At 41.3% G+C, this 209,158-nt stretch overlaps 4 protein-coding genes and 1 long non-coding RNA gene across 9 annotated transcripts; 3 read left to right on the top strand and 2 right to left on the bottom strand.

Moving 5' to 3' along the window:
- The first annotated feature begins 13,076 nt into the window (after positions 1-13,076).
- Positions 13,077-104,472, top strand: REV1 (REV1 DNA directed polymerase). 4 transcript variants are annotated; one of them, XM_067563555.1, is made up of 23 exons: positions 13,077-13,480; positions 30,446-30,512; positions 31,832-31,964; positions 34,644-34,812; positions 41,808-41,960; positions 44,156-44,874; positions 46,488-46,595; positions 48,516-48,632; positions 53,475-53,604; positions 57,896-58,024; positions 58,767-58,921; positions 61,743-61,862; positions 64,267-64,487; positions 66,307-66,479; positions 68,640-68,742; positions 70,179-70,344; positions 70,965-71,167; positions 76,068-76,301; positions 83,139-83,259; positions 87,319-87,539; positions 87,810-87,966; positions 93,241-93,343; positions 103,962-104,472. In XM_067563555.1, exons 2-23 carry the CDS (start codon positions 30,456-30,458, stop codon positions 104,071-104,073), a joined length of 3,804 nt encoding a protein of 1,267 aa, XP_067419656.1. In that variant the 5' UTR covers positions 13,077-13,480; positions 30,446-30,455; the 3' UTR covers positions 104,074-104,472. The 4 variants fall into 4 exon arrangements, with proteins under 4 accessions (XP_067419656.1, XP_067419654.1, XP_067419655.1 ...); XM_067563553.1 differs by having other exon boundaries at positions 53,472-53,604; XM_067563554.1 differs by lacking the exon at positions 13,077-13,480 and adding an exon at positions 23,101-23,220 and having other exon boundaries at positions 53,472-53,604.
- On the bottom strand, positions 13,836-14,985 carry LOC137163337 (uncharacterized). The gene is made up of 2 exons (XR_010922688.1): positions 14,869-14,985; positions 13,836-14,265 (listed from the first exon to the last, which is right to left on the bottom strand). It is a non-coding gene; the product is annotated as an uncharacterized lncRNA (long non-coding RNA).
- Positions 104,473-110,153: 5,681 nt separating the features above from the next.
- EIF5B (eukaryotic translation initiation factor 5B) lies at positions 110,154-176,211 on the bottom strand. Its single transcript, XM_067563552.1, has 24 exons — positions 176,069-176,211; positions 160,129-160,254; positions 159,963-160,047; positions 158,885-159,539; positions 158,169-158,383; positions 157,779-157,929; positions 156,204-156,302; positions 154,230-154,313; positions 145,827-145,913; positions 141,998-142,293; positions 140,960-141,067; positions 138,134-138,244; positions 132,665-132,732; positions 130,710-130,851; positions 128,575-128,706; positions 127,705-127,887; positions 127,425-127,586; positions 124,869-125,000; positions 114,288-114,419; positions 114,104-114,180; positions 113,798-113,962; positions 112,595-112,733; positions 111,718-111,879; positions 110,154-110,947 (listed from the first exon to the last, which is right to left on the bottom strand). Exons 1-24 carry the CDS (start codon positions 176,101-176,103, stop codon positions 110,840-110,842), a joined length of 3,654 nt encoding a protein of 1,217 aa, XP_067419653.1. The 5' UTR covers positions 176,104-176,211; the 3' UTR covers positions 110,154-110,839.
- Positions 176,212-180,655: 4,444 nt separating this feature from the next.
- On the top strand, positions 180,656-189,298 carry TXNDC9 (thioredoxin domain containing 9). 2 transcript variants are annotated; one of them, XM_067563550.1, is made up of 5 exons: positions 180,656-181,182; positions 182,778-182,996; positions 185,297-185,415; positions 186,364-186,618; positions 188,100-189,298. In XM_067563550.1, exons 2-5 carry the CDS (start codon positions 182,808-182,810, stop codon positions 188,215-188,217), a joined length of 681 nt encoding a protein of 226 aa, XP_067419651.1. In that variant the 5' UTR covers positions 180,656-181,182; positions 182,778-182,807; the 3' UTR covers positions 188,218-189,298. The 2 variants fall into 2 exon arrangements, with proteins under 2 accessions (XP_067419651.1, XP_067419652.1); XM_067563551.1 differs by lacking the exon at positions 180,656-181,182 and adding an exon at positions 181,995-182,081.
- A 7,753-nt stretch (positions 189,299-197,051) lies between these two features.
- On the top strand, positions 197,052-202,499 carry LOC137163374 (lysozyme g-like). The gene is made up of 5 exons (XM_067563543.1): positions 197,052-197,094; positions 197,906-197,995; positions 200,178-200,374; positions 200,657-200,792; positions 202,354-202,499. Exons 1-5 carry the CDS (start codon positions 197,052-197,054, stop codon positions 202,497-202,499), a joined length of 612 nt encoding a protein of 203 aa, XP_067419644.1.
- Positions 202,500-209,158: the final 6,659 nt, after the last annotated feature.

Below are 209,158 nucleotides of genomic sequence, written 5' to 3'. Positions count from 1 at the left end.
ACCCCACAAATACAAAGACTTAATGGCACAATGTAGATAGCTAAATAATCCCAAATTATCCTATAGCCCCTTTTATAATTACCTGTACATGTCAAGTTAGAAGTTGATCTTCAGGAGGGTTCTGAATACAGAAGGAGTAGTGACCTTGAGGACCTGTTCAGAAAAAGCACCTGGCATGGGGGCAGCAGAGGAGACATGGGCAAAAAGTGAAACGAAGGGACAAGAGGATGACATGGGATGAAAAAAGGAGCAGATGAATAGTGAGGGGCAGAATTATGTAGGGGATTGAAAGCAAGCGTAAGAAGTTTGCACTTGATGCAGTGGAGAAAGGAGTGCCAGTAGCAGGATTCAAAGAGGGGAGGATATGGTCAGGTTGACGGGTGCTTGGTAGCAGTGTTTGTACAGAACAAAGTGAGGCCATGTGTACATCCGGGATGCCATAGATTAGGAGGTTTCAGTAATTAAGACATGAGATGACAAGCTAAGTATTGACTGAATGAGCATCACTGTAAGCCAGCTCAATGAAGCCATCTGCTCAGTGTGCAGCTGCAGTCAGAAAAGCTAACTAGATGTTAGGTTGCGTAAGGAATGAGATGGTGAATAATACAGAGAATATTATAATGCCTTTATATGAAGCAAGGGTGCAGTCTCATCTACAATACTGTATGTGGCACTGGTCACCATATCTCAGCAAGGATATTGCAGAACTAGGTGGGGTTCACAGAAAGTCAACAAGAATGATCAAGGACACGGAAAGACTATCATATGACCAGAGACTGAAGAGATGGGGATTGTTTACCATAAAAAGACGACTAGTAAGAGGAGACATGATAAAGGTATATAAAATATTGAATGGTCTAGAGAAGATCAATCGGGAGCTTCTATTCTGCCTACTTCAGATCACAAGAACAAGGGAACATTCAATGAAATGAAAAGGTAGAGAATTCAAAGCCAATAAAAGAAAATACTTCTCTACCAGTGCAGCTCCATTGGTGGTGGCAATGGCGGAAACTGTCGTGTAGCAGTGCAAGGTATTTTTACCACCATGTCATCTCATCTAACTCTGAGCTACACGTCCGGTGAATTGTGGCTATGACGTTTGCTAGTGTACCACAGCATCACTTTGCACTCAATTCAGGTCTGGAAGCTGATCTTCCAAATGTAAAAGTTAGAAACTTTTTTTTTAATTAAAAGATTCGGAAGCTGCTGATCAACGCCTTTGCTTACCCCTCAAGGTCTGCCACCGACACCTCTCTTAAAACTGCAGCTTGCTCTAAGCATTGCTCAGGCCTCTACTTTTTCCTGCAGCCTGAAGGCTGCTTTCCTCAGTCCTTCCTGTTGTCAGTCAACTGCTCCAATACCATGCCTGTTCACACTACCCCACTACCAGGTGACCAAGTGTGTCTAGTCTTGCTCATCTTTCCCCATCCTTGGCCACCCCACCAATCCCCCATTGCTCACCTGTTTTTTCATTAGCAGCAGCTAGACTGCTTTCCTTTTAGTGCTCTCACTGTGAACCTGCTTCTCCCCTACTGCATCATAGGCACAATCCTGGGACCAACTTTTTAAGGTGGCAGGGTATCCATCCACTTTCCTCCTGTCCTTTCCCCCTCTGCCCAACCTACGCCCTTCATGGCTCATGCTGAGGAAGGGCTCTCTGTATTGAACTTGCACAACTATGACCCTGCACAAACCAAAAAAGCTATTGAGGCTGAAATATTAGGGTTTTTTTACCCCCCCAAACCACTTTAATGTTTATCTGTATGTCCTTCATTGGCCTGCTTCTTCTGAAATGAATGCCTGTGCCTCAAGCTCATATATAATTTTGCTTCATACACTGTCTCTGGTAACGTGTTCCCTGGGCCACATTCATCCCTGATGTCACTGAATGAAAGTATATGTTAAGTGCCCTTTTTCTAAAGTAGCTCCATTTGTGTTCTCTATTTAGTGCTACTTTCCTAATGTTAACCCCTTAGCAATATAAATATGTTCTACTAATAGTACTGAGCACTATCATCGTTTGAAAACTTCTATTGTGTCACTTTTCGACTTGAGCGACTAATACCTGTAACATTAACCTCATTCAAACCATTTGATTTTTTAGCTGCCTTCTGAGGCGCCTGCTCCAAACACAACCTTCCAGAGACAGTGACCCAAACTGCATACACCATTCTAGAGGGGGTCTAATAATTGTTTTCCAAAGGATAAGTATTGCCTATTTTGCATTGTATTATAGCTCACTGCTCCATCAGTCTAGTATCTTGTTTGCTTTTTTTATTGCAGCTGTACACTGAAGTGACCGTTTCTCTGATTTTTTCCACAATAATCCCCCAATTCTTTCTCTGAACAGTGTGCTGTATTTAGCACACATTCCCTGCTTTTGCTTTTTGTTCCCAGACTAATTACTTTTCATTTTCTACACTGAGCAGCATTTGCCATCTGCTGGCTCATCAACTAAATGATCCAAATCCCTTTTGAATACGCTTTCATTGTTCCTTATTTATTCTGTCTTCAGTTTTACCATCAGAAGAGTACAGATTTCATACAAGCAGCTTAGCTGATGTACTTTTCATATAGGAGCCTGGGAATCCATAGGATTCTCTTACATTCTAAATCGTCTCTCACTAGAGCTACACCTTCCTCCATTTGTAAAGAAGACTGTCCGTTTTGGCACATATTATTAAGCTCACATATGCTTCATGCTATTTGAGATAAATTGTGGCTTAACGCCCCGGTCCCTCACTGGGGATGGTGCAGAGCAGTGGATTGTGAGATAGTCGATAGACTGGATAGCCTGCTGGAGCTTCCAGGGTGCACAACTGCTGCATGCCATCCTCAGAGTGCGGTATTCTCTTCCCTGCATGGTTGGGCAGCTCTGCAAGCTGGTGCTGAAGGAACAGGGCCACAGCCCTGCCTCTTCCTTGCCCCTTCTGGGATAGTTATTGGCCCTAACTAGGGGAGTACAGGGATTGCAGTTGTGGCTTGCTTTCTGTCAGGACATCAGGAACCTTGTGCTTCACCCCTTTTGAGCCACCCATGCAGAAGAAGGCAACAATTTGGCTCAATAGATAAACATTTTCCTCAGACCCCACAAACGCAATTTCAAGAGATAAGAAGCCCCTCTTCGCATGTAAACTCAGACAATGAATTCAGTATCCCCCTCGGAAACGTCAGATGTGTGGGATGAGCAGCATGGGTGTAGGTTTTGTTTTTAACTATCTTTCAGCACAAGTTGTGAAAGAATGGTACTGATTGAGTACTGGTGCTACTAAAGCTGGAAAGCCACATCCCTTTCACTTCACTGATATGTATGCCCCACTCCACAGTTTTCTTTGGGAAACTATCCTCTTAGCAACAGCAAATCTGATCTAGAGGATCCCTGTAGCAAGGGGGCGTGGCCTCCCTCCGAAACTACCAGGGAGGGACTGCCACTCAACCCGTGGAGGGCAGAGCCAGGGAAACCACACTGGACGCGGCAGTGTGGAGCCCAGACAGGAACCGGAAATATAAAGGGCGGGACCTACAACTCAGACAGGGGGCAGCTGCTGAAGGAGATGGATGTCTCCAGTCTGCTGCTGGAGAGAGGATCCAAAGAGGACCTTGGTTACCCTGACTCACCCGAGCCAGTGAACAACCCAGACGGCAAGGGCTTGTTTGGACTACCACTGGCAACGTACCCTGGGGAAGCCAACGATGACCCTTGGCAGCAGGTACACAGAGACTTTGGGCTTGGTTTTCACAGATGCTGAACATTCACCGCTCCTATTAGCATCAACTGCAGTTGTAGATGCTTAGCACTTCTGAAAATTGGGGCCAATCTGAGTACCCAAAAATCAGAGGCCACTTCTGAAAAAATGTGACTGAACTGCATTTGTCATGTTCTTCTCCCTTGTAGGATAGAGTGGCATATACAAAAGATCATTGCTGATCCTTAGAGATACCATTCTGTTAATGACTACACTTAAGCTGGAGAAGTTCATTACAAGTATAGATGGAAATCCTTCCCATAGTTCTCCTAAACCCAGATTTTCACAGACAGTTTCATGTTACAGACATGACATAATTCAGTTTTATTTCACCTGAGTAGAGAGTTACAAAATTAAGAGACATGGCAGGCCAATGATAATTGAAGTTAGCCTTTATTTAAAAATAGAACTGGGCAATCCTGTTTTGAATGCCCTTGTCCAAACCACTTGCCAAACTTGTGATGCCTTATGCTCAACTGCCAGCATCTGTCTATCTGTCCAAATGAAATGCAATAACTTCTTAATGCAGCATCCAATCAATTCCAAAAATTTCAGGGAACATCCTAGGCATCAGTTGCCTGATCCCTACTGATTTGAGGGACAACTGGAGCATCAAACAGAGAAACTGTGGGACCCATGGAGTCACTGGTATCTGTTGATGGAACCCATTAACACTTTGAAGAATAACAATACCCATAGTCCCAATATAGATTTAAGATGTTGAAACCCTGAATGACAGAAGAGAAATAATTGTTCGCTTTAGGGGGAGCCCTGGGGTGGATACTCAGCCAGAGAAGACAGCCAGCGGGAGAGGAGAAAAAAAGCTTAATTAATTCCTTCCTCCTTTCTAACCTCCATCCTCCTCAAATCCTGCTCCAGGTGGGGGAAAGGACACCAGCCATCCACCCCTACCTTCCAATCTGGAAGGAAGAAAGGTACTATGTGGGGGGAAAGAGAGATACTCAGAGCCCTTGGCATGGTGTGGAGAACGGGGGACTTGCTGTGGCAAGAGGTGGGTAAACAGAGAAGAGGTGTGGAACTACAGAAAGCCCCTGGTGGGGGACCCTGGTATGGTGGGGAATGGGAGCACACAGAACCCCTGGTGAGTGGGGGTATATTGGAAGATCCTGGTATAGGGGAAAGGAGACACAAAAAGCACCTAGCAGAAGAGGGAAAGTTGGAATGGGGAGAGGGGTCCACAGAGCCCCTGCCATTGGAGGGAAGGCAGGGCATAGGGGAAGTGGGAATAGGGGTACACATCAGGCCAATGGCATGGGGGCACATGGTATGGGAAGAGGAGGGAGCACACAGATCCCCTGCCAGAAGGAGCTTGGGGAGGGGAGGGTAGCAGGCAATCCCTGAAATAGAGGGAGCGGGGTGGCTCACAGGAAGCTTGTGGGGGGAATGGGGACAAGCAGCCCTGGTATCTGCAATAAGCTCAGCCTACAGAAGCTATGCATTGCCCAATTCCCTAGTACAGGTATGATGAACCATAAACCTCTTACACTGTCCCTGTAAATGTCTCAGCTTGAATAAGCATTTAAAAATTACCCGACTCTCTGAAACTCTTGAAAGCCTCCTGTTCACAACATTCAGACATAACATGACATGCCCTCCTTGCCCCTCCCTCTGCTGGCAAAATAGCCTCCAATTTCTTTGTACCAGATAAGGATGTGATCCCACATTCCCTCTATGAGCATGCAGCCACCTCAGTTACCACATTACTGTGTCTTTTCAGGTAGTACTGAGGCAGTTGAAGTCCCCCCATGATCACTGCACAGATCTTTTTGCCTATACATGCAAAAAATGTTGATTGATATAGCATCTTCTCTAGTTCCACAACATCCGGGATCATGACCTACCCCCACCTCCCAAGACTCGGCACCATCTTTTTTTTATTGTTTCCAAATAGTATCTCTTGTGTCAGAACTAACACCCACGCCATTTCTTCCTGCTGACACACTGTTCTCTCTGGCCCATGGTATCACCTACTTTCTTTTGCTTATTTGTTCTGTAAACATTATACGCTTATAGTTCCAACTCTCCGGGCCAGATTGAGTGCTGCGCCTTTGTGCCTATGGGACTCTGAGCTGGTCTGGGGGCCAACCTAGCCCCCAGTGTGTGCTCGGGCAATTCCAGAGGCTGCTCTAACTTGGCAGCTGCCAATGGGCTGCTCTGCAACCCAAAATAGCCAGAACATAGAGTAGCCCTTACTGCCCCAGCATGCCTCTCAGCCAGGGGCTGCAAAGGGGGAAGGGAGGAAGCCATCAACTCCGCCTCCTCCCTAGCATATTCTATAGGACTATTTGAACCAATTTTGCAGGCTTTTTCCAATGACTGAGGGGCAGGGGTGCTGGAACAATTTGTATGTTGGAGGTGGTGAGAGCAATTGAACCAAACCGTAAACCCTGTATATGATGGAAAGCACTTCAAGCCAGAATTGGACCTTAAGGGGATGTCTTGATTAAATTAAGTGCCTCTTGCTTCAGTTACATCACAAGTATATCTCCTTTAGCACGTTTATAAATCAGCAATTCTATTATATGTGCTTTTAGCATTTGTAGAAAACACAATAGGTTTTCCTTCTCCAGCTGCCCTCTCTCTTGCCCCTTCTCTCTACTTTTCCTGCATAATTTGCTGGTAAGACAGAGCCAGATTCTGATCTCATATACCAAGATTAATTCCATGCAATAAGAGCATAATCCACAGAAGAGGATGACTTTTCATTTCTGGACCCAGTCACATGGGTCAGTATCCACTCATTTCACTGGTTACTCTTACTCTGAAATAACTTCATTGACTTTAGGGGTGGTTCTCCACATTTTCCTCCCTCCTCCCTTGCCACCATGCAGTTACAGATCCCATAATGCACTCTCCCATGTGAAAATGTGCCAGGGTAAGTGACTGACTCCAAGGACTCTTCTCCAGGCATAAGTTATCCCAGAGATTGTCCCTAGTTATGAGACCCAGAAATTGCAGGCTGATCTAAAATTCCCCAACTATTTTTGTTGGATGTGATGCTTATACTACTGTTCAACTAACTGAACACAGAGAACTGCAGGGCAATCGTATATACTGCTGCTTTGCTATGAAAAAGTTGAGGCAGTAGCTTGGTGCAAGGGGGCGATCGAGACCTTAATTGCCATGTGAAGAGAAGAGAATATTCAGGCCAGTTGAGTTCTGCCAAATGCAATCTCCAGATCGCTGATCACCTTGTGAAAAGTGGGATCCAAGGGCCTACTGAGCAGTGACAGGAAAAAATAAAGTCTATGGAGGTTTGATACAATGGAGTGAAGAACTCACATAAGGTCTCAGGCAGTAGTTGGACAATTTGTCCCAATTTCAAGGAGCTGGAGCGGGTGCTCACATCGACCCTGACCACTGAACCCAGGAATCTTGTGGACATTGAGGAAGTTGAATCTGAGGAGCCAGTGAAGGAGGAGAGGAAATACAAAATGGAGGAAGTGATCTGGCAACAGAACAAAGAGCTGCCTCATTCAGGTATTGTGCAAGCTCTTTATTACTCTGTGGCATGAGTGCAATTTGTGGAATTGTTAGTGCCAGAGTAAAGCTGGGAATGGAGCTGGGGCTCCTGCTGCAAGCACGTGGGTTTGTTATGGTGCTGGTGTGTGCCATCCTTCAGTGAGATCAAAAACTCTCTTGCTGTTGCTTCCACCTTGCAATGTGCCCTGCTAAGAAAATTATTTCCTCTAGCTCAGAATGTCTGAGCGGCTAGTAAGGTTAGTAACACACACATTCAGACCCATCTGCCAAGACTCAATGAATTACAGAGAAAACTGATTACTGCCTAGCTGCACTTCTTCATTCTTGTGATCATCAAAGTGGCATCTGCTAAGTTCAGTGATATGCTCTTTGCTGCTGTTAGCTCACTGGTCCTATTTTCCGATAATGGCTAACACAAGTAAAATATTCCAAATGCATGGGGATAGGGGAGAGGACATTATTTTATTTAGTCCAGTTAATAAATTTGTATAATTTGGTCTGGATGCCAGCTAAATTGACCAGTAGTATACGATGGACTGCTCCCCTTTGTACATTTTTTCCTAATAAAACAAGAGTTTCCCTTTAACTATATCTACCTTATACAATCTTGACTGTCTTTGGGCCTAGTCCACTATGGCCACTTTGCACCACTTAGAAATGCTGAGAAACTCCCCTTGGTGCAAAGTCATCAGAACTGGCTCCTGTGCCAGCTGTCTCATCCCTACCCCAGCAGAGAGGGTGAGGAAGAAGGAGGGGCAAATTGAGGCTGAATGGATCTTCATTATAGCAGTTTTTTACTGAGGTAAAGCCCTTACATCATTGGTGTAAGTCACAGTAGCCTCTTGGCTGATCTTCTTATGTCAGGACCAGATTAGCACTGCATTAGAGAGCTGCAGCCAGCTCCTTTATGTCTTCCCATTCACCAAGCAAGGCTTGGATATACTTTTGATTACTTCCTATTTTCTTTGCACTTCTTCACTAATTACTTTGTTTCATTCTGTCGTCTGAACAGATCCTTTCCCTTTCTTACATAAGACCCTCTCTTCACCCAAGTCCCAAGTGCTGACTGCCATTCTCTCTCAGACTGCTGACCTCTCCTCACCTTACAATTGCCTGTAAGTATTAGTTTGTTACCCTGAGCAGAATGCCTATATTCTTTAGTGTATATTATGTCGTACATGTTTCTATTTTTACATCTTTTAGAAAAAAGATAATGAAAACTGAATGCAAAAATGATTGTTGGTTACCTTACTGGAGCATCTACTTGTGAATTAATGAAGCCAGGGGTGGGAATCCCTGTTAGTGACTCTTACTCTCAAAAGAACAATAAGTAGCGTTCCCCAGCAGGGCTGATAAAATCATAAAACATGCATTACTTCTAAAAACCTGACGCTATGGTGTTTTAGAAAATAACTCCCAAAATAACCATGATGCTAGCTATGTGCAAGTGGTGAAATGCACTATATTATATGGTTATGTTGTTACAAGTGGTGCTGAAACAATTTTTATAGGGGGGTGCTGAGAGCCATTGAACAAAACTGTAAACCCTGTATATAATGGAAACCACTTCAGGACTCCTAGTTCCAGCCCCTAGGGTTGTAACTAAGCTATGCAAACCAAACTATACACTAACACTTTCATTGGTTGTCTCTAAACAACAGTGCTAAGTCAAGGAAACCACTGTAATAATCCTATGGCTATCATGTGTCTAATGGGGCATCACTATAGCAGGCTGTACTAATACGGCAATGCATAGGTTCTGAAATGTCTGTAATTATTAATTGAGAGACCTGTTAGACTGTAGATCTCTCTGTTATAGATGAGCATATACTTTCCTGTTTTTAGTGCATATACAGTGAGTCGGGTTTGACGAGTGCTAATCTACAGGTGATTTTGATCCTGTAAAAGGAGAGTTTTCAAAAGCTAGTTTGGGAAAACTTATTTATAGCGTGGGCTATCCCTGAAGTCTCTCTCCCTCTCCACTAGATGTCAGTACAAGCCAGCTGCATTCATCAGGAGAATCTCTCTATCCTTTATTTCACTTAGTTACACCTTGTTAAACATAAAGTACACCTTGCACTTTAATCCCCAAGTGCAGCCATTTCTAAATAGAGCCCTCGTATAGATAGCTGAGACTCCTGCAATGCATGGTACTGATGAAGCAGGGTACCACACTCAAGAGGATGAGACATCTGGAGTTGTTGCATGCAGACTGTTTGGGCTGCCTGCAATGCAGCAGTCTCTAAGAGATGTGACCAGATTGATTTCAAGTTAGTACAACGTGGACCCTACTTGCAATGTGTTCATCTCCCCATTAGATGCCGCTGCTGGTAGACAGATTCAGTTACAGATCTGTCGATGCTGTGTAGTAACATCCTTTACCCACAGGATTGTCAGCAAGAAACACACTCTTAAGTTGTTGCAGTGCTAGCTATAAATGTCTGTCCAATGATCCTCTCCATGAGAATTGAGTGGGGATTAGATTTAGTCAATGCAACTTTATGGCTAAACATTCCTTACATGTCTGTCCTTACATCAATAGGGGTTTTGTTTAATAAACCTTGAAGTCACTGCAGCTGCATGCAGTCTGAACTACTATTGCATATATAAAAATATGTGTGTGGGTAAAATAATGTCACACAAATTGTGGTGACATATAAATATAAATACTAAGTGGATGAATATAGCTATATCTGTGGTATACAACTTTTTGAACAAGAGGGCTGAGCATATTATTTCAAAAACGCCAATAGCCCACAATCAATACTTTGGGGCAGATTCTCTGTACTGTTCCATCACCTCTGTGCAGCTTGAGTGGAAAATGTATGCAGATCCAATGCTAGGGATTCCACCAGCATACTGGTTTCATGAGGACAAGAAGGGGAGTAGCTAGAGCATGCTGTGTTCTGGCTATCCCCAGCTGGTTTATGATCTGCAAAAAGGGACTGCTGCCAGCTGGCGTAAATTAGAACAGCTATACCTGGTTGTTGGTTCTCAACTTCTCCTCTCTTGGGCTTCCCTGGGTGACTGTGCAGAAAACATATTTTGCAGAGTGCTCCCCTTGTCTTCAGTAGACCACACTGAACTCTAATCTTGCTTGTCTGGGGCTTCCACAGCCTGGCAGGGAAGCAGGCAATGGAGCAGCCAGAGCTACTCTCCTTTCTTTGTGATATGACAGGCAGCCACTCGCAGAGATGTCATTGCAACCTTAATTCCACTCTTTTTGCATACGTATTGTGACAGGCTTTAATTACATGACTAGCCTTGGGAATCAGGAGAGGCCTATAGATATGTGTATGTGGATGGATCCTTGGTTGTGCCAGGGAAGGAGGAGGCTTCAGCATAGAGTAGTCCAGAGCTTCTGAGGACAGGAAGGGGGAGTAACTAGATACTCTACATTTATACTGGCTGGCAACAATCCATAGATACATTCTGGCAGCCAAGAATCACTAAAGCACAGGGTACTGAGCCATGTCCCCTATATTGAGCCTAGTAAGGAGAGTAGAACGGAAGCCTCTATTGTTGTGCTATACTCACTGAGGATCGTTCCGTTCTAGGAAATCCTCAGGTGGTCATTTAAACCAGGTTAAACTGTGTGTTACAAGGAATTATATGAGAGTAACACTATTGTAAAGGAGAGCAGAATTTGGTGTAGAACAAATGTGTGTGTGTAAATATTATTATTATATAATATGTATATTACAGTAATGCCCATAGACCTTGATTCTGGTCCTGTCATCCTGAGTGCTGTATGAACGTGGGAATGTATAATCGCTGTTTATAAGAGTTTACAATCTAGGGCTTGATTCAAAGCCCATTGAAGTCAGTGGGCTTTGTATCAGGTCTTGATCCTATAAACACTTATGCATGTGAATAGTCTGATTAAATTGTATGTGATTACCAATGTGGATAACCATTCAGTCCTGACCTTACTCAAAGGCCTGCCTGTTTAGATGTCACTGCAGCATCAGGGTCTAAGAATACATACAGAGGGCAGGGTGAAGGTTGGTGACACTTCTTAATTCAATCTCACTTTAAAATATCCTTGTCTGGATTCCTCTAAAATAATGTAAACCTTTGTACTTTTACTCTTTATTTTTGCATATAACTCTAGCCCTGGGGATCAGGTGAGTACAGTATATACTTCCGTATTTTTTCCATTCCAGTATATAATAAACACTAGCCTTTTCATTTTAATTTAATTCCCATTTTATGTAATCTTTTCCTTTTAAAAAAATATAGTAGCCCCAGCCTTTTTGATTATTAATTCTTTTCTCATTTTCATTTTATAATGGTATATATTTATCCCCAAATGCCTCACTATCTAATTGTTGTTGGATCCTTTTATAGTTTGTTTGTCTGTATTTTTATTTATTTCTAAAAATGAACTATCAATAACTAACCATTTTTAAAGCTCTCCTTGCTAACCTACATGTTGCCCTGCCTTCTGCTCCAAAACTGTCCCCCACAGACCTAGATCTGGGAAGAAAAAATAATAAAAATAATTACTTGCAGCCCATCACATGACACCTTTAAAAGACAGTGTTCATCCACTGGTGATGGGGGGAAAGAGATGGGATATATATATAATATTGGGAATGAGATTTAGGCGCTGATGCTGCAACTGGCTGTACCTGGGTGGACTCGAGCATTTGGAACTGGAGCTGACTTTCACGGCACACTTTGAGGTAGACTGTGGCCAGTGTGTCTGTGTGTCTCTAAATTGGTGTCCCCCCCGGATAATATATCAAATATGAAGAAACTCACACAGCCAGGGAGCCCTTCTAAAATGATGCTACCTGTGTTACTATTCCTGTATTCTACAGCACCTTGCGTAAAAGAATGAAACAAATGCGAGGATTCCCTGCAGGGGAACTCTTTGCTGGCATAAGGCTGGCATAAGGCATAAGGCTGGCTGGAGAATTAGCAGTTCTCCTTTCCCCTGCCTAGGGCGCAATGAGCATATCATTGCAAGGAGTGGCTTTGCTATGCCAGTTCTTTGTTGGCACCAGGATCTCTCTGAAGGGCCCTTGTCCCAGAGGCGGCTCGGACACTTTAATTTCCACGGGGGCTGGCTGGCTGTGCGTCAAGGCGATGTAATTTGCCTCCCATCCCTGACTGTCCCCTAGCCCTGAGCTCAGTGAGGAAGGGAGTGAGCGTCCAGCCCGCTAGCAAGGTAACCCAGGAAGGGCAAACGGGATCCCTCCCTGAGAAACGACCCCTCCCCCGGTCTGTCCCCCGCAGCCGCTAATCAGCAGGTTCAGGGGAGGAAAACAGAAGCCGAAGCAATGGGGGGAAGTGTTGCCCTGCTTTAGCGGTGCCAAAGTTTCTTGATTGCTCTGAACTCCCGGCCAGCAGCCTCCCTGCCTCCCTCCCGGCTGTGCAAGGGCCCCGGCTCCAGCCTCGTGAGCCGCACCCCCGGCCCCCGGCCCTGCGCCCCGGCGACGGGCGGCAAGGCCACCCCGGGCGCCCCGGGCGAAGCCAGCGGCTCGGCCTCCGAGAGGGCAGGCGCTGGCCCCGCTGGCGAGCGCAGCACAACACGTGCGGGCGGGGCCCAGGCTCCGAGCAGCCGCCGCCGCAGCAGCAGCACGCGCGGCTTGTTGCGCACGAACTTGCGCCGCCGTGGCTGGAGCGAGAGGGCGGGAGCGAGAGTCACTTTGGTGCAGTCACTGCCCCCTCCCCCATCCCTTCCATTGCGGCCTGTCACTCGGCTGCGGCGCTCCTCGCGCTTGCAGAGCGGCTCTCTCCCCGCTAGAGGGCGCCGCTAGCTCCCCCCGCCCCCGCAGCCAACCAGCGAGGTAGAGAAGCGGCATCGGCGCGAGCGGCCTCCTTTTTTTTTTTTTTGCCGGCCCTTTCCAGACGGTCACGTGCCCAGAGTCCTCTCTCGGCGGTGACGGCTGCGCCGCACGCGACTTCTCAAGGGCGCGCGCCGCTAGGGGGCGCCCTGGGCAGCTGGCGCGAGGCTTGTTGATTGACCGAGCGGCGGTTGGTGGCGCGAGACTCTCTCGCGCCGTGTGACGCGTTCGCAGGAAGGAGGGGGGGGGCTGTGGGCGGGAGGAGCTGGGGACACCGAGAGGGGCGGGGGGAGAGCGAGCGGGCCGGCCGGGGCTGCCTGAGAGAGGAGCGGGCGAGGCTGGCTGGCGGGCTGGAGGGAGGAGCGCGATGTGAAGCCCCTACACGGTCGGGCAGGCGGCGGCGCCGGGGAATGTGCGTCCGGGACACGGCGACAGGTGAGCCCACGGGGCGGCTGGGCGAGCGAGCGAGCGAGCGAGCGGGCCCCTTGCCCGGCCCGGCGCAGCCCGGCCCCATGGCCGCCCGGCGCGAGGAGAGGCAGCCGGGCCCGCGGCCTGTCCCCAACTGCCAGTGAGTGACTCCGGCAGCGCTTCCTGGTGCGGGCCGCGCGCGCGCGCGAGCCCCGCAGCAGCTGCAGGAGGCGCGTGCGGCGGGACCGCATAACCCCCCCCTCCCCTCCCCTCCCCGCCAGGGAGCCCGCGCGCGGAGGGGTCCCGGGGCGGGGCGGGGCGGGCGCGCGCGCTGCAACTTGTCCGGGGCCGGGCGCGCTGCTGCTGCTGTTGTTAAACCTGCCTGTGTCTGGGTCAGACGCCCCGCTCTCCCCCCGCCTCCGGCCTGCACCCGTCCCTGTCACATGGGGTTTCTCCTGCCTCAGACACAACACTGGCCAGCTAGCGCCCGGGCCGGATCCCAGCCGAGGGGCAGCGCGGGGACTGGGAGGAGAAGAAGAGCCCGTGGCATGGGCTGACTCCTCCCTCCCCCCCGGCAGCACCCACTCGGCCGGGCGGGCACCGAGCTAAAGCAGCGTGCATCTGTCTGCGGCTTCCCATCCTGTCCATCACAGCGATGATGAGCCTGTGTAAGTGCTGGCATAGCTGCAAGGAAAGGGGCTGCTAGTGGGAATTCACGCTGGGTGCCTTTCCTGACGCCACGCTCCCCGGCTAACGCTGCCGTGTTTTGCTACCGTCTTAGCATTAACTCGACCCAGGATAGTAAGCAACAGCTGTTGAGAGAAAAATGCGCATTACTTGTTACTCTTAGATTGGGGGTGGGTGGGAGAAAAGCATAGTCAGTGTCCTGAGTGTCTAGGTTTGTTGACATAAAACGAACACTACAAGATTTCATCGTTTTTAGTGTGTTCCTGTTCGTATCTAAAATACTACAAAATAATGAGAGAGTAAGGTAGAAAGATTCCTTGTGTGTGTTTGATAAGATACAGATGTTTGTTCTTGAAGCACTTTTCCTTTCCTTTTTACTTTGTGTGTTGATTTAAGAGCCAGGTTTAATGTGAAAATTCAATATCATAGTCCAAAAAACCAGAAGACTATTGATGGTAATTATGCTGTCCAAAATGTGTAGAAGAATTAGCTTATGTAGAGGTTGTTTAATTACCAGTAGTAGCTGCCAGAGGTCATAGTTAACATAGAACTATTCTAGAGACTAGCCTATTACTAGTCAAGATAATTAACACACACATCCAAAATCTCTGCAGACCTCTTCCTTTGCTATCTTGTCTCAAGTGGGTTGTTAGTGGCCCCACATCACATTGGTCTTTTGTTCCATCCCTTTCTTTTACTGAATTATTTGACTGAATCGCTTCGCTTACCTTGTTAGTGAATAATTCCACCCTGTCAAACTGGAGGTCATTGGTAGGACAGCATTAGGAAACTCCTTAGAGCACCTGCCTTGTTCTTGGCTTGTGAATAATTGAAGATTCTTAACTACTTTACACATGTCTGTTTTTAAGCTGTAAGAATTCAAGTAGCAAAAGTAGTTTAACAAATTTTAGAGCCCTTGTAGTAAAATGTCTGACTTGTGTATAGCACATTTGTCTTCAATGTGTTAATCATTAGATCACTGTTCCCTATCTTATTGATCACAAATGGTAGTGATTAGGCTTTCTGGGTGGTGTATTTAATTTTCCCCTCTCTCTGACTAATGAAAGATAGGTATATTGGGTGGCGGGGGGGGGAGATAGCCTGAAGCCTAGTGCCCAGAGAGTCAGTTATCTTGTGGCTGACTCCCTTGACCCAACTGGTATGTATGTGCGGTCTAGAGAAGTGTCATGTCAGATTTTTCATCTTGCTACTGTTTCAGCTATTGGAAGGAACAAATATTAAGAGCTAGGCCAGTAAGTGTAAAAAATGATTTGTAACATGTAGAGAAACTTAGTAATCTCAGAGAGACAAACAAAATTTAAATTCACTTGTCCTCCGCAATTAGCAAAAGAGAAATGTGTGTGCTTGATCCCACCATGTATTTTCCCAATTTAATCTTTGTTAAATAGTAATTTTACAAAGGAGAATGATTTTCCCCCTAGAATTAGATATTTGTAAAAAATATAATAATAATAATAATAATAATGACAGAAGTATATTTTCCTTTCTGAGAATGCCTAACTCCTGTTAGCAGTAGTTTTGGTAGGTGTGTAGGGAGGGAACTAAATCTCATAATACAGAAAATTCTCCATTAAAGGAATACCGTTGGGACCAGTCTGGTGGTAGTTCTGTGCTCTCCATAGGTAGTAGCAGAACAAGAAATATTAGAAGAGCAAAGGGAGTAGAAAAAATGAGAACTGTCATGAAATTGTTCAGGGGCTTGAAAGGAGGGGAGAGCAATTTGAATGCAGAAGGCAAGAGGGGAAATAAATGACCTGAGCAGCAGTCAAGAAAGATGATTTTTGTGAGACTCTACATAAATAGATTATATGAGTTGCCCTTGCTTTTACACCGCACAAAATTTATGTAGCACTTCCTGCACTTCAGTGTGCCTATCTGCTCCATTTGGAAAGCATGACTGTACTAGCAGATACAAAGAGATTGCTTTGGATCCCAGAGCTTGAAAGTTCCTGTGGGCACATGCACTTGTCCCTCAAACTCGTACCCACCCTAGAATTGAGGATATAAAAAGCTCTATGGCTCCATAATGGTCCCCAGTTCCTTTCCTTGCATATTAGCAAAAGCAAAAACCTACCTTCTCCTTTTTAAACTTTTTTTAATATAATCTTACTACAACTTCTATTATTAATAGTTTTGTTGGTGGGTGCAGGAAAGGGAATTAATTTAATTAAAGCTTCAGATTACAATCTTGTTGCAGTCAATGATGGATTCTTCTTAGAAGAAGATGGACTCTCTAAAAATGTTCTTCATTCATGCATAATTTTCCTTCCTTAGGTGATCACGAGCAATGCCTTCTCTGCCTTGAGGGCATTTGGCTATGACCTGTGAGGTGTGCATGTCTTTTTCCCATTGAGCACAGAAAGACGGGTTCTCTTAATGAATACAGCTTTGGAAAAGTCTCCTGTAAAAGGGAACTGTCCAGATACTAATGTAGCCCAGAAAATCAATACAATGCCAAAGCTGCAGTGGCTTCATAGACTGAAAGGCCTTGCACAAAAAAAGTCATTCCATAAATCCTCTTCTAAAGAGGACCAGAAACCTTGAAAGTTGGGAATGGTGCAGCTGATTTCTTCCTAGGCGCTGTGGCAAGAGGGAGAGATCTGCTAGCATTTGGGCATGTGGATTGGCCCATGAGGTCAGCCTCCCTAGATCCTGGGAATCCTGCCAAGAAAAGAGTTTCCTCAGATCTGGGCCACTTGGTACTGTCTGCACATCATTGACTCTGTGGAATTCATATGCCTGAAGCCTTAAAAATTGAACTCTTAGAACCGTAGTGGATGGGTGGTCAGAAGAGGTGGACTGTCCTTTGCACTGAGCCCAGACATTCACAGAGTGATACCAAAACTGTTATTCTACCTTAGGAGACTTTAGGAAGAATAAGATACACAGATGGCAGCAGGTCTCAAAACTCCAGATGATTGTAAGGTCCTCCTTAAAGGTGACCTGCAAAGATGGGTGGGTGGCAGTTTGTGCCCTTTGGGTGTGATGCGTGTTTGTTTGTTTGTTTCTGTTGTATTATGTAAAAAGTGGTGTATGGTTTGTTTGATCTATTTGTGTTTTACATTAGAAATTTGTGTCGTGGTGGTTTTTTTGGACTAGAGAACTGGTAGGATTAGCAGATAACACACAAATAAAATCACATTGAGAGCAGAAGTGATGCTGTCAAATTGTATATTTGAAATTGTCCAATTTAAAAAAATACTCAGTTTCTAATAAAGCAGCTTTTAAATATTATAAGAATATAAGAATGATTATACTGGGCCAGACCAATGGTCCATCTAGCTCAGCATCCTGACTTCTTGCAGTGGCCAGTGCCAGATGATTCAGAGGGAATGAACAGAACAGGGCAATTATCGAGTGATCCCATTCCCAGTTGTCTAGTCCCAGCTTCTGGCAGTCAGAGGTTTAGAGATACGCAGAGCATGGGGTTGTATCCCTGACCATCTTGTCTAATACCCATTAATGGATCTATCCATTATTTTATCTAATTGTTTTTTGAACCCAGCTATACTTTAGTCTTCACACCATCCCCTGGCAATGAGTTCCTCAGGTTGACTGTGTGTTGTGTGAATAAGTACTTCTTTGTGTTGTTTTAAACCTGCTGCTTATTAATTTCATTGGGTGACCCCTGGTTCTTGTGTTATGTGAAAAAGTAAATAATTCGTTATTCACTTTTTCTACACTGTTCATGATTTTATAGACTCTGTCATATCCTCCCCCATTAGTCATCTCTTTTTCTAAGCCGAACAGCCCAGTCTTATTAACCTCTCCTCATGTTGAAGCTGTTCCATACCTTTTTCTTTTTGTTGCCCTTCTCTGTATCTTTTCTAATTCTAATATATCTCTTTTTGAGATGGGGAGGGGGTGACCAGAGCTGCACACAGTATTCAAAGTGTGGGCATACCATGAATCTATATAGTAACTTAATATTTTCTGTAATCTTATCTGTCCCTTTTGTAATGGGTCTTAGCAATGTTAGGGTTTTTTTGGGTGGTTTTTTTTTTTTTTTTTGTCTGCTGCTGCACATTGAGTAGATGTTTTGTGAGATTTTTGGAATCATCATGAATAGTTCTTTCTTGAGTATTGATAGTTAACTTAGACCCTATCATTTTGTATTTGTAGTTGGGATTATTTTTCCAATGTACCTTTTTTTGCACTTAAGACAGAAAATATCATATTGCCTCTTTACAAATCTATGGTACACCCACATCTTGAATACAGTATGCAGAGCTGGTCATCCAATCTCAAAAAAGATATATTGGAATTGGGAAAAGGTCACCCAATGACATTAATAGGCAGCAGGTTTAAAACAAACAAAAGGAAGTATTTCTTCACACAATGCACAATCAACTTGTGGAACTCTTTGCCAGAGAAGTTGTGAAGGCCAAGACTATAACAGGGTTATAAAAAAGAACAACATAAATTCATGGAAGATAGGCCCATCTGTGGCTATTAGCCAGGATGGGCAAGGATGCAAAACTGTGCTCTGAAGTGTTCCTAGCCTCTGTTTGCCAGGAACTAGAAATGGGCAACAGGAGATGGATCATTTGTTGATTTCCTGTTCTTTTCGTTTCCTCTGAAACACCTGGCATTGGCTACTGTCAGAAGACAGGATAATGGGCTTGATGGACCATCGGTCTGACCCAGTATGGCCATACTTACGTTATCAAGATTGAATTTCATCTGCCATTTTGTTGCCCAGTCACACAATTTTGTAAGATCCCTTTGTAACTCTTCGCTGTCAGCTTTGGACTTAACTGTCATGAGTAATTTTGTATTGTCTGCAAACTTTGCCATATCACTATTAACCGTTTTTTCAGATCATTTATGAAATGTTGAACAGTGCAGGACCCAGTAGAGATCCTTGGGGGACCTGTTATTTACCTCTTTCCACTATGAAAACTGGTAATTTTTCCTACCTTTTAACTCTTTACTGATCCATGAGAGGACCTTCCCTCTTATCCCATGACTGTACTATGTTTAAGAGCCTTTGGTGAGGGACCTTGTCAAAGGCTTTCTGAAAGTCCAAGTACACGTTTGTTGACCCCCCACTCCTTAAAGGATTCTAGTAGATTGGAGAGGCATGATTTCCCTTTTCAAAAGCCATGTTGACTCTTCCCAAACATATTGCATTCATCTGTGTGTCTAATAATTCTGTTCTTTATTATAGTTTAAACCAGTTAGTACTGAATTTAGGCTTACTGGCCTGTAATTGCCAGGATTGCCTCTGGAGGCTTTTTTAAAAATAGGCATTTTGACAGTCTGTACTCTTATAAGACTATGATAAATTTTGTACAATGTATGCTTTATGAGGTTGTGACTGTCCCTAGGGTAGCTCACCGGAAAATACCACGGTCAGGGCAGACTGCAAAAAGAAGAGCAGATTCTTCCAAACTGTTGTCTAACACTGCAGTTAGATTCCCCAACCAGTAACAAACAGAGCTTCTTGATAACCAGTGTGGGCAATCAGAAGCAAAGACAAAAAAAATTGCATAGCCCCTTTTACTGCCTTTTAGTCTCTGGCACCCAGACAGCAACTAGGTCCAGTAAGAGATAAATTATTTAAAGTTCTGTTCCCTTTACCAAAATGTTCTCCTGACCCCAAAGGGTCATCCACATTGCCAGATCAATATAAGTTTGGATCTTACCCAAAATACCACACTGCCAGCCAATCCTTTAGTAACTAAACTAAAGGTTTATTGTAAAAAGAAAGAAACAAATTATAAAAGAAATGTTAAATGGTCAAAACAATCAGATACATTGGACGTCTAACATAACGAATGCCAGTGAAAATGAGGTAGGTTATGAGGCTAAAATAGGGAAAGAGCAAGTTAAAAATGATGTAGACAAGTTAAATGTCTTCAAGTCATCAAGGTCTGATAAAATACATCCTAGAATACTCAAGGAGCTGACCGAGGAAATACCTGAGCCATTAATGATTATCTTTGAAAAGGCATGGAAGACTGAAGAGATTCCAGAGGACTGGAAAAGGGCAAATATAGTATCAATCTATAAAAAGGACAACCCAGGAAATTACAGATCAATCATCTTAACTTCAGTACCTGGAAAGATAATGGAGCAAATAATTAACTAATCAATTTGCAAACACCTAGAAGATAATAAGGGGATAAGTAACAGTCAGCATGGTTTTGTCAAAAACAAATCATGTCAAACCAACCTGATAGCTTTCTTTGACTGGATAACAAGCCTTGTGGATGGGGTGGCGGAAGCGGCAGATATAGTATGTCTTGACTTTAGTGAGGCTTTTGATACTGTCTCACATGACCCTCTCATAAACAAACTATGAAAATACAACTTAGATGGAGCCTATAAGGTGAGTGCATAACTACTCTCTAGGAACAGTTTTCCAACCAGTTATCAGTTGGAATGGCATGTTGAGTGGAGTCCTACAGGGATCAGTTTTGGGTCCATTACTGTTCAATATCTTCATCAAGGATTTATATAATGGCATAGAGAGTACACTTATAAAGTTTGGGGATGATACCAAGCTGGGAGTAGTTGCAAGTGCTTTGGAGGATTAAAATTCAAAATGATCTGGAGAAATGGTCTGAAGTAAATAGGATGAAATTCAATAAGGACGAATGCAAAGTACTTTATTTAGGAAGGAACAATCAGTTGCACACATACAAAATGGGAAATGACTCCCTAGGAAAGAGTACTGCAGAAAGGGGTCTGAGGGTCATAGTGGATCATAAGCTAAATATGAGTCAACAGTGTAACTGTTGCAAAAAACCCGAATATAATTCTGGGATGTATTCGCAGCAGTGTTGTAAGCAAGACACGAGAATTCTTCTGCTCTACTCTGCACTGATTAGGCCTCAACTGGGGTATTGTGCCTAGTTCTGAATGTCACATTTCAGGAAAGATGTGTACAAATTGGAGAAAGTCTGGAAAAGAGCAACAAAAATGATTAAGGGTCTAGAAAACATGACCTATGAGGAAAGACTGAACAAATTGGGTTTATTTAGTCTGGAGAAGAGAAGACTGAGGATGGACATAACAGTTTTAAAGTACATAAAAGGTTGTTACAAGGACGGGGGAGAAAAATTGTTCTCCGTAACCTCTCAGGATAAGATAAGATAAGCAATGGGCTTAAATTGCAGCAAGGGTGGTTTAGGTTGGACAATAGATAAAACTTCTTGTCAGGATAGTTAAGATCTGGAATAAATTACTTAGGGAGGTTGTGGAATCTCCATTATTGGAGGTTTTTAAGAACAGGTTAGATAAACACTTATCAGGAATGGTCTAGATAATGCTTGGTCTTGCCATAAGTGCATGGGATTGAAGTAGATGACCTTGTGAAGTCCTTTCCAGTCCTAAGATTCTGTGACATTACTGAGACATATTCCAAGTCTGCAAAAGCGGTCACAAACCAGTTCCTCAGAAACAAAAGGCAAATGCATGCCTCAGCCAGGTGTCAACAAGAGCTAATGCACTGTCACCTGGTCAAATGGCCATTCTTTGGCAAGAAAAAGGGTGTGAGCAAGAAATTTACATCTTGGCAAAGAAACAGCTGGAGGTTTCCCATCTCTACAGACTTTGTCTCCTGTACCTCAACTGGAGATGATTTTCAAAGAAAAAGAAAACTTTAAGAAAGGGGAACAACTACCCCAAAATATTTCTCCCTTTCTCTCTGCCCATGGCATCAACACCACCTGAAGGATAAGGAAAGTAACACTGAACTGGGCAAGGTGTCATGGCCGATGATAATCTAGCCAGTAGGACTGCTGAAGCATGTGGTGAAAGGGAATTTGTTTTCAATTAATTTAGCTTGCTAAGTTAGATATTAGTTGCATTTTACTTTTTATTTCTTTGTAACCAATTCTGACTTTTAGCCTCATTACTTGTAATCACTTAAAATCTATCTTGTTGTAGTTAAAAAACTTGTTTTATTGTTTTATCTAAACCAGTGTGCTTGGACTGAAGCGTTTGGGAAACTCCCTTTGAGATAACAGGACTTGTGCATATAATTTCTATTAATAAAATGATGGATTTTATATAAGCTTGTGTTGTCCAGGAGAGGGCTGGACAGTACAATATGCACATTTCTGGGGGAAAGGCTGGGACTGGGAATTTGCTGGTGTTGCCCTGTAGTGTAATTCATGGCTCTTATACAATATATCTGGGAATGATTTACGTGCTAGAGGTTGTGTGTGATCAGACCAGAAGTGGTTGTTCTCACAGCAAAGCAATGTAAAAGGCACTCCAGGTTGGAAAATTGAAAGGACACAGTTGTTCAACAGCCCAGATTGTACTCTGGGTAATGTCACAGTGTTACATTAGATATCTTTCAGTTATCTGATACAGAGGCTCATTTAAGCAATAGGTTGCATACCACAGTTAGTAGTTCTGCAATTTTATATTTGATTTCCTTCAGATATTCCTTTGATATTTCCTTCATCTAGTCCTGGTGACTAATTATTGTTTAATTTATCAGTTTGTTCCAAAATGATAACTATTGACGTCCTGAAACTTCTTTTTAAAAAAAAAAAAAAAAAAAAAAAGGTTATTTTAAGTGATTTTAAAGGTTTTTCTGCTTTCCTTAAAGGAGATATTTAACTAGAGAGGAGAGCAGTGAACTGGCTATATAAAATCTTGTTAAATGCCTCAAGTAAATAAACTGGAGGAAAAAAGTCCTGTAGCAAAACCAGTGCCAATTACTAATATCGCTAATGTAAAAGGCAAGCAGAAACATTTCACGCTTTTTCAATACAACATGCACAATCTTTTCACATGGGCTTCCAGATCTGATGTGCTAAATTTAGGCTCTTCAACAATGTGTTCCAATTTTGAAAATAATTTGTAGTGCATGCTTTTTTTAATCTTTTGACTGACCAACAGGTTGTCTGCTATCGTCATTTTAGAAAGGTTCTCTCATTCTGAAAATCCATATTTCTGTCCTCATGCAGGAAGGAGAAAAGCCAGTGTGGCTGAATCCTAAAACATTCCTCCCTTCTCACAAAAAATGGCAGGAGTGAATCTCTATCTGCTTGGACCTGTCTGCTATCAAGAGAAGGCAAATCAGAAACTGTTTAAAAGTAAGAATGGCTTGAGGAGTGGGTATTGAAGGAGTGGGAGAAGAGAAATAGTATATATAAAAGTTATACTTGAAGATGAGACCCTGGACAGCTGCAAGTGGTGTCCTGTAACCAGAGGAAGGCCACTTTTAAGTTGAAGCCTTCTTGCATCCATCTGTCTCCACAAAGCAAAGATGTCTGTGCTCTGGATGCTGTTTTAGGCATCTGCTTCAAAGTAGACACCTTGAAACCATTCCAGGCCAAGAATGATTCAGACTTAAGAGTGTCATTTGAAGACCTTGATCTGAGAAGCCCTGCTTTCTCCAAACAGCTTAAGGTGATGTCTCTAAGACAGAGATCACAGTATAACCTCAGGGAACGTGGTGCCTCTGAACATCACTTCAGTTGAATCTGGAAGAGAAGATCAGACAGAAATAATTTCCATGTGCTGAGAGAAGGTCCTGAAACTAGTAAGTTAGGGTGGGAACTCAACACTTCAAGAACAGAGGCACGTTGTACTGAGAAGGTGATATTGCTGGAAAAGCTTTGGGCCATCACAGTCCTAAGTCCTAAAAGGATATGAATACATGAGGGAAATGTTAAGCCAATATGTTGAATTCTGTGCCTGTGAATTGTGGCAGCAAAAAGCCATGTTCTTACCAGAAGGAGATGCTGACCCTTCAACTCAGACTAATTGAGCAACATAACAAAAAGTATCTCAGGGATTTGCTGAGAAGAGCCATTCTGGAGGACGAGGGGAAGAGAGAAAAAACAAAATGCTATTGAAACTCAAGATGAAATCCTCAGGAGCAGAAGAAAGCTGCTGCTGACTAAACAACTACAGTTGTGATGAGCTTGTAAAATGGCTGAGGTTAGCAGTGATCAGAAACCCTGTTCCTAGAGGGCAGTGAGACATTGGCAGTTGGTCTCAAAATGAGTTCAGCCTGTTTGTGTTTTGGAGAGCTAAGAGTTGGATGCAGTGCACAACAATAAAATTAATATCTTATCTAAACATGGCCTGCACAACATTTGAGCAGCCTGTATTCACTGCACCATCTAACTTCAGCCTGACTGACGTTGACTTGAGCTGTTCTGTAAACATCCTCACGATTTCCCAAGTTGCTTTTATTCTATGTATTACAATAACTTGTCTCAGATTTCAAGTGTACTGTGTCACAGTGTACAAGGTTTCTCATCCTACATAACTCTGATGTACACAACTCTGATGCATACAGGTACTTGCTCCACAACAGACCTGTCTGTGGCTCCATCAGAAAACAGTAATAAACCTAGCTTTCAGTATTCATTTGAGACACTTGGGTAAGAGACTTTATAATTGCTTGCTGTGACAAATATGACAATTTTCTACAATATCTTTGGGAGATCTTACTGTATCATTGTGGGCCAGGGTTTGTATATAATTCCATGGGAGTGGGAGAGTGACTACAGCCTTCCAGTAACCAAGATCAGTGGCGGGTGATTAGGCAAAATCTCTCCAGTTGCAGGGAAGTACCACCCACTGGAGAGGCTCTCATATACTAGTTCAGACTGGATTCTCTAGAGACCAACAGACAAAGAATGGCCTTTTGGATAAATAGCCTGAGTTCCTCAGGACCTTCATTTTGATCCAGCAAATAGGCAGAACCTTCTACCTAAGGGGGGACCCCCAATCCCTTTGGAAGGATTGACACCTGCCAGATCCCAAGGCTAGCATTGGGGTGGCCACTGATAAGCTTTTTAGCATGTGCATAGGTTCTTTTATTGTAATTGTTTTCTCTGTAATCCTTTCATTTTAAAATTAAATGTGCTTGCTCAGAGTTATGTGATAACTCGTAACTGCTGGTAGTTACGTTCATAGTTTAGTAGCAAAGCACAGAGGCTGGCCCGGTTAAGCCAGTCTGGCTTGCTGGAAATAACACAGTATGGGCATGGAACTCTGCAGCCTAGAATTAACCCCTGTTCAGGAGGGAGAGAAACTTTGGTCTCCTCCCAAGAGAAGTGACAGCTGAGGAGCTTAGAGTGGGTGCCCATGCTGGACCACAGAGGGGGCAATACAGGTGCAGTTGTTATGAACTGTGATGCTTGTACATAAAATCTGTCACTTCTTTGGTGTTAACATAATTTGATCCAAGATGAAGCCATTTTGGCCTGCAAATTGTAAACTGCAGACAATTTCAAAACCTCAGAAATTGACCTTATGTTTAGCAACACCGTTTTGTATCTCCTTAGGTTGCTTTTCTGGAGCATTGTAGTAATAGGAGTTTCTTGGGACAAAATGACATTTCCTGCTACATGTATGTATAGGGAATTAATTTTGAAGGACTTCAATACTCATGATTTTTGCAAATTACACAGCATTTCATCTTTCTGACACAAGACCATGGATATTCAGCTTTTGATGAATTCTGGAAAGTGAGTTTCATGTATGAACTTTTCATACATCTTAACTTATTGTTTTGTGTCATGTGCTTTATTCTTCATCCAGGGTCTTCAGTATGATTTTCTGATTCAGGCTTGTTGGGCTTTTTACTCCAAACTCTCACCCCTTTCCCATCCGCCCCAAAATGTGGTGGTTTATTGGTCCAGAAACTTTTCAAATGTTTTTTAGTCAGCCAGATGTGTGCATGTAATTTTTATACAAATGTGGTTTAAAATGCTATAGTAGTCAGGGATTGATCAGCAAATTAAAACTGCCTGATTGGCCCTGACATCAGCAACTGCTTGCAATTGCAAATGGCTAACAATATTAGAATTCCCTCCTAAAATCAAATGAAACTACTTTGCAACAGTATCAAGTCATCAGGTTTATAATTTCTTCTGTTATAAAGTGATAATATCAACCCTAGAACTTCAAAAGTCATGAAAAGTTTGTTTTTTTTTAATTGCCCCCAATATGTTGGCCTGTAGGCTGATTTTAAACCCGACTTGCCTCAACCCTCAATGTGTTAGTGTTACTAACTCCCAAAAATTAACACAGTTTTGTACACTGGTACAGGAGCGCTTGCTAGAAGATTAAATCAAGAATGGGACTACATTGTGCTAGACATATAAATTCATAGTAAGAGGGTGTGCTTGCCTTGAAGAGCTTGCAGTCTAGTGCCAAACACAGTGATGGGTTTGTGAGGTGGGAGCTGGAACTCAGATCCATAAAGCTCATATAGTGCCACAAAACATCCATTGGATGGAAACAATTTTTAATCCTTGCCGAGCTGAATTCAAACTGGTGAGCTACAAGTGAAAGGTTCTGTAGCTCAATAGCAATGTGCTGAGGCATTCAGTCTTTCACAATTGCTAACGTTACAGCCTCAAGAAGGAGGCTTGCATTCTGGAATGATAAATTTATTATAACCTTTTTGGAGCTTACTCAGGCAGGGTCTTCCAGTGTGGACAGATAGGGATAATCTCCCACATGTTGCTGTCAGTCTTTAACACACTATATAATAAAGTGCTGGACCCTGTTCTTAAAGAAATAGATCCCATTAACCAAAACACACATACTAAAAATGTCCCAGTAAAACAGATATTAACACAACACCCAAATTCACTTCTACATAGTATTTTGCAGTATAAAATCATTCCAACAATAATTCCAGGGTCCTTATTAGAAATAGTCAGGAATTTTCTGATGAAATGTTTTTAGTTGAAAAATGCCAGTTCATTGAAGCTGAAACATTTCCTGGGAGCATACCAATTTCAATTAAACTTTCTTAGGTTGAGGATGGAATTACTGCTCAAAACCAGAGAGAGAGAGAGCAACCAACCCAGGATAGCCAATAGTGGTTAGAGTACTCACCTGGGATGTGGGAAACTTAAGGCAGAAGTCCCAGCTCTGCCTGATTTAGACCAGAGACTTAGACCTAGGTCTCCACACAACTCAGATGAGTGTGTCAGGGACCATGGGTCTTGAATGCTGGTCCAGAGGGCTTGTAGACGCTAGTAAGTTCCAACCTGCCACCAAGTGACCTGCTAACAATTGCCAGAAATAGAAGCTGAACTCTGACAAAGGACTCCAGTCCTGAGATCTGATTGGTTCCCGACTTGTATTTAAATCAAGCACAGAAACAGGAAGTTGTCCATGCATCTGGCTTTTTCCTGGTAACCTGACCCAGCCTGCCTCCTGACCACTGATTCTTGGTTTGCCCTCTGGCCTGTCTCAATCTGATCTCTGGGTATTTGACCAAGCCTGGATCCTGTTCCAGCCAGTAGGTCATACTGCCCGTGTCCCAGTCATGACAGAGTGCCCTAACCACCAGGAGGTAGAGTCTCTGTCTTAATTGGAGATCTTTCACCTTGTATAATTAATCATTTGGCCAGGGAGAGAGACTGACTCCATAGTCAGCAAATCAGGCAAAGTACAGAACTAACTAAGCCTTGGTCTCCCACATTCCAGGTGAGTGCCATAACCACTAGGCTATTGGCTGATCTGGGGCTGGGCAGCTCTGTGTTGCTTTTCGTGAAAAATGTATAGCCTCAGTTTCATTCTGATGAGCAATGGGAAAAGTTTTGAGATCTCAGAGTTTTTTGTGTGGTGGGAAAACTGTTTCCTGCTCAGTTGTAGTCTACTTACTAACTTTTATGCATAAATTCTCTTCCCTTCTGTCCCCCCCGATAATCAGCAGGGTTTGAACCCATACCCTTCAGATCTACAGCACATACCTTTTCCCCTTGAGTGGTAGGAGTAAATGATTGGAGGAAGTATAGTGTTATCCTTTCTGTGAACCTGCTTGTACAGGGAGATACAACACATACTTTGACACTAGTTACACAAGTATTTCAGAGAGAGCGGAACAGTGGTGAGTATTATAATTCTTGATTTCTAGCCCTGGTTTGTGTAACAGCATTTTCTAGTGATCATGGTAGTTGTGGGTGATGTCTTTTCAGCAAAGGAAGTTGTGGTACATTCTGTCCTGCCTTTGCATCTGATCTGTGAAAGGTCAGAGGGCCATTCAGGGGTTAGTGGAGCTTCTGGAAGAAGGGGTTGTTATAAACCTCAGGAAATTAATCCCTTCTCTGAAATGTGTCCACTCATCATCAGTCTTCAAGCCCTAGAGCCTTCCCCCTCTCCTTCCAGGAAAGGTTTGATAAAGCATTTCTTGTAGCAGCTAATATTTGGAAGTCAAATACCCACCCATGCATTCAAACTGATCTTCCATATGGTGAGCATGTCATCTTTCATAGTTCTGATTCCTTGAACCAGTAAACATGCACATCCCTTCCTTCACTTAGTTTTCTGGCTCAGTAGATCCTTTGTGAGCAAGATCTGCAGGTAAAGATTACCTTAACTCTAGCAGTCCAGCACTGCTGGAAGAAGCCCAGTGAATTTCTCCAGGGGGTGCCTCTATTGGGGGACCAGTCATTACCAGATATCTTAGTTCCTCATCAAACTTCTTGAGCTGCAAATCGGGAGATTGGTCTCCTAGTCTTCATATTACAATTGATTAACAAGCATTGATGTCAAATAAACAAACGGGGCAACTTTAGCAAAAGAAGCCCTGATCCTGATAAGATGAGCAGAATACATCTGATAATCATTGAAATACTACTTGTCTAGTCTGTGTGTTCAAACTTCAAGTGAATTGGCTGAGTCCCATCTGCCAAGGAAATTGGAATGCATCTGAAATTTTCTGATGACAACTTATCTCGATGCTTGAGGATCTGCAGCAGCCAGTAATACCAAACTTCCACTGTTCTGGAGCTGCTAGGAAGAGGAGGGCTTTTGCATGACAGACTTCATGTTCCCCATTCTTGAGTTCACATAATTTATACCTGTCTTTCTGATCACTTGTTCTGATTCTAAAACTAAACTAAACTGAAACTAAAAGCAGATAAAATGATTTTGATTGGTCCTGATTCTAGCAGTTCTCTGACCTGCTGGCTCTTGTAGATTTCCTTCCAAATCTCTTGAGTCAAAAGTCCAGTGTGTCACAAGTCTTCAGAAAAGTTGTTTTAAAGGCACAGCTCGTGAAAGAGAATCCCTGGCTTTTGAGACCATGTCAAAAATGTTAGTTTCCACCTTGCTGATCTATATAGGAACATTATGTACAAAAAGAACCTACCCAGAATACCCATCACTAGCGTATCTGAGCACAAGAATGCTGTCAGCTTTTTATTACTTCATGCGTGTTGGAGTTCTTTCAGGAAGGAGTTGGTTACCATTAAGCTTTTTAGGGGTCTGGCATTCACCCTGCTGGCCACTAAAGGACACAGAATCTAATGGGAAACCCTCTATGTTCTCAAGAACCTCGTGACCCGAGTGTGTGTCTGCTAGTGTGTTGTCATGTTGTTCAAATTTGGAAAGTCACTTTGTGGTCTGGGAGAATGTGAGATGTGATATTCTAGGCAGTGACATGACAGCCAATCCACACCAATAGTCAATATTTCTGAATCAGTATCAGTGCTTTAGTGAATGTGGATCATTTGCATGCAATGTTTTAGGAGCCATAGTCCAATACACTCCCTCTCCTCCCCACCATTTCATTCTCAGCCTACTGAGGGTTCCTGGAGGTGTTGCTAGACATAGCTCAGATACCAATGTTAAGCTGTTCACAGAAAGGGAGATTTTGGTCTTAGTTTGTAAATTGATTTTTCTGAACAAATCTGGGGGTAAATCAATTGTCATTTTAATCAAGAGGCACTTCACTGAGCAAAAAGTGGCTTTTGTTCTTTTGTTTTTTACATAAGGCAACAACACATAGAACACAAAGCATCAACAGCCTTTGAGATTAGATGTAAATCCACTAGGATAGTTAAGCAGGGTGTGGTACCAGGAAAACTGAACCTGCATCCCACTATGCACTGAATACCAAATATGAAAAAAATGCATCCCTGACTGGCAGTATTGTGCATGGGTGGTAGCAATCATGTTTAAACAGCTTATAAGTCTTCTGCTTTATAAAATGTATGTTGGATAATAGAAGTCCAGTAAATTATTGTAGATACTGAAAACTGTAATGCTGTCTTGTAGTTGCAAGAAGAAAATACTATATATAGTGCAGGATGTAGCAGGTGCCCTGTGGATAATTTTTGGTAAGCATCTCACAGTTCCTATATAAAGGGTTCTTTTACATTTCTCTTTTTTGAGGATACAGTGTGCAGCTTCTACATTTATTTTAGCTTCTGATTACGTGCATGAGCATGTTACTGAAAAAGACAATCTGAATATATGGAATCACTGAAGTGGAATTGGCGATCCTGCTTAAAAACCAAACCAACCAAGTCTTTGTTTTTTGTTTTGTTTCCTAAGCAGAAGCTTCACTATGAGGCGGGGTGGATGGAGGAAACGAGCCTGCAATGACGATGGCTGGGGGAAGTGGGTATGTTTAAAACCGAAAGGCTTTTTATTGAAAGGGTAAATTTAAATATATATGTATGTAAAGAACTGCAAAACATGCATAAATATATTTGCTCCACTTGAAAAAGACTGTCAAATTAAAAATCATTCCAAAAAACAAATGTCCTGACTTTTAGAGGTGTTCATCAAATCCGTCCAATAAATTGCACTTATTTACTAGTCCATGTTCACTAGATCTTATTTTAAATTCCAAACTCTTGAGCAACTTCAAACAGCCTCCATTTTAAAAACATAAAACCAATCTACTGAAAGAATTAACATTTTCTCTGCTCTTTTCTCTCCCATTTCTCTCACCCCACCCCTTGGAAAAAAATAATAGATTGAGCTTACATCAAAGATGGGCTATATTTAGGCCTTGACAGGTTTAAAGTTTGATATCTTTTAGCCCTGCAGTGCTTTTTCGTCATTGGGGAAATTGTTATAATAGGTCCATTTTTGAGAGATTTGAAGTTTAGTTTTCCTCTTCATCTAAGTCCTTTACATATGGACATGTGATAACTAAGGTACCTAAATTTAGATAAGCATATACCACACCATCATGTATTCTGTATGTGTAGAAAGAAAGAAAGAATACATTCATTATTTCAGGAAAATTCTATGGCCTGCATTATACAGGAGGTCAGATTAGATGATCACAATGGTCCCTTTTGGCCTTGGAATCTCTGGAGGTTAATGAGCTTGAGTCTCTATCCTGTCTTTAGAGCATATAGAGCATGAATTACCATCCAAACTCACCCTCTGTGGCTTTATTAATTTTCATTTTACTTTATTAGTAACTCAAATAATAGGAAAACATAAACCCCAGCCTAAGCTTTCTCTCTGAGCTTGACTTTCCCTAGGGTTTCTCCAGAAATTCCTCTGAACTTGGTTGTTCTCCCTTAGAGCACCACTCCCATGCCCAGAGTAGAAGTAACAAGCTACACCTTTACAGCAAGTCTGCAAACCTAAAGTCATGCTGTGTGGGATTCTAACACTTGACACCCAGGAGAATAAAATGAAAAGCCCTGCCATGTTGCTAGCATGGTACAACTGTTTAATCAGCAGGAGTTTGGATGAAATTTATTGCTCATGGTTGAAGAAACAACATATGAATTTTGCAGGTCATCCAAAATGAGTTTCAGGAGGGAAAATCAAATATATACCAACTATTTTCAGGAGGGAATATATGATTGAGTTTTCAGTCTTGTTGAAATGGTTCTGTTCATACCTAGGCATCAGAAAGTGAAAATAGTCATTGCTGTGGTTCCTGTTTAAACTTCTTCTGTTTCATTTAAATTCTAGGGAGGATACATGTCTGCAAAGGTCCAGAAACTGGAGGATCAGTTCCAGTCAGATGCGGTTATACAGCATCAGAAGGATGGAACTTCATCCAATATCTTTAGTGGAGTTGCCATCTATGTCAATGGCTTTACAGGTGAGGTTTTCATTTTTCTTATAAACATTAAGTGAATCTCATTTATACTAAAGTCCGTCTACTCTGCTGGTGTTTTGTAAAGGAGCCTTATTGTAAATGAGAATCAGGTTTTACATATGTATAGCTGAATAAGAATCTGCAGTGATATAAATACAATTTAATTATTATTTTATAATGTTGCTTAGAATTTTATGGTTAAGGCTCAGGTGGCTTTATATACAAAATGATTTTCTTCTAATCATAACTGTGACAAAAATATTGTTTCAGTTGAACCTTTACAAGCTTGAATCTCAGACTGCAGTTTTTTCCTAAATTCTGCAGAATTTGGGCTTACTGTTTGAGTTACCAGAACACTCCCAATGAAATACTTATTTGGATGGGTCTTTGCACTGAAGTCAGTGAGCTTAAATTTAAAAAGCTGAAACTTGGTTAGTCTTTTTAGGGCTAATAATTTTGTCTACTTAGAAAGGCAGATGCTTTAAATTGATATCCATCAGCCATCAAATCAGAATGGCTACTGAAACATTCCATAATGAAAACCGTTTTTATTTTGACATTCTGAATAAAAGCATTTTTTCCACCATTCACAATTACATATATGGCCATTGACATTATCATTAAGCAAGATGGGGACAAATTGGAGACAGCCCAAAAAAGAGCAGCAAAAATTATAAAAGTTTTTAAAAACTGCGCCTATAAAGAATAAATGTGCCCATTTTGTTTTAACCTTTGAGAAAAGAAGACGGAGGGATTTGATAAGTCTTCAAATATATTAAAGGCTGTTATAAAGATAATTGTGATCAGTAGTTCTCCATGTCCATTGAAGGTAAGAAAAGATGTAATCAGCTTAATCTGCAGCAAAGTTAGATATTAGGAAATACTTTCTAGCTGTAAGGATAGTTAAGTAGTGGAACTGCTGTCATTTGGAGGCTTTTGAAAACAGTTTAAACAAATATCTGTCAGGGATGGTCCAGGTATACTTGGTCCTACCTCAGCGCAGTGGGAGAGGCTAGACGACTCTTGAGGTTCCTTTCAGTCCTTCATTTCTATGATTCAGTGATTATTTACAGTAAATTTTTTCCATCTATCACATGCATTATTATTGAAATTGAATTTAGGGACCTGGAAATACAATATATTTATAGTGTGTCTAGGAGTTTTGAATTCTGCAGCCGTGTTAATTCTAGCTTTGTATTGCCAGACTGTTAGATCTAGGAGTATCCCAATCACATTGTAAGGTAGCAGATATCTATGTTGTTTGATGATCAAATTTATATTTTGGTGGATGGAGTGGGCTCTTCTACTAATAGTGTATCATGGCTGAGACAGTGTGGCTTACGAATTGAATAAGGAGGGATAAGAGGAAAGATTTAGGTGTACATTGCTTTTAATGGGCTATTCAGATAAGAGAGTTTGTGTTTAGGTTAGTGAATATGTTTTGGGATGTAGGGTGGTAAGATTCATCTACAGAATTTAGGCACACATTTCTCCTGGGTTTCACAGAGAAACCCACAAGCCTTTTTGAAATCTTTCAGAAGACACTGTTTTAGGGACCTGTACTGGGGATTATGGGATACGTACCCGTTCAACAGAACACCAGCAATGTGATAGAGCAGCACTAGTGTGTACACAGGGCAAAACTGAAACAGATATGAATCCAAAATAACATGGCTGGCATGGCCATGCTGCACTTAGTACTCTCTCCTGGTTCAGATTTTAGCATAGACAAGGCCCATTAATTTAAATCTTTTGTGTATGTTTTCTTTAAAGAATGGAAAATTTACCTATAATTCTTCTTTTAAGATATCTTCAGATAAACTTCCTCTCCCTTCCTCTTACAGCTTAGAAGTTTTGGTTTGGGATTTTTTTTTAGGTGGTAGCCTTTTATCTTTGACTATTCCTTAAGAATAATTCTTGTTTTACACATATGAAAAATTTTACTTTCAATTTCTTACATTTTATGTTCTTATGATTGTTTTTTAGGGAACTCCTTGCTTTCTATACAAATCAGGAATTGACTGGGAAGGTTCTAAGTGGAGCTGACTTATTGACAATTGGTCAGTGTGTGTAAACAAACAGAGGATTTTTCCTCAGCTACTAGTCGTGCAGAGAGCCAAAAGCTGTAGATCTTGAGGGAGTTCCCTGCCTGAGCTAGAATCTCAAAAGTAGGAATCCTGTGATTAATATCAAAAAAGAATAATAGGGAAGTAATTTCTCTTACTTCCTAGGAATAACTGATTTCCATCAAGGCCACATACAGAATTTCATTCATTGCATGTGGGAAAATACTGATCAAAAGATGTGGAGGAAATAATCTGATTTTGTTGTGTGTTGATGCTTATGTAAAAAGGGTCTTGTTTAACATTTTTAAATGAACCTGCCCCTTTGAGGCATTAATGGAATGTTCCCTGCATAGATTCATAGATAATGAAAAGTTTGTTTTTGAAGCAGTCTTTCCAGAAGTGACAATTTGCCTAAACTTCTGTGGCTTTCTTTACTTGTATTTTGAAGAAATGTTTTAAGTCTTCTAAGAAATTATTGGAGTTTCAGAAAAAAGTTGCTCTGCATTTTTATCAACCATGGTCTTAGGTTTCTGATTTTCCATGTTTCCATAAGTGTTCTCAGTGACAAAAATGCAGGAATACTTTTTCTACAGTTGGATTTTTGTTAATTTTCCAGATCCTTCAGCTGATGAATTAAGGAGGTTAATGATGTTGCATGGTGGCCAATACCATGTGTACTATTCCAGATCCAAAACAACACACATCATTGCCACAAATCTTCCAAATGCCAAAATAAAAGAACTGAAAGGGGAAAAGGTGGTTCGACCAGAATGGATCATAGAAAGGTAAAATTAGAAGGATGGTGGTCTGACTTTTTAATGTTGTGTTTGGTGCATTTCAGTGGGAACAGGCATCTTCTAAAAAAGATATCTTGAAAAACTACATTCTGAAAGGTTGTATTAGGATTAATTTATGGTTTTATTTTTAACTGAATATTGTACTTTTATTACAGTCCAATTTGTTTATTTTAACAAGATCACACACTAGAAAAATTGCAATTTTTGAAAAAAAACTTGCACATTTCTATAATTGGATGATGGCCTCAAAACATAAACATGTAGATCTGAAGGGGACTTAGAGAGGTCACCTAGTACATCCCTCCATGCTGGGGCAGGACCCAATATACCTAGACCATTCCTGACAGTTGTTTGCAGGTTTTTAAGAACAGGATAGACCGGAGGTTGGCAACACTTTTTGCAGAGGGGCCACTCCACGAATTCTGGTAAGTCTCACAGGGCACATGATGCTGGAGTGTCAGGCAGCTTTCAGCCAGTTGCTACCCAAACTTCTGGCTTCCAGTCATGTGGCCGGAAGCCAGAAGACTGGCCAAAAGCTGCCTGGCGCTCCAGCATAGTGATCCTGCATGGCAGGCCGGTGGGCCGTACAGAAAAGTTAGACTGGCCAGATGCGGCCCACGGGTTGTATTTTGCCCACCCCTGGGATAGACAATGGTGGGGATTCTACAACCTCCCTTTGTAACCTGTACCAGTACTTAATTATATAATTAGTAGGTTTTTCCTAATATCTAACCTAAGTCTTGCTTGCTGCAGATAAAGCTGATTACGTCTTGTCCTGCCTTCAGTGGACGTGGAGAACAGCTGATCACAATTCTCTTTATAACAGCCTTTAACATATTTAAAAACTGTTATCAGATTCCCCCTCAGTTGTCTTTTCTCAATACTTATGTGCCCAGTATTTTTAACCTTTTCTCATAGGTCATGTCTTCTAAATCTTTTATCATTTTGGTTGCTCTTCTCTGGGTTCTCTCCAATTTATGCACTTCTTCCTTGAAGTGTGGCACTCAAAACTGGACACAGTGCTCTACCTGAATCCTCACTAGTGCTGAGTAGAGCAGGACAATTTTGGTGGAGTGATATATTCTGTTTATTCTTTTTTTCCACATGTTGCAGATGTTTGTATCTTGTGTTTTAATCTGTCAAGTATGATTTATTCAGAAGGATGTGTGAGCTAGTCCTTTTCTGGTTCTGCTGTAGTCAGATATTGCCTAAGAGTAATCTCCTTTTGCCACTATTAAATAAATGAAAAATAGTTTACTGTGCATAAAATATCTGATTGTTCTGAGTAACTCTTATTTAGCTTATGATCCACTATAACTAAGGATGTAATTTGGTCACAGAGATCATGGATTCTGTGACTTGCCGGGACATCCGTGACTTCCCGGGTAGGGCTGGAGCAGCTGCCAGCCCGGGGCTGCTGCCCAACAACTGATTGGCCAACTAGGCTGCTAGAGTAGTGGGGCTGGAGTAGCTGCAAGCTCAGGCAGCTCTTTTTTTTCCCCCTTTACCAGGGTATTTTTAGTAACAGGCAGAGGCAGGGACAGGTTGTGGCTTCCATGAATTTTTGTTTATTGCCCGCAACAGAATCTTGTGTGTAATTGATTATTTCTTCCTAAGTGGAGTACTTTGCATTTGTCCTTATTGAATTTCATCCTATTTACTTCAAACCATTTCTCCAGATTGTCCAGATCATTTTGAATTTTAATCCGATCCTCCAAAGTACTTGCAACCCCTCCCATTTTATGAGAATGTGGACAGTTTGCAGGGAGAGGGCACCTACCATTTCCAGATGCTTCCTGGGCCTCTGAAGGGGCCTACAGGAAGTACAGAAACCTACCTTTGCTTCCTCCAAACACATCCTGATGCTTGTGTGGCTCTTTTCACGGAATTCAGGGGTGAATAAATCCTTCTTTTTCCCCTCTGATTCTACCACCTGTGAAGGAACTGTGCTATATCGTGCAGTTGTCTTGTGTGTTTGTCCTGTTGCTCCACAGACCCTTTGTAGTGAAGAATTCCTTCCTTCCTCCTTTTCATATGGGGCTTAGTGAGCAGTAGAAGGTAACAGTGGAGTGGTGAAGGGAATCTTCATTCTGTTTTGCCATTTACTTGGGTGCTGGAAGCAGTAGAACAGTGGAAATGATAGTGAAAAACCGCTTCCTTATTTCCCCCTCTGCTTCTTACTGCTTCCGGGCCTCTACCCAGAAGTTCATAAGGAGTGAAATTCCCTCTCCCTCCACCCATGAGGCTTAGTAGGTTTTTTAACCAACAGCTGCCTGTCCGATGCGTGTCAGATTCATTGGAACTGACAAGCCTAATAGGTTTGTTGAACACTGAAGTGCCCATTAAAGTTTGTCAGGGTTCAGAGGGTGGAGGAGGTAGTCCTGGGGAGTAAAGAACCCCAACCTGGTGTTCCTTTGGCTCCATGCAAAGTAGGGAAGAGGTTCTTCACTCCCTATAACCCTGGCTTGGGAGTCAGGGAGGATCAGGCAGTGCAGTGGATGAAGGGTGGAAGCGACACCCACACACTCTAATTTTGCTTTACCTCCCCAAGCCTTCTTCCAGCTTCATTATTTATGCCTACTCACCCCTTCCCCCATATCTTTGTTCTTGCCTTCCTTTTGCTATTAGGAGAATAGCCCCAATCCCATGGACATAATGCCAACAGGAAGGAAGCCCAGTCCTGCATAGTTCCTGTTCTATGCAAGAAGTTCTCAGGAGTGTCTTTTTTTTATTTTCTCACTTCTTGGGAGGACTCTAAACTCAGGACTCTTGCTCAACAGGAGGTAACTGGTTAGCAGAAGATTTTGTGGCCAGCAGATCAACAAGCCCTTCCCTTCCCTAGTTCTGGTGTCCACTTTTTAAAAGTATGTTGAAAAATTGGAGAGGATGTAGAAAAGAGCCATAAAAATATTCAAGGGCTGGAGAAGAAGCTCAATCTGGCTATCTTGTCAAAAAGATTGAGAGATACCCTCATGGGGAGAAAATACTGGGTACAAAAGTGCTCTTTAGTCTAGCAGAGAAAGTCATACCAAGAACTAATGGCTGGAAGGTGAAGACAGACAAATTCAAATTAGAAATAAGTCAGTAATTTGGAATAGTGAGAGTGATTAACCAGTGGAATAAATTACCATTTCCATCTCTGGATATCTTCAAGACTGAATGCCTTTTTGGTAAATATACTTTAGTCAAACAAGTAACTCAATATGGGGTAACTGGGTGAAATTTGAGGGCCTTTGATATATAAATCAAACTCGGTAATCTGGTAGTCCTTTATGGGCTTCAAATCTAGATATCAGTGAGTGTCCTCTGGCAGTTTGGATTAAAGGCCTCCAAATTCTGACATAAACAGAACTAACCCTAAATCTAATTAAATCTGATTATTCTAAGGAAAATACTGAAGATGCCTAAGAAGAGAGAGCCTAATCACATCTTTTTAAAGACTGGAAATTTGCCAACATGTGTCCCCCCAAAAAAAAAGTTGCCAGGAGATTCCAAAAATTAGTCTGGTGAGATTTACCTAATTTCCAGGGGGAAACTTTGTATCTGATTTGTAATTAAGCATAAAGTAAAATAAATATATACTGGTGCAATCCAACCAATTCAAGTTCTTTAAGGGATATTTTGTCTCTCCAACATACTAGTTCTTTGAAAAATTTAATAAAATGGAAAATACTGACCCGAAGGACATAATATACTTGGCTTTTCAACAGCTTTTAATAAGACTGTTCATAAGAATCAATCAAAGAAAATAATGATGGGATAAGGGAAATATTATGGCAAGATTAAAAATTGGTTAAGTTGTTAAAGAAAGTCAACTTGAACAGCTCTTTATAGTAAAGAAAAGTTAATAGTAGGTTGAAATTAAGTATTGGTACTGGGACTGTTAACTTAATGATCGTTTGAGGCACCTAGTGACTCCAGGGTGAATTGAGAATGCAGCACCTTGAAAGATCATAATCTTAATTAATTGGAGGAGAAATAAGTAGCAGACTGAAGTTTGATAACTTTAATTGCTTAGATTAGTAAAATCTTCAGAGGTTTGTGAGATGTTCTAGGTAGATTTTAACACACACACAGGAATTAAGGAGCATCATTGCAGATGAAATATAATTTGTGTATAAATATAAAGCAATACACTTGAGCTGATGAAATTATCAAAACATCTCAGCAATTGAAGGAAATAAGATGTTTCAGCACATTGAAATCAATGTTGTATTATAGTACAAATTTTGTTTTACAAAATAATGGTACATCATCTGAAATATTGGAGGACATCTCAAATGAAATATACAGCAGTTATAAAGGTCCATAATATGGTGATACAAAAATGATTAGTGGTGTTAAATATGAAAATAGATTGTAAAAGTTTAGATTTCATCCGGAAGGGAGAAGTTAGAGCGGAATTGCAATATTCATATTTACTAAGGATACAATGAAAATTGACCATGTGGGTTTTTTTAATCTCATTCCATAATATAAGAAGAAGGAGAAAGTGGAAATAAAAGGAAAAGTCTGTTTAGAAGAGTCTCACAAAATTCTGCTCCTCTTCTCCCCAGAGCTAGGTAGGGTTTTTTTCCCTGGTGAGTAAATAAAAAGACACTTTTTTTTTCCCATCCTGGTATTAAAGGGTGGGACAATAGATGATGTCCCTAGGCCAATACATTTTCATGGCAATTTTGCAAGGTTGATTTGGAAATAATAAAAGGAAATACAGTTTTATGAAGAATATGATCAGCCTATGGAATTCATTCCTTCAGGAGGTCATTGAGTATGTCTAGGCTGTGTTTTAAAACTTGTGGCAGAGAGTTTCAGGGCCTGAGTCTATAGATTTGGGCTTGCATTAGGACTATAAAAACAGCTGTGTAGACCTTTTGGGCTTCAGCCCAAACCCAAACATTTACACAGCTGTTTTTACCACTGTAGCACAAGACCAAGTCTGTAGATCAGGGCTCTGATACTCATGCCACAGGTTTTGAAATGCAGTCTAGACATACCCATTGAGGCCTTGTCTATACTGGGATTTTAGTTGTTCATGCAGCATAATGCAGTTTGAAATAGGGGTGAGTTATCACAGTGCAGACAGTGTCAATGGTAGGGGTGTGACCGATGGAGGTACACCAGTGGCTAAATTCTCAGCCTAGAAAACACCATTATTAAGTACTGAGTTTGGATTCAAAGTTGACAGAATAATTTTGTGACTGTTATCACTTGGGTTATGCAAGTTCATATGATATGAAAAACTTCATACTTTAAGAGTATAAATGCTTGGTTGCTACACCAACATTTGTCAAACCTAAAAGTTTTGAAAGATTATTGGGTTATTTTTAACCTTATTGGCTAATTCACAGTATTTATAAAAGAATGTCATTTAAGTTGTACAAATGTATAAAAAATACTTTTCATCTGTTGAGATTTTCCCTGTTGTAGCTGTTTTGATTACAGCTTTCCCATATAAACCTTCCCAGTTCTCTCTAAAAATCTAACTAGTTTTAATTTCTCTAATTGGGTAACATGATCTCTCTCTACATTCTTCCCTAATTGTAACGTGACAGCCAATAGAGACTTCTGTTCCCCTGCTAAATCCCTTAATAGAGTACAGGTTTAAGCTAGCTAGGAAATGTATCCTAGAGAAAAGAAATTGAGGTGTTAATAAATGGTTTTGATAAATCATCTCTCTCTATGTGTCCTCTTTTTAAAAGCTTTGAATCTAGTCTGATCATTTGATTCTCATGTGTATCTCACCCCTCCCTGACATAAAAGGACTTCCACAGAAGCAACACCTCTGTTCCCGAGTGCAGTATGGAGATCCACCTATGGTCAGGGAAAGAAATGGTGGCTAGGAAGGGAGCACATCATCTCTATCACCACAAACAGAGATGAGGAAGGAAAGATAAAAATCTCAATTTAGGTGGGTGATAGTAGTTGTTACAGTCTCACTTTAAAGGAGAAGGGCTCCTGACGAAGCTATCAGCTTCTTGAAGGCCTAACAGTACCAGTCTGGTGGGGTGATGAGTAGAGACAGCGCATTGGAAGCATGGAACTGGAATGATCAGGGACAAATCCTCATGAGAAGATCCTCTGGAGACTTCCTTCTCTTTAGCCCCAGCAGTGTATTCTGTCACAGGAGGGGATAGTTGGGCCTGTAGAACTGCAGAAGCTGAGGAAACTCTTTAAAGGTGAATCAGATCCTAGTGAAAGTCTGTCTCTGATTTTATGTGATTTTTTTTTTGTTTTTGTTTTTTTGTTTTTTTTTCTGGAGTGCATCTGTCTATTACAGTGTTCAGAGTTAAATGGATCTCCCAGCACAGCATTGAACTGAGACAGTTAGTTGATAGCAATTATATTATATTATGAATATGCAGTACTTAAAGTCCAGTATTTGGAATTGAAGTACTGATGTCCATCAGACCAATAAATTAAAATTTATGTGCTGACCTCTTCTGTAGTCTATTTAAATTACTTGATTAGAATGTAAGCTATTTGCTTTTTGTGATCTAATCTGCTGAATGAATTTTTGTTACATCTTTTTGACTATATTTGTACAGCAGTTATTGTGGTAAGTGTGCTTAATTTTGGTCATTTGTACTTCAAATAAAAATGTGATTTTTCACATCTAACTTATATATGCTTACTTTCTAGACTTCATGAACAATCATTAAAATTCGTGTTAGCAGTTCATAGTGTAAAGTATTTATCAATTTTATTATCCTACATACTCAATCCTCATTTCATTTCTTGCACTTCTTACATTTTTTTAAAATTAAGCAATTTTTCCCCATTTAGGTGCAATACATAACTTCTTTAGAGATTCAGGTAACACAACTGAAATATATAAACAGTTAAAGGACTGGAGAGAAAATCCTGTATCTCAAGAAAGCAAATTGTAATGGTCAAAGTATTAGCCATTTATCGCTAACGTAGTGTTTGTTTATGGGTTTTTTTCTGAAAGCCTTGAGTGATAAACTTCTTCTTTTCTGTTTCAGCATAAAAGCTGGACGTCTCCTCTCCTACGTTCCATATCAGCTTTACACCAAGCAGTCAAGTGTTCAGAAAGGTCTCAGCTTTAATACTATATGCAAACCTGAAGATCCCATGCCAGGTCCTAGCAATATAGCTAAAGAGCTCAACAGCAGGGTGTAAGTGTTTCCAGTCTGTTAATAGTGACAAAGCTATTGATCTGCCAGTTTAAAATGATAATACTTGTATAGCATTTTATCACTGATCTCGAAGCACTTTACAAAGGAGGTTGTGTCATTATCCACATTTTACAGATGGAAAATCAGAGGCACAGAGAGATGAAATAGTTTTTAGGGTCCCAGACTTGGGACTAGAAGAACCCATGTCTCCTATTTCTGAGTCCAGTACCTTGGTCCACTTTTATATAATGTTTCTACTGTAGGACACAGTGTAGCACACAGCTATATGGAAACAATATGAGTTGAACACATTAAGAGAATCTGATCAGTGATACTGAAAATAGGACTTCGGTTTAAAAAGAATAATACATTGACATAATTATTCCTTTTGGTAAAGGTTTTGGAGCAAGTATAAATGAATATAGCTGGAAAAAATAAGTTTTAAAATGTCACAATGCATAACTAGCCTGTGGACATTATTATGGCTGAGAATTTAGCAAAACTCAAGGGTGGACATTTATATGGATAAGAAAAACTAGTTGCATTACAAAGGATTTTAAAAATATAAAGAACAAAATTGAGGGGGGGAATAAACCCTATAATGCTTGAAGGTATAAGTCCGTCTCTATCTGTTTTGGGAGGGAGTGGAGTTTAGAAAGAAATTTCCCCCTGTGGGGCAGGTTATTTTATTGTGGTGTCTCTTAGATCTTCCTCTGAAATAGCTGGTATTGGCTATAGTCAGAGACAGGATATTGCATTTGATGGACTCCAGGTCAGATTTGGAATGACAGTTTGTGTTCCTATATGTCACACAAAAAGTCAGTTAATATTTGTTTTAGTAGATTGTAGACCTAATCCTGCGTAATAACTTTCAAGGGGGTTTCAGTTTATTATGGAATTGGACCTATAGCTGGTGACAAATGAAAGTGCTTCTATAGTATGCACATGCAAGACATTTTTTTCCTTACATTCATTTGTAGATGTTATAGTCACCTAATCCCTAAATTAATATTATATTGATAATAATTTGGGGATGAAAAGAATGTTCAGATTTTTATAAATGTCTGTTTAACATAACCATTCTGAATTTTAAAATTTACTGTATACAATGATTCTAAGTCAGTACTACTGGGAAATAACTTCTCAAACACATAACTATTCCAAAATATTGTTATGTTTAATGTAGTTTATAACTGGAGTAATCTTAGATGAATTGATATCACAGGTAATTGGCTTTTCTGGTTTTATTTGCATGTCAGGTAGCTAAGTAGCTAATTACCAATCTCTTTTTGTATGTTTGTTTTAATGGCCTTTTTTTGGAAGTATACAGATTTTTCTATAGACCAAGAATCAATTTAACTCTTCAAGTCTAATTTTAATCCCACCTATATTTATTGGTATTATTATAGCGTAACTCTTTGAGGTAAAAGTTTTGTCTTCATAGTATCAAGGTAAAAGTAAATAGCTAATGTACCTGTGGCACAACATTTGTTGTTATTTTTATACATCCCTATGCAACCAGTGTTGCTTAAAGAAAACAAATCTCCAAAAGCCATGACTATTTTGGGTTTATAGATTTGGACAGGTTTTAGCAGGGAGAAAACAGATGGATTTCAACAAATTATTCTAAATCCTCCTCCAAAAAGTAGAAATAAGATTTTGATCAGTGCAATGAACATTTTCTATTATATAAAGAATTAAAAAATTACATCTTTGGATTAAATGGAAGGCATTCCCTTCCAGTAGCCTTACATTACTAGTACTGTCCAAGGAGAGGTTATGTTCAAATAAATAAATAAAAATCCAAATCATTAGGTTGCTTAGGCTATCAGATTTGACCAAAGACCATATCATAAATCTTGAGAAAGTTGCCTTATCTAATGGGAGAGCATGATTAATGCAGGAGTGACCTCTAACTCTTACATTAATAATATTATAGTGAGTCTGCAAGTTTGTGTACAGAAAAGACTGACTTTGTGTGATGCTGAAAGATCATAGTTCAAATTTAGTAATAAAGACATACAGTCTTCTGCCTCTAATAACCTACCAGGTTTTGTATCTCAGCATTCAGAATACTTTAATTATATATCTTAATATTTGTATATGTATATGTAAACACTTTTAAATTACTTATTGATTTATTGTATCTTTGTTTTCAGTAAGATTATTAAATGACATTTTCTGGTCTGTTTTAGAAATTGCATAATAAAAACGTATGAGACTGAAAATGAGATCAAAGCCAATGGAATCAGTAGCTGGAATGAGGAAGAGAAAGAAGAAAGTGAAGATTTAGGCTTTATGGACCTGGAGCAGGTCTTTCCTGGGAGGAAACAAAATGGAATTCAACATCACAGAGACAGCACTGCCATTTTTAATGGACATACTCACAATTCTACCAGTGCCTTACAGACACAGGATTGCATGGTGCCCTCTGGCAACAGAGTTGCAAGCAGGTTCTCTCCAAGCTCTGTGCAGCAGGAGGGGAAGACTGAAAAAGGCATCATTGACTTTAGAGACTGCACTATGCAGCAGTTGCAGGAAAGCAACAAAAACACAGACCTTTTAAAGAATCCACATAGGACTATGAGTAGTAATTCATTCTCATCTTCAACTTTGCACAGTAATACTAAAATAAATGGTGCTCACCACTCCACTGTTCAGGGGCCTTTAAGCACAAAAAGCACTTCAGTACCTACTCATAGCAAGGCCACTTCCTCATCTGTGTCCAAACCTTTAGAATGCAGTTTTATTTCTGACTTTTACTCTCGTTCAAGACTGCATCACATATCTACATGGAAGTGTGAATTGACAGAGTTTGTCAATACTCTGCAGAGAAAAAACAATGGTGTCTTTCCGGGAAGGGAAAAGTTAAAAAAATTGAAAGCAGGCAGGTCTGCACTTATAACTGACACAGGTAGATACTTGTTTAATATAGTTTTACTTAAATAGGGATCCTATTCCTTCATTCTTATGACAGTCAACTGATCCAGACAAAACATTTTAGCTTTCTGTATTCAGAAAGTTATCAGATTATGTGAAATGGCTACTTACGTGATTTTGATAAATCAAAGGTTAAAGGGCCTTCTTCATGTTTTTAGTTTTAAAAGCAAATTGTGACTTAATATGAAATTCAGTTGTACACACAAATCTTTTCTGTAGAATTATTTAATTCTTTCAGAGATTGTCAAGCTATTTTGAGTTCTTGAGAATAAACACTTTATACAAACAGGATGATATTTGGTCTTAGATTTTCAAAGAAAAATGTAACTTGCTTCTTAGAGTTCAGACTGAAGATTTCTAATATGAGTAGCAGCTAGAAATGAGCTATAGTCAAAATGAGAATTTGTTAGCAAGAGAGCTACATGCTGTTGGGTCTGTCTGAGTTAGAAGCAATCTTGTGTGACCTTTCTTCAGCTGAGCTGATCTAGAACAAAAATGGGCTTAATAAGTATATTGCAGCATAGATGCCATTCTGAAGGCATGCGTGTAAAGAACAAGATGACCAGAACTTTACATAAATATTATTTTGCATCTTATGTCTTTAGCAGTATCTCCTTGAACATGCAGAACTATTCTTTCTAATTAACTAAGGATAAAAGGTAGACCATTACTTCTAGTCATAGAGATTTTATTTCTTTAAGCTATCAATCTGTTATGTATCCTTTTATTTTCCCTAATTGTATAATATTGAGCAATAATTTTCTTTAAAAAAGATAAGACATGATAGATGACATAAAATGATTGAATGTCTGAAAACAGGGCCTTAAAAACAGTTTATTTCCTCTTATCCTTTACCAGTTGACAAATGAAGCAATTCAATTTTCTTTATGTGAAATACTTTTTCACTATGGAGTGTTAGATATTGTCCACACATGGGATTTGCTCCAGTTTCAGTGGCTGGTGGCCAGCCACTACTGTAACTGCACCAGTTCAAACCCTATAGTGTACATGGGAAAATTACTAGAAGTGACAATTGATCTAATGCAGCTTACCCCAGCTTCAAGCAGGAATAAGCTGCATCAGTGTAAATTGCATTGTATAGCTGTTTTGCCTGTCTGTGCTAGGATTTGCACTGTGTATATACACTGGTGACTGAAATTCCCATTGTAGAGAAGGTTTTAAAATCATTCAACACTTGTCTTGTAAACAGAGAAGAGATTGTTCAGAGACTGCTATGACCTCTGATCAAAAACTGAAGAAGCATTCCATTGCAGATTGAATTTTAGGGATAACATGGAGTATGATGCCTCACTTAGCAGATATTACACTCTGTTTTTAAATTTATGACTACATTTCCACAGTGTTGTTATATTGCATTCTATTATTTTTAGAGCCTTGAATGGTACAAAATTTATTTTTTCTTTAAAGGCAGTTTAATAGTAATAGTATCCTTTTGGTGGGGAAAGGTTATAACAAGCTTTGCTGTATTTAGAAATGATTTATATTAGTCCTTGATGACTAACATGAGTACTGCAAAAATTTGTAAAATTAGGTTTCAAAATATTTGTTTGTATTTGTTTATACCAGGTAATGTGTCTGTCTTAAATTCATCCAAGCATCAGCGCTGCATAATGCATCTGGATATGGATTGCTTCTTTGTATCAGTGGGTATTCGAAATAGACCTGATCTCAAAGGTCAGTTTTCATATATTTTTAAATGTCAAAAATTATGTATACAATACTGAAAATGCACTTGCTAACAACAAGTAAAGTTGATTGGGTGAGTGTTTTTTTCTTCTAATAACTTTGCTTGATGGTATGAGAGCACTGCTCTCAGATTGCCAGGTAGTGCTGCTCAGTGCCCCACACTCAAGGGACACATGGAAGAGACAAAGTGGAATTCTCCTTATTGCTTCCTTTCCAGCATTTAGTACTAAGGAAGAAAATAGTTTGCCCACTCTCAGCTGCCAGAGGTGTGAAAAGGTGAAAACTAGAGATACATAACCCTTCCAAAACTAGAAATGGGGGGGACAGCTGGGCTATATCTGAGCCCTGTGAATTATCTTTTATTATTATTAAGAATAGGCAGTCTGAATTCAGGTATTTCCTAATTTAGGGGTGCCTGATTTTGCATCCCTTACTGGTCTTTTTAAGATACTTTTTAACTGTAATTTCCTAGGGTTCCTCCGCCCCCCCAGGGATGGGAATAAACCTGAAAAATAGAAATTACATCATGTGGAACTGTTTTGAACTTCTCCTGCATGAATCAGTGGGCTATGAACCCAGAAGTTGTAGATCCACAGCACAGATCTCTACCTGGTAAACTAAAGGAGTAACTGGTAGCAATACTATGCAGTTACCTTTACCAGTGTCTTGCACAACTGCTTGCCAGAGAGCTGAGAAATATTGGGAATCAGAAGTCCTGGGTTTAGTCCTAGCTGTGGAAGGGCGAAGTGGTCACGTGGTTACAGACAGCGCAGATAATCATAGATTTGGCACGAGCATTCTGAAAGGCAGTGTGGATACCAAAAGTGATTTTGTTTTTTTACCCCATCTATAAATTGTAGGAATGATCCTTTCGTATCTTCTAAAGTAGGGAATATGTGGCCTTACTTAATAAGAGCTGTCAAATAGAAAACAAGAGAATAGAACTCGTGTTCTTGGTCCTAGCTCAGTACGTCTTTTCTTAGACCAAAAGACTTTCTGCTCTGCCTGTATAGACCTCTTGCTTTGTACTTGCTATGCAAAAGGGTCTCTGGGGTCTGAGAGAACATGCGTATAGAGGGACATTGAGGCAGGGTTGCATGCTCATTGGGGTAGATGGAATGCAGTTCAGTGCAGATGGAATGTTCAGAGATTTTAGCAGCTAGCTCTACTGTGCAAATGGCAAATTTCAGAAGTTTATAAGTTTGCCAGATCTGGACATATTTTCATAAGGAAGCATGTGCTTCTCCGACACCAAAGGTATCCCCCTGGTGAATTTCAAATCCCTGTTCCGAAGTATGGAGAGAGTGGCTAAAGCTTCTAAAAATTTATTACACACGCACGATTTGCGAACACAAAAAAAATCTCTTTAAACGTGTTCGTGGAAGTTGTCAAACCGTTTGTGCTGAACTGTTCCAGAAAAATTCAGCCTGAGAGAGAGAACAAGCATGGAAAACTTGAGGTGACTAAAGTGGTCAGAGATTAGACCTGGTCTAAACACACAGTTAAGACTGACTTTGCTTGTGGTGTGATGTTGCACCATTTTAGTTAAACTGTTACAGCTTTGTATGTGGACTGTTTTATACCAGCTTAACACTGGTTTATATTAGCTTACTTTAGTTAAATGACAGGGGCAAGGTAAATTGATGTAAGCTGTCAATGCATAGAGTTTGCAATGGTTCAACTAAATGGGTACAATATCAGATGTTTAGTTAAGCCATGCAACTTCTGTGTAGGCAAGTCCTTATACAGAAGCTACTGTAGCTGAATTTTCAGTGTTTGTTGAAAAGGATGGTGGTGAAAAAAGTGAACAAAATTAAAGTATACATCTGCTGAAACTTTGCCTTGATGTGCTATTACTGTAAATGTTTATTATATACTGACTTTAATTAAATTGATTATTCTCCACAGGAAAACCGGTGGCTGTAACAAGCAACAGAGGTGCAGGAAGGGCACCACTTCGCCCAGGTGCAAACCCACAGCTGGAATGGCAATATTACCAGAATAAGATATTGAATGGCAAAGCAGGTACAAATAATGAGTCTAATTTTAAATCACAGTGCTGATGAAGAATCTCATATTAAAGTTAAAACATTTAAGGATAAATGTTTTTCATTGAGTTGACTTTAGGGAGAGAGATTAATTTTGGACAGGACAGTGGTCTCTGGCAACAATATAAATTGCTTCCATAGTAGTTTGCCATCGTGATATTCTGCTAATTCATTTTGCTGAGAATGGGGATATATTTTAGGGTAGTGGTTTTTTTTGTTTGTTTTTGTTTTTGTTTTTTTTGGTTAGAGATGGGAATAAAGTACAGTGCTTTGGTAAATGTGTATGTCCTGTTTGAAAAATAAGATTAATATAGACCATCTGTGATCACTTGCACCTGAGTAATAGTATATCACAGAGGAGCTAGTATAAAATATTAAAAGTTAAGGTTGATAAAAGGACTTATGAAAAAGCAGAGGAGAACTGTAGAAACAGCAGCATGTTACCAGTGAGAAATTGGCTGCTTAAATATAGTTGTAAGTCTTTGAGCTATATGTGTCTGAACCTCTAGACTTCAGGAAGCTTCCTTTTTAGAATATTTCATTTGCTGGAAAGCCCCTGAAGAACTCAGTCAATTCTATCCTCTCACTGTCAGGATTGTTCTCTCAAAAGACAGGCATCTGTTATTGATTATTAAAGGTTTTCTCCTTATCCCACAGTACTTTAGAAACTGTTTTTATTACATTTTGTATTCTAAAGTAGCAATATAAACAATAAATTATTGTTAGCATTTAAGACTAGGTGTGTTACACAATCTGAAATGTGTTTAGTGTGGGGAAAAAGTGACCCATTAAAAATAAATAACTTGCTTTATATTTATTCTCCAATTTTATTTATTTTTCTCAGTTTAAAAGTCTAAAGAGGTTTCTAACTGCTACCATTTAATTTCAGTTTGATTTCTGGAAATCAGATTGTTTTTCACTTCTTATATCAGCAGCAGAAGCAACAAATAGTGTTGGATTAGAATTTATACCACAATTAGTAATTTTGTTGATGTGCAAAGTAGAATAGAATAGTTTGATTCACCGTTATGTTGTTTCTGTAGTGTGAACAGTAGAAAGTTGGCCTTGTCAATAAATTAAGCAGATTTTGGAAGACAAATGGAAAGCGTGTATCTGCCATAATATGTGTCTTGTATTTGTCATTTTGCAGTAGCATAATCACAGTTTAAAATGGGAAGAATGTAAAAAATATAGAATCCATTGTCCTTCCACCTTTTCTTAGTACCTTTCAGGATGTTCAAAACTTAGATTCTAAATATATTCATAATGGGATGTGTAAGACTGAGTGGTTTACAATAAGGGCAGTTACTGTTGCTAGGAATTTAGCCTTGTTGTGCTCTAGTTTGTCAGTAAACAGTTGGTAGCACAGTTCTAAACATAGACACTCACATTTTCTAGGCCAATGTGTTTTGGTAATGATTTGTTACAATTTAGAGAAGTCTTGAAAAGCCAGCTAATTAGATGAAATTGAGGTAGATTAGCTAAGAATAATATACCGTGTGTGATAAGCAAATTCAGCAGTATTTCTTCTATGATATTCAGTGTGTGAGATTTCATTGGGTCTCAGTCAGGTTCAGTATATTACAAACTGATTGTTCCTTTTTGCAGCAGCTTTTTCTGGAAATCCACACGTTCGGTCCTTTTACTTCAGCATCCTCCCTTACTGGCAGGCAGGCAGATCTTTCTTTCTTAATATACAGCCTGATTATACAACCTGTAGTTTGCCAAAGGGTTTTTTTTTTTTTTTTCCTCCTAATACTCTTTTTAAAGTATATATCTTATTAACTACAGGCTCATTACATTTTTAAAAAACCTCTTTTTATTAATTTTGTCTCAACATACCAAACTTCTACCAATAAACAAATATCAAGAGAGATTATTATAGATTCTCATAAAAATGTATCAGATTGTCTTCTTGAGAAGAAGAAAATGAATGAGCATTACTTTGTAGCATGAAATGAAAAGGTGGTATTGCCAGCTGCATAGGCCACTCTAACTTTGCTACATCCTAGAATGTATACGTGAAGCACTTCACAACAGAAACGAACTATGCCATGCAATGCATGTAAATATGGTCCGGTAGGCACATGGGATCATGTGAAACAAACTAATACCTATTTTCTAAAAATATCAAAAGGCCAAATTATGTTCTGTTAAACTTGTGCAACCTGTTGGGGATGTACTTGTGTAAATGAGAAGAAAATTGGGCCCAAGTATTCTTTTTATGTAAATTTATTTTTACACTGAAGTCCAGTATAGAGCAAACTTCATTTGTTTGCTGCCTCATGCTGTCCAAACTGTTCTCTGATCTTGCCTTCTCCAGAACTTGCTTATTAGAAATAATGTTCCAAATTTAAAAAAATAAATATATAAATCCCTGTGATTCACTTAGGTTGGCCAGGTACAGAATCCTTCAGCTTCAACTATTGCTTTTGCAAATTGCTTCTTCAGTGATACTGGTTCCTGCTTTTTGTTCTCCATTCCTGGACAAATATCTAGGAACATTAGAATCTTGGATCCTTTATACAATGCTTCCTTTTTCTTTTTTGGATTCATCCAAAACTATTTATCTTTTACATTTAAAATTTGCTGTCTTTCTCACCCTATATGTCCAATTTGGAGCAGCTTCCGAAGTGGTAGAAAATTATGGTCTATGTTGATATCTTCTTTAACATTCATATCTCAGAACTAAGGGATTAGTGTACACACACAGTTCAGAGGTTGTGATCTCTTTTCCTAGCCACGATGCCCAAGATGTGGATGTTTATAGTCTTTCTTTCCTTCCACTCCAGTATCTACAGTTTTCATTCCAAAGAGCAGCAGTTTTAACCATCATATTAGTCACAGATTTATTCTCAGCGATTTCTTTTACACAGACTTTGGGTCCTGGCCTCTGATTTCTCCATTTGTTACTCCACATTCATCATGCTCCTGTCTAGTTTCCCAACTTTGATGAAAGATTCTCTACCTTGCCTTCCAGTGAGGACAATGTGTTCTGCATTGCCTGGAATTTCACATGAAGTGACTCCATCAACTCATGGGGGGATCTGCTCTGCTATGCTGTGGAAAAAGTCGGCGAGCCCAGTGAAGATAGACAAGATGACAACAACATCTCAGGCCAGGGCCCAGGAAGGCACAGACTAAATTCATTGTTCTTGTCGTTCTTATCTTTATTTTGGGCATAATTTTGCTCTTCATAACTTTGCAACTTCAGACATCTTAGGTAACTGAATGAGCCCATCAAACATTAAAACAAATTTTTAAGAAACAAAAAGACAAGTAAATTAGCAGAAGTTCTATAGAAAGGCAGATGCCCACGTGAATCAGGCTCTGCCTCCCATTACAACACTTTCTTTGACCTGATAACCACCTTTATGTGGAGATAGCACCATACTTCTTTTCAAACTCAAAATGTTTATCAGTAAACTGTTAGTGCTATACAATATTTTTGGACTGTGTGCCACTGTGCAGCTATTATTGTTGTATATTGTATTATATTACAAAGGTGAATTGTATTAAATAGACTGCAATAATAAAAACCAAATCTAAGTAGTACTTTTCCTTTAAAGCAAGCAGTAGCTTTTAGTCCTTATGAGATTTCATCATTTACAGTTCAGTTCTTGATTTCAGGGCTTTGGTTTTTTTGCAGCTACTCAATTTTTCTGGCTGATCTATAGTTAAGACTCAATGCATTTATCTAGAGATACTTAGATATCATGTTGATGTGCAGAGATTAAGAACCTGAACAAAATAGAATAGAAAATGCTTTACTTTATCTCAATTTTCTGTATCTCTGTACCATACATTTCTGTATATGTATCTAGTACTCAGTTGGCTTGAATGATTCTCAGGTCTTTTTGCCTTAGTTCATTCAAAGTAGATTTATTGGAATTAGCTAAAGATCTGTCTCATCTTCTTTAAAAGTCTGAGATTGGAGTATTTATTTAGCATTGCATCATTTTGGTCCATCAGAAGTTTGGAATGATATACCAAGTCAGGTGCTTATGAATCCCAATAAGAGAATCATCAGAGGCCAGTAACTGAAACTTTATATTTATAAATTTAACAATGAAGTGGAAAGTTGTGAAGGGTGTGTGTGCACGCGTGCGGCTTACATTTTTTGCTCATTTCCTGATCTGAAAATGTTCTTGGTATTTCATTTGACTTCTAAAATTCTGATTTGAGGTGTCTAAATTAAGTTACTTAATGTTTAGATTAAGTAATTACTAGAAAGTAGAGATGTCAGTACTAGTTTACAAGGAGGCTGAGCTGTAGAATTGCATTTTAAGTTGAAATTCTATGCAACTATGGCATATTTTTGTTCAGGAAAATGGTTGATAAGTTTGAGTGTCTTGCATTTAGTTTATAGGATGTGATTTTTAGCTTAAAGAAACCTCAGGAATTTGTCAGTTAAATCTTTTCTTACAACCATGTTAAGGTTATTGAAGGCTCTCTCAACTCACATTATTATAGTCTTTATATTGTTGGCCACTAGCCATCTACAAGTTGGTCTCAGGTATTGTGGAAAAAAAGAAAGTATAGTTATTCTTCAGTATTGTCATATTTTATTGTTCTCTGGAGATCTGCCCCATAAATTGATGTTAATATATGGGTAAGTTCTTTGTTGACCTAATAAATTATTGTAGGATATATGAACCAATATATTGTAAACAATTTCCTCATCCTAAAACATGAGCACAGAAACTACTGAAAACATTTCTGTTGTAATCCATTATGATTATCTGTGAATGAAATAAGTCTTTTGAATCATTAAGACAATAATGTAAGAACAAAATATAAAATATTATTTTCCAAGCAGAAAACAGAGTTCCTGATAAATTGGACTCCTCAATCTGGGAGAATCTAGATTCTGCAGAGATGAATGGAGCTGATTTGGATATCTCTGGTTTATCAATGGCTGAAATTGCATCATGTAGTTATGAAGCCAGGTAGGTAGAAATTATTTGTCATGTCTTTTGATTGTAAATCTGTCATACAGTGCTTACAGATAGCAGGTACAATATCTATTTACATTGCTTAAATTCATCCAAATATGGAACATTTAGTCTTTGTTTCAGAAAATTACATTTAAATAAGTTATGCTAGGCGCACCATACAAGAAGGGAAAACGTGTTTCCTCTCCCTCTTTGCAGTATTCCTTTTTACTTGAATGCCATGTTTCAAGTTGTGAGCTAATCAGTTCTCACAAGCTAAGCATATTTCAGTTAGGCCAAAGCCTCTAAAGAAAATCCTAGCTTCCATACAAAGTGGTATTGTTGATTTAATCCTTCACTCTTAATGCCATCCTTCACTCTGAAACAGAACCAATGTTTTTTCCTGGCATTAGGAACATTGTTCTTCTTCTTCGAATGATGTCTCTATGGGTGCTCCACTCTAGGTGCAGCTGCACCCCCTACACCTGGGATCGGAGATCTTCATGAGTAGTGCCTGTTGGGCCGCACATGCGCATCTCCCATCTTGCGCTGTGATCGGGAAGTGTATATATAGAGCTGTGTGGTCCAACCACCCCTTCTCTCCCAATTCCTTCTCTACTGCCTTTGGTCTGGATGAAATCTGCAGCAGAGTCTTATTCTCTCAGTAGATAGTGTCTTAGTTGTCAGTTTTTGTTTAGTTAGCATTTCTTCTTCTTTTCTCTATTAAAAAGTGTAAATTTTTTTTTGTTTTTTCCTTTTCCATTACTTAGATTTTTGTTTCCTGCTTCCTGCCCTCCCTGACCGGGAAGCTTTTTCCCCTCATCCTTATTCCCAGATCTCCCAGGTTTAAGAGGTGCATCTCTTGTGGGGCCACCTTCCCAGTAATGGACAGCCACCCGCAGTGTGTTCACTGTCTGGGAGAGGGACACATACCACAAAAGTGTTCCTATTGCCATGACTTTCGACAGCCAGGGTCAGAAAAGACTCAGGGCATTCACTTGCGACTTCTTCTTATGGAGAAGTCACTGCGTCCAGCTTCAGACCACGGCTCAGACACTTCCCCTCCACAGTCCTCTGCTCCGCCAGGCCATCTGCCAACTCCTGTTCGCTACCTCCTTCCAAAAGAAAGTCGTCTTCTCCCCACTCAGTTGCAAAAAAATGTGCTCCCTTGTCACCCGCTGAGATGCCGCCTGCTAGAACTCTATCTCCTACAAGGTCAATTGCCTTGGCGTCCTTGAAGAGGGGACATAGTTCCATATCCCACCTGAGTACCTCTTGCGCCAGCACCAAACAATGGTCCAAGGACCATACCCGGGCAGACTTACAGCCCTCAGCACCATCTTTCGGTGCTAAAGACTGAGATGTAAGACCACTGAAACTGGCACCAGCCGTGCTGATCAGATCTACTTCAGGCATCATGGCACCAACAAAACTGCTGGTGCCCACATCCTTTTTGGCGCTGTCTAAGACGTTGGAGACAACTAAAACATTGGCTCCAACTATGTCCTCGGCACTGAGCAAGACCTTGGCACTGAGTAAGTCTACAACCCCATCTGCTGGTTACTCAGGAGACTGCACCTCTCCTTCAGCACCAAAACATTCATCAATACCGATAATGCTATTTCCTCCACCACAGGAGTGTTGATACCTCAAAGACTTGTCTGTCTCTGAAGCACCTGAGTTCCCACTCCTCAGACATGACCTACCTCCACTGCTATCCTCGTCACTAGAATCACATCACTCTTCCTCGAGGATGGCACCTCTTTTTCCTAGCAATGTGGAAGAGGAGGACGAGGAGTACTCAGTTCCACCCTCACAACCTCACAAGTTCTCTTCTATACATTACATGCAAGCCAGCACTGCACCAGGTCCCTGGTATGGACCACTGTAGATGCAACTCCATGTGCCGCTCCCTCAGCATTGGCCATACTGGGGTCCTTGTGCCATGTATAGAGCACCGTTTGGGAACCCTCCCACGGACTGGAGCCGAAGGCCTTCATCTTTGCCTTTTTCATCTGCCTCTCATTCTGACACAGGCTGAGCCTCTGCCTATATCCAAGGAGGAAGAAGAGCAAGAAGAGGACATTCCACTGCCGCTCCACTTCTCCTCTTCCACTCCAGATGAGGCTATCATGCCTCCACCTCCTCTTGCAGCTGACGACTTCAGAAACTTTCAGGAGTTATTTCTCAGGATTTCAGACACTCTTCAGATTGTTTTAGAGGAGGAGAAGGACCAATAACATAAGCTGCTCACCATTCTGAACACATCCTCTTCCTATAAAATAACCCTCCTTATTAATGAGGCCATCCTTGATCTGGCAAAAATACTCTGTCAGACCCCAGCATCCATTCCACCAACTTGCAAGCGGATGAACAAAAAATATTATGTCTCCGAAAAGAAGTTGGAATTTCTTTTTACTCATCCGACCCCGAATTCCCTGGTTGTCAATGCTGTGCAGGAAAAATAATGTCAATAACTATTTTGTCCTACCCACCATGATAAAAGACTGGAAACAACTGGACCTGTTCAGACACACAGTTTATTTGTCCACGATGCTCCAATTCCGCATTTCTAATTACAAGACTCTCATGGCTAAATATACCTGCATCAACTACTCAAAAATCCAGGAACTCTGCAAAAACCTTCCTGATGAAAAACTGGAATAACTTGAGGCACTCGTCTCTGAGGGACATCTCTTAGCCAGTGCAGCTCTGCAAGCTTCTTTGGACTCTGCAGACACCCAATCCACAGCATCTGCCATTGTTATGAGGTGGGCATTATGGCTTCACTTCTAGGGCTTTTCTAAAGATGTACAAACTGCAATAGAGCACCTAACCTTTGAAGGTCCCAAATCATTCGCTGAGTGTACGGAGGACTCCCTACACTCCCTTAAAGACTCCCAAGCTACTCTCCAGTCAGTCAGCATTTACACACCAGCATTGAAGAAACACCCGGGGAAATATCATCTTCCTCCATGATCCCAATGATTGCAATACACCCCTCAGTATGACACTCATCCCTGATGACAAAAGCCCCCTGCCAGACACAGACAGAATGTTCCTCAAGGAGCTTCTTCACATGCATCTCTAGCTAAGCAACAATTTTGAAGGTGTAGTTGAGGCCCCAAGAAGCCTCCCCATGTTCCAGTCATACCAACTATCTTTCACATCTCATCAGTTTAGCAAACGCTTAGTCCCCTTTCTTCCCTCATGGAGGCTAATCACCTTGGACAGGTGGGTCCTCGAGATAATCAGGGAAGGATACGCCCTTTCTGATCCTCCACTCTCCCACCCGTCCCTCTTCAGGGACTCTTTACACAAACCCGTTCTACGAGACGAAATAGATCCTCATCTGCAACTGGGAGCCATAGAACCAATCCCTTCCTAACACAGAGGAGCACCCATAGAGGGACACATCTCAAAGAACCTCAGTTGCTGCACAGTATAAGTAACCTTGTCTATTGGAGGTCTGACTCAGATGAGGCATAAAATTAAGTTCCTGACCGTTTGTGATCACTAAATCTAATGATACTTTTTGCACAAATTGTGTGTTGAATTCCCCAAATAGCTGGGAACATCCAGCACCTACAGTAACTTGTTTTAAATATAATCTCAAAGATATATAATATATTGGTTTCTACTTGTGGCAAATAATACCCTAGCATTCATTACCACCATGAAATCATGGCTAGAGTATTTTAAGGCAGATGAGTTTTGATTTTTTTAATGGTTTGTCTTTGCAAAGATTGTATTTATTTTATAGCCCAATACATACATTTACAAAAATGTGCCATTATAATAAAATAAACCACATTGATCCTTGTTCCTTCTCCATGTTCTAGTAGAATTGTAATGTTGTGCACAGTTGTAATGTTGTGCATGTTCTGTCATCGCTTGGAGGAGATGGCAAGCTCTGTCTTTAGGGGACCTGATAAATTAAATAAATATTTAATTTTAAAATCAGCTACTGTGTATAGTCCCACTTGCCCTACGTTTGTTCATTGTTTGAGACACATGGAACAAAATCCTATAATTACTGAATTTAATTACTATAATGCAAGTCACTTTTCACATCAGTTGGACCATTTACATGGGTGGAAAAAACTCCTGTATATATGTTCTTTGTCTTGAATAATGGTGTGGGAAGGTATGAATATTATTATTATTTATTTGTATTACTGTGGCATCTAGGAACCCTAGATATGGGCTGGGACAGCATTGTGCTGTACAGACACTTCATCTTGTAAATATCTGATATTTTGGAATTTATGAAAAGGGAAGGTCTGAGTAACTTATTTGATTTTAGACGAGTTGGTGTAAAGAATGGAATGTTTTTTGGCCAAGCAAAACAGCTATGTCCAAGTCTTCAAGCAGTTCCATATGACTTCCATGCATACAAAGAAGTTACACAGACAATGTATGAAACGCTGGCAAGGTAAAATGTATTATGTATTGTATAATCTTTTGCAGTGATCAGGCATGTTTTCATTTGCCGCATTCCCAAATACCATTAAATGATCTAGGATTTTCATCTTCATGGGTCTGTTTTCCCCATTTCTCCCCCCCCCCCCCTTTCCAAGCCATTCCCATCTCAGATCTTGCTTTTGTAGTAACTTTTTATAATGGAGGGTAGTCAGCCTAGTCTGAGATTGCCCCTATGAGGTATCTTGAGGCCAAATCCTGCAAAATGATCAACATCTGATTCCTGTAGAGTTAGTGTCAAAACTTTCACTAACTTTAGTGGGAGAAGACTGTGGCCTTCAGTTAGCAAGCGTTGTAGGTGCTGCTGTCCTTCCAAGATAGCATCATTTCTTTAGACACTCATTTTCAAGGACTGAATCTTTTTGGAATAAATGTAAAGAAAATTGTGTGTCTTTATTTCATTTGAATGTGGAAAATATGGGGCAGTTCTTTTTAGGTGAAGAATAAAATATTTAACTTCCCTTTTCTAAGTAATCTTTTAAAAGCATGATGCATACTGAAATTAGTTCTAGACAGTAGTTGTTACTATAATTTGCTATATTAATATTTTTAAATGTTTAAGTTGTGTGGGATAATGAGAATAAAAAAAATCAGGGAAATACCATCACAAAAGGAAGACTTTACTTGCTACATATTTGTTTTAACAGATGGTGAGCTGTTGCTGCTGTTTCACCTCCTTTACTTTGTATTGTTAGCTATACTCATAACATCGAAGCAGTCAGTTGTGATGAAGCACTAGTAGATATCACTGAAATCCTTGCAGAGACCAGACTGACTCCTGATGAATTTGCAAATGCTATCCGCACCGAAATCAAAGACCAGACTAAATGTGCTGCCTCTGTTGGGATGGGTTAGTACTTTATTTCATATTTACTTACAAGTGTCACTTGCTGTCGTCCTTGGGTATATCAAAATTACATAAGGGACTGCTAAAACAGTGAGTTTTCATGAAGTACACAAATCATTGCCATTAAAATTAATTAATTTAAAAAAAAAATTCCTTGATGGAAAATGTTAGGCATCCTAACTGTAAAGGTTGCTATCTGCTTCCCTTATACTATTGACGTGGTTTAATTTAACTTCTGGGACACTTTGTGTTCACTTTTAAATAAATATTACTATATCTTTTCTAGCAGATTGACAAATGAAAGCATGTTAAAACATATTGAGTCACCATCTAGGGAGAGTAATAAAGGGCTGTAGGGGTGACATGATTTAGTATGGGTCATGAAACATGTTCACTAAAAGTATAGGAAGTCAGTTTTGTAGGAGGGATAATGTATGAATTCACATCTTTGAAAATTTTCCATGCTTGCTTTTTCTTTCTCCTTGTGTCATGTCATCCCCTCCCCCCCTCCTTTCCTTTCTCTCTGTTCATAATCATATTATAGAAATGAGAATCTGGAAATAAATAATCTGAGACAATTAAAATTCAATTCTGATTTAAGTTGAAATCCATTATCGTAGCTCTTTGGAGGTAGATTTCTCCCATTCTCTCTTATGGGATTCATTACTGTTATTAACTTAAATATAATTCTCCACATTCCTATTTGTGTCCTTGAAACATATATGGAACCTTTTAGAGCCTTATTTAATGTGCTTATTCTTTGTTTAAAAATAAATACATATTTTTATATTTTCTGAGTATAGCTTTATACTCTGATTTCAATTTTGTATTACTGGTTGAAAGAACCAAATTCCTCCAGTCAAATGTGTGTTCCAATAATAAGTATATGTTAAATACTTTTAAAAAGAGAGAAGACGGCAACTACTGTGTATCAAGTCATTTTCTAAAACATCATATGATGGGAACAGTACAAGGACTTCGACCTTAGGCCAGGATAAAATGATTGGAACAAAGGGCATGTGTCCCAGTGACTAGGACACAAGCCTGTGACTTGAAATTTTCGAGACCAGGGTTCAGTTCTTTGCTCTATTAGATATTTTGTGTGATCTTGAGCAAGCAACTTAGGCCTAGTCTCCTTGGGAAGGTCGCATATGTGAATTTAACTGATGATACAGTTCAACTAGTGCAAACTCCTGTATTGGACACTCTTGTTTCTGATATAGATGTTTGCATACTCTTATCTCTGCTATAATAGTCTTTGTTTTGTTTTGTTTAGCTTAAGTTAGTTGGAAACAGATTTTAAGTTAGATTGAAAAAAGAGCATCCACACAGATTTTACTAGCTTAATTTAGCCAATTTAACTAAATCAATTAAATTAAAACTTGTGAATGTGTGTAGAGAAGGCCTTAGTTTTTCTTTGCCTCAGTTCCCCATCTTGTAAAATGAGTATAGTAGTATTTTCCTGCTTCATAGAATGCTGTGAGGATACATATAGTAAAAATTGTGAGTTACTTAGATATTATAGTAATGGGGGCCATATAAATACCTAGAATAGGTAGAATAGTGGAAATCTTAAGCAACGTATTACACGCAGTGGATGGAACACCAAAGTGAGAAGGAAAATTGGACATGGAATCCTTTATTGATTGTGTCATAAATATAACTTCCTAGCATGGTGCCCATGCAGTCTGCATTGCCATCATTATTGACCAAAAAGACATTAAATAATGTAAACCTTGTAGAACAGGAAGTACAGGGACAGCACATTGTAAATGCTGGCATTTACCTAACCTTTTATAGTTTGCTCTATCCTACAGCAAAGTTGAATTTTTTTTTTATAGCAATGATGTTAAAGAATGAGACACGCTAGGGCACCATATTACAGTGGTAGCTGGCTGGACATGAAGAAACCTGTAAGCAGAAAAAAATTGTGAAAATGTGCCAAATGACACCTTCTCACTCTGATTTTATGGGGCGTTCTAATAGAAAAATTAATGGGATTTTATTCTTTCTTAGCAGGTAACGAAATATCCATTTCAATCATATACTTCACTTTTTAGTATGATTGACAGTTTATTATTCTTACGTTGAGCACAGCATCTTTTTTCAGAATGATCTACAGCAGTGATACTCGGATCTCAGTGGTTCAGGAGCCAAATTAGCGATCAGCATTACCCAAAAGCCACAGTAGTGTGAATTCATTGTTTCGTTTACCATTTTTACATATATATTCTCACAGCAAAATGACTGACCAAGTATTACTATTTTATCAACTACCATTGGTTTACAACATAGTAAAAGCCTCTTGATTATTTAATAACTTAAACTGATTAATAATTAAATCACACAGTGTTTTAATAACATGCAGCAAAGAGCCTCAGGAGACACATTTAGAGAGTCACTTGTGGCTCGTGAGCCTCAGTGTGAGTATCGCTGATCGATAGTTCAAAGAATCTGTCATTTTAATTTGTAACAATTTTGATAGCTACTACATCCATATTTCTACATTTGTAAAACATTCACTGGAGACTAGTGTATTAACATATTTTGTAGTGGGTGACTTTTTTATTTTAATTTAGCAAGTACAGGTTAGTGTTGCAAAGATACCCCCGTTCTCCCAAACCCTACAAATTGCCAAAATGGAAGCATAGACTACAGAAACAAATAAATACTAAACCAAAAAACCTACAGTAGTATTTGGAAAGAGGTTAGAATTTGTCTGTACCCCTCTTCACCTTTCTCCTCATCCTCTGAATAAGAAAATGCTGTTTGTGATGGCAGAAACCAGCATAGCCCTCCTTTAATTATTTGTTCACTTTTACAGGTTCCAATATTCTGCTGGCCAGAATGGCAACTCGCAAAGCAAAACCAGATGGACAGTATCACTTAAAACCAGAGGAAGTGGATGATTTTATTAGAGGTCAACTAGTTAGCAATCTTCCAGGTACATTTTTAAATGGAATTCTTCTTTTACAGGGATTTTTGAGGCTGACATTAGAATTTGCTGTATGCTGCAAGTGGGTGTCCAGTATCAATCTAGGGTCAAATTATTTTCCCCAAATTTGATGTAAAAGAGGTTGGTCATTATTTAAGGGTATCTGATCTGCAAAATGAAGTTATTTCATCTTTAGGATTATGTACTGAATGCTGCTCACAGCTGGAATGCTCCTTCTCATTTCTCTTGTCATTTTATATTTTTTCTTTGTATCATCTTTAAGAGTAGAATCCTTATTAAAGACTGTACAAAACCATACAGTATAGTGAGTTGGAGGGGGATGGACTCCGTTTAGTATTTCAGGCAATCTGCATTCTTTTGCATTGCTAATTTGTGGGAGTGACATCTCAAGCAGAGTGCATGCTGAGTCACTACATATGGGAAGTTACTGTTATGAATGTAATGAAAAAGTCTGCTTGCCCGATTGGTTAGCCAGCTCTTTTATGAATGATTGAAGATTGTATTGTAGGTGCTGTCAGGATCAAAGAAAGATTTTTTTTTTAGAAGCGGGTGTGCACTGGAAAAATTTTAAAGTTTGAGAAAGCACCCACTTGTTGATCTTAGGATTTCCCAATGAGATACGGGTTGGAGAAAAATGAGGAAGATGGAGAAGTAGGAAGTTAAATGTAGAAGAGGAGATACTGCAAAATTGGGCATTCTTGGGCTGAAAGAAGGAAGTATTCCTTGAAATTATCCAAAGGAAGGATGGGATAGTGAGTGGAGAATACAATGGAAAAGAACCTTTTCACTTCAAAACCCTGACGACATCTGTGTACACTACCAAGCCATAGTGGACATAGAAGTAGGACTCACAACATTGTTTTTCATTGAATTATTGTATATAAAGATCTCTAGTTATTTAGTATGCCACTAACCTTGAGGTACAGGAATCTGTGTGGATTCTGTCAAAGAAGAATAGTAGAAACTTGCTGAATTGTGACAACCGTATTTATACAATTGTAAGCCAAAATGTTTTCTTGTATGTAACAGTATAGTATGTTATCTTTATAATGTATGCATCTGACACAGTTTGAGAGTTAAGACCCTGAAATAAATGAAGGATAACTGAAATACAGATCATAAATGGGTACTTAATCTTGCTCAAACTGTGTGCACAGCTGTTTTAGGAATATATGTTCCAACGCTAATGTGGATTTCTTTCATATAAGGAAACAAAACACAAGGATATTGCAATAGACATATAAAATATTTGAAATAGCATCATTATCAATATGTTCCACAATATATAATGGTAAAACTAGATTGCTACTTAATTTGTCAATTTCAATTCTGACTATAGGTCACTATAGATTCCTTACAGGCAATTAGGTTTTAGAAGCTTGATTTTCTTTCTTGGTACATAACTTTTTTTATTTCAGCCTCTTCATCTAACCCGTTCTATCTATCCATTTTTGTCTAATTACATTTAATTTTCAATAGTATAATGTATGCTTTAACTTAAAAAGTCCTTTAAAGTTTTCTGATGTCACTTGTATTTAGCAGTAAGTAGTTCCCAAGTGTTTTGAATGTAAGTACATCACTTTAAATTGTAAAATGGAGATTCTAAAAGATGGAATCTGATTACTAGAATATTCTAACTTTACTTATCTACAGTAGCGTAAATGCATAAGTTGTAACAATTTACAAATTAATTATATTTTTATAAATCAATAGTTTCACTAAAAATAGATAAAAATTAACACACTTCAATTTGTGGAGCTGCTGTGGATACCTACAATGTTCACGTGGTTGGTAACTCACATCACTCATAATTTGAGCCATCTTTCCTCTCTGAAATAACATGTTTCTAATCAATTAGTAATTGAAAATAGCCGGAATTTTTGCTGGTTTCCTTTCAAGTGCAAGCACTTGTGTACAGTTGCAAATATACTTCACTTGTTTTATTTCTGCTTATGTAAGGTTTCAGAACTTTTTTCGGATTCATAAAATGTGCTAGTCAGACTGCTGTTTTTAATGCTGACCTTGTGCTCAGTGTTGTACAAAGTGTAGAAGACACAGTAACTATCCAGGGGTTTTACAAGTTAAAAGCAATGTCCTGCAAGCACAGGTTAGTGAGACTTCACACTGGAACAAGCATACAAACAGCAGTAACTGCAGAATTAGGCCCTAAACTAAAATTTGGTACAGACTAAACAAATACTGTACATGATACAAAAGTTGCTGGTCAAATCATAATGCAGCTAATGTGCTTTTTCCCTCATCCCCCTTTAAAATTTGAACTGGATGCTATGCAGCTGAACTTTGAAAAAGAATGGTAGTGCTTTAAAAATAATTAACTTTTTGTCTGGATTGTGTAGACTTAACTAAACAAAATTACTTATCCTCTTGTTAGGAGTTGGTAGGTCAATGGAATCCAAGTTGGCATCTTTGGGAATTAAAACTTGTGGAGACCTACAATATCTTACTATGTCAAAACTCCAGAAGGAATTTGGTCCAAAAACAGGACAGATGCTCTACAGATTCTGTCGTGGTTTGGATGACAGACCTGTTCGAACAGAAAAGGAAAGAAAATCTGTTTCAGCTGAGATCAACTATGGTATAAGATTTACTCAGGTAAACTAAAACAGTCTTTCATTTTGGAGGATGAAAAAATGCCCTCCCAATGCAGAAAATCTTCCTCATTTGCCTAAAGCCTTGGGTATTCCAAAGGCCCTCATTTTAGTTTTTTTGTTTTTTGTTACAGCCACAATCTTAGCAGCCATCTTAACAGTCCATCATTCTCATCCTATCAGTCTATTCCAGGGAATGATTCACCAGACAATGCATAATACCGTCTCTAGAACTGTCCTTGTGCAGATTTTAACCAGTTTCTATCTTTTTTAAAATACTGCATTTGAAAAATCTTTCATTAGCCATAACAATGTTAAAATAATTATTACCTTCAAAAAGAAAGTTAATGCAATGCTAAGATTGAGGGATTAAATATTTATGAAAAAAATTATAAAAATGAAGACCAACATTTTCAAACCTAGTGCCTAAAGTTAGACTCCTTATCCATATTTAGGCTCCTAAAGAAAATGTCTGATTTTCCAGAGGGAATGAGGCCACCTGTCTTTCCCATTGACTTTAGAATCCAAAAAATAATCTACTCAGAACACTTAATCTACTCTCATTTCAAAGCAGGGTAATTAAAGTACCCTAGGAACTTCAAGTGTTTGCAAAGTCCACATATTGCGTGGCAGACTTGTGTGGAGTAGACTTACATCTCAGCTTGCTAGTAACTAAATGTTTGTTTAGGCAAGCCCTAGGAACCTAACTTTAGGCACCTAGAGTTTAAAACTTTGAACCCTAGTTTCTACTAAAATTCTTATTTGATCACATTATATATCATTCATAATTTATGGTTCAGATTAAATTAATATTAAAGTAAACCTTAATATATTACTTTTTAACTTGGAAATTAGGAAAAGAAATGGGTATGGGCATCATGGCCATGGACTGAGAATGCAGTAGAAAACTTTTCCTTTTGTAATTTCCTCACTCTTGAGTGCTTGATTTCTCAAACTTTCTTGCATCAGTGTTGGCAATTTTTATTTAATTTCCATATTTCCTTTTTAAAAAGGTAAAATATTAAATGAAGAAAAAAGGGATGAAATAAGCATGAGTTTATCTGACCTAAACTGTGAAACATTTAAAGCAGTTAAATAAGGAAGCCTTAAATAAAGCCACTGAATTTAGGTCCAGTTTGCCAACGAGTACACACAATCCTCTGTGATCCTCAGGAGAAGTACTGCAGCTGCTTCAGACTCAAGACAACACTGTGTCATAAGAAGCAGAAATGAATGCTCAAATTGCGCAGAAATTGATAGCTTAGGCTCCCATTCATGTCAAGGAAAATCTTGTCATCTCCTGGATTTTTCAGGGCTTGTACTAGTTGTCATCAAGTTCTCTTTAATAAAACATTCTTGAAGTTTGTGCATTAGACTGTTCTTGTGATAGTTCTACAAAAGGTTACCCTTTTCTGTAGCAAAATAAAACAAATTTTCCAATGTTCCGCATCTCAAAAGTATGAGATTTACCTCAGATGTTGTCAAAACATTCTCCTCTGACTACAGATGACAAAATGATATGAAATTTTTATCCTCAGACTTGTCATGCATCAGTATAGCAGTATGCATGCAATGGAAATTCTTTTCCTATTCAGAGGCAAAACAGGGCAAATTAAAAAAGAGGCACTTTTACCTATGAGTTTTCTTGCTGTAGTCAGTTGGCTGTGCTCTTTTTTATTTTTAAAATCTTTATAGTGTACTGTTTAGCTTCATCCCAAAACTACATGAAATAAATTAAGTACTTTTAATCCTTAAAGGCATTTTAGCTCTCTGCATCAGATGCATGAGTGTGATAAAGGTAAATAACTTTTTTTTTCTTTTAGCCTAAGGAAGCAGAAGCTTTCCTTCTGAGTCTTTCAGAAGAGATCCAACATAGACTTGAAGCTGCTGGTATGAAGGGTAAACGGTTAACTCTTAAAATCATGGTCCGAAAAGCTGGGGCCCCTGTAGAGCCTGCAAAATTTGGAGGTCATGGAATCTGTGACAACATTGCCAGGTAACCTTGCATAGAATAGAAAAACTTACCAATATGTAGGTATGGACCCACTTCTGCGGGGTGCTGAGCACCCTGGACTCCCAATAAAACATAAAGGGCATTATAGGTGTTCCGTGTCTTGCAGAATTGGGCTGTATATAGTATCTATAACTATATGAGAGCTGCAATAGTGTTTTCAAACTTCCTATACATTTTGCTTAACATAGTCCTGGGGTTATTCTTTCTTCCTTATAGCAACATATCTAGACTTTAGGACTTTCATTCAAAAAAGGTCTTAAGATTATTAGAGGAAAATGTATTTATTAGCCTCTAAATGCCACTCTCTCTCCTTCCAGTCCCCTTTAGAGGAAAGAGAAAAGGAACTTCATTGCGATGATCATAAAATAAGCAGGGGTTGTTTGGACTGGAAAGTCTTCCTGAAAAGACTTTAATAGTCAAAACCATTTTGGAAGAGCAGCTGGCTGCAAACACTCACCTTGACATAATTAAAAAAAAAAAAAGTGTTAATTTTCTTCTGACATGTAGTACAATCAGCAGTACCCAGCAAAGCACACCAATCTAATCTTTGAGATAATCAACCTCCAATTAATCTTTTCAAGGATCAAGGTACACCAAAAGGCTAATTACAAACCTAAAAAAAAAAGATTACTGTTGGTCAGGCTTTTTGCTTTTTTCCTGTTTTGGACAATAAAATAATTGGTACTAACACACTACTACAGTGTGTAGTACTAATTGCCTGCCACATACCTATTAAACTGTACAGTTCCTTGAATTAGACAAATCCTAAAATGATTGATTTTTTTTCGGTTAAAAGTCTACAATAGTATTCTCTTAAAGTTATGTCAGTGAAGTATATGCAGAATAAATATTAATATCTTCATAAAAGGTGACCTTGAGAGCTTCCACCTGTTTGTATTATGCTGAAAATAAGAGAATCTAAGAGAAACTCTGGCACCCTGTTTATGGAGTAAAGCTATCTGATGTAATACTGTTTGTATAGCTAGAATGAAATAGCTTTGATTCTTTGGGTTTTTTTTTCAGAACTAATAGTCTCTTATGTCTGTTCAGTAAAATAGAATGGCGTACTATACAAATGCTTTAGACAAATCAATTATTACTGCACAGACTTCTCCCATGTGAAAAGTATTAATAATATTGATCCCTTTCATAGACAGTGTGTTGGGCAGCAGATCTAGAACTAGAGGAGGAAGTAAAGTAGAAGAAACAGAAGCAGCAGAATCAGTCATCAGTCTGAAAATGGAACTCGTCTAGGATAAAAATGGGGAATATAGGAGGAGGGAGGAAGAAGAGCCATAGGTGTCCAAATCAGAAAGAAAAGACACCAAAAAGAATATTAAGAACAATAAATGACAGCTACACTGTAGGGGAGGAAAGGTGGACAGAATATACTTCAGCGGTTAGAAAGTTGTGAGGTATGTTTTTGTTTAGTTACATATATTATTGTAGCACTTAGGAGCTTTAGTCTTGGAATTGGATCCAATTTTATTAAGTATTGTACAAACACAAAAAAAAAAGGCAGTCACTGCTCCAAAGAACTTAGTCTAAGTGTAAGACAAGACAACAGTTAGATACAGATCAATCAACAGAGAAGTAGAAGGGAGCAATGAGACAATATTGGGAGAAGATAGTAGGTGATAGGTAGTAGAGGCAGGAGTGGGAAAGAAGGAGCCTGATGCCACCAATGCATCCTTCAGGGTTTGAAGGAAAGAAGACTGTGACTGAAAGAGTGTAGCTACAGATTCTTCCTGTTCATCTCTGGCTGCTATATACCTGTTAGGATGATTTTAGTCGAATGTTGATGTCTCACCTCTCAGATCATTAATTTTAGTTAATTACTGAGGACAAGAATGTTTCTCTCTCCCTCCCTATTAATTTAATAATCCAGAATTTGTTAAAATTTTCTTAGACTGGTAATCATCTCTCATAAAAATTTATTTTAGTCAATGTTTCTGTAGTAGATTTGTCCTGCTAAAAATTACCCAATATTGTTCCAGTTTTGTAGACTGAGAAATTACTTTCCTCCATAGTATCAAGTAGTATGTTTGTTTTTCTTGGAGACCCTATCTGGGATTAACTGTGTAAAGTCTCGCTAAGATTTTATAATGCATCTTTTCTTTAACTATATTTTATTCTTTGCAGAACTGTAACTCTTGACCATGCAACAGATAGTGCAAAAGTAATTGGGAAAGAAACACTAAACATGTTTCACACAATGAAATTGAACATATCGGATATGCGAGGGGTGAGTTAATAAAACTGAGTTTTGAAGTTTCTGTTTTTTACATTTCCTGCTCTACATTGATATACTTTATGATACTCCATTAGGCTGCACAGATTTGCATTGATATCAACAGGGTAATAGTTTCACATATGATAAATTACAATTTGACTATTTGTAAACTGAGTACACTTGATTTAGAAATCTTTTTAGAATAGAAATGTGGGAGCTGAGTGTGGGGGAGGAGAAGGGTGTGACCTGCAACTGGGCTCGGCCAGGGGCAGGGAGAGAGAGGGGACGGGGATGAGCCTCAGCTGGACTCAGTGAGCAGCGCAGAGCCCAGCATGGGGGGCAGAGGGTGAGCCGCAGTTGGGCTCGGCTCCCAGCAAGCGGCGCAGAGCCCAGCATGGGGGGGCAAGAAGGGGACACAGCTGGGCTTGGCTCGGCTCAGCTCCCCATGAGTGAGAGCTCCCCCCCAGTGTGTTAATCGTTTAAATGTTCTATTTTTAGAACATTTAAACAGATTTTAAATTAAACTAATTTTTACATCCCTAGCCAAAACATGCCATTTTTATAGCGAGAGTTTTCAGAGTTTCAGTTTAATATCACGATTACAGCTAAACAAATTGGCAATGAATAATATCCTAACTGTGTAAACATAAAAAAGGCCTAACAGCCATCCACCCGGCCACCTATTTCATGCTTTGTGTGACCTGTCATACACTATAATAGGATTTCTCCTCCAAGATTTTAGGAAAGTTGAGGTAAGCCTACAAATGGTACCCAGGTGCACCATTAAATTGGACAAAATAATTTTAAAAAATACCTCTGCAGTTTTGCTTTGGGTATTATTTTGGACTAAATTAAAGGTGAGGGAAGCTTTTCAGAGCAGGAAATGTAGGTGATAGAAAATGAAAGTATGTTTGTCACTATTGGCCTTTTGGGGAAACCTTGCCCTTGTGCATTTGGCAGAGACCTTCACTGTGTATCTGATATTCAGATAATGGAAGTGATAAGTGTAGTATAGATTAGATCAGTGAATTGGAAGGAAAAAAGTATCCCTCACTTGGTACATCTTTCAGCTGTCATGGGTACTTCTCTGATTTATCATGACTCCCTACTCTTGGTTGCTACACATATATTTATTTGAGTTTGGGGACTTTGTATAATTTATTAAAACCTATACAAGTTATATATAGTTCATATGGTCCTGTTGACACCACTTTTTCTTTACCCCAGAGAAATGAAGGTGTAATTTCTTAGCTGTTGATTTGGGGAGGTCTCATTATTAGTTCCTGCAAAATATTTTACCTCTAATAGTGGGTGTTTTTGGTCAGGAGGGGTGAGGAAGTTTGTATATTTAAAAAACTCAATTAAATTGTCTGCTTAATTGCACTTATTTGTTGCTGTTCCTCACTTTGTGATTAGAAATAATGGATACAAAATTTTTTTGTCTTGAGGTTGGAATTCAGGTGCATCAGTTAGTTCCCATCAATAAAACCACATCAGCTGTTTCTTCTCACTCATCAATACCATCTGGACATTTACCTGGGGGATCCCGTTCAGTTATCGATCTATTCCATGTTCAGAAAACTAAGAAACATTCAGAGGAAGAACATAAAGAAGGTAAGTAACTACCAATTTGTTCTACCTTGTATTTAGCTATGATACTCTGAGTACATTTCCCAGATCTGAAGAAGAGCTCTGTGTAAGCTAGATAGTTTGTGTCTCTCACCAACAGAAGTTGGTCCATTAAAAGATATTACCTCCCCTATCATCTCTCTCTAGTATTCTGGGACTGACACAGTTACAACAACACTGCATGCAATAAGCTGACATGGTCCGTTGTATTTTGTGTTTGTGATAGTATTGGCTTCCTTTAAGAAATAACTCATTTTAACTTGATTTTGCGTCTGAGCATTTTTCAACAGAAATTCAATGCAAGTTATGTAATCGTTATAGTTTGAGTACATGTTTTGCTACTATATCCCACCTGAAAAAATGAGTGTTATAAGGATTAGCTTAGAATCAGAAGTTCTACAAAATCTTGAAAAGATAGACGATAAGGTAGATATTTAAAGTGGAAAAAGGTTCTCACTAATCATTTCCATTATTGCACAAACTACCAAATCTTTTTCAGTAGAAGGATAAGCATAAGGTAACTAAAATTCCATACCATGTGAAAACTAAGTTTGTTTTTGAACTCTTAAAATAATTTTTCTGTATATTGTTTTCTACATTTATAGTATTTGTGGCTGCTATGGATCTCGAAATATCTTCTGCATCAAGAACGTGCACTTTTCTGCCATCTCTCACTACCCATCTGACATCTGGTCTCAATCCTATTACCAGCAAGTCTGAATCTGCAGTTAAATGGAATGGCTTACACCCTCCTATCAATGTAAAATCAAGACTTAATTTAAGTATTGAGGTTCCTTCACCTTCCCAGGTAAATATGAGGGATACAAAACTTCTGAAACATATTAGTAATTGATGTACAGGAATGCAGTTCCTATTTTTGGTGGAATTTACACAAGCAGAAAAAGCTTTCATCCAGTATTTTTCTTCCCTTTTCAGTGTCAAAGAACTGAACTGGGACTAGAAAGGAGAAGATATTATGAGATCAGGATATCTAATAGATCAGTGGTTCCCAACATTTTTGGCTCAAGGTCCACAGATATCATTTTTAGAACCTTGAAGGGCCACCAGTCTCTGCCAGTAGCCCACCCTCCTCACTGCATCCAGACGGAAAGAGTTCAGTGAGGAGACAGCCTCCTCGCGGATCTCCAGTCCTCCAAGCTGCAGCAAGGAAACTGCACGTGTCCTGTAGCCCCATACGCTCCACCTGGATCCCTAGGCAGTGGCTCCCTTCTGCAGCCAGGGGGACAGGAAATCAGTGCTCTCTTCCTTCTGGCTCCAGCAGAGACCCCAGCACCTAGGGACCCAAGCAGAGAGAGCTTTGCTCTCTGGTGGAGCCAGAGGAGGGGGGTGCGCTGATGTCCCATCCTCTTGGCTGCAGCAAGAAGCCTGCACCGGTCTTGTAGCCTCTTGGCAACACGCTCCACCTGCATCCTTAGGCAGTGGCTCCTTTCTGCAGCCAACGGGAGGGGAGCGGCAGGCCACTTTGAAAGACCCTGTGGGCCAAAGGTTGGGAACCACTGTAATAGATTATCTTATACCCAGGAACTCTGATGCTCTTTAAAGAAATACAAACATTGGTTTTAAAAATCATGACGTTCCAAAAAATTTAACTCAGTGTGTTAATGACCTTTTTTGTGTTAATGCTAGTTTGTAATGAAAATGGCAATACTCTGTTAAATTAAATATGTATTTAAATTCCTTTTTCTTAGTGTATAGTATGTGCTGAGCTTTAATTATTATGTTATTAATAGGGCCTATTTTCTGTATAGGCTTATTACTAATGAACTATTAAAGAGGACTTTTACAAAGTACCATTTATGTTTTTCATGAAGATAGAGCCCTTAAGCACTCTTAGTATTCTTTAGTTATGGTCCTGATTTTCACACCTGTTCATCCTAATGCCTGACTAGACCTAAATAAGTGTTCTACGCCACACAAGGATACACCTTACCTAATTAATTAATTAGTAACACAACTAATTCAAAAGGTTCAGATGACATAATTCAGATTTTGCCATGTTGATTTTGCTAAAATTAAAAAAATTAAACAAAATAGAATTTGGAAAGATCCCTCTTCTTGTACTCTAATTCACTATGCTTAGAAATGGTTAGATTATTCAGAAATTCAAGATTGTCCTAAAGAGCAAAGCATTGAAGCAGCATGTTGCTCTCCTTTTATTCTTTTCAATCTGATTTATGGTGAGGACCCTTTGCTCCCTCAGGAGATCAGACAAAATGCTGTCTTAGGGACCACTCTGCAAATATGGAAAAAGGCAAGTGGGTACTTTGATATAGCACCAGAATTCTCACTGATTTCATCAGTATGCAGGCTGCCTTGTGCTTCTTCAGGACTGAAAGTTAAACTTTTAAAAGATGCAATCCCACTGTAGGATGGTTACGGTTAAGATTCTGTCAGTTATTTTTAGTAAAAGTCAGGGACAGGTCGTGGGTGATAAACAAAAATTCACAGAAGCCCACAACCTGTCCCTGACTTTTACTAAAAATACCTTGGGATAGGGAGGGGCAAACAAAGCACTGATCCAACCCAGCTGCTGCTCCAGCAAGCTGGGGACTGCTGCTCTGGCGGTCCTGGGGCTGGCCCCAGGTCAGCCTTGCAGTGGGCTTAGAGCTAGCTCTGGGTCAGCTGTTCTGGCGCCACCTCCCCACCCCCACCTGTGCTGCTGCAGCAGCCCCAAGTTGGCCGCAGGTCAGCTGTTCCAGGGGCCACTGCCCCATAGCCCCAGGGATGTCCCTGGCCAGCCATTCCTGCCCTGTCCCAGAAGTAGTCTTGGAGGTCCCAGAACGTTACAGAATCCGTTACCTCCATGACAGAATCATATCCTTAAGGACAGTCAACCATTGGAGACTTTTTCCCATGCATAACAGTACTAAACTGTGAAAACTCAGAATTAAACGACTTCTTCAAGTATAGTTGCTATGGATGCTCCACTGTAGGTGTGTCTGCATCCCTGCACTGCTGATTAAAGAGCTTTGGTAGCTGTCCGTCCCACCCGTGCATGTGCTGCTGTCCGCTTGCCACAAGTCTAGCCAACATGCACGGGCAATTCCTCCTCAGTTCCTTCTCAACCGCCCCTGGCTAAAGACCTTAGAATTATTAATTTTAACTTCTTTTGAAGCCCCTTTTTTCTTTCTTTGCTTCATTTACATTTTATTTTGGGTGTTGCCTAAGAAGAGAAGAACATTCCACAGAAGTGTGGCTGGTGTCAGCAATTGAAGCCTAGATCCAGAAAAGAGAGAGAATTGAGGCTCAAACTCCTACTCATGGAGTCAGCCCTTCAACCTCTGGAATCCCAGCAGGAGCCCTTGCTGCAATCTCCCACTTCAAAGGGAGGTGAGATCAAAGAGATGCCTGCGAGCCACTCACGGAAGGCCTTTAAGAAAAGGTCGGTGAGTCCCCATAGCGATCCCTGATCGAGCCAAAAACGATCTCTGGCTTAATCCATATCATGGGTTCCTCATCGCCATCACCTCTGCAAGAATGATTCGGGAAATAGCAGCTCTGATGGTGCATCTCCCTTTCACAGTGTTCTTCCATAACAAGATCACGCTTAGACCATATCCAAAGTTCACTCCCAGGATGACTTCCGCATGTCACATAAATTATCTTATTCAGCTGCCAGCCTTTTTATCCCAAAACCCATTAGGATAATAGGGAAGCCATCCTCCATACACTTGACATGAGGAGATCCTTGGCTTTCTGTTTGGAGAGGACGAAAGCTTTCAGGAAATCTCCAAGACTTCCTCTCTGTTGCAGATAGGTCCAAAGGTACAGCAATTTCAGCTCAGAGACTCTCCAAGTGGGTTTTGGGCTGTATTAAACTCTGTTACTGGTTGCACAACATAACTCCCCTGTCTTCAATATGCACGCATTCTATGAGGTCAGTCTCCTCATCCGTCACCTTCTTCAAGGGTATCACTATAGCAGAAATCTGCAGAGCAACTACCTGGGGATCTGCACACATTCACAGAACACTATACCATCCTAAGGGATTCAGCTGCAGACACCAAATTCAGTGCCACTGTACTATCATCCATATCAGACTCAACTCCGAAGTGCCAGCCTCCAGTTGTGCATAGTGCTTAGGAGTCACCTACAACGGAGCACCCATAGGGACGCTACTCGAAGAAGTTACCTTGTGCAGTAACGATGGTTCATTGAGATGTGTATCCCTATGGGTGCTCCACGACCTGCCCTCCTATCTTCTACTTTGGAATTCTCGCTTATGACTCTGCAATAGAGAAGGAACTGAGGACAATTAGCTCGTGCGTACTGGCTAGCCTCGTGGCGCAGCACAAGGAGAGAGAACACATGTGCAGGCCCAACAGACACTGGTACCAAAGTTCTCCAATCAACAGCACAGGGATGCAGACATGCCTACAGTAGAGCACCCATAGACGCACACATCTCGAAGAACCATCATTGCTATACAAGGTGAGTAATTTCATCTACTTTCTTCAGATTTCTTTATGTACTTACAAATTAACCATTTCCTAGACATATTTACTAAAAGAGAAGCTTCACAATTGAGAGAAAAAAGTAGAAAACAGAGAGTGACCTCATAAAATAAGGTCCTATATTTAATGTTATACTTCATTTGTTAATAAATTCCTGCAATTATGTACCCCTGTTCTGGGTCCATGAGATTTTAAAATGTCTTTTAAGGGTAATCAATAGAAAAAAGCATTTGGAATACTCCTTTGAAACTTGTATTTGCAACACTTACAAGCAAATGCAGTATTTCATTCTGTACAAACTGCTATTTTCCTTTCATTTTAGGGACTTTCTGTTCTGTATTTGTACAGAGTATACAACCACGGTCCATGATTGGGTCTCCTAGGTGCTACAATAATAATAATAATAATTAATTTTGAGCAACATGGATCCAAATCTACATTTAAAATGTTCTAAATGTGATTATCAGTCATAGTTTCTCAGTCACTCAGGGAGCTGCCATTACATACTCCAGCTTTTGGAATCTAATACACCATTTCATTTGTTCAATGTTAGTAATTTTATCTTTTATGGGAATCTACCCACGGGACGAACTGTTGAGAACTAACTTGAAAATAGAATACTGTTTATGGTGGAGGAAAAAAGTATGTAATTAATATACTGACTGTACTAACAAAACCCATGTTACAAATATGGCAATGAGAAGTCTGAAATGCTGGAAATACACTAGATCAGTAACACCAAAGTAAATTAGAGCACTCATATAAATAAATATCCTAGCACTAAACTGTGAATGATAGATCAATTGCTGTATTACTGAATGATCAGTCAGCTGGTTAGACCACATACTAGACTAATGTTCAAATCAATATACGTGTTGCTCATATTTTATTTGTATTGGTTATTTAGGGTTACAATGAAGATTAGATGGCTGTGAAGGAAAGTTTATTATTTAGGATTATATATTTACTATGTTAAATATTATTTGTAAAAATATAAGATTAAGCATTTATGTATACTGAATAACTTACAATGTTAAGCATTTTTCCTTTTACTTCATACAGCTGCTACAACATTCAGTACTATCAGATTCCTACATAAGCTTGTGTAGCCAAATCTGGATGTCAATTGTTGTGTTTTAATTTCTTCCCATTTCGGTTAATAAAATAAATACCTTGACTCTTTAACATGGTTCTCAGAAAATCTAGTGACCTTTTTATTTTATTTATTTGCAGTTAGATCAATCTGTCTTGGAAGCACTGCCACCTGATCTCAGAGAACAAGTAGAACAAATGTACATCATTCAGCAGAGAGAGAGTTATGGTGATAGCAAAAAAGAGCCCATAAATGGGTGCAACAGTGAGCTTCTGCCACAGCCAGTTGGAGCAGTTCTCTTACAAATACCAGACATCCAAGAACCAAACAGTGATGCAGGAATTAACGTAATAGCGCTGCCAGCATACTCACAGGTACTCTTAAATAAGTGGGTTTTAACATGGTGTCAACAAATATGATCTTAATCCAGGCAAAATTATTAGAATCTGAGAATCAGAACCTACCCATAGGGCACTAAGTAGTGGTCTCTGCATCTTAAGAATTTATCCTGGACCCAAAAAAAAGTATAATATTAACGATTTATAGTTGCCAGTATTTCTACATCCATGTCTTGAAAAGTCATTTATTGTTTGATACAAAGGCTCTGCAATTACCCCTAATTTTGCGATAAAATGAGATATATGATCCATTTTTCCCTGCATTTCAGCTGTGTTATATTTCACTACCAGTGCAAAGCAGCCTTAAATTCAGCTTAGCTAGTCACAGGAGGATCACCCCATTATAGATGGCTCTTTTTTATGGCATAAAACTAGTGTAGTATCTCCTATGCCACACATACATGTGCCTGCCAGTTTAGTGTGGTGTGTGTCAGGGGAAAAAGGAGGCATGATGAGGTCGTTTTTGTGTCCCAACAATTCCGAGATGCCATATTAGCTGCTTGAGACTGCTAGTGCAAGTTAGAGCAGCCTAAGAACTATTCTAAATCATGAAGGCTTCTGGAGTGATGCGCAGCAGGACCAGGATTAGGACAGTGCAAAAGTGGTTTACAGCATGATGGCTTGAAGTGATGTATGGATGCTATTCATCCAAGACTGGTCATTGTCTCTTCAGTCCCAGGGGATCAGATATGTTGGAGATGGGTGTTTGAAATATCTTAGATAGACCCCATTTAAAGTTCATTAGCAATAACAAGGTGCTAATTCTTCATTCACTGTTGGGACACTATACTAGACTAAACATCCCATTAGGCAGAAGGGGAAATTGAACTGGGATCTCTCTCACACTAGCTGAGTATCCTAACCATTGGGCTAAGGCTTGTAGTAGAGGCCTTTCCCCCTGACTATTTTGTGTGAAATTGCAAGAACAGTTTAGCCACCTAATCTGTCTAACTCCAAGAAAGGGGAGATGGGTTCCCAGTTGTGGATTACAAACAGAGGTAGGTGCCTCTCTGAAGCCTGGATTTAGGTGCTGAAGTCTGCGAGATGCATGGTTTAGGACATACTCCTCTCATCATCATCATCTCCCAATGGCTATCTTAGGTGGCCCCACCTAGCATCTTGGCTTTTGTACATCCCATTCTTAGGTGCCTAACTCAGACTTTGTGAATTCCTGTGATCTTCCAGGGACCTAAATGTTAGGCATTGTGGCAAAGTCCCTTCGTAGATCCAGGCCCAAGTTCTCAGAACTTAAAGTAATATGAATGCAACAAGATCTTAAAGCTGTTACTATTGGAGTGGTAGATTAATTTAAAACAATATATGGTCTTTGTCTAAGAATGTCTTCATGTCATAAACTACATCATTGTGGGAGAATATATCATAGACTCATAGAAATATAGGCCTGGAAGGGACCCCAAGAAGCCATCAAGTCCAGCCCCCTTTGCTGTTGAAGGACAAAGTAAACGTAGATCATCCCTGACTGTGTTTTGTCCAATTTGTTTTTAAAAGCTTCCTATAACAGGGACTCCATGACCTCCCTTGGAAGCCTATTCCAGAGCTTAACTACCCTTATTGTTCTAAAGTTTTTCCAAAATCTAACCTTAATCTCTCTTGCCGCAGATTAAATGTATTATTTCTTGTCCTACCTTGAGTGGACATGGAGAATCCTCTTTATAACAGCCCTTAACATATTGGAAGACTGAGGAAGAACCTGATAATAGTCTTCTTTTCTCAAGATTAAGCATGCCCAGGTTTTTTAATCTTTCCTCATAGGTCAGATTTTCTAAATCTTTTATCATTTTTGTTGTTCTTCTCTAGACTCTTTTCAATTTGTCCATATGTGTAAAAAGAAAAAGGTTATTTATATTTAAAACTATTAATGAATTAGTACAGTACTAAACTCTATAAATTGAAATATTACTGTCATTCTGCTGCAGGTGTTGAGAATTTTAGCTATAACAACTCAGCAAATGTAAATTATTAAAAAATGTACACCCTGCAGTTTCTTATTAATTAGGTTTAATTTTTTTCAATTCTTCATCATTCTTGTTTGAACTGCTTTTATATGAGTGGATGCCTGGTTAATCAGGTGATTCATAGGTTCATTGGAAATTTTGTAGGAAGTGTCACTTGTTAGTTCTGAGGTTCATATTATAAGAATCCATATAGGTTTAATTCATTTCAATTAGCCTCTATAGTAATCATTTGGAATATAGAAGAAGCTATAAAAGTTAGCAAGATTTGAAGCTTACAAAAGCAGAGCATTTTAGTAGTAAAGAATACAGGTAATTACAGCTTTTTACTGGTGAATGGCACGTGGGCTTGCTGTGTTGAAGTTATAGTTCTCATTAACAAATTTGTACCTCCTGCTTTGACAAAATACTGATGTTTTGATAAGTAAAGTTCACTTATGAGTTCTTAACTTCACAATAGATTTGTTTTGTCTCAAAGCTCAGTCTGTTGTAATCACCTTGTTAGTAATTTATTACAGACATAAAGACCATCATAAAGTTTGAGAACTATTTATATAAAGTATACAAGGTTAATTTTCTGTTCTGTTTTTTTAAAGCTACATTTAAGACATTATGGCTGCACAGATAATTAATTACTTAAGAGTCAGGAATTCAGTTAATTTTGTACATTAACCTTTAGTTGGAGCCCTATCTCATAGTGCAACTTACAAAATGCACCTTTAAGCAAAGGGGAGGGAGGTGTGTGTATACACAGGTAAAAACAAAATAAAATACCTTGTAAATGACACTATTTGAGAAATAGTTATGAGAAGATATAATTAGACTGTTGCAATTCATGTGCACAAAGGGACAGAGTTCACACTGCATGTGCAAATTTCCTGATTCTTGAGTGCTTAACCATTCAGCTTTAACTTTTTTAAAAAAATATTTTAAATAGAAATGCCTATATTTTTAAAAGTAATTCCAAGTTCTGGAAATAGTCTGCTGGATTTCACTGTAATATGCTATCAAACAAAAAGGTGTGCATTTGGTAAGGCCAGGACTCCATCCAAAGCCTAACTTATTTACTACACATCCTGTGTGTTGTAAACTTTGTGCTGGGCATGAATTTTCAAAACTGAAAAAATCTGTGCCAAGTGCATCAAGATTTACCTTTCTAAGCAGATGCACAGTTTATATGATGTGAGTATTTATAAAAGAGGTAAGTTAGTATGTTTGAATTGTACAGCCTATCTTCTATACAATATTTATAGATCTCAGTTGGAGAAAAAAATGCCATTGTTTAAAAAAAAACCAACAAAAAAAAACCACTAGTAGTTGGCAGATTTTGGTTTTTATTTTTTTTATTTTTTATAATTCTGATGAATAATATCAATGTTTGTTTTTAAGCATTTTTTTCAATTTTTATCCATTTAAAATTTTCACATTTGCACAAAATTTTGCGTTTTGCGCGTTTAAATATTTTTTTATTAAATTTTCAAATTGTGGGAAATTATGGAGGGGGGCGTTGGACAATAAATAGTTAATGACAGACTTGAGATTCAAAAAGTTAAAGCTTTATAACTGTTAAAACACAAATTGTCAACATCATATGTCAAAATATACATAGTAAATATGTTTTAATCAAATTGATAAATTCTCAAGCACCATTTTTCTTACTTTTTCTATCTGTACATTTTTTATCGATGAGAATACTTTTTAATCAGTTTTCTATGCGTACAGTGAAATCGATGATTTACCAACATTTACCAATAAAAATTCTAATACCGTAACCCTTAAAATAATGTAATGCTCATGTACAAAGCTTGTTTTTGAAAGCCTCATAACTTGATCAAATCTAACAGTCTTTACTGGAAAACTCAAAGCCCAGTAAAGTCCATTTCCCTGCCAAATTAACTTTCTGGACTCACTCGTTTTGGCTTTTAAACCATTTCAAAAAGTTCACAAGATTTTTTTTTTTTTTTTTTAATGGAAGAAAGTATACATTTCACCCTGAGCATAAATAGTTCACTCACTTTTTTGCACTGAAAACTTAAAAAGGCAAATATTTGAAACTTTTAGAACATTGAGCAACTCAAAACTGGAGAATAATAGCATATATGGTATTTCTACTGGCTCATGAAACTTCATCTGAATGTTTAAGGAAAATCTAAAATACACTACAGTATAATCCTGCTTTTCCAAAACCCTGTTATCTGAACTTCTGCTTTATCTACTGTGACAGGGCCAGCCCTGATGGCTATAGGAGGGTGCTGGAAGGCATATATATCAGGCCCAGGCTTAGCAAATCCCTGTTCCCTGGGTAATTGGGGCACCTGAAGCCAATTAGGGAGCTGGCCACAGCAGGTAAAAGCCTCTGTTTCAGGTAGGCAGGGGCCGCTGAGAGGGAGTTGAGTGGAGGAATGGAGCAGAGCAGAGCGGAGCTGCTGCAAGGCATGGAGCTAGTGGAAGAGCGAAGCAGAGCAGAGCTGCTACAAGGCTTGGAGCTAGTGTGGGTGTGGCGACAGCACCCAGCCACGGGAGTTAAGGAGAATCCCGGCCAGGCCAGGCCAGGCCAGGGGACGCCGGCCCCAAAAGCCTGAAGGGAGACCACAAGCAGGGGGGCTGCGGACAAGTGACCCAGCGGAGGTAGTAGCCCATGGACTAAGCTGTTTGAGGCTACTCTTCGCAGGATCCCTGGGTCAGGGCTGTCGTGGAAAAGAATCACACTGCTACATTTTAGAGTTGGATCGGGTGCAGCTTTAATTGTGACACACACAATCACATAACCATAGCTATGGGGAATACTATAGCCGTAGGGAAAACCCAGGTGGCTATAGGGAAGTCAAGCAGCATGTCTGGATGCTGGGCAAATGTACTTCACCTGGCTACCAGATACAAAAGACTTATATAGGGGTTGCTTAGGTTCATTTACATGTTGATCGTATAGTGGAATTTGATTAACAGTTTATACTTAACAGGATAGACAATCACAATGCACAGTGGGGCACACCAGACGCCCTCACAGGAATGCCCAGTGAGTCACTTGATTATACAATCAGGTTTTCAGGGACCCTGGTTAACTCCTGAAGATGGGTGGTGACACAATACCTGTTCAAATGCTAATTTGTATGGAGTGAGTTTCTATGGGGCCGGTAAGACAAGGGGGGCAGGTACTGGTACTTATCAAAACAGTTGAAGTCTGTTCAGACTTCAATAAGGCTTAAGGCTCATAACAGAGACTTGCCTCTTGGGTGTGGTTCAGAGACCTCTTGTGGGATTTTAACATCTTTATCCTAATTTCAGTTGAGGCATTCTGTTAATGGTTTAGCCTGGGGCTTCTATTTCAGTTTCAGGCTACAACTTCAGGCCAGGCCTTCCATGACCAGTTTCAGGCCAAGCATTCTATTAATAAATGTAATGCTTATTTCTTTGATTCCACAGGGCCCAGGCTAGAGGGTGGGACCAGCCCCCCCCCCCTCCCACCCAGCCACACCACCGGCATAGCTGTAGGGAGCGCAGACCCACGGGGCCAAACAGGCCCACCTCACCACACTACAGAGGACAGATGCAGAGGTTCAGATAATAGAGCAGAGACCCCCAGCAGTGGGGAGACCATGCTGCTGCTGAATGGCTACTACAGCAGCAAGAGAGCCTTCTGCAACTCCCGCCTCATGGCTCTGCTCACTCACCCTTACGACAGCGGAGCTACAGAGGGCTCCCTGTGCTGATGCAGAACCTATCCCTATCCCTGCAAGCCCAAGGTGCAGGGAAAGCTGTGCTCCTGGCAGAGCAAAGCAATGTCCTGGCCCAGGGTCTCCTTTCTGCCCCGCCAGGAGTGCAGCGCCTCCCCACACACACCTTGTGCCTGCAGTAATCGAGAGGGTAAGAGTGGCAGCCCAGGGAGCCTTCTGCAGTCCTGCTGTCATGGGAGTAACCAAACAGGGCTGTGACATTGGTGCTGCAGAGGGCTTCCTGCGCTGCTGCTCCTGCCTCTGTCTTCTCAATTATTCAAACTCCCGGTTAGCCAAATAAAATCCATGTCCCCCATTCTATTCAGATAATCAGGATTATACTGTATATCTGTACTCAAGCTCTGGCCAAGTCAAGATGATGACTGACAAAAGATTATTCATCCAAAAGTGAAAATCTGTGTACAAAGGGGGCTAGAGTTTGTGGTACCATAAGGAAAAAGAGAGATTCCTTCTCCCCCCCGCACCTCTCCTGTCCCAGCATAACTCATCTAGCTAGCTAGATTTTTAGCCCCAGTGCTCAAGGAGGTGCAAGACTGCCTCCAAGATGCTTCATTTAAGGAGCACTAGCCTAAAAGAATTGCAGGGTTCAAGGACTAGGAGAAGCCAGATGTCAACCCTACTTGTCTTTGAGGATAAGGGTAGGGAGGGAATGCTTTTGGGTGCCTCTCACTGGGCAAGAGTTGTTCTGCACTTGCTCCCATTATAGGGACGTGTGTGTCTTAAAGGCAAAACCTAGTCCACAAAGTCTAGTGAGTGTGTACTAAATATATTATAAAATAATCAAAGCAATTGTTGAAATGGCACCTCCAAGTATGTTGTTTCAATTGAATTGATATATTATAAACATTATTAAGCAAATTATGTGTAAAATAAATTGCCTTCAAAATGTAAATATTGAAAGGAAAATAATTTAAGCTTTTCACTTGTTGACAGAGGTGTATATATAGGAATGCAAATAGAAAATATCTTACAATATTTTAAATCTATCTTATATGATTGACACAGAACACAAATCCCTTTCTCATGTGAGTAAACAAGAAAAAGTAAACATCAAGCACTTGCTCCTCAGTAGAAAAACCTCAAATGAACTCTTTCTCATTGTTCAGGTGGACCCTGAGGTTTTTGCTGCACTACCTGCTGAGCTGCAAGAGGAACTTACAGATGCATATGATCAAAGGCAAAAGCAGTCAGAGAACATCATTTATCAGCAATCAACCAGCACCTTTGGTGAGTCTCAAAAAAACCTTTTTTTTTTAATGTACATCAGTTTTATATCTGAAGCGTTCTAAGATTCAAAGGGACTTTCTTCGATCCTAAATAAAATTGCAAAGTACAACTAACGCATCTAGAAGAACACCACGGTCTAAGAACTCTGCTACGCATTTTGGCCCCAGTGCTGTGGTCCAATCCAGGTTTGTTGTGCTGGGCATAAATTAGTTTAGGCATAAGTGTGCTCTGAATTATGCCAGGGACTTGATTGGTCTCTGCATGGCCCTAGGATCAGGGCAGCATAAAGGTGATTTAAAGATCCTCTCTTCCCCTGTTCTTCCAAGGAGCATGGTATAGATTGAATGTGTATATATGCCTAAAATTTGAGATGACCAAGGTCTGCTACTGGACTCTCACTTCTGTTCTACATTCCATCTACTTTGTTACGGGCTATTATATCTGATCTCAATGTAACGAGGTCGAAGAACGAGCCAGCTTTCTCCGAAAAGTGTGCCCAAAGAAGCAAGTTGGAGGACGTAGCAGAACAGCCAAGATGCAGTCGTTTATGTCATTAGAAATGACTTTCACACTCACTGTTCCACTGTATCTTAAGTTCGATCGCTGCTTTTGCTTTTGACAGGCTGTCAGTTTTTGCCACACTTAATATACCATTTTGCAAACACTTATGCATATAATTTTGCTAAGTAGTCAATTGATTTCATGAGACTAATTGCAAGAATAAACTATCCATGTACATATGTGTTTGTAGAATGAGACCCTAATTTAAGACACTTCTGTGCATTTCCCATGACGTAAAGATAGAATTCACTGTTTAGTTTAACTTGAATATTCAGATCAGTGCCTATTAGTGGATAGAACGTTGACTTGGATTCAGGAGACCTGGCTTCTGTCCCTGTTTCTGCCACTGGCCTGCTGGATGATCTTGAACAAGTCACTTTAGCACTCTGTGCTTCATTTCCCACTTCTCTAAAACAAGGATAGTGGGTATTAACCTCCTTTAAAAAGCACGTTGAGATGTGCTGATGAAAAGTGCTGTTAAAGAGCTTAGTATTGTTTTCATTGCTTCTGTGGTATATGCTACCAAATGTTTGTTTTTTATACAGTTGCTTCCCTGAGAAACTTGTGTGTATGAATTTCCAATTAGAATTTGAGTGTAAAACAAAGGATCTGGAAGTTCAATTTTGAAAAATGTCTTTCCCACTTTTTCATTTGGAGACTGGATCCCTCCCCTCCTTTTGTCCACGTGGTATGCTTGGCTCAAATATTATGTAATATTATCTGGATGAGGGTGAAACTCTGTCCCCATTAAAGTCTATAGAAATTTTGCTATTGATTTTCAGTGGGGTGAGGATTATGCCGCCCATCATCTTAAACTTGACCCAGTATTCTATGGATGAAGTAAAGTGACAAAAGCATCAGAGTGATGAGCTTTTGTCATCCTGTTGTTGACCATTGGTTGATCTGCTGCATTTTGCTCCAGTTGGAATTGTGTGTGTGTCTTATGTTATAACTATTACATTATAATTATATAAGTATATATAATTTACATATAATAAATATAAATTATAAATGTATATTTAAATTTAACTTATATTTATTAAATTTATATTTAAATATATATAAATTTATATACTAAATTATATATATTAATGTTACATATTATAACAATTATGTAATGATAATTATTACATTATAATAATCACTTTTTGAGTTCACAATTCATGGGTCATTGTAGATAGGTTTGAATATAATGGTATGGGGTATAGTGGCTACTCAAAGGTGGAAGACATTTTTGCTGCTGTTTCTAGCTGGGTGAGCATAATAAATGAGGAGTCCATCAGTCCCCTAGGTTGCATGCCTGTAGGAAGGCGCTGTGGCCTCCCTCGGAGACAGAGCCCAAGAGAGAGCGCGAGCAGCCTGAATGGACCCAATCAGGCCCAGCAGCTAGGTCTGCCCAGCAACAAGAGAACCGGGCCGCAATAGGACCACCCGGCCAGCCCAATCAGCGGCAGCGGGGCGGAGCCTCCATGGGAAGGGGCGGTATAAAAGCCCAGCCACAGAGCTCAGTCAGGGAGAGACTGCCGCCGGAGACAGATGTGCTGACCCGCCGGCAGAGGCCTAGGCCAGAGCAGAGCCGCCGACCAACCCCAGCCCCACCCGGGCCTGGAGACTGGGTAGGGCCTTCCCGGAGCTGGACCGAGTCACTAGAGCCCCGGGACTGGGCAGAGGCCACGGAGCGACCCGGGTGGAGGATACCCCCCCGAGGCCAGACAGGACCTGGAGGAGCTGTCGGCCGCCGAACCCCCGAGGCCGGACAGGACCTGGAGGAGCTGTCGGCCGCCGAACCCCCGAGGCCGGACAGGACCTGGAGGAGCTGTCGGCCGCCGAACCCCCGAGGCCGGACAGGACCTGGAGGAGCTGTCGGCCGCCGAACCCCCGAGGCCGGACAGGACCTGGAGGAGCTGTCGGCCGCCGAACCCCCGAGGCCGGACAGGACCTGGAGGAGCTGCCGGCCGCCGAACCCCCGAGGCCGGACAGGACCTGGAGGAGCTGCCGGCCGCTGAACCCCCGAGGCCGGACAGGACCTGGAGGAGCTGCTGGCCGCCGAACCCCCGAGGCCGGACAGGACCTGGAGGAGCTGCCGGCCGCCGAACCCCCGAGGCCGGACAGGACCTGGAGGAGCTCCCCGCATTGCCGCCTGTAGATGAGGAGGGACTGACGGGCCAACCCCAGACAGAATACCCCCGCGATACTGAGGAGACAGGTACTGGGGCCAGCAGGGAGGAAGTAACCCAGGGACAGCCATAGCTTGTGGCTGAGTCTGAGACCTAGTCGGTGTGTTGCGGCGGGAGCCCCGCCGACACAGTGGCAACCGCTTTTGCCACTGCTAGGGCCCTGGGCTGGGACACAGTGGAGACGGGTGGGCCTGCATCTCCCTCCCCTCCCCCTTTTCCTAGCCACCCCGAAGAGAGCCTCCTGCTCCCTTCCACTCCAGAGAGAGCAAACCCACTGCTGACTTGCTCGCTCGCCCTGCCTGAGGGCCCGAGCACTAAACTGCTTGCTCACCCTGCCTAAGGATTAGAGCAATCGAATGCTGGCTCGCCAAAAGTGAACTGTTTCCCCTGGTATAGGAAGGCGCTGTTGCCTCCCCCGGAGACAGAGCCCGAGGGAGGACCCCAGCAACCGGGCCAGCGAAGGCAACCCGGTGACAATGCTGCTTTGACTGTAGTGAAGCAATTTGCCTGACTAAAGCCACTATAGTCCTGACTGGGTTTAGGTCAATCAGATGTTCTCATTCAGGCACTAGAATATTTGATGTTAAAAAGAACATAAAGCTGAGTGTCATCTGCATCCCATAACTTACTAAGAATGACCTAATGTTACTTGAAACAATGTCAATGACCAGAATGAAAGATACAAATAAATCATCATGTCTATGATTAAAGCTCTTCATTTTTGGTTTTTATTTTGTTTATAATTTCCCAGGAATTGTGTTTTATTACATACATTTAAAAATGGGTGAAGATTGATGCAAAAAATTAACTTCAGTTTTCTGGGTAAATATCAACAATGGTATGGGGGAAATGGGAGAACAGAAAAAAAGAAACAGTGAAGTAAGAATATTGAAGGTAAAAGCAGTTTAATGCTGTGGTTCATTTCATGAAATGTATTTAGCTGCATAATACATAGTACCACTAGATGGTACTGAACCTATAGGAGCCCTGAGATACTGTAACAACCAGAATTTAATGTGAACTTAAATTGAACTCAGAATCATTGCCTACCACTTCTACCAAATGTAATGTAGAGGATTGTCTTAATATAATAACTATTTTCATGTATGTGAGTGGTTCAATATTAGAGTGAAAATCAGTAAAAACCGAATAATAGCTTTTGTAAAACCTGGGAATTTTTTGGTGAAAAACGAGAACAAAGGTCCTTGTCTATGATAAATTGGATGATTGATCTGTATATTTCACATAAGTGTTATGATTCTTGCTTACAGTGAAAAAATACTAAAAAGTTAATGACCACTGATTATTCCTGCTTTTTCAGTATCAAAGAATCCTTTATTACAGTTGAAGCAAGCAACAGTGAAAACTAAGAAAAAAACCAGGAAAAAAAATCAAGTCAGTCCTGTGAAAAAGATTCAAAGTCCTTTGAAAAACAAACCCTTTGGTAGCCCTGCAAAAAATGTGGTGGCTTCTTGTGGAAGCCCACAGAAGCTAATAGATGGTTTCTTAAATCAGGATGGCACAGCAACTGGTAAACCTCAGGTAATTTTAACAAAAGTAAACATTTTCAGTAAATTATTTTTTTATTTTAATAAATGTTCTTTAGAATCGATCTTTGTTCACAGACATTGTAGCTGCTATATGTACTAAATAGGATTTGTGCTGCTTTTCTTCCTTCTTGTATTTGTTTTTCAAAGTATTAAGACTTGATTTTCAATATTTTCCTCAGAAAACGTAGCTGTTACATATATGAAAATCAGTCTGACAAACATTGAAGCATATGAAAAATATCAGTTATTTTATTCTGAATAGGTGGAACCAGTTCCATCAACCTCAAATACTTCAGGTCCATCGGCTTTGCAGACAGCACAGTCTGGCTCAATTAGGCCACAGGTACCAAATCTAGCTGGAGCTGTTGAATTCAGCGATGTAAAGACCTTGCTCAAAGAATGGATTACAACTATTTCAGGTAAATTGTAATTCAGATAGCTTAGTTTTTGAATATTATACCTGTGGTGATGCTGTGTACATCACAAGAAAAACCACATGGAAAAACTGAACCTCTATACTATACCATATCTCTTCTGTGCCTGTGCTTCTCTCGCTGTTGTCTTTTCCAGTCACCCTAATCTCTCTCTTCCTCACAATCTTGGGATAATTGGATTCCTCCCATTCTTTCTTACATCTATGCTTTTGCAAAACTTTATTGCACCTCTTTTTATAACATTTCTACAAGCTATCCCTTTCTCTCTAATCCCTTGTTTGTGCTTTGATACAACCTAAATTACTGTGGCTGTTCTTTATTCTGTCCAACATGTTGCATCTACCTGAGTTAAAGATAACAGAAATGAAGCCCTCTTCTATGGAAAGCATTTTTTTTTTTTTACCAGAAAGGTGAACTGCAAGGTTTCTTAATAAATCTTAGAATTCTTTTGTAAGATTACAAAAGAGCAAAAGTATAAAACAGTTGTTCTTCTTCAAGTGATTGCTCATGTGCATTCCATCATAGGTGAGTACACACCACTGTGCACAGTTCCCAGAACTTTTTTCCCCCTAGCAGATCCTGTAGGGCTGGCTCTGGTGCCCCCTAAAGTCCTGTGTGCATGCCGCGGTATATGAGGCACTGCCGGCCCTACGCTCCCTCAGATCCTTCTTTCTGCCTGTGATGGTTGCTGGAACTAGCCTTGCTCTCTGCAAGTACCATTCCCCATTGTTTGAACTCTTTGATATTCAAAGTACTTCAGTTAGTTTTAAGTAATTGTTAAGTAGTTGTTAAGTGTAGTTAGATAAGAAGTCCCTGAGGGACTTAGAGCGGCCGGGTCATGCCCCAGTCACCCGGATTAAGCCATGTGCCTCCTGTGGGAAACCCTTCACGCTCAGCCACCCCTACAATCGGTGCCTTAAGTGCCTGGGGGAAGAGCACAGGAAAGATAAAAGTAAGATCTGCAGGGCTTTTAAACTGCGGACTCAGAAGGACTGAGAGATCAGGTTAAAAACCCTGCTCATGGAGATCTCCTGCCAGACGGCCACCGGGGGGGGGTAGAGAGAGGACGCTCCCCCAGCAGTCGCTCGAGGTCGGCGTCATTGAGCCAGACTGCTTTAATTCGGGATGCGAAGTCTCCCTCTCGGCGCCGGAAGCAGTTCAGGCCAAGAGGTGGCACTGGTCGAGGTCCGCCAGGCGATACTCAGACAGCTCATGTTCCGCATCCCTGGCACCCAGGAGTTCACCTGCACTGAAACGGCACAGAACCCGGTCACCATACGAAGACCCCGCACCGCGCAGTCCCCGACGTGGAACCCGGTCGCTGGAGTCAGGCTCGGCACCGCGGAGTTCAGAGCAGCGCCGGTCTCGGTCACCAAAGGGCAAGCGGTACCGTAAGTCCTCGGTACCGAGAGGACAGTTTGGTACCTCAAGCTCCTCAGAGTGCACTTCTACTCACCGGCACCATTCACGGTGATGGAGGCAGTCCTCGTCGTCCTCCAGGTCGGAGGCATCGAGAGGACAGTCCCGGGCACCAGACGGCGCCCGGGACCGAGGCCGTGCGTGGCACTGCAGGTCTAGTTGCTCGGGGTTCCACAGGGGGTCATTCGTCGGGACAGCCGACGCCCCCACAAGGCGCCACAGCCGACGACGCAGTCAGGCCCAGCTTGGCCTCAGGATCAATGGCCACAGCAATGGCCTTATTGGGCCCCATGTGGCATCCAGATGGGACAGGGGCCACAATCCATCCTGCCAGCGGGGATTTGGTCCATGCCTCTGGCTCAGGAGAAGGCCCATAGACACCACTCCTCGGATGAGGAGTTGAACCCCATGGAGGGACCCTCTATGGGTGCCTCCCTTCGTCAGGTGAGGGAACACCCGCAGGACACGCCTTGGCAGTCCTCTTCCTCCTCACTGGACAAGGCAGTCTCCCAGGACCATATGGCGCCACTGGAGGATTTCAGGACGCAACAGTAGCTGCTCAAGAGGGTGGCCTCTAACTTGGGGCTAGAGGTGAAGGAGTTAGTGGAGGCCGATGATACCCTCTTCAATGTGCTGCCGGCCGCTGCCCCAGCGAAGGTGGCCTTACCAGTCAATGATAGGGTCCTCAGAATTGTAAAGGCCCTTCCTCGGTCGCCTGTACGTCAAAGGTGGCTGAGAAAAAGTAGTATGTCCCGGCTGAAGGGTTCGAGTATTTGTTCACTCACCCAGCCCCGGAAACCCTGGTGGTAGACGGAGCCAGCCAATGGGACAGGCAAGGACAGCCGGGTTCCACTCCCAAGAACAAAGACAGAAAGAAGCTGGATTTGTTTGGGGGAAAAATTTATTCAATGACAGCTCTACAGTTCAGGATTGCCAATCATCAGGCCCTCCTCGGTAGATACAATTTTAATTTGTGGGACTCCCTCAGGCAGTTTGCTGTGGCCCTGCCCCAGGACCAGGCCACAGACTTCACCACCACCCTGGATGAAGGAATCACGGTGGCGAGGGCAACGCTCCAGACATCCAGTGACGCTGCTGACTCGGCGGGTAGGGCCATAGCTTCCGCCATTGCCATGAGGAGGTGCTCGTGGCTGCAATCCTCAGGTCTATCCCAGGAGGTGCAGCAATCGATTCAGGACCTCCCCTTTGATGGGTCGCCTCTATTCTCCGATCAGACCAATACAAAGCTGCACGGTCTGAAGGACTCCAGAGCCACGCTTCGCTCCCTGGGCCTGTACATGCCCCAGGCTTCTAGGTGGCAATTCTGGCCCCAGGCACAGCAGCAGCCATGGCCTCCATCTAGGCCCTTTCAACCCTATAGAAATAGGAACAGGAATAGGGGGTTCCGAAGTAGAAATCAACCCCCAGCTCGTCCTCAGCCCCCCAACAGGGGCCCATCAGGGGGTCGGACAACAGTTAAACAACTCACTTCAAGTATCTATCCTCCCAGCCACAGGCGCTTCTGCGTCTCACGGTGGCTGGCTCCCACTAATGTGCCGAGCAGACACCCATTGGACCGGGTGCTCACAGTTCCCCACCCGTCCTACCCTCCCTAGACTGGTGGCGGACTCCCTGGGCAATGATGAAAGGTGTTTGGTTCAAGGAACTGGTCCTGTCGGTCACCCTAATTTCTGACGTCCCTGATGTAGGTTGGGGAGCCCGCCTCAGCGTCAACTCAGGCAATCAGGGGCTCTGGTCGAGGGAGGAGAAGCTCCTACACAGCAACGTGAAGGAGCTTGAGGGCCATTCATCCAGCGTATAAGGTGTCCCTCCGATTCCTGACAGCCAGAGCAGTGCAGGTGCTGACTGACAACACTGCAGCCATGGTTTACATAGACGGGCAGGGGGGAGCATGCCCCTTGGCTCTCTGCAGGGACTCCCGGGAGTGAGGAACAAAGAGGCAGATGGCCTCAGCAAGTCGTTCTTACCCCGCCACGACGGGCAGTTGCACCCGGAGGTGGTGGTGAGGATCTTCCAGAAGGGGGGAGTTCCCCAACTGGCCCTATTTGCGTTGGCCTGGAATGCGAGGTGTCCGAGGTTCTGTTTGCTCCAGGGTCGCGTGCTGGGTCGATTTCTGACGCGTTCCTCATGAACTGTTGCACCTGGACAGAGGGGCAGAGAGCCTGCTCGATGCAGGCCCAACAACTTCTGCTTGGCAGCAGGAAACCTTCTACACAGGTCGTGTATTGAGCTAAGTGTAAACGGTTTACTTCTTAGACTGAGTCTGGGGCAGTTTGTCTAGCCTATAACCTTAACAGGCGATCCTGCAGTACCTGTTCCAGCTAAAGCTCCAGGGTCTAGCGCTGGCCTCGCTGAAGGTTCACCTGTGGCCATTTCGGCCTTCCATCAGCAGCTAGAGGGGAGACCGCTGTTCTCCCACCCCATGTTGGTCAGGTCCCTCAAGGGGGTGGAGAGACTTACCCCCAGGTCCGTGACAGGGTGCCTCCCTGGGATCTCAACCTGGTCCTCGAGACTCATGGGGGCCCCCCTTTGAATCCATGGCTTCATGCCCGCTACTCATGCTTTCATGGAAGGTAGCCTTCCTGGTGGCCATTACCTTAGATAGGAGGGTGTCTGAGATTAGAGCCTTGACCTCGGAGCCCCCTTATACAGTATTCTATAAGGATAAGGCTCAGTTGAGGCCGCATCCAGCCTTCCTGCCCAAGGTGGTTTCCCAATTTCACTGTAATCCAGATATTTTTCTCCCCGTGTTTTTTCCCAAACCGCACGGTTCGAAGGAGGAGAGGAGATGGCATCTCCTTGTGGATTACATCATGCATCAAGTTCTGCTACGAGCATGCGAAGGTGCTGCTTCCGGAAACCATCACAGTGCACTCCACCAGAGCTCAAGCCTCATCTGCAGCCTTCCTGGAGACATCTGCAAAGCTTCCACCTGGTCATCAGTGCATACCTTCACGTCCCACTACGCCATCGTCCAGCAGGCGAGAGAGGACATGGGATTTGGCAGAACGGTGCTGAGGGTAGCTCACCGGTAACTCCGACCCACCTTCAAGGTACTGCTTGTTAGTCACCTATAGTGGAATGGACATGAGCAATCACTCGAAGAAGGAAACAAGGTTACTTACCAGTAACTGATGTTCTTCGAGATGTGTTGCTCATGTCCATTCCACAACCCACCCCGTATCTCCGCTGCCAGAGTTGGCAGAAAGAAGGGACTGAGGGGGCGTAGGGCTGGCAGTGCCATATATACCGCGGCATGTGCACGGGACTCCAGGGGGCACTAGAGCTGGCCCTCCGGGAACTGCTAAGGGGAAAAAGGGTCCGGGAACCATGCACAGTGGCGTGCACTCCCCTGTAATGAAATGGACATAAGCAACACATCTCGAAGAACATCAGTTACTGGTAAGTAACCCAGTTTTTAAACCTGAAGGTAGCATTGCACTTTAACATAATTTAAGACAATTATTGCCTCCTTGGTATCTTGAAAAATCTGAGCTGCAGGTTTTTTTGTTTCTCTGCAATGCAGGACATCACTGCCCATAGTTTTGAAACAGCTATTCCACTATAAATGCCTACGTCCATTCCCTTTATTTAATAACTGTGCTGTCACTTGTTCTTGCAGGAAAAAACAGGTCTGCTGCACAGATTCCTCAAGATCATGCAGTCCTTGCATATGCAATATACAGATGACTTCAGTGGGAGATGTGGGAGTGCAAGGGCTGCAAGATCAGGCCCTGAAGTACCAATTACTGCAGAATTTCTTTGAATCCAAGTATACTTATAGAAAAGTTACCTGCTGTATCTATATTTTTCTTACAGATCCCATGGAGGAAGATATTCTACAGGTTGTGAAGTACTGTACTGATCTGATAGAAGAAAAGGATTTGGAAAAGTTAGATCTGGTCATAAAGTACATGAAAAGGTAGCTTAATATTTCTCATATATATGACTATTTAATATTTTATGCTAGAGTTGATGTATTAGACATTCCAATGCAAGGTCATAAACTTAACAGGCATGGCATTTGTGAATTCATGATTTAAAAAGAAAAATAAAGTCAGACTATGTAAAAGAGAAGGTTCCTAATTTTTGGAAAGTTGAGCAAGTGAAAATAGCTGCAGCAGTTTTGCAACCTTAAAAGTAACATTAGCTAAAAAGTTGAATGCTTTTCAGACAAAGGATGGAATTCTTCCCAAGTGATTGCACATGTTCATTCCATTTCAGGTGTGCGTGCACCCAATGCACCGGAGTCAGACACTTCTGTCTTAGTGGTATCTGTCAGGGTGGCACATGCACCCTCTGCTGCCTCGTGCTGCTGCATGATGATATAAAAAGCGGACCTATCCCCAATCCTCCTCAGTTCCTTCTTATCGCTCTTAGTCAGTAGTCACAGTGTATTAGCTTGCGTCTTCAAGTGTTCTCCTTTTCAATGAAATTGTTTTCTGTTGTGTATAGTTTGATACTCGTTCATAGTTAGTTCAGTGTACATTTAATTTCTTGGTTGTTTTGTACTTTGGTGGACTATTGCTTCCTGCTTTTTCTGGATGCTGATGCCTAGTACCAGGGAATGCCTTGGTCTTCGAGCTTGAAGTCTTGCGTTGGCTGCAGTAAATCCATGCCGCTGATTGACCCTCCTTCACAGAGTTTAAAATCCCTTGATTAGGGTCATGTCTGGGACAGGTGCCAGATTTTGAGGGACTTAAGCCCCAAACAAAAAAGAATAGGGTGTTCATTCTCTGTCATCTTCTCGTGAAGGCTGCCCTGCTTCTCCCATCAGAGCTTTACCAAGCATGTCTACTTCTGTCAGAAGTGCTGCTCCGGACGTTGCAGTCTTGGCACAGCTCTCCTTCCCTTGTACTGAGAAAGAAACATCAGCATGGTGCTGCAAAGGATTCATCCTCCAAGAGATTAAGGTCCCCAGTACCATCAACTAGTAAACAAGCTGGGAAGCAGAGTAGAATGTTGGAGAGGAGTCACGCACCAGTGCAAGTAGCATCTCAAGCAGCAGCAGCAGCATGTGCTATTGAGATTGACTGATGCTGTGATATCAACCTTTTCAGTGCAACAGCAGCACCAGGAGAACCTCACGATACTGATGACACCGGAGGCATATGCGGTGGCATGCAACCTCCTGTGTCTGTTGGTACTGGGCTCTCCAGTGGTATAGGAGACATCTTGTCCAGTACCAATAAACCTTCACACTGCATCATACTTACCTGCAGGTAAAGGTCAGCTTTCAGTACTGTGGAAAGCTTCATATCCTCCAGCACCCTGTTGTCCGGCACTGTCCAAAGGCAAGACCAGTATGCTTCTCTCAGTACTATCATCTCTGGAATCTTGCCAGTGCTCTTTGGTACCTGGTTGGGTGACTCGGTCCCATCTTCGGAATTAGAGGTTGGCTAATGTGTATCTCAGCCTCAAAATAGGAGGCATCACTCTCCATCATCAAGTGGTTTTCTAGCAGAGGTCCCGTGTTGGTCAAGGAACACAAATCCTTCATCTGAAAGAGGCTGGGGTCCAATACCCTACTAATGGCCATATTGGAACATGAGGAGATTTCCTCCCACAACTGGATCTTCCCTGCACCTTTCTTCATCTAGATCTCCAAGTAGATGCCAGGATAGCTCACATGAGGAGGTTCGCAAAGTTACCCACTGTGATGTCCCCCTCTGCAATCTGGTATGGTGAATCACTGTCACCACAGAACCCCACTCCTGGAGCCTGTCTTACTCTGCTTTGCTATGTGAACTCTCACACCTGGGCAGATCACGCACAGCCTCCGGCAAGCAAGTTGCTCCCAACTGAGTGAGCAAGTGCTCCTGACAAGACCCTCTTTGGGTTATGCAACAGAATGACCGCAGCCAATATTCCCAGTCCCAGATGCAACCCTAGGAATTGCCGTCTTACAATGTTCAGTACTGTCCACTGAACACTGCAAGCTCATATGTTCGTCAGTTTATCAAAGAAATTGATATGCACCAGCCTTGTCACTTCAGATGGAATTCCTAACACACCTTAAACCAAATGCTCTGCTTTAGATAAAACAAACAAACAAATTTATTAAGTACAGAAAGATATTAAGTGACTTTATAAGTCAGAGGAAAGCAGGTCAGATTTGATCAAGAGAAAACAAAAAAGCAAAACACATTCTAAACTAAACTTAACACTTTTGGCAACCTTACAAACTCAGATGATTCTCACCACAGGCTGGCTGGATTGCTTTCCAGCCAGGCTCCCCCTTGGGTCATTACTTCAGTTGCTTGGTAGTGTTTGCAGATGGAGGTGCAAGTTTGAAGTCCACAGTCTGAAGGACTCCAGGGCAACGTTGAAGTCTTTTGGGGATTTATACTCCACTCCATAAAAAAGAAGCAATTCTGCCCTCAGTCATTCCACTGTAACCACCCTTTACACGTAGGCAACTTGACCAGTCCCAGAGGAAAGGGAAGAGTTATAGGTGGAGACCACCACCTCCTCACTTTTTGTCTGCAGCAAGCTCATTTAGTCAGCCTGGGAATACCAAGCAGTCTGTTTGACTGCCTTGTTCAAGATAGCTTACCAGTTCGCCTTACGCCAGCTTCTCCTGTTTTTTTTCCCAACAGGTTATCTCACTTCCTATGCGCTTGGACCCATATTACCGTAGAGCAGTGGGTCCTAAGCACAGTAGAAATGGGATACAACCTTCAGTTTGTTTCTGTCCTTCCTCCCCTCCCCTTTTCAGAGACAACGCTGACAAAGTGGTCCTCCTTTACACAGAGGGAAAGGGTTTTATTCATAATACTTCCTAATTCCAAAGGCAAAATGAGGTCTCAGACTCTTATTAGACCTGCAAGAGCTGAACAAATGTGTAAAGAAAATAAAATTTTGCATGGTCACCTTAGCCACCCTTATCCATTCCCTGGATCCTGGTGAATGCTACACTGTCCTCAACTTGAAGAACACATGTTTCTATCATCAAAGCCACAGGAAATTCCTAAGATTTATGGTCAATGACTCCCTTTATCAGTTCACTTCCCTCGATCTGCTGGCAGTGCTCCTACTAATGCAGCCCAATGTGCTTTTAGCCTTGGCAACAAGGACACACTGTTGACTCCTATCCAGCTTCTTGTCCACTGAAACCACCAGGTCCTTTTCTGCAGAACTGCTGTGTAGCCAGTTGGTCCCCAGTCTGTAGCAGTGCATGGGATTCTTCCATCCTAAGTGCAGGACCCAGCCTTTTTCCTTGTTCAGCCTCATCAGATTTTGGGGGGGCAATCCTCCAATTTTTCTAGGTCACTCTGTGACCTAGAATCTCACTGTTCGATTTTGGACAACATTCTGTATCATGGCCTTTTAGTTAAATAAATAAAAATAAATTAAAATAAATAAATATTTTAAAATAAATAAATAAATAAATATTTAAAATACTAGAGAGGCAGCTTATACTTGTTCATGGATCTCCAGGGCTTGGTCATGTCTTTTTTTGCCCTTGCACTGGATTTTTAGCCTCCAGCCAAGCACATAATGCAACATACCAGAGCTTTGTGTAAATGTCTGAATTGCATTCTTGTAAGAAGGATGCAGAACAAATGTCTGGCTGTGAGGGAAGTATCAGAATCCAGAAATTTACCATTTAAATTCCTTCATTACTGGGGGGGGAAAGTTCTGAGATAAATAGATTAACTGGTGACTCTCTGTGAATTGTAATCCTAATGATAAAAATGCCAAAATTTGTAAAAGTTGCTGTGAAGTTCATATTTGGAGAAATATAGTCCTCTCAACTTCAGAACAGCCTCATGTTACCTATGTGTGAGATTGTATTTATTATAGACTGAAATAGTAACACCCCTGTTGTTAAGGTTGCCAGACACTTCCCATTATAAGACTTTGTTTTCAGTTGCTGATAACTTTGACATTGTGCCCCTGGCTAAATTTTTTGGAAAATTTCAGCCAAAACAGTTTCCCTGTTTCCAAGAACAAGGCTAGGGGGAAATAAGTTGTTCTTCAGTGTTGAAAATATTCTGTCAACTTTTTTAAGCTCTAGCACCCCTGCTTTGGAGCAGGGATTTGAAATTTGGAAGGGGGAGGCCTTTGTGTCAAGGATCTGGTTAGGAGCAAAACTGAAATTGGATGAGGAGGCTGGAATGGGAAACCAGTGGTGCAGGTTGAAAGAAGCGTGGGGAGGGGAGAGAGACCTGATAAGGAGCTGGGGTGTGAGGATAGAACTGAGACTGGCTGGGCAAAGAACTGGCCAAGGAACAGAAGGCAGTGAGGACAGTGAGATTGAATGAGAAGGCTGGGGAGGGAGACCAGGATGGGTAATGTGAGGGGGGAGGGGCAGGAGTCTGGGGGATCAGGAAGTGGGGCATGGAATTGGCTGGTCAGGGAAGAGGGAAGGACTGGGATTTACTGGGCAAGAAGACTGGGATCAGAAGCTTGCAGAGTGGCATTTGGGACTGACTAGGTGAGGAGAATGGAATGGGACAAGGAGTCTGTGATGGGATGGGTAGACTAAAAGAGATGGGGCAGAAGAGGTCAAGTTTTTGGGGTAAATGGGCTGAAGAGTTTGTCCATTAGAGTACACTTCCCTCTAGAGTTTGGAATGGAACCCAAGATCCCTGGATCAGTTTCACCATTCCTCTCTCTCAGCAAATATTTGTGAAACCCATTAGCAAAGTCTCTTCTCTAGTGCTGGTTCTCACAAAGGATAGCAACCTACTACAATTATCAGTTATTCAATTCGCACAGTGGCAGAGGTCTATGTGGATCTAAAGGTTCCAACCCTGTTAATGAACCATGTCAGTATGATGCCACATCATGGAATTCAGTTTGTTTTTTGCTTGGTTGGTTTTGCTTTTTAAAAAACATAACAGATTACACACACACAAACTACATTAAAAGAACATTATTAAGGTTGTAAAGTCCAAAGTTAGGAAATGCCAGAATTAAGGTTGTCTGTGCAACCTTAATTCAACAATCATTTAATTAAAGAATATATTGTAATGCATATGCATAAGGGGGCCAAGTTAAGGTTGCACAGGCATAATTCTGGCATATTTATTAATTCTTCTTCAAGTGGTGTCCCTGTGGGTGCTCCACTTTAAGTGTTGGTGAGTCCCCGCGTCGTTGATCAGAGATTTTTGCTAGCAGTGCTCATCTGGTTCATGCATGCACCGTACCAGTCTTGCAGCACCGTTGACACCCTTTTCAGCACGTGCAACCTGGCTCTCCTCAGTTCCTTCTCAACCATCCGTGGTCGAAGACTGAACCTCTAGCAGTTCCTCACAGCTCATCCAAAATATCCTTCTAGTTAGTTTTCTTGTAGGCATTTAGTCAACTTTTCCCTCAATTTTAGCTTAGTTTTACACTAGTTACCTGTTTTAAAACAAAAAACTTACCCTTAGGTTAGTTAGTTTTTTCCCTTATGGATTCAGGTATCATGCCGGGCTCTCCCAGCTTCAAATGTTGCTCCTCATGCAGGGACGCAGTGCCAGCATCTGGCAGGCATGCTGAATGCATCAGATGCCTGAAAGAGAAATGTCACACTGCAAAATTCTAAAGTCAAGAGCCAGGTGGGACAGAGACCTCTGCTTGAAACTAATTATAATGGAGAGATCTCTTAGACCTGCCTCTGGCCCTGGTCTGGAAAAACCGGTCTCACAACGTAAGACCAGCAGGAAAAGGCACTTACCCCCACCTAGCACAGAACACAAGCAAAGAAAATCACCAACCCTGGCAGCTAAATGACCGAGTACCAAAGTGGCTACACGTTCCTCGAATACATTATCGAGAACAGTGCCTAAAGAGCCCTCTCGCTCCAGTACCGAGGAGAAGGATAAATCACGACACCTCCACCTTGACACGGCCGTGCCGCACCGAACGGTCCACAAAACAACAAAAAACGTCCTAACATCAACACCGTCAGGAATCTCGGCGCTGACCAGAGTCAAAACACTGACAACTGACGAATCTCACATTGTGACGTTGATGACCCTTTCTGAATCGACCTCCAGCACCAAAGGGATACCAGCATTGGCACCAACTGTATCAACACCAACGCCGGCACCGATTACACTGGCACTGAGGAAATATATGGAGAAGTGCAGGCACCGTGAACGTGAGGAGAAATTTTTAACATCCTCCCCCATATCTCCACTCTATGGCACGGATACATCTCCTGCACATTTTTCTCAGGACAAGCCCATCTCACCCATATCTTTCTCAAGTGATAAGGACTATGACGGAGAAGAGGCAGCTATCCTCTCCTAAGGGACAGGTTGTCAAACGACAGCCACACCCCAAAATGTCAACACACCCATGGTTTTGGACCCTCATGGTTCGCTCCACCCGTGTCTTACCATATGCAGTGATTGAGATGGGACATGTGGTCCTCTTATTCTGCTTCCTGCAGCAGACCATCTACCTCTCATGGGCATAGATTCAAATCACCATCCAAGTCTGCCCCAACAGCAACTGAGCCTGAGCCATCAGAGGTTACACAAGGCAGCATACAGGGGGGAAAAACATCACCCTCTCCTAATTCGTCATTCTCCCCAGATGAGGCCATAATCCCTCCACCACCCATCACCGCTGACGACTATTTCAGGACTTATTCAAAAGAGTGGCCGACAATTTAGAGATCCAACTCCAGGAAGTAGCGGAGTCACAATGTAAGCTTCTAAAAATTTTACGAACTTTGGCCTCTTAGAAAATCACCCTCCCTATGGATGACTCCCTGGTGGAGCCTGCCAATAACATCTTGCAAATGCCGGCTACCATCCCTCCCAGCTGTAAAAGGGCAACAAAAAATATTATGTCCCCACCAAGGACACGGAATACCTTTTCACCCACTCACCACCAAACTCCTTGGTTGTAGAAGCTGCCAACCAGAGGAATAAGCAGCAATACCACAAGTCCACACCTCAAGACTAGGAGGATAAGAAACTTGACTTACTTGCGAGAAACGTATACACTTCTGCAACCTTGCAATTGAGAGTTGCAAATTACACGGCGCTGCTAGCAAATTATGGCCATAACTACAGGAAATTATCAGAATTTATTGAACATATCCCAGAGAACAAGAGGGAACAGTTTCAATCTGTTCTAAAGGAGGGACAATTGGTCGCAAGGACGGCTCTACACACCTCCCTTGATATGGCCGATACAGCCACCAGGACAGTGGCAGCAACGGAGGTCATGCATAGAGCTTCGTGGCTACATTCAGCAGCTCTGCCCAGGCAACTCAGACCACCATCAAGGACCTTCTTTTCAATAAGAATGAAGACCGATGACGTGATGCACTCCATGAAGGACTCTCATGCCACGCTCCGCACCTTGGGCATCTACACACCTGCCACAAGAAAGCCCTTTGAATATCAGCCATACAATTCCAGGTACCAATACTATCCACAACATAGGAGATACAACTCGTCGCGTAACCGACAACGAACCCAACGACATCATCGAATCAGCAGCCATAAACATCCCAGGCTACCCCCTCCAAACCTCAGTTTTGAGGTTTTGGAGGAGGGTCTGCCCAACCACCCTCAGCTTCTAGAATCACAGACAAACACCTTTCTCTTCAACCATCAACTGTGCCCTTTCTATCAATCTTGGGTGGACATCACAACGGACAAATGGGTCTTGGAGATTGTCCGATCTGGATACGCTATCCCTTTCATCTGCACATCCTCTATCCACCCCCTTTTCCCGTCCCTCTTCAGCGACCCATCTCACAAGCATCTATTGGGACAAGAAGTCAAACATCTACTACAAATAGGTGCTATAGAACACGTTCCCTCCCAACACAGAGGTAGAGGTTTTACCTACCCATATTTCCTGACCCAGAAGAAGAATGGAGGTGAGACCAATCTTAGGTCTCAGAAAGTTGAACAAATGCGTAAAGGTACAAAGATCCAGGACGGTCACTTCATCTACCATAATCCCGGCACTGGAACAGGGGACTGGGTTCTCAGCTCTCAACCTCCAAGATGTGTGTTTCCATGTTGCTATTTATCCCGCTCACAAGATTCCTCAGGTTCACTCTAGGAACCAATCATTATTAATACATGGTGCTACCCCTTCGGCCTTTCCACCGTCCCAAGGGTTTTCTCCAAGATACTTGCCGTTGTCGCCGCACACCTACACAGGAAAGGAGTCACCATATTCCCCTACCTGGACAATTGCCTGTTAAAGGCACACAGCCAGATTCAGGCCAGGCAGCCAGTACAAATGACAGTCTTGCTTTTTCAAAAGCTTGGGTTGACGATAAACATCAAGAAATCCATCATGAAACCCGTTCAACAAATAGAATTCATAGGGGCACACCTGGACTCCCTTACAGCCAGAGCGTCCCTACCAAGACACAGATTTGACACCACAGTGAGCCTGCAAGCTGTAATACAGAACAGCCCAAACATAACTGTTTGTGCTTGCCTTCAAATGTTAGGACATATGGTGGCAACTACCTTTGTAGTACAGCACGCATGGCTTCATATGCGGGCCCTGCAACTATGACTCTCAACAGTGTACAAACCTCACAGACATTCACTTCACAAGATAGTAGTAATGCCAAACAAGATCAAACAATCAATAATTTGGTGGACACTGCAATCTAACATCAGGTGTTCCATTCACACAGGAAACACCCTGGATTATGATAACCACAGATGCATCACTCATAGGCTGGGGACCACACTTACAGGAACACATAGTTCAGGGGAAATGGTCCACACGTGAAATGACACTACATATAAATCTGTTGGAGCTACGCACAGTTCGCAATGCTTGCTTTCATTTCCTACCCATGATAGCAAACAAATCCATAAAAATATTGACAGACAACATTGGGTGCATGTTTTACATCAATCGACAGGGAGGCGCGAGATCCAACTCCCTTTGCACAGAAACGATAAAATTATGGAATTGATGTATACACCACAATATCGATATTTCAGCGACTTACCTGGAATCCATAACACCACTGCAAATATCCTCAGCAGTGGGTTTGCCATCAACCACCAATGGGAACTATACAACGGAATCCTGGAAGACATTTTTCAACAATGGGATCTCACCCCACAATAGATCTGTTTGCCATGACCCACAACTGCAAATGCCCCCACTTTTGTTCGAGAGTGGGACTAGGAAGCGGGTCAAGAGGGGACACATTCCTCCTCAGTTGGAACAGAGAGCTCCTTTTATGCATTTCCACCCATCCCTCTAATAAAGAAGACCCTATGCAAAATAAGACAGGACAATCCTAAAAACCATCACCAAATCGCCATTTGAACCACTAGCCACCCGTTCTCTAATGCTACTGTCAATGAAAGTAGTATTTCTAGTGGCCATAACATTGGCAAGACATGTAGGGGAACTCGGATCACTCATGGCTCATTCACCATACACAATATTCCATAAAAACAAGGTTACCTTAGACCTCACCCAAAATTTTGTTGCCAAAATCACGTCACCTTTCCACCTAAATCAACCTATTCATCTACCCACCTTTTAACTGAAACCACACGCCTATCCACAGGAGACACTTCTCCACACCTTGGACGTGAGGCGGGTTATCGCATTCTATCTAGATAGAACAAAGCCATCACCCAGACTGTTTGTATCAATTGCAGATCATTGCAAAGGGAAAGCAATATCCATACAAAGGCTCTCAAAATGGATTTCAGGCTGCATTCATACATGTTACAAACAATCTCGTATCCTACCACCTCAAACAATTAAAACACACTCCACAAGGGCTGTGTCCACATCCACAGCCTTCCTAAAGAATATACCAACAGTAGAAATGTATAAAGCAGCCACCTGGACCTCAATCCATACTTTCACTAAACGTTATGCAATTGATCAAGCATCATGATCAGAGGCAGCTGTTGGTATTTCAGTACTCCTCCATACAACCTCTCAACTCTGAAGTCCCTCCAGCCGTCTAAGGGTACTGCTCGAGTCACCTAAAGTGGAGCACCTACAGGGACACTACTCAAAGAAGAAGATACCGTTACTCACCTTGTGCAGTAACTGAGGTTCTTCGACAAGTGTCCCCCTGTTGGTGCTCCACTACCCACCGTCCTCCCCTCTACTTCAGAGTCAGTTATTACCACTCCATGGTAGAGAAGGAACCAAGGGAGGGCCAGGTTGCTTGTGCTGAAAAGGGCACCAACAACACCGCGAGACTGGTATGGCGCATGCACAACCCAGACGAGCACTGCTAGCAAAAATCTCCAATCTGTGACGCGTGGACACGCTGATACCTAAAATGGAGCACCCACAAGGAGACACATCTCGAAGAACCTCAGTTACTGCACAAGGTGAGTAACCCTCTCTTCTTAATGATCTTTTAACATAGTTGTTGTGTGTGTTTTACTAAAAATTAGTCCAAAACACTGTTTATATTGAGCTGCTGTAATTCATTTCTAGTGAGTTTTTTTTATCAGTTTGGATATTGGAAACAAACTCTTCCCAAAGCATCCCCTACTGGAATATACATCGACCTGGGAAGGATGATTGTTCTTTGTTCTAAGCATGGCTACCTTTTTTTTTCTCCCTAGGTTAATGCAGCAGTCTGTGGAATCAGTTTGGAATATGGCATTTGACTTCATTCTTGACAATGTTCAGGTGGTTTTACAACAAACTTATGGAAGCACATTAAAAGTTATCTGAACTTAACTCTTAATAAAGAGCTTGATGAGAGCCTGGAGCTCTCTGCTAGCTGTGCCATAAGTGTTTGTGAGGTATTTGCAAAGTGCATGATAGTAATGCTCTGAGTTTTTATAATTTTCAATTTCTTTTTAAACAAAAAAGTGTTTTGTACATTTCTTTTCAAAAAGTGCCAAATTTGTCAGTATTGCATGTAAATAATTGTGTTAAAATTCTTTTATTGTAGTATAGAATCTATTTGCAAAATGTTTGTTTATAAAGTTTTATGGATTTTTACAGTGAAGTGTTTACAGTTGTTTAATAAAGAACTGTATGTATATTTTTGTACTGATTCCAGTTTGTCAACGCTTCAGTTTGAATATAGCTAACCCTTTATTAAAGCTGTAGCTTTGAGTCATTTTACTAATGTCTGTAGTGTTAAGCGCTTATTTAGCTCTCTCAAAAAAAAAAAAATTCTGAGAAAAATCCATGAATCGTATCTGTTTATATACAGTAGTCTAGAATACATTTGAGTCTGACAGCTTAAAAACACATGCAGTTTTGGGTTGAATATTCGTCTTTCTTCACTTCGGAATTATAAAGACAATACCCATAGAATTCATGCATAAACTGTGTTCAGTATATTTGTAGATCCACACAGTATGAAAGCAAAAGTCCCATATACTCCGTAACACATTCTGAACTACATTGCTCATAAAACTGCAGTGATTTCTGTGACACCATTCAGAAAAACTATTACGGCAGTGATGGGTGTTCACAAAATTTTAAATTACTTTTAACGTTTCACATTGCTACATACTTTGCAGAATCCAGGATTGGCCTACTGGGACTTTGCTGCTCACTTCTTTTCCCATCAGCTAGGAGAAAGATTGATAGGATCAGAGGGAAGCATGGTTAGGTCAGAAAAAACTGTGGAAGGGCATAGAGAGAGCTATTGGCAAGTTCAGCTCCCACCCTGATCACTTCTCAGGTTTTTCATTAGGTGGGAAATACCCACTGTGAGGTTTTAGTAAATTTACCATGTTATGAAGTATGTTACATTAAAACAACTATGGAATTTTTCCATTGTTTGGGGAGTGAAAGGCATGTAGTGAGCACAAAATGGTAATTGATTGCCACAATTAACACATTTTATATAGAAGCTGACCCATATAGCAAAATGTATGGCCATGGAATGAATTTGCCTTTACATTGAAATAATGTCAGCATTAGTTTTTAGCCCTGAATTGCAATCATCTGGTGCATTTTGCTAAGTAAATATTTACTATTTTATCATTGCTCAGTTGTTGCAGCATAGTTTCATAGATTATGAAGGGACCCTTATGATCATTTAGTCTGATCACCTGCAATAACACAGGCCAAAGAACCTCACCCAATAATTCATAGATTACCAGGCCAGACGGTATCATTGTAATCATGTAGTTCTGACCTCCTGTATTACATAGGCCATAGAACTTCCCTGAAATAGATCCTAGAGCAGATCTTTTAGAAGATCTATGCATCCAGCCCATAACTTCTGTTACAGATAGAGCATATCTTTTAGAAAGTTATCAAGTCTAGATTTAAAGATTTCAAGTGATAGAGAATCTTCCACATCCCCTAGAAAGTTGTTCTAATGGTTAATTAACCTCACTGTTAAAAATGTGCACCTTATTTCTAGTCTGAATTTATTGAATAAGCTGAATGCTCTTGATTCAGCCACTAGATCTCTTCATGCCTTTTTCAGCTAGACTAAAGAGCTGTCTGTCAGACATCTTTTCCCTGTGCGTACTTAGACTGTCATCAAGCCACCTCTTAACCATCTCTTTATGAAACTAAATATATTGAGCTTCCTAAGTTTCTCACTATAAGGTGTTTGCCAGATCTTGAATAATTCTTTTAGCTCTTTTCTGAACCCTGTCCAGTTGTTCAACATCCTTCTTGAAGGGCAGACCCCAGAAATGGACACAGTTTTCCAGTAATAGTCTCACTATGTCCAGAGGTAGTATAACTTCCCTACTCCTACTTCTATCAGAGGATTGAGTTTGCACTCAAAGTTACAACATTGCACTGGGAGTTTGTTCAGCTACTTCTTAAGTGCTTGCATATGTCCATTACACTGTAGGTGTGTACACATCTCATGCTCCAGTGCCAGAATCTGTAGGAGCGGCCCCACCAGATCCTTATGCCTCTGAACAGAGGATATAAAGAATGGAGCCATCCCACCCCATCCTTCAGTTCCTTTTTACCATCCATGGTTGGTAATCATTGCATTCTTCCTTGTGAACTAAGTTGTTGCTCCTTATTTTTCTTCAATCTAGCGATATTCCTTTGTTCATCATTTTGGAGTTTTTTCTTAGAATTTTTTTTTAAATGAGAAACTATCTGTTCCAGTTAAGAATTCTTTTCAGCCAGGCAGACCCTCAGGCCTCACCCTGTATGGGGGAATCTGTGCTAAGGTCATCAGGGTTCAAGCCATGCTTGTGTTGCTGAAAACACGTGCCTGTCAGTGACTTCATTCAAGAGTTTGGGTGAGGGCCAAGAGACAGGTGCTCTGTTTTCCTCGCCACATCATCATCCTTTCCGGAAGAGGCAGTGGCAGATACGTCCATAGCCCTAGTGCAGGGTGATTACAAGACCCACCAGGAACTCTTAGAGGATGGCCCAAAACCTAGGTTTGAAAGTGGAGGAAATAGAGGACTGTGCCCTGGCGTTGGTGGACATACTGTCACCGCCTGGTTCAACAAGGGGTGGCCTTACCCCTTAATGAGGCCATTTCAAAGTCAGTAAAAGCACTATCACAAACTCCCACATACCTCCAGCACATGGTGAAACAGGTCAAGAGGGAGTACTTCATGCCAAGGGGTATGAATACTCGTATACACACCCTCCTCCAGGATCACTAGTGATGGAGCGGCAAGGGCAACAGAATCCATCTCCCAAGACTAAGGAAGTTGGATCTGCTAGGGAGAAAGGTATACTCCACCGGCGGGCCGCCAGTTAAGAATATCTAACTACTATGAGCAACACATCTGGAAGAACAGTTATAGAAAGGTTAGTAACTGTTTTTTCAGCACCTACTACCATGGTTACCTACTGACACTCTGGCTATCATGGCCCTGATCTGATCCTCTCTGGCTACTGAGAGATTCCATGCCTCTTTAGCCAGATGAATCAGTGGCCCCACTGCTGTTGCCCATAGTCCCTTCCCACACCATGGCCCCACCCCTTCCTCTTCCTCCTGAGGCCTTAGCCACAAGTCAGAGCTGGGCCATTGTAAGAGCCTTCCAGGGAGCCCAGGCCGCTGTGGGGAATGGCAGACCCTCCCCCCTGCACTGGGCAGTGCACCCCTGTGGGCAAGGACATGGAGCAGGAGGTGCACTTAGGCAACCTGGCCCCCCAGCCATGGCAGATGGAGGGTCTAGGGCTCCCCACAGCAGGGTCCCTGGGTGCCTCTGACAAGGGCCCAGCTCTGGCTTCTGGCCTGGCCAGGAGATAGGGTCTTGGGGGAGTGGGGAGGAGGAGAAGGGGCACAGGACAGGACCTTGGGACAGGTGGGGACTAAAGCCCACTTCAGCTCCCCCCTTGGGAAGAGACTGGCTCTGCTAGCAGGGCTGTGCTGTGCATCAGGGAGCTGATCACCTTGTCATCTCCCCCACCATGAAGTGCAGCTGCTGCTGCTCTGCACCTGCTGGAAGCTTGCAGTTTGGGGGCCAACATGGCTCCTTGCCCTCAACCTACACCCATGTTAAAAATGCCCTTCCATTTTTAAAAGGGGGGGAGGGGGTCCTTGCCCCCCACCATGCGCGCGCGCACACACACACACACACACACACACACACACACACCTTGCTACAAGTAGTTCAGCACATGTGGTGCTAGCTAGACTAGGGAAACACCTTAAGACCAGAAGGCAAATCTTTTCCATCTCAACAGGTAAATTTCTGCTAGTGTTTTGCACATCTCTTGAACAGCCCTGTGCCTGCAGTGTTAGCTAGAGAGCATCCATGCTGTAAATGGATAGCCTTTTGGTTAACTATGGTCCTGTATCATCAGAGCCCTGGTTGAAAGGGGCAGCAAAGAGGCAAACCAATGCTGGTAATACCACACAGGTGCTATGAGGATCACAGGAGCCAGGTCCTGTTTATTTTTTTTTAAGACTGACTAGGAGATATATGAGATTATTTTTCCAGGGCAGCCAAGATCTGGGGCTGTGTAATTGCTGACATGTCCTATTGTACCAGCCTGCAAAGAGGTCAAGGTGGGGAATGCCTTACAGTTGGGAAATGTAGCTGACTAGATCTGGGGCAGAGAGAGAGAGTGAGACCATGTGTGGTGACTGGACACCTGGAAAGTGGGATGGATTGAGTTAGTGATGCTACAGCATTATTGTCTGTTGGCACGTTGCCCCTCTCTGTCTATTCACATAAACCATCGCCACTCTCTTGTCCATAAGAGCTAGAAATTCCTTCCTTGGAGGTGGGGAGGGAAAGCATGACAAGCTAGACCAATGGCTCTCCAGCCTACAGACCTTGTGGCTGCAGAGTTCCCAGGTGGGCTCCCTAACCTAGGGTGGAAGCATCTGTAACCAGAGTTGAAGTAGGTGGTGGGGGAAGTTCCACATTTATATGGGTTGGGTACAGCCACCAGTCCCTAAATCTCCTGTGGGCACTCGAACCAACTTATCCAGTGGCTGAGATATCAGGAAGTATACCGAACACAGCCATCCCTCAGATACAGCCTAACAATGTAAGTAAGTATATGAGACCATGGTATTATGATAGGAGGTGCCTTCACAGCTATTGACACAGCCAACAATGCCTGGACCCTGTTTTGTGGGAGGAACTTGAAGCAAGGGCCTGGCTACCATCTCTCCCTCAGCCACTGCTGCAAGAAACTCTTAGCTGGCTGCCTCTGGCAACTGGTCTGCAAATGATAAAACATTGTCCCAGGAGGAGAACTAACATGCCACCAATCCTGGCTGAGGAGAAAGCCAGAGTTGTAGTTCAGCTGTTGAATAAACTTTCTACCCGTAAGATTTAGCTTTGATACCTGCTGATCCTAGCACCAGCTGTGGGGGTTGCTGCCCGCCTCCCCCAGAAGCTGGTGACTACTGCCCACCTCTGAGCTGTGACTAGCAGGCTGCTGCTGCCCAGCTTCCCCAGATGTTGGCAGCTACCCCGCCTCCCCTTCACTCTGTTTTTCCCCAGGTACCCCCCCTCCCCCCCCAGGGGTACACATACCACAGGGTGAGGAACTATGCAGTAAGGGAACAGGCCTAGAGGCAAGAGGAAACCCCCACCATGCCACTACAGCGATGGCAGGGGTGCCTAATTTCTTCCCAATCATGGCTCCCTGCTAGCAGACCCATGGGGAGGCTCTGCTGGATATCAGCAGTGACAAGCTCTGAGGTGAGTGATGGCTTACATGATGTGGCTGTGACCCCCAAGAGTCCATTTTTGACTTGGGCAGAGCCTTCTTCCCCCCTTTTACTGAGATTCCAGCAGTGCTGCATGGTCTTTGCATTAGCTCCAACATGGTACACCTAGCCCCTACTGCTGCTTTCTATCCTCCGACTGGTAACTCCCCACCCCCCATCACTCAGGTCCAGACAATTTATATCCCTGACTAGAGGAGTCTATTTCCCCCTTGGGACTTAAACCTGGTATTTAGTGCAGCCACCCTTTGAGCTAATGGGTGCATATTTATTGCTTCATCATTCACTCAAGTTTTTTTGGTGGCAGAAGTGAGCACACTGGTGTCTGTCTGACACCTATAACCCCATACAGTGAGGACATAGTGATGCCTGGTCACTGTATGAGGTTATAGGTGTCAGTCAGACACCAGCATGCTCACTTATTTCTACCAGAGCCCCTTTGGCATTAGAGCTGACATTTTGGTGTTTTAGAGTCCCAAACCTACACCATGAACATTTTATGTAAGTTGACAGCAATTTTTTTTTGGCCCATGGGATGGCAGCACGGCCAGAGAGAGATGTTTGGTAGTTTCCTTCTTTGAAACGATGGACTCACACAAGTTCTGTTTATTCAGAACCACCCATAAACAGAGGCTCTCTTTATTTAAACAAGTTATAACACAAGGGCTAATGTGTCCATTTCCTTTATTTGTGGCTCTGCCTTATAATGATTACAGATTGACTTTCATGAACTGTACAACAATAAAAGGTGGCCAACTATGCTTTACATCATTGTTTCACACAAAGCAAATACAGAAATAGCGGATTACCTAATTTTCTATTTTAAAAAATTCCTATAGGCACAAAGCAGAAGAATGGAGGGGGGCGGGGGGAGGAGGGGAAATCAAGGGAAGAGAGAGGTATGCATAAATAAAGAAGTATTTCTTACATCAAAAATGTCCCAGAACCCAAAGTCTGCAGAAGCTTGGTTAATCAAATACTTCAGTACTGATATAATCAATATAAAAGTGAAAGAATTTTAGTTCTGTAATAAAAATTCAATTTTTATTTATTGGTGGGGTGGGGAAGGGCAAACTTTAAAACAGCAGCCACTATAAGGGAAGGGCGGTGGGAGAGGTGAACAGGCACAGTGGAACCGTGGGGACGTGTAAATTGACCACTGTCAAACCAGTGTAAGTTTCTTGGTTTCTCATGGAAAACATTTTATCCACATATTTTCCTCCCAAACATAAGTCTAACAGTCTCTTCAATACTCTGACTTTGTTGGCGATTTTTAGAACAGGAATAGTGAGTCCTAGTCCAGCCTGCTCATTGTTAAAAAAAAAAAAAAAAAAAAAAAAGCAAAAAACCAGCCTAGATTATTTCAAACACTTTCTTCAGTTCTACAATCAGCTGCCAATCAGACTTCTGCATTTCATCTCTAAACCAGTCCTTCAGGGCGTCAATGGACTGACGACTAATCTGTAAATACACAACATATGAATATTAGAAACACATAAGTGTTTTAATTAAATTATTCCCCAAAATACTGGAGGTGGCATGGTCTAGAGGATAGGCACTAGACTAAGTGTGAAGAAACCAGGGTTCTAATATCAACTTTGCCCTACATAGGCAAAGGAGGGGGGGGGGGGGGAACTGAGGCAAAGTGGATTGCCTGTCTTGTCTAGACTGTAAGATCTTTGGGGCACAGACTATCTCACTGTTTGCATAGTGCTTAGAATAATGGAGCTCTGTCCTTGTTACTGTAACACAAAGTAGTTTTAAAAATCTGAAATTGATTAGAGTAAACAAATTATCTGTCTTTATTCCTTGCATCTCCCAAGAGGCAAACTGCAGCAGCTAGTATATTAACCTGCTATAAAGTCTTGATGCATGACAGATCTGTTCCAAGTGCTAGCTGGACAAAGTTGTACATATAAAGTGATGCATTACAGAAGGCTGTAGACATTCATTCAGTGCACTGAAAATATGGGCCTCTCCCCTATAGTTCTTTGCTCTTAGCTATCGTATTTCCTGTCTCAGAAGGATGATGCAAGAAGTATTTAGTTCCAGTTTCACACCCTTTGGTGATGCAGGTTTGCATTCTTAATAGCACTGCTATAAGAGTCAATGCCAGTGCCTCTAATGTTTTGCTCAGGCTCTCACACAGCCTCTACTTCAAGCCACCAACATACCACCAGCCTTAAAACAAACACAGAAACCAGTGCAAGTCTCTGTTAGGAAATTTTTACCTTACTGACTAAGATATCCGTCGCTTCAAAGTGTCGTCCATACATTTTAGGCGATTCACCAGGAATAGGTTCTATCTTAACACAGACTTCTTGGCCTTTTTTTGCAACATCCACTTGTTTGTGGTTCACTTCAATACTTGTAACTATTCCAATTTCAACAAACTGTAATACAACTTAGAAGCTGTTACATATTCGAAAGGAACTTTTGTCCACACTGCTTTCCACAGATCCCACCACCATTCTGTGGCTTCTCACCTTAGATGCATAGAATTCAGAGAATTTGCATTCAAGACTGCTACTGTAATATAGCCCTACCATAGCTATCTCTTAGTTTTACTACATTGACAGAGCGACACACACATTTACATTCACCTTTAGAGCCCCTGAGGTATGAAAAACCTGTTTTTAAAATTGATTTGGAAGATCACCATTTAAACTTAGTTACGTTTTTATAAAAGGTGAGTTTATCTCCTCCTTCTGCTAGCTGCCAAGATCTTAATTTGGATCACTACAATTTAGTGCTGCACCACAGGAACTGCAGTGAGGGAGGGCTGGAGATTGCCTAGGTACCCTAATAATGCAGCCTCTCTAAACCTATCATATAGTCCTGCTTCTTAGCCTCATGCTGTTTGTGTTCTCTGCTACAACACATCATCCAGCACAGGCACATACACCCACTCCAAGCCATGCACCAACCCTGGCCTATCATTAGAAGAGAGGCTCATTTTAGGAGAGAAAGCCGCTCCTACAGCGATTCTGTCCTTTTGGGATCCATATATAGTAAGTAGCTTTTGCTGGAATAGAATGTTGTCCTGCCAACTTTGTTAGGCCAAAACTCATATTATGCTCATAGTAGAAAGATGAGTATTTTACTTACATTTTTGCTAGGTACACACATGAGAGTCCCCTGCTTCACCTGGCCTGCTTCCACCACTACACCCATCACTATTGGGTCACGAGAGTTGAAAATAAACTGAGGAAGTATTTTCATCTTGCAAGGAAATACTGCTATATGCCTAAGAAAGGACATGGAAGAGGCATTTTAAAATATTTATTTGAATATTGTACATAATACTGTGACGTTTGGGCATTTTCTCTCACACACACCCCCCACATCTTTATAATCATTTTAGAGGAGAATATTCATTGAATGAGAACAAATTCTAAAGGAACAAGGACTCCTTCCCAAGCTGACAGTTGCCAGCTGCCAGCCAATACCAGATCTTCCTATATATAATCTGCTTCTAGTCAAAGCAGATCATATAGAAGAGGAGTTTGCATGAGCTTTATTTTGACTAGTTTGAGCAACCAACTCTTAGAAAGTAACTACAGAAATACCAATTAAAATGCAGTTCTCTAAAAAATAGGTAGAAATAACACTGCAAGGGTCTCACATTTGTCACAATGACCCCCAGATCAAATTTACTTATTTTACAAATAAAAAGATGTTCAAACAAACCGCTAGCCCTGCAAACTCAATTTGAGATCTGAAAGAGAAGCTAGGTTCTTGCTTGTTTGCACAACACTAGCCATATGGATTCTGCAGGTCAAATGCTGCCCTTGGTAAACCCCTGCAAGCTTTGGATGGGTCCACATTTGTTTAACCAAGGTCAGAACTGGTCCTATAAATTGGAACTTGGTTAACAATTGCATAAAATGTGCAAGAAGAAATAAAATCCAGCTCACTCACTCACTGTTTTGCTGGATCTCCAAGACTAACCAGAAAGAGTAGCTAAATTATTTTTGTCACTTATACAAAAGATTCCAAAAACCCATAGCAGATCTGAGTAAGAAGCTCCATTTTACACTGTCACTTCAGCCTAGATTTTATGATGATTGTTTTGTGACTGGAAGAGTCCTAGCAAATCTGCTCTTGAGGGGAAAAAAAAAAAAAGTTTCTCTGCTCTGTGCTGGAACTGTAGAATTCCTGAGGTGCCAATAACTCCCGCCCCGCACCCCACTAGAGCTTCACCAGAAGAACTTCATGCTTAACAGAAATATGCATTCAATCATTTACTTTTCATTTCATTGGGTATTACACTAATTTGAAAGCATCCAAATAAGGACAACTCTCACTTACTTGAACTCTTCCTGTTTCTGTTTTTTGTAGTCTTGCCTGTATTTTGTAAAGGCATCAAATAAGTGATAAATTATTTCTGCACTAAAAATTCTAACTCCTAAACTATCGGCCATTTCCTGGGCATCTCGTTCAATCCTCACATCAAACGCCAGAATAACTGCATACCTGCAAGTTTAAAAAAAGAAAAGAAAAAAAATCAGCTGTAAAGTAGCCTACAGAACAACTAAAATCTGTAAAGGAAGGAGTCTTTCAGAAACTTCACCATACATTGCCATGAACACAGAAGCATACAAAAAAATTACTTACTGAGGATCATGTTCCAGCATAACTGATGCCTTCATAACATCCTTTTTATGGACAGGACCTATGTTAATTCCAGCATACTGTTGGGGAAAAGCAATCAATGACTATCCTGCTCTTCTTCAGTTAGATGAACATAGTTAGGGTATGAAATACAACAAATACATTAGAAAGCGTATCAAGTACTTACTGGCACTTCCGATGTCTTAAGAAATTCAAGTAATGCCTCCAAAGAGCCTAAAGTAGAGGCTTGGACATAAACACCTTTCTCTTCTAACTTGATAGCGTTCAGCGTTTGCTTCAGTTCATGTATTAATTCATCCTTTAAAAAGAAAAGCAAGTTTTAGCAATCTTACCAAACCCCAATAGCCTGCTAAGCTTCAAAACTCTTCTAGCCATCCGTGGCCTTATAATGAACCATCAACATCGTAACTGGACATCATATGCCAACTTCTATAATTGGCCCTCTGCTCCACCATTCCACGGCTCAAGTAACTGACGTTTCCATCAGCATATGGAGAAGTTTTTCTTCCTCCCTCCCCACAAACATAGAAGAATCTCTGGACCATAAAGTCCTACCAAATCACTTGAAGATTTTGCAAGAAGGTAGCTTTTGCATTATTATGAAATAAGTTAGTGTTACCAGCCTATCTTCTTCTTTGGGTGGTTGCAGACATGTGTTCTACTCAGGTGTCTGCACACCCAGTGAACCAAAGCTGGAGAATTTTGCCTAGCAGTACAGCACTTGCTCCCTCCCCTCATAAGCCCTCCCATGGCTATATAACAGCAACACCGCCCCAACCCTCCTCAGTTCCTTTTCACCAGCCACAGCTTATTGTGATCTTTCCCTCACACTTGTCTTCACAACTTTTTGCTTTTTCTTTTGTACGTAGTTATAGCTAGTACCCTTAATTAGTCAGTAAGAATAAGCAGGTTGGTAGCTTCGCCCAGTGGGATGCCCTCACCGGGTTTAAAAATTGCCCTTTGGGTGGGGCAGCTATCCCCAGTAATGATCCCCACACCAGATGTTTATTTTGTATTGGGGAAAGGCACTTTAAAGAAAGCTGCTCTATTTGCAAGTCCTTTAAAAAGAGGACATAGGTAGCTAGACTTAGGATTCAAACAGCACCTTCTCAAGCTGGCAATGAGGCCTGCCTCAATGCTGAGGACTGCTGTGGGGAATCAGGCCCCTCAAAGAGCACTGCAGTCAGTATGGATTGGTGCGTCTAGACTGAGCTTGGATTACTCACCCAGAAGGAAAAAGGGATGCTCCCCTGCAACAGGACCCCACAGAAAAAGAACCCACAGAATAGACCGGGGCTGCTCCAGAGGTCAGGGAGATCATCTGCTCCATCTAAGAGAAGTACTGACCAGTATGAAGGACAGAGCAGGGACCATCAACATGATCACCGGTGTGGAGGTGGGATCAGGCTGAATCTGTACTACTGACCCCAGTACCACCTTGGGGCTGTCCTTGGAGACTGGTACCCTGAAAAAAGATGACAGTACTGTCCGTTTCCACTCCGACTGCATGTCAGGCAGCAGATTTGCTGTGCCTGTCTGTCCCTGCTTATTTATGATCATCCAACTGCAGTAGCATTATTTGCTGCGTCCTCAGCTCACCCAGGTTTGGTGGCAAACTTATTACAGTGGCCAACACCATGGCCACATCAGCGTTTACCCACAGTGCAGAGGTGTTGTCAACTTCCTGCTTGGCACTGAGTGGGTCATTGTCATGGATAGAATCCTTGGTACCGATGCTGACTACGCCGCCGCCTGCATCTGCTAGCCCGGGACCAGCTTCATTTTCAGTACCGATGCCTCTTTTGGGGCCTTGTCTGAGTTCAGAGCTGGTACCAGTATTCAAAGAGCCATCAACTGTTCCTTTGGTAACAATAGCACTGTGGATGGTGCTTGATAGCTCAGTCAAGAATGGCCCCATTGCCATCAAGATATTTGGAGGGATCCTCACATTTGATCTCAGAGACATCTCCCGCCCCTTCCCCATCTCGGTCTCAAAGGTTGTTGAGACGCCGCGGGAGTCATAGCTGGGATTGATGCTGTTCCCACAGCAGAGACAAAAGGACCCTGGCCTAGTTCTAACTTTCCACCAATGCTCTATCCTTATGTGCAGAGGCCTCCCTGGGAAGTTCCTTGTTCAGTAAAGTCCTAGTCTGCTCACTCTAGAATGACAACACTTGTACCTCCAGTAGGCTCACCGCCAGAACCACCTGTCTTGAAGCCGCCAGCACAGGAAACTTCCTCTGCATTAAGACATCCTGAATTTTTGGGACAGTATGATGTCATTCCTCAAAGGATTCCACGGGCCTCAGCTACCTCGTCCTCCTGATAACCAGATTATGCAGTGGTACCTGAGTCCACATCTGTAGTCCCAGAGGATTGCAAATTGCTCAGATGCTTGGTGTCAACCTTAGGTATCAGGCCAAGTTTGTGCAGGAAGACACCCATAAGCTGGGTGGGTATCTTCCAGCTATCGTCTGTTGCCCTCCCTATAAATGAAGCAATATTAGAGCCTGCTAAATCCGGGCACAGCAAAGCACACTGACAAGAGATGCTATGTCCAGTGCAGGACTTTGAATCCTATTTCACCTATCCAGCTCCAAATTCTTTGGTTGTGACAGCAGCCAAGGAGTGAGCGAGACAGTGAAGACATACATCTATGCCTCAAGGAAAAAAAAAAAAAGAGTCCAAAAGGCTAGATTTGATGGGGAGTGAAAGATCTGACTTCCTCCTTGCAGATGCATATTGCAAACCCTCAGACTATCATCAAAATACGATTTTGTGAACTGGGATATCATCTCCAAATTTGTGGACAAGTTACCAGGATCCTCCAGGGAGGCGTTCAAGGTCTTTCTTATGAAAGGCTGTTTAATGGCCAAAACATCCTTACAATCACAGTCCTGGATATAGCACATGCTTCATCCAGGCTCATGGCTTCAGCTGTAACAATGAGAAGAATCTCATGATTACAAAACTCTGGCATAGCATCTAAGATCCAGCAAAGCATATAATGGACTTGCCATTTGATGGTTGACTCCTAACCTCGGAGAAAACTGATGAGACGTTATATTCTTTCCAAGACTCCTGGGCCACCCTATGCTCATTGGGAAATAATACACCAGGCCACAAAGAGATGGCATTTTAGGAAACAACAGCAGCAGCACCATCGTCCTTGGAGATATTTCCATCAGCCCTCCTACACTGCAAGGCAGCAAGATTGCCCCAGAAAGGGACATAAATAACAGAGGAGGAAACCTTCTGGGTCTACTTTTAGTCAAACGGCCTGTCCTCTTCCTTCTTCAGCAAGACAGTCGGTTTGACCTCAGTTGTCAAGGACACATCTATGCCTCATCACTGTGGAATCAGGTTACGCCATGCATTTGCTAGCCATTCTCCCCTCCCATTCCATCCTCCATTTCTGTTACAGCAGATACAAACCTTGGGTACTCAAGGGGCTATAAAGGAGGTTCCTCATCACTTTTGCCAAAAGGGTTTTACTTCTGGTACTTCCAGATCCCCAAATCCAAGGGAGAAACGATACCTATCCTCAATCTCTGTGCTCTCAGCAAACACAAACACAGCATGGACATGAGATTCCACATTGTTACCGTAACTACTATGCTCCCCACTCTGAATCACGACTGCTTTGCTGCTCCCAATCTCCAGGACACTTATTTTCACATGGCGATCTTCCCAGGCCACAGGAAGTTCCTCAGATTCCTCATCATCGGCCATCACTACCAGTACACAGTTCTCCCCTTCAGACTGTTCCAAGTGATTAACTACTTGCATTACCATAGCTTATGAAGTGGCTTAGATGATGCCTGCATAGTCATTGCAGGCTCATTCAACAAGAGCTCAGGGCTGCATTTCTTAGCAATGTTTCAATAGTATAAATCTGCAAGGCTGCAATATAGTCTTCTGTGCATACTTTTGCTAGACATCATGTTATCACCAAGGCATTAAGATCAGATGCAAAACTTGGGGAAGGTAATTCTGCACTGTTTAAAAAGACTCCAAGCCTACCTCTCACTGGAATTTCCTGTGACTCACCTGAGTGGAATACATGTCCACAACCATTAGAAGAAGAAAAGATGGTTACTTACCTGAATCATAACTGCTGTTCTTTGAAATGTGGGTGCAGTCACGTATCCCACAGCGAACCCTTCAATACTCTGCATTAGAGTCTCCAGCCGAGGATTTTGGTTCAAAGTAACTGAGGGGAATTGGGACAGTGCCCTTATATAGCCATGGGAAGGAGTCTGAGGGGAGGGGAGCGAGCATTGCCCCTATGGGTATTGTTAAGCAAAATTTTCCAGCTTTAGTGCACTGGGCATACACACTTCTGAGTGAAATACATGTCTGTACCCACATCTTGAAGAACAAGTACAATACAGGTAAGTAACTGTCTTTTCTTTAATTGCAATCTGTAAGCACTGCTCTCTCCTTCCCAATACAGCAACAGTCTCTGCTGTTAAGACTGATGAAGCGCTGGTCAGTCCATATAAGCAGAATGTAATCAGCAACTACCTATAGCGTCTCCTGTAGCGTAAATAAATGAAGCTGCTCCTTTCAGATCAGCCACAGAAGCAAACTCCTAAAATCATGATCAGCAGATACCTTAAAAACCTTTGCAATACTATGTACTGAGCAAACAAATTACATGTTACATAAAACAGACTAGCATGCAGACTTCACTATCTCCAGAGCAAAATGCCCACTTCTGCCTACTCTTCCCACAATATCAAACATGCAGTCCAGTTCCTTGACAGACAATCTTTCGGTCCCTGTAATATTGGTAAATGGTCAGATGGTCACTGTATGGAAGATTTTCTATATACACACACATGGCAGTCATAATTTTATGACTTTAAGGAATATGACTTTAATATTAGTTTAAAAACAAATGTTAAGTGGACAGTTCTGGAAGTTGCATGATTAAATCACTGAGGCAGTCAATACTTACCAGTAACTGATGTTCTTCGAGATGTGTTGCTCATGTCCATTCCATTACAGGGGAGTGCACGCCACTGTGCACGGTTCCCGGACCTTTTTTCCCCTTAGCAGTTCCCGTAGAGCCGGCTCTAGTGCCCCCTGGAGTCCCGTGCACATGCCACAGTATGAGAGGCACTGCCAGCCCTACGCCCCCTCAGTCGCTTCTTTCTGCCAACTCTGGCAGCGGAGATACGGGGTGGGTTGTGGAATGGACATGAGCAACACATCTCGAAGAACATCAGTTACTGGTAAGTAACCTTGTTTCCTTCTTCGAGTGATTGCTCATGTCCATTCCACTATAGGTGACTAACAAGCAGTACCTTGAAGGTGGGTCGGAGTTACCGGTGAGCTACCCTCAGCACCGTTCTGCCGAATCCCATGTCCTCTCTCGCCTGCTGGACGATGGCGTAGTGGGACGTGAAGGTATGCACTGATGACCAGGTGGAAGCTTTGCAGATGTCTCCAGGAAGGCTGCAGATGAGGCTTGAGCTCTGGTGGAGTGCACTGTGATGGTTTCCGGAAGCGGCACCTTCGCATGCTCGTAGCAGAACTTGATGCATGATGTAATCCACAAGGAGATGCCATCTCCTCTCCTCCTTCGAACCGTGCGGTTTGGGAAAAAACACGGGGAGAAAAATATCTGGATTACAGTGAAATTGGGAAACCACCTTGGGCAGGAAGGCTGGATGCGGCCTCAACTGCGCCTTATCCTTATAGAATACTGTATAAGGGGGCTCCGAGGTCAAGGCTCTAATCTCAGAGACCCTCCTATCTAAGGTAATGGCCACCAGGAAGGCTACCTTCCATGAAAGCATGAGTAGCGGGCATGAAGCCATGGATTCAAAGGGGGGCCCCCATGAGTCTCGAAGACCAGGTTGAGATCCCAGGGAGGCACCCTGTCACGGACTTGTGGATAAAGCCTCTCCACCCTTTTGAGGAACCTGACCTACCTGGGATGGCAGAACAGTGATCTCCCTTCTAGTGGCTGACGGAAGGCCAAAATGGCCACCAGGTGAACCTTCAGCGATGCCAGCGCCAGACCCTGGAGCTTTAACAGGCAGTTACTCCAGGATCGCCTGTATAGAAGAGAGGCTGGGCGGAATACTCCGGGACTCTGCCCAAGAGGTAAACCGTTTCCACTTAGCCTGATACACGACCTGTGTGGAAGGTTTCCTGCTACCTGGACCTGCATCGAGCAGGCTCTCTCTCCCTCCGTCAGCCACAGAGCCTCCAGGCCGTGAGGTGCAGGGAGTCCAGGTCTGGGTGCAACAGGCAACCATGGTCCTGGGATAGGAGGTCGTGGCACATCGGGAGCTCCAGGGGTGGGGCAATCGAGAGGTCCAGCAACATGCTGAACCAGTGCTGTCTCAGCCAGGCCGGAGCGATGAATATAATGTTCGCCCTGTCCCTCTTTATTTTCAGCAGGACCTTGGGTAGGAGCAGAATGAGCAGAAATGTGTACATGAGGGTCCCCGTCCAGTCGATGAGGAACGTGTCGGAAATCAACCCAGTCTCGCGACCTCGGAGCAAGCAGAACCTCAGACACTTCGTGTCCCAGGCCAACGCAAATAGGTCCAGTTGGGGAACTCACCACTTCTGGAAGATCATAGCCACCACCTCTAGGTACAACGACCAGTCGTGGCAGGGTAGAAATGACCTGCTGAGGTGATCCGCCTTGTCTTTCCTCACTCCCGGGAGGTAAGAAGCAGTCAAGTGGAAATCGTGTGTCATGACAAAGTCCCACAGTCGGATAGCTTCCTTGCAGAGGGATGAGGAGTGCACTCCCCCCTGCCTGTTTATGTAAAACATGGCTGCGGTGTTGTCCGTCAGCACCTGCACTGCTCTGCCTGTCAGGAATTGGAGGAACACCTTGCACGCTAGGCAAATGGCTCTCAGCTCCTTCACATTGATGTGCAGGCACCTCTCCTCCCCCCGACCAGAGCCCCTGAGTGCCTAGGTTGGCGTTGATGGGGGCTCCCCATCCTACCTCCGAGGCATCGGAAATTAGGGTGACTGATGGGACCAGTTCCCTGAACGGAACACTCTTGATCACTGCCCTGGGAGTCTGCCACCAGTTTAGGGAGGCTAAGACGGGCGGGGGAACTGTGACCACCTAGTCCAATGGGTGTCTGCTCTGAACATATACCGAGGCCAACCATGTCTGAAGTGGTCTGAGCCTCAGGCGAACTAGTCTCACTACATACGTGCAGGCAGCCAGGTGGCCTAACAGCTGTAGGTAGTGCCTGGCTATTGTCGTGGGGCATCGGTGCAGCTGGGAGATGACAGAGACCATCTACTCAAAACGTGGCTGAGGCAGGAAGGCCCTGGCCTGGGAAGCGTCTAAGGTGGCCCCAATGAATTCTATGCATTGCACTGGGGTTAGTGTGAACTTCTGCTCATTTATGAGCAGTCCCAGCCTGCTGCATGTGGAGCAAGTGAGAGTCATGCACTTGGGACCTGGACCTGCCCCATATCAGCCAATCATCCAGGTAAGGAAAAATTTGCAAACCCTTTCATCTCAGGTGGGCTGCCACTACTGCCATGCTCTTGGTGAACACCCTTGGAGCTGAAGATAGGCCAAGGAGTAGGGCTGTAAACTGGTAGTCCTTCAGACTGGTAGTCCTTCAGACTGTGCAGCTTCGCATTGGTCTGGTCGGAGAATAGGACCGACCCATCAAAGGGGAGGTCCTGAATAGACTGCTGCACCTCCTGGGACAGGCCCAGGATTGCAGCCATGAGCACCTTCACATGCAAATGGTGGAGGCTATGGCCCTGCCCGCCGAATCAGCAGCGTCACAGGATGTCTGGAGCGCTGCCCTAGCCACCGTGTTTCCTTCCTCCATGATGGTGTTAAAGTCTGTGGCCTGGTCCTGGGGCAGGGCCTCAGTGAACCACCTGAGGGAGTCCCACAGGTTGAAATTGTATCTGCCCAGGAGGCCTGATGGTTGGCAATCCTGAAGTGCAGGCTTGCCGTGGAATAAACCTTTCTTCCAAATGAATCCAGCTTCTTATTGTCTTTGTTCTTGGGAGTGGACCCTGGCTGACCTTGCCTGCCTTGCTGGTTAGCCACACCTACCACCAGGGTTCCCAGGGTGGGGTGAGTGAACAAATACTCAAACCCTTCGACCGGGACAGAATACTTTTTCTCGGTCACCTTCGACTTAGGGGTGACCGAGGAAAGGGTTTCCACAGGGCCTTTACAATTTTAAGGACACTTTCATGGACTGGGAGGGCCACTCTCACTGAGGCAGCCACCGCCAGCACATTAAAGAGGCTATACTCGGCCCCTTCTATCTCCTTCACCTCCAGCCCCAAGTTGGAGACCACCCTCTTGAGCAGCTCCTGGTGAGCCCTGAAATCCTCCAGTGGCGTTGAGTGGTCCCAGGAGACTGCCTCATCCGGTGAGGAGGAAGAGGACTGCCAAGGCGTGTCCTGCAGGTGTGCCCCCTCCTGGTGAAGGGTTGCACTCGTTGAGGGTCCCTCCATGGGGTCCGACTCCTCGTCCAAGGAGTGGTGTTTATGGGCCTTCTCCTGTGCCAGAGGCACAGACTACATCCCCGATGACAGGATGGATTGGAGCCCCAGCCCCATCTGGATAGCCCATTGGGCCAATAAAGCCATTGTTGCGGCCACTGACCCTGGGGCCAACCCGGGGCTGACTGCGCCACAGGCTGTGACGCTTTGTGGGGGCGTCGGCTTTCCCGATGAGTGTCCCCCGGGGAGACCCCGAGTCACTGGACTGGCGGTGCCATGCACGTCCTCAGTCCCAAGCGCCTTGCAGTCCTGCAGACCCCTTCAGTGACCGAGGTCGGTGCCGCTCCAAACTCCTCAGTGACGAGCCGGACTCCGGTGACCAGATTCTGCATCGTGGACTGCGCGGTGCTGGATCCTCCGATGGCAACCGGGTTCTGCACCGCCTCGGTGCAGGCGAACTTCTCGGTGCCGGGGATCTGGAATGGGAGCTGTCCGAGCACTGCCTGGCAGACCTCGACTGGTGCTGCCTCTTGGCATGCGCTGCCTCCGGTGCCGGGGATGGATGTTGATGCCGAGGGAGACTCCGCATCCTGTGTCGAAGCAGGTTGGCTCGACAATGCTGATCTGGAGCGACTGCTGGGGGAGCATCTCTGCTCTACACCCGGAGGCCGTCTGGCGGGAGATCTTCCTCCCCACACCGGGGATCTCCACTGCCATTCAGGGGGACTCAACGTGTGTTTTCCCCCATGACACCGGCCCCTTCTCCCTCAGCAGAGGGGGAGTGGAGGTGGTGTAGGCAGGGCCTACAAGGCTCTTGTCGCCTGAAAAGCCTCCAGTGTCAATGACATCAGCAGGGGCACTCTCCCACTCCCAGGAGTCGGGGGAGGCTCCCTGACCAGAGATGACTCAATGGGCCCAGTCCAGTGCATCTCCATGCTCGACCCTGCCCATACCAATGGCACAGGGGAGTATCCGCATTCCACGCACTGCTTCTTCCTCTTCGGTGCCGGCGATGTTGCACGGTGCCGAGTTGGGGCCAGTGTAGACGGTGTGCTCTGCACCGAGGTCACGCTCGGTGCTGAGGTGGAGAGGGCTGGCTCGGACACCGGGTGGAGCGCTGCCTCCATCAGCAGAGCTTTCAACTGGATTTCTCGGTCCTTTTGGGTCCTCAATTTAAAAGCCCTGCAGATCTTACATTTTTCTTTTCTGTGCGCTTCCCCCAAGCACTTACAACAGTGGTCATGGGGGTCGCTGAGCGGGAAGGCCTTCCCACAGGAGGCACACAGCTTGAATCCCGGTGACCAGGGCATAGCCCGGCCGCTCTAAGTCCCTGCAGGGACTTGCCTTATCTCTAACTACTCTAAACACACTTAACAACTACTTAACTAACTAAAACTAACTTAGAACAAGCAAGCAAGCTCAAACAAGGGGAATAGTACTTGCTGCGAGGAAGGCTAGTTCCAGCAACTGTCATGGGTGGAAAAAAGGAACTGAGGGGGCGTAGGGCCGGCAGCGCCTCATATACGGCAGCATGTGCACGGGGACCCAGGGGGCACCGGAGCCGGCCCTACAGGATCTGCTAAGGGGAAAAATGTTCCGAGAACCATGCACAGAGGCATGCACACACCTATAGTGGAATAGACATAAGCAAGCACTTGAAGAAGAAAGTGAATTTTTGATCCAGACAACTAAAGGCAGTTTATCCAGAACTGCGGTACATCTATATTAGCACAAGCATACGGAACAATTAAACATGCATAGGAAAAGTCCTCATTAAGTTTCTGTTGTGTAGTCGTTCCTGACATATGCTGAAGACAGTTCTGTAAAAATCAACTATTCTGACCTCACTAATTTAAAGAACAACTATATTTTGGGCTAATCACTAATTTTAATAAAATAGATCTAGATTACTACAGGTCCCAAAGGAGTAATTTTACATACAAACTGGACTACTGGATAGTTTGGTTTTTAACAACTTAATCTCACAATCATAGACTCCAGTAAACTAATTTGCTACCTAGTAATAAGTGCGTCATGGAAACACTAACAAATCTCACTACACTAGAGTTACAGGTTACAGTGTTAACACAAAACCATCACGCATTATGAAACTGTTTTAGATACAACCAAAATGACGAAGCTTCTGCATGCTGAAGTTTCAACATTTTAACAGATTAAAAATTCCTGTTAAAGATTTTCATTCTATTAGTTTTAATCATTCAGTGGCTTTGGTGTTACTTGGCATTCCATTCTAGTGCATACTGGAATTGTATATGTTCACCTTAAGAACTGGGATCTCATCCTCTTTATGAGCCACAAGCAGGGGCAAACCAGCCAATGTTTTCTCCAAGTCTTTCCCAAGAATCTTCACACCCTGAGCTGCAATAACTTCTTTGTGTTTTTCATACTGGTTCTGAAAAGGAAAGAAAAATATTCATTTAAGAGTTCATGTGGATGATCTTTAGCAGCACACAGTAGGAGTTTAGCTACTCAGCACAGATCATCCTCTTTTCTCATGTTACCAATACAGAGACAGTCAGAGGCCTAATTTTATGGTTGCACCTACCAGCAAACAAGGATGCAGAGAATCAGACAATCAAACCCTGTAGCCAAAGGTGGCTCAGTCTTTTTCAATTCCTCCAGATTTTCTTTGCCTCCAGTTCCCTGAAGCAGGGACTGTGTGCCTCAGTCTGCGTGCCCAGCTGCTCTCTCCTTAATTTTTCCTCTTGCTTCTCTTTTAAGCGCAGAACTAATGAAAAGGCCCAAGAGAGAAGAAAAAGGAATCCCAGAAAGAGCACACAGAAAACAGAGCAGCAGAGAGAGAGTCTACCAGCAAGTCCCCTGCTTCCGGCACAGATTCAGTCTTATGGGAGATGCAGCAGACAGCACTCTACAAAGAGTCTACAAGGCTTTGAGGCTTAGCTGCCTCTGGACTCACCCCATCTCTACTCCGCATGGCTGGAGCATAGGGAGCCCTTCCTAATGGTGTGTTCCTGTCAGGAACACACCATTAGCTCCCCCCTCTCATCTTCCTGAAGCTCCAGCACCATTCCTCCATAGCCTAGGGAAATCTTGCAGTCCCCGCTCCTATACTGGCCCTACCTACAGCAAGGCAATTCCACAGTCTCAGCTTAAAGTGACCATCAAGTCAGTGTCAGGACCCATTACTTCTACCTTCCCTGGAGATTCCAGTACAGCTCCCTAGCCCTACAAACACACCATCCTTTCAAGCCCTCTGGAGCCCCCCAAATTCATCTCCTGTCTCAAGGATGATGATGTTTCTCTAGGGAATCCTAACCTGCTAAAGGACCCCATTTCTCATTGGACACCCAGGAAGTGAGAAGCACTTAAAGGAGTCTAGACTCTCGGTAAGATTCAAGCTCCTTAAGTGCATTCTGAAAATGGGACATAGGCAAAATTTTATCCTTGAATACATGGGAGCATGTGGGCAGATGTGCCTTCAATTCACACCCCCACAGTAAGCAGGTACCCAGCAACTGCAGATGAATCAAACAGGACCTTGCCCTGAGAATGACAAAAAGAGGAGCCTTTGTGTCCAGTCGCCTGCCCTTACAGACTCACAGCAGTACCACTGGGCACCAAGGACTGGAAAACTGACCTAGCATTTCATAGGGCCACCAAGAGAACTGTTTTAGCCATCTGCATTACCACTCAATCTGCCTGTGTGTCCAGGTGAATCTGGATAAGGTGCCTGATCTCCCTACTAGAACTGGACAAAAAGGCCCTATTAGTGTTCTCAGATTCCACTCAGGCCCCTTCCTTCTTCTACACCACCATTTTCAATGCAGCCAGAACTGGATGGTTGCCACAATGGGGCATCACCAAGCAACAGAAAATGGAATGCCAAGGTGTGTGTTAAAATCCAGATTTACCAACTTGCCCTATTATAGTGTCCAACTCTGTGAAGCCACCAAAGTTCACAGAGCCCTGCAAGGTTGCGCTTCCTCAACAAAAGAAAGGATGGTCCTAGTCTTAAACCTCTGGACTGGGACTCAATCATTTCTCACATTAGAATCCAGATCTCATGATCTGTGTTACGCAGAGAGGCACGGTCACAATGGTTCCTCTGGCCTTAGGTCTACGAAATGCTCCAGACTCTTACTGTCTTCATTTCAAGTAGGGTAACAGAGAAAAGCTCCTCTGCTCCTTTCCAGGTTCTAGTTTCTTCTCTTCCTCATCTCATAAATCAGCCTTTCACTTCTTTGGCTCTCCTCCACCTTTCAGAACAACTCAGAAGACAAGATTCTAACCTCCGTGTCTTCTCCCTAACTACACAATCCTATTGAGATCAGGCTGGCCCAGTCTCCAATCCCTCCTGAAGCAGGCTGCAACACTGTGCCAGGGTTTCATTCACCTCTTCTCAGGACACCTGGCACCAAATACCATAAAGGAAATGACTGATGCATTAGTTCAGTAATTTCACTCTATTTGAATGTTGTTTTTAAAAGAAGTTTTTCTTCAGATTTTGTATGCATTTTTCAAGATCTCTCCCTTCCATGCCTACCCACTATTCATAAATCCTGATAACCCCAATGAATACACCTTTATGCCTGTTAATATAAATTGGTGTGGTTATTCTTTCTTCTTTGTCCTGAACCACTTCCACAATTAGACATCTGTGGGATTATGGCTGTGCTACAACCTGCAATTTCTTCTCTTTATTCCCTCTTCCCACTTTAATTTGATCATCTTTGGTCACTTGCTACTATGATGCAATATGTATTGAATACTTTTCTGGGTGTCTCCCTTATTCTGATTTTTTGTTCTAATTCTTAAGACTTCCCTGAAATGCCACCTCCACATGCTGTTCCCATACCTTAACTCGTAGTTCCTTCATAGGGGGAGGTAGCAGAAGACCTCTAATCTGAGTTACTATCGGACCTTCTACTCCAGGGACAATAATGGTATCACCCTCTTTGAGACGTCCATTAATCAAAATTACATCTATGGTAGTACCCATGCCTGGAAGTGCTTTGACCTAAGAGATGAGAGAGGAAAAAAAAGTTTAAACATTCCCATCTCAACTCAGTTTCTCAGCCACAAAAAGGAAAAAAAGTTTGCTACACATATATTCTAAAGCACGGATGCTGACTTACCTCCATAACCTGAGCTCTCAGCTCCTCACACTGGGCCAGTCTCTTGCTCAACATGGTTTGTGTCAACTCAACGAGAAGAACTATCAGACTTCCCATGCCATCTCCAGTGTGAGCAGAGGTAGGTACCAGAGAAACAAAAGTGCGGGGATCCTTATTCTCATAGAACAAAGCAGCATTCAAGCCCTAGAACCAGGAACAGGACAGTTGTATGGAAAACCACCACATCAACAGTAACAGTTAGCATGGGACAAGAGATTAAAACAGTTCTATCACGTTTGTCAAATCCTGATTTTTTTTTATTTTTTTTTTAAAAGTATAGCTCCATTTCAGTAACATCTTAATAGCGCAACCTCAAATTTCAGACATTAAAGCACAAAAGAGGGCAACAGACAACAGCTCAAAATATGGGTAAACCCTATAAAGCTAGTTACTATATTTTAGCTTATAGGCAGTTTCTATGTGACCAGTGAGAAGCTGTGAAAACTAAGTATTGCTGGAACAGTTACACTAGTTTGAGGAAAGAGGGAGCAGGTAGTTTCTCTCAGGTGATTCCAATGAGAGGAGAATGTGTAGAAAACCTAGTATGTTTTTGTTGACCCTACTGACACTGCATTCTCAACAAAGCACCCCAGGACTGGAACAGAGGGTAGAGAAAACTCTCTCTAATAAAAATAAAGCATAAATTAAAACTAAAGTAGAAAATCTATGTAAATGATTAGCACACAGTGACAAAGGGTTAGAAAATACATAGTGTGGTATTCCAACCATTAAAAAAAAATCTCTTTGGTTTGCTTTGTGACAGAAGCTTTCAAAAGTCATCCACCTATTTTTACTACTGTTAACAGAACCAAGTTGAATAATGCAGCCTACCTGTTGTGCAAATTCCACTATGATAGCCTTTGCACGCTCCTCAAATTCATCTTTTGTGTTTTTCTTCTGCTTCTTTAAAGTGGCACCTACATCTGTATCAGGGCTTTTTTTCCAGTCATATAACCTATCAATCTTGAAAATACAATTTTAATAAAGTTATGCCATGCCCTGCAATGTTCAGAAGTGCTTTCCTGGGTTATGCCTACAGGAGTCACCTGTCATCTATGACCTGCCTTACATGTGAATAACTTCTAAGTGCCCATTTATCCTAGTGACCACATGTATGTTTCAACTATAAAAAGATTTCCAACACATATGTATCCAGTATTGTAATGGAAAAAAAACAGTATTGGAAACTATTTCCTGAGTGCAATAATCACTTTTTTTTAAAACCTGACTGTTCAACTGTGTCTTTTGGTTAATGTGCAAAGTGTTTTTATACTGGAAAGATAGTTTTTAATTACATGTATTGCACCAATTTTAAGACAAAACAAGTGGGAAAAGATTTTAGTCTTCCAGCTTCCTGAAAACATGATTCTTGAGTCATGACGTTTTTGTTTTTTAAATAAAATAATGTTCTTGGTGTATATGCACAGTAAAGAAGAGAGATCCTTTAGGCAAGGGGCTTTGTGTATTTAATGGTTTATAAAAGGTATTTTAAAACTTGCTGGAGAGCTTGGAATTCCTTTCCTGCAACAGCACAACAGAAATTGTTAAGTCAATTTTTATTAGAAATTTTTTTTTTTAAGAAGATCTGTTAAGAAGGGATGTCTGAAACAATAAAAAGACATTAAAACCCAACATTCTGTAAAGTAGGTCAAGTTTAGTGCAAGGCATTGTTTATTTCATTCAAATCCCTACTTAAAAGACTTGTTTTTTCCACAATGCTCATAAAAGATAGGTAAATTAACACTTTTTTAACTGGGCCATATTGACTAAACACATGATTTTATTGCTGTGACCGTCATTCTTCATCACCCCGTACACTCCTTACCTTTTTAACCCTCACACATTGCATCACATCTAAGACTATGGGGCTCTTCAAAACAGGGATCATGTCCTAGGCACTTTACAGAACAAACAGAACATCGAGGTGTTTAAAAAGTAAAAAAATAAGATTTGAGGGCCTCTGATATTAAGGTATAAGACACTTTCAAGGTCAATCCGCCCCAAACCAGTAGACAAGAGTCCCTTCAGTAATTGCAGAGGTTTCTCAACTCCCTGCCACCCTTAATTCTTGATATTTACTTAATAATTTAAAATCATAATCCAGTTCTTTTGCAATATGCATTAACACCCATTTAAAAAAATATATGACTGCCAGTGTGTCACGTACTATATGGCAAAGCTATCTGAACACAATTTAGTTTCCTTAACACCCATCTATTTAACTCACTTCAAAAGGTACTTCAAATATAACATCAGGGTTTCTGCAGTGTCTTAGTTTTTCTTTCTATACAAATATTTCATTGAAACTTATACAATAAGGTGATTTTTATCTTTATTTTGTAAGAAATCAAAATGATTATCAGCATACCTGAAAATGCTGGCCAACTATTCAATTTTAAAGATAAATGGATTACGTATTTTTCCTCTACACTTTGCCACCTAATGCTGCAGTACCTGAAACCAGTCCTGATTATGTATTTATTTAAATTTGCTCAGTGCTCTGCTATGACAGTGAAACCTGGTTCAAACAACTAACTTCTATTGTTAGTTTAACTGAGGTGGGTCTTTTAAAGGGGGAGCAGAATCACACTCTATCTTTGAATTTTACAAGGTAATAAAGAGAAGACAAGGTATCACCCAACAATTAATCTAATTGTATTACAGAATAACTAAAGAACAACTTCCAGTAACGTGAACCACACAGAAGACCTATAAGATGACTTGAATAGTAAACACTTCTTTAAGGAGAGTCGTTAAACTGTTCTGCAAAGTCTATGAAAACCTTATAATTATTCTGAGTTTCATTTACAGAAAAAGATGTAGAAAAAACTAAGATCCACCGCTTCAGCTCTTACAATGGATTGATGCCACTGTTTATACACAAAACTATTCAATTAACAGACAAAATAGCATGGTATATATTTGATACTGAATTTTCTAAATACATCTTTGAAAGGCCATCTTACCTTGTTGAGAGCTACTATAAAGGGACATTTCTTAGCTTTTAGCAGGTTTATAGATTCAATTGTCTGTGGCTCCAAACCATGCATAATATCAACTACTAGAATGGCAATATCACAAAGTGAGCTTCCTCGATTTCTTAGGTTGCTGTGGCATTGGGAAAGAAAGAATGTCATTTATAGAGTAATCTGAACATTCCATACAATTAGATGCTTTTTTAAACAGCAGTGTCAACTGATGTTTACCCAACAAAAAGAAAATCTTGTGATTTTCATCAAGACACTGCCACATTACTCACTCTTCCCCACAAATACGAAGACCGATTAAATGACATACCAGCCATATACCATTAATAAAGGATTATTTCCAAAACGTACTGTAGAGTGTTTCTGTCTAAGTCCATAAACAAAAGAACACATTTGTGGAAGAATTTGTAGGCAAATATATTGAGAGGTGCAACACTCAATCAGCAAACAATATTAGCTATCTCACATGCTCTGTAACTTGACCTTTCTGAGCAAGGTTATTGAGAAGGTGACAGAGCAATTTTCAAAGGGTCTTAAATCAGATCACTGTATTTCAGTTTTGAATGTACGTATATGCAGAGACTGTACTGATCTTATTCTTTAGTGCACTAACAATAGATAAAGTTCAAGTCATCTATGCAGATTTATTTAAATCTTCAGTCTCTAACCATGTTAACTTTCTGAGGGAAGTAGGAAGAGTTGACCTCTTGGCTAACACACTGCACTATTAATCTATCCACATGTCGATGCTCTCTATTTACTCATGTTGCTGAGCTTGTAACTATGTTATGCACCGTCTTTATCTGTTGGAGCAGGAGGAAGCTGTTATGAAGATGCCGAGTTTGTCACCATCTGTAGAAAGTGCTGTGTAGGTGTTAGGGTACAGCTAAAAGGTGTCCTGTAACCTGGAATTTCATTGGCTGTAATGGTGTTGATGGAGGATGTCACATTCAACCAGCCTTAAATCCTTTTATGTTAAGTTTTGGTTAGGATTCATTAGGATCCTGGATCAATAATTAAAATGTATATGAGACTTTTTAAGAAAGTTAGCTTTCATAATCTCTAACTTCCAGACTCATTTAGGCTCTGTAACAAGCAATAATTTAGGTCGCTAGACTACTTATCCAGAGCAATGGCTCACAACCTTTCCAGACTACTGTATTCCTTTCAGGAGTCTAATCTGTCTTGCATACCCCCAAATTTCATCTCACTTTAAAACTACTTGCTTACAAACTCAGTGGAAAGAAAAAAAAAAAAAAAAAAAACAACTGTCACAGCACACTATTAATGAAAATTTGCTTAATTTCTCATTTTTACCACATAATTATAAAATAAATCTAGTGAAATATAAATATTGTACTTACATTTTGGTGAATAGTATATAGAGCAGTATAAACAAGTCATTCTCTGTATGAATTTTTAGTTTCTACTGACTTCGCTAGTGCTTTTTATGTAGCCTATAGTAAATCTAGGCAAATATCTAGATGAATTGATGTACCTCATTGGAGACCTCCTTCCTACCCCTTGGTTGAGAACCACCAGTTTAGAGACCAAGATAGGGAAAAGGTCTTTTCCCTAAGCACTTAAGTTACATTCCACAGATAAACGTTTTCTCCCAGCTAAGCTTTTATATTCACTATTCAAAGTAAAAGATTGCTTTTACATGCTCTTTTAGATATAACAGTTTGACCAAGGACAGGAAAATGTTTCATCCACCAGTGATTAGCCAGAGACAAAATGCAAAGGCAAATCAAGCATACCCACATATCCCTGGTCAGCTATAAAAATGAATTTTTTTTAGAAGTGTGAAGATATACAGTAGGTAGCAGATTCATCCTAAATTCTATAGCTCAGTTAATTGTTAAGATAGGCATAGGTATTTAAATCTTATGATCAGTTATTTACAAGACCCATCACATAACAATAAAAGTTACCTGAAAGACTCATGTCCTGGCGTATCAATTATCAGCATTCCTGGAATCTTTATGTTCTCTCTGTCAAACTAAGATTTCCAAATATTAACTATCTTGAAAAAATTATGTAAGAAAATAAACTTAATTTAGAGCCTCAGCAGTACTCATGAATTTCAAATATCCAACTAAGTATTTTAAGAAGGTCCAACACTATTATCCTAATAACAGCTCTTAAGGATGCCACCGTGTCACAATAAAAGCAAAGCCAGTTGGGAAAGGGACACTCAAATGATGACATCATATAAGGAGAGGTTACTTACCTTGTACAGTAAACGGAGGTCTTTGAGAGGTGTCCCCCTATGGGTCTACTTCAGTATGCGTGTGCACCATGCACTCTCTATCTGAGATTTTGTCAGTGGTGTCAGCAGGTCCATATCTGCCTCCTAGATAGCCTTATGCTCTGTTACAAGGGTATATGGTGGGGAGAGGGGGGCAGATCCGCTGCCACTCCAGGTCCTTTTAAACCATGAAAGTCCAGTGCGAAGACTAAGGCAGAGGGGAAGGATGGTGGCTAGTGGAGTACCCATAGGGACACACATCTCAAAGAACTCCAATCACTGTACAAGGTAAGTAACCTTCCTGTCTTCAAGTAGTGTCTTCTATGGATGCTCCACTTCAGGAGATTCCTGAGCAGTACCTCAATTACAGAGGACAGTGCCGAGGAGGCAGATCTAATAAAGCCCACAGAAGAGAGTCACCAAAACGTGCACCAGCACTGGAAACAAGCATGATAGAATGCTACTGGCAAAATTTGTGCAGCAAAGACCAGGTGGCTGCTCTGCAGATATCTGAGGCAGGTTCATTTTTAGCAAGGTCATAGAGGTAGACTGAGCCCTGGAGAATGGGCAATCAACCTAGGAAAGGGACAAGTCCCTACAGCTTTGTAACAGGTTAAGATGCATCCTGAAACACATTTGGACAGGCTTTGGGTAGAGATCGAGTGCCTTTTCATTCATTCCAGGACAGAGATGAAGAGCCTAGGGGAAGCCCTAAAGGACTTAGTTCTATTGATGTAAAAGGTGACAGCCTTCTTACATCCAGCGTATGGAGGCTACCTTCTTCTCTTGAAGAGAGAGGCTTGGGATAAAACACTGGCAAGTAAATCTCCTGATTAAATGTGGAATTCTGTTACAAGGGATTGTGCCTCCTTTCTCAAGAGACCATTGCGAGAGAGTTCCCTGAAAAGTGATGGGGCAGGGGAACTGAACTGGATAGACTAACCTGTAGAAATCACCTCTAGGATCCATCCGTCCAAGGTGATAAGCTCCAAGGAAGGCAGAAAATGGGAGAGATGGTCCCCATAAGGAGAGAACGGGGATAGGTGCAGTGTAGGATCTGGAGCAGAAGACCGTTCATAATCCTCAATCAATGGATCAAAATGGTTGTTTTGAAGCCATCACTGACTGGGAAGCAACTGTAGAAGATGGCTATTTTTTTAGTAAATGTGGCTTATTTTTGGAAGGTTCAGCCAATCTCATGAGCTGGTGGTTGACTGCACGACAGCACTGAGCCATCTGAAGTCTATTACATTTTCTCTTTGTTGCAGGCGTCTACATGCCCAGAGATTGTAGCGTCACCCAAACGTCCTCTAGTGGATGAAAGGACCCATATGTGACATCACTGAACTGCTTGGGGATGGTCCTTGATGGTGTTTGGTACCTCCCAGGACAGAATAGAGAACAGCAGCCAAGCAGCTCAGCACACGATTACTGCCATAACTACGGAATATGCAACTGTATCATCGGCATTGAGAGCATCCTGGAGAGATGCGTAGATGACTGTCTCGCCTTCTGTTATGAGGAGTTGAAATTGCTCCCTCTGGTCCTAAGACAGGTGTTCAATAAAAGATAAAAACTTCCAAGAGTTTGTAAAATCATATTTTGCCATCAAGGCTTGCTAACTGGCTACTCTGAACTGCAAAGGGGCAAAGGAAGAGTCTTGCACACCAGAAGGCCCAGTCATTTCAGCTCCTTGTTGGATGGTATTGAACAGGATGTGTGTGTTCCTCTTTCATTCACTGACTGCCTCAACCACCAGGATAGTAGGTGTAGGGTGTAAGAAAAAAATACTCTGATCCAATGAGTGGGATATAGTATTTTTGTCAGTTTATTTACACAGAAGAATTTGCCAGTAGAGCATCATTGATGGAAAAGGCAATTTTGCCCTGAGAAGATAGATGGAGGATGTCCAACTAGGAATGTTTGGGCTCCTACGTGTCTTCTAACATTATGTGCAAGGTCTCTGTTATCTGTTTTATCAAGTCTTGAAAGGCCTTGAAATCGTCAGTATAAGATGGAGGTGAAGGCTGTGATCAAATTCATCCTGTATTCACACCCTACACTTTATTGTAATAATCTGTGTACAGAACATACCTTGTAAGGTATCATTTTAAAATTAATGACTTATTTGTCAATATCATGGTGCAAGTGGCAACCAAGGCTGGTGGAAACCAGAGTGTTGACTGGGGTGTGCTGGCAGGCTGCAGCTATAGACAGACACTTAGGGTGTGACCTGCATGCTGCTTGGCTGTTGGTGAGGGACCCAGGTTGGGAGAGTCACAATGCTTTGCTGCTGTGACACACAAGTTTGCAGGGCAGGTGGTGATAAAACCCCTCGCTAGTCTGGATTGAACCCCAGAATCTGACAGAGGCATAATAGTCTTGTCTGGCAGGAAAGAAGTTGATGTTTCTTCTTCTGATTGCTCTTGCTCATCTGCAAGTTCCTCCTGTGGAACAGGGTCCGAGGACAGCAGTTGTTGCTTTTGATGCGTTCTCTTACAAGATGGGACCCTGTACAGCTCGTCATCATAAAGGATCCCACGGACTCCAATAAGCCCACTGAAGAGGGATCTAAGGGAAGGGGACAGGATCTCAGGGTTATCCTTGCCTGGTTTGCTGGATATATGTCCGGCAGAAGGTATCTTCGTCAGCATGCACTGCAACAAGGGAGGACGGAATGGAAAAATAGAAGAGCCTTGCATAGATACCTCAGAATCAGATGAGAGGTCATCTCCCATGTCCATCAGAGGGGCAAGTGGTGCCGCTACCAGCGGTCGAGTGGGTATGGGAGACCAGAAAGGATCTAGTAACTGCACAAGCACTGTAGGTGGAGTCTGTTTGGGAGTGAGACGGTCCCAGAGAATATGTCAGTACCAGTCAGAAATGCTTCTCAGTAACTTCAACAGGTTTGTGTGAAATCAGTGACTGCTTTGATACCAGATGGTAGTTTGATTCCAGGAGATAAGTCAGTACCAAAGAAGTCTCTCTTGGTACACTGGAGCAATGGTAACTCAGGTTCTTCCAGGATCCAAAAGATCCTTGTGGAAAAGGAGCCTGGACAGTTTTGGCTACTCTGGATAAGGACCTCAAGAGTTAGTACGTTGGGTGGTACTGGAGACAGTACTGAAGCGCAATGTGTGTGCACTCCTCTGCTGGCTATCAAAGGTGGTATTGACAACCATTTTGGCTTTACCTTAGAGTCACTGTGCTTCGGAAGCACTGGCTGCAGTGCTGACTTCAGTGCCATTGAAGTTCAACAGACAGTTTCTCAGTATATGGCATTGTTTTCTCGCTGATGAGAAGTCAGGGGCTTCGTGGTACCCTTGTCAGTACATGAGGTCTCTCAAGATCCAGACTGACAAGGCAACTTTCCTCTTCTTTTATCCTATTCCCCAGAACAGGGTCTCTTTTTTGACAATCAGGGCACTTCTTATGGGTCCCTTGGGTCTTTGCTTACAGCAATGATTCACTTGCAGGGGCTCTCTGAGCAATGGAGTCCATTTTACAGGGGGATGACTTAGACCCCACAGGTCACAGGGAACATTCCAACAGGAGTTTTATCTTGTCCTCCCTCAATTTTTCAGATGTACTTTTAAATCTTAAGTGGATCTTACATTTGGAGGAGGTGAGAGACTCTCCCAATCTCCGGAGGCAGCTCAAGTGTCCATCACTGTGTGGGTGTGGAGGGAAAGACCTGTGGCAGGTCTGACAGGGTTTGAAGCCTGGGGTCTTGGACATAATCCCTTCCTTGAGGCTGTGGATCAAGACCTGAATTACAAAGGCCCAGACCAGGGAAACAAAAACAAAAGAAGGAAAAGGGGAAACCTCACTCCCCAAAAAGCACAAACTGTGCTAAATAACAGAAAAAGAATTAAAAACTGCCTAAAATCGTAAGAAAAAATAAGCAAAAGAGGAAGCAAGCCAAATAGCTAGCTAACGGACACAGTGAGACTCCATCTCGAGGCACAGGCAGCTATGAAGGAACTGCAATTGTGGTGGGTCCGCCCTTACCCCACATATGCTCATACCAGAGAATAAGGATCTCTAGGGCACGGGCAGGGACTGCTGATAAAAAGCTCCAATCAAGAGTCCGTGGGCACATGCAAATCTTGAAGTGGGGCACGCATAAGGACACTGCTTAAAGGAAAACTAAAACTTTCAGAAATGGTATTTGATGCAACAAATCTCCTAGCTGTTCAGAAACTGGGCTATTGTTTAGAGAAGGCACATGAAGTTAGGAGTTCTACTGCAGTAAACCCAGCTAAAAGGAACAAACTGACAGTTTTTGCCATCTCAACCATCTTGTACTTCCTAAATCTGAGAAACAAAGTCCCAGTAGATTGTTTAAATACTTTCAAGAATAGTTTTGTACAAAACACTTTTCTAAAAGTGATTTAATTTGCTGTTGCAGATTTTAACAGCAGCTCTCCTGCAACTTGTAACTGTTCTTCATGCTGGACAAATGTACTGGGAGTGCATTTTTTAATATTAAAAAACAGGTGGTTGAGTGGTTATCTAGGTAACATGAATATATTTCATTTCATTTGAATATTTCATTTACAAGGAAAACTATTGTCCCTTGGAAAGTGATCTTCAATGGCAACATCTGTTTTCTAACATTATAGATTTATATAGTAAAGCTTGTTGCCCGTTAATAAATTTAGCTTGTGAATGCATGCACTGGAATTAAAGGCATGTCTACACCACCAGAGCATCGACACAGTGGCATCGATTAAGTGTAGACCTGCTCAGTCGATCAGAGAATGCTCTCCGGTACTCAATTAGTCCACCTCCCCAAAAGACGGAAGGCAGCATTGACTGAACGGCATCTATCGTCGATGCAGTGCTGTAAAGACACCACAGTATGTCAATGTAAAATACATTACGTTGCTTGCGTATCTCCTGTCAACCGCCACTGCTAGTGTAGACCAGCCCTAAATAACCATTTTACATTTCTCTAATGAGATTTCATAAAAATACCTACTGAGTATATTTTAACTTCCAAGAGTAATCCCAATTTCTAACCAAATGTCAATGTTCCATCAATAGAATCAACATATATACACATAAATGCACTTTCTAGAATGGAGTGGATGGCAGATTAGAGTTTTTTGAAAAGACAGTAATCAAACTTTGAAGTGCTATTACTTACATTTTTTACCATCTTAGTTTGCTCATTAATGGCTTCAAGGGGAACATTAGTTGCTCCAATTTGCTGAGTGATACCACCAGCTTCACTGTCTTGTACATGAGTATGACGGAGCTATAAAACAAAAGCAAGAATGGAAGAATTGAATGCACAGGGAAAACAATAGAAATGGGAACTCGCTTACGGAAGGGAATTTAAAATCATATCTTGGAAGTAACATTAATTATTTTCCATTTATTTTGCATTGTGTGTGTATTTATTTTAAACTAGGTCTCTATTTAGGAAGCATTAACAGGTTTAAGAACATAATGATGACCATATTGAGTCAGACCAATGGTCCATCTAACCTAGTACCCTGACTTCGGACAGTGAACAGTGCTAGATGCTTCAAAGGGAGTGAACAGACCAGGGCAATTCCCGTCATTCCATCCAAGCTTCTGGCTACCAGAGGTTTAGGGATACCCAGATCATTGAGTTGCATTCCTGACCATCTTGGCTAATAGCCATTGATGGACCTATCCTCCATGAACTTATCAAGTTCTTTTTTTAACCCAGTTTGTTTCAGGCCTTCACAAACAAGCTCCACAGATTGACTGTGAAGAAGTACTTCCTTGTGTTGGTTTTTAAACCTGCTGCTTATTAACTTCATCGGGTGACCCCTGGTTCTTATGTTATGTGAAGAAATAAATAATTCCTTATTCACTTTTGACACACCATTCGTGATTGTATAGACTGAATCATATCCTCCCTCAGTCATCTCTTTTCTAAGACGAACAGTCCCACTCTTTTTAAACTCTCCTCATATGGAAGCTATTCCATACCCCTGTCCTTCTCTGTACTTTTTCCAATTCTACTACATCTTTTTTGAGATGGGGCAACCACAACTGCACACAGCAGTGAAGGTATGTGGGTACCACGGGGATTTATGTAGTGACATGATGATATTCTCTGTCTTATTACCTATCCCTTTCCTAATGGTTCTTAACATTCTGTTAGCTTTTTTGACTGCCATTGCACATTAAGCAGATGTATTCAGAGATCTATGCATGATTACCCGAAAAATCTCTTTCTTGAGTGGTAACAGCTAATTTAAACCCCATCATTTTGTATGTAGGGTTGGGATTACATTAGAACTTCAAAGAACACCTGGGGAATGGAGATTGTTCATAACTTGAAATGTTCGTAACTCTGAACAAAACATTATGGTACAATATCCTGCAGTCAGTGTCTTCCAGCTGAGGCTGGGAGAGATTTTTTGCGAAGGTGGCACCTGGCAGCACTGCCTGGTTTGCAAGCAGCTCCCTACCCTATTCCTGTTTCTTGCCTTTGGGCTGAACTGGGAGGGCCTGCCCTGCACCCTGGGCACTACAAGACCCAGCCGTCAGCCGGCCCTTCCCAGGGCTCGCCCTGCTCAGTGCACTGCTTGCCACACTCCAGAGGCATCACGTGACAGGGGGCTGGTGCCAGCCTGCTGCCAGCGCCCCTCCCTCCTCTGCCCCTTGCACTCCCAGAGGTGTTGGCAGGATCCAGGAGTGCAGCCACGGGCAAAGCTTGGGCTGCATCAGTGCACAGGCTGTGGCCCTTTAAAACTCCTCCAGAGCGCAGCTGACTCCCACTCCAGCTCCATCCTTGCATCAGCAGGGAGCTCTCTTTCCTGGGCTCTGGGGGAAGGGAGCAGGAGTGGTGAAAACAGCTTCCCTCTGCTAGTGGGGTGAGGGGGGAGGGGGTGAAACAGCACCCTTAGCTTACAGGAACAGTGCAGTCCCTGGAATGTTTCTGCTCTGCATGCCGACCTCGCAATACAGGCACAGTGGTTTTTGCAGGTAAAAGTACTCTGAGTATTAAATAAATGGTAGGCAAATATCTAAGGCTATGTTCAGACTGACGGCGGCAAAATCGCCACCGCCAGATTGATCTTTCTTAATCGATTGAGCGGCCAGTGAGGCCTGCTCAATCAATCAATCAATCAGGAAGTCAACTGAGTAAGTCCACCCCCTCAAGTAGCATAGCGCTGAGCCGACGGGAACACTGTTCCCGTTGGCTCAGCGCAGTGAGAACAGCGCACAGAATGGAAGCAGAGCAGTCGACGTCAGTTATGCAAACTACTCTGCGTAGTTTGCGTAACTCCCGTCGACTGCCACCGAATTGCGCGGTATGAACCAGCCTTAAGTATCTGTCTTCTGTTTTACTTGGTACATTAATTTTCCCATAACTACCACCTCCCTTCGTCCCCCCCAATTCCTCTAGAGTTGGACTTCTTTTCTTTTTCCAATGGAAGGCTATCAGGAGCCTAGCTGCTTCTTCATTCTTATTATTCATTCATGCTTAATTCTTCATTTCTGCTAGGAAGCCCCAGGAGGATTACCAAAGGATCATCTGACAAATATCCAATAATTTGTGATATTGGTTATGAATTGTAGTACCCCAGTACTCTTTAATGACTGGACATAAAGGCATAAAAGTCTCCTCTTCACCGCAATTTCTCCAATCTTTATCTCCATTCAATCTTTCTATTTTTTAACCTGACTGGTCTGAGGTCCCACTGAACATTATCTTAAGTAAGTGTTCCTTTATTGTGCTATATACTGAAGTTGCTGGTCCTCTTTGCCAGAGCAAACCACATTCCTCTGGGGTAATTTGTCTATCTAGGTCCCTTTCCCAGCATGTCATATATGGACTTTGTGTTAGGAAAGTTGTCTTTCGTTGTACATTTATAAGCATTATTACAAGTTATTTCAAGCAGTAGCTATTAAGATGCACTATTGACAAAAACTATTACAGAAACTTGACAATGAAGATGCACAAGGGCCATCACATTCTGCATCTTACCTTATCTAGAATTTTGGTCTTCCCTGTGTCTACGTGTCCAAGTACACAGATAACCGGTGCTCTTAGGTTTTCTGTGTTTACATTTTTGTTATTTTCAATACGTCGTTTCTAGTATGAGAATAAAATAAGACAAGTTCAAATCTAGAGACTTATATTTCAAGTATTACAAAAAACAAGTGGAGAATTATCGAATGTTTTCAGCAGCACCTTAAGAAAAATCTGGCAGAGTTTTTGCACTCTCTCCATGGCTTACTGAATACAAAGCCTTCATTACAATTCAATCTCCAATGGGGCACAGGGGATGGTTATGCAGATTATGTGGACAGATGTTTTTCCTAGTCAAAGTACAATTTTCATGGTCTGCATCTGGATTCAGTACATGCTGGGCTAGGTTATTTATCTCTGAGTGCACATTTGTGGTCCTGAGAGCTAATCTACTTGCACTAAGGCTAGCTCGGCCTTTTGCCCAGCTCTTTAGCACTGTTTAAAGATCAGAGTTAGAAGTTAGCATGTGGGAATCCAGGTCTAATTAAATTGACTTAAACGGTCTCAGTTAGATGGCTTTCATCAGACTGGTAACATTCCCAGTGGCAATTTAAAAAGCAAAAGCTTCAAGTGAGAATAACTAGTGGGATAATTTATTTCATCTGCTAAACCAATGGTTCCCAACCTGGGGTGCATGACCCCCTTGGCAGGGAGGTAAAAAGGGGGGGGGTGGGACATGCAAAATTACAGGGGGTCCTTGAGGCTTCAGTAATATTGAGGTCATTTAGTCCCTCGTGCCAGCTGAAGTGAAGGAGCAGCTGCCCCGAGCTTCATGCTTGAAAAAGTACTCTGTGAACTCAAAAGCTTGTCACTGTCACCAACAGAAGTTGGTCCTATGAAAGATATTACCTCATCCCTTCACATATTACAATCACAGAACTGCTATTATTTTAAAAATATATTTAGACAAATATGGTTGAAGGTTCAATAAAATCCACAACAATTTTCATGACATACAGATGAGCTTCTCAAGACAAAGCTGCATCTAGATACCTCAATTCTCCGCTTCGCTTTGTCATAAGCAAGCTCTTCTTTTGTACGATCATCATCAGAATCACATTCAGAATCGGAGCTTATTTCTTTACTTGGCTTTTTCTCTACTGATTGTTTTCCAACAGCTTGACACTCTGTTTCTCTCTCATCTGAAGTCTTTTCATCTTCATCTTCACTTCCCTCACTTTCTCCATCTTCAGACTCTTCACTCTCATCCTCATCCTCCTCATCTTCTTCCTCCTCCTCTTCCTCCATTTCATTATGTTCTTTGACTTCAATGTGAACAGGTTTTCCCTCTAGCAAGAGGAGAGTAAAGTAAAATACTCTATCAATATCACATCCCAAAAAACCACCATAAAGAAACTTAGTAACTGAGATCAGGTTTCCTTCTATAAACATAACATGGACTAATTTGGATCTATCCAGGTGAAGGAATAAGTCAGCTGCACTAAGTATGGGAATAAACTTGTAAGTTTAGAGCCAGTCAATGCAGCATAAGTGAAAAATCAAAATAAAGTACTGCAATATGGTCAGTGCACTCACCAAGAAAGATCCCTGCTGACCTAAGGAGCCCTTTTCCAAATATCTGGAGGAATAAGATGGCTCAATTCAAATACACACCAGGCACTTCACTTATAAATACACACAATTAGTGCAGGCAAGAACTAACGCTCCAAATCTAACAAGTTCACTTTGGAGTCAATCAATTTTTCATGAGAAAGATGTTTATGAAAGTTTCTAGAACTCAAGGAATTTGAAATTAGTGTAGAAGTGACTAAATCTGACTGACTAAAAATGGTCAAGACTAAAACATTTTAAAGATAGTTTAAAGAAAAAGCATATTTTCCAGTTAAATGTCCCAGTAAAGGGAGGTTTCTTACCCGTTACAATGGGACTGGAATTGCAACAAACAGTCCAGTACCACAAGGATACCTGCCTGTGATGGGGTAGGACTCTTACTGCTAGACCACATCTTTAGGGGCTAAATGTGAGAATTTAGGTATCACAGCTGAAAGGCAGAGGATCCCCTTCTGCTCTCTGAAGTGAAAGAACTCAGATGGTTGGGGCTGCACTCCCACTGTGCCCTCAGATGGTAAATATCAACATCACAAGAGGGCACTAATGCACCCAAGCATAAGACCGGCCATACTGGGTCAGACCAACAGCCCATCTAGCTCAGTACCTTGTCTTCTGACAGTGGCCAGTGTCAGGTGCTTCAGAGGGAATGAACAGAACAAGTAATCATCAAGTGATCCATCCTGTCGGCCATTCCCAGCCTCTGGCAATCCATGCCCATCCCGGCTAATAGCCATTGATGGACCTGTCCTCCATGAACTTACCTGTTCTTTTTTGAACCCCATTATAGTCTTGGCCTTCACATCATCCTCTGGCAAGGAGTTCCACAGATTGACTGTGCGTTGTGTGAAGAAATACTTCCTTTTGTTAGTTTTAAACCTGTTGCCTATTCATTTCATTTATACCGCACCACAACAGATGGGACTTTAAAGAGGATCCCACAGTTTGTTGCCAAGGGGTGCCACATCCACCAAGAGAATGCACAGAAGAACAAGAATTAACAATCTTGGTTTGACTGGGATGGGATCAATTCCCAGTACACAGACCATTTTTAGCCTCTGTCAGTGTCCCAAGGACTGGGCAGCTGACAGCAACTCTATCATTGCTGCATACACCACCTCTCCAGCTGCTCAGGCAACATGGGAACAGCTCATTGCTATCCTGCTGACTTCCCACAAATATGCCAGTTCAACACACCAAGCCAGCCACTTCATAGCTATTCTCAGTGGGAGCTCAAGACAGCCACTTCCACTGAAGCACAGAGGCCCAATGCAGGTTCCCAGGAATATGTACTCTGCACTGGTGAAAGTTATATATTAGGCAGAATCCTCCTCCTAGATGGAAAACAGGAGAGCTATGCTACAGGGTAGAGCAAGAAAGAAGGGTCTATGCATAGATGAAAGTACAGATTTTCAGAAAAGCTCCAGTCTGGAGTCCCTGAGACACTTTTTCACCTGGGGAAATTTTGGTTATTTTCAGATGGGGGGGCGGGAGGGATGATGAGAAAAATCTTAAAATTTACTGAAATACACAAGGTCTCCTGCACATTCAGATCACCAATCCCTTGTTTATTTGAAAAACATGTCTCAAGTTTCTAGATGTTGGCAACTACACAGTAAAAATTGCTGCTGTCAACTCCAAACTAATAAACAAACAAACAAACAGTGAGCAATGAACTTTTGTTCAGGTGAAAGATTATCAAGACGCTGCACCTTAGGCAGTAAGGGCTAGAATCACGTAAGGATTTGGGTGCCTAACTGCCACTTTTGCACCTAAATACCAGAATCAGGCCCCCATGAGATCACAAAACCCCCACTCAGCTGCCCCCAAATTCTGTAGGTGCCTAAACTCACTTGGCATCCCTACATTTCTGCAGTAAGAGTTCCTAGGCTCCTATGTTTTCTGCCTCTAAGCATGTGCACTGCAGCCCCACATCAGGCATACAGATGCCCAAGCCCCAGATCAATGCATAAACAAGGGAGAGATAGATGTTTCAACATATCTGCAGGGGCCGATCTGGTAAGCATACTCAGACCTTGCCCATTGGATCAGGCCGTCATAGGTGAGTTTACACAAAACAGATGGGGGGGGGGGAGAGCAGGAATATCTCCTGCATAACTTTTAGTCCAGTTGCTAGGATACTCACCTGGGATGAGACCCCCCCCAGTTCAAGGCCCCCTCCACCTGAGGGAAAGAAGGGATTTGAACTGGGATCTGCCACTTCTCAGGTGAGTGCGCTAACCATTGAGCTATGGAAAAGTCAATTTTTCCTTTGAAGCTGTTCCACTGTGGATAAACACTTTTTAAAAGTCATTGGAGCTTGAGGACTGGATCCTAGAACTCCCACCTTCCAGGTGAATGTTCTTACCACAAGACTACAGAATCACTCTCATATTTGCTCTCTCTCTCTGGCCCCATGATTCTTTCATTATTTATCCACAGTGGAACAACTTCAATAGGAGAGACTGAGGGAGCCTCTCCTCAGAATCCCATAGCTCAGAAGTAAGGGCACACACACTCGAGGTGTTAGACATCAGTTCAAATCTCTTCTCCTGTTTAGGCAGAAGGGGGACTTGAACTAGGGGTGTCCCACACCCCAGGTGAGTGAGGTAGTCGTCGTTCTCTCTCATTCCTGACCTTGTTAAAACAGTATAGGTGCCTAAAACTGAGAGGCTTTGCATTGCAGCTAAGAATCCCAAGCAAAGGGAGGCACCGCCCTGCAGCCTGGATTTAGGACTCAGAGATAGAGAGAGGGGAAGGGGTTAGTACACACCCCTAAGCTTGGAGCCGCCAAGCTTTTGTGAATCCCATTGCAAAGTGCCTATCTCACTCCATTCATGTATAGGGAGCCTAAGCCCAAACTCAAGGTTCGTCAATTGCAGTTATTTCCCAGGCGCAATGACACTCAGTGTCCCCACACCTAAGTTTCTTTGTGAATCTAGAACTAACCTCCTCACCACTCACCCCAAACACACACACAAATGTTTACAGACTCTCACTCGGAAGGAATTTTGAATAATTTTTAAAAGTTGTCGATCATGATAAAAATCTTAAACTCAGACCTGATCACAGTTGCTTTATCTTTCACCTCCTTTTCTCCTGGGGGCAGGGAGACGGGACAATTCTCTAACTAAAGATGGGTAGACAGATCTGATATGGTCACAATAATCAGCACATACTTTTAACTAACAATGTTAAACTTGTCCTGGATACAAAAAGATTACCAAACCTCTATTTACTCTCACACACCCACCTTTTTCTCTTTCTTCATCACTGACCATTGCTTCCCAGTCATCCAATCCCGCATCTGCCATTTCTTCTTCCTCCTTTTCTTCTGAAACTGAAAGAATTCCATATATGAACAAGACTTTACTAGGATTATATCCATGTTATAGAAAAGTGCAAGAGATATCAGCAGATGAACACAACGAAAATTTTGAGACTTTTTTTCTTATGGCAAAGAGCCAGCTAAAATTTTTAAGCTCACAAAACTACATTCTAGCGCTTCGCTGTAATGCGTTAGATTCCAGTGTCAATGTGCTCCCCAAAAAGAGCATTCATTATGGATGAAAGTGGAAAATATACGAACAATATTAGTGTATGTAGACGACCTCAGTAACACATTATGCTCCCAAGAAATAAATCCACTCTCCTTTTGTGAGATCATACAATCCCAGAATTTTGGGCAACAGATCCATCCTTCTAATGAATTTGTGATAGTCCTTTTCTATTCTGTAAAGTTTACTTACATCACAAGGGACTCATCTTTAAAGGCCTCTGCTCGTTCACAAGATTTCTTGGTTAGTCTAGTATTTGGCTGCCATGTCACATGCACCTGTGTCAAGAGTCACATGCTCTCAATAGAATAGTCCTCAATTAATAATAATCCACATGTAAGAGAGGTGTCAAAGATGGGCAAAAGATGACTTTGGTCCAGTCGTGAGTTTCGGGTTGTTGGGGTCATATGTTCATTTAGATTTAAAATGGACCAAAAAAAAGTGTTTCTTCATGACTCTTAGGACTATTTCTGTAAGGTCCTTGACATTAGTAATACAATACAACAAAAACCCCAGTAATATTAAAATAATCATTCCAACAGGAAATCAGCCAGACAGACATCTACAGAGATTTCTTCTCTCCCTTTTATTGCTATGGGAAGCTTACTTTCAGACCTTTTCAAAAACTACATTATCTTTTTTTTTTTTTTTTTTGGGGGGGGGGGGGGGGTGCAGAGAGTCCAAAAGGTCACCAAATTTGGGCTATTAGAAAGACAAGGTGCGTTTTGGGGTTTTTTAAGTTTTGTTGTAGACGTGTCAGTCCCAGGACACTTCCTGGGACTGACATAGCTATAACACCACTGAATACAACAAATTTGGGCTATTTCAGACCCAGAGGAGAAGCAAATTTCAGAGTCTTGGTGTCCTCACAGCCACCCCTTATCTTTTATGGTCTGTAGGATACAGTTCAGTCTACAACTGAGGGGGCAGCCAAGAAAATCAATCTGAAACTCTATTTACTCTGATCCAGATGTATAAAGTATATCAAAAACTTAGTCAAGCTCTCACAAAGCTGAAAATTTTTGCCAGTGCCAGCCCTGTTTCAAACAAATTTATTGTTTGAACCTGAACTTCCTTTTCAAGAACCAGAGGCTTAATGGAAAACAAATATTTTGCCCAGAAGAATACAGCTGCTCAGGTTTCTGTGCAATCATTAGCAATAAAGTAATAGAGTCTGAATACTCCATTGCACTTATGTGGATCCACTGGCATTATGCAAGAATCTCAAGAGCACATGGTATCTATTGTGGTTTGGTTATAGAGCTCCTGGTCCTCCATAGTTAGCAGAGAAGATCAGGAATTATTGCAGTGGGGAGTTAAAAAATGTCAGAACTTTCCATTGAGAAAGCTCTTTAGATGTTGCTTAAAATATAGTTCTTCACACTGTATGGTATCAGAATTAGGTGAATCTCTCTCTACAGGAGGAGTAAAGGAAAGAAAAGAGACCCCCTCCCCCTAACTGCAACACTGGTGAATGAGTGGGGAAAGCGGAAAAATCAGGGAAGAGACCTGTGAAAGCTACAGCATGAAGAAGGCAAAACTCTGTCTCAGCACAGGAATGGAGCACATAGCACAAATGGCTCTGTTACAGAAATTTGATTTTGGCAACTCAGTTAGTAGCCTTGCTGGATCAGGAGATTTGAGCAATTCCAGATGGCTTTTGGTTTAACAAAGAAAGCACAAGAATGCCAGGTAAATGCCATTATGCCTTGGGTAATGCCGTGGATGGTATCCTATGTGCCCTATCCCTCACTGATGAAGAAAAGAAAGAATATTTCAAAGCAGTGGTGGGCAACCTGTGGCCCATCAGAATTCTAAGTGCGGCCCATGAGACATTTTGTTAAAAGTCATTCCCACGCATGAAAGAATCAGACAAGAAGCGCACTGATTTGACAATTTGTTGAATTTTAGGCAATTAAGTATTTTATATTATATTATTGTCATATTAAGTAATTTTGTAATTAATATTTAATTACAAAATCTGATAATTTTGATTAATTTAACTAAATTCCTTAGTTTAATTACATTTACACATATAGTATTTATTTTTTAATATTGCAACACTGCGCCACGCTTCGGATTTCAGTCTACTAAGCATGACAGTGTGCTACTGCTGCTGGTCATGAGTGGTTGCGCTTACCTCTATTACTTTTGCCAGTAATCTGCCCTTAATTTTATCATGGATCGCTTTGTGTTTAAGTGGCGTGACAGAGATGAAGGAGACTCAAGTGCAAGATCAAAAGGTATAGTGGAAGGTGTAGCCATAGTGGCTGTAGCCAAAAAGAGGAAAATAGGTGACGAAGGCAGAATGGTAAAAAAGAGAGCTGGGAGCTGGCTTCTTTTGTTATTGCAAGAAAGGGAAGCCATTTTGCTTAATTTGCAACAAGGTGATATCAGTTCCCAAAAAATACAATGTTCAGAGACATCATGAAACACCATTTCTCTCAAGTAGCGAATTTTCCAGTAGGTTTTCCCCAATGTGCTGGACAACTTTCAAATCTGAAGGAAACCATGAAACACAGAAGCAGGTACTTAGACGAGCATTAAATGAGAGTGATGCAGTGACTTTGGCTAGTTTTCATATTGCTTGGTTACTTGCAAAAAAATGGAAAGCCATTCTCAGATGGCGAATTAGTGAACCAAAGCTTTATCAAATCCTCAGATGTTTTATCTGATGGATTTAAAAACCAAGAGGAAATTATCAGATGTGTTAAATGTCTTCAACACAGCAGGCGTACTGAGAGTTGCAGAGTGAATGACATAGCTGCCGATCTGGAAAAGCAGCTTTTCAGAATTATACATTCAAGTATAGCATTGAATGAATGCAAAGATATTAATGAGGTTGCTCAGCTCTGCATCTGGGTTAGTTCTACTGACAATTATCTAAACATTACAGAAGAATTTTTAAATCTCTTGAGAGTACACAGGCGAGCACAGGGCTCAGTTTTTTTCCCCCGAGGCATTTACTGATTTTTTCCAAGAGCACGGGTTACATTCAGAAAAAACTGTATCAGTTACAACAGATAGGTGCCCCTCTATGACAGGAACACACAACAGATCTGTGGCTTTGCTGAAAGCTTGTGTACCTGATATATTTGGTGTTCGTTGCATAATACACCAAGAAGTGCTCTGTGCTAAACTTGACAAGGGAGACAGACAAAGCTATAATGGACAAAGTGGTACAGATAGTTAATTTCATTCACACTTGCCCTCTGCATCACCATCAGTCTGTGGAACTTTTGGACCAAACTGAAACAGAATATGGAGATCTCGTCATGTACACCGAAGTGCGCTGGCTAAGCCGTGATAAAGTACTGGACCGCCTCCTGGCACTTCTACCAACTATCAAGCAGTTTCTTGCTCAGAAATCTCAAATGTACCCAGAGTTAGAAGATGAAAACTGGATTTTGGATGGGTCTTTTATCGCCGACATCACTGGTCACCTGAACACATTGAATGAGTCATTGCAGGGGAGGAGGGGGAGGAGAGAATCACATCTTGCCTACACTAACTGTTAGTGTCAGAAAATTCATGTGACAGTTGCAGTTGATGTCCACTCAATTACTGTCATGTGACTTTACTCACTTCCCAAAGTGTAAAAAAAATGCTGGACAAATGCTCTGATCAAGGAAGCAAATAATATGATTCATCAGTTCACATGGTAGTGCTGTCTACACTGGAAGAGTGTTTTGAGAACCACTTCTCTTCTCTGAGTGTTCTGAAGCCCTTCCACCACTCGTTGCTCTCAAATCCATTTGAATTTGATTCGAGCCAATCTGTCACAGTATGTCAAAGGCTTGGGGTCAATAAAAGTAATTCCTCCTCAAACTTCCTTCACATTTGTGCCCTGGATAAAGATGAAATTAACCAGCTGAAGAGGGAAGGTATATATGAACTTTGGAAGAATATCCCCAGGCAAGTTCTACAGCATTTCATTGCAAAGCTGATGTTAATCTTTGGCTCAACAAATACACGTGAGCAAACATTTTCAGCTATGGGATGCATCAAATGCAAGAAGCGCAACAGACTAATGGATGGAAACCTCAATGATGAATTGTGATGTGCCTGCATATCCCTGACTCCTAATCTGAGAGAGCTTGTGGTGGACAGATCCAACTAGACGTTGCATTGAGTATGATGTATTGTAAGGAAAGCGTAAATAAATATTTCTTTTGTCTTTACTATTCGAAATTGATGAAAATTCTATTAATATATGAATGAACAAACATTTTCTATAACTCGTTATGAAATATTCAGCCTATATTAAATGTATTTAAGCTTGCTGGTGGGGTCATGGTTAGTGCACATGACCGATTTCTATCTTGCTGCCCACTGAGATAAAGGAGGGCCACCCATGTGGCCTACTCACTAGCCTAGATTGCCTATCTCTGTTTCAGAGTGAAAGAGGCATACGATAGAATATTGGATGATGGAGATGCTAAAGGAAAACTCAAGGAAGATAAGGTCATTGCAGAAAAACTAAATGTATTCTTTGCATCAGTCTTCATGGTTAAGGATGTGAAGGAGATTCCCAAGTCTGAGCCATTCTTTTTAGGTGACATTAGTGCCATTGTTTTGGAACAAATTGATAAATTAAATAGTAATAAGTCACCAGGACCAGATGGTATCCACTCAAGGGTTCTGAAGGCACTCAAACGTGAAATTGCAGAACTAATAACTGTAGTATGTAACCTATCATTTAAATCAGCTTCTGTACCATAATTAGGTACATTAGGATAGCTAATGTGATGCCAATTTTTAAAACAGGCTCTACAGGCCGGTAAGTCTAACTTTAGTACCAGGCAAATTGGTTGAAATTATAGTAAAGAACAGAATTATCAGACACATAGGTGAATACGATTCATTGGGGAAAGAGTCAACATGGTTTTTGTAAAGGGAAATCATGCCTCACCAATCTACTAGAGTTCTCTGAGAGGGTCAACAAGCATGTGGTCATGGGTGAGCCAGTGGATATAATGTATTTAGCTTTTCAGAAAGCCTTTGACAAGGTCCCTCACCAAACTCTTTTAAGCAAAGTAAGTGGTCATGGGATAAGAGGAAATATCCTCTCCTGGATCGGTAACTGGTTAAAAAATAGGAAACAGAGGGTAGGAATAAATGGTCAGTGTTCAGAATGGAGAGATAAATAGTGGTGTCCTCCAGGAATCTGTACTGGGACGAGAATATCAACATATTCGTAAATGATCTGGAAAAAGGGGGTAAACAGTGAGGTGGCAAAATCTGCAGATGATACAAAACTATTCAAGATAGTTAAGTCCAAAGCAGACTCTGAAGAGTTACAAATGGATCTCACAAAACAGGGTGACTGGGCAATAAAATGGCAGATGAAATTCAATGTTGCTACATGCTAAGTAATACACATGGGATTATGTTTTCCAAACTATACATATAAAATGATAGGGTCTAAATTAGCTGTTACCACTCAAGAAAGATCTTGGCATAATTGTGGATAGTTCTCTGAAAACATCCACTCAATCTGCATTGGCAATCTAAAAAGCTAACAGAAGGTTGGGAATCATTTGGAAAGGGATATATAACAAGATAATAGATAATAAGACAGAAAATATAATATTGCCTTTTTATAAATCCATGGTACACCCACATCTTGAATACTGTGTGCAGATCTGTTCGTCCCAGCTCAAAAAAGAGATCATTAGAATTGGAAAAGGTACAGAAAGGGGCAACTAAAATGATTAGGGGTATAGAACAGCTTCCATATGAGGAGACATTAATAAGACAGACTTTTCAGCTTGGAAAAGAGACGACTAAAGGGGGGAGATATGGTAGAGGTATATAAAATCATAACTGGTGTGGAGAAAGTAAATAAGGAACACAAAAACTAGGAGTGACCAAATGAAAGGCAGCAGGTTTAAAACAAACAAAAGGAAGTATTTCTTCATACAACGCACAGTCAACCTGCGGAACTCTGTGCCAGAGGATGTTGTGAAGGCCAAGACTATAATGGGGTTCAAAAAGAACTACATAAGCCCATCAATGGCTATTAGCCAGGCTAGGCAGGGATTGCTGTTTGCCAGAGGCTTGGAATGGATCACTTGATGATTACCTGTTCTATTTATTCCCTCTGAAGCACCTGGAACTGGCCACTGTGGAAGACAGGATACTGGGCTAGATGGACCATTGGTCTGACTCAGTATGGCCATTCTTATTTTTTAATTTAATATATGAAAGGACCAAAGTTAATAAGAGGTGCCAGGAAGAAGGGGAAAACAGCTGAGATTTATTACTGCAGTTCATAGTCAAAGGAGTCAATTCCAACAGACCTACCACCATATTGGCAGAATGTAAATGACCTTCGCACATGGCCAATGGCCTGCTTCTGAAAGAACAAAAAGTATTCTTATCAGTATGGTACTTTAAAAAGAGATGCTCTCCAAAATCCACGGGGGACACCAAGGTATAAACAAGTGAAGGACAAATACAATAATCCATATAGTGGTCAGGTCTGAATAGGCAAATTCAGACCTCAGTAGAGGACAGCGAGATATGTAAGGGGAAAATGAAAAAACAAACAAACAAACAAACAAACAAAAAAACCACTAGAACCATTACTCTCTACTAAGATACAGATCTTGGCAGCAGGTAGCCACAGATTTTTTTTTTCCTGGAAAAGACATACATACAATATTGTAATCTATTACTTTTCTAGATAAATTGATTTGGCTATCTTTATACAGACCTCATCAATATAGATCATCCAAAAATTAACATCAATATTTGCAAGACATGGAGTTCCTGAAGTCCTCATGTCTGCTAATGGGCTACATTTTACCTCTGAAACATTCCTAGCATAAGAACTTTGATTTTGATCATCATAGAAGTAGCCCACATTACCCTCAGTGTACTAGGGAGATGGAGAGAGCAAGTAAAACAACTTCTGCAAAAGTCAGTGGACCCATATAAAGCACTCCTGGCATAACCGTCAATACCGCTTGCATCTGGTCAATCTCCCACAGAACTTCTGATGGGAACAGGACAAAGAACATCGTGACCTTTGGCACCGATACTGCTTAAACCTAAGTGGTCTGACTGGAAGAAATTTTGAAAACGGGATGCTGAAATTGAAGTTTTGTTATTGATGAATTTTTATGTTTGGCACAGAATAAAAGAACTACCTGAACTGAGACCAGGGAACAAAATTTGCCTCAAAAACTCCGATATTTGGAATTGTTCAGAACTTGTCAGAAACTCCCAGATCCTACCTAGTGAAGATACAAAAAGAGCTTGTCCAAAGGTATCAGATTTGTCGGCAATATTTCCTCAATACAACATAGAGGTTCTGGGACCTGCAGGTACTCTGTCAGGACTTGAGCCCCTTCACAGGAGACTCCATGTACAAACTCAACAGATGTGAGAACATGATTGGGAAGACTGACCAGACCTTTTCAAAGACTTGATCTTTAGAATACTCCTCAGGACTACTGAAATGCAATTGATAAGTGGACACAGTAGTACAAACACTTTTAAGGAATCTGAAGTTTTATTGTGAATTGTGCGTATATACAGTGGTTTATAATTTAAGTTTTAATTTTTTTAGTATAAAGGGAGATGTGGAGTGGTTATAGAATTCCTGCTCAACCATAGAAACCAAAGAACCAGGATATGTTGCAGCAATGAGCTTAAAAAATGTAGCAAGTTCTCCAAATTGCTGCTTGAAGCATGGCTCTGCTTATTATCGTCACTATATCTATTATTCATCACAATCAGTAAAGGACAATCGTGTTTGATACTTCCCATTACAAAGGCTACATCTTAATACTTTTGTTTTCTGCACACCAGTGGAGTACATTCCCACCCTATGCCTGTTTGGTTTCATAAGCCAATCCATACACATTGCTCAGCCTTTGTGAAAATAAATCCTTTGGAATCTAGTTGTCCTGACAATAAGAGGACCAAAAAACCAAAACCCACCCAATCCCACATATGCTCTGACTCCAACTCTCCTAGTAGTGCAGGTGAGAGGTTTCTGAAATTTCTAATTAAGAATGTTTTAAATGGCTATGCCAGGCAACATATGTTTTATTACCATTTTTAGTTGATTGTTTAATATTACCACCAACCTGGTTCTGAAACAGGAATCTCTTCTTGTACTGGTATAACTAGTTCTACAACTTCTTCAGCTGGGGAGGTCACCTCCATGGTTTCTGAGATTGCAAGGAAAAACAAATTTACTGCTATATTCTCTCTGAGAATAATGCATAGACTCGGGACACTATCAACCTGGTTAGACACATTTTACCACATTTTAAATGGAAACTACTACCAAGAAAACAGAATCTCCATTATATTTTAGTAAGATCAAACCAAAATGTATGAACTCATACCTGTTGATCTAAAACAGAAGGTTAAATAAACACAGTTCCCAAAGCTATGTATTTCTCAAAAAATGTAAATGTGCTTGAAAAATGGATAAATAATTGTTCGGTCAATTACTGGCTAAGCTTCATTACCACCAGTTCAAAAATCAAGATTCACCTATCAGTTCCCCTTATCCGTCAGAAAGATGCAATACGATGTAATAATACAAATAAATTGCCAGCTCTCTCCTCCATGTGCCTACCAAAAAAAGGAGCAAATAAATACTTATTAAAATGTAATTTAAGTTGGTGGTTGCTTTCTCAGTTATCAAATCATTATCCTTCTCATAAAGGAAAAATAGGTATTTAGAGTTCAACATGATTTAAAAAAGACAAAAAAAAATCAAAGAATGTTTTAGATGTTAAAGTTGTATCCATATTTCACTCAAAACTCTTATTGGCATGTAATTGATGTTATTTTGAAAAAGCTGTAACAATCATAAGCATAGGAGAAATGTAAACCAGGAATGTCAAACACTTAGCTGCACATGCAATCCATGAGATATGTATATCCAGCTGCTCTGACAGACTCCAATGTTTCAGAATGTGAGTGCCCTCATTATATTTATTTATTTTATGGATGATGAAAGTTTCAGGCAATTAGCTGGAAAGATTGTGTTAAAAAACCTCAAATGTACAACTACTACAGCATGGTCTTAGAAAAAGCTCACATAAGGCACCAACTCCCCTTCATCCTCAATAGTGTGTTTCGCTCTCAAACCTAATGATCAGATTCAGATTCTCAGACTACTTATGTACACTATGTGCCTAATCTGCACACACAATTATTACAATTGTGCTTGCAAATCATAAAGTGCAAACTGCATGTGCAAATGGCCAAAAGGCAAAGAGTGCTGGTCCTATCCGCAAAATGCATCCTTCTTTCTGCCAGGACAATAGTTTTGGTAATCGAAGATTATAGTTTTAAAAAAAAAAAAAAAAACACGCCACATGCTATCCTCAGTCTTTGCGCAAATCTTCCATGGCCATTGGTGGAAGATCATTACAGATCAAAGGAAGTGCATGACAATAATCTTGTCGTGCATGGATGGGACTACAATGAAAGAGTAATTTTGACCAGAGTGACAAAGAAGTGACACATGCTAAAGAGTACATTCTTTTTCATTGAATAAAGGGAGATAAATTCTGTGGTACAAACGAGAAATTGTGTTATGTTTTATGTGTTCAAAAGTTCTAGTAATTATACAAATAAGTAGATCTAAGACAGACTTTAAAAGTTAACATTTACCAATTCTCGGAGTGCAAAAAGGCTTTCTTCCGCATCAGCAACCTGGCACTCTTTACAGGTTCACTGATAAAGGGCACAAAAAATAGTCTCTTATATCTTTAGGATAAAGTTTTACTACTTTTTCACTTCAGGGATTATAGAGTTCTAAATTTAATGATATTTCTGATGCTTAAAAAGTTAAAAACTCAAACCATATAATCATGATGCCATCTACTGAACCTATGTGTATGGGGGACATAAGTCTTTTTTGCTTTGCAATACACCTGTATGTTACCAGTATTGTTAGTGAACAAGATGTAAAGAAAATGAAGATGCATTAGTCAATGGTCAATAGTAATAGCAAAATAATTTTGCGAAATGAAAGACTAAACTGATTTTGACTTTATTATATGAAGTAAAAATGTATTGCAGAAGTAGGATACACTCGCCTTCTTTGTTTTCCTGTTGCTGCTGCTGCTTCTTTTTCTTCTTGTCTTCATAAATTGGCCTCTTCTTTGGCACAGAATCTTTGGATGGCACTTCAACACCTGCAAAATGAGAATTAGAATCCTGCAAGGACTACAATGAATAGAACTAACCTGGTAGATTAGTGACCAAGGTGGCAAACTAAAATAAAGGTAAGGTTTGGTTTAAATTAAAGATCAAGGTTTTTCAGACCTGCACAAAGTTAGGCTAAGTGCATATTTAGATACTTAAGTGATCTGATTTTCAAGATGCCAATGACATGCATTTCATGTGGTATTTGTGGGTGCTCATAACTTCTGGAAAAAAACGGGGACAGGCCACTTATCCTTAGAAGTCTAATTTTAGGTACTTGGCTATGAAACTTGGTTTACATGTGGTCTCACAAACATACACATTTCAAATTTACTAGGTGATAAGGCATCATCAGTAAAGGATCATCTGTTCTGGAATTCACTTCAAACTGGCCTGCCAGCAAACTTATTTTCAGGACCTTGAGACCTCTTACCTGCCTCCTCTCTTTTTTTAAAGAAAGCTAAGGTTAGTCAGTAGGTAGTATTTTGCCTGTTGGTATAAGTACCATGCTTCTGAAGTTACGTAAGTGCGTACCAAGTTACAAATGCTCCCAGTTATAAGTGAAAAATGAAGATCAGTGCTTCATTTTTTACCTCATCAGAGATGGGACCTTCAGTGGCATTCTTCCCCCCTTTTTTTTGTAAGTTAACTTTCTAGCATGATAGTAGAAAGTTGACGTAGTGCAAGAGGATTGCCACTGAAGTACCACAAATATTTGCTGCAACACCCTAGGTTCCTCTTAAATGACTTCCACTCAATTACTACCTAGACCCAACCCTGCAAAGTTTGAGACCTGACAAGTTTACACACAGGTATGTAATTTTGCAATGAGTCAGCAGGATTTCAGAGAAAGCTACTTATTAACGACAGCAGTAAATGTACAAAAACCCTGGGCCTTAATGAGTTTTTTTTCCCCCAATTTAAAAAAATTCCCACAACTCTTGTCCAAGTCCCCAAATGACTGGGTCCTGAACACCCAAGAGACAACTTCTTTAGTGCAGTTATGATCGGGGAGGCACTAAAGCTAGTTCCTTCCGGATTTAAAGGCAAGGGCCCTCGCCTCTGGAATTCACTTCCTCCCTTAGTCTGCCAGGAACCAGATTATTTATTTTCAAGACATGCGCAAGACTCATCTAATATTTCTGGTCTTTGAGATTGGGATGTCCAAGAAAGTGATGCTTCATTGGCATTTATTTTTGGCTGTAACTGATATATAGATTAAAGTAGCAAATATAATGTATTAGCCAATTTCCCTTCTGGTTGTATAGATATGAAACATAAAAACACCTAGAGATACTGGGATAGCTATTGTTAATAAATCTGAAATAGAAATACACTGGTTTTACACATGGGATTTTTTTGTGTATTCTGCTTAAAGCAACACTGGACCTAGGCAACAGAAGAAAGAATTGGCAAACTTTGCTTCAAGCAGTAAGTGCACAAAGACTTTTAACAAGACTACTTACCCTGAGCTTGGAGTAGTTTAAGAGTAGCCTCTGCTCTGGCTCTAGCTTCTCGCTGGGATTTAGTTAAAAGCTTTCCCTCTTTTTTCAAACGCTCTTTCCTTTCTTTCTCTTTTTGTTTCTTCCTTTCTTTTCTTTCCTGTTCCAATCGTTCCTACAAAAGTAAACAGTGACACGGAGAAATATCACAACATTATTTTTATGATTTATGGAGTCAGTTATCAAACTACAAGGATTTATTAAAACAATGTATATCTGGCAAGAAGGGGGACTTCCACTACCTTCAGTAGGTATTGACTGTATACATAGTAAGGCCTTAATCCTGCAACAAACCGAGCAGGAGTGCACCTTTTCTCTACCCCTCACCCGTTCCCATCTGAAAACATGCAGTACCTCCTCTTTACGCTTAGCTTCTAGTTCCTCAAGTCGTTTTAAGCGTTCTTCCTCCTCTCTCTTTGCCCTTTCCTCCTCTTCTTTCATCTTAGCCAAGGCTTCTTGCATAGCTTTAACTGTAGCTTTACTGGGACCTTTTTTCTTCTCTTTCTCTTCTTTCTCACCCTTCTTTTTCTTCTTTTCTTTTTTCTTTTTGTCCCCTTCATTATCATCAGCTACATAAGAAAATGACAGATACTCAGAGGTGTCAGAAATGCAATTTTAAAAAAGACTCCAAATAATAAAGTTGTGTTTTAAATACTACATTTTATTTAATTCCAGATCTGAGAAGCATTTGTTTCTGATTTTATAGTGAAAAAGAAAAAAGTTACTCTTAAATCATACTGATAAGATTCTAAAGCGTTCACGTAAAAGATATCTAAGAATAACCAAGAGGTGAAAAATTATGTTTGCACTAAAGAGCTATAAATATATAATGCAGTGAGAATTCACCATGTGACACTTATCTTCTATGTACCCGGACAACATACAGGCTAGGAAAAATGACATGGGGTGAACCACATACAAAAAAAATGAAATATATACAGCTACTAAACATCTTTAATATTACTGCTTAGGAGAAAGCTGCAATCATATTCACTGGTTTGCCAGTGGTTTGGCTCACTAATTATTAGAGGAAAGATTGCACCAAATGTTACTCTCCTAAAATTACCAACCTTCTGCTGCTGTAGAAGCCTCGCCCTTTTCCCCTGTGGTAGCAGCTGGTATAGCTTCAGGAGAAGCTGCCTCTTCAGCTCTCTTTGGAACCTCCTTCTGCTTTATCTGTTCTTTACCAGCTTCCAACTCTTCCTTTTCTTTCTGTTTTCTCAATTTGGCTTTTTCTTCCTCGCGTTTTTTCCTTTCACGTTCCTTTTTTTCTGCCTTCTTCTGAGCCATTGTTTTTATTTTGAACGAAGGCTCTTCTTCTTCATCCGCACTTTCAGCATTAGGAGCGGGTTTCCCCTTTTGATTTTTTTTTTGTCCCTTTTTAGATTGGGAGAACTCGTCTGATTCATCAGCACTCTCACCTGAGGACAGTGTTTGAGTACTCTCTTTACTTTTCTTAACGTTAGTTTCATCCTCTTCTGAAAGGTCCAGCTTTTTATTTGATTTTTGAGTTCTTCCTTTGCTTTTCTTAAGCAATATCTCACAATCATCATCACTGCCAGAGTGAGCTTCAGTTTTTGGTTTCTGAGTCTTCTTAGATTTTGTATCCTTACCCTCCATTTCTTCACTGTCATCATCATCATCAAAACTGGGTTTTTTATTCTTTGCTCTCTTTTTTTTGTCTTGTTTTGAGAAGCTGATTTCTTTGTCATCATTCTCTACTGTCTGGTAACCAAAGAAATTATGTTTCATTTTTTTAATGGAAAATGTTTTCAAATGCAAAACTAGGAGTTCATACATAGGACTCCTCTTGCTGAGGATACAGTTTAAGTAGTAGTAGTAAAAGGAAACCTGATCTAACTAAAGACAGCTCACAATAAAGAACACTGTATTTATTCAGCCACATTTTTCTAATGCTTACCCTATGTGCAAATGTGGTTTAAGCTAAAAGCCACTACCATCTGCACATAATGCTGAAGAGCGGTTAGCAATAACTTATTTTAAAATATTAGTCATTAATTTTGATCTAGGGCTTCCTATTATCCAGCAGCACCAAAACTATTATAATCTGTGAGGAAAAGGGTCTACTACCCAAAAACTGCTCCTTTCAAAACGCTTTTTATTTGTCAACAACCCCTCAACTGTCACCTTTTCTGAAGCAGGTTCTCTGTCAGCCTTCCCTCCTTGTGCCTCTACAGACAGTTCTTCCAGCTCCTTTAGGATATCATCTTCACTAAAGTAAAAAAGTTAAAACCATGTAAATGTGTGTTTATGTGTAATTTAATAAAATAATGAATGGGACAAAAATATTTACTCAAACTCTGGTTTCTTTTTTTCTTTTTTCTTTTTGCCTTTAGATTTTTGTGGTTCCTGCTCCTTGGCAGCACCTGCTCCCTCTATTTCAGCAGCCAGAGCATCGAGATCAATATCATCTTTGGCACTACAAAGAGATGAAAACAAAGTTAATAAAAGCTCAAATTAAAAGGAAGTCACCTATAGGAATTTGAATCACCAAGAGAAGTATGTTTAACAATTCAACAGACACTTCAGAATGAAGCTTAAATTTGATACATCTTCCAATCTCACAAGAGATGAAACAGAACATCTTAAAATTAATGGTATGGGAATAGCTTTTGTAGTGCTGTTCCACAAGCTAATCAAAATGTCCCTGAATGTACGTATAGGCCTCAGTGCTGCAATGCAAAGTCACTGCATCCCAACCGGTATCACTGTGGACTGTCAAAACATGGAGATTGAGTTTAGTCCCAAACCATAGTAATTCTCCCCTCCTGAAGAGAAATGAGCTGTATGTGTATGTGTAGAGAGAAAGCACACGTGCGCGAGCATGGAGATGTGTGTGTGCATTTGTGCAAGAACAGCCTTCGTTTTTTAAAGAAAGGGAAACGCTGTAAAAATGATGTATAATAACCAAATTCCAAAACTATTTTCTAATTCAAAAGAAAGGTAGCATGTCTAGAGCTCTAGGTAGGCTATCATTAAGGAAAAATAAAAACAGTTGTTTGTAGGATGAAAATACAAGTGGTAAACTTTCTCCTTCAGCATTTACATCACCAAAGCATGACATAACTCAGTGGTTCTCAAACTTATTTGATCATGCCCCTCTTCTTTGTGTCTGTAGTACATCCCTCTGGGTGCTCGGCCAACAGCCGCCACTCTCTGGCTGCCCAGCTCTGAATGTGCAGTCAGATTTTTTTTCCCTAAAGCTTCTCACACACGCCCCAGAATACATTCCACACCTCCCAGTTTGAGACTCTCTGACCTAACTCATGCTTTCCTTCAAAATATGTCCACAGGTTAATCCTTAATCACAGAAGTCACAGAAAGAAAAGACCCTTTAAATCATATAACCCATCTCTCTGCCAGTGCCACGTAGTTCCCTAGACTGAGTGTTTGCTCAGTCTAATTTTAGAAGTCCCAAGCACAGGGGTTTCCACCACTTACTTTAGAATTTTTCCCAGTCTAACAAATCATACTGTCATGAAGTTTTTCTTGATATTAGTCTTAAACTTTCCTCCTAATTCAATACCATTACCTCTAATTATACTCTTGTGCCACGCTATATAATTCCTTTCCATTCTGGATACCCTTCTATACAAAGTTAGTTCTTTCAGTCTTTCCTCAACTCAAATCCCCGCAGCCCAAATAATTCTTTTTGTTCATTTCTTCTATTGACAAATTTGAGGGAGATCTTTCTAAAAGTATCATGTCCAGAAATGAATGTTCTACGTGCAGTTACTCCAGAGCCTTACAGAGGGGAAATACTATTACTTAATTCCCTTCTCACAAAAACTACTTTACTCCAGGAACTGGGGCTTTCTGAAAAAACACCAAATGTTGTAAAACTTGTAATAAAACAGAGCTGACAACATTCTAACTTTTGAAAATTCAAAATGTTGCTACTCTTAATAATGACTGCCAGCTTTACTTGGGGGGTTATTTGGGTTTTTTCGTTTTTTTTTTTATTTGTGTAACCAGGTAGCATGCTGGAAGGGAATGGAAGGTAGTTATTTTCACTTCAGCTTTTCCATCTGATGGACATAGAGGGAGGCAAGAAAGGGCCCCAATGTCTTAAGACTTTATTATCTGCAGTAAAAATTAGATTATTATATTGCTAAAAATAAGCACCAGCAAATACTGTTAAACAAGCAAGAGCCCCAGTAGTATATATGCTTAAGATAAATGATTTGATGGAGAAGAGATATACATGTTAACTCTTCAGAACACTAAAATGATAACCAACTTTAGAAGTCATAAAGTTCTTTTAAAAAGAGTAAATATATTGTAAAATTTTAGAGTTTCATTGTAAGATTTTTGAATGATGACTTGTTCTTTGTACATAGTTCAATGGTTCCCTTCTCTCCACTCAAAGTTTGCTAGCACATTAAGACAATAAAAACTAACTAGGAGGAAAATCTAAGTAGTTATTCATAACATGTGCAGAAACAGTAGGGTCAGCGTTTACTAATATTTCAGAGAAACTCAAGACAAAGCCTTGTCTACAGTAGGAAATGTTAACCAAAAAATTCCTACCAGTGTTACCACTAATTCAGATACACCAGGGAGAAGTTGCTGGAGACTGGTCTAGAATAGTCTATATAGTGTAATTGACGCAGCGGTAGAACCAATAGGAAATGTTTAGTACAGTTCCCTAGTGTAGGTAATCAAGCCTATACACAAGAACATGAAATCCTAAAGCTGAGACCTTACGACACACGGCATTTCACTTAAGTGGTATTAAATTTATACAGAAAAACAGAAGTAGCCCTGGCTGATTGAAATGGGTCTGAAAGAGAACATTTATTCCATAGTAGAAGGTGAGAGTGAAGAAGTTACAGCAAGGGTTCCTAATCTTTCCCCTCATATGAGCTCACACTCAACTACTTAATGCATCCCAGAATTCTTTGAAACAGCTGACTAAAGAGGTACCATAAGAAATGACATAATTGTTTCTCACTGATTATTTCTGACAAGGAAGGTGAGCCTGGTCCTCCAGATATTTGCTGGCAACCTTCCTGGGAGCTGCAATCTGTAAATTGAGAACTTCTGTGCTACTAAAGCTAAGACATTCATGGAATATGCCTTCATGATTTGGCTATGTTTAGGGAAATTAAAGACTTCAACCTTAAGAAAACAAATTCAGTTTCAGAAAAAATAAACCTCTTAGCATATTTATCTGCTAAAGGGGTGAAAGTATTATTGCAAGAGTCTGTAGGACTATTTTCAGCATACTTTCTCAATTCACTTTCAGTCTGAAACGTACTGAATTTCCTAGAAGCTCATAACAATTTCAGGGGGGGAAAAATCTTGAATAGCTATTATGTATATTTTAATCAGCATTGCTTTTAAATACAATCAAGTTACTAGTATGTTAAAATTAAAATAAGACATGTAGAAGTAACTACAGTTCATAAAAATATTTCTTCAAAATGTACTAAGCCAAGTGACAATGCATAATTGAGACTGCCAATTTAAACTGCTTGCATTTGATTTAGTGACTTTGTATTTTACTTGTGTATTGCTTAAGTTTTGAGCAGTTTTTCTTTTTCTTTTCTTTTTTTTTTTTTAAGCACAGCTTGTTTCAACTTTGCACTCAATTTTTTTTTTCTGGTGGAAAGAAGTTCTCTGTCAATATCCCATACATCCCAAACTTATTTTCTATGTACAAAACAAGGGCAGCAAGAATTCTAGCACATTTAAACAGTAACTGGTATTCCCACACAGACCATCAGGATGGGGAAGAGCAATTATTTCAAGCAACCATTAAAAAAAAAAAGTTGTCCTGTATTTTTTCTTTCATTTCTAATGATCTCCAGTACTATTTGAAATTAGAGACATTGGGCTGAGGACATGTATGGGAAATCTCAATTTATTCAAGCGTCTGGGGCTAAGCAGTGAGCAGCGGGTTTTGGTTTGGTTTTTGGGGAGAGAAAAGTGGGGCACAACAATATAGAGGTTATGTACACAATGAATTCAGGAATATATAAACCCAGGTCTTCCCTCCACCTGACAGCTTTCCTACCCCAAATCCCCAGTCTCGTTCTGGGCATCTCACTGCATCTTCTTCCCAAAACCCTTCCCCAATAACAGGTCTTGTTCCAGATTCTCCAGATTCTAGAATATGATTGCTTCTGTTAGGAAGTGAAGAGGTGAAGTAGAAGCAATACAAATTGGTAATTGCAGAATAGAATTTTCACATATAGTTGAGTAACCATAAACTGTATATATTTTTAACTTTGAGATTAAACATGCTGTTCAAATGTAAAATTATGCTTATTTATTCTGAATCCTACCAGATAGCAGAGGAAACTTGATGACTTTTTTTTAAAAAGCAAAATGAAAAAAGTTGCCTGATTATGTGAAAAAGTTTCCTTTTCATTGTTCTGTAAGGGATGTCAGTTCTTTAATCACCTTATTAATTATGTATTTTTGCCTGCACTATTCAGCTATATTTACAAAAAATTGCATACAAATATTGATTTTATTTCACTTGTATCTCTAAATTCTCTAGAATCAACTATAAGTGAAGATTAACAATTTCTCACTCAGCCTGATAAGGCTTCAAAACATCCAATAAAACATTATCTACTGTTAATAGATTTTCTTGTAAGGCTTAAAAAAGCCAGCAGACCATTTGTACAGGGCAAGGAGAAATTTGGTATGGGTATAACAAGTAAATGCAACATTGGGGGATAAAATTGTGTTTTTAAACTACCATGAAACACTAATTCTTGTACATCATATAAGTTCTGTTCTACACTGTAATAACTTCTAAGTATCAGAAAATGCAACAGTCTAAATGGAACATTTTGCTATCTGCTTCTAGAATGCAATCATTTTAAAGGGCAATAGCTTCACTTCTGTTGCATAGCTTTTCACTGTAACAAATACAGTAAAAAAAAGTTGCCCTAAATTGTAAAGCTTGAAGGATGATCTTGTCATTAAAGCACAGGACTTGGACTCAAGACACTTAAGTTCTTTCTCCTACTTTACCAGACTTCTTGCATGACTTTTGGGAAAGTCACTTAGCCTCTCAGGGTCCAAGGTTCCCCAACTATAAAAATGGGAATTATAACCACCTCAGGGTGTTGTGAGGCTCAATTCATCAGTATTGTAATGGCCTATAAGATTGGCAGATGGGGCACTATAGGAGAGGTAAGTATTACAAGGAATACAAGGAATGTTCCAGCAGGAGCTAGTTGCAACTGTAGAAAGTTTTTAAACAGCAAAACTGTTTCTATTATAACTCCATTTGTATTCAGTTCTGAAGAGTTATCCATGCTTGATCTGACCAGAAAGCTTGGTTAGTTCAGTTCAGCTACTTAGGCTAGGTCAACATTATAAACATATATCAGTATAACGAAGTTGCTCAGGAGAGTGAAAAAATCCACACCCCTACACGATGCAGTTATACCAAACTAACCCCTAGTATAAGCAGCGTTATGTCAACAGGAGGGCTTCTCCTGTTGACATAACTGCTGCCTCTCACAGAGGTGGACTAAACTATGCCAACAGAAGAAACTCTTCCGTTGGCAAAATAGCGTAATCACTGAAGCACTATAATGGCACAACTGCACCAGTGCAGGTATGCTGCTGCAGCATTTTAAGTGTAGACCTGTCCTTAGTTATAACAAGAGCTTGTTTTTGTTTTTAAAAAGTCTACTTCCATTCCAAAATCCAGTTCCAATCCCACAACAAACATAAAACAGTTTATTCAAAAAACAGCTCAGCTTTGAAATTTGTATGCAAACATGGAAATAATATTTTCATACCTAGCAAAAGAGAGTAACTCAAAACCAAAACTAAGGCTCATGGGGTCTGGGCTCCAGCAATCCTTTTAAAACTCACAGAAGTGGTGAGCCCCCAGTCAGCCTAAAGTTTACATGATGGCCTGGACAGGCACCAGTACGCCTTAAGAGACTCACTGAGGGCTTACCATTCCTCCAGACCTCAGGAAGTTCAAAGGAACTAAGGGAGAAGGAAGCCTCAGATCCATCACGCACAAACAGTCCCCCAATCTTCCTAAGGTCCATCAAAGTAGGCCTGACTTCCTACCTGACTTGGGGAGTGCACAGGTGCAGAAGCACAGATGTGGGGACAGAATGGGGAGACTTTGGTGGGACACAAAAGAGCAGGGATCCCCACACCTGCCCCCATGCTCTGCACAGGAAACTTAGCAATGGAACAACGTAGCTTCTTCTATTTCCAAGCTCTGTTTTTGGTGCTGAGAATGAACCAAGTTAGCTCATTCCCCTATCCTGATATTATTTAAAGTTATAACTTAAAGTTATAGTCTGACCACCTAATCTTTAGCTCTATGCACTACATCTACCGACACAGCCCACCACTTTCCAAAGTATTAACTATATTCCAGCAAATGTTCCTTCAGGGATTTTTTGCCAGGTGAGGGCAAAACTCAGGCGTATAAAGAAAACTCAGTTGCAAACTTAACTATGAAGCAGATACTATTACTCCACAACCAGTTTGCAAGGATTAAATGTTATATTTTAGTTTGTAGTTCATTTTTGTTTGTTTGTTTGTAGTTACTGCACTCTGAAATAAAAAGAGCAACTGTTAGTCCAGTTAGCTTCAAAAAAACTAAATGATATATTCTCAAAGTTTCCCTGCTCAAACTTCCTACTACTTTGCATAATGTATTAAAATAGGAGCTGCAACATAGAATGTTTCAAAATTATATATGTTGTGATAGCCATTTACTGATGTTATTAATGTCCCCAAAACCTTGCAAACAGGATTCAAAGCATTACTCTCCATTCTGGAAAGTATTTCAAGTAAAAAGAGATAAGTAAAGATATAGCACTTACCTCTGCTCAGTAGCTATGGAAGAGCTATCCAATAACTCTATTTATAGGATTCCAAGCAATTGCAACCTATTGAGTCAGAAAAGGGGAAAATCCCTAGCGATAAGCATGTGGCTTGTCTTGTTAGGAAGGGCAGGAGACAAATTTGTTTAAAAAAACGGAGTATCGGTATGAACTCAGTTACACAAAATAAAAATCTGGTGAAAACAGAAACATTCAAGGTAGAACAATTTATTTTTATGGAAGTGGTGACATTAAAAAAAAAAAAAAAAAAAAAAGCACATTTTATGAGCAAATTCCTTTTCTGATGCAACTTCTTGCAACAACTGGCATCTTGAAATACCATGTAAAAGTCATTAAAAAACCACAGTTCATCACAATTCAGATTCATGAAATCCATAAATGATGTTCAAGCATGTATTTATCTCTGTTTTAATATCCTAAGGTAAATGTCAGTCTTTTTTTAAATGGGGTTCTATATATTCTGGCTGCAGAAACACGATAAGAGCACTTCAGCAGTTTTACACTTTGTTCAGGCTTGGAAGGTTGTATCTTTGTAAAGGCTAGAAAGTTTGGGGGAGGCAGGTTGTTTTGTTTTTTTAAATAGAAATCTAGGATTCTGCAGAGGTGAATTGGTATAAATCCCCACCAGGAAAAGCGAAGTTTAAGCCTCTATACAAGACGCAAAGTTATAATTCAGAAGTAACAAGGTAAAAGCTTAACATGTTTTCCTAGTTCAAAATGTTGTGAAATAATTTTTTTCTCTTCTCTTCTCTTCTCTTTTTTTTTTTTTTTTTAAACTTCCATTTGAAAATACTATTAGCTGAAGTCCCCATATGGACTAAAAAATAAAGATAAAGGATTGTGGGATTTTGGCTCCCACCAAACTGTATTATTACAGAATACTAGCAAATATTTAGCATAGCTGAAGTGTCTTCAACCCAAGGATCTTTATGGTATTAAGCCTCAATACCCATGATCTAAGTATGCCAAGTAATAAAATATCTATTTAATAAATAGGAACCTAAAGGCACAGAAAACAAAGTGACTTGCCCAATATTCCACAGTGAATCCAAAGCAGAAATAAGAAAAAAAACCACTAGAATCCTGACTCCTAATCCCATGCTTAAAACACAGACCCTACTTTTGCTACAAGGAGGATGGCAAAATTCTGTAACTTCTCCCTTGATCATTGAGCTTCTGCCATTCAGATTCACAGCTGTCCTTCCTTACCTAACACCCTCCTCAATCTTACCAACACACATCCGAGTGAATAAGTCTTGCATGCCAATACGAGAACAAGAGCATTACACAGTGGTCCCTTGAATAAGAGATGAGTATATTGGCTAGATTATAATTGTTAAAAGTGTAACTCCATCTTTTGCTTTCTTTTCTAACACTATACACTAGAACCAGTAGTTTGTGGGTTCCAATTATACATATACATCTCAGTATACAGTTTTTATTTCATATTTTCCATCCATCTCTCCCTCCCTCCAACTTTAAGACTGAAGCTCAGATTATGTAACGGACATCTTGGAGAGATCTGTTCCCTTGGTCAGTCGGTATGAAGTTAAATAGAAAGTTATTCAACCATGCATGAATTGAGCAATTGGAGCAGTGAGGTTTATTAGCAGTGGAAAGAAGAGGGGCCAAGTTCTCCTCAGTTACATCAGTTCAGCTCCATTAAAGTTAATTAATGGAATTGCACCAGAGCAACATGTACTTCTTCAAATCCAGTGTTCCAAGACAGGGTTACAATTCCAATTTCTACACTGACAAGCAGAGTCAACAGGAAACATTATCTATCATCCAATGAAACTAAAGCAAAAGCTTTCTAGGAAACAAAGACATGCAAAGGTTCAAAATGACCAGCATTTTCTGAAGTGTGCCTTTTGCTTTAAAGGGGCCGCAGGTAACAAGCTATATATTTGACTACAGACAAATGAGCAAGAATTGTTTAAAAGACTTTCTAGTTTAAAAATATAATTTAAAAAAAATAGCTCAGTGTAAAATGAAAGCAATTTTTAAAAGTCTTCCAGTTTTTTAAATTAGAAGAGTACAATAAACCAAAAGAACAAGAAAGTTGCATCATTTCAACATAGTACACTCACTGCTCATGTTCCTAAAAGGACTCGTTTATGAGATTCATTTTGCTGAAGCAACTCTCATATGTCATAATTTAAGTTATACTAACACTGCTCGAAGTGAATTAAAGGGACACCAGCAACTATAAAAAGTCACTTCTAACTGCTGTACTTTAACATCCAAATTACTATAAATGAAAGTTTTTTTTTCTCTAGGGACACTGGGAAAGAGGAAAAACAATGTACTTTGACTTCATTCTGCATCTAGTCACCTTCACCATTCTCTCTGTATAATAAGTGCCCCTCATTTGGCTTACATCCAGCAACAAGGAAGAGAAAAGCATTTAATAAACAGTAAACTGATTGAAAGACCTCAAAAATTGACAAGGCTACAAGCATTACTTGAAACTACTTTAGCTCTTCAAAACAGACAAGATTTCAAGTTGATGGTATCTCTTCAAGAAGTAACCATTAGAATAACTAATTTACTAATGCACAGCATATGAAAGTTTTTGCCCATAAGAAGTTTGAAATTAATCAAACTTTTTAGTGTGCAGATTGCACATCAATTTCTTAACATCTTTAAGAGGGCTTTTAAATGGAAAATGCCTGTGTTATGTGACTAAATGAGACTTATTAGCTAGCTCTGGAATGCCATTTGAGACGTTCAGACACTGTCCCTGGTCCAGGTCTCTTTCTCCTCAGATAGACTTGGGTTAGAAACACTAAGGAAGTATTATCCTTCTTACTCTGGAGGCAAAGTAAGAGTTATTTGCAACAGTAATGCAACCCCTTCCTGCAATATTAAATGAAATCTGAAAAAGTGTGAGCGTGAGTCCGTCCTGCAAGGTCTTTTCCTTCTTATTTTTCATTTTAGAAATCCAGATCTTTTTTGTTCACTTTATCCTGGAAAATCATGATTGACAGGAGGAACTAGGAAGTTGTGGTATCTAACAAGAAAGTAAAACCTGATTGAGAAAGGATGCAAATTTTGTTCAGGTTCTTTAAAAAAATATTTCATTTGTGCTCAGACTCATTTGATTGACAAACATTTAACAGTTTGAAGAATAGGTCTTGCTAAAGCACCAACACTCCTCTCTCTTCAGTTTAAAGCTCAGAACTCCTACTCTACTTCTCTGGATCATCTAAGCAAAACATGATGAAAAAATTAGTAAAATAAGAACTTATATTCGAGTATTGTGGGGTTTTTTTTTTAAAAAAAAAAAAGCAGAAACTCTTTCAGCACCTTCTTTACACATCCTACAACAAAGATGCACAAGCTCCCCCCCACTCACACACTCCTTTACACATCACATTTAAAAGAATGATGGTGCAAAAGTCCTAACCAAGCAGGCACTTGGAGTTAAAAATGAAACCAACGTCAGAAAAACTAGATAACACGCAACAACAATACAAATTCTCCTTTTAAGAATTACAGGAGACAAAAAATAAAGTCATAACATCCGACTGCATGTTATAAATGCCAATTGTAATAAAAGGCTTCGTTTGTTCCAAGCAAGGTGGATAAAAATCAAGGGTTTTTTTGAAAAAAATTGGACTTAATTTAAACTTATTATGTCTTAAAACATTTAAATAATAAATATGCAGAATCCATGAGCCCCTATCAAAAACTCTGAGTTAAAGGCTGCTTTTCTGTATAAAGAATCAGGGAAAAGACATCTAACTTTTGAGATTAATCTTTATAAATATAGCACAATAGGTCATGTTCTGTATTGAGGGCTTGTTCTGTTTAATAAAAACAAATTTTATTTGTTGGTTTGTATGTTTAATTACATTACACCTACCATTTCAGTGCAGGTGCGCACAAATCATGAGCAAAAAAGGTTATCACGTAAATAAGCAATATATCATTCACCATTCCCTAACATACTTAAAATGTACAGTTATTTAATAAGAATCTGATATTAAGCGATACAATTGCTTAAAACGTATATAGTTATAGAGTACCTATCTTAGTAGAAAAAAATATGTACCTAATCTAGTGTAAAGCTCTATTTAGTTGTAAATCAACATGTATTAATGGTTATATCAACCAATAAGAATGCACCTTTCTTTAGAAAATAACTGAAATACAAATGGAAAATTTGTTTAATATTGAAGATTTAAATTGCTCCACCCTGGTTGCAAGTCTTTTCATTTTGGTTCACAATTTTCAGAGATGTTCTGAACACTAGAGAAATAGTGTTTCCACTTTCTGCTGACATGCCGTACACTGTTTCCACAACTGTGACAATGAGTAATTAAAACTGTTTATAAAGCCTATGTATCTCAGGTAACACACAGGAACAGCTGAGATTTCAACAGCAAGAGAAAACCCACTACTTAAGATACTTATTCTATAATTAAAAAGCAATAGAGCTATTAGTACAAATATCTGAGGATGAATCACAGGCACAGACTAATCATTCCAATCAACAGATGGCACTGTTACTTCTTTAAAAGGATCCATCAAACCACAAAATGTAATTTTTATGCCACCAGGAAAGAAAAATGATGCATTTACAGTAAAGGTAGCCTTGTTTACCTCAGAAGATGTCAATAACCCTTATGAACAAAGCCTATTAATTGCACAGTTAACCTCTACTTTAGAGTTTTGTACTGGGAGGGATCACTAATATCCAAGCACATCAGATTTCCAAAAAGCAAAGTGTTCACTGGACTTCAGGGAGCCTTCAGATCTTCTCCCTGCCGCAGTTTTAAGAAGCTCTACTTGCAGTAGTACTTTGGGACAGGTGGTGGATAGGGGCAGTTGCTGTAAATATCATATTGGTAATGTAGAAAGTTTACTAACTAAAAGGAAGGACTTGCAGCATAACCTATAGGAGATGGTATGCTTCAAATTATTATAAACTTCACAATAGTTTTCTGAGACGCATCAGAAAGACTACCTGACTTGCCTCCCTGCCACCAAAAAAAGAAGCACAAGAGCAAAAGTTAGTTAGTAGATGACACTAGCAATTTAACTTGCAAAAAACCAAGCAATATATACTAAACTAAATATAGTACTGTAACTCTTATTTTATCCAGTGTTCATTCTTGGCTGCAGAATCACCCTTTTGGCACCTATTAGGAATATGCATGAATGATCAGAGTAGTGTGCCTATACAACAGATCGCAATGCCAAAGGGCAGCAAAATAAGAATGAGAGAAAATACAGACAAAGTTTAAATACTTGGAAGTAAAAAGAATTAGCAAGGAGGGAAGAACATAAGAAAAAGGAAGACTTACAAGGAGAAAGATAGAAAACATGGAAGGCCCAGGACATCTCAGGGACAGAATGAGAACCAAGATAGGAAACATTTTGTAACATAATGCTATACGCCTATTTGGAAGTCTGCAGCAAGTGTGGGGTATGAATTCAAAGCAAAATGGCTAGAGTCCTATGTTTTCCCACAACAACCCCTCTCCCCACACAAACTTTCCATGCAAGAAAATCCTGCAGAATAGGTTCACACCTCTGCTTGCTGGAGCTCTATTCCACAGACAGGGCCCTCCAGAAGTTACAGCCAGCTGGAACTAAATTCTGCATCAAGGATCCCTCATTTCTGTCACACTCTTGTGCAGAAGACTGAAAAATTTGAGGTAGCTTCCATTTACATTTTTAAAGAAAAGGAGTTCTCTTATTTAAAGTGAATACTAGTACAACACAACCACTAAAACTTGAGGAAGTCACCAGTTAACACAGCCTTCCACATGCCTCAACACCCACACTATCTGAATACACACTCTTCAAACTCCTCCACAAACTCCATTGACTAGAATGCATACACAGTTCTTCTACATCTATCTTAAATCCAACCAAACTGGATACATATTTTTTGATAGAAACGTTCACAGAAAAAAAAAAACCCTATAATCAGCTGTTTGTATGCAGAAGTTTGGTGGTCACAGTTAAGACTGTGTAAGTGTGAGGCAGAGGAATTTGATATGTTCATTGGTTATATTGTGGAAGTAAATTTATACATAAAATCAGTGTTGAGCAACAAAAATGATAAAGGATGGAAAGGTTAAAAATACTGGGCACATTTAGTCTTGAGAAAAGCCGAATGATTGGGGACCTGATAATAGTCTTCAAATTTGTTAAAAGCTGTTATAAAGAGGGTGATGATTAATTGTTCTCTGAAGGCAAGACAAATAGTACTGGGCTTAATCTACAGCAAAGGAGATTTAAGTTAGAAAATCTTTTTAAGTATAAAGGACAGTTAAACACTGCAATAGCCTTCCAAGGGAGGTTGTGGAATCCCTGTAATTTGAGGTTTTTAAAAACTGGTTAGACAAAACACCCGATAGGAATGGTCTAGGTGTACTTGGTACTGCCTCAATGCAGGGAACTGGTCTTGAAGACTTCAAGATCCCTTTGACCCCTACATGTCGATGATTCTATTATTGTTATTCACATGAACTTAATTTTGATATTACTATCCTTCCTAAGTCTTCTTTCAAAGTCCCAATGCTCCCATTCCTCACCCTCCCAGATCTGTCCTCCTCTGCAATCATCCCACACAGAACCTTACTTCCTCCCCCAGGCTACCTTCCTCACTGGCATAATCCTGTTCCTTCCTTTGGATTCTTCTCCTGAGATGCACATGCACATACCCTTCTCACCAACATACCTACTGTATTTTGCAGGATCATGAACTGATAGAGGGTCATGGTGGAGAATGGGAATGGGGGAGGGAATTGGATAAGACTGAGATTTGTCAGGAGAGAAACTCAGTCTGATGGACTTGGGCAGGTCGAACTGGGGAGATGGGGATGAGAGGTGGAAAGTTTTTTTATTCTTCCTTGTTAATCCCCCCGTGACCAATCAAGCCTCTTTCCCTGTTGAGGATGACTGGGCAAGAGAAGCAAGGATATGAAGAAGAGCAGAAGAAAGCATAGTGCCTTTGTCCAGGCTTAGCACTCCAGTGACTTCCTCATCACTTCAGCTCCCCAGCACACCAGCCCATGTCACGGTGAGGATCCAGTTCTCTTCACACCAAGACTTCAGCTTTTGAAGGGTTCCATACAATGTTGGTGTCTGCTGCACTAAGAAGTCACAGCAATAGTACCAAGCCCCCTTCTTCCCCTGTCTCCACAGGACACAGTCTCACCCAACCTCCATTCCCTCTCAAAGCCCCATCTGACTCCCAATGCCCTAAGCAGTCTGCCTCCCCAAGATGTTTTTGCTAAGCACAACTGGTGAGTCAGATAGGAGACAGCAGATACTACAGAACAGCATTCTGTACACAGTGCTTCCCGTTCTTCCAGGGTGAGCAATAGTTAGACTATAAAGATTTTCATTAAAAGCCGACTCCTTACCCAGAGGTATAGACCAGAAGGGGAAGGCAGATTACATACTAGTTTAGAGGACAAGGATTGAAAGCCTTAAATCACTAACATTTTCCATAACGTTTAGGATACAGCATACTTTTTTGCAGTAATAAATGCTTAAAAGTAACGGATGAAATCCAGGGGGAAAAAATCTTTTTTTTTTTAAAATGACTAGCAATTTACAGCTGATTTAATTCAAAAACAGATCATATGGCCAAGGCACCTGAACCTCAGAATAAGATACAGAATAGGTATTGGGATACAGCAATGTTTTGAGGTCAAGTCAAGAAGGACCTGTGGAGAATTAGACAAAGCAAAATGAAACAGGCACATGTGCACTCATGTATTTTTATTTCCTTTTGGTTTGTACTATGGAAGAAAGTACTTGTTTAGCTCCTGTCAGCACTAATTTTGCAGGGCCTATGATCAATTAAAGTAGAATTAGGTTTTGGTTTTGTTAAAGAGTATAAGAAATATACTCTATATGTTCTTGATGAAAGGTATAAAGTGTGCTGCACACAACAGTGATCTTTCTGGTATATTTAACAGCTTTCATGGGAGTCCATGACTTAGCCAAAAAAGTGTTGCCATAAAGACGGCATACACAGGAAGACAGACAGAGGATCCTCAGGAACCTAATATTTTTGTAACCATGGAATCATCTGACACATGTAGAAAGTGTTAAAGTGTTCTGTATGGAGCCAACAATGTAATATAAAGCATCTTTAAGGTTAAAAATTGAAGCAAGAAGCAAGTTTCAACACAGTTGAAGTCTGTGCTTGCACATGTCATCCAGCCATTCATTCCAGATGACAGCGTAAAATACAGATGTTTGGAAACAGGACTAAGGTTGAGAAAAGATAATAAAAAATTAACATGATCATCTCTTCACCAACCACTTAAATGCTCTGAAGTGATAAAAGTCTCCCTTTCCCAATATTATCACCTTTATACTACAGCAAAAACGAGAGTCCTGTAGCACTTTAAAGACTAACCAATTTAATTTAATTTCTGCAGGCATAAGCTTTCGTGAGCTGTAACTCACTTCGGCAGAAATATTTCTGTTTCTTGCATCTGACGAAGTGAGTTACAGCCCACAAAAGCTTATGCCTGCAGAAATTAAATTGAATTGGTTAGTCCTTAAAGTGCTACAGGACTCTCGTTGTTTTTGCTGTATACAGACTAACACAGCTACCCCTCTGGAACTTTATACTACAGCCGAACTTCTGCTTTTTTTACAGGATTATATTCAACACCATCAATAATTTGTGATGTACCCAAAGAGCCTTTCACCTATAGACATTTCTTCCCCCTCAGCACTTCAAAGTCCAAGGCAGATAATGTTTCAGGTAAACCTCACAACTGTTTGTGGGATCTGAGGCAGCATATATTGAAAGATATTTATCCAAGTGCCAGCAGCATCCCCAAAGCTTCACTAGTCAGTCATCCAGACGCAAACGTTGCTCTCAAAATAGATTTTCGTTTGCAATTTGGCTTTTGCGCTCTGTTCCCCTCACAGACAGGCTCATGGATTTGGGAGGCAGATGCTCCGCGCAGAATAAAACCAGGGGAGAAAGACAACTCCCACGCGCCTTCGGGCTGACAGGCCAACACGAGTTACTCACAACGCTCAGCGGCTCCGGGAAGCAACTAGCAGGGGAGACGGCACCCGTAGGGCAGCGTCAGCCACCCAGGACCGGTCCGGTCACCTCCCTCGCTGCTCCTCCCAGCCGCGGGGGCCGAGACACCGCGTCGTGACCGGCTCGCCTACCCCGGCGTCAGCGGGCTGGTGCCCGAGGGGCCCGGAGCTGCCGCGACGCGCCCCCCGCCAGCACGACCCGGGGTCCCCTGGCAGCGGGCGGGGCGGGGCGGGAGGTATCCCCAGCCTCGCCGCCTGGCCATGGCGGTGGGGACGGGGCGCCCCGCGGCGTCACCCCCCGGACACGAGCCCGCCGGGGGAGGGAGGGGGAGGGGCAGAGCCCCGGCCCGGTACCTGTCCTCGCTCTTGTTCTTCTGCTTCTTGCCCATGGCGGCGCTAGCGGGGCTGCCCGGTCCGAGTCCGCGTCCGCCTCAGCGGGGTCCAGCCGGCCACATCCACACGCAGGCACCCAGGTGCATATGGTGAGAGCGAGGCCGCAGTGCGCAGGCGCCCTCCACCCGGAGCCGGCGCGACGGCAGCCTACGGAGAGGGCGCCAGGCAAGGGCGCAGGAGGGACCACCCGGCGCTGGGCGAGGCGCTCCCTGCTGCTGCCAGCGCCCCCTCTGGCCGGAGGGGAACAGCGGCAAGAGGATGGAACCATGCTCCCCTGTAACTGCTAAGCCAGCACCAGGGCTGCCCCTTGCTGCCCAGCTCCAGGTTCCCTATTTACTGCCCAGGTATAGGCTGACCCCCGCCCCCTTTTATCGCCTCCTGCTGCCCTGCTCCAGGATGACCCCCTCTCTTACTTCCTCCTGCTGCCCAGCTCCAGGCTGACACCTCCCTGCTTACTGCCTCCTGCTGTCCAGCACCCAAGGGAGGAAATTTCCCACCTCCTCCTTCTTCAGGCGGGAGGCAAGAGGCATGCCACATCCCTGCGGGCACTGTACACACCAGAAAACAAGGATGCTCTGATTAACTGCTGTGTCCCAGTGGTTAGAGCATAGAACGGGGAGTCCAACTATGGGATTCACAGCTGTGCCACTGAACTGCTATCTGACTTGGGTAAATCATTTTCTTACTGAACTTCTTCTTCCCTATCTGTAAAACTGGCAGAATCCTACTGCACAGGGGCATTGAGAGAATTAACTTTTGTAAAGCAGTTTGAGATTACTGGACAGCAAACAGTAAGTGCCAAATCTTCTTCAGGGTGTGCAGGCCCAATATAAATAATGAGGAAGACTCAACTCATAAGGCTTACCCTTTACATCAGACACAGAACACACAGAGCAGACATTTATCATGCACTTGAGAGAGAGGATTTTGGGCGTTTTTAAATCATCACTGAAAGGCTTTTTGGGAGAAGCATGTTTTAAAAAATTATGGTCAACTAGATGATCAGATAATTAAAAAGTAAATATTAAACAAATGGTTTCAGGTGCTATACCTATCCCCAAGTTTCCCTGTCCATTTTTGTGGGTTCCTCAAATTACAAAAAACATTTCTCCTTTTCTGCTGTATGAACAACCCAAACACCAGCAGAAATTGCTTAACTAAGGTCCCTATCTCGTTATGCAAGCTACTCCATGTCTCTAATGTTTCCAGGGCTCTAATGATTTCAATGGGGCTCCACAGCAGTGCAAGGGTCACACCTCCCACCCCCACCCCAGAGCTCATTGCAGGATCATAGTTTAACAGACTATTCTGTACATACAGGGTAAAGATGGAAACTTGCTATATACAAGATGCCGATAAATGCACAGAGTAAACTGAAAAATTTCCCCCCACCGATCTTTTATTTATAGTAATCTTAGATTTAAAAAAAAATACAATTTTTAAGTTGCTAGTGTCCCTTTAAGGCAGAATATAAAGAAATGTCATATAGTGTAAAACAAAAGGGAAAATGTTTCAAGGATAAAGGAAAACACATTATTACCAAAAGGAAAGATGGTGGGGATGTTTTGATACCTGGGATTGAGGAACCACATACAGAAGCTTTATCCTGGATTGTACATTATGGAAGCTCAAGAAATGTGCGGAGTTTAGGTTGAAAGCACTTGTCAATGGGAGGGTTTGGCACATGAAAGTGCTTTCAGGGAGGACACTTGTCCTTAGGAGAAGAAGGCATTTGCTAGCTGATTAATCTGATATGAGGTACTTATTATTGGACACATTTGCTGAATTGTCACCTCATCCTCCACACCCTCGATTCCTCTTTCCCCATCTGCTGCATCTCTGTATGTACAAGATTACCTTGCACTTAAACTGCATATAAAAGAGTCCAAATTCCCATATTGTGTAATTTGGCCCCAGACTACCCTGCATGTCAGAGGATTCAGAATGAAGGAACTGTGCTAAGGCTCAGTACAAAGGCAGCTGACCCACAGCTCAGCTTTAAAGAAATAAACAGAAATGGCAACACAGACTGGTGGAGAAAAAAAGGTAGGTTTGCCTGCCAGCTAGCCTATGATATTGAAACTGCTCAAAATACCATAGTAAATCAGGAAGTTTGGTCAGTGTAGACAGTACAACTACAGCACTGTGTATCTCAAAAAGGAACTTCTGGGATATTGCTCAGTTCTTGGAAAACATATGTAAATTCTACTCTATGTTGGCTTCATTCAAGGAATTAGGGAGGGCTTAAAGGGAGGAAAGACAAAGGTCACCAAGAAAAATTCTTGGCAAAGGTATAGGGGAAAGGTCTGTGGTTTTAGCAGCATATACTTATGTACCCAGTAACACAGTCTAATGATGACAAACACACGCTAGTAGGATTAATCAAGTCTTTTCTTCATTATACAGAAATGTAAAAGAATGCAAATCCTAGACGGCACTAGACTTTAAATCAAACTGTGAAGCTCTTATTAGTAGCATCCAATTTTAAAAAGTAACTAGTAGCTGAAAGCCTGTGCTGGCACATGCCTGTGCTGGCGCTGCTAATTTGTCATGTATGTAAAAAAATGCAAAATGGCTGAGAACTTAAAAGTTGGATGGTAACAGACCACAAATCCCAATGATTGAACCTGGTGATATTCTGAACAAAAAGAGTTCTCAACCATACTTGTAGCTCTTTCCATCACTTCACACTGACTCAACAGATCTTCTAGGCTTCAGAGTGATATTTGGGATTATGTGTGGTGATTGTGTTCACTTGGGTCTGTGTTGTGTTGCGGGATTCTGCGCTGATTTATGAAGGTGGCAAATGAGGGATGTGAGCTGGTAGGAGAGGCTGTGCGTATTTATGATTACTGTATACAGTGGTTGTGTTGGGGAGGTGGCGATGTTGATTTGTGTCTGGGCAGTTGTGCTAGGCAAGTAATTTGGTATTTGTGCGAATGAGAGGTGCATGCTGCAGTGTGGCAGTTGAGCTATGGAATCCATCATTGTACATTATCCCTTATATAAACCAACAAAAGTGTTGCATGCAAATTAGCTATAAAGTAAGGGTGGTGATTGTTTGAATCACCTCTGCAATCAGAACAGACTAGGATTCTTGACATGACATATACATGACTGACTGTAGGTGTACACCACACAGGTATAATTCATTAAGTCAAAATGTCTGAGAACCTAAAAAACTGGATGGTAAACTGTGAAACTCAGTGTGGTGATATTCTGAACAAAAAGAGCTCTCAACCATCACTTTGCACTGACTGTACAGACATAATAAGCTTCAGAGTGACACACAAACACTTTCTGGAATCTTATTATATAGTGTCAGTATATAAGTACTACAGACACTACCCCTGCTGGTTGCTCGAGCCATTACTATTATTACCCTGTGTCAAAGATTTTATCACTATAGCTAAAGAAAAAAGAATTAAAGCATGGTTTCAGAATGTAACATTTGGAGTCATAAAAATACAGACAGAGACTAAAAAATGGGTAGGTTATGGTAATAAGGTTCGCAATTCCCAATCAGCCTCTCCTAGCTACTACAATGGGACCATGTCTGTCTGAAGACAAATATGATAGAGCAGTAATTTGGTGGTAGTGGAAGGCTCATACAATAGAAAGCTGTAAAATGTCTGAAAGCTATATGTTTAACGTTTCCCATTCAGGTTAAAAAAAAGTTCTTTCCAATTACATACTTATAGTCTAGATGACAGACTAGAGCAATTACTATATATACTTTTTAGGTAACTTGCTCCTTCACTTTTTAGAAGTGTAAGTTGTAACTTGTGCTATCTTAGAATTTTTACCAAGATAAAACGGGTGAAATGTCCCAACAATACCTTTTTTCTTCTTAAAGAAATTGTGTTGGCATTCTGACTGACTCATTTTTTGAGCTGACTCTTCACCTTTCCAAAACCTTATGATTTATTTAATACATCTAAGATTCAAAGATTCCCCAGCCAGAAGGGACCATTGTGACCATCTAGTCTGACTTGTCTATCGGGGGTGATAGAATTTTCCTAAAATAATTCCTAGGGCAGATGGTGTAGAAAAACATCCCATCTTGATTGTAAAACAGTCACTGATGTCCTGAATCCGAGCGCTAGAAGCGACGAGCCTTTGTGAGGACTCCGCTTACCTGAAGGCATCGCTGGAGATGCTGCACCCACTTCCCCTGGGATTTTAACAAACCACCTAGCGCCACCCTTACTGACGAGAGGCTTTTGCCTAGGCGTCATACATTGACGCCTGAGGAGGAAAGTTCAACACTGACACCGTGGTCTCATGTCTGACGTCAAGGGATGCCCTCATTACGTCACAGGCCCAATAAATCCGCCTGCAGGGCCAGGGAGGGGACATCACGGCTCCTCCAGTCCTGACAGCGGCGGCAGCCCAAGGCCACAGACCGCGCTCCCACGCAACGACGAGGCCTGGGGCAGCCACATCACGCGGCTACGAGAAACCCCGCTCCAGCCGCGGAACCTGCGCGCTCCGTGCCCCACCCCCACCCTGGCGCTCCTGCCCCGCCCCGCCCCGGCCTGAAGGACTCAGGCGCGTGCCCCGCTTCCGGTTCCTCCTTCTTCCAGTGCAGCCGGCCGCCCTGCACGTCGGGAATGTGGGGGGGAGGACTGGCTCGCTCAGGCGCAGTGCATGCCGGGAAGTGCAGTCTCCGCCGAGAGTTTGCATTGACGCTCCCAGCCTCGGACTGGCTGACCAGCTTCATCGGGGTGGGGGAGAGCGAGCGAACCCCTCCGAACGTTTCTGTCTGACGCATGCGCACAGTCCTTTAGCAACATCCGGCGCGCATCTGTTACGTTAGCACGCCTAACAGCCAATGAGAATCGCTGGTAGTGAAAACCTCTCTTCTCCTCTCCCCCCTCCCCTCCCCTCCCGGTCACGTCATGAGCCAGACCCAACACAATCAGAACACACGCAGGTGCGGCGTCCGCGCGGAACGACGCCGGTGCTCGCGAGGCCAACGAGATTTCCGGACTAGCCGGCGCGCGGCACGACGACGAGCTGAAGAGGCAGGGCCACGGGGCCAGCGAGAGACTCGGCCGCTGCGCACGGACAAGGTGGGGGAGGGGCGCTGCCGTGCCTCGCCGCCTGGGGATTGTTAGGTGCCCGGCAGGGCGGGGACGGCTCCCAGTCCCAGTGGCCGGGCTGCGCCGGGGATTGGGAATTGCCACCAGCCCGCGGGGCGGGCGCTGACTGAGCCTAGCGGCTTTAGCCGGTGCGAGTCGCGCATGCGCAGTAGGTCGTGCTGCCCTTCCCGCCCCCGGTACGGCTGTGGCAGGCGCCCGGCGGGGGTAGGGGGCGGGGCACTCACTGCTCAGCTGCGGCCCTGCCCGGCGCTGGGGGCGGGACCGCATCACCCTGTCCTGGTGACACCGTCACGCCTTGCAGCACCTGCCTGTGCATGGGGGGAGAACAGCCCGAGGGGATGAAGCCAGGCCTGCCCCCCCCCCCGCCCTTGGTGGGAAAGCGAGTGTGAAGCTGAAGGCCCGTTTTCGAACCTGCTGTCTCCCCAGGATGTTTTGAAAACCAGTTTCACTTCCACTTGCTATCTGCGCTGTAGGAATTAAGCTGTAAGGGGCTGTTACAGCTGCCAGTTTATTTTGTAGCACACAAAGCAGGCTACTGGCCTGTGGGCTGTTCAGGTCCTGAGCTGGATGGTCTCGTTCTGGCCCTGCTGTAAGGCCTGTTACAAAACCACCCCGCAACACCACATAACGAAAAGTAAAGTGAATGTGGAGCGTTATGGGAAATTTAGTGTGTTCCTGCAGCTCTTCTTCCTCCCTATTCCTGGAATAACCTGTGTCTGAAATTCTGCTCAAGGAGGATTTCCACAGAGAAAGACTGAGCCTATGCTTCTGCCCAAAGCAGTCAGTTTTTCACTCACCTGACAGGTGGCAGATCTCTGTTTAGATCTCTTCCTCTCACAGGCCAGAGTGGGGGGTCTCTCACATCCTAGGTGAGTATTCTAACCATTGGGCTAAAGATTATCAGGAAGATCTTTCTCTAACTCTACCCCAGGATGTTTTGTGTGGAATTAGGCAGCCTCTGAGCACGCTTGCCAGATGAGGCCATACAGATGTGTTAGGCAGAGAAGAGCCTATCTTTCCCTGGTTTCTGTATCAAGTCAGGGTTTAGGTATGAAATAGGTGTCAGTACACCTACAAAGGAGGCAGTAGTGCGTATGGCTATAGGCAGAAAAATAGGCACCTAGGGAACTTCTACCCTGAAAACTTACTCACGTAGTGAGCTTCGGCACCTACAGAGTTAGACGGCAGCCAAGCATTGATGTTGTGGACACCGTGTTGCCTAAAACTGAGTCTGAAGTGCCCTTTCTGAATCTGGGCCTCTCCAAGTGGCTGAACACGAGCAGCTGGCCTAGGGAGTCAGATAATAGGAAATGACTGGAATCTTTGTTCTCGTGTGTAGTGTAAGCTTGTCTACAGAGTTGTAAATCCCACTGAAAAAAAACAACTGTGTGTGCATACTAGTTCCTGATAGCATAGGAGCTGTCTCGCTTTTTTCCCCCACCCCCAGTTTTGCTACAGACCACTCTATAGATAAGACACTGGCCTGATCAGGATATTAACTAAAGGCTTAAAATAGGTATTGTTTTACGGTATTCATCTCTAATTTCATGTGTTATATTTTGCAGTTCTAAGGAGTGTATTGTATATCCAGAAGAATGGCAGCTGATAGTTCTGTTGAAATGTTTTCAAAAGTTCTGGAAAATCAAATGCTTCACACTACTCAGATAGTGGAAGAACAGCTGGATGCTGAGATTCAGAAATTGGACCAGATGGATGAAGATGAATTAGAACGCCTTAAAGAAAGGAGGCTTGAAGCACTAAAGAAATCCCAGCAGCAGAAACAAGTAATTTTCTGGAAGCATTTTAGATTCTGAACTTCAAAGAATGGAATCAGATGCTTTATGCACTATAGCAAAGTCTGCTATAGTTGATTCTGTTTGTATTTGGTAGAAAATCTCAAGGGAGGGTGGGTGTTGAATAATTGTACACTTGCTGTGTGGTCTGAAATTTGGCATAGAATCATAGAATACATGTCTAACAATTTTTGACCTTGATTTAGAACAGTTTGGTTACATCTAAATTATACATGTATATTTAAAAAAAAAATACTGGATTAAGGTAAGGATAAGCAAATAAGATGATACTGGGATCTATTTATGTTAATGTTCAGGTGATTGAGACCTCAAATATTGACTGAAAACACACATGCCAACAGGCCTTAGGGATCCCTCTCCCCCAAACTTCTAAGCATCCAAAGTATTCTGGTGGTAGTATGAAAGTCCCTAATGCTTTGTGTTTTGAGGTATTTTACAAAAGGAATGGTGCATGGCCTCTCCCAGCTCTTTAGGAGGCTGGTCACATACCTTGCTTTTGCAAAGAGGCTTCTCACACCCCAAAGTCTTCCTGGATTATATGTGAAGAAGACTTATCTGCTCATCTCTTTTTGTAGGGGCAGTTGCAGCCATCTCACCAGGCTATTGATCTTGGCGTTTCTCAAAAGTCTTTTCAAAATAGTTTGGGTTTTCTTAGCAACTGGTGTGGAACTTAAACTGCAAATGGGGAAGACATTTGTGTTTCCCTACCTAATATGATCAAGCCTCAAAAACTATGTGGATAAGAAAGAAACTGGGTTCTGAGATGAGGTGGGAAGAGGACATTCCAATTGTGAAGGGTACAGTAGAGGTCAATATCAGGTTTTGAGATGTGGGTGCAGATGAATATCTGTCATTGTTTGGTTGGAATGCTGAGTGATATGGAATCTTAATACTTTTGACTCTAGATAGACGTGAACATACATTTTCATAATGTAATGTGTGTGTGTCTCTCTCTCATTGATTTTCCTTGAAGAACAGTTTAGTTTATTGATTTTTGTTTCTTACTATTTCTTCTTTGTATTCTCTTCATTAGAAAATCAAAATACTTAGGCTATACTAGGCACCATAAGAATAAAAAAACATTCAGAATATTAATGACCTCTCTCTAATTCAGTTCACTCCTTCATAATGTAATATGCTTTTTTTTTTTTTTTTTTTGGACTGGTATATATAAAACTGCCTTGTTTTAACTTTGAAAAATAGACAACTGAGTTTTTAGCTTTGAAAAAGCAAGTACTGCTTGTAAACATCTAGCTTACTGCATTCTTCTCCATTTAGTGTAAAGTAATTTTTAGTATAAAGGGCTAGACTTTCAAAATTGCAGGCACACACACCTAATCATGCAATTACTGCAGTTGCACATACAATTGTAACTTTTCGCTTGTGAAATGGTGACTGCATTCAGTAACTGTAAATTGGCCTGCATTTTTGTGTGTATAATTGTATGCATGTTGTTCTGGAAATCTGGCTTATGTTGGGGTATTTGGACTGAACCTAGATGTTTAAGGACTTTCAGTTTGTATACAATTGGTGTTTTAGAGATTTATCTGAATATTTAATGTATTTGTTATAAAGCCACCTCCAGTGACCTTTATAATGTTGAGATGCTAATACATGTTTCAGAAGTTCTAAAAATATAGTATTGATCTGTATTTTCCATATAGGGACAACTGAAAGTAAATCAGTTTTAAAGTGTGCTGTGTTATGCTTTCCATGATTTTTTTTGATTGTAGGTGTCATGCTTTGATGAACTTTTTCAATATACAGAGACATTCTGAAGCTGGCAGTCTATACTGCAACTTTGAGGCTCCCAAAATAGTTGACAGTACTTTCTGCTTTTGGGTTTATATTCCCTCTTGAATACGGGGGGTTTAGTCTATTCTTTGTAGGAGGTTATGCTATATAACTGCATCAGTGACTTCTCCTCCCCTTCTATTCCACAAAAAAAATATGGATCCACTAACCCAGCAGCCATGTCCAGACCAATGTTCTTTCATCCATTCTGGTGGAGAGGGGAAAGTATTTTTTTTTTTCCTGTCTAGCCACTATAGTTTGACCCTAGACTGTTTTCCAGTAAAACCCTCCTGTCACTTCCTCTTTTAAAAAAAAGGATTCTCAGCTTTTATTTACGCTTTCAGATGGCAGTCCTTTTTATTTAATATAAATATATTTTTATAATATGTCATGTTAGGGAGTTCTCTAAAAGTAATGTTGCTCTCAGAAGAAATACAATTAAACATCACACTAACTTTTTGCTTTCTCATCATTAGGAATGGCTTTCAAAAGGACATGGAGAATACAAAGAAATCCCAAGTGAGAGAGACTTTTTCGAAGAAGTCAAAAAGAGTAAAAATGTGGTTTGCCATTTCTATAGAGATACAACCTTCAGGTACAGTAAATAACTTACACATTCTTATCACAAGAGTCTCTTCAAAATAAAAGTTGATAAGCTATTCCAAAAGCAGCACGTGGAACTGAATTTAAAGGTACTAAAATCTATGGATCTGTCAAATCTCACTGAGCCAGGGGGCTTGCCATCAGTCATTTCCCTATTAAAACCAAATACACATCCTCAACTCTTAACATAGTGACTCATTTTATAACACCATCTGATTATGATGAACAGGTTGGTAAATTAGTATCTGAAAATATTCACTATAGTCTGTAGACAGGATTTCTAGGGGAGCATTTTGTTTCACATCATCGTTGCTTAGCTTTGAGACAGATAGCTCACTAATATTGAGCTGATTAGCTAGAAAAGGGGCCAGGTTAAGGGAATAAGGTAAAACTCATTTTGAAAGAATAAGATTTGATCCTAGGAATCAAACATGTTGGTTTTTCCCTAGAAAAGGGTCACTGGAAAACTTAGTAGTTGAGGACAAAATTTGGTGATGATGGTTAATCACTGTACAAATCTCACTAAATTGCTGCTTAAAAACTTGAGCCTGATCTTGGTTCCTATTGAAGTTGAATAGCAAAATTCCAAGATACTTTGGGGGGAGCAAAGATGTCCTAATGAATGTTCAGAACATTTCCTATGAAGTGCTGGCAGCTTGAAGGAAGGAATCTGGTGTCCCAGTTTCCTCAGCCACAATGTCAAGTCACTCATCTTAGTAACCTTGAAATCCAGATAATGTCATTTTAAGCTGTTGAATATTAGTAAACTGGTTGTAATATTTTATTTTTCCCTAAAAGTAAAAACAAAAAGTAAGAAGTTATGTCTGTAATGTTCATTCTTCAAATATGACCTTAGTAATCAAGTGGTAGAGAGTTAAATCATTTATCATCTTTGTAATACCTAACTCATAAATATTTGAATTATTTTGTTTTTTCACAGATGCATGATTTTAGACAAGCATTTGGCAGCACTAGCCATAAAACACATTGAAACAAAATTCCTGAAGTTAAATGCTGAAAAATCTCCATTCCTGTGTGAGAGATTGAGCATCAAAGTAATTCCCACTCTAGCACTAATAAAAGATGGAAAAACACAAGATTTTATTGTTGGCTTTACTGATCTTGGTGGTACAGATGACTTCACCACAGAAACCTTAGAATGGAGATTAGGCTGTTCAGACATAATTAATTACAGGTAATTAATATATATTTTTTTTATAGTTAATGTGGGAGGGTTATATTTACAGATTCAGTTTTTGCATAAAGACTCTGATCATGTTCATATTTCGTATCCCAAGACACAACTGAGCTAATAATCCAGCTGTAAATTTAGCAATAAACCTTTGGCAAGGGGAAAAAAGGAAACTGCTTCTCAAAGTATTGAAAAAACTTCCTTTTCTCAGGATTTGTGAAAACAAACAAAGCTCTGGTATTTGGGCTTTAGGACAACCAGTTCCAACCCACTCTTTTTACAGCTGCTTCTTAATGAGTCCCAGCTGATGGCCAGCCTTCCTTCCCAAATAGACTGTTAAAACTGAATTAGTCAATCTTCACACCTCAGTGAATGGATTTGAGCCTTTCACTGTCTAGCTGAGTATGGGGCATGTGCCTGTCCAAGGTGATAGCAAAATGTAGGTTAAATATAATTTGACTTCAAAAAGTCTTACTGAAAAAAGCGTGAATGATTTATTTTATGTTGCATTTGCAAATAACTGTGTCGCATAGTCTGGTGTCTTGGTACCATTAATGAAAAGACACTAATGGTAAACACCAGGAATAGAGTTATAGTGGTTGTGGGATCTGCAATTTGAATTTACTAATTTATGGGGTTAAAAAGTCAACTTTGATATCACATTAATAGAGTTTTTTTTGTTTTTAATATTCTTGACTTTTTAAAAGCTAAATTATTAAAAATAGGGAAAGTTTTCCATTAAATTAATCAACATTTATTTGAATGTTAAATCTCCAAATTGTAGAATATTTTCTCATTCTAGAAGCGATGCTTCTTTTTAAAAGTAGGAAGAGAATCTATTGTAGTGTCATGGGAGCTGAGCTATAGTTAAGACACTTCTAATCTAAGCACAGTATTTTAAGTGCTTTTATAGAACTTTGTTTTCATTTGGGTATTTCATTAATGTCTGCTTCCTCTTTCCTTTTCTCTTTCTTCCACATCTGTTGCAAGCAAGCACAGAGGGGAGCCAAAGAGAATATACTAGCAGGATCCAACAAATGAGAAACAAGTAGAGATGCTGGATTGTAATTTATATGGTAAAACCTATTCTGAGGATGCCACATTGTCTTGAATCTAGTAAATATTGGTGGGCTGGCTCACTCCTCACATGGTAAAACTTAGAGGAGGGGATGAGGTGGGAGGAAACCTGTATTAGGTTCTCCTTAAAGAGTTTCTCCCATCTGAGTCCATTAGCCCTCCTGCTGCAAAATGAGCCACAAACTCTGCAGATTCCTAGGGCAGTTTTTCTGGGGTCAGTGAGGGGAGATTAAGGATATGGAAAGAATATGCTCCACTATTAATCCCAACCCTCCCTTTCTTTAAACAGATTTGTCCAGTTAGCTGCTTCTCCAGGACTGTGCTGGAGACGCAGCATATTAACAGGTCTATTAATATGTTTAAAGCTAAAAAGTTAAACAGCAAATCTTTATTTTCTTTTTTTATAGTGGAAACTTGATGGACCCACCTTTTCAGAGCCAGAAGAAATCTGGAACCAGTGTCACAAAGCTGGATAAGAAAATCATCAGAGGAAAGAAATATGATTCAGATTCTGATGATGACTAAAAGCTCAGCTATAAATCTTTGTATATCATTTTTTGTTTAAGCTTGGTACATTTCTATGAATGTTTTTATAAAGTCTATTGTTTTCAGTACATTTGCACATAACTCATTTTTCTGTACAGTTTTATAAATAACTGAATCACATTGGAAGAAATTTCAAATATTTGTTTGCCTTTGGAAGTCATTTGTAGGTTGAAAATCTGAGCCCCTTTGAACTGGGTATTGTCTGGGAACTGATAAATTCAATAGTTAAAAACATTTCCATAATTTACATCTCAGATTTTAAACCATTTATCATAGTTTCAATAAAGGAAACGTAAAGTGGCAGGAATTAAAAAATAACTATTACAGGAATAGTGCATCTTAAATCATTGCATATCTTATAGTGCCATAGTGAACTTTGTCATGTAGCATTGACTAACTTCACTACATTGCACTATAAGTTGTAAAACAGTTTTAGCTTCTGTAAATGTTCAAGTAGACTGTCAAAAAAAAAATTCCTGTTTACCAAGTATGTACACTGCATGCTGCAGCTGAACCAGCTGGTAATAGCACACAGCAACAAGCATACTGAAAACACCTTGCTTGCAGGGTTATATAATATAAATTCTGTGGTTGTGAATTTTAGAGCAGATGCTTGTACAAGAGATTAGGCAGGACAAGAGTATCGAGGGACAATGGTTTTGTTTATTTTTAAATTTGGTGCAGTGCAGTATGTTTTATTGCACTCTTGCTTTCTTCAATAATACATTTTTTCAAAAAGAGGTCTCCTCTTTGAAGCTCTGAGGCCAGCATGGAGTTCAGCTTATCTAGCTGAGGAGTGGATGGGTTTCTTCTTCAGTGTTCATAAACACTAGTTCTTAATTGCTGAGCAATACAAGTCTGCTTGGGGAATAAGCCTTTGTAGCATGTCCAACTTCTTTTGGTCCAGGCAAGGTGAAGACTGGAAATCTAATCAGAGTCTCACTGCTCAATAGTTAAGAACAATTACCAATGGGCTAGCCCGGCAGTAAAACTTAAGTCTGTAAAACTCAATTATATTTGTTTCAATTCATGTACATTCAAATAAAGTTATTTGAATTCAGATGCTGATGGTTATATATTTTTTCTAAAAGTAGTTCAGCCCGAATAATGCTTTTTACACAGCTCGGCAAGTCATGCATTTTAGGTGTCTTGACTTTTTAACAGAGCAGATACTAGTTAAAATTTTAGATTAGCATTATTTTGTTGAAAGAACAATAAATCCACTTCAGACCAACGTACATACTAAATATTCATGTCTGTTCGGCTGAGAAATTAAGTGCCAGAACAGGTTCTTCTTTGAGTGCTCGCTCATGTTGATTCCAAGCAGGTGTGTATGCACCATGTGCACAGTTGATGGAAGGTTTTTCCTCTACTGGTAGCTGAAGGGCGGCTCTGGAGCCCGCTGGAGTCGTGCCTTCATGGCACCCTATACAGGGCTCTCTTGACACCCCCCTCCTCCCGCTTCTTCAGTTCCTTCTTACCGCCTGTGACAGTTGGCTGGAATCTGTTGTCTCTTGCTTCGCAAGTGTCCCTTTCTCAGTCGTTATCCACGCTGTTACCTGTAAATAGTGTTTTTCTTTTTCAGAATTAGATCAGAGTAGTTGTAATAGATAGATCCCTTTAAGGGACCATTCTTCCAACCCTTCTCTAGGGGATGAGCCATGTCTCAGTCCCCTGGTTTAAACCGTGTAGGGCTTGCAAGAAGTCCATGTCCAGGAGTGACTCTCACACTACCTGCCTCAAGTGCCATGGAGAGATTCACCAAAGGGACCACTGCAAGATTTGCAGAGACTTTCATCCCAGGTCTAAAAAGGACAGGAGCCAGAGGTTAAAGTTTATCTTCATGGAGGCAGCCTTCCGACCATCTCCGACCCTGTCAGAACTGGTGCCCAGCACGTTGACCTCAATTCGGAGCACACTGGCATCCATTTGAGATTTGGTGCCAAGGAAGGACTCGTTCAAGAACCCTCCGCTATGCCATCGGCCTCCAGCACCAAAGGACACCTCAAGAGCATGGCACCGCTCTCATTCCCCTGTTCCAAGGAAGAAGCAAAGGAAAACAGATAGGGGTTGCTTGCCAATGCCCAAACCATTGAGGTGTAAGAGAGCAAGTGGAGTGCGACCTGTGCCAGGTCACTCAGGCACCATTCCTGCTGCCACGGTGCCATCGACTCCGGACCTGGAGAGGGGTGTGTCAAGTCCAGTGCCTGTGAACTCTATGCTCCTCCCCACCCTCAGCAGGCAGTTTGAGGAGGAGGACTTACAACTTCCCTCCACTCCAGAGACTTGAGGCTGCCAGGGAGCTCATCAAAAGTGCAGTGCCACCTCTGCAGACCTATGAAAGAACACCAGAGGCAAAGACCCTGGTGCCGAGGAAGCGTGCGGTACTAAGGGGAAGCAGCGATGATGCCCCGGCAACGAGGGGCACTGCACCGCCCTAGTCTTCCACCTCACAGTGTGGAAGTTCCCTGGTTAAACCCTCAGGTAATGGAATGTTCAGAGCAGGTTAGGGAGATTCTCCTGGATAGTAGGAAACCCTCCTCCAGGGCTACCCACCTAGCCAAATGGAAGAGATTCTCTGTCTGGTCCATGCAGAAAGGCACTTCTCCCAAACAGTCATACCCATACCTGTTACATCTTAAACATCAGGGACTTTCAGTATCATCAATTAAGGTCAAATTGGTGGCAATCTTGGCCTTTCATCCTTGGGTAGCAGGCCGCTTGATCTTTGCAAATCATACAGTAAATCACTTCCTCAAGGGCCTTGACAGGTTATTTCCTCAGACACATCAACTGGTTCCCCAATGGGACCTTAACCTGGAGCTATCAACATTGATGAAGCCACGGTTTGAGCCGTTAGCAGCGCGCTCGCTCCTATACCTATCATGGAAGATAGCCTTCCTAGTGGCCACCACTTCAGCTAGAAGCACTTCAGATCTTAAGGTCATCACATCCAAGCCTTCTTATACGGTCTTTTTCAAAGACAAGATTTGCCTGTGCCTGCACCCAGCTTTCATTCCTAAGGTATTGTCACAGTTCCATTTGAACCAGAACCTATTTCTTCTGGTTTTCTACCCAAAACCATATGCCAACAGCCAAGAGCAGAAGCTTCATTCGCTGGATGTTAAGAGGGCGTTTGGCTTTCCATATAGAAAGCACTAAACCATTTAGAAAAATACCTCAACTCTATAGCAATAGCAGACAGCATGAAGGGCCTTCCGGTCTCATCTCAAAGAATCTCATCATGAATCACGTCATGTATCGAGGTCTGTTATGACCTGGCAAAGACGCCGTCCCCCGTGTTGACAGCTCATTCCACAAGGGCCCAGGTGTCCTTATCAGCTTTCCTAGATCAGGTCCCAATCCAGGACAGCTGTAGGGCCACAACATGGTCGTCTATCCACACCTTCGTGGTGCATTATGCCATTACTCATCAAGCCAGAGATGACACGGCAGTTGGTAGGGCAGTGCTCCAGTCTGTAGTCCGTTGAACTCCGACCCCCTCCTTCTACGGAGTTGCTTTGGGAGTCACCTAATCATGTTGGAATTCATGTTGGAATCAACATGAGCAAGCACTCGAAGAAGAAAAGACAGTTAAAAACCTTCTGTAACTGTTGTTCTTTGAGATGTGTTGCTCGTGTCCCTTCCAAGACCCTCCTGCCTAACCCTCTGGCGAAGTCTACTGGCAAGAAGCAACTGTAGAGGCGGGGGGGTCAGCAGAGCGCTATATAGGGTGCCATGAAGATGGAACTCTAGAGGGTGCCAGAGCCGATCCTGCGGTTACCATTAGGGGAAAAACCTGGCGATTGCATGCAGTGTGCACACACCTACTTGGAATGGACAATGAGCAACACATCTCAAAGAACAACAGTTGCAGAAGATTAGTAACCATCTCTTTTTCATGCATTAAAATCTCATCTGTCAATGCACAGTGTTTTGTGGTGTGATCTCAAAGTATAGTTGCATTAATTATAGTCCCTTTCTTGCATCCAATTTTGCTGAAAGTAATGGCTCACTAGTAGTTTTACATGCCACAATAATAATCAAACATCTGTATTCTGAGTTCTGCTTGCTTTGAGTAACCTGGGAAAACATGTAACTATTAGCCATCACCCCAAACACGACACCTCCTGTACAGACCTTGGGAAAAGTAAAACTAGTGCCATGGCTGAACTCCTGGCATTTATGGTAATTTAAGAAGTATTCATTTGGTGTCACTTTTGGAATATCTCTTTCATAGTCTCATTACTATGTGCACATTAATTTGAATCTGATATACAGTTACTTATTTCAGGTGTACACCTATAGGACTGAGCTTCCTGTATGTTCCATCTTAAAATACAGACTAAAAATGGTAAACAAAACCCAGTGTAGGCTAGCCCTTTTTATAAAATGGATGTGACTTAAAAAAATAAATAAAAAGACTGAGTAAACATGGAATTAAGGCCCGTTTCAAACAACGGCGAAGAAAGAGCAGTAGAAATACTAGAGCATAAAAAGCTCAAATGAAAATAAACTTAGAGGATGCTTTATAAATTTAAAAAACCCAAATGAATGGGACAAATACAAAATTGTTTAAATCTTTTAAAACCTATTATCAAAAAGTAATTTGAGAGAATACAAAATTAGCAAGGAACTAAAATAACCTCTCAAAAGGTATTGGAAATACACAAGGAAATTTCCTTGTGTATCTCCTTTGGAAAAGTTCCTTCTTAGACGTTTCCCTACAGGTAGAAATGAAGTTGGGAGTTGAGGGATGGAGGAGAAAAAGTAATTCCTGACACTTTCCATTTTCATCTACACATGTAAGTATGGAGGTATGATCTATGAAGTTGCTGGAGAAAAACAGCCTTCAGAGCAATGTAAGCTGCACTAAGCCCTGGCTCCTCCAAGGAAGGGTAGTCAGTGCCCTCAACCCGATGGAAGGAACTACAGGTCTGTATCACTGCTATTATATTCAAATAGTGTCCAAAAAAAGTGACGACATAGGTGTGAGAATTTTTTTTAAGATGAACCTCAGTCTGAACTCATATATCCATTCTGCTCTTTCAGCAGACAAGTCTGGCAGGCTCATCTTTTCAGGGTCTGCTGCACTTGCTGCTAGGTAAGGTGGTGCTGCCCTTTCAGGGCTATGAGCCCTGTAGGTTAAAGAAACCTCTAGCTCTAGGAGCTTAATTTTAGGATGTTTCAGATCTTTTCCATGTCTGAAGGTTTCTCCACCTGTCCCAGTTCAAATGTTATCCAGAAGGCCCCTTCTTAAAAGGCAAGCTAACTAAAAAAGAGGAGGCTGGCATAGCTCAGCCATATGTGGCTGTTTCATCTTCTTTACATGCATGCCCCCACCTAACTGCTTTTTGCATCTTCACTTCCCCAGCAGAAAAAATGAGATGAAAGAAATGAGGATTTCATATGCCAGGCCTGAAGGAATAGTTGAACATCCAAATTTTTCTCAAGAGCTGCATTCTCCTGCCATCTCAGGTCCTACCTTACTCTTTAAGGGACTCTTTTGTTGGTTGTAGGTGGGCTATTGAAATGTCCTTTTACCTAGGAGCCTATCCCAGGATACAGTTATAAATGAACTCCAATTTATGCAGCAGTCTTTGGAGTTACCTGCAGATTCGCTTCCATAAACCTGTCACAGCTCTGGAGCTGATAACAAAAGATTAAAGCAACAAAATATAAACCAAACAGAGCAGGCCAGAACAGACCTTCAAAGAAGCACGCCACTTTGATTGGGTGGATTTTATTGCAGACATGTCTACATTTACAGATGTCCAAGGCTAGGTTAGTGAAGGGGACGCAGCCAGCAAAGCTGTTGCTTTGAAAGAGCACACACACTATCCTCTAGGTGGAGGTATGGTTGCATGACACTAATTCTGAGACTTTATACCCTAAATTATTGCTAATTGCGACTTCTCAGGTGTTTTTGATGAATATTTTAACTAACTTATTTCATGAGCCCTATTGCTTGCAATAAACATGTGCTTTTTCTAGAACTACGGGTGCATGAAAATCAGGTTCTTGAAAAACACCCAAGCAAAATAAACTTACTCCCAGTCTTCCTTCCTTATTAATTACATAAGTTAATTATATAGTGTTCTGCCCTAGAAAAGGTTTGAGACTATTTCCTTTATGCGGTTTCCAAAAGATTGACAAGCTTTTAAATGTAACCTTTATAATAATGTTTTGTACCTTTCATCTAAGCATAGCAAAGCTCTTAGATGTACCATAAATGAATAATATAACCTTCCACAGTATTGTCAGCTTGCATTGTCATAAATTGCAGTTCTATTATTGAAAACACAATGTAAGGTCATTTGGTAATTACAGGTTTGCCAATGATAAACTATTACTTGCTACAACTGCAACACACGCTATGTAATATAATTCAGGGCATGTTACTTAGTAAACTGATGAGTTGTAAATGGGTGTTTCCTCTTTGACCATATAACTGCATAAATAATAAAACTCATGAACACAGTCTAAACAACGTGGCACCAAAATTTAAATATTTTCTTGACTTTTTTTAAATATAGAAACTAGTAAGTGAAGCAAAACATTCTCTGGCCTATTTTTATTGCTTACAATATTGATTTTTTTCCACATGAATTCATAACACTGAATTATGTATTATTTTTTCCTTTCATTACAAACAGAACACTCAGCATATGTGAAAACAAAGATACTGTGTGCCCAGTGGCCTTAAAATCTATGATTCTGAGTGTGCAGTGGGGGGAGCTCAACCAGGCCGGTAGAGACTCAGATTCTCACTTAGAATTTGTGTTGGGTCGTGGCTGACACTTGACCTCAAAAACCTCTCCAGTGACTGTTCCATCTCCAGAGCTAGACAGTATGACATTATTTCTATCACATGAGATGATAAAATGTTTATGCTCTGCTGGTGGCCTGACCAGTCTACTCTCCTTCGACTGCTTACCAAAGTTAGATGCTCCCAGGTTTAAAACAGTCACCAGTGGCAGTTCCTTGAAAGGAAGATCCCACTCTCTAACACACCCTGGGGTTCCCCTTACTTTGTACTCTCTTTAAAGAGGCCCAGTTGCTTGCAACTCCACCTGTTCACTGCTTTTGAGGGTGTCCCCATCTCCAGGATGGCAGACTGTTCTCCCCACATCTGTTACAAGGGAAGGCAGGTTTACAAGCAACAGCAGCATTGCAAGAAAGGCTCCTGATTCCTTTGTTGCTACCACTGAACTGTGCCTTACCTTAGTCTGGAACCTGACATACACTAATAAATTTCAAATATTATTAAGAGTGATTTTATATTTATTTCCAGATCACTGATAGAGATATTGAATAGTGCTGGGCCCAGAACTGATCTCTGTGGACAAACTCCATAGACATTCCTCAATTTGATGATGATTTCCCATTGACGACGACTAGTTTAGATCGCTTAGTTAGCCAATTTTTAATCACTATAACATATACTTTATTGAGGTTGAATAGTGCTAGCTTTTTAATTACAATGTCATGCAGTACTATGTCAAAAGTCTTCCAAAAGTCTACGTTTATTATATTTACAAGTTTGATTGATAAAGATAACTGCATAATCTCCTCACAGAATGAAATCAAGTTTGTCTGACGAGCTATTTTCCATAAAACCATGTTGTTGGTATTAATTATATTTCTATCCTTTACTTCCTAGTTGATTGGATCCTGTGTCATCTTTTCCATTATTTTTCTTTGGATTAATGTCAGGCTAACTGGTATATAAGTAGCTGGGTCATCCCATTTGCCCTTTTTTGAATTTTGACACAACATTAGCTCTCTCCCAATCTTCTGGAATTTCCCCAGTATTCCAAGATTTGTGAAAAAGTAACATCAGTGGCCCAGAGATCTCCTCAGTGGTGTGGTCTAGGGATGTAGAGCAGGAGAATAGCAGCACTCTGATTCATTTGTGACCTCTCCTCCTGATTCACTGAAACATTTTGTGCAAGTCACTCGGTGTGCATCAGCTGTGTAAAAGGGATATAATACTTATTTACTTCACTGGGTTGTTCTGAGGCTTAATAAAATAATGACGGGAAGTGCTTTAAGATCCTTGGATGAAAGACAATGTGAGTTCAAAGCAGTATGATTATTATAATTTTTAAACTTTATAGTAAATGTCATCACACTAAGTGGAGAGCTATATTCCCAAAGTCAAAAGGTGTGGCACCTTAGTATATATAAAGCTCTTCAAGTGATGTAGGACAAAGCAGAGTGAAGCCAGGTGAGTCTGAACTCATTCACATTATACTCATTTGGAGGAGGAATCCTCAATTTTACTCATTGTAACATTCTATGTGTAGTAATCTAGTGACTGCCATTGTGTGTCTGTTTAAGGATAATGATGCAATCAATGGACTTGTAAAATTATTTATATAAAAAGGATCTTTTGAAGCACAAAATTAGATATGTTAAAATATGAATACATAAGCAGTTCCTGCTCATGGAAAAAATGATATGTATCAAAAAGTCTGCTTACTATTAGCCTGATCTATGCAAATGTTTGCTACTGATCCAATGGGTACAGGGTCAGACTATAATGGTCTGATCCTTAAAATGCTATCAAGTATAGATAGGGCTTATTATTCTGAAGTCTATGTGATAGTAAGCTCCGACCTAGGTAGTAAGCATGTGCTAGATTGGGTAAAAAGTCAAGAAGCCTGTCTCTGGATGTAGTTTGAGTAAAACTTGCCATTTGTGTGTATGAACATTTTCTTAGTAACATTGGAAACTTTCTTGAATTCTTCATGTTTGCAGAGTTTGATTAATTTTCAGACTGTCTTGGGTGCCTGAGAAGAATCATCCCCATGCTACTAACACTGATATTTCTGGGCCTTGCTGCCCTTATTGGTGAGTTTGGGGGTTATTTCTATTTCATTTGTCTTACCGTCAAAGCAATATTGGAAAGAGATTATTGTAGTCCTGGGGGAATGTAATCTACTATTATGCAGAGCTGTAAAATTTATCATATGGATAACTCTTCTTCTTTTGTGTGTGAGGTTTCTTGGTTTCCATGTAGACCTATTCAACTATAAATGCTAAGGCATATGTCAGCCACCAGAGTATGATCACAAAAACAACTTGTTTATTCTCAGTTAAGCTCAAATGCTCTTGCCTGGCTGATGGGTTCAGTTAATTTCCCACTTTCTAGAAAGTAGAATAATTTGTCAAGGGCAGGGCTAGCAATTCACTGTTTTTCATTCAAAACTACACTGTGCCACTAGTGAACATAGGGGCCATTGCCAATAGGAGATGGTTAACCTTCCATCCTCACTGGAGATAAATTCTCTGAGGATGTATGGTGTGCTTGTAGGAGTTCAATAGAAGAAGTTCACTGAAATAAATTCAGGCACTGGGACATTTGCTCAGGTATACAGACATAAAGCAACAGATCCTCTGGTGGTATAAATTGTCATGGTTCCACGGACTTCAATATGCAATATTAGAAAAAGACAACTATTGGATATTAGATTTTGTTGACAGTGCCATTGATGCTGCTGCTGCTCCTAATAGTGATATGAATATAAAATTAGTATAAAACAAGAGAAATGTTAGTGTGGATGTGTCCTTTCTGCATGAGTTTAATTCATGCTTGCAACAGTCTGAGCAATACAATCTTGAGATCTTATTTTTTTTTAAATCTCTCCCTTTAACTTTTTAGCTCCTTCTGTAAGTTACGGATGTTATGGTGATTTACGCACTATTGACACCCCTGTGATTTCCTGTGGACCTGTACAAACCCCAACTTGTGGTAGGTATCATTCACTGTTTGATTTGCTGCATTTCAGTGCACACAGCTATTTGCACATGACAAAGCAATATTTTTATATCCTACTGTTGCTAAATTAAACTGCCCAAAGCTCCCTATTCAACTAATCAAGGAGGAAAAAAACTAGTTGCTACAAGCCTTCCAATTTTGCTCAGAAATACAGTGCTAATTGGAGGGATACAGTGACGCTGAGTCTACAAAACAAGCTGAGGGAAAGTGCCAGATGTTAAGGCCTACTGTTTTCAAATGGCAGCCTTTCTTAGCTGCGTCTTCTGTCTCTGAGGAACCCACCTTTCAAAGTCCCACATTGGCAGTAATCATCCTCTGAACAAAGAGACATGATCCTTTTCCAGTCAACATCACTCCTTAATCAGGTAGGCTTTTAGTGGCATTATCTCTACACAGATGCTGAGCATGCACCTTCCTCAGCCCCCAACTCCTGACTTGAGGAACAAGACACTTGGAATCAAACTTGAGTCTTGACATGCTGAACAAACCGGCTAGTTGTGACATGTCAAATAAATATTTTATAGGCCTAAATCAAAGGACGACGACCCTGGCAGTGTGGTGATCCTACCCCTCCTTTGAGTGCCCCATTCTGGGAATTCCCTTCCATTTTCCTATAAAGTTTTTTGAGGAGATTAAGTTTTGTCAATGAGAAACCTTTTCACTTGCACTCTTGTTTGGAAAAGAATATGTGTTAGAGAAGGGAAAGGAAATACCAGCATTTTATTGCAACATGTAGAAAACATCCAGTATTTTACTATGGGTGAAATTCTAGCTCCACTGGGAGTCAAAGTCTCATTGACTTCAATGGGACAGTAAACAACAACAAGAGTCCTGTAACACCTTAAAGACTAACAAATTTCTGTGGGCTTAAGCTTTCATGGGCTGCGTCAGATGGTTGCAGCCCACAAAAGCTTATGGCCTGCAGAAATTTGTTAGTCTTTAAGGTGCTACAGGATTCTCGTTGTTTTTGCTGTATACAGACTAACACGGCTACCCCTCTGGAACTTTTCACAAAGGGGACAGTATTTCCCCTTATGTAATATGTTGAAGATCTGAAGATAAACTTGAAAGATTAAGACTGAAGAGCATTGGGCGGTGAACTCTGTTTAGAGGCAATCAGGTTTCATTTCCCATTCATGATCTAGCTACACTACCGTCAGGCTGGGTTGGTACTTGAAAGGGAGGCCTCCAAGGAACATGATTCAATAGGTAGCATTCTTCCCTCTGAGTTAGTAATGATCCAATGAGTCAGGATGTATTAAAAGGCTGGAGGTAACTTTTTGGGGATGAGATGTAACACAAAGTTCCCTTCCATCTTTAGTCATGATAGATCCCAGAGAACTTTTATAAGAAGAGGGATGCTACCCCCATTGTCTTGACCAAACTCCAGATTGAATAATTCCATTTTGAATACCTAAATCTCCCTTTGCCATTTGGATTGGATACAGTATTCTCCACATTTTGTATTGTCTTACTGCCTTATGCCCTTAAACAGCTGCTTCATTTCTGAGTAGAGGTGGCTGTATTTTACTGATGTGTGAAGTGATTTCTTTATGTAGTGTAAGTTAATGAAACTTTTAGGGCTGAAAAGTGCTACATTAAGTGTAAGTTATGTTAAATACATATGTTATCAACTGTTTTACAACTTGCTGGGGAATTTAACAGGTAATGTAGCTTGCTGTGGTGTTTTTTTAAAATACAAATCATTTCACATATTGATCTTCATAGCATTTCTCTTTTTATAAATGTAGGGATAGTTTTTCAAAAGTTTTCTACTACTTGGAAATTTAGCACCTCTAGAAATCAGACTTGTAAAATTTTTATTGAAAAGGAAGTATGAAAAAAGCCTGGACCAGGAAAATATTAGGGTGAAAAGAGATGTCAAAGGTTGCCTAAGAATTTCAGAGGCTGTCTCATCCCTTTGTTACTGATTCTGAGCTATATCAAGAGTATTTAGTGCTTTCTGGATTTCAAGAACAATGCACCATATTCAGAAATCAATAGGCTTGCACCTGCTTTTCAAATATGTTGATCCACATTAAATGGCTGCATTTTTCTAAACAGAAAATGGCAGCTTTGGAATGCTCATTTATCTGTGAAATGATTTAAAAAAAATTATATGCAGAAACCACATTCACCTTTGCATTTGCTACAGGGGTTCCTGCTGCAGAAAAGATGGCCAAAATAGACATAGTACGTCTAAGGAAATATGAAGTCTCTATTAAGAGAGTTGCCAGAAATCTGTGCGTAGATCCAGCACTAATTGCTGCAATCATCTCTGTGGAGAGTCGTGTTGGAGCTATTCTAGTCGATGGTTGGAACCGTGAAAGAAACAGATATGGCTTGATGCAGGTACAGACGGCAGACCAGGAAAAATAAAGTTTCCAAGTAGTGAAATATTATGCGTTAAGGCTTTACTTTAGCAAATTAATTCTTTATTTAGCAATTTATTTTATACATTCAGGACAGCATTTTATGTACATACATTCCTATTCAGGGAAATACCAATGCATGCGCTTAAGTGTTGTCCTGAATAAGGATAATTCTTGAATTGAGGCCTAAAAATATAAAGAATAGAACAAAAGTGGTGTTTTTGTTTCTAAGGAGACTGAATTTTTTGTCTGAATCTTCTAGGTTAATACACACAATTCAATTCCTGGAGCCTGGGATAGTGAAGAACATATAACTCATGGTGCAACTATTCTAGTTACCGAAATTAAGGCATTACAGAGAAAGTACCCTACCTTGTCATGGCAACAATATCTCAGAGGTACAGTATGTTCTGTATACTGCCCAGAAGTTAAAGGGCCACTATCAAGATAAAATATTATATATTAAAAAGTTGCTTTAACTGCATTATTAAGATTTTAATAGCTGAGATTTTTAAAGCTGAAATTAATTTAGCAGTCTGATTTACTATGCACCATTCTTTTTTGTTTATATTTCAACATGGACAGTGAGACAGGTTTGTTTTGGTCTATATTTTCTTGTTCTCATGCACTGTACAATGCTATTGTGCTAGGGCTCCCAAGATGGTAGCAGAATGTTTACATGAAAACATTTCCTTTTTATTGACATTTAAATATCACAAGAACATTTCTATTAATATTTAATCACGTAAAACCCTTTCCTTAAAAATACGATTTATTAACTGACTAGGGGGTGCCTGCACTGCAGAGAAAAACCTGCGCCACTGAGTCGCAGAGATCAGCTCAATTGACTTCGACTTGTGAGGCTCGGTGTGTGGAGCTAAAAATAGCAGATGTTCACCCTCGGGCTGTAGCCTGGTCTCCGTGACCTCCCCACCTTACCAGGTTTCAGAGCTCAGGCCTCAGCCTGAGCCTGATTGTCTACACAGCTATTTTGTGCTCTGTAGCGTGAGCTCATGTCAGTTGACCCAGGCTCTGACTCACTGCTGCTGGTCTTTTTTTTTTTTTGCTCTGTAAACGTACCCACTGGATCTAACACAAAACCTCCAAAAGTCAGTGGAAAAACCTCTCCCTTGAGTTCAGTGGAGCTGAATCAGGTTTTAAATCTTTACTTGTCTGTCCGTCTTGGCAGTGAACTGGCTGCTAAGTGGCGGGGAGGGGGTCATATGTTAGGAAGGATGGGAATAAGGACAATGAAACTGAAACAGGGGCTCCCTTCCCTTTTTCTGGCTGGTCTTTTGAAATTGTAAGCTCGTTAGGGCTGTTTTTGTGCTGCACCTGGTGCAGTGGGACCTGTGTCTCGATTGAGGCCTCCATGTGGGACTGTAATGCAAATAATAAATCATTTTTAAGGAAAGAGTTTTACCTAATTAAGTGTTAATGGAAATGTTCTTGTGATGTTTAAATGTCAATAAAAAGGAAAGATGGCAGACAGGTAGGTGAGGTATTTAAATTGTGAACAGACGACTGGGAGTGGGGGAAGCTTGTAATGTGTGTGTGTGTGTGTCTGTGTGTGTGTTTGTGTGTGTGTGTGTGTGTGATCACTCTGATTAATCCAGTTGTATGTTGTATCTTTTTACTTCATCCTTCCCCTGTCCTTGCCTCTTTAGAGTATGCTTTTTTTTAAAAAAAAAAAAGGCAAAGACTGTTCCCATCTGCATTCAGAGAGCATCTAGCACATTTTGGATGCTATTGCAATATAAATAACAAACAAACTTTGCCAACTTGCTGTTAAGAGTCAAGTACTCTGTAATATAGCACCTTTCAGCAATAAATGCAGCCACACAGCCCCACAATTAGTCATTTTCCAAAAGACTATATAGGTTCAATTAGATGCCAATTAGCTTCTGGCTGGGATTTATTTGTTTTTAATTCTCTATTAACTACTTTGTCTCTTTGCAGGTGGTATTTGTGCCTATCATGACAGGGTTAGGAACATCCAGGTCTATGACGGAATGGACAATTGCAATTCAAGCAATGACTATGTTAATAATGTTGTTGTTCGAGCCAAATATCTGCAGAATAACGGATTCAGCATTTTAGCGTAATGCTGGCTTTGGCCTCTTTTCAAATAAGCCCTAGTTCTCATTATCATCAACCAGATCATGAGAGATGCTGTACATCTGGGGAAAACAAATGTTTCATATAGTAATCAAATAGTGATTGTAACCACAAAATAAATAGTTCCACGAATTTTCCCAACAGTAGTGGAGTTGGAAGCACATGTACATTAATTAATCCTACCACCCCCTCCAACTACCTATTATCAGTTTCAACTTTTCCACTTGTTAGTGTTGCATAGACCACAGGTGTTACTACAGACCTAGGAGTTCATTAATCCCTTCTGTAGGATTCCAATGGGTTGTTGGGGAGGGAATCCAAAACCTCAGTACCTATATTATAAAACAAAAACCAAAAAATCCCACGGGCCTGCAAAATCTTTAACTATTGACAGGCGAGGCCTCTTCCACATTCTCCTGTACAGAGGTGAGTTTGAGGCTGCTCGTGCATCATCTCAAGGTTGGAGCATGTGTGGTTCTCCCTCTGTATCTACTCCAGCAGTACTCCTTTCTCCATCCTCACACCTCCCCTTCCCGAACAGGGAGAAAGGTCTTCATCTCCATAGGCTCCTTCCCTTTAGCTTATACCTACTATTCTGCAAACACAGTCAAGAGCCTTGGCTCTGGGTTCTCAGAGCATGTCAATGTCTTTGCTAGCTAACTGATGATTCAGTAAGTGAAGAATCCAACCCTGCTAGGATACTGGAGGACACACTGAGCATGCTCTGTATGTCCTCTACTTTCATTCTCATTAGCCAGTCTCCTTCCAGGGGCCGGTTTAGTTAGCTACACAAGATCAAAATCAGCCTTACATCGCCATATCCAAAGGGAAATCTCTCTGGGTAGCCCAGCAGTCATGCAGAGCCTCTGTGGGTCACACAAGCCCAAAAGCAGGGCTCCCTATTTAGCAAGTTTGGTGGGAACTATAGGATAGTGACACTGCTTAGTAGTACACTACCATCTTTTTTGATTTAACATTGTTGCAGTGAGATTAGTGCCTTCCAGGGTTCAACATGTGCTTATTTCAATATCTACCACTCTATCATCAAAACAAAGCAGAACAAAACACCTTTAGTAGCCCCTATTTTTAGTTGGAAAGTTCATAGCTGATGGTTTATGATCATTGTGTTTGAAAGTTTATTCTTCATTCTGGCTAGATTTGGATATGTTAGTTTACTGACCAAATGAATAAAGGGAAGTGGCACATTAAAAATGTTTTTGGCAAATGAAACAAGACTCCAAAGAGGTAATCTTTACGGTTTCATGAGTAAAGGTAGACAAATTATTTCAATTACTTTCTAGACTAGAAATTAATTCCAAAATATATTTATGGTATATATAACTCCCAAAGTTTCACTGAATTCAGGAAGCTTAGTGTATGCCCCATTAAAAGTAAAGGATGTATAACCTGCAAGTGGAAATGTTAGTGCTTTGTTGCTTGTCTGCACATTGGAACATTAAAAAACATGGGGCTGTGACGAGTAGTTTTTCCCCCTCCCCCCCCTCTTATTCTTCAAGAAGAGGCAGTGATCCTTGTCCATAAATTACACAGATGTGTGAGCATAAATTCGTAAACAAGAGTCCTTTAAGACCTCCAGAAAAGCCCTCCAGAATGTTCACAACATACCTTGTTTTCCCCCTCTACAATCATAATTAATAAATATTCCCCTTTGCTAAATGGTTGCAGATTTCAAAGCTGAGCTGGTCCCCGAGAAGAAATCTGATTCCTACTATCCTTTGCATCTACTACAGTATTTATGTAGGACCAGCAGGGTTATAGGACTGGGTTTGGCAGGGGACAAAGCAACCACTTAAGAAATTCATTTGTTGACCTTGCCATGGGGACATTGATCATAGCACTGACAAATAAGGACTAGCCAGACATCTGCCTACTGAAGGCTCTGGCCCGGGTAGCTGGGAAATATTTACGTGTCAGTTTTTATTAATTGTTGCTGTCAAGGTGTTGTGCAAAATTAAGCACTCGGGATCTTTTTCAAGGGGAAAAGGCAGTATGCCGCATTTATTGACAGAAACTAAAGTAATAACTAACTTAAACCTACACATACACACATACACACACACATACACGCGCCCAAACGTATCAGAAAGCGTTCTATAGTTATATATATATAGCTACCAGTCCTGATTGTGGCTTGAGATCGTAGCTAGGGTCCGTTGCTGGAGTTCGTGGCTCGTGGCAGCTACCTGGCCAGGGAAGCTGGGCACGAGGAGAGCAGGGTCCTTGTCGGGCGCGCACCGACGCTCTTCTTTAGATGATATGTAGAACGCTGTTTTTCCCCCCAAAGCCTTGAAATCTCACCCAGTCTTTTATAGGTTTTTCAGTTCTGCTGTGTCACGTCGCTTCTCTGTGACCCTTGATTGCTGGTACAATAGCAGACGTGACTTTCAGCTTGTTCTTTGATGTCTTGATTAAGTTTGATTAAGTTTGATTAAGTTTTTCTGGGGTGGATCCTTCTTTGCTTTTTGGGGCTATGTTCACACTCTTCAGCCTAGGATGGACTTCACACTTCATCAGGACAACTTCATCAAGACAAGCTGGCAGTTTGGGTCTGACTCACACACACATACAGCCTCCATTCATACCTTGTTCAGATAACTATCTTATTCATCTAAAGGTTTAGAAAGGGTTTGACACAAGATGGAGTACATAGGGTCAAAATGGGGTTTTTACACAAGATGGAGTACATAGGTCAAAATGGGGTTTTATATTCACAATGTGGAGTATGACTGAGAGAAGTTCAAATGTTACACGATTTCAATAATAACCATATAGAGGTTGACACAAATAAGGGTATGAATTGAAAGCTATGAATTAATCTACAGGGTTACAATTACAATTAAAAACCTCTGAATTAAGCTACAGGGTTACAATTACAATTTTATTCCTACAAAGGGAGGGAAAAAACCAAACCCTGTTCTTCATGCCCTGAAGGACTACTCCAAATGTGCACTCCCTCGTTTCCTTATTTTGGGATGTGAACTTGGTTTTAAACAGGAAGCCTGAGGTTTCAGGATTTTGATAGAGTGACATTAGCTTGTAGTGGATCTCAGAATAAAGTAGGCGTTTACCCACTCTGCCAGAAAAAAAGTCTATTATTTGTGGGAAGGGCTGTGAAACTGGGCTCTCTTCCATTGCTCCAGTGTATTTCTCCATAACAAGTAAGCCTTAAAAAGCAAAGAAATAATTCTTTAAGGCAACCATCTCATTTAATACAGCACCAGTCACCAATCATTAGCCCACTACCATCAAGATACTGAATCACATTAACACACTAATAGCCTTTCTGACAGACTCACTTTCAGTTCAACACCATTGCTCTTCCTCTGCCACCCCGCAAACATCACAATGCTCAATCCTAATTCTGATCTCAAAATAAATATATTGGAATTAGAAAAGGTACAGAAAAGGGCAACACAGATTAGAGATATGGAAAAGCTTCCATCTGAGGCGAAATTAATAAGACTGGGACTTTTCAGCTTGGAAAAGGGACAACTAAGGGGGGATATGATAGAGGGTTATAAAATTGAGTGGTGTGGAGAAAGTAAATAAGGAAGTATTCTTTACTTCTCATAATACAAAAACTAAGGCTCACCCAATGAAATCAATAGGCAGCAGGTTTAAAACAAACAAAAGGAAGTATTTCTTCACACAACATACAGTCAACCTCTGTGACTCCTTGCCAGAGAATGTTATGAAGGCCAAGACTATAATGAGGTTCAATAGAGAAATAGGTATGCTCATGGAGGATAGGTCCATCACTGGCTATTAGCCAGGATAGGTAGGTGTTTGCCAGAGGCTAGGAATGGACAAGGGGATGGATCACTTGATGATTACCTGTTATATTCATTCCCTCTGAAGCACCTGGCATTTGCCATTGTTGGAAGACAGGACACTGGGCTAGACTTACTATAGCCATTCTTGTGTTCTTATGATCTGTTAATTGATATCACCATCATCAAGACATACAGAATAACTTACATTTCAGTAGGAAGCCAGAGGTAAGTGCAGCAAGTCACGTGGCTGGGCCCTTGCAGCCTTCAGGGTTCCCCTTTGTACAACAGACTCACAGCCATCTGCATTGCAGTCACCCATGCTTGTTTATTTACAGTGCACACAGTCTGTCCATCCCCCAGTCCCTGCCCCAGGCACTCTAGGGGTTCAGAGGCTCAGGGTTGCTCACCCCTCCTGGCTGGCTGACCAGCCCAGCTATACCACACCTTCTTTCTCTCTCTTTTGGTTTCCTGAGCTGGGATGGTTTAGATAAAAAGTAAAGCAAGTTTATTGAGTCAAAAAGAGCAAGGTTTTAAGTGAGTTCAAGTCTCAGGGATCAAGATGGGGTTACAAACAAACAAAAGTAAAAATACGCTTTCTAGTGGCTAGGACCTAATTTAACAAGCTACAGTCTTTGTTCAAGCAGGGGGAAATGCATTCCTTTGGGGAAAAAAAACTAATTACCCCTAACCTGCCTGGTTTAAACATATTTTAGTCATAATTCCAGCACATCTGTATAATCCATTGTGGGCTAACTGTACATACATCATGCCAGAATTTTAATGATCAGTGAATTATTAGTTTCCAATGATACAGAGTATCATTTTAGATACAGAGTATAACATAGTGAGTTGGATACAGGGAGCTGCTCAAGCCAGCTGAAACTCACTGCTAGACAGCAGGGAGCTCCCTGCCTTCTGGCATAAGGATGCTCCTAGGGTCACACAGCTTTGTGGGGAGCAGATTGGGACACAAGAAGAGCTGTGTGTGTGGGTAGAGAGCCAGAGCTTAGTATATATTTTTCTGGTGTGGTTGTTGGACTTTATTTTGGGATCCTGAAGATGTATTGAGAACTGTTTCTGATATTAAACCAGCTCCAGGTGGGGGGGGGGGTTTCCTGTTAGCCAAGAGAGAGACACTGTGGAGTTCTGAAGGGGCCCTGAAGAGGGGAAACAGAGGCAGGGTATCACAAAAGTACTTCTAGCTACAATGTGGGGTACTTGGGGCAACTGCCCTAATACAGAAGTGCTATGATGTCTGTGGGGGGCCTATCCCATGTGAGTTTCATTTTGGAAAAAAGAGGTCAATACAGCATATCGGAGGTGGTGGAGGGCATTTTGGCGGCAGCATGGTGTCAGGAGAAAGAGGCAGCATACTTCCCTAAGGGAAACACACAAGATGCATTCAGAAAGGGTGGGAGTAGAGACAGCTGATGCAATTGTAATGGCTGATTAATTCCCCTATGCTGACATATGTATGTATTTTCAAAGTTGTGTGATTTGGCCATGTGGAAAACAGTGTTTTATCCCATGTCTTAGTTATAAATTGTCCCTGTGCTGGCTGATAATCCCATTCGAAGAAAACTTTAGTTGAAAGGCATGGTGTAATTTCTTTAAATCCCTGATCCTGGTTTATTTGTTTTCATGTTCAGATTACTGTTGTTATTGTATTCTGAGCCTCGGTAGGCAAGTCTGAGACTAGTTCCACCATAACAGCCTGATTTGCCTTGACTGGTTTTTTTTTGGTTTTTTTTTTTTACTGGAACAGTCTGTTGTTGCTCTGTCTGCAGTGTAGCTTTAAGGCAAGAACACAGAATCAATGTTGTTATGACATGCATTTTCTTTTCCTGTTACTGGGCCGGCTCTATCTGGTCTTCTACTTTCTCTTTTGTGCTCAGCATCTCTGGTTCCTTTGCCTGTGGAGAAATATCTCTTTTGAGGTACAATTTGAATTGATTGGTATGATAGAATTTATCTATTTTTCTTTTTCCCTGTGTGATTCTAATTCTGGAATTGAGGAATTGAGCCTATCCACAATATAGTTTGGCTCAGTCCATTGTTTACATAAATTATGTACAGCATATGTTAGGAGCATAATCTGACCTCCATTTTTCCAAATGTTCTCTCTTTGGCCTATATCAAAGTAGGCTTTTGCTTTTCATCTGGATTTTCTCAATTTAACAACTTTTTGCAAGTGAATCTGATTACGAGGTTTCTGTAATTCTTGCAGATGGGTTTCCTGTTTAACCCCCTTCTAGCTGTGTGCCACTGGTATGCCACAAAAGATGCTATGTCATTGACATAGTTCATCCAGTCATTACCTCAAAGGGAGTATGATCTGTGGAAGCAGCTGGAGCTTTCCTGAATGCCATTAAAATGAGTGGAATAAGGGTGTCCCAAATGCATTCATTAGCATCTATCAGTTTCCACAGCATTAATTTGGTGGTGCAATTTATTCAGTCTACCATCCCTGATGATTGAGTAAACTTCACAGGTACACCACAAAACCTACAAAAGGGCCAGAAATACCAAAGGTGAGATAAGCGAACCATCTGGAAAGAATATGGATATGTCATAAATATGCACGAACATGCCAGCCTAGAATAGGCTGTAGAATAAGTGTACCCTAATAATTTGGGGGTGAAAAATCCAAGTTTGGATTTAGAAGGAGGACCCATATTGTTCAGGGTATAAGAAGGGGCAAACAATGTTACTTGGGGCAATCATCAGCTACTCCTTCTTGAAACTTCTTTTAGTTAGTGTGTTAAAATCTTTTGTTCTTCATTTATACTTAGTATTATTTGTAGTGTTAGTCTTAGCCTTATAGCTCTTAGCTCTCAGCTCTCGAGCATTGC

The sequence above is a fragment of the Emydura macquarii genome, unplaced genomic scaffold (genome assembly GCF_026122565.2).
Source record: "Emydura macquarii macquarii isolate MOO-44397 ecotype Brisbane River unplaced genomic scaffold, CSIRO-AGI_Emac_v2 contig_2531, whole genome shotgun sequence".
Classification (NCBI taxonomy): Eukaryota; Metazoa; Chordata; order Testudines; family Chelidae; genus Emydura; species Emydura macquarii.
Note: the sequence above shows the minus strand (reverse complement) of the source record. Positions and strands in the feature narration are given on the sequence as shown.

Excerpts from the sequence above, each read along its gene's own strand:
- REV1 (XM_067563553.1), top strand. The coding sequence starts at position 30,456 with ATGAGGCGGGGTGGATGGAGGAAACGAGCCTGCAATGACGATGGCTGG. Across the intron at positions 64,488-66,306 it reads ATGGTATAAGATTTACTCAG|CCTAAGGAAGCAGAAGCTTT; the intron begins GTAAACTAAAAC and ends TTTTTCTTTTAG. Across the intron at positions 87,967-93,240 it reads ATGGATTACAACTATTTCAG|ATCCCATGGAGGAAGATATT; the intron begins GTAAATTGTAAT and ends TTTTTCTTACAG.
- EIF5B (XM_067563552.1), bottom strand. The coding sequence starts at position 176,103 with ATGGGCAAGAAGCAGAAGAACAAGAGCGAGGACAG. Across the intron at positions 138,245-140,959 it reads AGACCAAAATTCTAGATAAG|CTCCGTCATACTCATGTACA; the intron begins GTAAGATGCAGA and ends TTTGTTTTATAG. Across the intron at positions 113,963-114,103 it reads ATGCTGGAACATGATCCTCA|GTATGCAGTTATTCTGGCGT; the intron begins GTAAGTAATTTT and ends TTAAACTTGCAG.
- TXNDC9 (XM_067563550.1), top strand. The coding sequence starts at position 182,808 with ATGGCAGCTGATAGTTCTGTTGAAATGTTTTCAAAAGTTCTGGAAAAT. Across the intron at positions 182,997-185,296 it reads AATCCCAGCAGCAGAAACAA|GAATGGCTTTCAAAAGGACA; the intron begins GTAATTTTCTGG and ends TCTCATCATTAG. Across the intron at positions 185,416-186,363 it reads TATAGAGATACAACCTTCAG|ATGCATGATTTTAGACAAGC; the intron begins GTACAGTAAATA and ends GTTTTTTCACAG.
- LOC137163374 (XM_067563543.1), top strand. The coding sequence starts at position 197,052 with ATGCTACTAACACTGATATTTCTGGGCCTTGCTGCCCTTATTG. Across the intron at positions 197,095-197,905 it reads GGGCCTTGCTGCCCTTATTG|CTCCTTCTGTAAGTTACGGA; the intron begins GTGAGTTTGGGG and ends TTAACTTTTTAG. Across the intron at positions 200,375-200,656 it reads ACAGATATGGCTTGATGCAG|GTTAATACACACAATTCAAT; the intron begins GTACAGACGGCA and ends TGAATCTTCTAG.